The sequence below is a fragment of the Ceratotherium simum genome, chromosome 17 (assembly GCF_057802395.1).
Source record: "Ceratotherium simum simum isolate JZ-2026a chromosome 17, ASM5780239v1, whole genome shotgun sequence".
In the NCBI taxonomy this organism is placed as follows: Eukaryota; Metazoa; Chordata; class Mammalia; order Perissodactyla; family Rhinocerotidae; genus Ceratotherium; species Ceratotherium simum.
Genome location: NC_141916.1, coordinates 30,471,446 through 30,698,397, shown reverse-complemented (window position 1 = coordinate 30,698,397; position 226,952 = coordinate 30,471,446). Strand labels below are relative to the sequence as shown.

Sequence of the window (226,952 nt, the reverse complement as noted above, 5' to 3'; positions counted from 1 at the left end):
TATTAAAAGTCTATTTAATTATCTCCTGTGAAAAATTCTTTAATGTTACTTCTTTCCAGCAGATGCAAAAATAAAGCTGACTTGAATTTGGGTATAATTATGATAATGTGATTTTAATTACACACACCAAACCAGTCAAAGTTGTCTTTTAAAAGCATGATTTATCCAGGGAGCCAGCCGGGTGGCGTAGCAGTTGGGTTCTTGCCTTCTGCTTCGGTGGCCCCGGGTTTGCCGGTTCGGATCCTGGGCGGGGACCTGCTCACAGCTCATCGAGCCTTGCTGAGGTGGCGTCCCACATAGAAGAACTAGAGGGACCTGCAACTAGGATATACAACTATGTACTGGGGCTTTGGGGAGAAAAAAGAAAAAGAGCAAGATTGGCAACAGATGTTAGCTCGGGGCCAATCTTCCTTGAAAAAAAGTGTGATTTATCTGGAAAATGGCCGTTCTTTGGACTGGATAATAGCAGCCTACCATTATCGTAATATCATTTGATTTCCACATCTAACGATTGATGGGAAAAATAAGATTTTTCAGAAATGCTCCTTAGGAACGTTATTGGATGTTGAATATTACAAAGTCTACGTTTGAATATATTGTACACGTTACTATATAGTCTCTATATATGTTTAAAGATATATACCTTACATTTAAAGAATATTTTCTTGCCCAATATACTTCATTAGAATTTTGAAAGTGAAATTGAATCAGGGAAATGAAATAACTTCAGGTTTCTTCTACTGTTGAAATAAAAAGTAGATGAGTTCCAGTGATTTCAATGTGTGAGTATCAATCTGTTCTTCTCTTATGTTCTCTCGATACTAACTTTACATATGACCATTAAAACTGCCATTTTCTCTTATAAACAATTTACTTACTATTAAAAACTCTTGTGGCACTCAGTAGATGAACATTGATTGACTACATACTACATACATCAGTGGAATCTCAAAAATTCCTTTAAGATCAACCAGTTGAGCAAAATTATACGAACTACCAAACATGAAAAACTGGAACATGTGCCAAAGTTAATGGCATTCTCCTGGCACTTGCAACCCTCTCCTGATCAATATCAATGCTTCTAGGGCAGTCCCATTATTTAGGACATATGAATACAACATAATATACATAATTATAAAATGTACCAGAATACATCTGATAAAGTTTGAAAACAAGCACAGAGAGCCTATGACTATGTCTATTTTCAGATGGAAAAACTATGCCTAAGGTATTGAACAAATTATTCAAGAACTGATCATGTTCTTAAATATCCTCTAGATCAGCAGTGACACAGGGTGATAATTGGCTAGGGAAGTGATGATCACCCCAGAGAGGCTGCTGAGGCAGTGTCAGCTTTTTAAGTTCAAGATCCTATTCACAGCCCAGCCTCACTCCGTATACTCGTCCCTGGCAGAGCTTCTCTTTGTCCTTAGACGGGAGTTTCATCTCTCCCTCACAGCCAGGAAGTTGGGAGAGCCCTGCTCAGTGCAGGATAAAAACATTCATTTCACCTGGAACAAATCAGATTATTTTTCTTCAGATTGCACATGGATGAGGTTCTGCCAACCCCATTCATTTATTTCCCAAATGTTTCTTTCTCTTTTCCTAGTAATAAAAGCAATACATGTTTATTGTAGCAAATTTGGAAGATGTGGAAAAATAGAAAGAAGATAAAATTCATCCATAATCTTATCTCTCAGTGAAAACTGCTGTTAATATTTTGGTGCCTTTCCTTGAAACATAGTGAATATACAATTCTGAATCCTGTTTTTTTCTCTTAACATTTTACGGTGAATATTTTTTTCTAGGTTATTCAAAGTTTTCAACTACATTATTTTTAAGGCTGGCATAATATTCTATGGGATGGATAAACTATACTTCAAAAAAAATACTCTCCTATTATTGGATAAGTTACTTCCAGACCTTTACTATTATAAATAATGATGCCATTAAAATCTTTATACAGAAATTGTCATCTGGGCCAGCCCCGTGGCTTAGCGGTTAAATGCGCACGCTCCACTACTGGCGGCCCGGGTTCGGATCCCGGGCGCGCACTGTCGCACCACTTCTCCTGCCATGCTGAGGCCGCGTCCCACATACAGCAACTAGAAGGTTGTGCAGCTATGGCATACAACTATCCACTGGGGCTTTGGGGGAAAAATAAATAAGTAAAATAAAAATTAAAAAAAAAGAAATTGTCATCTGAATTTCTGACTATTTACTTAGGATCTATTCCTTCAAGAGGAATACTGTTGATGGTCATGAATAGTTTTACTTTCATGCATTTTCCTTCAGTAAATTTCACTGAATATTTTACTATATGGAAGCCACTGTGCAAGGTGTTACTGAGGATATCAAATATGAATTAGACTCCGCCATCAAGGAGCTTACAATCTAGAAAAGAAAATCAGACAAAGGTATACATAACTATAATATATGGGGGAAAGTGATATATTCCATGAACAAAGGGTTTGGTCTGTGCTTTGGAGACTCAAAAATTAAAAGTCTGTTTTCTCATGACAAACTGAAAATCATTTGCATAAAAATGTTTGTTTATTCTCTGCTTTAGAAAATATTTTTGATTCCCAATATTCTCATAAAATGTTTATCATATATCTGTTTGTGTCTATTTTAAAAAAACCTCTATTGGAGGTATTGCCTAAATAATATCACTGACTTTGTCTCTTTTTCATGGGAAATTTCTGGGCATTTTTAATATGGTTATTTTGTATTCTAATGATGCAGAGCTATGGGGGCTCCTGCACATGCCTATAAATGTGAGCCTTATACTAAAGCAATGGTGTCGCTGGAGAAAGATGTAAATATACAATTATAGATTGGCACTGCAGTCTTACAGCCTCAGTGTGTCACTTTCTGTTGACATTGGTATGGCATGTACAAAGGCATAAAATAGCAGAGCTTAAATCACAGTTTTTGATAATAGTTGAATCATTTTTCAAAATTTCATAGAACCTTTTAAGTTTCTTATTCTTTTCATCTACAGCAGGGATCCACAAACTTTCTCCGTAAAGGGCCGGATAGTAAATATTGTCAGATATGCTGTCCATCTGGTCTCTGTCCCAGCGACTCAACTCTGCTGTTGTAGTGCAAAGGCAGCCCTAAACTGCTGGCCAGGTTCAATAAAGTTTTCTTTATGGACATAGAAATTTGTGTTGTACATAATTTTTATATGTCATGAAGTATTATTATTTTGATTTTTTCCCCAACCATTTAAAAAATTAAAAACCATTATTAGATCACGGGCCGTACAAAAATAACAGGCAGTGGGCTAGATCTGGCCCACAAGTCATAGTCTGCTGACCCCTTCACTAGATGATCTCACTCGAAAACAACAAAAGGATCTCTGTAAATCCTAAACTAAAACTTTGTTCAACAGTGATAATAAAATATTAAATACAAGGCTTTATAATTTCAAGTGCTTTTCTTAAAATTTGGATAGACTATTTCTCCTGTATCGGTATGTTTTTGGTTACAGGTAGCAAAAAAGCCTGACTAACAGTGGCTGAACAATAAGGACAGCTTGTCTTGTCAATTATCAAGGATTCAAGAGGTGGGAAGTTTCAGGGTTGGTTCAGTAGCATGTTGAACTCAGCAATGGTTCAGGATCTTTCCATCATTCTATTCTGCCGCCCTAGTAGATAGGTAACATCTTTCCTCCTGGTCACAAGATGGCTACAGCAGCTCAAGACTTACATCTGTATCCCTACAAAACCAGATCTATAAGCAGAAGTAGGGAGGAGGCGGGAGGGAATGGATTCCTTTCAATAGATTCTTCTCTTACTGAGGGGAAAATCCTTTCTAGAAGCCCACGCCAGATTACCTCTCTAGACCCACTGAGCAGAACTAGGTCATATGCTCCCCCGAAATCAACAACAGGCAAAGAAAACAGGATTACCATGATCACCTGACCCCATCCAGCTTCCCCAGAACCTTTGAAGGAGCACAACTTGTCTGACCACATTGCTGCCAACATTTGAATGAAATTGGGTTTTGTTAGCAAGGAAAAGCAGGAATGGCAGTTGAGTAGACAACCAAGAGTACTTGCTACGTTCTTCTAATTTTTAATTAATTTATGAAGTGAGTGAATATAATTATTATAATTTATAATATTTAAGAAGTTTATAATTTATAAAACCAAATCAACAGGAAAAACTACATTTTATTGAATGAGATATGGGGCTTTTGTAACTCCATAATAAATTTTCTGATTTCTTTATATATTCTACCACTAATTCACTCATGATCAATCCTGGAATATTTCAGCTCAAAGAATATGCCTCTTCCAGCAATAAGTAAGTGAGGAAGAACTAAACCTATTGTGGTAATCTTTTCACACTACATTTCACAATTATATGTATATATGTAAATCAAACCATCATGCTGTACACCTTAAACTTATACAGTGATGTATGTCAATTATTTCTCAATAAAAGTGGAAAAAAAACCATGATGTAAGTAGCAGAAAGATGTAGAAGATCTATTCCACAGGGATAGAGAAAGTTTTCTAAGACTTCCTATATGTGCTTGATTTAAGCAAATTTCCCAAATATTTCATTCATTCATTCAGTCAGTCAGTTAGTCATGGAGGTGGTATATCCTTTGAGATGAAACATATCAGGACTGATCAGTATTTTTTGATCTAATGGCCTAATAACAAGGATGTGGACAGCTAAGGTGATTGCTAAAATGCAAACCTGATGACAGCACTCCTTGCTTAAAATTCTTTTTATTTTATTTATTTATTTATTTATTTATTTTTGTGAGGAAGATCAGCCCTGAGCTAACATCCATGCTAATCCTCCTCTTTTTGCTGAGGAAGACCGGCTCTGAGCTAACATCTATTGCCAATCCTCCTCCTTTTTTTCCCCAAAGCCCCAGTAGATAGTTGTATGTCATAGTTGCACATCCTTCTAGTTGCTGTATGTGGGACGCGGCCTCAGCATGGCGGGAGAAGCGGTGTGTCAGTGCACGCCCGGACCCGAACCCGGGCCGCCAGTAGTGGAGCGCTCGCATTTAACTGCTAAGCCACGGGGCCGGCCCTTAAAACTCTTAAAAATCATTCCCTTGTCATCGGAATAAAGTCCTCACTCTTTACCGTGACGTACAAGGTCTTTAAAGATCTGACCCTACTTTCTCTCCTGTTTGGTTTCATTTCTCTCTTCCCATGCCCTATAAGTGCAACTTTGTGTCTCTGTCTCTTTCCCTCCTCCACCTTTCTCTCTCTCTCTCTCCCTTGTATTCTCTGTTCCTCCACTAGGGTAACACTTTATCCCCTCTAGCAGGCCAACTCCTCATCTTTAGAGTCTCCATTAATTTTGACTTCCTCTAGGAAACCTCCTGATAGGCCAGGTTCAAGTTGGGTGTCCCTCTCCTAATCTCACGGAACTATAGGCTCCATGATGCCAGGGCTTGTATGCTTTAGAAAGTAACTGCTTTCTTTCCAGTTTCCAAGCAATTTTTATTATTTTATTTTTTTTTTGGTGAGGAAGATCAGCAATGAGTTAACATCCAATGCCAATCCTCCTTTTTTAGCTGAGGAAGATGGGCCCTGAGCTAACATTTGTGCCCATCTTCCTCTGCTTTATATGGGATGCCGCCACAGCATGGCTTGACAAGCGGTGCATCTGTGCGCGCCCAGGATCCGAACCTGTGAACCCCAGGCCGCCAAAGTGGAGCATGTGCACTTAACTGCTGTACCACCGGGCCAGCCCACCAAATGATTTTAAAAAGATATTGAGTGACCACTTCCTTTAAAGAGCGATAGTGGTCAATTTAAATACAAGGCCAAACTCGTACCACGACGGTTTCAGGTGGCACCTCAAATTTGTGCAAATCTTCTAAGAGGGGTGTACATATATTTCCTTACAAAGATTATTAATATATGCAATACCTGGTCAAAATAGAGACATAGAAATTAAATTAACATGTTAGAAAGTATATAATCATATGTATATGATTTCATATATATATGAGATTTTATTGAAATCTCAACTTGTACCAACTCAAAATATCATACTATTACTAAGTTCCTGTTAAAATAAATATATCATCTTCTTCAATTAGGTCTTTGTGAAATTATCTTCTGTATGTCAGCCCCCAATGCTGCTTCATAAAGTCAGTGTGATTCATGCCTTTTAGTGACCTTTATTACTTTAATGACATTTATATACATTTCCTAACCAGTGACAGCATCAAAGTAAATCACTAATAAATTTATAATTCATTTTACTGAGGAAAGAACACAATTTATTACTAAAGTGAGAGAAGTTTTATCTTTCTCTAGTGACATAAAAATAAGAGTGAATCTGTTGCAAAGTGCTGATTTCTCTTAAACTCTAGTTTTGGAAGTGATGTTCTAGCAATAGTTGAAGCAGCTTATTGATTCATAATTTTTCTCCTGAGTATTCTTTTTTGCCATTATCTTGCTTACTAGGAACTAGATCAATCTGAGACTGGTTATATTGTTAAAATTAAATTCAATGTTTGTTTAAAACATTTTAATTAGAATTAAAAGACATATATCAACATACATATCATTTTTGCTACGATGGAAAATATAAAGATAAAATTTAAGAAACATGAGTCAGTCTATAGTCTTCCTATGATGTTTCTAGTCTGATTTTATATGTTAGTTCCCAGGAAAGGAGTGATTCTGGGCTCCCAGCTCCTCTTCAGATAGTGGTTTCACCATGGTCTAGGGTTCCCGGTTCTTCCACTGGCCCCCCTGCACTCCAGCTGGCAGATGGAGAAGAGAAATGGAGAGTTTCATGGCAAGGGTACAGAAGCCAGGCCTGGAGGTGACAGATAGCACTTCTGCCCACAAAATTTTGAAGAATTCCGTTACACGGCTCCACCGAACTGCAAGGAAAGGTTGAAATGCCGTCTCCTTGTGTGCACATGGAAATGATACAGGATTTGGTCAGCATTCAGCATTGTCTCAGCCTCAGAGATACGGCATATAAGCACCTGTGTATCGCTTGCATCACTGTATTTCAGGACCCAGCACAGGTCGCATTCAATACGTGTTAATGAATTAGTGGCAAACTTCCTATTAGCTATATTAACAAATAAAATAGTATATCAAGACTATATGTACAAGATGATACTCAATATTTTGTTCTACTCTAACCTAACTTGAGATCAAATAAAGTTCTGTGACCCATTCATCTAGTGTTACAAAACAAGGTCATCAAATGCAGTGTTCCTTAGAAATGGTTTCTATCAGAAAATAACGTTACTGGCAGCAGTAACATTGATAGAGGTAATGTCAGATGATATATATGTTATAAAACATTCCGTCTGAAAATACAGACATCCACCGATGTGAACTAATATTGTATGACTAGGCAAACGAGAACAAATTGAACCAAGAAAGAAATACAAATACGTATAATGTAAACAACTCAAAATATCCAAATGAGGAATCATCAAACTGCTGCCCCAAATACTTGTGGTAAGATACTACTTTGCCCCACACGGATGTATTTACTGCAGTTCTGTACAGAAAAAGTGAGCATCTACTGAGAAAGTATTTCTGTGTGTTGGGTGGCAGTGGGGGCAGGAGGGACGGCGGTTCCTTTAAGTTTCATCAGTAACCAGATTTTAAAAGAGAAGATTGCCAGCATCTTCTCACTTAAAAATAGGTTATGCTAAACTAGGTTGCTAGTACAGTATTATTAATTGCAACACCACTTTTTATTGAAGCAAATAAATTGTTAGAAATTTGCATTTAAATTATAGTTAACTTATGTATATAGAGGTAAAACCCCTTTCAGTATTAATTTATATTTTAAACTACTTGTTTAAATTATTTCTGACACTATATGGCACAGTAGATTAAACCACAATTACACAGAAAGAGAAAGAATAATTAGGTGCAAGACAGTGATATAGGGATAAAAAATGTGAAGGGAGCAAAAAATCCTTTTAACAAGGTCCGAACAGATGCATTAAAAATTAGGGGAGTAGTTCCTTCTCCTCAGGAATATATTTATTGGAGTAGCAGCCAACGAGACTGAGACAGTTGAACTGCCTCCTAAAAGGCTGATTGAGGAGGACTAGGTTATGGGCTACGCTTCAAGGAGCTGGAGGAGCTGTTACCTGGGTGAAGAAGAAATCTGAAGAAATGTGATGTGGCTTCCAAGGTGGAAGTGGTGGCTGGGGAACTCTTTCTGCTTGAGCTGGGGTATTTGGAATGCTGCCCTCTCCTCTCCTATCTCTGGTTTGGAACATAGCCTCTTTATTAGAGAGAGTAGTGAATTTTAAAATGCCAGTAAGCAAACCAAGTTAAACTATATTTTCTTCAATTTGGTATTAGTTGATGTTTAAAAAAATGACTTGACAAATTAAAAGGACTCTAAAGTGCCTTATTAATAAAGTCCTGAGAGCGTTCATGGTGATGGAGGGTCTGATCCTCTTCTGGAAACCTGTGGATTGTTAGCCCCACCTTCCTCTTTTACTTCCGTACACCCCTTCAGGGTACTCTGGCCTGATGCTCCTGGCAAGATGATTTGATTCAGTGAGCTAAGGCATACTTTGGTGCAGCGACTCGGGTAGAAATTCCAGCTCTGCAGTGCCATGTGACCCACTCTAGGTTCCTCACATTGGTTTCCTTATCTGAAATCCTTAACTCACTGGGTGGCTCTACGACATAAGATTATTATCAAGGGCTCAGTTCAGCGACTTGAGACACATGTGTGACCCTTGGCATGTATGTGGGTCTGCGAGAATGGCAAGCCCCTGGGCAGAGTCCAGAGAAGCTGTAATTATTTCTTCTTTCTTCCTGAGTCCAGTGCGCGGCGCACAGGCGAGCGCCGCCGACCTGCCGAGCAACCCAGGTGTGCGGCCGCAGGTGCGTGCCCGCGCGGCTCCTCTCGGCCAATGGGCGAGCGCGCGGGGCGGGGCGGGGCGGGGCCACCCGGAGCGACCCGGCTCAGGGGCCACGCCCAGGGCGCTCGGCTCGGCACAGCGCGTCCTTGGCTTCTTCCCCGGCTGGAGGAGGAGGAGGCGGGGGCGCCGGTGCAAACAAGCTGAACTCTCTGTGCTCTCCTCGTCCCACCCTCGGGAGCCTGCCGGCGACTGGCTCCGGAGAGCAGGGGGTGGAGACAGCCCTGGGTCGGCCGCTGCAGTAGCAGCGTCAGGTGAGTGCGGGAGCCGCAGAGACCCGGGCGTCGCGGCTGCCGCACAGGGAGTCGCAGCCAAACTCTCTGCGCGGCCCTTGGCGTCCCGGGAAGGAAGGGACAAAGAGGCATTTGCCGCGGAGACGGCAGCGCAGCCCCGGAGTCGCCGCTCTCCAGTCGCGCCGAGTGTGGGCGCGCCGAGTGTGGGCATGCAGACGACGCCCCCCGGGGTCCCGTCGCCCCTGAGGAGCCTGCCGAGCGCCCACCTGCGGCCGGACCAGGGCGGGAGGGAGCGCGGAGCGCCGAGCGAACCCGGCGCGATGAGCGGCGAGGGCGGCCACAACTTCAGGCGAGTGGCGATCCGGCGGAAGTCCAACCCCTCCTACCTGCCGCACGGGACCCCCCGGCCCTGGAGTAAGCCCCCGTCGCAGCCGAGATGGACCGGGACGGCCGCTTTCAGGGGCCAGGCACCCACGGACGCCCCAGGTAAGTGCCTCGGGCGGGGAGGGGAGGGCTGGGGAGCGGTGGGGCGTTGTCGCAGGTGAAGGACGCGTCGAGCGCCCTGCAGGTGCGCCCCGGCTGCAGAGGGAGCCAGCAGGGGACACTTTCCCAGAAGGCTGCGCCTGGCCATCCACCCCCTGGCCTGTTTTGTCCCTTCCCCCAAAGGACCTTGGGCAGGAACCCGCCTAGGGCTGAGCTTGCCCTGGAGATCACTTATCAGGGAATTCCGGAAGTAAAGATATAACTCGTTAGAAAAAAAAAAAAAAAGTTTGGTTAGAAATTAATACGGCCCATTTTCTAGATACTGAAATTTAATGTTGCTTCGCTAAATTCGTGCTTTCGGCAGACCTTGTGGAGGTTAGTACAATGAATGGGGGAGGCTGATGTTCATCCTGGTCCGGCAGCCCAGCCGTTGAGTGACCTCGGACCGGCTACCCTGAGTGCTTCCGGTTTTCCCTTTTGGAAAAGACGCTTGACTCCCACTCTGAATGTGAAAAGCTGCAAGTCTCTCGTAGGAAACATGTTCCTAATATCAAGAAGTTGAATTCTCATTGCTGTTTTCGTATTGATAAATTCCGATATCAGTAATGCGGTATTTTGAGTTCTGAATTCTCATCGAATCTTAGTATTGGAAGAAATCCTCAAGATGATCTGTTCAAGCTCACATCTTCTTCGCTCTTTAAAGGCATTGCGTTCTCCCGAGGCGAGCTTGAAACTGTAGAAAACACTAGATTTTTTTTTCTTGATTTGTAAAACTTCTTTAAAATCCCCTCTCCCTTTTTTTGCTCCTATGATGCTATAACCAGATGTATGTAGACAAAACGCTTATTTAAGCAGCAGAAATACAAATCCTTTTATTCGCTTTCACTCATTTTGATCTGATTAAAGCTGTTATGATGGTTTAATTGTGATAAGTATTGGAGCTTTAAAATTTTTCTGAGTCCTTGTCCTGAAGCTATAGTAGTTATAGGGCAGAAAAACATGATGGATGATGAATTACAAATTTATAGCCACATTAGATAAGGGCAGAAATAGTGATGTGAGAAAATATGTAAACAAGTAACTGAATTACTGTGCTTTAGGTCTCAATTTCCTCATCTGCAAAATGAGGGCACTGATGAGATAACCTCTGAAATCTCTTCCAGCTTTAGGTGTGATTCATTCTAAAATGAATGGAAGAGTGTTTTCTTCCCTTTTAAGTGAAAGTGTATTGCTTTGTTTTGAAATTACTTATTTATGAATTAATTTTTTAATTGAACTACCCGATTTCTTAATAATCAGCTGTTTTCAGTTTGAGGGTAATGGGATCTGAGTTCTTTACATCATCCTTTTACTTAAAATCGCCTGCTTGGTTTCAGACTCCGAGTCAGTGAGCAAAAGATGAAGTGCCCTCCTGGAAGTAAGAGTGAGTCAAGTTGTGGCGGTCTGTAAGTCGTTTCTACAAGGCAGCTGTGCTTATAGAAGAGTCTGTTTTTCTTTTCCAGTCTCTTTATTATTCAGAGAAAATCCAAAACACTTAAAAAAAAAAAAAATGAAATTGAGAACCTAACAATAACTTTTCTGGGTCTGTTACATTGTCTCAATATTGTTTACCAGAACACGAAGTTCTTGCTGCTATTATTTTCAGAGTTGAAAAGTAATTACTTTATCTTCCTGGGTAGGACTCTTCCTCTTTACTGTAATATAATCTGCAGTATCTGTTGGATCATGATCTAGTGTTTTGACAGGTAGTCTTAAACTGTTGAGTGACCACACCCTGTTCAATTTGGTGGGTAAAAAATTTTAGAAAGTGCTTCCTTCTTTAAATCAAATCTGCTTCCCTATTAAGTCTCATGCAACTATCTGTCATATAAGTAGGATCCTCCCCTCATCAAAAAGTAAACCAGGTTTCAATTCCCAAGAAGTGCCAATTTACTCTATAGCACCCAGAAAAGTATTTATATATGATAACCACAACATTTAGACCAATTACATACAGAATGGATGTTACTCATTATCGAAATGTTACTTTTCCTCTTGAAGAAGGAACAAAAACTGAGAGGTTAAGAACTCAGCAGAGAATTCAGTTTAGGATGTTATGGTCTATGATTGTGAAACCCACTGTTTTTAGAGTTCTCTGCTTTTTGGCCAAAAAAAAAAAAAAAACGAAAGTCTATTAACTACACCCCCTATATCTGAATGTGAATCTCATCTAGGTAAGCAGAGAGGTAAGGTAATTGAGACAGGCTTGGGGTGCTATAGCATCCAAGTTCTAGTCCCTCTTCCATTACTAGCTGTGTGAATTGGACCAAGTCTGTCTCTCTCTCTCTTTTTTTTCATTTGAGGAAGATTGGCCCTGTGCTAACATCTGTTGCCAATCTTCCTCTTTTTCTTTTTTCTCTCCAAAGCCCCAGTACATAGTTGTATATCATAGTTCTGAGTTGTAGCTCTTCTATGTGGGATGCCACGTCAAGCATGGCTTGAAGAGCCGTGAGTAGGTCCACGCCCAGGATCTGAACCAGCGAACCCCGGGCTGCTGGGCTGCTGAAGCGAAAAGCGTAAACTTAACCACTATGCCACCAGGCTGGCCCCTGGACCAAGTCTCTTAATTTCTCAGTTTCTTCATGTGGACAATGGAGATAACAGTACTTTATAAGATTGTTGGGAGGATTAAGTAAGATTATGTAGGTAAATGTTTGGCACAAAACAAGCATACCAGATAGTATCATAACAAGGGGTCATCCATCTCTGTGTCTCAAAGAGTCTGGCACTAGGACTGGCACATGGGAGACACTCTATAAGTATTTGTTGAATGAATGAATGCTCTCGCCCTATAATGTTCATAATACCTACTATTTATTGAGTGCATTTTCTATACTAATAACTGTGCTATGTGATACACACATGAATATGAGTATGAATCTATTTCACAACAGTCCTAATAGGTAGGTAGTATTATGCCCATTTTACAGTTGAAGAAATTGAGACACAGAGAGTTTTACTAACTTGCTTGGAATTATTGACTGGTACTTGGTTAGAGAGGATTCAAATTCAAGTGTGCCTGGCATCAAAGGCAATGCTTTTACCACACATCACGTAAAGCACATAGTTCCATTATGGAAGAAACATGCATTTGAAGGGATCTTTTCTACACACACACAAAGTAGGATTAAAATTTTCTTATTTTGTGCCTTTTTTTTTTTTCGGTCCAGCATTTTCTATGTCTTCCCTTTTTGTCTTTTCTGTAGTCTGAATATCTGAAGCCCTTGGGGTAGGGGAGAGTCAATCTGTTGAATGTTTTTTCTCCTATCATTCAAGGTAGCTTATTTCCTTAGTTTTACGGGAATCCTGAGGGGTCTGTATTGAAGATGCCTTTCTGTAGAAAATATTTGTTTGTTTCTACTTCCAACCCCAGACCACTTTGATTAGCCAAGCATTTCTCTGACTTGAAGATAGTGTACATTTGACTTCAGGCTTGCTCAGGGGAGGTCAGCATCATTATTGTCATTAATTTTTCCATTTAGGCTTGATGTAGGTCTGCAGATTTTCTCATCAGTGTGCTTTGATGGAAGGCAGATTTTTCCTAGGCTACTCTTTTATCCAAAGTGTTGCTCCTTTACTGTAGAACATTGATGTTGGGTCTCAGGTTGAGTCTTTTCCCATTTTACAAGCTTGAGGCCAAATCTCCCCTTCCCATGCAAGACCCTCAGTTCCTGCGCTCTAGGTTCCCAAGAAGGATATTGCCCCCAGGACAGCGTGGGCTTACAAATTAGTTTGCCGCTGGAGTTTAGGTTTATCATTCTTTTTCTTCTTTCTCTTACCCTTGGGAACCTCCTTTAATTTTCTTATGATCTCAGCAATACATTTAAAAGTATATCTGTTGTAATTTATTCAGCATCCAGGTGCTTTGTGGTGAAGGACTTTTCACATTGCATGATGTGCAAGCTTTCTATAAGTAGAGTTCCTTTTTCCACTTCTCCACATGGAATACTCGGATTTTCAACACGTATTCCAATATCCTAAGCACTTTTAGAGGACTAATTTCACCTTTGTTGGAGCAGGGAAGTCTTAACTGTAATGCTGTACAACCTGCCTGGGCTTCAGAGGCAGGTCTCTCTGGCTTCAGTACTCACGTGCTTGTAACACTAGTTCTTAAGGGTTCCCAGGGCTTTGAGAGGAAAAGTGCAATGCAGTAACAGTGCCTCAGATATGTTAGGGCTGATGTTATTTGTAACATTAATGAATGTACGTTATATTTAAAATAATGATCTAAACAATTTAGAGATTTATAATAAAATGGTGATGTACATCAATATTGTTAATATTTCTTAGAGCTGCTTAAAGATGGACTTTGAAATAGAAAGTCCTTCAGAGGGACGGGAACCAGGAAGAGTTTTCTTATTTGGATTTCCTTCCAAGAGCAACTTAAAGAGTAGTCAGTTGTCTTTTAATGAACAGCCACGTCCTAAGAACATTGAGAGACTTGTATTCCACGTCCAACTATTTGCTTGCATGCGTTTCCTCTCCCGAGGGAAACTTAGGGCCGTGGATCCAACTGATGACAGAAGAGGACCTGGGACTTGGGGTAGGGATTAGAAGGTCTACCCAAGGCCACTACTTCTGGACTTCGAGGGCACTTGGATTCAATTCTGGTGGTTAGGGTTGTACTGAAATTCTTTTCTACATGCATTTACTGGAAAGTTGGTTGAAAAAGGATTCAGACATGATGCATTTAATTTTATGGATGTGAGTATAATGTGAGATTCACTAGGTTTGGACAGGTGCTCATAAATCTGTATTTTTAAAAAGTATATCAGATAATTCTGATGGTCTCTTTGGTTTCCAAATGCCATCCTACTGGCTGCATCAGAATTACTTGGAGTGCTAATTAAAAATTTCCAGCTGCACCCTAGATGTAATGAGTCACAATCTCCAGGGGGTAGGGTTAGAGAAGCTGTATTTTTAACAAGTGCCCCAGATGATTCTGATGTACAATCAGGTTTATGAAATACTGTGCATTCCCAAACGTGGGTCGACCCCACCTTTGGTCCTGAGCACAGACAACCAAGATTTGCCGGTGCAAAGCAAAGAGTGATATAGATTGTCCCTCAACTGACACATCATCTGGGCCCTCTGTCCATTGTGGTAAACTTTTTGCCCATTTCTGGTTGATTCCTAATTGCATTTTTTACGTCTGTTTTAGGTCTTTTCTATTTTCCTCTTGTTTCTCAACCCTACCCTGTCCCTTTTGAATAGACTTTATGCTAATAAACAGTTGGTGTCTTACAGGAGTATCTGATGTGAGCTCGAGTGACCTCTTTTCACTTCAGACTTGGTTTCTAGTCTCCCCTAGTGCTGCCCTCTCTTTCCGTCCTAACCTGGAGGACGAATCCAGTCCTCAGCTGCATTTCTCCTTTGTTACCTCCCCTGGTTTGCATCTTTACTCTCTCCCTTCACAGGCTCCTTGGCCTCCTACCTCTCTATTCCCTCCAAATGAGGTCTTCTTAGACTTTAAGCTTGGCTACTCTCTGGAGCTACCGCTTGACAGCTGTCTTCCTGAAACTATTCTATGTACTTCCCTTGCTGCTTGCATTTCTTCATCCCCTCACCCGGTCCTTCTCCCCACTTCCTTTTCTTCTAGCCCAGCTTCTGTTCCCGGGACTGGATCGGCACTCTAAGTCAGCAGTGAATTCCCAAGCATCAACCCCTAGCCTGTTTCTGACCTTTGGTCTTAATTTCTCTGTGACATTTGCTTCTTTTTAAAGCTCTTTTCTTGGTCCGGATTACCAGAGATCTGATTTTCCTGCTTCCCTGAAAATCCAAGTTTCTTCCTCTGACTATACCCATTTTTCCCCTTTCTTCCCTCCAACATCCTCCCTTCCCTCTTCCTCCTTATTTCCTGCCTCCTCTTATCCTTGGTGGTCGCATTCACTCTCTGGGCTTATTTAGCTGATCTATACTGCTCTGCATTTTCAAAGGCCTGCTTAATAAAGTAAATGCCTTAAGGGCAGCAACTTGCAACTTCTTTTTCTGCTTTAACCCAGCCCCTCCTGACATTCCTTGGAGGTATTATCAGCCTTGCTTTTGTTAGGCTTCCAAGTTTATTTTAAATCTGCTCTTCTCTGTTATCTACTTGCCACCCAGTCAGCCACCCGTTCTTATTGTTCCCCTTCCCCTTCATTTCGGGATGGTGGCCTTGGTCTCATTTCAGGCCTACTTCTCTTATCAGCTGTGTTGGTATCCACTCTACATACCCCCTCCCCACACACACCCAATAATTTTCTGAAATCTGGTTATCGATCATATCCTTCCCATGGCCAGAAGCCCTCTATGGCTCCCCAACTGCCTATTATTGATGCCTATAATGGGATACTCTGTATCCAAAAATGATCACCATAGTGACTGTTGGTTAAACCTTTACCAGTAACCCCTCGGTATAAAGATGGACTTTTTGAGTTCATACAAATATTTAATCTTATTTGAACTATTAAAGCTGGACTAGTTATGCACTGATCACACTATAAGAGTTGTATGTGTTTTCAGAAATAAATTTGGCATCGTTTGCAGAGCATTGTGTAGAATTAGTTGTCTGTCCTAGAGTGCAGTTGACAGTGTGGACCTTAGCACCAGCAAGTGTTCTGGGAGCCGGTAATCAATTTTGTGTTATTGCCTCACTTCTGTAAGAATAGAGTGAAGACAAAGCCAGCTGCTGTGCCCCTTTCACACACATACCCATTCACTGGAATTAAACTGTCCACTTCACCAACTGCAGCGTCTGCGGAAACCAAGAGGCTGCCATTGTTCTGAGGACTGCACCAACCCGCGGTGCAGCCTTGCTACAGACAAATGTCCAGCCTGCTGTGCAAGGCTAGGTTGTTCCCTGGGGCCTCCAGCAGGATTTTATGTTAGGTTACGTGTTAATAGTAGCCTTAACAAGTGCAATGCCTTTATGATAAGGTTATTTGCATTTTAAAAATCTATGCTAATGAGTACATTTAGGAGGTGAAAAATCAGTATGTAGAAACAAATAAATTATAAGATACCTCAACTGAAGGACACCGAGGGGTTATTACTTTAATTTCAAGTGCAATGCAGTATAATGTATGGGAAGTTATCAAATTATAGCCAAATTGGGTTTAAAATAATTGCTAAAAACTTAAAGAAAAATAAAGCTTTTAAACAAAGTGGTCTTCACTTTGTCTGCAGAAAGTTGACTAGAATAACATTTTTTTTCCTAAAACGTGCTACCTTAATGCTCTCATGTTGATGACTTACCAATATGTTGGTGGATATTGGGAATCTAAAGATGAATAAGGGGGCCGGCCCTGTGGCTTAGCGGTTAAGTGCACGAGCTCTGCTACTGGCGGCCCGGGTTCGGATCCCAGGCGTGCACCGACACACCGCTTGTCCGGCCATGCTGAGGCGGCGTCCCACATACAGCAACTAGAAGGATGTGCAACTACAACATATATCCAGTGGGGCTTTGGGGAGAAAAAGGGAAAAAAAGGAGGAGGATTGGCAATAGATGTTAGCTCAGGGCCGGTCTTCCTCAGCAAAAAGAGGAGGATTGGCATGGATGTTAGCTCAGGGCTGATCTTCCTCACAAAAAAAAATAAATAAATAAAGATGACTAAGACAAATGCCTTGACCTTAAGTAATTTCCATCTTACAGGGGGGAATATGATGTATAGTAAACAACCAGCATATAAGGCAGTGTTGAGTGATCCGAGTGTTGCAGTTTAGAGGAAAGCACACTTTTGGCTGTGCCGCGTCTAACTTTGGGGAAGACCGCACAGCTGGCTTGGGCCTTCAGGGTCGCTGGAGAGCCTGTGTCTGCTGGTTTATGTGTCTGGTTGGAGCAGTGTCCTGCTGGCCCAATCCGGAAATCCGCACCAGGTTGGATAAACAGTTTCATCCCTAAGTTCCATTCAGAGCCCTAAGCCAATTAATTCCACCGGTATCTCTGTTCTCTTTTCAAATCCCTTTATCCTTCATTACAAAGTTTGCCTCCTATGATCCCACTGAAGCTAGGGACCCTTCAGTCCTTCAATAAATATCTGAATGGGCCCGGCCCCATGTCTTAGCGGTTAAGTGCACGCGCTCTGCTGCTGGCGGCCCGGGTTCGGATCCCGGGCGTGCACCAACGCACCGCTTCTTCGGCCATGCTGAGGCCACGTCCCATGTGCAGCAACTAGAAGGATGTGCAGCTATGACATACAACTATCTACTGGGGCTTTGGGGGAAAAAAATAAATAAATAAAATTAAAAAAATATATCTGAATGTTTGCTATGGACCAGGGGTTGTGTTAGGGCCTAGAAATCAAGGTGAAAAGAATACACCATAATGGCTTAGAGTGTGGACTCTGGAGATAGACTGGCTGGATTTTGAATCCTTCTCTAGCAATTAACTGGGTGATTTGCGGCTCTTTTGGACTCAGTTTCCTCATCTCTAAAATGGTAATGTATTATGTTGTGGAGTTGTTGGAACAATACAAAGTTAATATTCTTAGGGGGCTTAGAACAGTGCTTGAGAAGTGTTCAAATAATAACTATTTTTCAGTAGTTAGGATGACACAGGTGCTACCCTCACAGTCTGGGTTTCTTTTGGCATTTTACGTGTCTCTCTAATCTATCGCTGTCTCACTGGACTGTGATTGGTTGTTTACTTTGTACCCACTGAGTGCATGTTATTGCCCACAGTACAAGCTCTTCTAGGCTCTTTTCTTCCCATCTCCTTTCACACGCTTCCTGCTTAGCCCTCTCCTCCCCTTAGTCTCTGCCAAAGCTGCCTTGCTCTGCTGACCTCTCTCCTCAGTCTTTTCTCCTGGCTGTCTTGAGCCCCGCTTGTATGTCAAACTTCCCTGAAGCCTGAATTGCATCACAGAACCACGACCCTCTACCTCTGTTTCCTGACTGAAGGCTGGCTTTCTCCTCTTAACACTGACTTCCTGGTGACTCAAGTGACAATTGATCATCTTTCTTTCTTTCTTTATTTTTTTTGTGTATTGTGAGGAAGATCAGCCCTGAGCTAACATCCAATGCCAATCCTCCTCTTTTTGCTGAGGAAGATTGGCCCTGGGCTGACATCCATGCCCATCTTCCTCTACTTTATATGGGATGCTGCCACAGCATGGCTTAACAAGCGGTGCGTCGGTGCGCGCCCGGCATCCGAACCTGTGAACCCCGGGCCACTGAAGCGGAGTGCAGGAACTTAACTGCTGTGCTCCCAGGCCGGCCCCTGATCATCTTCCTTTATCCACATAGCTCTTGGTCAGGACCTGAGGCCAGCCCTCTCTGCGTTCCCTGATTGTTTGTCCTCTACCCTCCTTGAAAAAAATCCTGCATTCACTTTTGCCAGCTACCTCAATTTCTTCACTAAATTTCTTCTTGTTTTTCTACTGCATCTGCCCCACCAGTCCCTAACTCGAATCATCCATTGCTGTCGCTCCTCAAGGGTCGCTCAAAGTCCATTCAAGCACTCAATAAATATTGAGTAAACAGAAAAATCTCAAACTAGCTTGGCACATCTTAGTTCAACATAAAAGTTTTCTGACAATGCTGTCAGAAAATGAAATTGGGTTCCTTTGGTGGTCGTGAGTTCCTTATTAATGAGGATACTCAAGGAGAGGCTAAATGACTTAGTAGCTGTGCTGTGAAGACAGAATGTCAGATGTAACTCTTTCTGACCTGCTACCTCAGCTTGCAAACTAAATATTCCAACATCAGTGGTTCTCAGCTTTCCTTCTGTGTCTACACCATTCATTTGCTCCTATCAGCAATATGTAGCAGTTTTGTGCAGGAGTATATTAGGAAAGGCATGGGAATATTATATTTTGTTCTCTTTGAGAATTCATGGACTAGATGTCCTTTTTCAGTTTAATAATTCTGATTATCCTGGACTTTTCTGTCTCCCATAAATTTCTTATTCTTTTTTTTGAGGAAGATTAACCATGAGCTAACATCTGTTGCCAATCCTCCTCTTTTTGCTGAGGAAGATTGGCCCTGGGCTAACATCCATGCCCATCTTCCTCTACTTTATATGGGACAGCACGGCTTGACAAGCGGTGCATCAGTCTGCACCCAGGGCTGCTGAAGCCGAGCACATGAATTTAACCACTATGCCACTGGGCTGGTCCCTAAATTTCTTATTCTTATTGCCAGTTTTTAACATCTCTGAACATAAAGATACTAATTGTTGATCTTTAGTAATGGGGAAAATACTTTTCTCTGATATTTTTATCCAGTTTACCCAGAGTATTAAAAACAAAAGCACTCTGGTCTACTGTAGCTAGTGAGGAAGGAAAAAAAGACATTTTCAAGGAGAAAGAGAAACATATTCTTAGAAAAGATTCTGGAGATGGAAGCGAGAATTAGTTTCCTGGTCTTTGCTGTACATCCAGATTTCTTGGGAATACTCACCTAATTCAAGCCCTCTACTGCTTTTTTCCTAGGAACTTTTTGACTAGATTAATATCATATCTTTAGCGGGGTGATAGTTACCTACTAAACTTTGAAGTTCTGTGAATAATGTTAATTTTCAAGAATCCTGTTAATTTTAGATGTTCTGCAAAAACAGGCAAAACTACATTTCTTCTCATTTACCCCATTAAAAAAAAGTATAATGGATGACTATATAATAGAATGTATCTATATATACACACACACACATATATGTGTATATATATATATATATGTTATATATATATATCAGTATCACGATCCTACTGGTGTGTGTTGGCAAACCACTTTAATTTTTTTAAGAGAGTTATGCATAGCGTTTTTTTTTTTCCATTTAACATCTTAGTGTAATAAGAAATTGGGTGTGAGTAGTCATACTCAGAGATGCTGTCCACCATGGAAGAACTACGGAACTGACTAGGGTGCTAATTAAAGCCACTCTATAGTTCTTTTATAGAAAGTGGTAAACTCAGGCCACTGGTTATGAAAACAGTGAAAAGAAGGGAAGAGAAGGATTCAGGAGGAAGCAAGGAGGGAACTGCCAATGATGGCAATCATTGTTCTGAAGTCAGTGTGGTGCCCAATATAAGCTCATTTTCCTTGAGAACTATGCCTGTTTCCAATGAATGACCAACTTTTATGTTTTTGTTAACCTGGGAGATTTGCTTTTAACCACATTGTGGGTGTTGAGGAGGTAGAAAAAAGGAATAGAAAATGAGAAGATATTCATATAACCCCCACTTTCTGTGGGCAGCTGTCATCATTTAATGTGATGAAAGCTCTCTGATGAGCTGGTAGGGGTGGGTTCTCATCCTCATGGTCTTGATGGTGGTTCATTTCTATAAACTTCGGGAAAATTATATTGGCAGTTGCATGTATCACTGATGCACTAAAAGCCCTTGTTGCAGAATATTCATTCCTGTCGATCTTTTGTTAATTGTCCATTTCTGGCGTAGATTCCTGGGTCCCACTCAATTTGTACTTTTTCATTTGGAAAAGGGTTTTTTATTCTCACTCCTTGTTTTGAGTCTCAAAGCCAGTTCCTCACAATTAGTTCCTGCGCATGTTATAGTGCCTCATTTGGAAAATAGGCTTCGTTATGGACTTTTGGAGAAGTTGAATAGTTTTGTGAAAATAAATAAAGGAAACCTCATTTAAAATGGAGTCAGGAAGCCCTGGAGGGGAAACTCTCACGCATGTACCGCTGGGTGCAGCCTGTATAACCAACAGAAAGAAGGAAGATAAGAATTATTTTGACAAGGGGGAACATTAATCACATGGGAATGTCATCTCCTGTTTTTAAGAAAAAGAGTGAAGATCTCTCCTGGCCCTAGCAACAACATGCTAACCATCGCTTGTAGCCAATGAGAAACCGCCACAATTTCAAACTGGTATTCTCCGATGAACTTTTGTTCAAAACAACCTTCCCCAGTTTCCTCCTAAAACCTGATCTTCCCTTTGTCCTTTTGGACTTGCCCATGTTTCACCATAGCTTACATGTCCTGAATTGCAATTCCTCCGCCATTCCTGAAGAAACCCATTTTGCTGATAAAATAACTGGCTGTTTTCTTTTTAAGATCGATAGTTTACGTCTGCTTATTTTCCTTTCTCCAAAAATGCCCCCCCCAAGAATAGATTAAGAAACAAATTTCCCTTTATTAATTCTTTTCTTCTAATATTTTCTCTTTGCTCATGCGTTAAGTGGGACACAGCTTTTTATTGCAGACCTGAAAGGCTTGACTAATATGAAATTTCAATCACTTGAAAAAAGTATCGAGTTCATCTCCTCCCGTCTTTACTTAAACACATCTTCTCACTCAGGCCTTTCCGTGGCCACCTATTTAAAATTGGAGCCCTGCTCCCATACTCCTTTCCTTGTTTTATTTTTCTCTACAGTATTTACCACTTTCTAACTCCGTATTTTTTATCTTATTTTCTGCCCCCCACCTCCACCCCAGTACACGCACTGAAACTCCTTGACAGCAGGGGTTCTTGTCTGTCTCTATCTCTTTTCCAAAAGTGGGGTACAGTCAGGATTCCCAGTGTGGAGACTGCCGTGCTTAGGCCTGAGGACTTGTTCTCAGCGGCTGGTCTGTGAGATAGGGAAGGAGGTGGTGGGTGTGTGGGGGGAGGGTGGTGGTGAAGGTGAGCATTGGACAGACCTTAGAGGTAGGGTGCCAGGCCTGGGCCCTTTGCACTAGAGCACCAGCGGCCGCAGCAACTGAGACACCACGGGCTGCTGTTTTGACAGGACAGGTGAAGGCAGAGAGTGATTTAGGAATAAGGTAGAGACAGGAGTTGGCATGAGGCCTTCAGTTCGTCAAGTTGAGAGCTATGAATACAGAGAAGCTTTCTTCATCACCTCTTTTAGTGATTTGTTGAATCATTTTAACATGAAGATGAACCTTTCTGTTAGCATCATAAGAACTATACCTGACTTGGTTCCCTGCTGTTTCTCAACACCTAGAAGAGTTCCTGGCTCATATTAGGTGTTGGTGAAATTCTAATGGAGTGAGTGAGTGAATGAAATCCTATGTTGAGTGCTACATTTTCAGAGTGCACATTTTATGCCAGCCCAGTATATAAAATTCTAGTTAATACACAAGCTTTATCACCATTTTTTCTCCTTATTTTCTTCTTTGCTCAGTTTATTTCTTTTTCCAATAGAGGATTCCTTTAAATAAGTTTCCTTGGTACTTTTGAGAGATGATTCAATTTAAAAGTGCATTAACTATAACTTTCAAGATATATCTGTTTTATATAACAAAGTATCCTCTAATTATAGCTATTGAAATTACATCATTGTTAATTGTTTCTTTGAGACAAAGTTATATCTTTTAAAATCTCTATCATGGGTTGGGTGTGGGGTGCAAGGGAAAAAATCCTTTGGCAAAGCAAAGGGATTAGCTATCTGATAATATATTTAACCTGAAGTATATAACAAGCCGAACCTCTTCCCTAGTTTTCTAAGGTTACTCACACACTCGGTCCCTTTCCAGCTTTTTAATTAATACTACATTCTGAAACTTTCTGTCTACACTTATAAGGTCATTTGTTCTGTGTTAACTTGCATTAGATGTTCCTTAGCCACAGAAAAGTTGTTTATCCTGTAACTGAAAAAATGAGCCTCAGGTGAGCAGTAATAGTTTGATTGCAAATAATTCTTTACAACTGGAATATTTAAAATAGTTTTGTACCCCTACCATGGGTAAATTTCATGCACATGAAAATAATTTTAAATTCATAGGCTAAGTTAATTTCTTAGCTCATTTGAAATAGTCTGGCCTTTTCAAAGAAGAAATCTTTAATCATACCATCTTCCTCAGGAAGTCACTTCCTTCGTGTAAATTTTGTGCATCTGGGCCCACGTTGTGGTTTCTTTATGGGTGTAATTAACCTAATTGCCTTCTCAGGGCTTCATGCTAGGAAAATGAGAACTACAAACTTTAGTAGATATTGACATTTAGAATATGATTCACTTGTGAACAAGGTTCAAAGTTATTCTAATGCAAAAATCTACACAATGTGATAAGGCACCGTATGGTGTTTTGACCGAATTTTGTCTGTGCACTGTATATAAGTCATGGAATAGTGGACCAGATAAAAAAATCAAGTATAATGGTGAATGATAGAAATTTCTGTGCTAGGAGGAGTAGCTTCATTTCTTGAAAGGAGGGTAAAACTGATTGAGAGATCTGGCTCAGTAATCAGACAGGCATGGGTTTAAATCCTGCCTCTGCCGGTTTATAGCTTTGGGTAAGTTGTGTAACCTCCCTAAGGCTGTTTCTTTATAAAATCGGGATGATGAAAGTATTTGTTTCATAAGGTTGTGAAGGAGTAAATTAAGTAATGGATGTAAAGCTTGGTGTATGTACATGTTCAGTACTCAATAAATGCTAGCTATAAATTTTATGTATATTTATATATATAAATAATATATATGGTGTTTATGTGTATTTTAATTGGTAATTGGAATTGCCCCTGGGCACTTTTGAAGATATCTGATAAAACTAATGTAGCAAAACTTCTAGACAGATACCCAGAGTATTTATTTGAGTAGAACCAGCAGGTTTCACATTAGGAGATGTTTTTTTTTGCTTCTAAAATCTTACAAAGTGAACTTACATTAACATGTTGCATGAATTCCCGGTTACCCCTTTTAGATGTTTTGCATTTGACCACTGTCTTTTCATTTTCAGTCACAGTGAAATATCTTTTCTAGACATTCAATCCTCCTGTTGCACTAGTTCACTGTATCATCCTACATACCACATACACATTCCATATACCACTGATACATTCTTTTTCACTATGAAATTTATTTTTCAGAATATTATTGCTCTCCACTGTTGCAAGTAGGAATATGTGGGAGTGGTGCTTGAGCCATTTCCTCTCATCTTAGAAAACATTAAATTCTCATTTGCTTTATAGAGATGGTTTGGAAATATATAGCATCTAATAATACTGTACTTCATAGGTCAGACTTGGGGTAACAGTAGTAACCGCTAGGACATTAGCCCAAGTTGAAAAAGAAACAAGTATCTGCTTTGAAGATAATATTGAAAGCTCTGTACTTTATTCATGTAGCCTTCACTCAGCAAATTCTTTAGTAAGCTTGCTTTTAATTTTTCCCCTGCTCACAGCAGATGAAAAGCCACAGATTAGGAGAGGCACGAGAGTGGATCTGGAGGGAACTGGCTACAAGAGTGTGCTTTTAGACATGGCAACAGAAATGGTCTGACAATCTGACATGAAAAATAGAAAAAGTTGACAACAATACCACCCAACATTTCACAATTATATTCTTGTCATCAAAAAATGTTTAATATTCAACATTGTAGAAAGCAAGATAGTGTATAATTTCCTAGAAATTTCAACCGAAATATTTTTCAATTACACCTTCATGGACCACACTAGGTATATAGTGTAACATAATAGAAATAGCATTCTGGCCATTAAATCACAACCAGGCTTCTTTTTTCCCTTTACGGTTTCCATTGGCCCTACCTCTTAGGTTTTTGTGAGATCAAAAGAAACAATGTAGATAAAGGGTCTTAAAATTCTCTACAAATGAAAGTGGTTGGTAAACAAAGGATTTTCTTTAACTTTTGAGGCTTATTATGATAAGGGTGACCATTATTAAGGTTTTTTGGTTAGTGCAGCATTTCTCAAGTCGGTACTGTTGACATTTGGGCTGGATAATTCTTTGTTGTGGGGAGCTGTTCTGTGCGTTGTAGGATGTTCTAGCCTCTACTCATTAGATGCCAGTAGCTCTAGACATTGCCAGATAGCCCTTGAGAGCCAAAATTACCCAGGTTGAGAACCAGTGGTTTAGTGTAAGTGTGTTTGTTACATGTGAACTTAAAACCAAATGCTTTACTAATGTCATAGTTTGGTTTTAGCTATGCAAAACATCCAATTACCATCATCTCTGCTTGGTCATTTTGGGTACCTTCTGTTCTTGCCTTTTTTTTTTTGTGAGGAAGTTCAGCCCTGAGCTAACGTCCATGCCAATGCCTCCTCTTTTTGCTGAGGAAGACTGGCCCTGGGCTAACATCTGTGCCCAACTTCCTCTACTTTATGTGGGACGCCACCATAGCATGGCTTGCCAAGCGGTGCGTTGGTGCACGCCTGGGCTCCGAACCCAGGCTGCCAGCGGCGGAGCGCGTGCACTTAACCGCTACGCCACAGGGCCAGCCCCTGTTCTCGCTTTTTTTTTTTTTTAATGGAGGAGAGAGCTGCCTGTGTTTAGATTTGTTTCCTACTTGTTTCACATAGTCCATACTGTGACTTTAAAGATTTTATTTATTCAGTTTTTCCCCCCAAAGCCCCAGTAGATAGTTGTACGTCATAGGTTCACATCCTTCTAGTTGCTGTACGTGGGACTCGGCCTCGCGTTGGACGGAGAAGTGGTGCCTCGCGGCGCTCCCGGGATCCGAACCCGGGCCGCCAGCATCAGAGCGCGCGCACTTAACCGCTAAGCCACGGGGCCGGCCCTATACTGTGACTTTAAAGTACTGAAAAAGATTTCTGTGACACACGGGGAAGTATACATCGTTGTTTTAGCTTCACATTATGGAAGCTTCTAGACTTTTTGGTGGGCCATATAATTCTTAGTAGAGTGCCAGGTGCTAGTGGAAGAGGAGAATACTTACAATTTGCCTAAGTGTACCTAACTTGTAGCTGATGCCCCAAAATAGCTGGTGCTCTTGAAACCAGTCTCTATGAATATGTTGAACTGTGTGGACTCAGTGGGGTAGAGTGCCAGAGAATCCACGAGGGAGATGAATGTTGCAAGCCTTTGCTCCCCCTGGGTATTGCTGGTCTTGCCTTCTCATTTTCTCTTCTTCCTTCTCAATACATCAAGAGTTCTCCCATTTCCATATAGGTTTTCCAGGGGCATGAACTGGAGAAGGGATGGACGAAAGAACCAGAGGAGGTGAGGGCTGTGGGGAATGCTCAGAGGGAGAGTTTTAGGCCCAAGAACAAACACAGAGTGTAACAAATACATGGGAGAGGGCCGGCCCCGTGGCTTAGCCGTTAAGTGCGCGCACTCTGCTGCTGGCGGCCTGGGTTCGATCCCGGGCGCGCACCGACGCACCGCTTCTCCAGCCATGCTGAGTCCGCGTCCCACATACAGCAACTGGAAGGATGTGCAGCTATGACGTACAACTATCTGCTGGGGCTTTGGGGGAAAAAATAAATAAATAAAATTATTAAAAAAAAAAAAACAAATACATGGGAGATCAGAGGGGATTTTAGGAGATGTTGCTGTGGAGTGGACATTTTATTCATAGTGTTTGAGTGCCTTCTATGTGCCAGGCACTGAGCAAAGAGCTTTCTAGACACAGCTTCATTTAATCTTCCCACCAATTTGCTGAGGTATTTGCTGTTACACTTATTTTACAGATGAGGAAACTAAGGCCTCAGAAGGATGATTCCTTTGCCCAGAGTCTTATTTCTAATAAATGGTCAAACTGGACAGAACCAGGCTGGCCCAGATCAAAGCCCGCAGACTTAACCACAGCATTGAACAGTTAATATGCTGCTAGAAATTACATTTCTGTTTGTGGGATTTAGAGATACAAAATAGAAACTTATCTTTTGTCCTAATTCAACAAAAAGGAACTAAAGTACTTTGGACCACTGGGAAGAGGAGAAATAGAGTGCTCTCTGCCCTGGATGAGAGCTCCTGCCTTGCAGCAGAACTGCACTCTTATTCCTTTCTTCCTCGGGCGTGTGCCCATGGCTTCCTGCTTTCGGTTGGTAGCTTGTTAGTCTAGGCGGATGTTTAGGTAGATTTTTTTCTTTTTTTTTAGGTAGATAATATATTTTTAAGGATAGGGAGGAGATTACATGCACTGTAACTGTTGCTTTATGATGAAATAAATGTGTAAATCACCCAGACAGATCTCAAACCATTGTACCCGCTCACTGCCATCTGCATAAAGAAAATCTCTGGATCAGTTCTTTTTCTTAGAGAATTACTTTAGGTGATCCCAATTTATGAACAGTAGGCTAGTAGCCCTCTGGTTTTTTTGTGTGTGTGTGTGAGGAAGATCAGCCCTGTGCTAACATCTGCCAATCCTTCTCTTTTTTTGCTGAGGAAGACTGGCCCTGGGCTAACATCCGTGCCCATCTTCTTCCACTTTATATGGGATGCCACCACAGCGTGGTTTGCCAAGTGGTGCGTCGGTGCACGCCCGGGATCTGAACCTGCGAACTCCGGGCCACTGCAGCGGAGCGCGTGCACTTAACCGCTTGCGCCACCAGGCCAGCCCCTAGCCCTCTGGTTTTATGGTGTGTTTTATGTTCAATTCCTCTGTCCCTCCTAGTTAAGCGGAGTTCACTAAACCATCAGCCCTGAGGTCTGGTCACCGTGGCTCCTCTAATACCTGTCCCCACCTGTTCCTCAAGCCAAAGTTTTATCTTCAGAGCTCCATTCTTGTTTGTAAATTGTCACGTTCCTCCATGTTTTTGCTTTTCTTATGACTAAGAAGAGGGTTTGTGAGAAACAGAATGTCGTCAAGAAAATCTGTTATTCTTGAAGAGCATAGTACTGATAGTTATCCAAAAAGCCAGAATGAAAATGAACAATACAGGGCCGGCCCTGTGGCTTGGTGGTTAAGTGCGCGCGCTGCGATGCTGGTGGCCCGGGTTCGGATCCCGGGTGCGCATCGAGGCACCACTTCTCCATCCATCCTGAGGCCGAGTCCCACATACAGCAACTAGAAGGATGTGCAGCTATGACATACAACTATCTACTGGGGCTTTGGGGGGAAAAAAATAAAATAAATAAAATCTTTAAAAAAAAAAAAAAAAGAAAATGAACAATACAGCCTTCAAGTTCAGTTTTTTGCGTTTGATCGTGATGACAATTTTGAAGAAGAAACAGTATTTGAAAGGGCCTAAAACCAAACTAAAGTAATAAATTATGATTTAAAAAAACCTGACAGGCTGACTTTAAAAAAAAAAAAACAGCTTTATTGAGATATAGTTCAGATATCATACTACAATTTACCCACTTAAAGTAGGCATGCTGACTTCTGAGATGGAAAAACTTTGGACTGTTTCAGTACAACTCCATAGAACTCTGAATTAGGCAATGATTTTTAACAGAGGAATTTTCTTTCTTCAGAAGTGTTTAATTACAGCAAGGTAAGAACTGAGACAAAGATCAAACAAAGAATGGGTTCAGAATTGAGCAGAAGGGTTTGACCATCTTTAAGAAGAAACTCTGTCCCCAATTTATGACCATTTAAATGCTTTCTACCAAATTGTGTGACATTTTTGAAATGGAGATTGAAATGGAGATCGCTAGTGTAAATAGATATGGTTAACTTACTTGAATATATTTCACAGCTGAGAGATTTGCTATCTCTTACCAAATTGAGATAGAAGAGGAAGGGTCACTGATGCATAAGTTCCCATGCAAATATGCCTCTTCCTCTAACATTTACCCGTTGAAGACTTTTGGGTGTGTTCATAAATTGGCCTTGAAAGAATGTGAGATGAATGAAGTGTGAAGATGGTTCAGAGGTCCTTCAAGAGATAGGAAAGCCTGCACTTCCCATAATGAGATTTCTTAGAAAAAGAGGCTGGTGACCAGTGAAGTCTTTAGTGAAATCTCTGTCTTGTCTAGTCCTTACAAGAAAAAAGTCCTTTAAAAGGATATACAATATTCATAATATGGTTCTTTAAAAGTAAGTTTTTACATTCTTAACGTTTGTAAAAAGCCTGTATTGAGATTTTCTTCTTTTCACTGTTTTCCTATTTCTGTGGTATAAAATAGGTATTTAGGAAATTTAACTCTAACTTACATAATTCTTACCCTTTGCCCATTGCTTAGGAATGATTAGATTGCAGATTGAGGGTTGCCTTTAGTACAATGGCTTTTTATATGAGTAAGGACTGAAGGAAACATCTCATGATAGGATTATTGAATAAAATCTGTTGTTTCTGTGGGTGCTGAAAATCACAGTCAGAAAACATATCTGTTGCATTTCATCAATAGGTCTTTATGCATTGGTTATTTTGGAACTGAACTTACACATCTCATGTAAGCAGTCATTTTGAGAATGAGGCATAATTTGAGGCTGGGAATTAGGCAATACTGCGAGTTGTGAATAAGATACATATTATTTCCAAAGATCTAAAATTTCTTTGTTAAACACACATTCAAAATAGCTCCTTTAAGTACTTCCTGCCTGTGAAACTTCCAATTTTTCCAGATGGGAATTTTCTAGAATTCCAGCCTAGAGGCTGGAATTTTGTGTAAAACTTCTCAATGGTTGCGACTAACTGAAAAATGTTACTTTGTTTTGTGAGCCAAACAAAACATGCCTACAGGCTGTGTCCACGTGCACTCTCTGCGCCTAAGCAAGTGCAGGCCTGACTCTGTGGAGAGACAGAACATCAATCCTGTTACACAAGCTAGAAAGTGATCATGCCTGGAATGCGTAGAGGTGCCCAAGATCTGCAGCGGGGGCAACAAGGAATAGTCCACAGAGGAAGTGGCACTGATTTGGGCCCTGAAGCACAGGTAGGATTTAGAGTTGGGTCAGTGAGGGATGTGCATCTTGTCCAGAGTGGGAAGCACAGGTTGGTTGTTGTGAGTAGCGATTAGTTCAGTGTGCTGCCAGCCTTGGGCTGTGGAAATATACCAAGTAGGGAAAGGATAAGGCAAAGCCCTTCTCATAATCCGCATGAGCTCCGCTCCCCAACAGCCCCCACCAAAACACAAATCCCTCCTAGACTGAATTGTGCAGTGTAGGTTAAAACAGAATATGAAAATTCAAAAATATGAAAAATCAGCTGTAAGACAAGACTCTTGCCCAACCAGATTGTTGAGCCTTAAAAACTCTTCTGTATAGTAGAGCTGCTACTGTTCTATAAGTAGTCATCTGTTTTGATCTTGGGAGTCACTGGGCTGAAAACAAAACCTTCACACATCTCTTAAGTAAAAAGGATATTGGCTCAGTACTGGAAGAATTTAAGTCTTTGGTCCCATAAATTTTTTTTTTGTGAGGAGATCAGCCCTGTGCTAGCATCTGCCAATCCTCCTCTTTTTCTGCTGAGGAAGACTGGCCCTGGACTAACATCCACATCCATCTTCCTCCACTTTATATGGGACGTCGCCACAGCATGGCCTGACAAGCAGTGCATTGGTGCGCGCCTGGGATCCAAACCGGCGAACCCTGGGCCGCCGCAGCGGAGCACGCACCCTTAACCGCTTGCGCCACCGGACAGCCCCTGGTCCCATAAATTCTGATTTTCCTTTACTAGACTTTCATATCTTAGAATTCCCTTTAAATTTCTCAATGAGTGGGGATATGGTTGGATGACTCAAATAAAGGCTATTAAAGTTATTCTTTCACCTTCCCAGAGTTGAAGTTTATTGTCCTTCCCTTTAGGCATTAGATTTATGATTTAAGGTGACACATTATGATATTTACACTACTGTGTTGCATTAAATGAGACTGTCCATTTGAAATATGGGAGATAATCTGACACAACTGAGAATTAAAAGTACAATTGAAACGCTTAGCATTCTAGTCCTGGGTCATCCATTAGCTTGCTCAGCAACATAGGGTAAATCACTTACCTTGAATGACTTCCTTTGGTCTTCACTTGTTAAACAGAGGAGTGTAATCTGGTTAAATACTTGATGGGGCAAGGTTTGGAATACACAAACAAAAATGCTGTCCCTTCCCCCAGGACACTGTGTCTGATGCATTCACCTTGGAATCCTAGTATGGTCATCACACTTAGCAGGCGCTCAGATATTTGTTGGTTGAAATCAACGTAAAAGAGAAATCTTTTTTTTTTTCTGTGGTATTAGGAGAGGCAGAAGGTATGTATTTTCAGGTTTGTTTTTATGGGTGTGTGTGGGAAAAAAACCGTACACTCATTAAGAGGGAAAGGACACAGGTATAAGACAACTGTTCGGCGAAACTTAGAAGTGAATGCCTGCCTGATCTGTCCCAAATCTTCAAGTGCTGCAAATTGTAACCTTGGCGCCTTTTGTGCCCTCACTTGCTTATTCACTTTGGTTGATTCATTCATTCAGAACTCATTTATTGAGCACCTGCTGGGTGCCAGGCCCCCATTTAAGCTTGATGGGTGGCTAAGATGAATTCGGGTCCATGCCATCAGGTAGGCCATCATCTTAATAGAGAAATGCACGGAAGCAGATCACAGCACTCTAGGATGTTAGAGGTATTATGACGAAGGTATGTAGAAGGTATAGTGGGAATATAAAGAAGGGAGCCGTCATTTCTGTCTGAGCAGATGGAGCAGAGTCGTAGGGGCTCATAGAAAAAGGGGTGCTTGCAGTTGCTCTTGAAATATGAATGTGCATTGAGTTACGAAGGGAAAGGAAGGAAATGAAGGGAAGGGTAGGGCACGGGGGATGTGGGAGCAGCCTGATCGCTTCCCGTAGGCTGAGCTATAGGAGAGGATGTGTGGGAAGAATGCAAGGAAAAGCTGGGGAAAACCTGAAACCGTAAGACATCTCCTGAGGCAGAATACTTCTGAAGTAGGGTGATAAAGTAATATATTTTGTATTAAATAAAACCTGTCTTCCAATAAGTCTAGTAAACATTATATTTTTAAGTCATTTAAGCTTCATAATACTCTTGAGGGGGAGGCAGTATTGTTTCCATCTGTAGACTGAGAAACTGAGGTAGAGAAATTAAAGTCAGGTACTTTGATTAGGGGAATTACACTGGGTGTGGGTTCTATATCTTTTTTTTTTAATTTAAAAAGCAATATGAAATGTACTAAAAATATGCAAATTAGTACATAGAACTTTTTTCTTGATTAATTTGATAGTAATTTGCCTACCTGATGCTCCATCATCCTTGAATATTTAGTGCATATTTTTTTTTACAAACAAGGACATTCACCTACATACTCATAATACAGCCATCAAAATCAGGAAGTTAACATTGATTACAACATCTAATCCTCAGGCCCCATTTAAGTTTCACCAATTGCCCCAATAATGTCCTTTATAGCAAAAGGATACAGTTCAGAATTACTCATTGCTTTTAGTTGTCCTATATATTTAGTCTCCCACAGTCTAGAACAGATCCTTAGTCTTTCCTTGACTTTCGTGACCTTGATACTTCCAAAAATTAAAGGCCAGCTCTTTTGTAGAATGGCCTTCAATTTGGGTTTGTCTGAGGTTTCCTCATGATTAGATTCAGGTTAGGCATCTTTGACAGGACCCTAGTGCAAAACTGATGCTGTGTTCTTCTAATTGCATCTCATCAATCATGAGATGACTCATGATTTCTCTTTGTCCCATTACTGATGCTGTTCACTTTGATCACTTGACTAAGGCGGTGTCTGCCAGGCTTCTCTACTGTAAAATTACTTTCTTTCTTTGTAATTACAAAGTATTTTGTGGGGAAGTACTTTGAGACTATGTAAATCTCTCATTTCTCATCAAACTTTAAATTTATTCATTTATAGCAGTGTGTACTTATCATTTCCTAATAAGTTATAATCTGTTACTCTCCTTTCAAGTTGGCTTGTGTACCCTTTTGACAAGTTCCCATAATTCTTTGAGCACTTCTGGCTAGCACAAGATGTTCCAAGGTCGTCTTGTTCTTCCCTGCCCCAGACTGGAATCAGCCATTTTCCCAAGGAGCCCTGGTTCTTTTTAGTGGAGAATGATCTTTAGAAACCAAGATCTGGGTGCTAGATATGATCATAGCCATTGGCGTGTTACTGCTCCCAGATCTTCTCAGCTAGGGAATATATATATACCCAAATATTCATAAGTAAGTACATACACATTTGTATAAGTATATATACATTTGCATGTTGTCTATCTAAAACTCATAAGTTATTCGTAGGGATATATCCAGTTCTAATCTGACACCACAAGATTCATTCCAGTTTTCTCCCTTGCCATATTTGTAACTTCTTTTCCTGAAAGTGAGAAACTGGCTCCTGTTATCCTTAATGTATTTACTTACTTGGTCCATCCTGCTGTATATAACCAATCTCCCGTTGCTGCTGTCCCCCTCTCCCTCTGTGCAGGTATCCTCACACCACCTGGGCTCTGATACCCTGTGCCAGCTTGACCCTCACATGTGGAGACCCTCCTGACTCAGCCTGGGCTTGGTTCTATTTCTGCGTGCGGCACGTCTGAAAGGACTAGGTTTACCTCTCTTGTATTTTGGGTAAAGCTTTGTAATTGAGATCTTGCCTATTCTCCCTTAATCTTAAATTGCATTTTTTGGTCAGAGTTTTTTCATCTAATAGGTTTCTTTTTGTCTGTTTTGTCTTCATCACTAATAGCAATGAATAAATTTACACGTGGGTGTTGTGATTCTCGTATTCATGCTTATGTACATCATTATTGGACAGCTTGTGGTGTGTTACGTAAATGTTATATACCATGATATATTTTTAGGTATAAGTAGTAAAGCCATATGTTTGTATAGCAACATAAAATGCAAAGATGTTAGAACTGGCTTAGAAATCCCACATATCTACCTGTAATCCTCATTACCATGGATTGCAATATAAACGGGAATATTCCATAAATTTATGATTCTGATTTTAAAATTATGTCAAAGACGTAACCATTGGTGTATTAGTTTCTTTTGGTGTTTGTGTTATTCCTTAGAAATATGTCTTTTTTTTTTTTTTTTTCCCCTTTCAAACATGCATGGGGAAGAAGTTGCTGATTAAGGTCATGTTGATGTTCTAAAGAAAACAATAACAGGGTTTCTTACCTTCCTGAAAAACTGTGGTTCCTTTAGAGATCCTTCTTCAAAACAAGTCAATTTGTTGGAAAATAGAGCTTCCTGGACATTCCTTTCTTGTGTGCACTTATGTATTTCGTAGGAAGCTGTGTAAATGTGGGCACTCTGAACAATTGTTGACTGATTCCCAAGGTTCTGATTGACTAAAAAAGCATGCTGACTTTAAAGTTCTTTTAAATTTTTTTTGTTACATTTTCCATTCTTAAGTCTGTCCTTCTGAAATAACACTTTTTTTTCTGGGAGGTCATCCTATTTCACTATTATTTTTCAGCGATTGAGGGAACAGGTTTATAGGAAAAGGGTTTATATTCTATGCCTGTGGGTATATGGTAATTCTTGTGGAATTCTGAGCGTCAACACGTACCAAATATTATTCAGATCTCGTCTCCCTTCCGTGATGAATCTAGAGGTCACTGTTGCACCCATGGTTGGGCAGATAACTCTTCATCCCAAAAGCAAGTTAATGCATTCATTTGTCTAAGAATGGAATCTTGGTGAGTCAAGTGGGAAGCTACTGATGAAGTTATCAATGCAAATGTAGATATATCAGTTTGTGAGGTACAGTTACACAGCAAAGTAATAACAGCTGGCTGGATTAGTTGGATTTACTATGTTTTGGAGGTTGACATCCTGAAGCAAAAAATAGAGAGCCTCCGTGATCACATGGTGGGTGAAAAATTTCATTTGAGCATTCTCCTTGCTTTGAATTCTAGCCCATTGTTGCCTTGTGGAACCATGTGACTCTTAATAGTCAAAAGTCTAATACTCTTAATACAAAAGTCTATACTCTTAATACACAAAATAAACCATTTTATTTAACTTTCGTTATGGAAAATTTCCAACTTCTGCAAAGTAGAGAAGAGTATGACCTCCAGCTTCATCACCTAGCTTTGATAATTATCAACATATGGCCAAATAATTTTAAGTTATAAAGTTAAAAAAAAAACATTCAGATAATTTTAATGAAATGGGACTTGATGGGACTTGTTTATACTTTTTAGCCTGCTGTATTCTCAGAACTAAAATAATTTATATTGAAAGCAATCGTTCATGTGGAAACCTTGTCTGTCTATAACATGGCAAATGAGAAATTTCCCTTGAATTCCAATTAATCATTGCCTTAGGTATTATTTATTCCCTCTCTCCCTTTGTTTTGTGAAATTATTAGGATTACTTTCTGGAAAAAGAGTTTCTCCTAGGCCTAACCAACAGGAAGTAAAACAAACAAAAACCTTATTGCACTGATGATTGTTAGTTACTTGCATGAATCATAAGAGTTCAAGGAGATACTTTGCATACCAAGGTTCCTTCCGCTCGCAATTTTGTGATATTCTTCCCCATTACTTCCCTGTCAGTTCAGCACATCCCAGAGAACTCCCCCCCCCCTTTTTTTAATTGTGGTAAAATATACGTAACATAAATTTTACCATCTTAACTATTTTTAAGTATACAGTTCAGTGGTATTATATACAATCATATTGTTGTACAACCATCACCACCATCCATCCCCACAACTCATTTCATCTTGTAAAACTGAGTCTCTATACGCACTAAACACTAACTCCCCATTCTCCTCTCCACCTAGCCCCGGCAACCACCAATATACTTTCTGTCTCTATGATTTTGACTGTTCTAAGTTCTTCATGTAAGTGGAATCATACAGTATTTGTCTTTTTGTGGCTAGTTTATTTCACTTAGCATAATGTCCTCAAGGTTCCATGTAGCGTATGTCACGATTTCCTTTTTAAGGCTGAATAATGTTTCATTGTATGTATATACCAGATTTTGCTTATTCATTCATCCTTCAGTGGGCATTTGGGTTGCTTCCACATTTTAGCTATTGTGAACAATGCTACTATGAACATGAGTGTACATAAAATTATCTCTGATTTAATTACTGCTTTAATTTCTTTTGGGTGTACACCCAGAAGTGGAATTGCTAGATCATAGGGTAGTTGTATTTTTAATTTTTTGAGAAATCTCCATACTGTTTTCCACAGTGGCTGCACCAATTTACATTCCCACCAACAGTGCACAGGGGTTCCAGTTTCTCCACATCCTTGCCAACACGTTTTCTGTGTCTTTTTTTTTTTTTTTTTGATAGTAGCCATCCTCATGAGTGTGAGGTGGTATCTCAATGTAGTTTTGATTTGCATTTAACTAATGATTAGTTATGTTGAGCATCTGTTCATGTGCCTATTGGCCATTTATATATCTTCTTTGGAGAAATGCCTTTCCAAGTCCTTTGCCAATTTTTGAATCAGGTTTTTTGCTGTCCTTGTTGGGTTTTAGGAGTTCTCTGTATATTCTGAATATTAGTCCCTTATCAGATACATGATTTGCAAAGATTTTCTCCCATTCTGTGGGTTGCCTTTTTATTCTTTTGATAGTGTCTTTTGTTGCACAAAATTCTTGAATTTTCATGAAGTCCAGTTTGTCTGTTTTTTATTACCTGTGCCTTTGGTGTCATATCCAAGAAATTATTGCCAAATTCAACGTTGTGAATTTTCGTCCTGTGTTTTCTCCTAAGAGTTTTGTTATTTTATGTCTTGCATTTAGTTTCTTGATCCATTTTGAATTATTTTTGCATATGGTGTTAGGTAAGGGTCCAACTTCATTATTTTGCATGTGGATATCCAGTTTTCCCAGCACCATTTGTTGAAAATACTGTCCTTTCCCCCATTGAATGGTCTTGGCATCCTTGTCAGACATCATTTGACCATATATGTGAGGATTTATTTCTGAGCTCTCTATTCCGTTGGTCTATATGTCTGTTTTTATGCCAAGACCACACTGTTTGGATTACTGGAGCTTTGTAGTAAGTTTTGAAATAAGGAAGTGTGAGTCATCCAGTTTTATTCTTCCTTTTCAAGATTGTTTTTGTTATTCAGGGTCCCTTGAGATTCCATATGAATTTTAGGATGGGTTTTTCTATTTCTGCAAAAAAAATCATTGGGATTTTGATAGGGATTGCATTGAATCTGTAGGTTGCTTTGGGTAGTATGGGCATTTTAACAATATTAAGTCTTCTAATCCATGAACATGAGATGTGTTTCCATTTATTTATGTTGTCTTTAATTTTGTTCAGCAGTGTTTTGTAGTTTTATTGTACAAGTCTTTTACCTCCTAGGTTACATTAATTCCTAAGTATTGTTCTTTTTGATGCTATTGTAAATGGAATTGTTTTCATAATTTCCTTTTCAGTTTGGTCATTGTTTGTGTATAGAAATGCAACTGGTTTTGCATGTTGACTTTGTATCCTATTTTGCTGGATTCATTTATCAGTTCTACCAGGTTTTTTGTGTGTGTATGGAGTCTGTAGGGTTTTCTTCTTATAAGATCATGTCATCTGCAAACAGTTTTACTTCTTCATTTCAATTTGGATGCTTTTTATTTCATTTTCTTGCCTAATTGCTCTGGTTAGAACGTCCAGTACTAGGTTGAATAGAAGTGGTGAAAGCGGCCATCCTTGCCTCGTTCTTGATCTTAGAGGAAAAGCTTTCAGTCTTTCACCATTGAGTATGATGTTCATTGTGGGTTTTTAATAGATGGCTTTTGTTATGTTGAGATAGTTTCCTTCTGTTTCTAGTTTGTTGAGTATTTTTATCATGAAAGGGTGTTGAATTTTGTCGAATACTTTTTCTGCCTCAATTGAGATGATCGTGTGCTTTTTCCCCTTCATTCTGTTGATGTCGTGTATTACATTGGTCTTTTGTATGTTGAACCATCCTTGCATTTCAGGAATAAATCTGATATGGTCATGGTTTATAATCCTTTTTAATATGGTGTTGAATTCTGGTTGGTGGTATTTTGATGAGGATTTTTGCATCAGTGTTTATAAGGGATATGGGTCTGTAGTTTTCATTTCTCATAGTGTCTTTGTCTGGCTTTGGTATCAGGGTAATGCTGGCATCATAGAATGAGTTAGGAAATATTCCTTCCTTTTCAATTTTTTTGGAAAAGTTTGAGAAGGATTGGTATTAGTTGTTTAAATGTTTGGTAGAATTCTCCAGTGAAGCCATCATGTCCAGGGCTTCTCTTTGTTGGGAGATTTTTGATTACTGATTTTTGAGTCTCTTGACTAGCTACAGGTTTATTCAGATTTTATATTTCTCTGTGATTTAATTTTGGGAGGTTTTGTGTTTCAGGGAATTTCTCCATTTCATCCAGATTATCCAATTTGTTGGTATAGAAATGTTCATAGTACTCTCTTATAATCCTTCTTATTTCTGTAAAATTGGTAGTAATGTCCCCCCTTTCATTTCTGATTTTAGTAATTTGAGTCTTCCCTCTTTTTTCCTTAGTCCATCTACCTAAAGATTTGTCAATTTTGTTGATCTTTTTGAAGTACCAACTCTTGGTTTCATTGATTTTTCTCTCTTACTTTTCTAGTCTCTATTTCATTTATATCTGCTCTAATCTTTATTATTTCCTTCTTTCTGCTAGCTTTGGGTTTGGTTTGTTCTTCTTTATCTAGTTCCTTACACTGTCAAGTTAGGTTGTTGATTTGAAATCTTTCTTGTTTTTTAACATAAGCATTTGTAGCTATAATTTTCCATCTTAGCACTGTTTTCACTGCATCCCGTAAGTTTTGGTATGTTGTTTTCATTTTCATTCTTCTCTAAGTGTTTTCTAATTTCTCGTGTGATTTCTTCATTGATCTATGCTTGTTTAAAAGTGTGTTGTTTTATTTCCACTGTTTTGTGAATTTACCAGGTTTCCTTTTGTTATTGATTTTTAACTTCATCCTGTTGTGGTCAGAGGAGATACTACTTGTATGATATTTATCTTTTTAAATCTATTGAGACTTAATTTGTGGCCCAGCGTGTGGTCTGTCCTGGAAAATGCCCCATATGCAGTTGAAAAGAATGTGTATTCTGTTGTTGTTGAGTAGAGTGTTCTGTATTATGTCTGTTAGATATAGTTGGTGCGTTGTGTTGAGTCCTCTATTTCCTTACTTATCTTCTGTCTGGTTGTTCTATCCATTATTATGAGTGGAGTATTGAAGTCTCAAACTATTATTGTAGAACTATCTATTTCTTCTTTCAATTCTGTTCGTCTCTGCTTCATATATTTTGATAGTCTGTCATTAGGTGTGTAAATGTTTGTATAATTGTTATATCTTCTTGGTGTGTTGAACCTTTTATTGATATATAATGTTCTTCTTTGTCTCTTGTAATCTTTTTTTGATTTAAAGTCTATATTGTTTGATATTAGTATAGCCACCCCTGCTCTCTTTTGGTTACTATTTGCATGGAATATCTTTTTTTATCCTTTCACTTTGAACTTGTTTGTGTCTTTGAATCTCAAATGAGTCTCTTGTAGACAGCAGATAGTTGGATCATGTGTTTTTATCCATTGTGCCAATCTCTGCCTTTTGACTGGAGAGTTTAATACATTCACATTTAAAGTAGTTATTGATAAGGAGGAATTTACTTCTGTCATTATGGTATTTGTTTTCTATATGCCTCATTGCTTTTTTCCCCTCATTTCCTGCATTACTGTCTTGGTTTGTGTTTAGTTGATTTTTTTGCAGTGAAATGTTTAAATTCCTTTTTCATTTCCTTTGGTGTATATTCTATAGCCATTTTCTTTAAGGTTATCATGGAGAATACATTTAACATCCTAAAGTTATAACTCTAATTTGAATTAAACCAGGTTAACTTCAATAGCATACAAAAACTGCTCTTTTACACCTCCATCCTCATCCCTTTTGGTTGTTGATGTCACAAAATTATATCTTTATACAGTGTGCTGAAAAACATAAACTAGTAATTCTTTTAAATGCATTAGTCTCTTAAATTATATAGAAAACAAGATTTTGAGTTACAAACCAAAGTTCCAATAATACTAAGTTTTATGCTAATAATTTTTTTCTTTAAATGTGTTAGTCTCTTAAATCATGTAGAAAATAAAAAGTACATTTACAAATCATTGTTACAATAATACTAGCTTTTATTACTGCCGTGTATTTACCTTTATTTCTCCATACAGCTTTGAATTAATGTGTAGTGTCCTTTCATTTTTACCTTGCAAGACTCCCTTGAGCATTTCTTGCAGGGCAGGTCTAGTGGTCACAGACTCCCTCAGCTTTAGTTTATCTGGGAATGGCTTAATTTCTCCCTCACTTTTGAAGGACAGTATTGCCAGATATAGGATTCTTGTGGGAGAGTTCTTTTCTTATAGCACTTTGAATATATTGGTCCACTGTCATCTGGCGTCCAAAGTTTCTGAGGAAAAAATTGGCTTATAATCTTGTTGAGGAGCCCTTGTTTGTGATGATTTGCTTCTGTCTTGCTGCTTTCACATTTTTCTCTTTGTCTTTGTCTTTTGAAAGTTTGATTATAATGTGTGTCTGTGTGGGTCTCTGAGTTATCTTACTCGGAGTTCGTTGAACTTTTTGGGTGTTTATATTCAGATCTTGCATCAGATTTGGGCAGTTTTTGGCTATTATTTCTTCAAATATTCTCTCTGCCTATTTTTCTCTCTCCTTCTGGAACTCCCACAATGCATATATTAGTCCATCTGGTGATGTCCCACAGCTTCCTTAGGCTCTGTTTGCTTTTCTTCAATCTTGTGCCTTTCTGTTCTTCAGACTTGATAATTTCCATTGTCCTATATTCAAGTTAACTGATTCTTTCTTCTTCCTGCTCAACTCTGCCTTTGAATCCCTCTAGTCTTTTTTTTTTTTTTTTAGTTATCATACTTTTCAGTTCCAGAATTTCCTTTTGGTTTCTTCTTAGGTTTTCTGTCTCTTTATTGATATTTCCATTTTGTTGCACATTGTTTTCTTGACTTTGTCCATACTTCCTTTAATTCTTTGAGCATCTTTAAGAAAGTTGTTTTCAAGTCTTTTTCTGGTATATCTGCCATTAGGTCTTTTTCAGAGACAGTTTCTGTTAATATTATTTTTCCTTTGAATGGGCTATACTTTCCTGTTTCTTTGTATGCTTTGTAATTTTTTTGTTGTTGTTGAAAACTGGACATTTGAATCTAATAATGTGGTAACTCTAGAAATCAGATTATCCCTGTTTCCCAGGGCTTGCGCTTTTTTGGTTATTGTGTTTGTTTTGGGGTTTTTTTCTTTTTGTTTTTGATTGTTGTAGGCTGTGGCTGTGCTGAGGATCAGCCTGAGATATAAACTTGTGGTCTTCTCAGGTCTTTTCTGAGTCTTTCCCTGATCATATGCCCAGTCACTTTCTAGTTTTGTCTGTATATGCAATAGTTTTGAATGTTCTAGTCTTTAATGTCTGGCTCCTGAAAGGAGAAAAAAACAAAAAATGAAGGGAAAAAAAAGAACCCCAGCTTTTTAAATCCCTTGGAGGTCACTTCAGCTGGAGTGGGAGGGGGCTTGCAACAATATGGGAAGGTACAACAACAATGGCTGCCCACTTCTTTGTCTGCACCTCTGTGATTAGAAGCAGCAGTCAGTGATGAGAGCACAGATCCTTGATATTTGGAGGACAAGATTCTTCTTGTGCACCTTGGCTCCCATAAGCTTTGTGCAAGCTGTTCCGGGAAGACATGCACAGCTGCCTGCCATATGGCTGGGGGTGGGGAATGGGTTGCTGCTACTGTGCTGAGAGCTGAAGTTGACCCCATATTAACTGCAGTTTGCCATCCAAGTCTTCCGCTGGAAGTTGCAAGCCTTGAATAGGCTCCAGAGTTCCGAAACAGTTATATCAGGCAGATTCTGCCAGTGCAATTGTTGTCTAGGCAGTGTTGACACAAATAATCCATACTATAAATCAAAATTGAGGTGAGTTTATTATGAGCCAATTTGAGGACTATTGCCCAGGAGAACTTTTCCACCAATGAAGGAAGTTCTCTGAAGAAGTGAGGTATACAGAGTGGTTATATACCATCTTGGAACAAAGAGCATATATCACATATGACAGGAATATCTCTTTTACTATTGTCATGGGATGCTTTGCTAGCACAGCAGGTCAGTGGTCACAAGGTGAGCGCAACAAGTCGGTGGTAGGCAGGTGAGTGGTCACGAGACAAGTTAAAGCAGGTCAATAATTAATCCTTAGTTTCTGGGTTGAAATGCTTATCCTTAAAGAAATGCTGGTATGGGGGAGGCAACATCTTTATCTTTAAGGGCATCATTCTTGGCCTTGGGACATTGTCAGTGTTTAAAGCAGATGTACCATGCATGCTCGACAGACCACATCAGGGCTTTCTGGAAAAACAAGATCAGGCTGAATTACTTTTAAGCCGCGTGGCTTCCTTGTATACTCCAATATATCCTATTGCTTTTTGTTTGTTCATCAGCAGGAAGACAGATTCCTGGTTCTTACTCTACTATCTTCCCAGAATTCTCTCCATAGAGAACGTTTTCAAGAGCTCAAGATCTTCCCGCTGGAGTACAAGTACTCAATTCTATTTGACTTGGTTTAACATTTCCTTCTCCTCTTCCCTCTCTGATCAGCTCATTCTAGAGTCTGATCTTTTAGATCATGTTACTTTGCCAATTGTCTGTTACGTTTGGATGGTCACAGAAGACTTTATGAAGTGAATACCTCAAAATGATACTCGAGCTTGATTTTGAAGGACTGGTAAAATTTGAACTGGGGAAGGTGAGATAGGATTTGGGAGGGATATATTCTAGATCTCAAGTTGGGGAAGGTGGGATGGGAGTTGGGAAGGATATATTCCAGATCTCTGGAAAGTACAGAATTATATCCAATCATAATAAAAGTAGATGTCTTGTTATGTGACAAATCCTCTGCTAGATCTTTTTAAAGTGTTGCTTACAATTCAACAGTAACCTTAAGAGGTAGATATTGTGATCCTCATTTTCCATACAATACTAGTCTTTCTGGGCCTCCCCAGGTTTTTGTACTGGCATCTCTTTCTGTTTAGCATTGGTCCTGGATAAGTATCCTAGTTTTGCTGGTAAATTGCATACTTATCCTATAGAAAAGCAAAATGGTATTCAGACTGATTAATTAACTTGCCCAACTTGCTTGGAAAGAGCCTGGTTTGATCTCATTATTTCAGATTGTACCAAACATATCTTCCAAAAACTGTTCACTTCTTTCCATAGTATTGGCACATCTTATTTTTTTATATATTTATTTGCTTGCTTATCATCTGCCTCGTTCTCTAGACTGTAAGATCCAGGAGGGCAGGATTACATCTGTTGTATTTACTATCACATACCTAGTACCTAGCACAGCTCTGCTATATAATATTCATAAATATTTGTTGAATAAATGAATTAAAATTACTTTTATAATACGAGTTTTGGATTTGCATTTTAAAAATATTTTCAGTGGCGTTAATTATTTCCTTCCCATCAAGAGTAATTCCTAGTTTTTCTGCATAAACAGATTATTGCCACCAGGGAGAGAGGAGACTTGATTAATGTGAGTGTTTAGCTGTTAATAAAAAGAACCTACTAAAGGTAAAATGTGAAATGATTACAAAAATTGTTTATTTCCTAACCTGTCAGCCAGGTACTGAATTGGCATTGAAGAGTGTTGAGTAGCATTGAGGAGAAATTAGGTCCATTGATAACTGGAAGTGAGAGACAAGTTCTCTATGTTCCAGGAGCATAGCAATGTGTTATCTATGTTCTTTTTTCTTTCTAACATAATTTACACTGTGAATGAATAATTCGGGAGTGACTTGAGGAAATGAGTGTCTGTACCCCACACAAGTGTTTTTGCATTTTTCTGTTACCTTCACTAAGTCATTAGCATCACATACTTTGAATGCAAAACTTCAATTGCCCAAAAAGCGAAGAGGGAAACGAGCAGCCTCCTTTCATTCCTTGAGAGAAGTGCTTTTTCTTTTGTCAGGTTGTACTGTATTCAAAGGCTTTTTCTTATAGTAGAACATTTCATAGCCACTTTTTGTTACTGGTTAAAAAAATCTTTTTAAAGTGGTTAGTTTCATGGGCACATGATTACTTTGGATCACTTATTTCTTCGCTTTGAAGTTCATCATTAGGGGCCGGCCCGGTGGCCCAAGCGGTCAGGTGCGTGCGCTCTGCTGCAGCGGCCCGGGGTTCGCGGGTTCGGATCCCGGTCGCGCACCGACGCACTGCTTGGCAAGCCATGCTGTGGCAGCGGCCCATATAAAGTGGAGGAAGATGGGCAGGGATGTTAGCCCAGGGCCAGTCTTCCTCAGCAAAAAAAAAAAAAAAAAAAAAAAAAATAGGAGGATTGGCAGATGTTAGCACAGGGCTGATCTCCTCCCAAAAAAAAAAAAAATGAAGTTCATCATTAAATTTAACCCAGTGCATCACATATAACACTGAATCAGCATGGTGTTTAGGATTTTTCTAGTTAGTTGCTTGAATTAAATTATCAAGAATTTTTAAATCACTCAATTGTTTCATGATATAAAAGCATATTCTGAGTTTGACATAGAAACAAAAAAACTCATTTTTATTATTTTCTCCAAGTGAACATATCTGAGCAATAACATTCACCATTTCTGAAAATGTTATCAGAAAATTGCCAAAACTGCTACACTAATCTAAAATATAGAGTGATGTTAGAAAATGCAGAGTGGACCCTAAGTGTAATCTAGGAGATGGAAATTTCCTGTCAAAGGCAGCTTTGTGGATGAAATTAGAAAGTCATAAAATCATAACATTACAAAATTCCAGATTTTCTTCATATTCTCTTTTGGATTGATGTTTGGAATCCTAGTGTCCTCCTCTCCCCGAATGTACTCACTCTTGTGTGTTTGTCTTCCTTCATACTTATCTGTGATAAAATACCTAACTAGCCCCTGGGTATACGTAGTGATATGTAGAGACTGCATCTACTCCTTGCTGATGTTTCTATTGAGGTTAAATTTTAACATATGTCGTATTTGAGTGCTGTTAGCAGTATTAGAGGTTTCCATATTAATTTGGATGGCATTAATGTGAAGTTTACAGCGAGTCGTATAATATATCTGAAGCCAGACGGGCAGAGTATCTGCCTTTTGGTCATTTAAGATACTGACATTCAAACAGATAAATCCTAACAAGAAAATGAGAGTTAGGATATTCAGAGAATAGTGTACTTTCTTTAACAAGTAAGTAAAAATAATTTGTAATTAAATTTCTGGGCTGAATTTTATCTTTACCCTATTTGCTTAAAAAAGGAGGCATGTTGAGTCAAATCAAAAATTTAATGATTTATTATTGGACATTATAAGATACATAAATGTGAAAAGGGGAAAAGCTTTTCGGGTACTTAAAAATACCACTATGAAAAATTAAGTTAGGGGCCGGCCCAGTGGCACAAGCAGTTAAGTGTGTGCACTCTGCTGCTGCGGCCCAGGGTTCGCAGGTTCGGATCCCGGGCGCGCACTGACGCACCACTTGTCAAGCCGTGCTGTGGCGGCATCCCATATAAAGTAGAGGAAGATGGGCATGGATGTTAGCCCAGGGCCAGTCTTCCTCAGCAAAAAAAAAAGGGGGGGGGATTGGCAGATGTTAGCTCAGGGCCGATCTTCCTCACACACACACAAAAATAAGTTAATTAAAAATTATTTTATCAGTTTAACAGAATAACAGAGAAGGCTGTGAACAGAGAATGAATAGTCCATGAAATGAGACACAGAGGGGAGAAGCAGACATTCCCTTGGTTTCTGGTGGTCTTTCAATTCCCACTTCTAGTCTTTTCTGAGACTGAAACCTTGCATTTGGATTCTGTGAGAAACCATTCCATCTTTAGAATAAACTTACCTCTTTTTGAGCTAGCTCTTCATTTTGGATGCTTGTCACCAAAAAAAATAGTTCAGTTCCAGATTTTCTTCTTTGTTTATTTTAGTGTAAATAATTATGCTGAGGTTGTTGCCTCTAGACATAAGAACAGAAATAATAGCCCTTTGTGAGGATTTAGCATTTCTAGGCCCGTCAACTTGGGGACATTTATCATGGCTTCTTGGTAAACTTGAAGGTCTTGGATGTCCATTGAGTGATGGAGGAAGATGCTGTAGATTTTAAAGTTAGTTCCCTTTCTCACCATCTGGAGGGCTCAGCCAGCCAGAAATTATTGAAGAAATGAGGAAAACAGTGGCAAGTACCGCTCAATGTTGGTGTACGAGTCCAGGAAAAATTAGGATTTTATATATGTATGATTTGCTTTTCTAGCATTCTCCACAAGATACCCGTATATTCTGGTTGTTATTAGATAGAAGCTTTGATTTTGCCCTTTCATTAATCACTAGCCTTTTATAAGCCTTTTTTATCTTTTTTTTTTTTTTTTTTAAAGATTTTATTTATTTTATTTTTTCCCCCCAAAGCCCCAGTGGATAGTTGTGTGTCGTAGCTGCACATCCTTCTAGTTGCTGTATGTGGGACTCGGCCTCAGGATGAACGGAGAAGTGGTGCCTCGATGCGCACCCGGGATCCGAACCCCGGGCCACCAGCATCGCAGCGCGCGCACTTAACCACCAAGCCACAGGGCCGGCCCGATATCTTTTTTTATCCTAATGTTTTAAAAACAGTGTTAGTATGGTAGATCCCAGCGTCTGAGTCCATAGCAAATAATTGTTTTAAACGAGTTTTGATTCCTATCTGTCTGTATCTCTAATCTAGTAGTTTTGTTTTATGTTTTTTATTCAGTTCAACAGGATCGGAAGCATACTTTTGACCAAATATTTTGCTGGTAAATATCTTAAATTGACCAGACTCCAATTTAGGATCTCAAAAAATTCTCTTTTAATAGTTGCCCTTTTTTTAGTCCTCAATGTTCTTGTTTCTAACAATGTATCTTGTGATTCTTTGTATTTTTTTTCCCGTTTAAGTCTTTTATGAAGGTTCTGGTGATTTAAATCCTGTTTGGGGATGCTTCGACCTACTTAGAATGGTTCTTTGTGCAGGGGGCATGTTTATCCCCAGGGTAACTCTGCTACAGAATTGCCCGTGTGAATGTATTAAAACTTCCCACTTGCCAGATCTTTTATTACGCAAACACAATGCAGCAGCATGCTGCCAAAAAGAAGTAAGGAAGATTGCATTGTACTTGACTTCCTTCAATTAAGAAGTTTTATTCATCTCAGTGCTTTCTACAGATTCTTTAACAATAATATTTTGCACAAGGATTTCGCACCAACAGTTGCTTGCATGTGTTCATTCTCAATATGTTTGCTGTGTTGAGAAACACGTTTATGCATTTTGTGGGACATTATACTTACAGATAAAATTTTACTTTATACTTACAGCTTTTTAGGCATATGGCTCTATTATTAACTATAGCAATGTAGTCCTTTTAAATATTTAAAGATTAACTATCAGGATAATTGTATTTAAACTTAACAGTATACATTTTAAAATGTTTGCATTTATTAATATTCCATTTTTTGTGATTGACAGCAGAATATCTATGTCATTTGCTCTATCTCTTCAGGGTTGAGCAATAGACAGCGTTGTCATTTGCAATAGACATTTTCCCTGTTTTAGTTTTTTTTAATGCAAGTGGATATCTACCTAGAAATTAGAAAAAGAGTCACTTAACATAATAAAATAAGTAGAGCATGTTCTTTTTGGTCATTATCAAGACTTGAATTTGAGGATATGTGATGTTAGTTAAAACTAGACATCGTGGTAAATTTAGAGGTGTTTTTATGTACCTTCGGCCTCTAGGAGGCAGCATGATCTAGTGTAAAATTTCTGGATCCTGAATAAGAAAACTTGGTCCTTTGTCGTTTTAAGAACTTTCGTGTATGAAAATATTTGCCCTCTGAATCATAAAGTTACACTGGGAATGAGTAAAATAACAGCAAATAGTCAAGAGTCCTAGAGAAGGAGATTTTGTGATTGTGTCGTTCTCTTTGTGATTACTTAAAAAGGAAAAGGAATTACTGTGATTGCCATACCAGTAGCCTAATGATTAAGGAAGGAAAGGAATTAATAATTTTAATGGATGGGTACTTTTCCATGAGCAACCACAATTCTCTTGCGTAAATGCTCTGTGAGCATTACTGTCAGGGCTCTTATTCTAGCTGGTGTTTTTCTAAAGTACTATATAAAGTGTTGGTTTAAATATAATTTGAAGAAAATCATTAGCAAATGTTATAGCTCTCCTGTAGCTATTTTTAAAAGCTATCTAAAATTGGTTGAAATTCTGGAGATACATTATGACAACTTTTTCATTGTAATTGGATACTTTTGCATGTGATCAAAATGTACTCAGGACATGTGACTGTTGCTTCAGGAGAATAGAGACTGTGAGCGTGTTATCAGAGGACAGTGGGTAAGCAGTCATCCTTTAGTCTATCCATATTCCTTTCTTTTCCTGTTTTCATGGCACCTGAATAATTGCTATTTAGTGCCTCAGATGAGAGTATTATAGTAAAAGGATAATGTCCCTTTGTTCTCCTGGAATTGACACTTTTAGGAGAATTTCTGCTCAAAACTCAAAGGTAGGTTCAGAAGGCAAAGGAACTGGTGGGAAGATTTATTTATAACCTAATTTATGAGATTGATATTATGTCGTTAATTTAATTGTGAATCTGTTTCAACCAAAACCTCATAAATTTCAGTCATACTCTTTTACCTTTGAAAGTACTTCATCCAGAAAGAGTTAACCAAAGTAATCAAGTTATACTGAAAGAATTGATAGATGTTAAGAAAAATTCGAGTGCCATATATTCTAAAGAAGTCCAGTAGTTCTTTTTCCACAAACGGATGCAGTCCTTTAAGATGGAGGTCTCTGTGAATAAATAATCTGGCATTTTCTTGTTTGAATGGTCTGAGACTTCCGCCTCCCTTTTTGTATTTGAGACACAAAGGTCTTCAGTCAGCTAATGAGCTGGGCTTCTTTTGCTTTTTTTTTTTCCCCCCAAATAAATGTTCATTTAAGCGTTCATTGTTTCTGCATTAACAGGCCAATATTTGGGACAAAATGGAAATAGGAGAACATGAACTGGTATAACCTGTTCTAAGTTCTGGAATGAGCAGGTGTGTCTTGATCAAGAAATTAAATTATTTGGAAATCTTTAGATTTTAAAAAGCAAAATGGGGCTTCTATACTTTTAACGTATTCAACGTTATGTCATTAGAAAGTTACAGGGAAACATAATTTCTACGAAGGATAACAGTGTCATTTTAAAAAGTATCCTATTTCAACGTTGTTTATGGTTTTTTTTTTTTTAAACTAGAAATCCGAGTTAGAAGAAGGAAAATCACGGTGAGACATTTTATATTTTTAGCCAAAGTGTGTATCGGGTTATTTTTGTCCATTAACTTAATTCAGGAATGCTACACCTGAAATAATAATGCCTAAAGATATTATGACCCTCTTAAGATGGGGAACTGCAGTAACTAGATTGTTTTTCTTACCATTTACAACTGTCCTCCTTTGGAACTAGTTTATCCAATGCAAGTATACATAGCAAATATACTGTAGTATTTGTCAACTGTGGAGGGAAATTTCTAATATCTAATTGCAAGGGTCTTTTGCAAGAAAAGATGGCCTGTGCTTGGTTTGTCAAATTAGTATGGATTAATATGCACTGTTACAGCATTCAGTGAGCTTCAAGGATGTCTTCAGTGGACCCAGCCCCCAAGGGTTGTGTTTTGTGGGTATGTGTTTAGGTGTGAGTATATGTATGTATGTGTGTGCTGGGCTATTTCATTAAAAATGGTCAGCTTATTAGGCACTATTAAAAATATTATATTGCTCTTTATATCCAGAGTAGCATGTAGCATATACAAATAGAATGCAAATTTCAGCAGAAACCAGAGAGTCTTGGGGCTGAAAGGGACCTTGGAGAGTGTTGAGTGCTTTGATCCTCCAGCTCTGTACTCAGGAGCTGGGTGAAGAGTTCTACTATTGAAATTAAATAATTAAAGGACAAATGATGAAATCCAATAATGACAGGATTGCTTTCCTTCCTGTTAATTAGGTAATGAATAGAATTTCTTCATTTAAAAATTTTTCACTCAATTTTTTTGGTAAACTTCCATCATTTCGTGCCATTTCTCTGTTTAGGAGTACTAACTGAATTCAAAGTGAAATTTGTACAGGTGCAAATGAATGCAAATTAGCAGAAAAACTCAAAACAGCCTATTTTTTGTGGCCTTGTGGCTACGATTTTTTTTTTTTTTTAATTTCTAACAGGTATCACTTAGTTATATTTTCTGTTAGTAAGAGTCCCCTGTGTCTGATAGGACTGAACTTGGTTGGTAAATCAATATTTTATTCTATCTCACAGGAACATGTTCTGCAAAGAACATCATGAATTTCAAGTGCTCCATTACCCAAACAACTAAAACCAGCGATCTGGTCCAGTGTTCTTACCAGTGAGGCCCAGAGAGATTTAATGACTTGATTGAGGTCATCCAACAAATCAATGGTAGAGCTAGGGCTCTATTATATGGCTTCTTACTCTACGTTCATTGTTCTAGATTTAATAGCAGTGTTTCACAGGTGTAACTGAATTTAGAGGGAGCTTTTTTATTTGAGAAGCATTCACCTATTCTTCAGTAACGTGATCCCCATTTTTACCGACGAGGAAACAGGCTAAGAGTATAAGGGATTTGCCTAAAGTTTGCTAAAGTTTCTCTTCTAGTTAGAGAAGAAGCCAGGTTTTGTACTGGAATTGCTGGTCCTTTCTCATATAAGTTTCTATTGATTGGAGGGAAATTATCAACAGAAGTGATGCTACCTTCAGAAATCTCCTGAGTCACTGACTCATTAGAATTAAAAATTTTCAAGGATTCAGATGGCAGGAAGAGCCGGGTCAGCAGATAGTTATGTGAAAGAGATTATAGATTTGGTTGGTGAATTGTGGTCATTTGAGGATGTTTGACTATTGCTATTATAAGGATCACAAAAAATAATTTTTAGGCACTGAAAGACATTTCTACATTTGGATTTATCTCTTTTAACAAAAATATAGATTTGACAAAGCAAGCATATGCATTAAAAAATCTGAAAGAATTTTCAAGGAAAATAGATATTTGTTTTGAAATAAATTAGACTATCTCAGACTAATATGAGAAACTAAAACATCGATGATGCAAATTATTCAATTTAAAGTGTCTTATTTATTCACAAAATATTTTCGTGCTATAATTTTTCCATTTTTTGAATTCTCAATTTGATATATAATAGAAAGTTCTTATTTTTGAAAGAAGCTCCAATGGTTAAAAACTAGATGATCACTCCCATAATGTCTGAATATAGATGGTCAGATAGTTGCTGGGACTTATAAAGACCTAAGGATGGGTGCAGGTTACTGGAGTGTGTTCAGTGTGTGAAAATTTATTGAGTATGGTATGTGCACTTCTCTCTGTGTATATTATCCTTCCATTAAAAGTTGGAAAAATAAAACTCCTAAGGAGCAAATGTATTTCTTGGTGGTTAATCTTAACTTTAAAAATTTGCTAGTTGTCATTAGGTGGAATAATTATTTTGCAGCTTTGCCCAACATTTTTAACATTTGAAGATTTACCTTTGTACATAACTTGTATTGAAAATGTCATCATGAAATGTACGTGTTACAACAACAGGACAAAGTGATACAGGGGCTGCTGGAAGAAGAGACCAAGTCTTTCCAGGGCAGTTTATGAAGTAAAAATTGACATTTGAACTGGATTTTTGAAAGGTTAGTAAGAGGTTATCAAACAAGGAATAAGGGAGGTAAGTGTATTCTGGGCGAAGAAATAGAGCTAAAAAGCATTCCTGACCCCAGGATTTCATAAGACTTTGTATAAATCTTCGTTAGAGTACTTTTTGCATTATGCTGTAATTTTATTTACTTTATTATGGTGCTGGGAGACTGAGTCTTATCTTCCCCAGTGCCTGGTATGTAATAGGTAGCTAATAATGGTTGCTAAATGGATGAAGGTGTGCAAGACCATGTGTGGGAAACATCTAACAGTTTAGTGGGGCTCCGGAATAACACAGTGTGGGCATTAGTAAGAGATGCAGCTGGATATATATGAATTTGGAGCTAGACTTTTTTTTTTTTTTTTTTTTAATGAGGAAGATCAGCTCTGAGCTAACATCCATGCCAATCCTCCTCTTTTTGCTGAGGAAGACTGGCCCTGGGCTAACATCCTGCCCATCTTCCTCCACTTTATATGGGACGCCGCCACAGCATGGCTTGACAAGTGGCGTTGGTTTGCGCCCGGGATCCGACCCCGGGCTGCCAGCAGCGGAGCGTGCGCACTTAACCACTACGCCATGGGGCCGGCCCCAGGGAGCTAGACTTTTTATGCCAAAGGCTTTTTGGCCCTGCCTAAGAATTTGGATTTACCCTATAAGGAGTTGTAGTGCCATTGAGGATTTCTGAGAAGGAGTGGGTAACATCAGCAGATTTACAATTTATTTATTTTTTTTTGTGAGGGAGATCAGCCCTGAGCTAACATCCGTGCTAATCCTCCTCTTTTTGCTGAGGAAGACCAGCTCTGAGCTAACATCTACTGCCCATCCTCCTCCTTTTTTTCTTCCCCAAAGCCCCAGTAGATAGTTGTATGTCACAGTTGCACATCCTTCTAGTTGCTGTTTGTGGGACGTGGCCTCAGCATGGCCGGACAAGTGGTGCGTTGGTGCGCGCCCGGGATGCGAACCCAGGCCGCCAGTAACAGAGCGCACGCACTTAACTGTTAAGCCACGGGGCGGGCCCCCAGCAGATTTATAATTTAGGAAGGTAACAGTTGTAAGCAGTGTAGAAGGTGGACTGGGGCAGGGGAGAGGCTGACATTGGTTAGGAGGCTATTTTAGAGTTTAAGGCCTGGTGGGGTGTAGGGTGTATACACACTGGGGGTGTATAAGACAATCCAGGTGTTGGGAGAAAATATTAGAACTTCTGTTTATTATTTAAAACATAAACCTTACTAATGTTTACATATATGTTGAAAAATGTCTTAATATTTATCATATATGTTGAAAAATGTCTTACTACATGGGTTGATGGTGACTTCCTAATCTGAATGTCACATTGTCGCATCACATCCCATATGGTAGGTAAGACTTCCTGAAAGGGGAACGGCAATGCCATGACTCAGAGGGGATGGCTGGGCTTTTCTGTCCTTTGCTTTTAGCGTTTTGCTAAACGTTACAGTTCCCGTGTGCTTGGTTTAGTGGATTTACAGAATATATTGTTTAGCTTTAGCTAAACTCTCACAGAATCATTCATATGTTTGAGTGTAAAAATTCTCTTAAACCACAGTTTGAGGATAAGCCTAACGATACAAGACAAGTGAGCAATGAGTAAATAGTAGAGCTCACACTTCCAGTAACTCTGAGTCACATGCGAAAACAATGACTGTCTAACCAGATAGGACAAGGAGGTGACCAAAAATATAAAATTAGAGTTATCATGAAGATTCTTTGAAGTCTGAATTTACATCCACTGTTGTTAAGTATGAAATTTGGCTTAAGTTTTATCATGCCTTAAGATATTAACTAATACTATGAAGCTAATATTTAAAAGTGCTTTTTATGTTCTCATTGTATCATCTTATTAAAAGTTCTATTTTAGTATATTTTGTAATATATTAGTACAGTAGTACCTGTATAGAATTTATAAATGTACATATCCTGGGGCACAGAGTCAAAAAGTTTTAATGGGTTGTATGATGAAAAGATTTGAGATGACTGGTTTAGAAAAAGATGCTGAAAAGCTAAGGCAAATAAGGGTTAGTGATTTGAGGATCTAGTTAGATTCTGCTAGGTACTGCAGACCGTGGTTTCCTTTGCATACGTTATGTGACATAATGTTAACAGTAATCCTATGCAGTAGATATTGCCATTTTATAGATGGCAAAACTGAGACTCAGAGAAGTTAAATACCTTGCCCAAGATCACAATTATGGTATTAAAAGATTTAGTATTTCAACCTAGGTCTCTTTAAAACCCACGCTCTTTCTACCTATTGTTTCTATTGAATAACTGGGCATTTGAAAATGCTATTAGCTGAGGTAGAGAATACAAGTAACTCATTTTCTCGTAGGCTACTAGTGAATTTTTTATGAAGTTGTATTTATAGTAACCTTACCTGAGACATCTAATCCATACGTGATGTGTGTTATTTGTTTGTGTCTGGGGTCCATAACTTATTCATCATGTTCAAAGTTAATATCGATTCTTCTAAGCTTGTGTTTGATAATAGAATATTTACTTAGGAAAAAATATTTTTCCCTTGGGAAATTATCATTTTTAAATCAGGGACATGTAGGAAAAAACCATAATAACTATTCAAGCAGTTAAAACTGGTAAAAATACAAAATTTACTAATTTTGTTTTGCCCTTTTCAGATAAAGGTTTTCATGGCCTGCTATGATTTGTGGTATCTCCAGGCTTGCGACAAAAGCTTTCAAATGATTTCCTCAGTCTCCGAAGCTAACAGGATGAAGAAAAATGCCACAATGTTAAGAGGCTTTCACCTGATGAGTTTAGCAGCGATACTTCCATTTATTCATCTGTTTCTCTGATCCTTTTTGCCAGGTAGTTTATTTATCTGCTGCGAATTTATACAACTAGCAGAGTGGAATTTGAATCCACATATTTTACTTGTCCAGAGCCCTGAGAGATGCTATAAAGCAAACAGAAACCTTCCTGGAGGAATTTCAAGAATGTTGTGTTTTTTAAATGGAAGTAACTGCTTCTCTTGCACCCAGTTTATATGCCCTGTGCTCTGTGACTATTATCCTTTCTTTTAGTTTTTTAAAATTTTTTACTGTGACCTTTTAGTTATGGATTTGGTTTGTTTTCTGCATAATATCAGGGGATTAATAATGAGTAAATACTACGTATCTGTCATAGGCAAGTTGGTAGAAAAGTTACCTTTCCATTCTCGATGTGGCAGCCTTAAATGCCTTCACAAGTTATTCAGTGGTTTGCCTTTTCTGGTGAGTGTGAGATACAGTCGGGCCTGCAAAACTTTTAAGTGCTGAGTAATTAATTCCTATTATGACATTGTTTTCTCCTGTATTTGAGACTCTCCGTTTTCTGGTTCGAAGCCATTAACTTCACTACCATTCACTTACACATTCTCTCCAAGGTTTGCTCACCTTTTAAATCAATGCCATTGAAATCCTACTGTGCACTAGCATCTGCCTTCTGCTTATTTCTTTTTGATGGTTGAGGAAGCCACTATATACTTTTATTTAAAATGAAACAATTTTTGTCCAAATATTTCTAAAACTAGACAAAAGGCTGGAGGCGGTTTGTAAGTGCAAAAATGCTTGTGACTCTACTTATCTATCCACCCCCTTCCCCCTCCCCTCCCCTCCAATTTGGAGGCGAGTAGGCTTAAGGGAATTTAAATAACAGGGGTTTCAAGGTTGTACCCCTAGTTAACTGACAAAGGGGATTGGTCCTGACTCTGCTACCATTCCTCCAAATTTTCTTGAAAAAGATAATCTATATATAAAAAAGCCTTAGCTCAGTGTCTGTCACATAGTAGGTTCTTAGTAAGTGTAGATTCCCTTCTCCACTCTCTCTTGCTCTCTTTTTCTGAACGTTTCTGCCTCTCAATGAATAAATTAATTTAAAGAAAAAGAGAGAGAGAGATGTAAAGAGGATTAGCTGCTGTGTTTCCCACCATTGGGAGAAGGGACAACTTGAGGAAATGAAATGTGCCACAGAACCCTGTGCTGCTTTATCCCTTTTTGCTAACCACTGGGGACCGCTTGTGGAGAGCTTTTCTTTTTTGATTAAGTGGGAGCTAACCAGAGCTGTAGCAAGCTAGAGGCAGTTTGACACCTTCTTAGTAACAAGGGTTGTTAAAGGTTTGTTTGAAGAATTTTTTTTTTTAATAAGTAAGCGTCTCTGGAGCTTAGCTTTTCGTAAGGCAAGGAGGCTCCTGACGCCGAGAAAGCAGTTAGGGGGAGTTCCGACAAGTTTTGGATAGCAAACTCAGAGATACATAAAGTAGTGGTGAATCTCATCAGGGCCCTTGAGCATTTGTGGATGGTCCATGGAGTGCCATTCACATATGCTGGGTAGTTGAATGCGCCTTCATGCCCTTAGAGCTGTGTAGCACAGGGACCTTGAGTCTAATAGATAAATTCTAAGAAGAGATCATTTTCTACTTGTATGGGTCTTGAAGTCTCTTTAAAATCCCACCAAATGTTATATTTTACCATTTTAAAAAATGTTAGCAAATGCAATGGCTTCTCAATTGGTGGCTCCTCCGGAAATGAAGTTTCTCTTAATGAAGACAAGCTTTGGGAGGTAGGAGGCGTCTGAAGGCTAGAATCCAAGGGGCGTGGGGGCGTGGCCATGCTCCCAGTCTTGTGGCTCCTGCTGGGTGTCTGAGGAAAGAATTTGTTATATCAGGGAATGGCCCATAGCTTTCCGTTCCTTGAACACAAGGAGTCAACGTTTGCTTTAGTCATGTGAATCCTGCTGCCACTAGGTGGCAAGACAGAGGCAAGAATTCTGGGCAGACTTATAAGATTAGGAAACCTGGTGAGCCATCCCTGCAGGGGTGGGAGGGAGGGTGTGGCCAATCAGGGTGCCACAGGGAAAGAATTTGTGCCCTAGAGTTTATTTCTGTACTACTTATTTTAATTCTACCCTGGTGATGAAGTTTCTGGTGATGGAATTTATTACTTTAGAATGTCTCATGTTAAAGGCATGCATTGTAAAATCTTAGCTTTTGGAAACTTTGGAAAGCTCTGCCATCAGGTTGGTAAGGTGCTGTTAGCCCTATTTTATAGATGCACAAACAGAGGTCCATAAAAGTTGGCTTTCACAAGATCTCACAGCAAGTCTCTGGCTGGTCTTGCTTTTTGGATTCGAGTTCTGTGCCAATTAAGCTATTGTTTTAAGTGCAGTCTATTTATGGAAAAATTAAGAGACTGGAAGATGTTCTAGATTCTGCCCCTGGCTATCCATAATTCTGAAGGTAGGCCCTTTGCAGCCACAACCAGGCACTACTGGTCAATAGGTGGTAATGACCACACTTGCCAGTCCTGTGACTATAAGAAAATGACCTTCATTAGGTCATCACTTAAAATGCAAAACTAGGAAGTCATAGCAGCTACCACATTGTGGTACTTTCAGGATTGTGAAGATTAAAGGAGGAAGCCTATATGTGTGGCTGCCCATGTCATCTAGCACCATACCTGAAATTAATAACATGTTTTTCCTCTACATCTGCCCTCTCCCTAATGATTTTTTTCATATCTGTTTGCCTCTTGTCTTTAAAATGTATTATTTATCTGGGCATATTAATGATCAATTGGATCCAAAGTGCCAAAGTGGGAGGAAAAACTTTCTTCTCAAGAGCCCAGACTTTTAAACTGTCTTCCTTTTCTTTGTCACAGCAGTAGACTTTTAAAAAATAGTGTTACTGTGGAAACTGAATACCTAATGCTTCTCCTTATTTTCAGAAGGAGAGCAGTCAGTAGCTATGCTTTCAAATAGGGGCTTTCAAACTTTTAGCCATAACCCAGTACTCGGTGAAAGAAAACATCGTTTTTGTGTGCTTCTATACTCCACTGGTTTCTGTTGGACCCACTAATGGGATGAGACCACACTTTGAAAAATCTTCTGCCTTAGAGAAAAAGATAATCAGAAATCATTCTTTTTTGGCTTGCTTTTCTATCTTACCCGAAGACCTTCCAGGTTGGCAACATCCAGGGCCATTTTCAAAATGAGAAGGTGATACCTCTTGGAACATATAAGTTTGGATCCTAGAGCTTGGTGCTTCAAATAGTCCTTGAGTACTTGAAATTGACATTTTCATCAGCTCACCCACACTTAACTTGTGCCGTAGCTAGTTGTGACTAAAGGCAGTGAGAACAGAAAGAAAATGCAACGTAGGTACTGTGAATCACAGCTAGCATTTCTGCTAAAAGTTTACTCACCCTGTATTTCTGTTGTGGGTAGATTTTTAACCTTGTTTCTTGCAGTTTTTGGATCAGTGGGCTTTTGTTAACTCACATCGCCTAGTGAATCCACTTGAGACAACTTTAGAAATTTAGGTGTGAACTGTTGAATGAAACAGCCTGCTGCCTCAGCAGCTGACGGAACAGGGCGGCAATGTGGACCAGTGCCTTCTTGTTCATAACTTGGTGTGTGTAATCTCATTGGCTCCTCATAACCCTGGGTGAGAAAAGATGGAATTGTCTTCTTTATTCAGAACAACCACCACCACGGAAAAACAAACAAGCAAACAAAACCCAAGAGTTCAAGAGGTTAGCTCGCTTGTTCAAAGTCACATAGCTAGCAGGAGAGAGTAACGCTTCAACCCAGGTCAGCCTTATTACTAAAAATCTTGATACCAAAACTCTGTATAATATCTAATTAAAAATGTCAATGTCGGGCCGGCCTGTGGCGTAGCGGTTGAGTGTGTACGCTCTGCTACTGGCGGCCCGGGGTTCGGATCCCGGGTGCTCACTGACGCACCGCTTCTCCGGCCATGCTGGGGCCGCGTCCCACATACAGCAGCTAGAGGGATGTGCAGCTATGACATACAACTATCTACTGGGGCTTTGGGGGGAAAAATAAAAATAAAATAAAATGAAAATTAAAAAAAAAAAAAAAGTCAATGTCAAGTTCTTTTGTTGTAGATTAAATACTAATTAAAATACTAATTCTTTGGGAGACAAATTAGTTTAAAGAATATAGCACAAGAAAGTACCATTCAGCTATCATTGTTTAAAGGTAAATAACCCATTCTTCTCGACTTTGTACTTCAGGTGTTTAAGGTGTCTTCATTTGGAGGAACGTTGATACAGTCCCCACAAATGCATTTTTTTCCTCCTCCATGCAGCAAACCTGGAAGCCTGTGGTAAATCCCCGTGTTTTACGGTTTGTCTTCTTCACTGTTTTTGTTCTGAAAAACCTGTGAAGTAGGTGGGCAGATGGTGTCATTGTTGGCAAAACTGAAGTCTGAAGCGGTTGTGTGAGAATTTCAATGAGAACTCAGGTCTTCTGACCACCTGCCGGCTTCTTTGCAGAAGCATTAATCTATGTGGGCAGAGTAGTTGAATGTTTTGGGTAAAGGCCCAAGGTCACAAATGGCAGAGGAAGAGGACCACACAATGTATTTGCTACTTGGGCAAACAGTGTTCTATAAAGTGATCCCATGAGGGAAAAATGAAGTAAAGATGTGCACTCACTGGCTATTTCACATAGCCGATAAGTAGCCAACTCAACGGGTGGAAAGATTCTTTAAGTTGTGATTTTTCCTTTCTGTCCCAGTTTCTTTTAAAGTTTTTGCTAAGCATTTATTTGCATGTGACCCAATGAAGCATGCTGTGTAAATAAACACTGGATTAGCCATGATTTCTATGTTTGGGCTCATCCAGCTGAAATTCATGATTCTACAAAAGATTAAGAGAAAAAGGACAAATGTGAGTAGGGCATTTATATTATATAACTTTTGAAAGGTTGATTATATAGTAGTAATAAGAAGAATGGATAAAGTTTATTGAGAGCTTCCTGTGTGCCAGGCAGTGTTCAAAGTTTTTTACCTATTTTATCTCATGAAATCTTCTCAAAACCCCAGTGAAGGTAGGTACTATTATTATTCCAATTTTTACAGATGAGGAAACCAAGCCACTAAGAGTTTAGCTTAGGGGCTGGCCCCGTGGCTTAGAGGTTAAGTGCGAACGCTCGGCTACTGGCGGCCCGGGGTTCGGATCCCAGGCGCGCACCGACGCACTGCTTCTCCGGCTACGCTGAGGCCACATCCCACATACAGCAACTAGAAGGATGTGCAGCTATGACATACAACTATCTACTAGGGCTTTGGGGAAAAAAGAAGGAGGATTGGCAATAGATGTTAGCTCAGAGCCGGTCTTCCTCAGCAAAAAGAGGAGGATTAGCATGGATGTTAGCTCAGGGCTGATCTTCCTCACACACACACACACACAAAAAAGAGTTTAGCTTACTATTAAGGGTCAGTTTGATAAGTGGTGGAGAAAGTATAATCTGACTTGAGATCCTGTACTTTTAATAACTGTTATATTGCCTCCCTATGTAATAGACATTAATTAAACTAAGAGTTAATGGAAAATGGGTCCTAATTGTAGTTTTATCATTAATTTACAGTCTGAACTTGTACAAGTCACTTCGTCTCTTTTTGCCTCTGTTTCCTCATCTTTAAACTGTGTATAATAATATCTGTTCTACCTACAACTCCAATTTGTGATAGAGATTAAAGCCAGAGGGGTGTAGTGGCCATAGGGCAGAATACACTGTGGAAACAAAAGGCAAAGAGGAGGAGGTAAAGACAATAGAAAGTGGTAGAAAGTGTATTGTTTAAAAGTTTATGTGCAAGACATAGTTCAAAATGTTGGTTTGGTGAGAGAGAAGTGTAAACATGTCAATTGTCAGGGCTATGGGTACCATCTTCATGGGAAGATGAGCGGGAGGGGCTGGAAGTAGAGCCTGGAGAAGTAGCACTGTCAGTGATAAGAGGATGGTGTAAAGGGATCGCTGTGGATGCTGCTGCACAGCAGGGGGCAGGCCAGATTAGACCAGCAGCAAGATGAGATGAGGCTGACATGATGGGGGACGTTAGGATGAAGCATAACCACAAGGTGGCACGTTTACAGTGGGTCATTTGCTTAACCAGGCAGATGTTGGTGAAGGGGGTGAGAACTGGGTAGAGAAGTTCCTATAACTATTTAGGTTGATATTTGGTAATACTGAAGTATTTTGAGGCAGGTGTGAATAATTCAGTTATTTGTAATGGAGAAGAATGTGTGTCATGCCCCGAATCAGAGGTCCTTGTACTTTCCACCACTCTCTGTTGTCTTTACCTCCCCTCTTATCCTCTCATTTCCACACTGACCTCAACAGGTCATTGCTGAAGCTTATCCATCTAATTATGTGATTGTAATGTTATATTTGTGTTTTTAAGCTTTGAGCAGAGTATGAGCTGCTCTCAGGACTCATTTCTCTTTTTAAGAATCTAAAATAAGTAAGGGATAATAAGGTGTGCTGAGCATCCATTCCAGGTATATTCATATTCTCCAAACAGCATGTTTTGCTGGAAAGCACCATAGTAGGAAGAAAGGTTAAGCATGCCCTAGTTGGGAGAGTCCATTTGTTCCTCATTGAGTGATTGTAACTGTGTAGATATTAAACTGCTGGTAACCAGGCTATGACTATCCTGTGTTAGTCAGGATTCTCCAGAGAAACAGGACCGATAGCGTGTGTGTGTATGTGTGCACGCGTGTGTGCACGCGTGTGTGCACGTGTATGTTATAAGGAGTTGGCTCAAGTGTTTATGGACACTGGCAAGTCCACATCTGCAGTGTTCACCAGCAGGCTCAAGACCCCGGAGCACCAGTGGTGCGGAAGAAATCTGAAGGCAGTCTGCTGGAGAATTCTCTCTTGCTCAGGGAGACTGGTCTTTTTGTTCTATTTAGACTGTCAACTGATTGATTGAGGCCCACGCACATTATGGAGGGCAATCTGCTTACTTAGAGTTCACCAATTTAAATGTTAATCTTGTCCAAAAACACCCTCCAAGTTGACACTTAGAGTTAACCATCGCACCCCCTATGGGATGTGCTACAGGCAAGGCCCCCTTAAAAGACATTAGGAGCCCTCACCACCCATCCTCAGAACTTCTCTCAAATGCCAGTGTTTTTACCTAAATGTATTAGGTAGAAATCCTATAACCTGTTTGAATCAAATTAATGGATAGGAAAGCACTTTAAAATTTGTGAAACAGTTTACAAATGTGAGGAATTTAGGGAAGTGGTGAGACAAGAGGGTGTGGGTAGAGTTTAGTAGGATGGAGTAGATTGCTCCCTGTCATGAGGATTACAGTTTTGCAAGAGAAAAATAAACCCTTCTTTTTGTGACTGGACTGCACATTACTATACACAGTGCAGTGGAAGCCTTCTTAGAACCTTCTCTTAGATCTACAGGAAAACCCCATCTTCGTTCTATGGGAGGGTGGCTTGGTGGGATCTTTGGAACTCTGGTTCCACTACCTAACCGTTGAATTCTCACCTGCTCTCACTGCTGCTGGCTCTTCAGAGGACTCCTGTGGTGCTGTGTAACCCAGTGGATTGAAGAATTGGATAGATGAAAAATATAATTTGTTTACCTAATAGCTATCTTTTGAGTCATATTATCTGATATAAACCTTGGGAGAATCTAATGAAGTGGAGGGGATCTTTACGTTGCTCTTCATGCTTACAGATAGAGCGACCACAATTTTAATTCTTCTAGTCAGTGTAGGACAGTATTTTACACATAGTTACTCAGTAAATAATTGGTTTAAAAGAAATCTTAGGGCCGGCTCCGTGGCTTAGCGGTTAAGTGAGCGCGCTCTGATGCTGGCGGCCCGGGTTCGGATCCCGGGCATGCCCCAAGGCACCACTTCTCCGTCCAACGGGAGGCCGAGTCCCACGTACAGCAACTAGAAGGATGTGAACCTATGACATACAACTATCTACTGGGGCTTTGGGGGGAAAAATGAATAAATAAAATCTTAAAAAAAAAAATAAATAAAATAAAAGAAATCTTATTCTGTTTCTGTATCTGTTGTCTTTTCTCTCGCTTTACCTCTGATTTTCCTGCAGCTCACAATTGAGTGCCTACTGTATAAAGAATGCTGTATTATTTTTGAGGAGAAATTAAGTAAATAGAGTTTAGATCTGTTCTGTGGGGAATTTTTTAATGAGATTAATTTATCTCAATATCACAGTGGAAATAAAGTGCTTAATACTAAATACTCCAGGGCCAACCCCGTGGCTTAGCAGTTAAGTGCGCGCGCTCCGCTACTGGCAGCCCGGGTTCGGATCCCAGGCGTGCACTGACACACCGCTTCTCCGGCCATGCTGAGGCCGTGTCCCACATACAGCAACTAGAAGGATGTGCAACTATGATGTACAACTCTCTACTGGGGCTTTGGGGAAAAAAAAGGAAGATTGGCAATAGATGTTAGCTCAGAGCCGGTCTTCCTCAGCAAAAAGAGGAGGATTAGCATGGATGTTAGCTCAGGGCTGATCTTCCCCACCAAAAAAAACCAAAAAAAACAAAAAACTAAATACTCCATACTATTTAATACCTTTTAAAATGGAGTACTTTTTAATAACTTAAATCTTTCATTTTATTTTTGAGAATAAGCCTTTCTTTAGTTTAACTTGCAGAAATGGTGGTGTTTTCATTTTCTAGTGAACTCTTGTAACAAAATGTTCATTACTTAAAAATAGCTGCCCGATATAGGGAACAGGTCATACAGCAGCTTCTGACACTGTTCTAAAAGCAGACTTGAGCTGCCTGAGTGCTAAAGAAGAGTGAACGCTGAAAACTGTGTGAACAAATTCAGGTCAAAAAGCATGCTGTATTTTAAGAAGAATCTATGTGCCTTTACATTAGTGTTTTTCTCATGATGAGTCATATGTGCTATTAATAAAACAAATATTATAGCAATATATTATGTAGAAAGTGAAATTCCCACCCAAATTTTAGTATTTGTTTAGTCTGATGGTGTCTACCAGATTTTTTTCTATGCATATACAAACAGTATATACTTATTTTAAAAATGGAATTACATGTTTTTTTCAACTTGGTTTTTCATTTATGTGTTAGATATTTTCTACATCAAATCTTTCAAAATCCTCTCCTCTTCCTTTTTATTTATTATCCCTTTTAAGGCAGCATAGTATTTCACAGTATAGCTGTACTACAATTTGTTTCAATCAGTTCCCTATTAATAGCCTCGTGAGTTGATACTCTTTTATTTAATTTTTTTTCCTTGAAAGTCATTGTTTTTAGGGCAGATGCACATGAAATTGAACAAATTTACCAAATGTGATATGTTGATGGTGTAATATATTGAGAGTTTACTGTGGATCTGGAACATTTCTAAGCACTCTCCTATGAAAATTAGGAAAATAATTCTACCATCTTATGAGGGATTTACTATTACTGTCCCTATTCTTAAGGTGCAGAAAGCCTCCACGCTCCTTGTCATGGCCATCCATAGGATGGACTGAAAGATGGGTGACTGGATCAGACATGTGAGGGCCCTTTAAATCCAAAGGAGCTAAGCAGAAGGGCAGCAGCTGCGTCAGCATAAGAGAAAGCAGAGCTTACAAATTCTTACTGGAGTTAATGATGTTAGAAATCTTTCCTGGTTACCATAACAACAGGCTTTGGAAGACCTGCCATCTTAACCCTTGTGACTGTGCCTTGAGGATTCCCTGGCTATTACCACAGATGGGTTGGTGTCTGTGTATCCCCTGCTGACTGCTAAATTCCTGTTGTGAATTTACCTGATGCACAGGGCCTTTCCTCACGTTTGTCCGTACCCCTGATGTGCCTTGCTGAGCACCAAGAGATGTCAGCTGATGCTAAGATCTCCCAGCCCTGGCCAGTCCTCCCTGATTGCCCGTGTAGCTGGTCACTGTGTTCTACTGAAAATGGAAACTCTTAAGTTTTTGTCATTATTAGTGGCTTAGACTCTAAGATCTCTTAAGATAGACTCTAAGAAAAGTCTCTTGAGACTTGGAAGGTATGTTTCGTTTGCTTAAATGATTATTAAATTGATCCTAGGTATAATACATTAAATTTTTAGAGGGGGAAAAAAAAGTTTACTCCACATTATATTTCTTTGTTGTTAGCTAGCGTATCTTGACTAGAGAGAGGTGAAGTTTCAAATACCGCAAAAGGGACCTATGTTTTGGTCATTTATTGCCGTGTTATAAACCACTCCAAAACTTAGTAGCTTAAAACAGCAGTTTATTATTTCGTGATTCAGTGGGTTGACCAGGTGCTTCTGTTTCATGTAGTGTCAGCTGGATGCTGGAATGGCTATGGTCCTCTAAGTCTTGGATGGGAGCTCAGCTGGGACCCAGTAGTTGCTTAGGTTGCCTTGTGGTGTCAGGGTTCTGAAATGGGAGAAGTGGATGCTGCCCAACCAGTTAAGGGCTAGGCCCAGAACTGGTGCTGCATCATTTCGGCCATATTCCAATGGTCTAAGCAGTAATAGACCCAGCCCAGAGTCAGTATGGGAAAGGACTACACAAGGACATAAATACCTGGAAGTGTGGTTTGTTAGAAGTGATCACCAAAATAACAGTTGACCACAGTGTGCTCTCTGGCTCCCCACACATGCAAGATATACTGACAAATACACAAGACCCGCACAAGTCTCACTCCATTACTACATCAACTTGAGTCCAGATGTCATCATTAAATCAGGTCCAGGTGCAGATGAGACCCTTTGGGTACACCTAGTCTCAAATTGAATACCTGTGAACTAAAGGGACAAGTTATGTGCTCTCCTCCCCAACTCAACATACAGTGGTAAGCAGGGCCAGGAAAATTGCAACCAGTGCTCCCCTTCAAAAAGGTATCAGAGGCTGTGGAGAAGTCAGAACCCTGATACACTGCTGGTGGGAATGTAAAATGGTGCAGTCACTTTGGAAACAGTCTGGCAGTTCCACAAAAGGTTAAAACTTAGATTTACCATTTGACTCAGCGATTCCAAACCTACGCATATACCCAAAAGAAAGGAAAACATACGTCCACACCACAACTTGTACACAAATGTTCATAGTACCATTATAATAGCCAAAAGGTGTAAACAACTCAAATATCCATCAACTGATGAATGGATAAATAAAATTAGTAGTGTATCCATACAATGGAAGGTAGTACTGATACATACTGCTACATGGATGAACCTTGAAAATATGCTAAATGAAAGAAGCCAGTCACAAAAAGACCACATATTGTATGATTCCGTTTATACGAAATGTCCAGAATAGGTAAATCTATAGAGACAGAAAGTAGATGAGCAGTTTCTTAGGGCTGGTTAGGATGGGTGTCTGGGAGATGATAACTTAAGGGCACAGGTTACTTTTTGAGGTAATGAAAATGTTCTAAAATTGACTGGTTGTGTGTATCTGAATATACTAAAAACCTTTGAATCACAAACTTTGGGTAAATTGTATGGTACGTGAATTTATCTCAGTAAAGCTGTTAAAAAAAAAGAGAAAGGGAAAATGGGAGGCACCTAGCAGTCCCTGGGCCATAGCAGTTCTAAAATCCAGCTAGGTATATGTCAACAGTTCCTTGTTTCGGGACCAGTTTATAACCTGGGTGGTTCTCTGTGACTCTTATTTTTTTTATTTTATTTTTTTTGTGAGGAAGATCAGCCCTGAGCTAACATCCATGCTAATCCTCCTCTTTTTGCTGAGGAAGACCGGCTCTGAGCTAACATCTATTGCCAATCCTCCTCCTTTTTTTCCCCAAAGCCCCAGTAGATAGTTGTGTGTCATAGTTGCACATCCTTCTAGTTGCTGTATGTGGGACGCAGCCTCAGCATGGCCAGAGAAGCGGTGCGTCGGTGCGCGCCCGGGATCCGAACCCGGGCCGCCAGTAGTGGAGCGCGCACGCTTAACCGCTAAGCCACGGGGCCGGCCCCTCTGTGACTGTTGTCTCCACCCTCTAGGCTCTTGGCTGTGTCTTCTGAATTGTCTTAATTTTCCACGAGAAATGGCCCATGTTTGCAGCCTCTTCCTGTCTGAATAAGGGCCCTGATATTTTCCATTTTGAACTGTCTCTGGCTTTTTAGTCAGACTGGTGGTGCTTCCACTGATGCATTTCTCAGAGCTTTGGTGGCTTTTCTCATGGACCTCTTTCGAGTTCGCGACATTAAATAAAAACCATTCCCACAAATCTTTTTGAGACAGGGCTCTCTCTACCTTGGACTCCCTTTAAGTCAGGGTGGTGTGTGAAAATACCTTTAAGATTCTTAGAAGATTTACTGTCTGGTAGAGATGGTTCTTAAGACATACCCTTAAAATTCTTCAAAGCCCTTTGGTCTAGCTCTGTGATGCGAAGTATGGTCTCTGTACCAGCAGTATTAGCATCAGCTGGGAACTTACTACAGAAGTCATACTCTATTCCAGACCTGCTGAATCTGTGAGGATCAGGCCCAGCAATCTGGGTTTTAACAAACACCGCCCCCCCCCCCCAGCTGAGTTTGATGCACACCAAGTTTTAGAACCATTGGTCTTACGGAAAGATCTATGAGAAACCACCTAGAATCTTTGTGAAGGCTTTCAACAAAGCGTTGTACACCCACATCCTTGAGGCCACATTTTACTGGGAGCACAGGATTTGATCTTTGCCCTGAGCCATTTCTTGCTTTGAGCTTACTTTTTGCTAAGACACTGAAATGAGGAATTGTTTTATTTTTGAACCCATCCAATCCAGCTCCTTTATATTTCCTCTAAATTTACTTGAAAAGGAACCAAACAGTTCCTTTTTTAGTTCATCTCACTACTCCTGTATTTTATCCTAGGCAGCTAAAATGAGCCAGTTAATTCTTTCAGCATTCTTCTTGGAGCCCTCCTTAGTTAGATCCACGAGTTCATTAGCTACCCTTTCTGTCTTCCACATTACTGCCTGCGGTGGGTTGGCTAATTATTCTGCCAGTACGTAATTTAGATCCCCTTTCTTCAGCCACCAATAACATTTCTTCACTTATTCAGATCCTTATTAAAAGTTTCCTCAAGACTCTTCCAGCTTCTGCCCACCACCTGGACCCAAAGCCAGTACCTATTTTAGGTTTTTGTTACAGCAGAGCCCCATTTCTGGTACCAGATTTTGCTTCAGTTATCTGTTGCTGCATAACAAATCACTCCCAAATTTAATGGCATAAGGCAACAATTATTTTCTTGCTCACAATTTTTGGGATTTGGCCCGGGTTTGATAAGGATGTCTCATCTCTGGTCTGTGTACTGTCAGCTGGGACAGCTCGATTAGGGCTGTAGAATTTATTTCCAAGATAGCTCACTTGCATGGCTGGCAAGTTGGTGCTGACTGTCAACTGGGATTTCAGCTTGATTCTCTTTCCTGTAGGCCTTTCTCATGCCTATGGCTGTTTGAACCTTCCCACAACATGGTAGCTAGACTCCAAAAATGAGGAAGCTGAAGTTGCCAGTCTTCTTAAAAATTTAGCTCAGAACTGGCACAATGTCATTTCTGCCCAGACCTAGCCCAGATTTAAGGAGGTGAAGAAATTGACTCCACCTCTTGGAGGGAGTAGTGACGAAGAATTTGTGGCTAACGTTAACCAACTCTAATCTGTTAGGGTTTTTTTGTTTTGTTTTGTTAGTACTGAAAAGGCACTCTTGGCTTCAGTTACACGTTGGTGAAAAGTAGTTGTTTTATCGCTTGAAGAGAGGTTCCAGCTCTGGAAGGAGGTTAAAAGAAAACGTTTACGTATAAAGAGCCTCTCGAGATCTGTGGAAATCTTAAATGTTGCATTTCCCTGGGGACTAAAGTCATTTTTTTTTTTTATAGAGTTAAATTTTTAAATTCCTCATCAACAGAGTAATACTCTCCAACACCTTTGGTTGTGTCAAAATTTGTATGTGACAGGGATGTCTGATGCATTTATATTAATTGGTCGTAACACTGAACTGTTTATTTTTAATAAAAGTTGCCTTATATGTTACCAAATGTAGAGAAATAGTCCCCTTCCTTTGGCTCCCCTTCTTAAAATAGGGACTAAATGCTGTTTAAGAGTTGTGGACAGTGAAAGGCAGATTGGGGGTGCATTGTGGAAATGATTGTGGTAAAGGCAGAGGGTGAATAATGGGATGAAAGAATCCCAAGGTTTTCTGTCCTTTGGAACTTTTGTGTGCAGCTGTTTCCAGACTGGCAAGAGAGGACAAAACAGATGGCAGCAGAAGTTGTCCCTGCTTTTGCTTATTCACCCAAATCATCGATTAGGTTAGCTCATACAGGCTAGTAAATGGTTTCCTGAATTTGTTAAGCACTTACATTAGTAAATTTGCCCCTATCCAATTTGGAGTGCTATTTAAAACAAAAAAATCAAATTAATGCTCTATTACAATAGGGATTCAATGAGTGTAAATACATCTTGTAGCTTTAAAATTCATAGAATCTGACTGGTATTAAATCTGACCTTTAACTTTAGTTCCTTTGTGTGTGTGTGTGTGTGTGTGTGTGTGTGTGTGTGAGGAAGATCAGCCCTGAGCTTAACATCCATGCTAATCCTCCTCTTTTTGCTGAGGAAGACCGGCTCTGAGCTAACATCTATTGCCAATCCTCCTCCTTTTTTTTTTTTCCCCAAAGCCCCAGTAGATAGTTGTATGTCATAGTTGCACATCTGCTGTATGTGGGATGCAGCCTCAGCATGGCCGGAGAAGCAGTGCATCGGTGCGCGCCCGGGGTTCCGAACCTGGGCCGCCAGTAGCGGAGCGCGAGCACTTAACCGCTAAGCCACGGGGCCGGCCTGAGTTCCTATTTTTGACTTTGATTTCATGCTTTACGGTTTGGTTATCCCTTATCTCGATAGCACCCATAAGTTGTTAAATTTTGAAATAATTTGAATATTTGTATTTAATTTGATTATTTGTAAAAATGTTTGGGCAACATTAGTTTCCCTTACTTGCGTTTAGTTTTACTCTCCCACATCTGACTAGTTGTCAAGTGTGACTAATAATGTGCTTTTTCGTTTCTCTCTCTCTTTGGTTCTTTTATTTAAGTTTTTCTTCTTTATTCTCATACCTACCAAGTCTGGTGGAGTGACATATTCAGGAGTGAGATTATGGGTAGTATGGATTAGATGACTGATACATCTGTTTATGATTCTATGAGGAACCTTCTAGCTTCTTCTTGATACTCTGCATCCAGCCTCAAACTTCCCTGGCATGATATCATTACCAGTGGTTTAGAAAATGATGTCCACATTCTTGGTTTTTTAGAAATTATCTTCTGTTTCTTCACAAATTATAATTTTATTTGCTTTGAGATATCCTAGGTACTTATCAATCCGTCAAGCAGTTACTGTGTGAACCAGTTAAGCGTTTTAGGAGACACAGAGGTGAACAGGAAATGGTCATGGTTATTTACACCTTAGTCTCCAGTCTTCAAATTCTTCTTTCTCAGTCAGATTTGAAAACTGGGCATGGTTTTCTAAGGCTTGGATTATACCCTTGTAGAATGTTGGGGGGGTCTCTGACTTATTTTGGTGCTCTCCTGCCTTCACAACTTTACTTCACTCATCCTTAATAGGGCCTTACTTGTTTCAGGGTTTGTACAACCTACTGTATGCTCACTATTTTGAACTCCAATTGTTAAGAATGTGTTCTTGTATATATTTAAAAATTGTCCTGTATTTCCCTTGAGTAGCTACATAATTTCCTGATTTCTTTCCAGATATTTTCACAGAATTCTCATTTCTGGGCTAAATAATTTTAATCCCCTCAAGATTTTCTCATATCCCACTTTCCCTATAGCTTTAGTAAATTTTCCAAATAGTTACATACATTTACTATTCAACAGAATTATTTTTTCCACTTGACCTTGCCTCTGTAGACATTTAAGCAGCAGAATTCATAAAGCATTATTTTTTACCATTTAACTCTTCAAAAATATAATTCATAAAATAATTTAATGTTGGACTTGGAAGGGACCTTTGAAATTATGTAATTTAGAGCCCTCATCTTGCACTATTACTGCACATGTAATGCACAGGTTTGATACATAGAATACATATAATAATCCAAAAAAGGGAGGAAAACAGTGCGGCATGTAATTGGAGGACACTTATTCTGTCCTTTATACCTCCAATCTGCCCTGTTTACTGTTTTAATCGCAAAATTGCCTGTGGTGCCATTTCATTTCTTTGTAAATTATGTGAAGCAAAATCTGCTTATTTGCCCCAAATGGATGTATTTGGGTTTGTTATTCTTGATTTTTAACTTTAGTTAACTAAGATCATTTTGACTTCCAAAACTTATTTGGACTATCACTTTTAATTTTGGTAGCATTTACAAGCTATTTATAGTTCATCATTTGAGTTGCTTTTAAAAGATAATTCCATGAAAACTACAAAGTGCTGATGAAAGAAATTGAAGATCTAAATAAATGGAGAGACATACTGTGTTCATGGATTGATTCTCAATATAGTACAGATGACAGTTCTCCGAAATTGATGTATAAGTTTAATACAATTCCTATCAAAATTCTAGCATGATTTTTGTAGGTACATATAAGATTATTCTAGAATTTACATGGAAAGGCAAAGTACCTAGAATAGCTAAAACAGTTTTAAGAAAGAAGAATAATGTAGGGAGAATCACTCCCCAATTTTAAGACATTATGGTATTGTCAGAGAGACAGACAAATAGATAAATGCAGCCAAATAGAGAACCCAGAAGTAGCCTCATACATGTACAGCCAACTGATTTTTTTTTTTTTAAGATTTTATTTATTTATTTTTTTCCCCCCAAATCCCCAGTAGATAGTTGTATGTCATAGCTGAACATCCTTCTAGTTGCTGTATGTGGGACGTGGCCTCATCATGGCCGGAGAAGCAGTGCGTCGGTTCGTGCCCGGGATACGAACCAGGGCCGCCAGCAGTGGAGTGCGTTCTCCTAACCGCTAAGCCAAGGGGCCGGCCCTACAGCCAACTGATTTCTGACAGAGGTACAAAAGTAATACAGTTTATCTTTTCAAGAGTTGGTGCTAGAGAAATTGGATATCTATGGGCAAAATAATGAACCTCAACCTAAATCTTAGACTATATACATAAATTAACTCAAAATAGGTTATCATTTTAAATGTAAAACATAAAACTAAAAAACTTTTAGAAGAAAACGTAGAAAATGTTCAGGACCTAGGACTTGGCACAAAATTCTTAGCCATGACCCAAAAGCATGAACCATAAAAGAAAAAAAAATAGATAAATAGGATTTCATCAAAATTAAAAATTTTTGCTCTGTGAAAGACTGTTAAAAGAACAAAAAGACAAGCTATAGACTGAAAAAAATATGTGGAAACCCTATATTTGACAAAGAACTCTATTAAAATATATAAAGAACTCTCTAAACTCAACAGTAAAAAACGGCAGTCTAGTTAGAAAATGGACAAACAACATGAAGACACATTTCCCCAGAAAGGAGATACAGATGACAAATGAACATAAGCACATGTGGACACCCATCATACAATCTAGCAGTTGTACTTCTGAGCATTTATCCCAGAGAAATGAAAACTTAGATCTGCACTAAAACCTGTACAGGAATGTTCATAGCAGTTTTATTTTTAATAGCCAAAAACTGTAAACAGCCTAATGTTCGTTAACATGAGTGGGTAAACTGTGGTACATCCACACCGTGGAATTCTTCGCAGCAATAAAAAGGAGCACACTATTGATACTTAGAAGAACTTGAATGGGTCTCAAGGACATTATGCTGAGTGAAAAAAGCCAATCTCAAAATGTTACCTACTGTGCAATTCCACTTAGATAGCATTCTGTGAATGACAACATGGTAGAAATAGAGAACAGATAAGTGACTGCCAGGGGCTAGGGACGGTGGGGAGAAGCGTGTTGGGTATGACTATACAGGGATAGCGTGAGGGAGCTCTTTGTGGTGGTGGAATTGTTCAGTATCTTGATTGTGGTGGCAGTGACATAAATCTATACAAGTCATGAAATGGCATAGAACTCAGCACACGCATTGTACCAATGTCAGTTTCCTAGTTTTGATATTATGCTATAGTTATATACGACATAATCATTAGGGGGAACTGGACCTCTCTACTATTTTTGCAACTTCCTGTGAGTCGGCAATTATTTTGAAATAAAAAGTTAAAAATAAAAGATATACTCAGACTTTAGACCTATACTGTCCTCTGGCCACAGGTTGCTTTTAAAATTAAAATTCAAAAGAATTTAAATAAAATTAACTTCAGTTTCTTGGTCACACAAGCCATGTTTCAAGTGCTTATGTGGCTACCTTATTATATAGCACAGATATAGAACAGTTCCATCACTACACAAAGTTCAATCAGTAATTCTGCTTTAGACAAATCCCTCCCTGTACCGTGCCAATCGCCATATGTGTGGGTACCTTCCCATTTCTTAGTGAACCATCTTAAATTTATAAATGAAAAGATAATAGTCTGTACTGGTAAAATTTTAAATAGAAGTGGATTTAATGTGACACTTTTAAAAAGATTCATAATTTTTGAGGCTATATCCCATATTTGAATAAGAAAAGGAAATGAAACATTTGCTTCATTTTTGAAATAGGAATAAGATTTTTTTCCTTATCTATTAAGGCAGTTGCAATTGCTTTCCATAATCACAATATAGAATATAGAGGAAATGGGCAAAATAGAGGGATAGACAGGTAGGGGTAAGAGATAAAGCAGGAAAAGTGTTTTAAATATCCCATACTTTTGATTGTTCTTTTCTGTTTCTTAGTGACCAGCTTACCAGTGGTAGCTTACCATTTCAGAGGAAGCGTAGTGTAGCAACTAGGCCTTAAACCAGAATTCTATTTCTGGCTCAAAGTGACCTTAAGGAAGTGACAACTTCACTCTTCTCATTATCATAACCAATGAGCAAATTAAGATAAAACTGACTATTGCTTGAGTGGACTATAGGATGACTGATTCTAAAATGATCCTACTATTTTAGGTTATGTGGAAAACTTGCTTACAAGTAGATTGAATACGAAGTTTTGAGCGATTTAGTTATGAAGAGTCATATGAGGTAGAAAGAGGAAGCTCACTTTACCAGGCTTGAACTGTTTTAGGTTTTGAGTTTGGGAATTAAAAACAAGAAAACTCAGACATAGGGTAAAAATTTATCTTATTCCATTCCAGGTTAATAATTTTGAGAAAACTTTGGGAGAATCAGCAGACCTTTTGCATTTTAGAGATCAGGTTTTGAAGTTAAACAGTCCAGGGTCTGAATTGCGGCTCTGCCAGTTACTCTCTGGGGAAGTTATTTAACTCGTTCTCAGTTTCACAATCTATAAAATGGGGCTAATAACACCTTTTTGTTAGGCTTGTTATGAAGACGACACGTAATAAGTATACAGCTGTAATGACTGGTGATAATATTGATTTTATCAAGACATGGAATAGAATGATGGTGGTGTTAGCAGATAAATAGCTTTGTTTACGCTCCTTTTATGAAGATTTATTTTTAGCCACATAATAATGGTCTTTTTTTGGGGGGGGTGCTAATTTTAGCTTTATAACAAATTGGTTCATATCGTGGTTCCTAAAGCCCTTCTCAAATTTAACTAAATGTGTGTGAGACTAAATTGATCAAAATCACTTGATTTAAAGCAAAGGAGGGATAAAGCTGTTTTTATAAAGTCTAGCAGACCAAAATATAAGCAGCAAACTAAAAAAAAACAACACATTTTTGAAAGACATTTTATTTCAGTGCAATCTCTGCAACATTTCTGCAGCTATATCCACATGATATCTGAATGAACAGTGAAAAGGTTTAGTTAATTATAAGGCTATATAAAAATCGACAATGTACAATGTCAAATTATCAGAAAATATTCCATATGAATTTTCTTTTAATTTGCCTACTAAACTGCTAAAACACTGAAAAAGAGGTCAATAACCAACCAGAGCCAACATACTCATTAGGATCTTTTCGGCCCTGGCACTCTGTAGCTGAGTGAGATAGTTCCAGTTTTAGCCAATAGTTCACTGGTGTGTGGTCAATTTGAAGTTTCCTGCTGTACTCCTCTGAGCTAGAGAGAGGGAACCAAAAATGCTGATTTGCTCATTGACTTCATCACTCATGCCTGAGCACATACACCAACACTTCCTGTGCAAAACCTACCCTGACTCTGCAGAGGACACCCCCAGCTCTCAGCTGATCTGGGTGCGGATGGTGGCTTGGACTGGTGCAGTTTGGAAAGCGTTAGCCCTCAGTTGGATACCACCACACTATATGAACATGCCATGTCTCATTACTATACCTTTCTCTTAATCGAGATCAGCTTTCGAAGCTTACAATACTAACATTCATTGACAGCGAGTGATTGTTGCACGTGGGTTACTAGCTCTCAAAAGCACCACCCCGTGAAAGTGTTATACTAGAAGACAGCATGTTTAAGAAAGAGTTAATTTAGAAATATCATGCCATGGAAATTGCACTGAAAAAATCTATCAGAAGATCTGAATTGTATATAGCTTGTCTCCCTAAGATTAACATGGCTACATCTACCCTACCTTAACACACTTGGCCTCAGTTTTCTTATCTATACAATGGCAGGATTTCTAAATTTCTAAGACTTTATGATTTTAGTGTATGTTTCTTCAGGTCGTTTCCTCCATGTTCCTACTTGTTGGTTCATAAGCTACATTAAATGTTTGTTTTATTCTACTCATCAAAATTTCATCAAGTACTGTCAGGTACTTTAAAGGTAATACACTATTTTCAGTTTTTTCTTCTTTCAGAAACAAAGTAATTTGAAGAAGTGGTATTGCAAAGTTGAACTGCTTCTGGGTATCATAGTTTGAGTCTGAGTACAACATCTAAATATAACATGAAAGGGAAATTAGACTTTGGATTATTGTGTAAATGTTGCAACCAAGTGATGATAAACCTTTAGGTGTTTTGAGAAGTCTATGTTATATGATATATTAACTAAAACATTGACTTTAATTAGTAATTTGCTCTTATAAACACAGCAAGGATGAGAAATTTGCTCGTTGGTGCCTCTCCCCGTTTAAATCCTGATGTGTTTTTAGGAAGAAGTTATTTGGGAGTGCTAGTTCACCTGGGAAGGAAATAGAAGGCCCTTTTGCTTTTGGGGAGATGGAGAGCTTAAACACGGTTTGTTATTCAACATTTCTTATGACTTTCTAATGACCATGAATAAAAATTCTAAGAATCCTTTAAGACCTATTTTTAAAGGATAGTTTGTTATAAATCTAAAGGCTGTTAACTACAGTAAAATCACATGTCATTGCCCCATCCATCCCATCCTACCACAGTATTTTAGAACGCTCTCACTACATTTTGAAATACCTTCATGGAATTTTGAAATGCATCACTTGCGTAGTTCTTTGAGGTTCCATCCTTGCTAGAAGAAGAATTATGAAACGTAGCTCTGCACTTCCCATTAGTTAGTTCTTTACCACGTTGAACAGAAGATATGTGCATTTCTGGTGTCTAGATTCAGAATGCCTATAGATTTTACCCAAAAATCATAGATTCAGATAATTCTTCCACAAGAAGGAAAGAAGTATGATTAATCAGAAGAGTAAAAGGCACTGCTGGATGCTGTTAGAAGGACTCCTATATGGGGGGCTGTGAGTATGGTTGTTTTTACAGTTTCCATTTCTGAACTATCTTGGGTTAAAAACATTTGAGATTTTTGAGTATAGGAAGTGTATGAGTAGTATTTGTCCTTTTGTTTACTACTAAATGATAAGTAATTTGTATCATTATTGAAAAATTGTCGTGGCTCTTGTTTAGAATGGTTTCATGCTGTGATTTGAGCACAAAGGTGTACTTGGTCTTATTTTCATGGTCAAGGTGTGATTCCTTGAGGTAATGGTGTTTTCTCCTGTGGACTCAGCACAGCAGTGAAAATGAGCTGTGCTTTAAGTGCAATCACTGTCGACCTTTCTTGTCTGAGACTTCTTATCATAACCTCTTTCCTCCTATTTCTAATTTCTATTTCTCCTCCTTTCTTCTGTTTCTAATGTATAATAGCTATACTTCAGGCAGTTTCTTAGAACTTATTCCTGCACTTAAGATTCTCTCAATCATCAATTATTTGGGGATAAAACGCCCTCTAGTTCTACTTAGAATTTTAAGGACAAACACTGAATTAGGATTTTAAACAAATGTGTTGGGTGCCATGTTTGTTTAAGTGTATGGACCTCACATTTTAACTTTTACTTCTGTGTGGCCGACAGCCACACTGGCAGCTAGTCTATGTGCTAGCTATTTTTCAAATGTGGATTACATTGCTTTCTTCACAGAGACAAACTGGAGTGGGATCTATAGAACTTTTGCAAATTGGTGGATCATTGAGGAAAATTGAAAGAGGACTTCCCTAAGGCAGGTTCTTCTATGCCACCTCATGTGAATGGAAAACTAGATCCATGTATACAAGAAAAATTAAGCGTTGGCTTTGAAAATACTGGTGCCTAGAAAAACACAAATTCACGAGGCTTTGGCCAAAGTTTTTCTTTGTTTCACTAGGTTAGAAATGGCCTGAGAGTCTCCCAATAATTTAGCCACAAAAGAAAGAAAAAGCTTGTTGTTCTTCATTCCCATTGTATAGAGCCTCTATGTCACAGACTTGCACCAAGATGGAGTATTGACCATTTTTGTGGAATGAATGGAACTGAGTTAGAGTACTTTGAGTTACTTATAAATTCTTAAATATGTCTTCTATTTAAAACTTTATAGGCATAATAATAAATTTTAATAGAATAAAGATAGCTGGGGTAATATGAGTATACAAGCAAAGTATGGAAGTTTGGAGCCTTATTCTTCAAGTAATTATTTTGGATCAGAAAACTTGATTCCAAGATTTCAGGGGATTTATTTTTTCTTAGCCCTGCCTTTGTCTTTCCCTTGCTAGTTTGGATGGTAATACAAGCTAATATCCTGACTTTTCTTTATAAATGTGTAAAATTTTATTGAATATGTGTTATACTTAGAAATAGTCATTTCTCCTAATTTTTATTGTAACTTTAAAATTTAGGATCTGTTTGCTACTAAATGCCAGATTATATGTGTGCATAGATATTTTCCTTTAAAAAGAAGTCAAAGTGGGATTTATTATAGGACCTATATGTTTTATTCTCTAATGACAAGTATGAATAGATTTATTTATAAGACTAAAGAAGGGCCGGCCCGTGGCTTAGCGGTTAAGTGCGCGCGCTCTACTGCTGGCAGCCCAGGCCCGGATCCCGGGCGCGCACCGACACACTTGTCCAGCCATGCTGAGGCCACGTCCCAAATACAGCAACTAGAAGGATGTGCAGCTATGACATGCAACTATCTACTGGGGCTTTGGAGGGAAAAACAAAAACAAAAACAAAAAAAAGACTAAAGGAGAGTCAAGATTAGGCTGAAAACCACAGTAGTACTAGGGGTTTTTTTTGCCCCCATTTTCTTTCTTTTGTTTTTCAGGCATCCTAACCTGCATATGCTTCCCTTCAAGTGTGCATAAAGTGCAGTGGGTACAGTGCACATAGTGTTCTAAGTGTTGGAACTGAACCAATTGGACTCCTGTCCAGCAGTTTATACACTTCTTGGCATTTCTCCTGCATATTTGTTTAATCTTTCCAACTCATTTGATCCCTTGGCATTAGAGCTGACAGCTGCAATTGCAAATGGGGTTCATAAAGTAGTTGTATAATAAAACGCCATGACCTGGTTCTTGTATAGTTTCACTGATGACTGAGTTGGCAACTCAGAAATGCTATAGATTTGTTTGGCAGGTCAGGTGGAACATTATCTTTATTTTACAGTAAGAGAGTTTATGTATAAAAAAGACTGGTAATTTATCTGGAGTGATATAAATTACATCTCCTAAATCCTAGTCTTACTGTTTCCTAAGCACCTATTAGACACAGTGCTTTGTGTTATGTGTTCATTATTTCTAATCCTCAGAATAATATTGTAAGATAGGTAATATGACTCTCTTTTTCAGGTCATAAAAAGAGAAAGCAGACTCAATCATATCTACATATTTAGTATTTACATGATAAATAGCAGAACTGGAATTCAAGTCCAAGATCATCTGTTTCCAAAGCTTGTAGCCTATCCATTACGTACTGTAGCAGTGATTTGTTTTATTTCATTGTAGATAGTGTTTTATTTCCATTTTGCTGTTGCTGGACATTGACTATTACAATGAAAGGTGTTGTGAACATTATTGTACATGTCTTTTGGTGGAATTATTGGGTCATGGGGTATGCATATGTTCAACTTTTGGAGATGTTGCCTAAAAGTTTTCCATAGTGGTTGTAGTGTGTGAATATTCTGGTTGTTCCACTTCCTTGCCAATACTTTCTGTTAGTTTTAAAAAGATTTAGCCATGGGGCAGGTATCTAGTGATATCATTTTGTGCTTTTAATTTGCATATCTCTGATGATTAATGATTTTTATATGAGTATTTAAGACCTTTTGTAAAGTTCCCAATCAAGACTTTTACCCATTAAAAAAAAATTGTTATCTTTTTTATTTGTCTAAGTTCTTTATATAGTCCAGGTACTAATCCTTTGTCGAAATTATGAGTTACAAAGATTTTTTTCTCCTGTAATGCTTTCTTTTTTATACTTAGTGGTCTCCTTTGGTGAACAATGTTGACACTTCCAGAATCTAAACCATCTCGAATTCTTTTGTTGTTTTAAAGTCATCTCAAGTATGGACCATGTTTTCTGTTTCATTTCATCTCACCTAGTATAGTGCTCTGTACACATTGTAGGAAAGAGTAGAAGATTTATCAGTCATAGAAAGATTTTTATTAATTGAGTGGCAGCAGTTGGGATATACATCACTGGAGGGGAACGTGGAGGAAAGGCGTTCACAGTGCTGCATGGGAGCAGCTTGTGTGTTGTTTCAAGGTGAAGTCTTCCTAGCTGCACTTTTCCCACACATTTCTTTCCACTGGAAATTATGGAGGTTTGGGTTATAGTCCTCCTCACTGGATTGAAAGCAAGTATCAGAGGAATCGTTCATTCAAAACAGAGTTCTTTAGCTGCACTATCTGATGTGTTCTATATGTGCTCGGTGAACCTACATGCTGTTCACCATAGTGGGGACCTTTTTACCCCTCATTTGTTTTGTTTCGTTGGTTCTTCTCAATAGCCAATTTGATTTTTAAGTAAGCACTAAGAAAGGATTCCATGAAAGACTTTTGGTTCTGGCCATGATGGAGTAATACATATTGGAATACCCTCCTGCCAAGAAAAAACTATAAAACTGGAAAAATATATGCAGCTTTATATGCTTATATTAGAAAGAAAAGAAATTTTAGAATCAATGATCTGAGCTTCTACTTGAAGAATTTAGAAAAAGAGCAAATTAAACTGAAGGTAATTAGAAGGAAAGAAATAATAAACATAAAAGTAAAAAGTAGGGGCTGGCCTGGTGGTGTAGCGGTTAAGTGCGCACGCTCCACTGCTGGCGGCCCGAGTTCAGATCCCGGGCGCGCTCCAATGCACTGCTTGTCAGGCCATGCTGTGGCAGCGTCTCATATAAAGTGGAGGAAGATAGGCACGGATGTTAGCTCAGGGCCAGTCTTCCTTAGCAAAAAGAGGAGGATTGGCATGGATGTTAGCTCAGGGCTGATCTTCCTCACAAAAAAAAAGAAACAAAAAGTTGTTTCCTTGAAAAGTTTAATAAAATTGATAAATCCCTATTAAGACTGATCAAGAATGAAAGAAGACAATTCCAATATCAGGATTCTTATAGACATTAAAAGGATAATAAGTGAATATTATGAACAACTTTATGCCAATAAGTTCTACAACTTAGATGAAATAGACAAATTCCTTTGAAAGACAAACTGAGTAAAATAAAACAGACCATGAAGAAATAAACATTTGAATAGTCCTACATCTACTAAAGAAATTGAATTGGCAATTAAAAGTCTTCTAACAAAGAATGCCAGGATGCTGCTGGCCCGGGAGTGACATATTTAAAAACCACCATGTTAGGCTACGAGGTCTATGAGGGCAAGGAATAACTTTCAAGCCTCTTTATTATCTGTATGTGACATAACATTCTTGGTGAATGTTTATTAAATGATATTATGTCATTCAGTCAATTCTAAGTAGAGAAGTTCCCTTCCCTTGAGAAACCTAACAATTTTTTTACCTACTTTCTTTGGTAAGGAACTTTTGATTTTCTCTCTAATTCATTTCAGAAAATGTGTACACTCTATTGAAATGAGAACGCTTTAATTTCTTGTGTTTATGAAACTGTATATGATTAGACATGCCTTAGGGTTTCCTTGATGAACATCTAATCATGTTGGGTGTTAAGTGTGGACTGTATTGTTCCCAGGCATACTACTTTAACCTAAAATCATAAATCCTAGAGTCTTATATGAGTTAAACCAAAACTAACATTGGTCCTCTTTCCAGCAATGGCAGTTTGGGGGCTGGGGGGGCAATGTGTGTAATTATGTTCCTGAGCAGTGCCAACCTCTATAAAATAAGTAGCTTAATTATGTATCAAAGTCTTCTTTTAAACCCCAACTACCCTGAGATGATTGAGGAAAAAATGAAGCAAATTCTTCTTTTGAAATGATTTCATAAAAATTTTTTAAAGAGCACAATGTTTAGAAAAATCCCAGTCCTAATATTTATTATGCAAAAGCTTTTAAGGAAATGCATCAAAATGCTGATCATGATTATGTCTACATGGTAGTTTTATAGGTGATTTTAATTTCCTTTTTTTCCGTAATTTCTAAATTTGTAAAAACATGTTACTCTTTTAGTCATTAAGATATTTTTACTGGGCCAGCCCCGTGGCTTAGCGGTTAAGTGCACGTGCTCCACTACTGGCGGCCCGGGTTCAGATCCCCGGCCCGCACCGACGCACTGCTTCTCCGGCCATGCTGAGGCCGCGTCCCACGTACAGCAACTAGAAGGATGTGCAACTATGACATACAACTATCTACTGGGGCTTTCGGGCAAAAAAAGGAGGAGGATTGGCAATAGATGTTAGCTCAGAGCCGGTCTTCCTCAGCAAAAAGAGGAGGATTAGCACAGATGTTAGCTCAGGGCTGATCTTCCTCATACACACACACAAAAAAGGTATTTTTACTGTTTAATGGAAATATTTGCAAGAGTTAACTAGAATAAAGTAGAGATTTTCTCAGTAAGCATAGCAGTTAAAATTAGTTGCACTTCATATTTTAAATATACTTATAAATATGTTCAACAGAGTATATATCTGAAATTGTAGTTTTTAGTAAAAAAAGATAAAATGTATAATATACTGTTATTGTAAAAGTAAAATGTTTGTGATATGTACATCTGTATAGGTATATATTGTGTAGAAAAGTACTCCAAGATATTAATAGGGATTATCTCTAGGTGATGAGAGTGAGCCACTTAATTATCTTTATCTTATCTTTATCTTATTTCTCTTATAATTTTTTTGCAACAAACGTGCATTACTAGTTGATAAAGCTTTTTTAAAGGCAAGCATGGGAGTCGGCGTTTCTTCTAGCTTTAGCAAAGGTGAAAAGCTGGTGCTGCCCTGGGCACAGGTAGCCCTGCTCTCCAGTGACAGACAGTGGAGGTGGAGAGAATGTAGGTGGATGCTCCTGGACTGCCCAGCTATTATAGACTCCCAGGTCTGCTCGCTCTACTTCTGTTTTCAAGAGGAAAACTCCATGGTGTGAGCTCAGTGGAATAGTATTGGGATTTAGGTGACTGCCAGGCTTAGGTCATGAGGTAAAGTCTGGGTCATAGCTAGGGAAAATGGAGATCTAGCCTCAGAGTAACCAGGCAGTCCCTGTCCAGCCACCCTGTAGGAGAGCAAAGAAAAGGGAAGTGCAAAATAAAATTTTAATAAAAAATCACTTAATTTACAGTTTTGCTAAGGTGAACCTCTCTTTTTCAGTTTTCCCCCAAAGCGTATAGAATTTCAGTGACCTCTATAGGGTCCCTTATTATCTCTTGGGCTGCCAAGCACCTTCACTCTGAGCCCTAGTCTCTTGTCCTGGAGAAAGTGTGGTGTCCCAGTGAGTCACGTTCATTAGTCCTGGGACACGGGTTTCCTGCCTAATGGTTCCTTGAGACAGGAGAGCACACTTATTGCCTGACTTGCTTCAGAAACTTGTCCCCCACTCCCACTCGCTCAGATGTGTCCATGACCTGGCTCCATGATCCCTTCCTGGGTAGGTTATAGTGGTGTAGCCCAGACTTAGCATTGTCTTCCTTCATTCCCTGCCGTGTTTTATTCTCTTCATTTGTTCTTTCAACAAAGATTTAATGAGCGCCTAGACACTGGGGATTTCTTGGTAAACAAAACAAAGCCCCTGTCCTCATGGAGTTTACCTTCTGGGATGGGAGCCAGAAAATAAAATAAGTGAAAAAGAAACATTTAATATAATGTTGGGCAGTAATAAGTGCCATTAAATAACAACAAAAAGACAAAGGTACTGGGACAGATTGAAAGTGACAGAGATGGGGTCATGAGGAAGGAGAGACCCACGTGAGGAAGTGGCATCTCAGTGTAGACTTCCAGGAAGTGTGTTATGGAAGCAAGAATAAAATCTGGGTGAAAATCTTCTAGGCAGAGGGAGCTGCAGGTGCAAAAGACCTGAAGCAGGAATGAGGTTGGGCAGTCAGAACCTGGCAGGGGAGTGTTTGAATTCCTACCAGCTGTTCAGTGGACTAGCTTTTGAGGGATGGTAAGGTCTTTACTTTTACCCACCTCCAACCACATACTCAGTAAGATATTCTTTAGCTTGTTTTCTTATTTATAAAGATGAGAAGCTTCTATTCAGTCAGTGGTGTTCCATGTTTGAACTGATAACTTCGTATTTTGCCAATGAATTGCTATATAATATCTAAACACATTTACTTATGATATGTTTTATGAACGTTTACTCAGTGAACATTGACTGATCTTACCCGATTGATTGGACGTGATGGAGGAGGCAGAAGGTGAGAAAGAGTTACTGATGAAAGAGAAGAAGAAAGGAGTTGTTGGAGAGAGTCCTAGAGAACCGGGAGAGTTGGTTGTGAGGGGGCCCAGGAGGAAAGAATGTCAAGAAGGAGACGGAGGTCACCACTGTCAGATGCCCCCACAGATGTCCAGGGATACAGGAACTGAACGGTGACCTGTGGGTTTGTCAGATGCCCCCAGAGAAGTTCAGGGATACAGGAGTGGAACGGTGACCTGTGGGTTTGTCTGCTGCACCCAGAGAAGTTTAGGGAGACAGGAACTGAACGGTGACCTGTGGGTTTGTCAGATGCACCTAGAGAAGTCCAGGGAGACAGGAACTGAACCGTGACCTGTGGGTTTGTCAGATGCACCTAGAGAAGTCTAGGGGTACAGGAACTGAACAGTAACCTGTGGGTTTGACGATCGCAGTGACCCTGCTGGTCTTAGTGGGGGCAGTGTCAGTTCCGTGTTGGTCAAACAGAAGTGAGCTGAGGAGCAACTAAGAGGTGAGGAAGTGGCAGCAGTGACTGTAGAGTTCCCGCCTTTTGGGAAGTGTGACTGAGAAAGAAAGGAATGAGATTAGATAGCTTGACAGGAGTATGAATGGAGCCAAGAGTTTTTGTTTTCTTTAATTTTTAAATTTTGTTTTTGCAAGAGGCTTCTGTGGTTTTTTCCTTGACAGGAAGTCATTGTTTGCTATTCTTGGCTCACAGAGTAAACAGTTGTCCTACCCCACCCCACCCCTGCCACATACTTTGTAACCATATTTAAAACTTTTTACAGCTGTATAGTTTTCCAAGTATTCAAAGACAGTTTGCCTGCGTGATCTCATTGATTTTCTTGAGAGGAAGGTACCAAATATTATGCCTGTTTCTTAGATGAAAGCCTCAAAGCTCAGAGGGTGTAGCTGAGAAGTCACCCCACTAATCACGGTAGGGCAAGAATTTTTATCAGTATACCCTATCCAGCCCAGAGTTCAGGAAATTGTATTCACAGCATTAACTGACCATGATTTGCCCTATACTCAACAGGTTATCCTCCAGTTACCCCAGAAAAGAACCCAAGGCATTTAGATGTAATTTATAGGACAGATTAAGAAGCTTTTCAGAATCCACCTCTATCTCCCTCTTGCACACGCGCCCTTCTCACCCACCTGTGCACCCTCATATATACACATACACCACTTACCTCACGTGTACACCCCTGCCACACACACAGCCTCAAACTCAGACTCTTTCCAGTGTTCACAACTGGATACACCTTAGTCCTAGTCTCAAAGGATTCTTGCCCACAACGTTTGGCTACTCTCTTTTCAATATTTTCCTCTCTCTGGGGTTTGGACTTGGGGTATAAAGATGTATAGTTAAGTTAGAGAGAATTGATTTTATAAGGCCCAATGAGAGGCCATAAATAAATCCCTAGGTTTCAACAATAAGGGTTCACTTGATCATTAAATGTTTGCTGAATTTGCTTTCTCTCCTCACAAAGGAAACCTTGTAGAACTTAAGCGAAACAGTTTTTGTGTAAATTTGATCTAAAGCAATAGTTGTTTTTTGGAGGCTTTGATCCGTCAGGATATTCTTTGAGCTGCAAGGATTAACTGTTTAGCATTGAGTTTTATAAGCACAAAATGGTGATTGTCAAAATTTTTGTTCTGGCCTGCTCTCAGTCTCTAAAATATGAAAGAGAAGGTTCATAATGTTGATATTTTCATAATTTTTACACAATGACATTTGTGTGGTGTATCTTTGCCACTTACCTAGTGCTGTACATCTATCACTAGTTAGCTCCTTGCCCCCCCCATCCCCCAACAAGAGGTAAAAGTCTTTGTTTCTTGAACATATTAAAAACCCATCAAGAGAAAGGAGCCACTGTCTCCTTTTTTTGTCTGTAGAGTTTAGGTTGGAACTTTGTAAATTGTAGAAGCCAAGTAAGTTTTGTTTATAGAACATTCTTTGTTCTTAACCCCTTTCCCACTTGTCGGACCCTCTCAGAAATATTTAACATAAATATATTTACTAATGTAATCAGTATATTGGCATAAATATGTATTATGTTACACATATGTACACCCTGTAGAGAGCCCTCACCCTCATATATTTCGGAAATTTTCTTTGACAAAGAAAGAAGAATTAAAACATCTGGATTCCAGTTTGGATGAATCACTTCTTGAAAGAATGTGGATAAGGATGAAGAATGTGGAAGGCAACAGACTAGGCCCCAGATGTTTATATAATTTCCTCTTACCTCTGTTTTGGAGTCAATATTAAGGCTTTGGAAAAGGAGGGAATATTACCCTAATGAAGATAGTAACAAATAATCTAATGATGTGAAGAATTGGATCCCATTATTCTCATTTGACTAAGATATGTTATCCTTCCAATTTTAATAAAAAATGTCCCTAGGGCGTTCGTTGACCTGGGTTAGAGTCCTAATGGTTGGACGATGATGAAAAAGGGCTAGTAATCTGAGACCTCCACACATAGATGTATCCTCCTCAACATTTGTTGTTTTCTTTACAGTGTGGTGCCTGGGCAGGTCCCAGAAAGGAAAGTACTTCTCTGAAATGCTAAACATGTCAGAAGAATGATGAGCAATTAAAAAAAAATGCTTTCATTAAATCAAGATCGACACTTTACTCCATCATTGTTAGCACCTTGCAAACTGGGTAGAGAAGTTCCATTTATTTCAATGTGTTTTCTTTTGCTTATTAAAAAAAACCCTGCAAATATATTTCTGTTCTAGATCATCCTTATAAACTAATTGCAAAGGAAAAAAACAGTCAATTTTTTTTAACTTAGAATGTTAAGCAAAAATACCAAATTCTTGGTAACACTCTGAAAATATTTAAGGAAATGTTACCTCTTTACAGATGTTGTATTTTATGTTTCGGTGTCTGTGGCTGGTTAGTTCTGTTGTTTAATCTGGTGCTTTTTAGGCTTGTCTGATAAGTTTGATCTCCAATTAGGAAAGGAAATTTGTCTGTTTCATAGTCAGACAGCAATGTTAACAATATTCAGTAACTTCATAATAGAAACTATTTGTCAAGAAAGAGTTTCAGCAAGAGTAGAGAGAGAACACTGAAAGAGCAGTGCAACAGTTGCAGAGCTGGCTGCAGTGGTACTCAAAGTGCACTCTGCACAGGGTATCTTTGTGCAGGTACAATTGCCATCTCACCTGGTACTTTAGTGACACCTCCTGCTTGAACCTTTTCATCATACCACACATAAGGGTTGTACCCAGAAAATTTTAGTATGCCATTTCCTTCTGAAATAAATATTTGTTCTTGTTCTTGCTGCTCTAGACCTTTTTCCTTTTCCTCTGAAGCCAGTAAGAATGAGAAAGAACCCTCCTTCCTCTAACCTTCATTCTTATTTTAGAACAGATGAGATCTTTGGAGATGATCTAACCTAGTTCCCTCATTTGTGACTGAAATGCACAGGACCAGAAAGAGCAAATGGTTTGTCCGTGTCATACCAGTGGCTAGGCAGAGACAAGAGTCCAGGTTTCTGAATTTCTAACTGGGGAGTCTTTCTATTACTGAGCTTCGCAAAAGCTAAGGGGCCTAGGTGTGCTGGGGGCACTGCGGCCAACTCACAGGGTTACTGCTTGCAGGCTATTTTAAAATTTCAAGCGAAACAGTGGCATCTATCAAACACCGTGGAAACTATTAGCTCCTGGTAATTCACAGTTTTAGTATTAGATTGTACTATATTTCTTTCAATGACCTCATAGTTTTGCAAAGCTGAGGTTTTGATGGGTTACTGTGATAACAAGCAAGTACCTGGTGAAAATCAATGTAGAACAGGAAATGAGGATGGCAGTGACTGATATGATCCTAAGATATGAGAGGTTATGCAGGGTACAGCGGACACCCACATTCCATTAGTAAGTAGTGGTAGTGATTTAAGAATGGAGTAAAAATATTAATTTTTCTTGCAATTGTTTCATATTTTTAAATGGTGCTAAATTACTAGATCAAAAATAGTTTTTGTTTATGCCTAACCGCTTAGTAAATGAATTTCTTAACGGATTTCTCTTGGCCTGGGGTGCCATGAAAGAGTTACTGAGATGCTAAGGGCTCTGTGATTTGAAAAGTTTGGGAACCACTGACTTAGAGTATCTGCCTGGATACAGCTTCTTAATAAGGAAAAGAAAAAGGCTGAGTAAGGGTGAATGAAACTGGGCACATTGAATAGTGAGGGGAGGTAGAACAACACACCCAAGGTTATTTGATGGCTGCTCAGCAGGCACATGGCTGCTGAGACGGATTCTAGGCACTGTTGCTGCCTGCACAGTATTTGAAGAAGATAAATTATCGGGCTTCTCTACTTCCAACACCTTTTAATCTTGAGGACCTCTATGGGGATTATTGGCTTTTTGTCGCGTGCTCTACAGCTTACGTTTGGGGCCCTATTATTAGATTCTGGGCAGTGTAGCTTGAGGTGCTATTGTGGAGACAGTGTCAGAAAACCCAGAGGTGAACTTGGAGCTGAAGAGGACACGACTGCATACTTGCCTTTCTCAGATCGGCCATTTTTGTCCCTTCTGAGTAATTCCCATGGAATCAATTTTCTAGAAACTGTGAGACAACTCCTTTTTAGTTATTGTGTCTTACTAGTTAGTAGATCCACCCAAGAACATAGCAGAATGAACACTGAAAACTAGGTGTAGGAGGAATAAATATTATTTTTAGAAAATTATCATTTATGACATTAAAAATTTTGGAAAACAGAGGAAAGGAAAATATCACCAATATTTTTTCCTCACAACTTCTCTTATAATTTTGAGGTAGGTAAGCCTAGGATTTTGTTCCTAAGAATCTTCTTCTTGTTTTTTTTTTTTGTGAGGAAGATCAGCCCTGAGCTAACATCCATGCTAATCCTCCTCTTTTTGCTGAGGAAGACCAGCTCTGCGCTAACATCTATTGCCAATCCTCCTCCTCTTTTTCCCCAAAGCCCCAGTAGATAGTTGTATGTCATAGTTGCACATCCTTCTAGGTGCTGTATGTGGGACATGGCCTCAGCATGGCCAGAGAAGCGGTGCGTCGGTGCGCACCCCGGATCCGAACCCAGGCCGCCAGTAGCGGAGCGTGTGCGCTTAACCGCTAAGCCTCGGGTCCGGCCCAGAATCTTCTCTTTTTTACGTAGTTGTTCATAGTATTCAGTTATATATTCTCTTTTTTTTCCTATACTTCTGGGAGGGGGTGTAGCATAATGACTTAGACCCAAGCTTTGGTCTCCAGTGAGGTTCTAATCTTTGTGGTGAGATGTAAGGCAAAGAGCTTAATTTTTGAGTCTCAGTTTCCCACACCTAAAAAATGAGGATAATAATGCCGACTTCATAGTCCCAGTGAGGTTTAAATAAAATATTTGTAAAGTGCCTATTATAGTACATAGCACATACCAGGGACTCAGTAAATAGTGCGTTGCTATTAATATACCATCAACATTTCCCTTTTGCCATATATCCTTTTTGACCATATTTTTAATAACTGCATGATATTCTATCAAGTTGTATGCATTCTTATTTGCGTAACCATTTGTCTGCTATTAGATTCTTAGGTTGCCTCTAAATGTGCACTAGAATAAAAAATTCTGCAGCAAGCTGTTATTCATTCAGCAGATTCAGTAAGTGCTCGCCATGTACAAGGACGTTTACTCGGCATTGGGAGCACAGAGTTCAGAGTGGCACAGTCACTGGCCTCGAGGGGCTCACAGTCTGGAGGAGAGATGTGTACAAAACACTCTGCCCTATGGTAAACACCATCACTGTTCAAGTCACTGACAAAGTACAAGGGAGAGGAAAAAATGTCAGACTGCCTGGAGAGCTCAGGAAAGGCAGGAGAGGGTTGTAGGACATGAGTTAAGTGAGTTAATGGGGGTGGGGTGCAGGTTATTGAGGGCTGTTGGAGCCGTCATACAGAATGGGACTTTTATTCTCAGTGCAATGGGAAAGTCAGTTTTGAGAAGAGCATTGGCATTCTCCGCTCAGGTTTTGTAGCCTATAGGAGGGGAGGTGGAATCAGAGAGTTTAATTAGGAAGTCATTAAGGAATCCAGGTGAGAGATGGTGTCCCCTAGACCAGGTGGGCATGGTGGAGGTGGTAAGAAGTGGCTAGCTTGGAAGAAATAGCACATGACATATGAGCTGTCAGGGTGGATGTGAAGGTGTCAGAGAAAAAGTCAAAGATGGGCTCTGAGGCATGTAGCCTGAGTGATTGGAAGAGTGGAGTTGCCGTTTCCAAAAACAAGGAAGGATGCAGGAGGAGCAGGTTTGGGGAGAAAATCAGGAGTTGAGTTTTGGGATGTTATGTTTGAGATATTTATTAAACATCCAGGCAGAGATATTCAACAGGTAGTTAGATGTAGGAGCCTGGAATTCATGATGAAAAAGGTTTGTTCTGGAGTTATAAATTTGGGAGGTATCTGTATATTTATGGTATTTACAACTTGTTTTAAAAACTTGGTTCAGTTATTTATTTTACCCATTATTACTCCTCTCACTTAAAATTTTCTTTGGTATTTTCATCTTTTTTTTTTTTAATCCAAATAAACTTTGGAGTCACTTTGTTAAATTTATTTTCTAAAGTGTGTTGGAGATTTTACTAGAAGACTATATGGTAATTTGGGAAGACTTGGCATCTTTAAAATGTAAGGATCTTTGTATCTAGCAACATATATTATGTCTCTGTTTAGTTTTCCTTCACTTCTTCCAATAATAGTTCCTTCTTTTTTCCCCAAATAGTTCACACACATTTCTTGATAATATTGTTTCCATGTTGTATACTTTTTGTTGCCATTGTTATCAAATTCCATTTCATTGGTCTTCTGATAGTTTTTGCTCTTATAAAGGAATTATATTGACATATTTGGCTACTTCACTAAACTCCTGGTACTATGAATAATATCCTACTTGAGTCTTTGATTTTTTTTTCTAGGAATAGAATCATATCTGCAAATGATAATTTTGTCTTTTTCTTTTTAATATTTGTATCTCATGTCTGTGCATGCCAAGAAAAGAACTCCTAGATTTAAGATGTGGGTAACTATGGAATAAGGAGGCAATTAATACCTAAAAGTCTGGTCACAGCTTACAATTTTTGTTTTGTTTTTGCTTTAGGCTTATCCTAATTATTTCTTTTCCTTGCCATTTAAAAAATTTATTTCTGATGGATTTTTTGAGTGCCTAGAGTTCACCTGTGTTAGATTTGTGCATTGCCTCTTACAGTTGGTTTTGGTGTGGTATGTTTCGTTTTCAGCCATTTTGCTCTTCCAAGGATTTCTTCTCTGATTCCTTGAAGACCACGGGTTGGGGGAAAGCTCTTTTCCTGCCGAATCAGCATTTAACTTGCATGGGTGCAGAAACAAATCCAGTAGAGAGTACATAACCAAGAGGTTTCAATCCTATAATTGAGGAAGGCTGTAATGAAAATTTTAAATTCAGTGGCCTTACCCCCGACCCCCAAAATCTACGAACACAGTAAAAATGACTTTATACGTGGTTTTTTCAAAAATTATTACATGTACATTTATAAAACAATTGCTTTTGAAAACTTATTTTCAAACTAAGGTAGTTTTGCAAATTTGAAAATTGTATTTGTTTAAAAAATCTTTCTAAATGCAAAACCAGTTTCACTTCTGATATGGATGCAAATCAGAAAATGACTTGCTGATACAGCTTAGATTTCTAGAATGCTTTATCTTGAATTTTCAAGTTAACTTTCAAGTTTTATTTTCTGTTTGTCAAGTTAAACCTCTTGTGACCTTTCTCCCCGAATGAGCAGTGGACACTATCTGAAATGTTAGGACTTTGTACCACCAAGGGTAGATTTGCTGAAAAGCTTTTAATTGGCCTGCCTTGCCTTGTCTAAATAGCCAAACACCTGCTAGGCAAGCCCCTGCGCATGTGAGTGGCTATATGTTCCTTCCTTTAGGATTTGCAAGGCTGGAGCACAAAGACAGCGATTGTTACCCAATAAGCAGTAGTCACACATTTCTACCAATCGCCTTAGGAGGGCTGGTTACCATGGAAGCCACCATCTGTTCACTCCCCGCCGGAATGTGATTATCCTTGCTGGGCTGAGAACTGGGGGAAGTGGGGGAGCGTGTGCTGTGTGAAATGATCTGCAATGGACTGGGGTAATGGGAGGCTAGATTTGGCTTGCTGGAAGAACAAATGAAGGGAGTTTTACTTCAGCCATTTGTGACTTCTAACCAAGAGGAATAAATTCAGCTTTTATAAGGTAAGTAACCCTGGTAGTGTGTATCCAGTGTGTGCCACGTTTGGTGTGGGGCATTATCTCCATGTGGTCCAAGAAAAGGGAGCTATAAGCTCTTGTGGAAGAAATCTTCAGCACTGCACACTTCTGTTGCATTGATTTTAAGCAGCTCAATTACCTCTGTACAATAACATGTTGATGTTGGAAAAATCAAAGGATTATTCTTTAATCAAATTATTTGTGCCTGTGAAACTGTTTTATGACGCCTGGAAGTGGCAAAAAGACAATCGTTTTTAATGGTTTCTCAGAGTGAATTATACCGACATTCTTTTTGAAATACGCCCATGGCCACAACGTGTTCTGTGTCTGTTCATCAAAGAAGAAAATGTCTCAGGTCAGGGACATTTGTAGGTCATGATTTAATTGATTAGTCTAGCCCATATGACTGACCTGCCATCTCTAGCTCCTGTTTTGAAATGCGATGTTTATGCAGTTTTATTTTGCAATGCTTTTGCACAAGTTTCAAGGGCCTGAGCATGTGGAAACAATGTGACAGTGCTTTAACGGCGGGCCTGCAGGCTCAGCGATAAGGAAGGGGCAAAGCTAGGGAGATCTGCTTCTATTTCAAGGGCTTCCTTTGTTTTTCTGTTTCAACAGCCCCTTAAAATGTGTGGTGCATATTGTAAGCAGTGGAAGGAGATTTTGGTGCTAACAAATGGATGACTGACATTTTTCTGTGTGGCTAAGAGGTTGGTAGCTCAAACAAGGGACTTCTATGTCCTTTGTAAGGCAACATTGTATCCTTTTCTCCAAAACTGTGCCCTAAAATATAAAAGTGAAAAACAAAAAGAGTGCTGTCTATACTCTGGATACTTCTTTTGTGTAAGTTTTTCTGTCATTTAAACCACGGTGCCAGGGCTCTGTGAGTCTAGCTGGGTCTGCCATTTTTATTTGATATAGGAAAGGTTGCAAGGAAGGGCTTAGCTTATGCAGCTTTCGTCCTTCTAATTGTGCTGTTCTGCTCTCATCTTGGACATTCATGTCAGTGGGTCAGTGGCTGCCCAGAGAGCTACAAAAGGTCATTGCTGAATAGGCCCTACTGGTGTGATTTTCTTTTTTTAACGGTATGTAAAATGAGATAACCTTGTATTGGTCAAGGACTCATGTTCTTACTTTAAGAACAGGTTTTGAGGCCTGACTGCTAGTTGTGGGTTCTTGGTATCAATTGTAATTGGCTTCAAAATTCTTACCTTCTTTCATGCTCACTGGTCTGTATACATTATTATTACTATTTTAAGGATTTTTTTAATGTGCAACATTAGATTAGGTACCTACTAGCTCTAAAAAGCATCTTTTTCAACAATAATAGACCTATGTCTGCCTGAAAATTTCTTTAGAAGCATCTGTAAAAATTTTTAAGCTAATCTTATGTTATTGGGATGAAATTTTTACCCATGAAAACAATCGTTCATAAACAATATAAGTTTGGGGGAGGCAATGAGATAATTTAAAAGCATGTGCATTTATGATGTTCGTGTTGCTTTAATTATCTTGGAAACCTGAAAAAGCCTTTGAGTGAATGGGTGTGAAGTGTGAGAGCATCCGTGTGCCTGGATGTGGTTGCTTAAGCAGTCAGTTGTGGGCTGGCTAAATCTGTACGCTTCTTAAATTCTCTAGCGTTTCTGGATTTCCTTACTGTTTTTATTCTTACTGAGTTCAAGTTATAAGATTGTGTTTTTTTAAGTGGGTATTTATGTCAGAATTTATCCCAGCGTTTTATGGGTATTGACAGGCACTTTCATTTATTTTCACTTGTAAGCGTTTTTATTAATATGTTCCTTGACTGAGTTTTCCGAGTGATAAATAATAAAGCCACAAGGGTGTTCACGATATGTTGAAAAAACTTTGTTCCATTAACCACTGACAAGAAACAGGGTTGCACTTTCTGAAATTGGTAAAGAGGCGTGGGCAGCAGAAACAGTCCCTGAAGCCCCTTTGATCCCGCCCAGTGTACCTGAGGGTCAGGAGCGCACTGTCCTGACAGGCAGTGCACTTGAGAGGATGTGGTTGTTAGTCTTGGTGTTTCTTACTGCCCGTGGTGAGGTGTTCACCTCCATTCACATGCAGTGTCAGCAGTGAGACCCACCACCATGTCCACAGTCTTGTGGTGATGAGTTTAGAATATACTGAGTTCTCAGGTCTGCCGTGAAGCATGGCTTTTTGGTTCTCACCGTCCTTGTCTGTGAGGATGGGGAGGGGAGCTAGATTTCAGTGATTTCTGAGCCTTCTATCAACTTTTCAAACTCTTTGATGGCATAATGCTTTTCAGTCCTTCAATAGAACTTACAATTTTCCTAAATGAGGAGTTTATGTTTGTAAATGTGGAAAGCTCCCCTTATTCAGATTTATTTCTTATAAAAGTATTATATAAATGACAAGTTGGAAACTGAATAAAGTGCTTGGCGTGATTCAAATCCATAACAGTCTGAGTAGACAACAAATCAACCCATCACTCATTCAGCGCAAACAGTCAAGTCTTTCTGCTTCTTCCTTTGACATATTATGCTGGAATGCCGTCTGGCTTAGCTTATATGGACCAGTAGAGTACAGAGCTAATAAACAGCAGTTAAATTCTTACGTTTTTCTTCCTACGTTTTATTGCCACATTCTAACTTCTAAATTGAGTCTTTCTGTCTCTTTGCTTTTGGAGTAGATTTAGAATCCATGTTTTGAAGTTAACTATTTTTGGCTGTGTGGTCCATTTGGCCCTTGAGCTGTCTGCAGTGATGGAACACTAGGGATTGGAAGTGCGGGAGAGCCTCAGATGCTGTCTCTGCTGATGCTGCTATATTCACATGTCCTTGATGTTGAAACTGTTTGCATTTTACATGACTTTTAAAAATAGATGTACTAAAAATTGCCCTCTTTTGCCCTCTCCCACAACTCCATATTGCCGTGGTTTCAAGAAATGCTTAGAATGAGTTAATTTTCTACATCACTAAAATTTTGCATTGCTGTGTTAGATATAGAACTACAGGATATGAAACCTATGAAGCGTGCACGTCAACAATGTAAACTCCCCCAAAAGCTGTGGCTCAAAGGTGGTTTGCATTTGGCAGGATTTTTCTCTATGAGAATGTGCCATATATTTGATTATCAGCAGCTGTTTCTTCCGCGATGCTTCCTCTTCTGTGTTTATAACTGCTCTATGCTTCTGTAAAATAAAAAGGCAAACTTTCTATAAATTGGCAGGGAATGGGTCTATGTAGGCAGCAGCAGATCCTTGGAACAGTTTCGTGTAACACTTCTCATCTCTTTCTCACTCAGTTGGCTCCGCTTTAAGCTCAAGAATGGCTTGATGGAGTTGTATGAGGGTGTCTAGCAATACTTTATTCTTAGAAAAATTCCATATTTTACAAATAACCCCAACTCTGTGGGGCTAATTGTTCTTTTGTAACAAATGTGTTGAGTTACTGACTTCCCTTGTAAGTAGTTTCCTTCCTTTCTTTCCTTCCTCCTTGTCTGCTTAAATCCTGTGTTCTTTTTAAATTTCTACCAAATTCCTGGTCCTAAACTCAGATTAATGAAATCACGAGATAAGATGTATTTTCATATGGCAAACAAATAGAATCTATTGGATTTCTTAGATCCCTGTTATACATGGCTAGATGTTTATTTACACATAATTTAAAGATTGGGAGGATCTGTCAGGATCATCTCGTTTTAACTCGCTCATTTTACCCAGAAGAATCTGAGGCCCATAAAGATTAAGCAACTTGTCCAGGGTCACAGAACTTGAGTTGCAGCAACAGCTAATGTTGAGTATTGCACGTTGAATGCGAAGAGATGGGGTAAGGTCAACTGACTTCCTACATTGTTACCCTTATGAGGAGCAGGACATTGGGATGTCACCCTAAAGTCTCACAGATGCAATTTTCAGTGTGCCCCTGAAAGGGAGAGCGGCTTGGAAAGATGATTCCCTCAGTAACCGAGGTCATAAGAAGCAAATAAATTTCTCATTATAAATGCCTAAACCTTAAAAAAATATAACTGCCAAGCCAACTAGATGTTTGTGTTTTTTAGTTTGCATGTTCTCTCCCTTACATCCATGTAAATGGGATACGTTAAATGATGATCAGAATCTTGCTTGGTGATTATGTGGAGCACAGAGCAGGTGGGGGTGGAGCATTAAGGAAGGACAGTCTGAAGGACACATGTAGTTCCCCTCCAGGGCACGCTTGTCACCTGGATATATACCTGTTGTGGATTAATGCACCCTCTTCTGTGGACACTGCTGGAGACATACAGCCTGTGTTTGTTTACCCGGCCTCCCTGTCCTCTGCTGCCCTCACCCCACCCACCTGCTCTCCCTTGCCCAGGACTACCCTACTGCCTATTGAGACATTTTTTCTTTCTATTTTACTATCATCAGTGTTAATCTTGCGTTCATTCATCAGATATTTGTTGAACATTTACTCTATGCTGGTTAGTGTTGCAGGTAGAGGTGGAGGATAGAGCATGGAACAGAATGGGCAAGGTCTTTAGTGAAACTTATGTAACAGAGGAGCCAGCCCTGGTGGTCTAGTGGTTAAGATTCCATGCTCTCATGGTTTGTTTCCCAGTCAGGGAACCACACCACCCATCTGTCATTTGTCATACTGTGATGCTGAAAGCTATGCCCTGGTGTTTCAAACACCAGCAGGGTCACCCATGGTAGACAGGTTTCAGCGGAGCTTCCAGACTAAGACAGACTAGGAAGAAAAGCCTGGAAAAAAAAAATGGCCCTGAAAACCCTATGAATAGCAGCAGACCATTGTCTGATATGAGAAGATGGTACAAAAAAGACCTGGCAGGGTGCTGTACACAGGGCTGCTAGGGGTCAAAATTCAATTGACAGCACTGACACCAACAACATAATGAAGGAGAGACAGATATACACAATTAAACAAATAAGTGAACAGTGTAATTTCAAATAGTGACAAGTAAGTGAAGACAAATACTGATGTGTCAAGGAGAGATTTTAGAGCAGCAAACTTTAGGTTGCGTAATCAGGAAATGCTTATCTGGGAAGGTCAAGTATAAGCTGAGACACAGATGATGATAAGCCAACGTGATCTGGTGGAGTAGGAATGTGTCGTTATTCCCACTTGATTCAGGCGGAAATTAAGGAAAGCCTATCACCAGGATCATACTGATACCGAACCAAGTGGGCTCGCCTCCTGGTGAGTTAAATAAAACTCTACACCAGTGGAAGTTGTCTCACAAAGTAAAGTGTATTTGCAGCAAATAGGAGGCCATGAGGAGTCATTTCCAAAGTCATGGAGTCCACGAACAAAGGGAAGCAGGAACTTTTATTTCTGTTGGGGAATGAATATTCAAAAGGGAGAGGCGGGTATTCGCTTACACTAGTTCAATTGGAGAACATGCTTCCACATAATGAGGCCTAAGCTCCTCCTGGAGAGATCTTTGCATTAAAAATAAGGCAAAGGTTGGGCCATCCTGTGGCTTAGCGGTAGGTTAAGCGCGCGTGCTCCGCTGCTGGCAGCCCGGGTTCGGATCCTGGGCGTGCACCCACGCACCGCTTCTCTGGCCATGCTGAGGCCGCGTCCCACGTGCAGCAGCTAGAAGGATGTGCAGCTATGACATACAACTATCTACTGGGGCTTTGAGGGGTAAAAAATAAAATAAAAATAAAAAATAAGGCAAAGGTCGTGGGCATAGCTCTTGTGGTGAGGCATGGTCAGTTTCAGGATGGCTGGTGGTTACATCTCCTTAACGTACAAAAGGAAAAGAAACAACTTAGAAAAACAGTTAATGGCTTCCAAACCGACCTTTGAGTTTCTTGAGGCCACTAGTCCGTGACAATACCATGTTCAATTAGTGTGTAAAACTACACTGCGTGTTGTCTTTACTTTTCTTTCAGGATTTAATACTGAGTATATGCTCTTAAGCAGATTCGGAGTTAGTCCCATCTCACATGCTGACTACGTGAAGATCTCTAGGCAAGTTATTTATCCTCTCTAAACCTGTTTCTCCATTTGTTAGAATTTACGGCATTATAGTGGGTATTGAAGGAAGTGATATTCAAAAACATATTAAGTGCTAAAGATGATGGTGATTGTTGTGAAGTTCTCTAAGGGGCATCAGTAATAATCCCATGAATGTTAAAATATTTGCTACTGTTGGCTGTGAAAGCATGGAAGTACTATTAGCTTTCTCTCTATAGGATAAATTTTTCTTTGGTCTTTCCCATTTACTCTCATCTCTCACATTCATTCATTCCCCCCTCACATTTGTTTATTGAACAGACACTTTTTTTGTGGTTTTTGTTTTGTTTTTTAAAAACGCCACTTTATTGAGGTATGAATGACATACAAAAAGCTGTACGTATTTAATGTATAACTTGATGAGTTTTGGAGCTAAGTGTACACTCGTGAAACCCTTACCACAATCTATGGTATAAACATATCCATCACTTCTAAAAGAACAAACACTTTTTGCATGTCCGTCTGCCCTTGCTAGATTCTGGATGAAGAACATGATTAGACATGGTCTCTGCTCACATGGTGCTCAGCTAACAATCTGTTAACCAATCAGTTGCATTCAGTGTGATATTGGGGACACAGAGGAGGATGGGCGCAGGGGACCGAGGAGCAGGTAATTGACTGTACAGGCGAGATGGGCTGGGAATTCTATTCTGAGGCAGCAAAGCAAGGAGGCATGATGGGCCTGGGAAGTCCTAGTAGCTGACTGCAGAATTCGAGCTCAAGCTGGGCAGGATTTGAGATAGAGATCTTGGCTTGCATAGAGGTTTTTACTGTATTGTGTAAAGAATGAGGAACCTTTGAATGGTTTGAACATTCAATGAATAGATCTTCAGTTTTGTAGTCTAAAAAGATAACTGGCAGTTTAAATTATGGAAACATGGGAGGTAACAATATCCAAGGCAGCCTGAATTATTCTTTTTTTTCATCATCATCTTCATCTTCCCCTTTATCCACAGCAGGCAGAATTTTCTTCTTTGTCATCACCACCAACCACAATACAGTTAAGTCATATCTTATTCTTGATATTTAGATTCTAAAGTTAGCACATAAGGTAAAACTTGCATGGAGTCCAAAAAGTCCTTGAGAAATCACTTAGGAAGGCATAGCTTTGGAGATCAACTCTCTCAAGTCCAAACCAGTGTGTTTTTTTTTCCAGGGTTGGAAGAAATTGCTGCTTCTTTGCTTGGGCATGAGATGAAATAATTACTTTGCTTGCGTTTAGGGGCCATGCTGTATGAAATACGAGGGAGCAGCAGGTTCATGATCTCTGTCTCACTCCTCCTACATGGCACACGAGCATTGGGTTCAGGTTGCCTGAACAACTTAAACTATTGCACCTGTGTTTGTGTGCCCTCTTGTACAGCTGTTTTCTATATCTGCAAAGCATATATGGTTCAATTCGAGCAAGTTTAAATGCACTTACAGTACAACTACTGTAATAGCGATACGAACTTTTAGTGTTTTCCGTATGTCAGACAATGCAAAGTACAATCATGATTTAATCTTTAACAAACATTTGAGATAAGTGGAATTTGTCCTCATTGACCAAATAAAAATGCTGCTGTGAGATAACATACTATTTTCAAGTTCACTAATAATTAAATGATGAACTGGGATTAAACCCCGATCCATTCTGGCTTCAACTCTATATTCTTAGCTTTTATGCTCAATTTCCTTTAATCAGAAAGCCATTGCTGGGCTGGCCCCGTGGCTTAGCGGTTAAGTGCGCGCGCTCTGCTCCTGGCGGCCCGGGTTCAGATCCCGGGCGCGCACCAACGCACTGCTTCTCCGGCCATGCTGGGGCCGCGTCCCACATACAGCAACTGGAAGGATGTGCAGCTATGACATACAACTATCTACTGGGGCTTTGGGGCAAAAAGATAAATAAAATAAAAAAAAAAAGAAAGCCATTGCGTTAACCTAGGCAAAAAAATGCAGGAAACTTAAATATTGCCGTAGCGGAGGAGGGTGTAGAAATGATCAGATTCCAAGGAGATGAAGAGACAGTTGAGTTACTGTCTTTAAGAAGCCTTTAAGTAGTTAGTAATTGTCTAAGAACGTAAATGGATATTTCAAAAGGAAGAAACAAAAATGACTAATATGTGAGAAAAAAGTTTTCTGTAACTGGCAATCAAAGAAATATACAAAAGAAATATCCTTGCCTTTATTTCATTGGCAAAAATTTCCTGAATAGTCTTATTTTGGATTGGCACCCTTATGTACTTCAGATGACAATGTAACTTCAAATGATAGTGTAAATTGATAAAACCTTTTGGAAAACAATTTGGTAATATGTATTATCTTAATTAGAGAACATTTTATTGCAAAGAATAGAATCCCACTATAACTTAAGAGAAAAGAGGGATGCATACAAACAATGAAAAGTTATCTCCTGGAGCTGAGGACAGTAAGTTCATCCGAGCCTCCCAGGAGCCTGGAACCAGGACAGGTACAGGCCCTGCTGTCCCTCGGACTGGCCTCTTATAGCCACCCCAACCTCGATTATACCACTTCCTCCTCCCAGTGCCCAGCCAAAACACGCAGCTTCCTGCTGCTGATGCCTTGGAGAGAGACTCTGATGGGCTAAGCTTTGGTCAGCACTTACCCTTGGTCCCACCAGCTGTGGCCATGGAACACAGACGTCACTTGACTTTACTCAGAATGTCCTGTGAAGCAGGAGCTCTTTGAAAGGGGAATAGTTAAAGCTAGCAAACGGGAGAACACACCTGCTACATGTATCAATAGTGTTAACAATGTTTGTGTCCTTTGAGCCCATGGTCCCAATTTTAGAAATCTACCACCAGGAGGTTACTGAGTGATCCAGTGAGTGATTTATCACATCACATCAGGTGTTCCAGTGTGAATGGGGAGAAATGGGAAACTACTAACATGTTCAACAATAGGGAAATGGCTAATGAATTATGATCTATTCATGAGATTGTATGTTGTGCAAATATTAAACACGTTTTCAAAAAATAAAGGAAAATGCTCACAATGAAATGTAAGTATATATATGTTGTACATGCTGTACTAGGGTACATTTTATAGAAAAAAAATACTAGAATTATACCAAATACTAGTTATCACTAGATTTTAGAATCACTTTTGTTTTCTTCTTTATAATTTTTTGGTAGATTTTATAATTTTTTTTAATTAATTAATTTTTTCCCCCAGAGCCCCAGTAGATAGTTGTATGTCATAGTTGCACATCCTTCTAGTTGCTGTATGTGGGACACGGCCTCAGCATGGCCGGAGAAGCGGTGCGTCAGTGCGCGCTGGGATCCGAATCCGGGCCGCCAGTAGCAGAGCGCATGCACTCAACCGCTAAGCCACGGGGCCGGCCCTGGTAGATTTTAAATGATTAACAATGGGCTCATAGTAATTTTACAATTATAAAAAAAATAAATTAACATGAAAATATTCAAAAAAGCTAATTATAATCTGGTAGGCAATACAAATCTAAGTAAAGTAATAATAACCAACATAAGCTACTATGTATTTGTGTTATGATTGTGTAATAAAAACTTAAGGAGGATTTCCTAATAGACTTTTTTTTTTTTTTGGTGAGGAAGCATGCGCCTGAGCTCACATCTGTTGCCAATCTTCCTCTTTTTGCTTGAGGAAGATTGTCCCTGAGCTAACATCTGTGCCAATCTTCCTCTATTTTGTTTATGTGGGTTGCTGCCTCAGCATGGCTTGATGAGCGGTATGTAGGTCTGCACCTGGGATCTGAACCCGTGAACCTTGGGCCACTGAAGCGGAGCATACGAACTTAACCACTACGCCACTGGGCCGGCCCCCTAAATAGACTTTTTAAAAGTAGCATGGTCTATTCAAGAGCTATTTTCCTATCACTGATGGTATTCAAATAGAAATTGGACATGCACTTAAAAGATACTGTAGAGAACATTCATCTATCAGGTATGTAGAATTAGATGACTTGTAAAGTCCTTTTCAACCCAAATATTCTGTTGTGGAAACAGAATTTACTTGGGAATGGTTGTTATGGATGTTAGGGGAAGGTATGCAAGCCAAGTAACTTTTGTGAAAGAGATGTGAAATTCTTATAAAAGAGACATCAGAGTCTGTGGGATTAAGCAGGAGGCAATGAATTTGAGTCAGATCTTGAAGGAGGTGATAGGCAGGTGTTGGATTGTGTGATGGAAGTCATTTTAAGGTTTAGTAAAGATTGATTCTAAGGCAGAGTTGGGATTTGGCCATTTATGGATAGGGGATAGTAACCAAATTGTCTTGCCAAATGGGAGAAGCATTTTCCTTGTTTATCCTCTAGTGAGATGAGTAAAGTAGTACAAAATTTAAATTGAACAAGAGAGCAAAGGGAAGCCACCATGGTAAGTCTGCTTGTGAGTTTAACTGCATTCTGGGAAGAAAACTTTTTAAGGCGATGAAGCCATGATTTTATGTTTTGGTGGTGAAGTTAAATTTGGCAGTAATACATTAACAGCTGTGCTATAAATTCAACGTGAGAGTTGTTTAACTCTCAGACATTAAAATTCTTTGAAACTACACAGGAACCAAGAACTTTTCATCTTTCTGGTGGGTGGGTATGGGTGTGTGTGTGTTTGGTGTCATCTTTTTACCAAAGTAAAGTAATACGAAAGGTGTATTCTTTCTGTTCATTAGAAAAAGGCGTAGCTCCTTAAAGAGTAAGCTGATCTCAGGACTGAAACTTGGTTTAGCATTTTCTATAAAGCTTACTTTCCCTTTTTTTAAAAAAAGGAATAGGCATAAAATTATTACTGTAAAAATGATCAATAATATTGTTTTTCCTTGAGTTTGTTTGAGTTATTTTCTGCTTTCTGATCATTGTGTACATTGAGTCTCTTCTGTGATGATTAACAACTTGTAGACTAATTCTGATGAGTACATTCTAAACTCAAGGTCATGGCCACTTTGAGGGCTTTAAGGAGTAGAGTGCTCATGACTTTGAGCTCACTTAGCTTCAGCCTTCAGGTGTCTGTTGGTGTTACAACATTTGGGACTCCTCTTTCCAGATTAGCACCCCCTCCCCTATTAGAGTTTATCACTGCCTTTTTGTCATAGAAAATTGTCAGAGTAGTAGTTTCTTCTCTCAGAAGAATCAGCCCTGTACCAGGTAGACTAGCCACTAGCTAATCCAATATTTTGACTAGAAAAAATGCACAATTGCTTTGAAAAAGACTGATCCAAGGTCCAGCTCTTTCCCTCCCAGGGAACCATATACATTTTAACATTAGTAAAAATTGAGTCATTTTGGCCAGATGGAAGTGGAAGGCAGATGCTTTGAAGCCCATATAACAGCTGTCTATTTTTCCTGCATCCTCAACCATTCAGAACTGTTTCTCTTGATTGCCCATAGGTATAATAAATTTCCGCAAAAGCTCTGCTGCTGTTTGTGAACGTTGGCAGAAAGGGGGAAGGACATGAATGTTTGCATAAAATTTCTAGGAGGCAACAGATCAAATGGAATCTCCTTTGATACACTTAGATAGGCTTATCTCCTTATCTAGGCAACTCTGGCATTCCTTTAATAGACATTTAAGTGTTTTCTTTGTGTCCAGTACTGTGCTGATCAGTAAAGATACAGTCTTGCTCTCAATAAGCTCACTTTAGTAACCAAAATGTATAATGCAAGATCATAAGACTGTACAAAGCTGCGTGCAAAGTGCTGTCATTGCACAGAGAGAAGGACGGACTCATGCTCAAGCCAGAGAATCAGAAAGATGTCAACTTGGAGACAGCTCTGCCCCACATCTTAAGGGTGAGGAGGGCTCTGCCAGGTGGAGAAGGAAGAGCATTTCCTATCAAGGGGACAACATACATAAAGGCTTGAAAACAATGAAAGAACAATACATGTTTGGAATACAAGGGAGTTGGTGTAGCTAGAGTATTGGGAGTGGGCGTAGGTGTGGAGAGTTAGGATTTGTAAGACAATGGCACCAAATTATGTTACATTGTCTAAACCATGTCTTAGTGGGACTTTATCCTGTTGGCAATGGAGAAGTGTCTTCCAGATTTTTCAGCTGACAAGCAACATGGTCCTTTATACATTTTGGAAAGGTGACTCTGACAGCACTGTAGAGGAGGGGCTAGGGTGGCAAGAAGCAGGAGCCCTGCCATTTTATGGGGAACAGATGGTCCAGGAGAGAGATGATGAATTCCCTGAATTAAGACAGTGGCACAAAGATGTTGAAAAGGAGCTGAAAAGCCTGTAGGCGTAGAATTGTCAGGACTTGGTGATTAGCCAGATGTGTGGATGGGGGTGAAGGAGTGGCAAGTGTCAAGGACAGCACTGAAGGCTCCAGCTTGGATTGCTGGCCAGAGGATGCATCATTAGAGGGGCAGCAGGCTTGAGTCCTACTTTTGACTGCGGAACTGTAGGAAATATCTCATCACGTGTCTGACTGGTTTAGATTTACATATGAAATTTATATTTTTTACAATTTCAAATACAAATGCCACATAAGTCCATGTAAATTCTTAGTATGATAAATTGTGTGTTTCCATTTTGCAAAAAAGGAAAACTTGACAGCACAAGGAAAATAATCAGAGATTTAAAAACAACTCCTAGTTTTTCTTTGTGTATCATAATTCAAATTCTAGCAATTTCTACCATTTAAAATTATTGCCTATCAGCAGGTGACTGAACCCTTGCTGTGGAGTAAAAGCCAAAATTAAAACAGCATTCTTTTGAGTTCACAATATAACTTGGAAAAACTAATATTTATATTTATGCAAAAATGTCTAAAATCTATCTAAGCTGGAAATTAGTTTGTTAGTTGTTATATATATTTCAGTAATAAAATCTTAAAGCAGTGTGAATATTGAGGCAAGAAATGCCTATAAGATGTTGGTTCTTGATTTTTTTAATGACAGAAAAAAAAACTTCAGTATTAATTGGACTCCTTCAAAACACAGCTCCACTACCAGTCTTCCAGGAAACCTTTTTCCCAGTGGCATTACTCTTCCTGAGCTCCTGAAGCGCTTTGTGATTATATGTATCGTTAGCATATTTTGCCATTGGCTGTTCTCTTGTTTCTCTCCCCAACTATATTGAGTTCCTGGGGCTAGGCACTATTTTACTCCTCTTAAATCCGTCTTAAATTCAGATTGTTGAACTGAACTAAGGCTAAAGAAGAAATTTAAGGTAAAGGAGCTTACCCAAATTGCCCGTGACAGTTGTGTGCTGCCATTTCAATATTGGAGGATGAAGAGAGAGACCATACCACAGGATTAGAATAGTAACTACCTCATCTAGCTCCCTGTCTACGCTTCTGGAAAGAGCCCTGCTCCAACGAAGAGAATTAAACGGTTCCTCCTCAGATCTCTGATGGTTCTGGATCCATTCTTGCCCAGCTCTCCCTAATTAAATTGGTTGCTGTTGGAGGTCATGGATTTTGTTGATCCTCTTTATGCCCCTAGGTGCTCGCACAAGGACCAGCAAATAGAAAGTGCCAGATAAAGCATCTAATGAAAGAAATGAGGAAAAGAACGAGTCTTACCCAGACAGCTTCAAAGTGTTTGAGAATCACTGAGGAATCTGAAGGTTGTCATCGACAGTAGAGCTGCAGAGTTAAAAGCAACAATAATCTTTTTGAATGAAACAGAAGTGTGTTTTTATACATACTTGTTTTGGTTTGAAAAATCTGCTTTCCTGCCTATCCCTACTGTTCTTGCCAGACTGTACTGACATTCAGCTTTCCATACATGGTGCTACTTCAGACAACTTCATTTACTCCTGAATTAAAACTTGCTACCTCCATTTTAACAGAAGGGATAAAAGACAGGCAGACAGAAACTATTTTTGCAGATATATATGAATACATGCATCTTTCGAAAATAAAAATGATTAGGATGGATAAGGACCAAAATCTCATAGAGGAAGATAGGATAAATTGAAAACTGTGCTTATTTTAATACCAATTTTAAGGAGGCAGTCAAATGAGTTTTCAAAAAACGAGATAATCTATTGAACAAGTCTAACCCAGGCTATAACTAGTAATTTGATTTTAATCAATAACAGGCTGTCAATCCATAATTAGTATATGATGTAATAACTAAAATTGTCGAAATCAAAACTTACTCTTCTCAGAAACCAGGAGAAAAACAACAGTAGTAAGCAGGAAAAAAAGCCATTTGAAAAGTTATAGGATTTCAAAGGGGAACGAATTCCCCTTTTTAAAGGTGTGGTTAGTATCATCAGCATTTTCTATTTGACTGAGTATGCACTGTCTGTTAGACACCACCCTTGTTCATAGTAATGATGGTGAAACTGACAAAAGTTTTCTATTCTAAACATGTATGCTTACTTTGGTGCATACCATAAACTACATAATGTGTAAATTGTAAAGTGATCTTCTAGCATAAACTCTTACATTTAAAATTATCTTTTAGTGGAATAAAAATTCTCATTTCAAATTCCAGGATAGTTATTAGATGGTTTATATATAAATAAGAGTAAAAATTCTTCTCTAGTGAAATGTCTCTGACCTATGGATGTATCAAAACTTTAATTCGTTATTTAAATGAGGACAGGAATGGGAAACTTAGTACTTTGGCTTGAGAGGGTAATTTTATCTAATGATTACATACCGATGACATGATATTGGGAATGTAACTGCATAATACTGTAGTGGATCTGGAAATGACCATAATTTAAATTGGGCAATTTCAGGTCTAGCGTGTTTTTAGTGAGTACCAAAAAAGTGCCTAAATGTTTAGTAAAGCTTCTTTATCAACTCATTCAAATTAGCAAATATTGTGTGGCTTCTGTGTTCTTCAAACTGACCTTGTCTTGGAGAGGGAGTATTGTTATAAAAATAATTTTGTTAAACTGTTACATTGCTTCTGATTTTTCCTTTTTCAAAATGACATGACATTCATCTTTATGTGTGTAGCTTTTTGTTTAGGATCACTTGCCCAAAGTGGCAGGGCTAGGTGATGTGCAGTTTTCTGGCATTTGATTTGCGTTATCATTTTGCCGCCTCAATGGCTGTTTCAATTTACCTGCCACTGGAGGTGCTTGACATGACAGTTTCTTCAAGTTTGGATCTTATAATTTAAAAGCATTTATTCTAATCCAAGGCTAAAAAATGATATTTTAACTGGTATCTTTTATTATGGGAATGGGATTCTTTTTCAAATATTTCTTTATCAATATTATTCAGTTACTTTTAGATGAAAATGTAATGATATCCTTAATTTCACGAAGTTTTCTTAATTTTTTAGCATAATTGATATTCTAGAATCAAACCATTGGGTTAGGTAGTCTTCATATTGTCTAGACTGATCTAGAGAATGTGATTAAAATTTTAGAAGAATTCAACTTAAAATCATTCTGGAGGGCCGGCCCCGTGGCTTAGTGGTTAAGTGCGCGCGCTCTGCTGCTGGTGGCCCGGGTTCGGATCCCAGGCGTGCACCCTCGCACCGCTTCTCCGGCCGTGCTGAGGCCTCGTCTCACATACAGCAACTAGAAGGATGTGCAGCTATGACATACAACTATCCACTGGGGCTTTGGGGGAAAAAATAAATAAATAAATAAAATTATAAAAAAAAATCATTCTGGAGTTTTTTTTTTCCAAATTACTTCAGTGTTTTTGCATGTAGCGTTTACTGTTTATGCTGCCTGCTTTTTATAGTCATCATAATTTTAACATTGGTACAATAGCATTTATGTCAGCTTTATGACGTATCTAAATTTTAGGAATAACTTGAAGACTGAGGGGTTGTTAGATGAAATGTATAAGATCACTGTGAAAAACTACCCAGGAACATAAATACTACTTATCTTCTAGAAGTTGCCTTCTCCAGAGCAATGGTCCATGAAGGGTTATGTGCCCCAGGGTGTCAAAGATGAACCATTGCAGTGCAGGAAGCAGATCCTAGAACTTGGAATATTTTGCCTGAGTGTAAAAGAAAAACAAAAGTCCTTAGCATTCCTAATATTTATGGTTTTAGTCTAGCACCTTCCATCTGTGTGTCAAATTACATCTAGTATATCAGATACATGTGAGGAATTCTGAGAGAAGAATGAGAGGTAGGTAGTGGCAAGGTCACTTGTCTCCTTTGTGCTGGCATTTTAGGCATGGCTGGTTAAATAGACTGAGAGATTACATTATCTTCGATAGTGGAATTCTGGCAATACTTGGTAACAAGTGACCATAAACATCTTTCCTACCACCCAGAGATTTGTACGTTCTATAATGATGCAGTACTTAAACGAGTTGTCAAACCAAAGACATTGTATCTTTTTCTTTTTCAAAAACACAAATATTCCTCATTCAGTAACCTTTCACGTGAAGACAAGTGTCTGTCGGGACATATTTAGCAGGTTCTTACCTAGCAGATATATGTGAAAAAATAAACACATCCTGTCCTTTTGAGATAAAGGGGACATTTGAATGAGTGAGAAAGTAATCAGCAGAGGAAAAGTGCACTATGGACTGAGCATTTTTGAAATGATTGTTTGAAAATGTTTCCCTTATTGTATAATTTTATCACCAAAATTCATATGTGTATCTTCTTTTTTCTTTTTGTTTTTTTAAAAACTCATTTCTGTGCACACATCCAAACTTAAATACAGATCTTATTAACCTTGATTAAAAATCTTTGAAATAGTTTTAGTAGGTTTTAGACCAAATTTTCAAAAATAAACAAAGGAGACACCTTCCAAGATGTCAAGGCAGATGGAAATTTACTAGAAGAATTTCGAGGAAAAACCTTTGCATAATTGGTAAGTGGGATTTAAAAATGTACGTCATGATTTAGTAAATGCAGCTAATGGTGTACTTCCTTTTGGAACAGTGACTCTTTCTCAGCTAGGGCAATCATTAAAACCAAGAATGGAGGTAAACTGACTTAAATCCACTCTTTCAAATGGCTGTGTCGTGAAATAACCAAGATTTTAAAAAATAAAGCAGATTGAATCACATTGTGTTCTCAAAAATAATATTTTATCTTTACCTCATCCTATTTTAGGTTTTATTTTTGTATTTTACGGTATGCATTTTAGTGCAGTAATACTGGTATTTAACTTACACATATATACATGCATGCATCATACATACATACTTGGGAGTGCAATGCCCAGATTTCATACTGAGAGAGATGTGTCTTCAAAAAGTTTGTAGATCATTGTTCTAGAAAGCCTTCCCTGACCCTCCTTAATGCACCTATAACAGTAACAGGGCCCTAGCAAAACTTGTCAATCACCATTTTACTTGCCAGCTCTCCCTTTGACTCCTTGGAGGGGACCATTTAATGAGATTGTATTAAGCGTCTGACACAATGTGCGTGGGATCCATAATAATGAATGGGACAGTTATGGTCCTTGCTCTCCAGAATCCTTGGGAATAGTCAGGAAGACAAATGCTAGACAAGGACACTGAATGAAGATTTATCTAATTGCAGTTGTAAATAAGTGTTCATAGGAAATCACAGAGGACGGTGAGATTAGTCGTATGTGAAGACCTTAAGGCCAAAGGAACTGAAAAGGATAGTTTGGCTAAAGGAAAGTGAGATTCAAGGAAAATAATGGTCAGGGCTTTGTAAAAACTCCCCAAGTGCCTAGCAGTGTGCCATGTACACTGTATTGAGTCCCACACAGGGGCTCAGTAATTCTTTGTAAATAAACGGATAGAGGGGTCTCAGATTGATGGCTCAGCGTTTTCTTTGACCCACACAATGTTTTTAAGTTTTAAAATTTAAACTGGAAAAAAAAAATCATTCTCCAGTTTGCTACAACTAACTCTTAATTCATACTGTTTTAAACCTGTATCCTTACCCATTTGTGTTATCTGCCTAAAGGCTAGATACATTTACCTTTACTACCTTCTGTAGAGGATAAAGATATGCCATACTTCATGGACAGTGAGCTGTTTACTAATAAAAGATTATTTAGGGGCCAGCCCAGTGGCATAGTGGTTAAGTTTGGCATGCTCCACTTTGGCAGCCCGGGTTCGTGGGTTCTGATCCCAGGCATGGAGCTACGTCACTCATCAAGCCGACGAGGACACTTGATACAAAATAGAGGAGAATGGGCATAGATGTTAGTTCAGGGCCACTCTTCCTCAAGCAAAAAGAGGAAGATTCGCAACAGGTATTAGCTCAGGGCCCAATCTTCCTCACCAAGAAAAAAAAAAAGATTATCTTGAGTTCTACTAGTGATTAATGTACAAATTAAAGTATATATCTTAAAGACTATATGGATATTTTATAATGCTTAGTGTAATATTGAAAACCTGTTTCTGTTTCAGCATTATTGGGAAAGTTCACAATATATAGATTGTCAGGGTAATAATTTGAAAATGTCAAGCAAGTAAATTTATAATTTATCAAGTACCCAATTATCAATTAAGACTCATATGATGGAAATGGGCTGTTTGTTTTTCTTTTGGGGGGGGAGTGTTTTTTTGTGTGTGAGTGTGAAATTTTTGTTGTACATTATTGTTTATCAGTCACCATATAAATGCATCCCTCCACCCCTTGTGCCCACCCTCTACCCCCCTTGCCCCTGGTAACCACCCAACAGTTCTCTCTGTGTGTTGGTTTATCTTCAACATATGAGTGAAATCATGCAGTGTTTGTCTTTCTCTTTCTGGCTTATTTCGCTTAACATAGTACCCTCCAGGTCTATCCATGTTGTTGCAAATGGGACGATTTTGTCTTTTTTTATGGCTGAATAGTATTCCATGTTATATGTATACCACATCTTCTTTATCCAGTCATCAGTTGAGGGATACTTGGGTTGCTTCCATGTCTTGGCTATAGTGAATAATGCTGTGATGAACATAGGGGTGCATAAGCCTCTTTGGATTGTTGATTTCAGGTTTGTTGGGTCGATACCCAGTAGTGGGATTGCTGGATCATAAGGTATTTCTATTTTTAATTTTTTGAGGAATCTCCATACTGTTTTCCATAGAGGCTGTGCCAGTTTGCATTCCCACCAGCAGTGAATTAGGGTTCCCATTTCTCCACAGCCTCTCCAGCATTTGTTGTTTTTTGTCTTGGTGATTATAGCCATTCTGATGGGTATAAGATGATATCTTAGTGTGGTTTTGATTTGCATTTCCCTGATAATTAGTGATGTTGAGCATCTTTTCATGTGCCTATTGGCTATCTGTATATCTTCTTTGGAGAATTGTCCATTTCCTCTGCCCATTTTTTGATTGGGTTGTTTGTTTTTTTTTTGTTGTTCAGTTGCGTGAGTTCTTTATATATTATGGAGATTAATCCCTTGTCAGATATATGGTTTGCAAATATTTTTCCCCAGCTGGTGGGTTCCCTATTCATTTTGATCCTGGTTTCATTTGCCTTGTAGAAGCTCTTTAATCTGATGAAGTCCCACTTGTTTATTTTTTCTTTTGTTTCCCTTGTCTGAGTAGACGTGGAATTTGAAAAGATTCCTTTATGGCCGATGACGAATAGTGTACTACCTATATTTTCCTCCAGGAGTTTTTATAGTTTCAAGTCTCACTTTCAGGTCTTTGATCCATTTTGAGTTAATTTTTGTGTTTGGCAGAAGAAGATGGTCTACTTTCATTCTTTTGCAAGTGGCTGTCCAGTTTTCCCAGCACCATTTATTGAAGAGACTTTCCTTTCTCCGTTATATGTTCTTAGCTCCTTTGTCAAAGATTAGCTGCCCGTAGATGTGAGGTTTTACTTCTGGGCTTTCAATTCTGTTGCATTGATCTGTGTGTCTGTTTTTGTACCAGTACCATGCTGTTTTAATTACTATCGCTTTGTAGTATGTTTTGAAGTCAGAGATTGTGATGCCTCCAGCTTTGTTCTATTATATTCCATATGATGGAAATGGGCTGTTTCTTTTTCTTTTAATTAGTTCCCTTTTTATCCTTGATCTTAATTCCTCTCACAAAGACAGTAGAAAAAGTTATCTAAACGCTTACTGAAATCTGGATCTGCTAATATTCTATCTTTCTTTCTTTGGAGTGTTCTTTATTCCTATCTTATACTTCTGAGATTACATCAAACAGGAAGCTGCATGTTTAAATGTGACTTTACCTGTGGGCTGATTAGAGTGGATGATTTGCAAAGATAGGATGGTGCTGGTTATATTTAGGATATCTGTTCTTTCCACATTATGAGTTTGTCCTTTAAGAATATTTGGGACAACAGAAAAGGCCTAAGCAGCTGCTGTTATACCCGCAAGCTGTGCATTAGTGTCTTGGGGAAAAGAAGACAGTAATTAAAAGAAATCTGGATGAGGCTGCTGATCAAAAAATAGAGAAATAAAAGCCCTCCCTCTTCTCTCCTAAGTTACTAGCAAGTAATTGGCTGTACTTGACCCTTTATCTGACCTGGCAAGGGCAAAGCCTAAGTTTTATTTTCTTAAAGCCTCAGAGGAGCCTTTTTTGGAAGCTGCATAGTTATTTCAAAGTTGGAAAAAATAATAGGTTCCTGTGGAAATTTATGAAAAGAAAACATTTTTGTTGACTTCCTTCTCAAAACCGGTGATTGATAGAGGGGACACGGTTTGGGAACATACTTTGAAAGCAAAGTGGCAAGAGATGAGGCTAGAAAGGTAAGCAGGGGACCGAGCCTTCAGGCCTTCCATGATGTTTGGATTTCATTCTAAGTGCAGTAAGCAGCTTTTGAGGATATCAGCTGGTGAGTTCTGCAAGCTGTAATGAAGTTTGCAAATCTGCCACACATTTCCTCACTACAGACCTGAAATAAGATCCTTTCCTTCCTTTTGCTACCTAATGAAATCCTACTTATCCTTTAAGATAAAGTTTAAATTTCCCTTCTCCAGTGAAGGAGGGAGTTTGCAGATTTACAGAAATGAGATCATGAAGCTGAAGAGAGAGGTTGGTACTGAAAACAGACGTTTTAGATTCTTCTGCATAGTGCAGAAGTAGGTAAGAGTAGAGAAGAAAGAGAAGACTGCAAAGGAACAGTACAAGCAGTGGAGAGTCTGTGATAGTCTATGAACTCATAAGCATGAACGAATAGATTGGGGAGTAGCAAGGATAGGCTGACTGAGGTTGGATAGCATAAATTGATGGTGGAAAATGTTCTAGTTTATTGTAAAATATACATAACATAAAATTGACCATTTTAGCCATTTTTAAGTGTATAGTTCTGTGGCATTAGTACATTCCCATTGTTCTACCATCATCACCACCATCCATCTCTAGAACTCTTTCATCTTTCCCAACTGAAATTCTGTACCGTTAAATAGTTGGAATAATAGTTTACTTGCAATACATGGCAACTTTGGCCATGTATTGGCCTTACAGGTGGCCTAGAACCTTACAGGTGGACATTGTTATGTAGATATAGATGAAAGGAGTGCAGGTAAAGGACACTAAACTGCTAGAGAAAGCACTTACTTGTAAAGAGTGACTGTTGGGAGGTGAGTGAGGCAGCAGGACTGTGATAATAAGGAGGGATTGAGCAAAGAGAAATGAACATCTGTGTGTCCCGCGTGGTATTAAGTGCTTTGTATATGTTCTTTAATGAAGCTGTTATGGGAGCTAAGAATGGATTCATTCCAGAGTTTAGAGTAGGAATGGTAGAAATCTAGGTGGTGGCAAGATGAGAAATGTAGAATTTGAAATCTCAGAGTTAACTGCTTGATGAAGTGAATGTGATTTACTTACAGGAAATATGTACCTCCTCCAGTGTTAGGGTAGTTACCTGGCATTGATCAAGTGGAATCCAAAGATGTTCTGTAAAAATAATAATGGTCATAATTAAAGAAACACCATATTTATCAATTAACTTTGTTTCTGCTTTGAATTTAGATAATATCAGTTACCTGGGATTAGTACAAAAGCAAAATTAGATAAAAGGCATGCCAGACAGAGAAAAGAGTGGACCATGCTGGGGGGAGACGCCAAAAGAGAAGAATATCACCAACTTAAACTGTGTTTAGGGTTGAGCTGTGTATGTGAACATATGAAATAAGTGGTGTGATGCAGGAAATCCACACAGATAAGGTCAGACAGGCTATAAATAGGGGCATGAGGGTCAATTCAATAATTTAGGTTAGGAAAGAGTGTTTTCGTTCTCTGGGATTATATATTTTTTATTAGAAGAGAATTACTAAAGTCAGATGATGTTTCAGATACAAGGTTTCTTCTCCTAAACCATATCCCTAAAATATGTAAACTATCCCTATCCATATGCCATTAGAAAGATGTGGAGCTTTCCATGGGCTTCTCAAGTAGAAGAGTAATGGAATTGAGTTAGAACCCAGAATGGCCAGCAGTTTAATCTAGGATTGTGTTGTCATCCATCCAGAAACCCTAGTTTGAGGAGTACTGTCTACGTTGGGACTTGAACTGCATATCTAAAGAATTAATATGAAACACTTACAATAAATTAAAAAAAAAAAAGAATAGAGATTCAGGGATAATAGGCTTGCTTTGAAGATCTGTATAAAAATAGTTTGGTACAAAAATATTCAAGCAACAGGATTTACTTGGCATGTATTCAAGAATTTGCAGGCCTCACTTCATTAAGGCTCACAGACATGCAAAATGGAAATTATGCATCAATTGGTTGGTTTTTCAAATTAAAACTTGTTTTTTTAAGCCAACAAAGGGATCATTTTAATACCAAATTGTTATTTGATTTTATTAGATTGTTATTAGAAGACTAAAGAGTGCAAAATGGGTTAAGATTCAGATTAGTTTCCTTCTATGAAAATGGAGATTGCCTGCCAGTTTAATATTGGAAAATCAGTTTGAAGATTTTACTCCTTAGTTGATAACTGAAGGTCAAAAGTACTTCAATTACTTTTTCCTACTCCTTGTTCTATCTGAACAAAGTGAAATCCTAACATTCACTTGATATAATTGTCTTGTTATTTTTTTGCTGATATATGTTTATTAGTAAATAACTATTAAAGCCAACTTTGCCATTAGTATGTTGAAGTTTTCATTTATATGATAGATGATGTGCCAGGTAGCTTTAAATAAAAATGCTAGGCCAGACAACTTAGTCCCCCCTCACCTTTTTTTAAACATTATAGATTAATACATTTTAATTCAGGAAACACAGGTTGCATGGTAAAATTTTTTAGATCATTTCTATTAGAATTGGTAAGCTATTGAAAATAATACAGGTAGCCTTTAATAAAAAGTAAACTAAGTTCAATATAATGAAAAAGCAAGTGGTTATGAAATACCATGTAAATGTTTGACAGAACTTTCTGAGTTCCTTACTCTATAGAATTTGTAAAGAAATAACCTCTCTATAAGGAGAAGAAGCCTTAAGAGCCTGGTGACAGCCCATTAAGTCTTCAGTGCACAGGGTATTTTGTGAATAGCTGTGAGTTGGTTAGCATGGATTTTAGATATTTTTTAGGACTGATATAACAAATAATCTTACTAAATTATCTAAACATTTATTTGAAAAGTCCTTTTAAATATACTATCATAAATTTCAATGTTCACAAATGGACTTTGTGTGGCTAATTAGGTCACTTTTGAATTTTTCAAAGTTTTTTAAAATCACACGAAACAAAATGAACCAGTGATTATCTCTACTATTGATGATGATGAGAAAGGCAATGGATGTACCAAAAATGATTTAATTTTGAGTTTACGCTATCCAAGACAAACCATCCATTTCATAGCCTTTTGCTTTTTTAAAGAATAAATTTTTTTATTTGCTCCTTAATTTTTTAAAATTAAGGGATAATTTATATACAGCAAAATTCACCCTCTCTAGGGTACAATTCTGAGTTTAGATAAATGCATACAGTCATGTAACCACCACCACGATGAAGATAGAGAATAGTCCTATCACCTTCGAAAATTCCACCGGGCCCTTTTGTAATCAGTCAGTCTCTTCCCACACCACCAGCCCCTGCAACCTCAAATCTATTTTCTGTCCCTATAGACTTACCATTTCCAGAATGTCATATGGAATCATACATATGTAGCCTTTTAAATCAGTTTCTTTCTAATGTACGTACGAGTGTCCTTAGTTCATTCTTTGTTATTGCTGAGTGTTACGCCATTGTATGGATTTACCACAGTGTGCTTATCCATTCACTAATTGAAGGACAATTCGGTGTTTTCCAGCTTTTGGTGATTATGGATAAAGCCTCTGTAAACATTCATGTACAGGTTTTTGTGTGAATGTAAGGATTCATTTTACTTGGGTAAGTCCCTAGGAGTGTGATGACTGGGTTATATGGAAGTGCATGTTTAACTTTATGAGAAACTGCCATGGCTGCTATTGGGCAGCTTAGAATTTAGTTACAAGTTTGTGGCAGATGCCGAATATAATTGCAGATTATCCACTTGTGGACAGTGAGAGTCAATGATAATAGTTATATTTTATTTTAATTATCACTTCCTGGTTGCAAATCATGTTTTGGTTTTCTGGTTTTCACCTATGTATAAAGATTCAAAAGTGGATTAAGGGCCAGCCTCGGTGGTCTAGTGGTTAAAGTTTAGTGTGCTCCACTTTGGCGGCCCGGATTCGGTTCCCGGGTGTGGAACCACACCACTCATCTGTCAGTGGCCACGCTGTGGTGGCAGCTCACATTAAAAAACAGGAGGAAGATTGGCAACAGATGTTAGCCCAGGGCAAATCTTCCCCAGGAAAAAAAAAAGATTCAAAAGTGGATTCCATTATATCTTTTTTTTTTTTTTTTTGTGAGGAAGATCAGCCCTGAGCTAACATCCGTGCTAGTCCTCCTCTTTTTGCTGAGGAAGACCGGCTCTGAGCTAACAGCTATTGCCAATCCTCCTCCTTTTTTTTCCCCAAAGCCCCAGTAGATAGTTGTATGTCATAGTTGCACATCCTTCTAGTTGCTGTATGTGGGATGCGGCCTCAGCATGGCCAGAGAAGTGGTGCGTTGGTGCGCGCCCAGGATCCGAACCCAGGCCGCCAGTGGAGCGTGTGCACTTAACCACTAAGCCACCAGGCCAGCCCCATTATATCTTTTTTTAAAAACCATTTTTTTTATTTATTTATTTTTGCTGAGGAAGATTAGCCCTGAGCTAACATCCTCTACTTTGTATATGGGACGCTGCCACAGCATGGCTCACGAGTGGTGTGGGGCCATGCCCGGGATCTGAACCCATGAACCTGGGCCGCTGAAGCAGAACGTGCCAAACTTAAGCACTACACCCTGGGGCTGGCCCCTTTATTTTTTATTTTTTTGGTGAGGAAGATTGGCCCTGAGCTAACATCTGTTGCCAGTCTTCCTCTTTTTTTTTTTTTGGCTTGAGGGAGATTGTCCCTGAGCTAACATCCATGGCAGTCTTCCTCTATTTTGTATGTGGGACATCACCACAGCATGGCTTGTTGAGCGGTGTGTAAGTTCACACCTGGGATCCGAACCCTTGTACCCCAGGCCACTGAAGCGGAGTGCACAAACTTAACCACTATGCCACTGGGCCGGCCCCCAATTATATCTTAAGTTATTGTACAGAGGTGAATTTAATTTCTTAAAGATTGTCATTTTACTAGGGTTACTGGCCAAGATTTTTAACCTCTGAAACCTAGTTTTCTCTTCTGCAAAATGGTAATAAATTATTATTCCTTACCTTACCTGTATTAATCTTTTTGCAGAAGAGTGACTGTCTTCTGTAAAATAGTGATACATTATTATTACCTTAAAGTGAGGATTTAATGCTGCATGGAAAGTGGTTAACAGCACCTGGCACTAAGTAAATTTTAGCTACAAAAAACGAAAAGGTATTTGTTTGAAAACCAAACCTGAGATTGTAATTTAAACATTGCTATCAAAGCTTAGGAACCACAGAAGTTGGGGCATTTTTATGACAGAGAAACATTCTGTTTTTTACATTACTGAAATTTGCCAAGGCTTAGTGGTCTTGGAATCAAATCTAAACAGTTTTCCTGCTACGGTGAAATTTAAACACATGGGTGGAGTTTGTGAAGGAAATAGACAATTCAGGTTTCTTCTGTTTCTTTGACTCCTTTTCTCTGTGTTTTAATTGTCTATTCTTTTTAGACTAGTTATAAAACCCATTCATGCCTAATATGCAAGCAAATTTCTTTTATTAAGAGTTATCAGGTCGATAACTCCCACTTCCTGATGAGCAGGTAGAAGTTCTGTAAGTCCCATTTGAATGTATATGTGAGTCCCTCATATCTCATCCTGAGCCTTGCCCCCCTGCCCTGACATTAAGCAATTCCTTTTTTTTTTTTTTTTTTGCTGGGAAACAGTCACCCTGAGCTAACATCTGTTGCCAATCTTCCTCTCTCTCTCTCTTTTTTTTCCCTCCCGAAAGCCATGGTACATAGTTGTATATTCCAGTTGTAAGTCTTTATAGTTCTATGTGAGCCACCACCACAGCATGGCCACTGACGGACAGGTGGTGTGGTTTAGCACCTGGGAACCGAACCTGGGCTGCTGAAGAAGAGTGGAACTTTAACTACTAGGCCATCAGGGCTGGCTCAGCAATTCCTTTTCATTGTTAGTGCCATCGAGTCTGTTCTGACTCCTAGTGGCCCTGTATACAACAGCAGAACCCTGCCCTGTCTTTTTTGCCATCCTCTCACCTTCTGGTGCTATATCAGACAATGCTGCACTGCTATGCAAGGGGTTTTCTTGGCCAATTTTTTTTTCGGAAGTGGGTGGCCAGGTCCTTCTTCCTAGTCTGTCTTAGTCTGGAAGCTCCGCTGAAACCTGTCCACCATGGGTGACCCTGCTGGTATTTGAAATACCGGTGGCGTAGCTTTCAGCATCACAGCAACATGCAGCTGTCACTGTATGACAACTAACAAGCAGGTGCAGTTGAGCCAGAGCTTTAGGCCGTCAGTGAGTGTGTCGAGACTCCAGACAGGAAGTCACTGCCCCGATGGTTCTCCAAGTGTGGTCCCTGAAGTGCAGTCCCAGACCAGCAGTGTCAGCGTCACCTGGGAGCTTGTTAGAAATGCAAATTCTGGGGCTCCTCCACAGACTGGTTGAATTCAACTCTGGAGATGGAACCAGGCACTGTGCGTTTTCAAACGCCGCCCAGGTGACCTGATGCACACTACAGTGTGAGAACTGCTGCATCTGGACACAGTGGAGGATGGCAGGGGTTATCTTCAACCAGGAGGGTGCTTCGCTAGCCTGTTACTTCATCGTGATTTTATAAATATTTTAATTGACATTTTCTAGTTTTTCGGGCTATGAGACATTTTTACAGTACTGATTAAATGATATAAGCTTGTAAAGATATATAAAAATGAGTAATAAATATTTTACCAGTCAAACAGTGTTCTGAAATACCATGTGAAACTTGGTTTCCTTAGAAAATTTATGAGTAGTATTTATTCAGTCTGCACTATTTATTCACCAAGATCAATGAGCGCTGCTAAAATGGAAAGTCGTAAGTGGCAAGATAGCATTTGAGATAATTCAAATTAACGTTTTAACATCTTCAGCCTGTGACTCCTACATCTGTAATCTCTTTGGTCCAGGGCATGGACCCAGTTAAAGTGGAAACAAACTGTTTTCATGTTGGCTTTTTTAGAGCATTACTAATCGTTAAGGAATTAGTTTATAAACCGTCCTATTCCCAAATGTATTTCTGGTGCATTTGAGCTTCCATGTGCCTCCGTTGTTGTTTATTTTACCGTAATAAATAGAAGTCTCTCCATCCTCATATACTTGGTCTTGTGAAAAACACTGTAGCAGCCCTTCCTCTGGGAGGTGTGGCATATTATGCATGAGGTTGTCTTTGAGCAGTAAGGTCTAAGAATGCCTTGAAGTAAACAGTGCACCGATCAGAGCTCCTGGCTGATCTCTGTGATCTCCAGTCTACCAGAGGCTTTAAAGCCAGGAGTGAGATTTGTCACATGAACTTTAGAAGAATAGAGCCAAATTTTTTTTTATCAAACCAAAGTAGACTAATTATCATATGTGAAATCATGTCCACTGACCAAGGTAAGTGGTTTCATTTTCTGGTGTATCTTTCTCCTGTTTTTTTTTTCAGTGTGTGTGGGTCCTTTTATAGTACAGCCGAGGGACATAAAAGTGGTAGAGTTTGGTTTTGTTTTAAAGTTAAGAATAAGGTTTACATTATTTTTCAACTTTAACATTAAAATATGAACTATATTCGTGGTTTTTGGCTCTTCCCGGAGGCGGCTTCTGGGTTAGCAAAATACAAATTTATTTAATAGTTCTCTTTCTCTGACTCATCCTTACTAACATTAGAAAAGTTTGAAAATTCAGTCACTGAGGGATGGAATGCAGAGAAAGAAATCAAGTTTTCTTTTGTTTCTTCCATTTTTGGTGTGAACAAAGCTAAGAAATGTTTACCACCAATCCTTTTCTAGTGCTGCATGGAGCACTATTCTGTTCAAACAAACAAATCCTCACCATCCCAGTTGTCTTCTTTTAGCAAAGTTCAGGGGAGTGCTCATTACTTGTGTTTCCATATAAGACAACATTGTAGAGATAGGCGTGGATTTTGTTGTTGTTGTTAATGATATTAAGCTACTCTTTTTCCCTCCAATACTCGAGAGTGTGTATTAATGAGAAATTGATTCTTTCAAAGAGGAATGAAATTCTCCTGTGTGGTAGAAATGTAATCATGTGACAGGAAATTTCTGCTAAAAATATTTTTTAAAATTGAAATGGGTTTGTTTGGTATAGCTGTTTTCCTGTTGTTTCTGCATGGATATGTACCTTCCTGAGGAACGTCTCATACTGCTAAACAAGATGAGCTGAACCTTCAAGCAGGCAGCCTTCGTAGTTACCAAGATTCTCTTTCTTGTGGTGTCGCTCCTTCTTTCTTGTGGTGTCATTCCTTTCTTCTTTTGGCCTCCGTGGAGCTTGCACGGAGTGTGGAAGCCCAAGGGTGGGGTTGGTCGTGGTCCTGCCGTCGGGAAGTTGAGGCTCCTGCAGCAGCTGCACAGCCTGGGCTGGCTCTGTTCCCAGGTTCTAGTAGTCGCTAGAGATGGAGTAGCCCGGTCCATGCCTGCCCCAGCTTCCTCCCTCAACCAGGCAGAAGCCTCAGTTCCTTTGTACAAACGGTTCCACTATTCTTGCATAAAGTGTGAGGTTTGTGTGATCTCTCCATGGTTTACCATTGCACTCTAAATATGAAAATTTTTTTAAAAGTAGCGAAAGGGAAGTATATTCTTTCTCCATCGAAGTTCTCTCTTTGCCTGAAACAGCTTCTGTCCCTTCTCAGTCCATCTTCAAACAGTTAGGGATGATTGGAGAGAGTTGGTGTTCCCTCCTGGCAGGCAGCTCTCAAATGGAGAGAGAACTGCTACTAGCATTTTCTGCTGTAATGGACAACTCCCTGTAGTGAGTGGCCACTACAATTATGTGGGCTGTACAAGTTCCTTTTAAGGTTTTAAACTGAAGAGAAGTAATGTAGCACTTCCTGCCCACACTACTGGGTTATTTTATTGCTATTAAGTTGTCTAAGAAAAATTTTAAATATGCATATTTAATGTACATATTATTTGTAAAAGTTTATCTTTTTTTATTGACTTGAAGAAACTTTTAAAAACTTATGCTTGTAGGCAAACTCACGTGAAAATAGAAAAGTGAAAAATGGAGTGTGATGAATGACTCAATAAGAAGTATTCAGTCTTTGCAGAGATGATAATATGGTCTTCATTTGATATTCATCCAAACTATATGTAACTTAAATTGCAATCCAAGATTAAGATTTAAATTTGACCAACTCTGCTTAGACACTAGAACACCATTGTTCAAAAAATAAAAAGGCCTTTTCCTAGGTGCTTAGAGATCTATCCATCTCCACCCCATTTCTGATCTATCCTCTGATAATCATCTTTAGTCTCTGTGCTCTTTTTTCTTTATAAAATGGGTAGCTAATTTTTATTGGCCTGAAATATAGTTTTAAACATCTTCACCCTGATTTAAATATGTTCTCTGACTTATCTCCTACCACAGTACCTGCTAAGCCCTGTTAGATCAGATCCTTCTGAGGTTTTTTCCCTCTGCTTATTGACCCAGGGTCTGTAGTTGGTTGGTCATGTGTTGAAGGAGGCAGAAGGAAAATGTCTATGAGAAGAAAAATAATGTTAGTCATGGAATTTGGTCATTCTACATGGTGGTTATTATTATTATTTTTTTTTTTAAAGATTTTATTTATTTATTTTTTCCCCCAAAGCCCCAGTAGATAGTTGTATGTCATGGCTGCACATCCTTCTAGTTGCTGTATGTGGGACGCGGCCTCAGCATGGCCGGAGAAGCGGTGCGTCGGTGCGCGCCCGGGATCCGAACCCAGGCCGCCAGCAGGGGAGCGCGCGCACTTAACCGCTAAGCCACGGGGCCGGCCCGTACGTGGTGGTTATTAAACCTTAGTCTGGGAATATATATATATGGGCCGGCCCTGACCTCAGTGACAAAGACACTCCCTGCTCATTCTTATCTGTCCACACATTGTCTTCCTTATTTCTCTTTGAATACAACTATGCTCCTACATTAGGACTTTTGTAGTTTTATCCTTTGCTTGGAATGCTAATCCTCCAAATATTTGTGTATTTCACTCCCTTCATGTCTCTACTCAACTGTCACCTGATCAGGGAAGCCTTCGTTGAACTCCCTCACCCAACAGCACCCTTTCTCTCCTTTATTCAGCTTTGTTTTCTTCATCGCACTTTATACTGTCTAGCATGTGTTATAAATGCTTTTTCTCTTGCGTGGTTCACTGCTGTATCTCTAGGGTCTAGAAAAACAACTGATATATACTGGGTGTGTCACCAATATTAGATGAGTGAAAGAATACATTTTCAATATTGATATGACCTTTTCTATTAGGAAACTTAAAGCTAACTGAGCAGGAATACTAAGAAGTTAATAAGTTATAAATATTTATGGTGTTCTTCATTTCCTTCCTGCAATTCTCTTTTATAGGGTAAATATTCTGCTTACTAGTTTCTGGTCTACCTTTTTAAGCAGAATCTGAGTAATGAGTTTCTTCCCGTTGGAAGTCTGAGAGGCCAAGTTGATCACGATTATAAAGAACGGGTGGAGTGGGTAGTGAGACTGGAGCCTACGGATGGACTCAATAAATGATTTTGGACTATGAATTACAGGACTCTGTTGGGAGAGAGGAAATAGATGGGAGAAGTTTTGGGGTGTGAGACCAAGAAATTTGGGGAACAGTTTGTCTGCATGGAGAAAATTGTGGTAAGATGAGAGAATATTTAAGATGTTTTGCTATGTATTAAGGGTGTATGTCCCCCTTCTTTTGTTTTTCTTGGTTTTTTCCCCCTGCATTTAAGGCATTTAACTCTTTGAATCTCTTCTGTAGGAGGGAGATAGGAAAAGAAAGAAGATAGAATAAAATGTAACAATCTAGAAATGTTTCCTCTTAGTAGTTTTTGTAAGGCTTGATTTGAAGGAGTAGAAATTAGTGTATAAATTAAAGTGTGAGAATTATTTATGTATTTATACTTCATGTAGTTTCCAAATTCATCTGGATAATTGCAAATTGATCTACATTTTAAAATCTGTAATCAGCAGTTAAATTCTATGAACTGTTATTTGCTATATGGTAATATATTTATCTGAATAATAAAGATGACACATTATTAGATCATCTGACTTAGAAATATGAAATATATTTTGAGTATAGTAAAAAGAAATATATAAAGGTTGAAAATAATTTTATTTGTGATTTTGTAAATGTAAGCCCCCTAATGACTATTGAACTGGTGGAGTTACCAATTTATATGGAATATCATCAGTTTTTCTCTTTTAACATTGCCCAATAAAATTTTTTTCTTGATTTAGAGCATAAAAACAGCAAAATAGTGAATTAAAAAAATTGAGCAAAGAAGATATTTTCTATACCCCTTTAGTCTAAAATTCCTTATTTAGATACAAGAGAATGGTAACGAGACATGCTTAGAGATGGGAAATATAACTGTATTCACTAGACTCAATCCTAAAAACATTTTCATACTCCTGCCTTTAACGAAGTGTGTCTGTCTCCATCATAGACATCTAAAAGCAGTGACTGTGCATGACAAATGTCAGAGTATAGGCACAAAATACATGTTGGGAGAATAGAAAAGGAGGAGCGACTGGCTGTTTGATTCAAGGGAATTTCCTGAAAAAAAGTTGACATTGGAACTAGATTAATGTGTTTAAAGAAAGACTATTGAGATAAGAGACCCAACATATGCAAAAACATACAGAGACATATGAAAAGAGTGTAATGTATTCCGGGAATGGAGAAGATAGGAATGTGGCTAGACCATTAGGGTGCATGGCTGGGAGTAGATAGATATGAAGCCTTTACAGGTGGATTGATGTCTGATGGTGAAGGGTCCTTTATGCAAATGAGTTTTTTCCTATGGGTCTTCCAGTCCCATTAAAGGATTTTAAGCAAGGAAGCAATAAGATTGGTTTCAGCATTGAATAAATAAAATAGTAAAACTTTTTCTTTGTAGGAGCAATCATATTAGACATAACTAAACGTGACTTACATAATGCAGTTTTAAAATTCAGAATTAGAAAAGTGGTTATATTTGGTGAATTGGCTTATTTTTCTTCCTAACTTCCTCCCTCTGTCAGCCAGAAAAAAATATAGGAAATAATAGATAAGCTAGATGCAGTATTTGCTTTTTAAGTTTTGCATGATTGAAACAATCCCCTGCACTGTTAGAAGCTGAACACATAATGCTATTGTGCTCCTGGTCTAGAATCTAGCCAGGGAAAAAATACGAGGCCTGCTGGAGTGATTACACAGGAAGGAGTAAGAAAAGCAAATATCTGACTTTGTAAGCTGTTAAATATTAAATTTTTAGTAAAGTGGGATTTATATTAATGTTTGTCTTAAAAGAGAGAGTATCAAAAAGGAGAATTGGGATAGATTAGAGATTGTCACCCAGCCCTTTTTAGAAAGCCACCTACTTTGTCAGATATGTTTTTTAAAATTGCCGCTAGAAATAGTGGCAGTAGAAGCCACAAATGGAAGCTTTTGAGGTCTGCATCTCCCTACCTATGATCTGTACCTAAGCAATGACACCAGAGCAGTAAAAATGTCTCTAATTTATGAGGAAGTTAAATAACTTTCTCACGGTCACAAAGTAAATAATAATCTTGTCAAAATTTTGACTTTTCAACTTCTAGTTTGACAAATTCACCTGTTTTCTCCTAGGGGGAAAAATGCACTTCCCAGATGGATGTAGCCTTGCTTCTCACAGCAGGTCTGGCTGATCCTGGCCATGGATTATGGTGATAGTATTCGTGTTTATTTTTTATTTTTATTTTTTTGTGAGGAAGATCAGCTAACATCCATGCCAATCCTCCTCTTTTTGCTGAGGAAGACCGGCTGTGAGCTAACATCTACTGCCAATCCTCCTCCTTTTTGTTTCCCCAAAGCCCCAGTAGATAGTTGTGTGTCATAGTTGCACATCCTTCTAGTTGCTGTACGCAGGACACGGCCTCAGCATGGCCAGACAAGCGGTGCATCGGTGCGCGTCCAGGATTTGAACCCTGGCCGCCAGCAGCGGAACACGCGCGCTTAACTGCTAAGCCATGGGGCTGGCCCTAGTATTCGTGTTTAAAATAAGTATCTTTTGGGGTGAAGGACTGGCTGACCCTAAGGAGCTTTTCCTACTTGGTAGATTTCATTTTATTCCTTGTTGCCATGAAGCTAAATTTAGATTTGAAAAGTGAATGAGCAGTGTCAGTAACTGCGGAACAAAGTGTTGGAGGGCAGTGGGCTGAGGGTGGAAGTCAGCCAGTGATTTTAAGTAGCAATGTTCAGTAGGCAGACGCTCACAGAAGTTAGTTTACACGGAGTGTTAGGCTGCTATGTTTTAGCTGCTGACAATCGAGTTTAGAGAAATCAAGTTCAGAAAAATAAACCAGAAAAGTAGGTAGAAAATTAATGAAAATCAGCAAGGTCAGGAAGGATTTGCTTTTCCCTTTTGTGAACAGAAACAGTAGTCTGTTCTTGGTGGCTTGTGATTGAGATAATGAAAAACAGTTCTGTTTGGTTTTAGCAACAACCTGTCAAACCTTATGAAACATTGGCCAGTTAGACTTTCTTCTCCTCTCTGGACCTGCAGATAAATTTATTGTGAATAAATGGAAAATAGTTTGGCAGTGGGTAGAAGGAAGAAGAAAAGCCATGGTTTTAGTTAATGTATAAACCAGACATCTTGAATAAATGAGTTGGCTATAGATCTTAGGGAAAAAACTGTCTTTTACCCTTGAAGTTCTTTTCTTACATCTGTTTTTATTTCTTTCAGAGTTTATGAAGTCAATAAAAATTTTTAATTTTATTGTTTCAGAAGTCTCTCCTTAGAGAGAGAGCTTTCCATACTCTCCATCAGCCAAAAATTATCTCCCTCTTAAATTCTCAAGGCTCCCAATTGGTAGCTTTTCATATAGTAAACTGGGAAATGCCTAGGTTTTTTTCAGTAGTGAATTCAAAAATAGGATAATCTTACTTCACCTACCACATGGTGAAGAGGGCCTCACCCGTGACAAGTAAGTATTGGCTGACTTAAACAAGAGTCAACTGATGCTGTGAGTCTAAATCGTTTCTATTAAAATTTCACTAAGTCTTCATGGTGTCTGCATTTTATGATATAATTTTGGTGGGACTTGAGCTTAATAGCTTAAAATTATGGAATTCATTTCCTACAGTTTCTACTGCAAATACTAATTTGACCAAAGCCTATTATCATGACACTGGGAATGGTGGTTCTCAACCTTGATTGCCCATTGGAATCACCTCTGGGAGGCTTTAAAACACACTGACACCTGGGTCCCACCCTGTAGAGATTGTGCTTTCATTGGTTTGGGATTCAGCCCAGGTATTGCAGTTTTCTTTTTTAAAGCTCCACAGGTGATTCATGGTTGAGAACCACTGACCAAGAAGCATGACCTGTTGGCTTATTGGTTCACATGTAGTGGATAGCTGGGGAAGGTAATTTTTATTATAAATGTTAGTAAGGTGAGCCAGCCCTGATGGCCTAATGGTTCAAGTTTGGCGTGCTAATGGTTCAAGTTTGGCGTGTTCTGCTTTGGCAGCTCAGGTTCGGTTCATGGGTGCAGAACCACACCACTCATCTGTCAGTAGCCATGCTGTGGTGGCAGCTCACATAGAAGAACTAGAAGGACCTACAACTAGAATATACAGTTATGTACTGGGGCTTTGGGAAGGAAAAAAAAAAAGGGAGAGAGGAAGATGGGCAACAGATGTTAGCTCAGGCTGAATCTTTCCCAGTTAAAAAAAAAAAAGTTAGGAAGGCAACTGAATCAATAGCATACTAGGCATGCAGGATTTAGACCAATAAAAAACTAAAGATCGTACCCTATAACACTGTTATTTTACCAAATACAGCCCAGAGTCATCTGTAAGCCCAGATGTGCTACATCAACTGTACTATGATGCTGCCAGTGAATTCCCTGAAACCTAGAGGTTTTTACTTGCCCAAGGTCATATTGCTAGCTGGGGACAGAACCAAGACTGGAAAATTATAGCACTAATCTGTGGTTTGTTGCCCTATTATTTAGGTCATGGTCTGCAAACTTTTTCTGTAAAGGGCCAGATCATAAATATTTTAGGCTTTGTGGGCCATATAGTTTCTGTTGCAACTACTCAGCTGCCAATTGAGTGAAAAGCATCATACACGATATGTAAAAGAATGAATGTGGCTGTATTCCAATAAAACTTGATTGACAAAAGTAAGTAGTGGACCAAATTTGGCCTGTGAGCTGTGGATTGCAGACCCCTGATTCAGGTGTTTTCGTCTTCCTACTGAGAGACTCACGGGCTGTAGTTTGTGGTCCCCTGACTGAGGGGCATTTTAATCTTCCTACTTGAGAGCAGGTTGAGGATCTTACTGATAGTACACTAAGCACCGCTACTATAGTGCCTGGCACTTACTGGCCTGTTACAGTGCCCTCTATTGCAAGGTGCTTGTTGAATTAATGGATACGTAAAACTCTTGACCTTTTTTCTACTGTCTCCAACCCACCCTTATTACCCGTTCAGTAGGGGAAAAAGTTGGCACATATTCTAACTGTGGAGAAGAAATGTACTTCAGTTTTTTGAACTCTGTGGCAGGTTGTAATTGCTGGGTTTTGGTAAAATTCTTGAAGTGAATAGAGATCTGATTTGCTCTGAGGACATTTATTATTATCCTAACTTCTTAGAGCAGATTTTAAGACATTATTTAAAAACTCAAAGTATTTCTTAAACTTGGTTTTGTCACAACTAAGATGTTGTTAATGATTTAAAGAGTATGTTTAGTTTCTCAAAACAATATTTCAATTCATTTGGATTTAAGATCACTATAGCGCTTGTATGTGGTGAGTGGAGTCTTTGTCAAAATGGAGCAAATGCCGGTGGGTCCTCACAGCCCCAGAAATACTGGAAATACAGGTCTAGATCATGAGCCCATTTCCCTTGCAAAACACAATAGACCTGATAACAGGGCCATCAGTTGTAGAGGAAACAGCAGTGACCTTGGAATCAAAAGCCCTGGTGTGACTTGGCTTTACCACTATTTACCAGCTTTACTTTCTTCAGCTATAATATGCAGATATCTGTCCTACATACCTTTTTTTTTTCATTAAAGTCGTAATAGTTTATAACAGTCCTACATACCTTTTATGGGTGCTGAAGGTGAAATGTGGTATGACGAATGTGAAAGTGCCTTATGAGGTCTTCTTTTCTGATCTCTCCTTCAAGACGTCTGGGTCAGGCATAGCAGAAGCAAAGCTATGTAGCTCAGAGCTAACTAGGACTCCACTAGCATGGTGACCTAAGGGAGTATGCCCATTGGTTTTCAGAGAGGATGTCTAAGAGTCTTTAATGGGGAGGTCTTATCAGCCTCAGCAGAGCAAGGAGATCAGGAATCTGAGGAAGCAAGAAAGCAAGCAAGAGGTTCAAAGCTGAGAAGAGGCAAGAAAGCCTGGAACTCTGCCTTGATCTCTTTAGTTCCCCCAGATCGAGATTCGTGTTCTTCTTATCTTGTATTTCTTAAGTTGGATTGTTTGATACCTGGGTATTTTGAATTTTCTGGCTGCGTACTATTGGCTGAAGTAGAGGTACAGGGTCAGGGCAAATAGCTGTAATATAATAGAGATGTAATCACTCAGTTACCTGCTGAGTAAAAACCAAACGATTTTGAGTTAGAATCCCTGTCCAGAAGGTACTTACCAAATATATGTAAATATGATATCTAATATCAGCCTAGTCACTTAACACCACCTCAGTTTACTCATCTTGGTAATGGACATAAAAATGCCTGCCTTACTTTATCTTATAGGATTCTTTAGAGGAGCAAATGAAATAATGCATATAAAGTGCTTCGTATAGTGCATACTTGGCTCAGAATAAACAGTCAGTATTGTTAGATTTTACTACTACCATTATTACTAATAGTAGTAAGAACAGTCATAGTATTTGCAAGGAAATTCATTGTAAACTGTGGAAATTTTAAAGCACTATTAAATCCCAAGTTATGATTGCTAATATTTTTGTGACATTCTGGATAAATATTTTTGTGCATATGTTACTGAAGGACATGCCTCTTAGCATCAGTGTATCCCTGTCTGAAGCTACGCATTGCACTGCATTTATACAAACTCCTCTTGGTGTCTAGAGAACAAATGAGTTGAGAAAAGGCCATTTTGAAAAGTAGTTGTTTTTTCCAGGTAGCATAGCCTATGCTGATACTCTGTTGGCATATGGGTTGTAAGTCTTCAGGAAGAAATCAAGCTTCTTATCAAAAGGAGTGTTTTGCCTGAATTTGGGGTTTAAACCCACAGGGAGGTATCAGAGCAAAGGAACAGTTGTATCTGTTTGCAACTCAGCAGAATTAAAAGCCAGCGATGTGCTTTTACATTCAGAGATCTTCTGCTTGTCTCCGTGAAATAAAACTCCCTGCATTATTCTACATATTACTATTTTCTACATTGCTAATTATTATAATACTTTACATCCTGTTTTATAACCACTTTAAGAAAAAGTCCCTTTGGAGATTTTTCTGTGTTTACTAACTTGTATGCCTCCAAGACTGCTAGGCTGTGGGATTTTGCAGGTGAGAGGAGGAGGGAGATAGAAGTGGACAGGCAGAATTACAGAATGAGATTTCACCTGATTTTTTAAGCCAAGGGCTACTCCAGTTTTAGGAGTTCTCCTTGTGCAGAACTCAAGCATCCTGGGCCTGCCCCTAGCGCTGCTTCTGTGGTCAGTGCATTGTGGGAGTGTGCAGCCTTGAAGCTGGGGCCAGCAGTGTCATGCCCAAATGCCGAGGGCAGGTTGGAGTTTGAGTCCATAATTCGAGAGTCAGGGTCATGAGGGCAGCCAAGATGACATCGGGAAGTCAGGGGGAGGGGCCGATACTGGAGATGAGAAAGTGTGGGCAACAGCCAAAGCAATAGCTGTCAGGACGGTGGAAGGAGTCCCTGGGGCAACTTTTCCAAAATGTGTTCCAAGACACGCTAGCTCCATGGGATACTGACTTGTAATACACGATGGAAAGGTTTCCTGGACAAATACTATGTTCAAAGTTAAACAAGTTTACTGTCGGGCTTTTCACAGTATGATTTAAACCATAAGACCCAAAACAACCAAAATAATAGTAAATGGGTCAGAGCCTCTGTACAGTTGGCCCTGCATCAGGCAAATAGTCTCCCCCAACCACCACTTAAAAGGGAAGTGAAATGATATTTTAAAGTATCACAGGGAATATATCTAAAGACTTTAACAATGAGATTGAAAAATGAGGGCAGATGGAGTGTTTAGGGAGGGCTGAATCTAATGAATGTCGGGGCAGACTGTTCATCCTGGACAGTCTCACAGGCTCCTGAAACTTACCACACACATTTAAAGTGGAAGGCACTGTTTTCCTGTCATGTTAGCCAGGAGCCTAAGTAAGCATCATCCTTTACTTCTGTCTGTCTCTCCCTTCTACAGCCAGTCCCCTACCAATTTTCTCCTCTGTATGTCTCACAGCCATTTCTCTCCTCTTCACCCTCTGCCATTGTCATTGTGTGGGTTCTTATCCTGTGCATGGACTGGTGCAGTTGCTTCTTAACCACAGTTAGCAAGGGGATGGGGATGGGTGAGGCCAGTGTTCCAGATTCCTATGAAATTGTACTTATCTCTTTCACCCTTGAAACTATGAATTACGTGAGGGTAAGGGTTATGCCGTATTTGTCTTCCTGTCCCCAGTAATTAGCAGAATACCTGGCCCTTTTGCTTAGAAAGTTATCACTCAGTACAAAGAGAGACAAAAAGGGAAAACAAAGAAAGAATGAAATAAAGTAGAAGCTTGATAGGTGTTACTCTTGTTACTATTGATCATTGGATATTCTCAGTGCTTACAGAACAGTTTGTACTTTGGAGGCATAAAGATGAGATCTATTAAAATTAAATACTGAGTTTCTTTAAGTGGTCATAAGCACCTAAATGTGCTTTTCAGAAAATGATTGTTTAAAAAAACAGCAATTTTAGCTAATATCAAATGAAGAAATGTCAAATGGAGGAAGAATGCAAAAAGTTTATGGAATCCAGGACACATATTTACAATCACAAGTCAAGGGTGAAGAATAATAATTAAATTGTTTAGGATTAAAATCATCTGCAGTAAATTCTACTCCACATCAAATGTCAGGCATTGTTTTATCATTACTAATACTGTTCTTGTTACCGGCACTGGTCAGATCGGTGCAGTGAGGTCCCAGGTTCTTGGTCCACAGACACAAAGGAATTTGAAAGCGGACACACAGCTGAAGTTTTAACAGAGGAGGTTTTATTAGCAAAGCAAAAGTACACCCCCAGTGGGAGGGGCGGGCAGGCTTGAGGGAGCAACTGCCCCGAAGTTGTGGTGGTCGGTCCGTGGCTTTGGAAGGTGGGGTCCCAGGGGCGGGTGAGGGTCTTGGAAGATGGACCAATCAGGGCATTGTCTCCACCCCCACATCGTGAGGGGGAGATTTTTTTCCTCACATAGGCATCTCCAGAACTGTCGTGGCGGTGATCCCCCGCAACAGGGTCAAAACCACAGTGCAAATGAGGGTATAATGATGCTTGGGGCTGCTCTCGGTCGGGGCCCGGGGGAGTGTTGCACGTCCAAAGAGCCGCTGCTGAGTAATCAGGACATTGCACCTGGTGGAGTGACCTTGCTCCCAGCTCATATCTAGCTTCCTGCCTATCTCATTATCATCTTTATTGAATAAGAGATTCATGTTTGATGTACCAGGCCATACACTTGTAAATAATTAACTGTTCTATTAATTTGCAAGAGAGTCATTATTTGGCCAAAATTTATCCAAAATGGTCTATTGGGAATCCCTGAAAGTGGCAGAGGGATTGGGCACTGAAGCAAATGGCCAGCATGAGCAAGGGCTGGGTTGTAGTAAATCAAGATTTAGGCAGCAGTGAGGGCAAATATAAGCAGACAGGGCAGGCATAGGAGGAGGCAAGAGGTAAGGGCCTTAGAAAGCTGGAGGGAGGAGAGGCTAAGGATCTGGTCCCCTGATGTACTACCCTGGCATCACACAGCATTGAATATTATACAAGTAATAATAATAGCAAATAAGTTACATCGTGCTTACCATGTGCCAGCTACTGCTCTGGTACTTTTACTAGAATTAATTAAATCATAATCCTCACAACAGCCTTGTGAGGGGGGTACTGTTATGAATCCTCATTTACAGAGAAGAAAATTGAGGTACAAGGAGAGTAAGTCAATCATCCAGGTAGTAAGTGAAGCCAGGATTTGAACCTAGGCAAACAAAAGTTATTGACCGAGGTGCCCTGAAGAATGTTTAAACTGCTGTAAGGGTATATTTAGTGCTTAATAATATTCAATAACTGGTACAGTTGGCATGGAAACAGCCAAACTCATGCTTCTGGAGATCAAAGAAGGCTGCCTAGGTGTGCATGTACATAGCATCTGAGCTGGCCTTTTGATACAGATGATCATATCAGTGAAATCTAACATTAGTTATCAGACCCATCTGCACAGTAATATACTTATAGGTCTTTCTGGTGTATTCATCAATATCAAAGCTTAAAACTGTTAGGAATTGGGCCTGCCCGTGGCTTAGAGGTTAAGTGCGTGCGCTCCGCCACTGGCGGCCCGGGTTCGGATCCGGGCGTGCACCGACGCACCGCTTCTCCGGCCATGCTGAGGCCGCGTCCCACATACAGCAACTAGAAGGATGTGCAACTACGACATACAACTATCTACTGGGGCTTTGGGGGGGGGGGGGAAGGAGGAGGATTGACAATAGATGTTAGCTCAGAGCCAGTCTTCCTCAGCAAAAAGAGGAGGATTAGCATGGATGTTAGCTCAGGGCTGATCTTCCTTACACACACACAAAAAAAACTGTTAGGAATCTTAGGCTTTGGCAAAAAGCATGACTGCTTCAAAACTTAGCACTTAATCTGATTGCATGAATAGGCAGCTTCTCAGGGACATTTCTCATCACCAGCACAGCAGTGACACAGGATACCTTGGTGCTTCTAGGGCCCAATTGCTTCGACTTGTTTATGCTTAGCAATAAAAGAAGGAACCAAGAAATAGGTGTTATAAATTGGAAACAATTTATCAGATAAAGCACAGCAGTCTATGAACCTCCTCAGACTCAATGTTGTGTCAACTAGAACCGCTCTTTGCAAGTAGACAAAAAGAAACAGATGTAATTGATTGTGGCCTCTCTTCTGCTCTAGTCATGGCTGCAGACACAGAGTAATTTTTGTGCTTTAAATAGCAAGAGCTTTCTGTAATCTTGACCAACATTCTTAGTTGAATATAGCCAAAAGGGGAACCTCCATCAGTGCATGGTTGGAGTTGGGAGAGCTGCCTCCAGCCCCCTTCTGGATGGTCGCAGGGGGATGCGGGAGGAAGATCCATCTCTATCTGATATAACACTAAGCACAGCAGAACACACCGACCAAGCCCGACCAAGCCCGACCAAGCCCGTCCAAGCCTGTGCCCCTGTTACCGAACCAAGTGGGCTTGCTTCCTGGTGAGTTAAATAAGACTCTACACCAATGGAAGTTGCCTCAAAAAGTAAAGTGTATTTGCAGCAAATAGGAGGCCATGAGGAATCATTTCCAAAGTCATGGTGTCCTCGAACAAAGGGAAGCAGAAAGTTTTATTTCGGTTGGGGAATCAATATTCAAAAGGGAGAGGTGGGTATTAGCTTGCACAGGCTCAGTTGGAGAACATGATTACACATAATGAGGCCTAAGCTCCCCCTGGAGAGATCTTTGCATTAAAAATAAGGCAAAGGTGGGGCCAGTCAGGTGGCGCAAGCCGTTAAGTTTGTGCACTCCGCTTCGGCCGCCTGGGGTTCACAGGTTTGGATCCTGGGCGTGCACCGAGGCACTGTTTGTCAGGCCATGCTGTGGCGGCATCACATATAAAGTAGAGGAAGATGGGCACGGATGTTAGCTCAGGGCTGATCTTCCTCACTAAAAAAATAAAATAAGGCAAAGGTCATGGGCCTAGCTCTTGTGGTGAGGCTTGGTCATTTTCATGATGGTTGGTGGTTACATTTTAGCAAACAAAGGGAAAAGAAACAACTTGGACAAACAGTTAATTGCTTCCAAACCCACCTTTGAGTTTCTTAAGGCACCTAATCCTGACACCAGCACCAATCCAGAAGTCATCATGGAATGTGCACTTTCAACACTTCTATGCATTTTCATGGCACCTAATAAATGGTCACCCTGAAAGTGGGGAGCAGGGATTTGGACCCCTACAGTCCACATTTAAATTGTAGTGACATATGAAGACTGCTACATAACAGGCACTGTGACCATGGGTCTCATCTGTGAGCTCCTATTCAAAACTGGAATTTTGACAAGCTCAGTGAGATGTATTTCTGTTCATTTAACAGAATTCTAATTTTTAAGAGACTAGGAGCAATAGCATTCTTTAGAAATTTTACTGTTATCCTTTTCATCCCTTCTGGGTAGCAAAAAAGTCCTTCAGTAAATAATTATGGAATGTGTTTCAGGAAAAGAAAATATTTTAGCTTGAAAACAGATTATTTTTGTGTTTTTAGAGGCTATATATTTCTTTTCTCTCATTGCATGCATACATTGTTGCATTTAAAGAAAAATACAATAGTAACAATTGCCTTTTTACATATTTTATTTGTGCTCATCCAGCTATAGGACATTTAAAAATATTAAATATCTACCGTTACCTACCTCCAAGGCTTATTTTGAATTCATATTGCTTTTGAACTTGAAAGACCTCAAGCAATCTGCTTTTCCTGACAGTGTAACATTCTCTGGGCCGGCCCCGTGGCTTAGCGGTTAAGTGCGTGCGCTCCGCTGCTGGCAGCCGGGGTTTGGATCCCAGGGAGTTGGTTTTGGGTGAGAGTTGGGAGACGAGGGGGTCAGATGTGGGTATGTTGAGTATAAGATAGCTATTAGACATACTAGTGGACATGCTAAGTAGGCAATTGAATGTATTAATATTTCTTGACTCTTTCTTCATTAAGCAAAGGATGTGCTTTTTTAATTAAAAAATTTAAATTATGTTAAAAAATACATAACAAAATTAATCATCTTAACCATTTTAAGTATACAGTTCATTGGCATTAAGCATATTCAAATTGTTGTGCTACCATGACCACCAGCCATTCACAGAACTCTTTTCATCTTGTAAAACTGAAACTCTGTACCCATTAAACAATAACTTTCCATTCTCCCATCCCTTCAGTCCCTAGCAACCACCATTCTACATTCTGTCTCTGATTTTGACTACCCTGTGTACCTCATATAAGTGGAATCATACTGTATTTGTGATTTTTAACTGGCTTATATCACTTAGCATAATGGCCTCAACAAGGTCATCCATGTTGTAGCATGTATCAGAATTTCCTTCCTTTTTAAGGCTGAATAATATGCCATTGTATGTAAATGCCACATTTTGTTTATCCATTCATCTGTCAACAGACACTTGAGTTGCTTCCATGTTTTAGCTATTGTGAATAATGCTGCTATGAATATAGGTGTACAAATATAAAGCATATGCTTTTTAAAAAAATCTGTAATACCTATGCTTCACAACTTTCATAGATTTTCTTTTTATAAAAGTAATTTCTAAGTACATTTTCATTATAAAATATTTAAATGATATTTTTTTATCATGTTTGCTGTATAGACAGCAAAACATGAAAGTTCCCATTCATTCTCTCCCCCACCCTCATCCCCAATTCCCAAAGTTAAGTTTGCCATGTTACCTTGTATCCCTTTCAACGGGTTTATACATATTTGTATATATCATTTCTTTTTTAAAATGGGATCATACTGTATATATTGTTTTATAGTTTTGTCTTTTATTTGATAATGTCTTGGAGATCTTCCCAATCTTATTTTTGTTTTTCTGTTTTGAACAGCTGCATGTGTTTCATAATGTTGCATTGAGTATCCGTGTGCATATACTTGGCACACACATAGGATTATTTCTGTAGATTAGATTCCTAGAAGTAGAATTCCTAGGTCCAAGGAAATTTCTTAAACTGTCAATCATAGTTTCTTCTCTAAGACCCTTTGTGGTTTGCTTTTTATTCTGGAAAATTTATTATTGAGCTCTAGAAGTTTACGGGAAACTGAAATAAATTTCCTGGCTGTGGATTTGTTCCCCTTGGCAAAAGGGTTGTAAACCATGTGTTTTATAACCTTAACAGCTTTACTTCTTTATTTTTTAAGTGCAGTTGATCTCTTAATCTAGGCATTTTAGGTAGCATGTGGCGGATATGACCCTTGTCCAGAATCTGTGGGACAAATGGGGAGTTTTTGAAGGGATGATAGGAAAATACTGTTGAAAAATGTCTCATAATAAATAGAAGATTTTCCAGTGAGGAAACCTGGCAGACACCGCCTCACCCAGTGACCAAGGTTAACATCACATGTGATAATCACGTTGATATCATCCAATGATGTAATGTAGTGAAATGGGTACATTGCCACTGTGATGTTTCTTCCCTCAAACCCATAAACCCAGTCTAATCATGAGAAAACATTAGAGAAACCCAATTTGAGGGATATTTTACAAAATACCTGACCAATACTCTTCAAACGTGCCAAGGTCATGCAAGACAAGCAAAGACTGAATAACTCTCACAGATCGGAGTACACTAAGGAGACAGTGAGAACTAAAGGTAACTGGTATCTTGGATTGGATCCTGTGATGGAAAAAGGATGTTAGTGGAAAAATTGGTGAAATATGAATAAAATCTGTAGTTGGTACTGTGCCAATATTAAATTCTTAGTTTTGATAAATATACCATGATTATATAAGATGCTAACTTTAGGAACCGGGGTGCAACTCTTCTGTAAATCTAAAATTATTTCAAAATAAAGTTTTGTTTTTTTTTTAAGGTCTCTCTTTACTTCTGGACCATGTAATTTTAAATAAAAGATTGTCTCCCCTAGAAAACTACTTTTATCCCCTTAAATCCAAGACATTCTCTTGTCCTGAGGGGTGGAGTCCTAGATCTTCTGTGCTAGAGCAATGGTGCACTTGGGAGAGATGTTATGAATGGGTGAGGCAGTATAGACATGGCCGTAGCAAGACCACAGAGATGTGATCTGAGGTCATGGATACCATGGTGAGAGATCAGGCCTGAAGAATCAGAGAACTGAATGGACTTGGCTTTGGAATGGATGGCCGAAGAGAAAGTCCAACCTTAAAATGTGAAAGAGCCATTCAAGAATGATTTGGCAAGGGCCGGCCCCGTGGCTTAGCCGTTAAGTGCTCGCGCTCTGCTGCTCTCGATCCGGGTTCGGATCCCGGGCTCGCACCCACGCACCGCTTCTCCGGCCATGCTGATGCCGCATCCCACATACAGCAACTAGAAGGATGTGCAGCTATGACATACAACTATCTACTGGGGCTTTGGGGGAAAAATAAATAAATAAATAAAAATTATTAAAAAAAAAAAAAGAATGATTTGGCAAAACATAACTGCCCAACACAAAGTTTTGCAAATAGGAGATAAAGTCACCCTAACCAATCAGAGGGATAGTCGGCTACTCGCAAGTGACATGCAAAAGAAGACAGATAATTGAAAGTTAAGTGATAGTGGCAACCTCTTCAGTTGGAACAGGGAGCCGTATGCAATCAAAGATGAAGATGAATTAATTGAGAATATTTGAGGAGCCCCTGCAGTTAGCGTTATGTCTAGACATTCCTTACAGGAGGTATGACCCAGCAATCATAAGTGAGTGACCCAAAGACAGAGGAATGCAAAATGGGTAGGATCAATGGCTAAAAAGATTACCAGTACTCAGGAGGAGGTGGAATTTAAATAGGACCCCTCCCTCCATGCTAATGTAATGTAACTAGTTGTATCTATGCCCAAGATAACTGTTTAATCACTCCTACTGGTTCTTCTTGGTAAACTGGAATCTAAAAGCCTCTATATCTATAGTTAATAAAAAATTGCTTGAATGGGTGGACCATCTGGTTACAATTTTGGTTTCCTTCCCTGTTATGCAACTGGCACCCAAATAAGGACTGTCTCCAAATGTGAGTAGGCCGAGTCAGTATAAACAAGCAAAAAAAAGTTTTACTTTTTATTGCTAGCATACAAGATGTTAGAAGATGAAGTATTTAATGAAATGGTGCTTCTTTTAGGCAAACTTCCTTTACCATGATGTGTTTGACCTAGACCAGTGGTCAGCAAACTTTTCCTGTAAAGGACCAGATAGTAAGTATTTTTAGCTTTGCAGCTGCATATGGTCTTTGTTGTAGATTTGTCTTTTTTTTAAACAACCCTTAAAAAATGTGTTTTCTGTATCTTTCACCATGTTTTCATGCTTTGTGATAGTGGTTAAAGTTTGGAGACTGGTTTTAATGATCTGAAATGACGTTTCTGGCTATGGGTTTATTGCCACTGGCAAAAGATTTGTAAAGTCATGACTTCAATGGGTTTATAAGAAAATGGATGTGTAATTGATCTCTTACTGCAGGCATTTTGGCACATTCATGTGATATTCTCTAATAAATATGACACTTGTAAAATCCATCGTATCCTGCAAGTTTGCTATCCAGAAATTAAGTGCCGAGTTTTCAATTTCAAATTATTATTCGACATGTTTTGTTTCTAAACAGAGTAATTATTAAAGTAGTTTTATAATGTAACAGTGGTGATCTACTTTTTCAAGATTCAGTTTAATTTGTTTTCGCATTCAACCCATTACTACCCCCTTCTTATAGTTTTGTTGCTAAAAATCGTCTCTAAAGCTGCATTCTTGCTTTTGCAGTGTCTCATTTTACAGTCCCGTTACAGTTTCTGCCTCTGGTTTGTAGTTGGGCTTGGCTTTTCACTGTTTCTGCCCCAAGGCCATTCTTCATGAGACCCCAGCAGGTAGCCTTTAAGATACTAAGCCATTCTTGGGATCACTGTGGAACAAACATCATAATACCCCTAAAAGGCTAAGTGGTTGGATGATATGCTGTGGATTTTGGGGATTTACTTTGCCTATTTCACATTGTTTTTCTAAGAAGGTAGATAAGATCACACATTTAAAGATTTGAGCTTTTATGTCTTCTGTTTACAATTTTAGTAATATGCTGTCAAATAATCTTCCATAAATCTTGCTTTCAAAGCCTTTGTTATATTTGGCTAAACAATGCTTAATCCAGCTGGCAGCCCGTTTTAGCAGAAGGTTGTCTGATGAAAACCCATTTAATTTCTTTTAGTACTGGGTCTCTACTAACTTCTCAGACAATACTTGGAATTTTTAATATCTTCTAAAATTTGTTTTACCAAGATAAATTTTAAGGAGGGCACAGAAGATAAAGCAGTAGTGTGGTTTTTAATCAATACTATTTAATAGTCAATTGAAGTAAAAGAATTTTTTTACTCAGTAGAAAGTTGATTGGGGTTTATTAGCTTTTCTGGTTTTGAATAATAATTAAGCCTTTATTTCTCATAGTTCTCTCTTTAGATATTTGGATTCTGTAAAAATGAAACTCTTTGTTTTTTAACAATGATAGTTTCTTAAATGGCATACTTTTATTTAGTGATTGTGAATTTTCCTGGTAGAAATTTTATTTTCTCCTAAGTGGAGTCCAGTCTATTGTTACTATCACCATGTCAACTAGAAGAAAGGGAAATTTGATATGAGTATAAAGAGAAAACATTGGTATGTGATTTCTTAAAAAGTCTCTGAAATTTAACTGTTTATATCAGAAATCAAAAAATTGATCTTCTTCATCTGTGTCTTATGATGTATTTCAGTATTTTAAAGAACATTTTGGGGTTTTGAGTTGTTAATAAATCTGACAGTGTTATCTGTATAATCTCACCATTCTTTATTTTAGAAAACATGGGTATTATTAGCTTATATATGTTGATTTGGAGTCTGAGTAAGCTAGTGAGGCGGAATGTGTGTTTGTTCATTTCTAATTGAGCCATTCTTCTAGAGTCTGTAGGTCAGCTGTCATGTTGGTGCTTTCTTGCTTTGTTCTTTTGAGTCACTCGATGACTGGCGACTAACTGGACACTGGAAAGGAACGCTTTTAACAGATTAGTACTGGGCCCCTCTGGTCCTCTCCTTTGACTGCATAGTAGCAGCTGCATTCTGCCCTTTCAATGGCCCTGCAAGGGAAGGAGGAATGTGTGTGTGTGTGTGTGTGTGTGTGTGTGTGTGTGTGTAGCAATCTCTGTCAACATGCATTATAAGGTTTCTCAAGCGCATGGAATGAGATCTTTCCCAAGAAAACGTTGCTGAGGCCAGCACACATTGGAAAAGTATTTCTATGCTTAGTCTTAGAACTGTGGCTGTTTTTGTTTTATGGGGTCAGAAGAAATTTAAGTCACAAGACACAGTTGTGCTCCGCCTCTGTATTTACCTGCCCTTTCTTTTTGAACTCTTCCAGGCAGCAGTACCTGTCCAAAGATCACTCTAGATCCACCTTGTTTGAAAAGCAGCACGACCACACTGATTGATCAGAATGTATCTGATGAAGAGGCTCAGGGAATAAATGGAAGAACGCCAGCAAAACCCTCAGCTGCAAATCCAAAGCCACAAGGTATGCTGATCGGGGTTTTTTGATCAGGTTGGGTGCATTGTTCATTGACGAAGGCTGCCCAGAAGAATGATGACGACTAAGAAGGAGTTTTAACCTATAAGTGAGAGGAATTGGGTACGTTTATTTTTTCAGGAGAAAAGTCAATCTGTGAACCTTCTTAGGCAGAGTTGGTTATTTGCTCTGCTCCTAAAACACTTAATACATTTCTCTATATGGTTCTTTTCAAGTTGCTGAAATCGTTTACATGTCTCCTTAAGGGGACTGTGATCTTTTCATGCATCATGCTTGACCTAGTACAGGGCTTAACTTACTGTTTGTATAAAAAATGTGTAACAAATGAACGTGTGTTTGGAAGTACTGTCAGAAAGTTGTTGTGACTTGGTAGATGTCAGAGCACCTGTGAAACAGATTGTTCTAAAATAATGCTTAACGTACTTAGCAAGAATGTGATTTTACAATATTAAGGAACTGAGGCTAGGAAAGGCTTCTTAGTAAAGTCATCCACAGAAATTAAAAGTAAATGGTCCCTCCATTCAGGAATTGAGCAGCCATAAGGGGAAAAAATTATAATGGCGGAAACCTTTGAATGTTTTGTTCAGTGACCATTTCCTTTTACGAATAAATTTCTGGTGAACTAGGTAATAACTTTGAGAAGAACAAAATTATAATTTTGATGATAGAGAGCAAGGCCTTTTGAAATGTAACACAAAGCTAGGCTACGCTATGGCTTAATGTGTAGTTTCTTCCTAATAGATTTTCATTTATACTGAATGCTGAACATTCAGCCAAGAAACAGTACTGGGCATTTTCAGAATTACTATACTTTGGAAAAATCAATTTCTGTTTGGTTTATTTTGTATTTGCTTTGGTCTCTTTCCTTTCTTGCAAAGAAAAAAGTGTTACAGAGAGCGATTATAAAAGAACTGGTGTTACTCTTTCAGTTTTTACATTTTAAGGATTTCTGAAAGAGAGCTTTAAAAGGGGTTTTAGATGGAATCTTCCAGGTTATGGAATATTTTTCTTCTTGTTCTCACTACTAGCTATAATTGGTGGTGATATGGGGTATAGCTATCAAGCAAGGTCAAATAATTGATGATTCAAATGAATAGCCCATTCATGAGTTTATAACCTTTTGTTTTGACTATACCCCTCTCTATCACGTTGATGTGAATATGAACATAGAATTTTTTTTGATCATGATTTAAGCCATTTTATTTGCAAAATACAAAGTTCATCTTGCTCATTAGACCTGAGCTGACAAAGATCAAATGAGGTAAGAATATAAAAAATGAATACAGTTCAATTTTATGTAATTGCCAAGATCAAAAGCAAGAATTTCATTATTTATAAAGCCTTTTTCTGGAAGATGCATTGCATTACTTCATTGTTTTTCACGGTTCGTTGAGATAAATTATAGCAGTGTCCTTCCTGAGCTGCCATGTGCCAAAATAATCATATTCTTTAGGGAGACAACACTTGACCTTGCTTTTGCTCTTTGTAGTTATATTAAAGTCAGTATATTGCTATTTACATACGTATTTACTTCCTACCTTGAATGTAGATTCATATATGAAATTTTACATAGCTACAGGGAATATTTCCAGATATTAAATAAATCACATATTTTATATTTATTTTTCACAATACTCTCACTCATTGTTTGGCCCTTTGCTGCCCCCCTTACCCCCCAGCTAAAATTTAACCCCACCCTTAACCCTGACATTTCATATTTCCCCATTCCTACTTTATTTTTTCTCAGTCATTACAATCTGACCACTACATATTTTACTTATCCATGTTGGGTTGTTTCTGCCTTTTGCACTGCTGCACCCCCGTGCCTAGCATAGCGTGGCAGGCCTTCAGTAATACTTGTTGAATGAATCCCTGCTCCATCACCACGTTTCCGCTGCTTTGTTTCTGCCATTCTTTGTTTACAAATTAAGAGTGTGTGCCATATAGAGACCAAGGTCACTGAAATGAGGCTACATCTTGGTATTGTGAGATCAGCTGCCAGATAGGTTCAGCACTCATCATTGACTTATTGACCAATAATAAGTGTTCCCTACCCTCTAGTAGAGAGAAGATATGTTTAATTTCTCCAAACCCTGAAGAACATTTGGGTGACTAAGGACAAGGAAGGAAGGGAACTTTTTATGGGGACTTCCTGTGCAGAGGAAGGGATTCACACTGACACCATTATTCCAACTTTATTGCAAATCCCTTACAGGTTATGAATGGTGAGGCTCCTGAGGCTTCAAGATCCACTATGTAATTGTAATTTAATTTTGAAGACTCTTATTCTAGATCAGTGGTTCTCAACTGGAGACAGTCCCCCCGTCCCGTCCCCCCAACACTGGCATTGTCTGGAGGCTGTTGCTTGACACAACTTGTGGGAGTCGCTGTTGGCATCTAGTGGGTGGAGGCTAGGGATGCTGTTCATCGTCCTACAATGCACAGGCCAGCTCTCCCCTGCCCCCAAAACAAAGAATTATCTGACCTGAAATATCAATACTTTAAGAAACTCTGATCTAGATCCTAAAAAGAGCTTGTAATTAAATCTAGTTTGTTTGTTTCTCATATGGAGTGCTAATAATATCATAGCTACAATTTATTTTGGTGATTTTTTAAAAGGAGAGACAATATTGAATACTTTTATTAGTGACGATTATGTGGTAATGTGTCTGGAACAATATCAGGTTTACGTCTATGTTTACTAATTACCAATAAGTAAATAATTTTGAAGAATTATAGTTTTTAAAAGGATAAAAGAGCTAAGTTTTAGCTTATAGATTAAATAAACTTGCATTTGAATCTAAATTGGAGCCTGTAGGTTTTGAAATGGATTCTTTCAGTAGTTAGGGCTTGTTTTGCCTCAGCCTCAGAAAATACCCTAAGGCTTTGAAAAACAATGGTTTATTCACTTCATACCAATCCTACCAGTCAAACAACAAATAAATTATTGAGCAACTTCCAACATAAGTCTTTCTTCTTGTTCGCCATTTTTAGTATTGGCCTATTTCCTGCCACGCTAGACATAAATCAAAATAACTTCCGTAAGCAATTAAAGCTAATAGTTCTTTTTCTCTTAGGAGCTTTGGTGCACAACATTCTCCATAATTATTTTGATACAGCCCACATATTGTCACTTCTCAGTCATTAAACCTAAATATGTTAAAAAGTTTCATGAACTTGGAAAGCTGCATTATTGTTTCAATAATTTAAGTAATGTAAGGTACTCAAACCTATTTCATTTGCTTCTAAAGTAAAGCATTCTATGTGTAATGTTCCATTCTTAAAGTATTTGTTGTTGTTAGTGTTGTCAAGTCAATTCTGACTTGTAGCGACCCTGTGTATAGCAGAGTGGAACCCTGCCCAGTCTTTTTGCCCCATCCTCTCACCTTCCGGTGCTATAAACACAATGCTCTGCTGCTATTCACAGGGTTTTCATGGCCAGTTTTTTCAGAAGTGGGTGGCCAGGCCTTCTTTCTAGTCTGTCTTAGTCTGGAAGCTCCGCTGAAACCTGTCCACCATGGGTGACCTGCTGGTATTTGAAATACTGGTGATGTAGTTTTCAGCGTCATAGCAACATGCAGCTGCCACGATGTGACAACCGATAGATGGGTGCTGTGGTTCCCTGACCCGGAAATGAACCTGGGCTGTGGTGGTAAGAGGGCCTAATCTTAACCACTAGACCACCAGGACTGGCTGTTCTTAAAATATAACATGTTATAAATTTATAATGCATTCATCTATAGCCAGCTTTTGTTTTTCATCGTAAGTAAAAATAAGAGTAATCAAAATCTAGTGGTAATCCCCAAACTTAAACTGGCAATTAGTTTCTCTTTTCATTCTCAATAATTATTTTGCATATTTGGAAATTTCTGAATCATTAAATTCTTTTGTTCTATTTACTGCCCGTAAAATCGACTGGAATAGAGGCCATTTTATTTGTAGTAAACTAGATATTTCAAACTTAGCGTGTCCAAAACTGGACTACAGATCTTCTCTCCAAAAATTGCTCTACCTACTACGTCAGTTGATGACAATTCCATCCTTCCAGTTGTTCAGGCCAAAGGTCTCAGAGTCATCCTTGACTCCTCCTTGTTTCTCTCATACCTCAGTTTAATCTATCAGGAAATCTACTTTTAAAATATACCAGGAATCCAACTATTTCTTACTATCTCCTTCCAAGCACCATTATCTCTTGCCTGAATTTCTACAGTAACCTCCTACCTCTTCACCCTGCTTCTACCCTTCTCCCCTACATTCTCAACACAGCGGCCAGAGTGATGTTGTTGGAAATTAAGTCGTATCGTGTCACTCCTCTGCTCAGAACTCTGCAGTGACTTCTCATTTCACTCATAGTCAAAATCCTCACAGTGCTTCACAAGGCTCTACAGTGTCAGGCCCTCCCTCTGACCTCAGTACCTACACTTGCCTGCTTGTTCATTCGTTTCCAGTCACACTGACCGCCAGACCTTAGCAGCCTCTAGCTTTTGCCCTCCCTGAGGGAATGGTCTTTTCCAAATAACTCCCTCAGCTTCTTCAAGTGTCCCTACACTCTAGATCCCCTCTAGCTTGTTCTTTTAGCCCCTCCCCCCATTTTTCTCTTAGCACGTACCACCTTCTGACATGTAGGTTACTTATGTTTTTTGTTTCTTGTTTTGACTTTTGTTCATTGATATGATCAAGTGCTTAGAATTTAATAGGTTTTCAGTAAGTATTTGTTGAATCAATGAAAAAGTAAAAATTTTTTAAAAACCCTGTATAGATGTATAAGAATTTCTCTAGGATATATACTTTGGAAATGTCAAGTTCTTAATGGTTGTATTCACTTATACTCCCTCTCAAAATGTATGAGCTTTCACATTGCTTCGTATCCTCACTGACACTTGGTATTATCAGATTTAAATTTTTTGGTTAATTTGATGGGGCTGAAGTGGTATCATACTGCGGATTTAATTTGCATTTCCCTGATTATTAGTGAGGTTGAGCACTATTTTTCCTGTTTACATCCTTTGGGCTTCAGGGGGAAGAAGTAGTAAGTGAGTTTTAGACATAAGGAACTGGAGGTGCTGATAGGACACCTGGGAGATGCCTGGAGAGCATTTGGAAATGTTGACCTCCATAGTGCAAAGGAAAGATCAGAAAGGGTGAGAGAGAGAGGGGAGTCATTTCCACTCAACAATTATGTCTTTTGAGCAAAGCACACATTATTTTCCTCTAAAACAGTATTTCTGACACTTTAGCCATTCATGTGCCGTCTTGAGATTTTTGTCATATCCATGTAGCATTTGTGCTCTTTTTTTAAAAATGTGTATATTTACTGATTTACTGTACATTTGGATTGTCTCCCTTGCCAAAATAGATGCTTTCTCTGTGCTTCTAAAATAACTGTGTACCCAGTGCCCATCTTGAACAGTATTAAGCTGCCTCCCCACTAGAATATGAGCTCTTTGATGACACAATTAACTAGTTCCTTCATGTATTCCACAAATTTGCCAAGTACTGTACAGGTAGTTACTGTGAATACAACTGTGATCAAAACAAGCATGTTCCTAACCCTCACAGAACTCCAGCCTCATGGAAGAGAAAACTTTACATCTATAATGTATTTAATATTTTATTGCTGATCTATTTAATATTACTTATTACTAACTAATAATATGTAATAATTTCATAAGCACTTTATAGAAAAAGCACACAGTTCTATGAAACAGTTTAAGAGAGAGGCATAATTGAGATGGAAAAAGTCAGTGGAGTCATCTCAGAAACTGACTGGCTTATATGTATCATTTTATTTGTGTCTTTCAAGCATCTCACAGTGTCTGGCACATAAGAAATAAGAAATGTTCACTGAGTAAACTCTAGATGGGTGAGTTATTTTATAACAAATTTTGCACACAGAATTATAAAGAACATATTCACTTTCTTCTTTAAAGATTCTAGTTAAGAATGTTGAAATTATTCCTAATGTTAAAACTATTTTTTATGGTTGGATATTGTCCTGGTTTACTATTTTAGTATATATTTGTTCTACATAGGAAATTTTTCCTTAAAATTAACAAATAGCACACTTATATAAGCCCCTTCCTTCCCAGTGGATACTATATTAACCATCCCCTCGAGCATATCTTAGAAAATAATGTCATTTTCATAAAAAGAAGCATGTCATTTTTTCATTGAGATTTTCTTCTGTTTGTGTTGAAAGGGAATGAGGTGAATTAATTGTTACACCTGTAGCTCACTGTGATATATATTTTTTCATTCTCCGTAAGAATTGATAACTGGCACAGAAATGATGAAATCTAGGCCAGTGAGCATCAGGCAACTGTCAGCTGAGTTTATAAAAGAGATGAGATTACTGAAAACCAGAGTAACCAGCTAGGGGAAATTGGGGCATGTAATTAGAAGGAGACATGATTCCCCACCCTCCCTCCAGAAATTAGGAGAAAGGTATAAAAAAAGAAAAAAGGAAGTGATTCTATTTGATTTGTTAAAACCAGTTATAGAAAAATACACAACCTGTTATAATCTTTTACCCAGAATATTAATCGAAGAGAAAAGTTATATTGGTTTTCAAAATTAAAGTAATCCCTGTTGTGATTAAGCTCTTATGGCATATTATATTTTCCTACCTATAGAGTTTCTCATCTGTTAGGGGAAATTGTATAGATTTTAGTATTTCAGGAAATGATCTGTTCCTAGTCTATTAATTGAATGAAGGACTTATTAGTAAGCAAATGATTTGTGGTATATTGATGCAAGCCAACTATTAATGTAGCAGACAATAATAATAGAACTTCTATATCCCCCTTTTGCTAGATTTATGATGAGGAGCAGTGCTGATAATGGAAGGAGCCAGAGTCTGGGTACCAGTCATAAAATCAGATTAGCCTTGTTCCTCCAGGCCAATCACTTAACCTCTCTAAGCCTTCATAAACATAAGAAGCAAATAATGGTACCTACCTCAGAGAACTGTAAAGTAAAACATTTTATCTAAGATCAAATGAAATAAGGTGCTTTTGTGAAGTGGGAAGATGCTATAATAATGCAACATTATATTAACTGTTGTTTGTTGTTGTTGTTTTGTTGGCTTTACTGTTTAACTTACTAGCTCTGGATTCTGATATATCTGTTATTCACTCTATTATTAGAAAATTGTTTTGTAGCAAGCAATGTAGCCCTAGGAATTAGTTTCAAATTTAGTACTTTCTTTTCTCTGTTTAGATAAATAACGGCTCTGTTATCTCTAATAGAGTTTGTAATGCCATAGCCATATGTAGATCTCCACGTGTTTAATAATGCCATATTTAAAATGACCTAAAATTAAAAGAACCACTTGAATCTTGGAGATGGGATTTCCCAAGGACACTGAGCAAATATCCAAGATAGATAAAGGTCCCTTGATCAAGGTTCAGTACAAATTTGACAGACTCCTTTACGAAAGTTTGATAATGCTAAAGATTTTTGCACCTAAGACACCGGAATTTTTTTTAGGGAACAAATAACAGTGACATACTGAATTCTATTAATTCTTTTTCTACAGTGCCTCCAAAGCCATTACATCTGCAGAATTCTCCTTCGTCCAATATACACCAAACCCCCAGGCATAAAGCTTTATCTAGTGCAAAACCAAGGATGGAGGAAGTTAAACCTGCCTCTGCTTCTTGTGTCTCAAAAGAAAAACCCAGTAAGGTATCAGATCTCATCAGTCGCTTTGAAGGAGGCAGGTAAGAGCTAATTTACAATGGGAGAAGGCACAGGGGAGAAGAAAGCCGGTTTTTGAAAAAGATGATGGAGTCATAAATTTTCTAAGTCAAAAATAGAATATCTGATTCCATTAGGTTTGGTAGGCCTTTAGAAAGAGTGAATTTTTAAAATATTTAATCTTGCCCTAATATGAATTATCATTTACTATACATTACCTCTGTGTATGCCACCAGTGTTTTCGTCCCATTGTGTGCTATACAGAACTATAGATAATCTCTGTCTCATTTCCTCTGCATCTGTGTATGTCACTTGGTGTGTTACTTTTTGTGGGTCATTCTGTTGGTCGTTGGATATCTGGGTTGGAAAGGCAGGAGGTTGTCTCTCTCCCCTTGTTTCTCACTTTGTATGTTTGTGAATGTGTGACTCCTGGGAGTCTGTCCCATCTCTGTGGCCTTCTCTATTTTCCGACCCACTGTATTTCACGTGGCTCTTCTATATCCATTCAATTTCTGTTCCCCTCTCCCCATCCCCCTGTACTATACTAAGTTTTGTGAAGAGATGTTGCCAATAGCAAAATTCATGCGACATTTCAAGTTTTGTATTTATTAGATATAATTTTTTTTTTAATTTTTATTTATTTATTTATTTTCCCCCCCAAAGCCCCAGTAGATAGTTGTATGTCATAGCTGCACATCCTTCTAGTTGCTGTGTGTGGGACACGGCCTCAGCATGGCTGGAGAAGCGGTGCGCTGGTGCGCGCCCAGGATCCGAACCTGGGCTGCCAGCAGCGGAGCACGCGCACTTAACTGCTAAGCCACAGGGCTGGCCCTATTAGATATAATTTTATATCTTTAGTCCTAATGTTTCGAAAAAGGTAGGTGAAATATTGTATGATTCTCACTTAAAAACAAACTCCCATAAGTTGCTTTTCTACTTATATGACCCTCGATCGTTTTTTCTTAGAATTCCTGTCACTGACTTAAATAGAATTTTTAAAAATTTTTAACAGGAGGATTTTATTTTTATATGTCACCAAAAGTCTGATGTATATAATTAAACAGAATATATATAACTTCACTTTCATCCTTGAAGTCAAATATTTCTATTTTTTCAGTGTAATACTTGGGAATGGTTTCCCATTAGATGATTTTATTATTTATTTGCAGGATTTATTCTTATGTATGCAATGGATCATAGCTTGGAAATACTTTCAAAATCTTCTGGAAATTGTCACCAAGTACAAAACTGTAGTGTCCCTCGTTTAAAATGAGACTGTATTTAGTAACAAGTTCTGGAGAAAAGTAGTTCAGAAGCCTGTCTTCATTTTTCATTCCCAATCTATTGTGGGAACTTGGGTCATAAATATTTAAACTTCAGCATCTCCCCCTCCAAAGTAGGATTTTTAATACCTTTGCTATCTTAAATTACAGTAATCTTTACTAGAATGATTTAATTCCACTTAAAAATTTTGTTTCTCAAGGCAAGTTGATTCAGTAGCACAGAGAGTGACCTCTCATGTTTGCATGTTCCCAGGACCATGTCCAGTGACTGCATGAGATAAAGAGGCACTGGAGCACCCACGTCTGTCCGTAGTGCATGCCAGAGCCTGTATCCCCACACTCAGGGTGGCTTTGGGAAGCCCTGAATGGGTTAAATCCTCTGAACCTCACAATTTTTTTTTTTTTTTTTGTGAGGAGGACCAGCCCTGAGCTAACATCCAATGCCAATCCTCCTCTTTTTTTGCTGAGGAAGACTGGCCCTGGGCTAACATCCATGCCCATCTTCCTCCACTTTATATGGGACGCCGCCACAGCATGGCTTAACAAGCAGTGCGTCGGTGCGCACCTGGGATCCGAACCGGCGAACCCCGGGCCGCCGCAGCGGAACGTGCACACTTAACCGCTTGCGCCACCGGGCTGGCCCCTGAACCTCACAATTTTGGTAACCCATTCTTTGCATTCCTCTCCATACATGAAATGTACACAGTTTTTCCACTTATTAATATCAGTTTTCTTTTACTCTTTCAGACTTCACAGATTCAAAGTCATTTTTTGATGTAAAGCTTGAAGGTTGGATCTAAGAGATGTGCTACAATTTATGACATTTTAAGCAAACTTGTTCTAAGTACAGATAGGATGTCATGTGGGCGTTTAGGCAAATCTGGTAAAGAGATATTACTTATGGCAGAGTCCACTGCCAATACAAAAAATAATCATGTTCTTAGTGAGGTATTACCAGAAGGAACTGGCTCTAAAAGTGTCTACAGGGATTAGTGTTGCATTGGGTCTATAGGACTTTAGTGTGGGGAGTTTGTATTTCCAGTGTAGCTCGTGGGCTTCACCCCAGTTATTACGGCTCTAACTAGGACTTTGTGGAATAGAGGGAGACTCGGCAGGCACTGAGTTACCACAGTCAGTTGACAGGAAGAACCAATGTCTGTTGCAGTGGAGTCATAGAAGACAATACTGCACTATTAACACCTTACCCCTGTATCATGGTTTCGCTCTTTGCAATAATCTAGATAACTGTTTTATTAAGATGAGTGATTTGGAGGATGTATCTGGAGCAAGTGAATTTTATTTATTTATTTTTTACTATGGTTTCTTTTTCTTTTCTCGAGAGTGAGAGAAACTAGTCTTTTTAACCTATGAAAGACTTAGGATTTTAGAGAGAAATAAATAACATTTTCCCACAAAACAAACATTGGTTTTCCCAAGGACACTGGAAGGCCACTTGTTTTTCCCCATGGTTTGGCATCCACAAAGAAGCAGGAATGGGCTGTGTGTTGGTTCACCGCTGCTTTTACTAACCCTCTCTCCCCGTCTATCCCTACCCCACCCCCACACGCATATCCCCGGGACGTCACTTACTACAGGAAATTCCCGCCTCTCATCCAGAACAGTCCTTTCCAAAAATCCTAAGCAAGCCCAAAGTTTGGTTCAGAGGATCTGCTGCGGATCTTTTCACTGGGTTGCTGGGCGCTGATGTGGAAGAGAAGGACAGTTTGATTCAAATCTCCAAGGACTTCTTGGGAAGTTGTCCCCTAGACGGCAAATGTCAGTGGTGGAGTGTGTCATGTTTATTTATGTTGGTGACATCCAACTTTTATATATATGGCATTTCCCTCTACCAAATGTTTCCTTCCCTTCCTGTGGTGCTGCTTCGCCATGTCTTTCTTCCTCCCTATTGCTCGCTTGCCGTCTGTTGTTATTCCCTGTTCTATTTTCCAGGCCAGGTCAGTGGTGTCTGGGAGGAGTGGAGTGAAGGGGGAAGGTGACACGCATCTCAGTGTTGTCCGTGGACCTTGCTGTTGTGCCCTCCCTGCACCTCCCTCTACCCCGTGACCTCTCCCTGTGCTGGGGAAGAGCCCAGCCCTGGGCTTTCTCCCCACGTTTTGTATGCAGCCTACTTACCTGCTCCTTACTCCATCCTTCATGTTCCAGTGTCTTATACCATGGGGTTAAGACCATGGCATTTAGAGTCAGACTTCGTGGTTTAAACTCTGGCTTTATCACTTGTTAGCCATCTGACATTGGCCACGTTATGTCAGTTTCTAAGCCTCAATTTCTCTATTTATGGGGTCCCTATTTTGGAATTATTATGAGGTTGAACCAAGGTAATCGATGTAAAGCACTTAGTGTAGTTTCCAGCACTTAATAAATGTTAGCTGCTAATATTGAATTACTGTCATGATCATCATCACAATCAGAGTTATTCGTTGTTCGTTGAGTATTGAGCACTTTCCATATGTCAGGCACTGTGCTGAGAAGGGAGGACAAAGCAGAGAACAAGCCAGGCGCATTCTGCACCCTCACAGAGTATTAATCTATATTTATTTTTTCTCCTCATTAGGTCATAGGAATCACTCCAAGACTGCAGCCCCAAGTTTTATTTTTCCCTCCCAGGAATCCTAGATTAAAATGCTACACAAATGTTTTCATAGGAACATCATTATATGTTGGCAGTTAGGTTCCATTGTACTATTAAGATTATACATAATGTCAAGTAATAATAAAGGCTTTAAAGAAAAATAAAGTAAGATGTGTAGTTAGTGGTGGAGTATGCTGTGATAGATAGAATAACCCAAGAAAGCCTGTTTGAGGTGACATCTGAGCAGAAACCTGAATGAAGGGAAGGAGTAAGCCACACCAGTGTCTTGGGGAAGACTGTCCTGGGCACAGAGAATAGCAGCTGTAAAGACCCTTAGATGCACACATTTGCTTGCTGTTAGTCGGGAACAGCAAGGAGACTAGTATGCAAGAGCACAGCGAGTGAGGAGAGGATAGAATTTAAGGAGGTCAGGGCTTGTGGGTGCTGGAGTGTGTAGAATCTTGCAGGCCTTGGTTAGGATGCCAGATTTACCTTTAGGTGTGCGGGGAAGCCCTCGCAGAGTTTGGTGTCTACGGCTGACTTGGAGAGACTAGATTGGAGGGGATCAGAAGTGGAAGCAGAGAGATCAGTTAGGAGGCTACAGCAGCATGTCTAATAAAGTTTTTGAGAATATATGTTCTGCTTTCCAAACAAAAATAGCCTTTGGTTTTTAACTGATTTTTAAATTGAGGGCTGACTATACTCGTTTTTAAAATGTTAGGAATGTAAAAATCTTGGGGAAAGATGGTTTTGTTAAATATAAATATTTCTCACATCTAAGTCTTTACTAACTAGCCATATTGATAAACAGCCCAAGGAATTGTTCCAGACCCTACAGGTCAAGCTCAGGCTTCTCATCTTTATTTAAATGTTTGTGTAAGGGTGGATAGCATTCAAGAGACTGAGAACTACACTCGAATATTCTTATCCTTGTTTAAAACCATCAGTGGGGGAAAAATGTCTTCACTAAATATCCCTTTTCAGCTGGAATAAACTTCTTTGTATTCTAGAACTTGTCCGTGCCAACGTTTTCACACTTCCTTTGTATTTTTCTTTTAGCTCATTATCAAATTATAGTGATTTGAAGAAAGATGCTGCTATGAACCTAAATGTTCCTAAAACTCCAGGAAGGCATGGATTGACAGCCACACCTCAGCAAAAACTCCTCTCCCAGCACCCACCACAGAAGCAGGGAAATGATACAGATAAGACTCAGGTTGTACAGACTTGCGTGGCTAACGGTGTAATGGCAGCACAAAACCGGATGGAATGTGAGGAGGATAAAGCGGCCACTCTGAGCCCAGATACTCCTATTCAAACTTCTGAACCCTTGCCCGATATGGACTTAGTGAATGGAGAAAGAGATGAAACTACCACAGGCCATGCATCACCCACAACAGATGACTGTGATGGAAATGCTTCTCACAGTAGCTGCAGGACTCCAACTGCAGACCCAGTGGTCCCCCTGGAAGAAGGACGGGCAGACACAGAAGCCAAGGTACAAGAGAGGGAAAATGGAGAAAGCCCTCTGGACCTGGAACAGCTGGACCAGCACCACGAGATGAAGGTAAAGCGTGAGACTGGCTCATAAGGAGGTGGAAGCACTGACTATTTTACTACTGTTTTAAAACTGTTTCGTAGCACCTGTGAAAATGAATGAGTCAGATCACCCACGCCACCAGTTAAACAATTTTCAAGCTCTAGCTGCTAATGGGTGTTTCCCGTACTCTCTGAGGAGATATTTCATTTTTTCTTCTGTGTAGTTTATGTTGTGATTTCAAGAGTCAAAACAGTGTGAAGACTTTGGTATAAGAAAATCACAGGCATATTGTCTTTACTTACATGGGAAAAAAATGTTCTTTGTTGCTCTAGATGTTAGGGCTGCATCTCTAATATTTATGGACTAATAAGCAAGAGGAAATTGTATAATCTTTGCTTTTCAGACGTTTCTAATCTAGTAAAAGAAATAGACCTGGAAGATTAACTTGCACTAGTATATGTTTCTTGTAAGGACATGAATATGGAAGTATTCACAAATTATTCAATGGATTATATCTGTAACTCTTTCCAGGCTTCTAGGTTTTTAAAATGTTTCTAATTAATGCACAATTATATAGTGAATAACTTAATCTTGGAGTTAGAAGTCTCTTTAAAGATCATCTTAGTTCAGCAATTCATTTATAGAAGAAGAAAGAGTCCCAGAAAGCTTAAGTAATTTTCCAGGGTCACAATCCTAGCCCAGACCCCTTGTGCTCTGACTCCCAGGCCTAGAGTCCCTGATGCAAGCAGTCAACAAATGTAAACGCCTAAATGCAGGAAATGTCAATGAATGCAGCAGCCATGAGTAATATCCCAGAGAGAGGTGAGACTGGGGCAGACTGGAAGTTTATATCCTTTCTAAAGAGGACAGAGTTCAATGAACCACCTGAATGGCATTTCTGCCCGTGTGCAAAATCTAAGCTAATAAAGAGCTCATTTGCTGGTTAAATATGTTCATAATTTACCTGTGCTGCTGCAGAAACTTTTATACAATTCCAGTAACGAGACCATTGCATTTGTATTCTTTATTTATGTTGATATAGTGCTTTGGAAAGATTAATAAATACGGCTTTTACAGGGTACTTGGGATTTCTTGGATCAAAGGTGCAATATAAGCATCATCATAGAGTTCCCTGGAACAGAAAGTTGTTTACGTCTCTGAAGACAAGAAAAACGTTTCCATTGCTTAGTCTCTCTTATCGATTTCAAATAACGATCTTTGTAGGAGAGTTGAGAATTAAAATTTTGACAATTATAGGAAAATTTGTAAATGACAAATATAAGCCCTAAATCTCTTTAGGATTTTTTATGGTGCTGTTTCTCAACTGGCATTACCATAGGCAGAAATTCAAAAGGACTGATACTATAATATTAAAAAGTGATTGATTGATGTATTCAGAACTTTAAAGTGAAATCTACCTTATGGTACAATTTTTCACTGACTCTCAAGAAAATCCCAAATAGACCAAGAGCCAGTGAATTATTTTCTTCCAGTTAGTGAATTAATTTTAGATGCTGACTCTCAAGGAGGGAAAGTTTAAATAAGGAAGTGGGTGGGAGAAAGTGACTCATACTTGGTAACATTATCTGAAACATTAGAGAAACAGGACATTGCTAAGTGAATCTCTTTACATCTCGATATCGCAGTAGATTTTAGTGTCTCTGTGCTTGAACCATGGTGAACAGAAGAGAAGGTTAGAACCAAGGAGCTCAAGACTCAAACATCTCTCCTTTCACAGCTGGGATGATGCCACCAGCAAGTATTTATCTAACAGTAAGAGCTATTCTTATTAAGGGAAATATTTCAATTGGTGATGGTGCCTGTGGTTGCTGAGTACTACTTTTCTTCCTGTCATATGTTATTATGTATGCATTTTCATAGATGAGTCTTATTTGGTTTGGGAAAAAGTTAATAGGGCTTTCCTATTAAACTAGTGAAACAGAATAGTACAGCTGGCCTTTTTCTTAAATGGGCATCTAAGTGGTGGATGGCACATGCTCTGTGTGGGAAGGAAAAGGACATTTTCTCTGCAAAGCTGTTGATCCAAACACCACATGTGTCTCCCATCTGAAAAGGAGTATTAGGATTTAATTTCTACATGGTGACAGTGTGTTCTTTGCTGCTCTGATGTTTGTTTCATTGCCTTTCCTTGTTCCAAAATGCAAAACTTAAATGTGAGCAGTGTCAAGATAATAAATTTTATCTTGCGTGTATTTTACCACAATTAAAAATAAAGAAGAAATCTTAAAAAGTAAAAAAGTAGTATATAGAGGACCAAACAATTGGAACCAGGACATCTTACTGCTCCTTCTAGGTCATCCACTAACTAGCAGTATGACCTTGAACAAATCAATTAAATTAGTTAATTAAGGTATTCTAAAATTCTTTAAGGAATATAAACTGAGTCTGACCTTAAGGCCCTTTTTAGTGATAATAATAGAATAATTCTGTGATGTTGTATGTAGGAATGTCCCTTTGTTGGCTGTAGCCCTGCAGGTGGTCAGCTGCTTCTTAAACTCTAATGTGTTGAACTTCTGAGACATGATGGAATATTTGAGTTTCACTAAGCAGACAACTGAAAAAAAATTACTTCAATCTTTATATAACTCAATATGGAGATTTACATCAGAAGAGTCTTAAATAAGTTTCGTTTAAACTAGAATTACATTTAATGGACGTTTCCTAAATGCCCACCAGGAGTGGGAGAACGATGGGTTGGGGGCTGGAAGGGAGGAGTAGAGTAGAATCATAAAGATGAAGTTCAGGAAAGTAGATACATATTAAAATATATCTTGAGCAATCATTATTAATAATTGAGAACTGACTTGAAAATAGTCTCTGCTTGTGTAACTGTTTCACTGATTATCTAATGTATTTTGATCAAGAATCACGTTCAATGGTGAATATAGAATACTGCTATTTTTACCATGTAAAAGATAAAGAATACCTACCTCATTGGAACTACTGACTCTGCCATGCTTTAGCAAAGCAACACTTTTCCAATGTTTAAACTGTTTACATCACTAGTGATCTAGATTACAGCCAGACACCTCAGAGTAAGCAGATATTTCTTTAAAACCTCAGGACCAAAAGAAGATGTTAGCACTTTGTGATACCTTTAGCTCTCACCCACAAGGTGTTAACAGTATCTTTAAATTAAAGTTAATCATGTATTACAGCACATTAAAAGACTGAAAGCTACTAAAGAGGAGATGTTGTTACAAGGAAACATATTAAAATCCATAAATTACAGGAAAGGCAGAGGCAAAGGAATATCGTAGTGTGTATGCTTGTGCCTCCACAGGTATGCATACTTGAGGGCATCAGAAAATACAAGTATTATAATTCCTGTTTGGCATGATGAATTTGGGTTATCATAAGTAGCTTAAACTATATTAGGAGACTCAGGTAAATGGGTCAGTACACTTTAGAATGAATTTCATTAAGAGTGGTTATCTTCTCAGATGCGTAGGCTTCAGTGGCAAAGCTTTAGTAGAAATGCACTAATGTGGGATGTGGCATTCATTGATTATGCTATATAAATGAAAACTCTTTAGAGTTTTCATGAGCCTTTTAATAGGATGTTTTAACAAGTTGTATTGGTAGATTTTTCTGGTTTATTCACAATGTTCCCTTCCTCTGTGTTTCATACAGCAAGCCAAATATAAATGTGTAGATGTGCACTTTTTAAGACTAAAGTTTATATAAATAACAAATCTTTGTTATTGGCAACATAAGTAGCAGGGTATTAAAACTCTAATAATAGAAATTTTATCAAAAATATAACATAAACAGATTTTTAGGAAGTTAACCTTTCATTTCACCAAAAATGAAAGAAATTATGTAATAAAGTAGGGGATAGATGAAGGAAGTGTCCACAAAGTAGAGATTTATAGACACATATTATTATTTTTTTTTTACTTAAATGTTTATTTCCTGGTTATTTCTGGTTTTTTAATTACCATTTTACTTATATTTTTATATAAGCCTTGAAGGCTTATAACTTTTGAACATATTAGCAAATTAAGAAATTAACTCCTAGGGAAAAGAATGACAGAGAATCCCATTCAGAAGTAAATTGCAAACAGAAAACCAGTGTTGTAATTCAAGTTAATTCACTTTTCCTTTTTTTCCTTCAATTTCCTCTCACTAAGTTTAATTGTAATTCTTAAAATTGTTGATTAATTTTACAGGGTGTAATGTGAGGTATCAAAGTTTTCTTGGAGTTAAAACATAATGCCTACCTTGGTTATCCATTTCTTTCTTTTTTTTTTTAATATTTATTTATTTTTTGTGAGGGAGATCAGCCCTGAGCTAACATCTGTGCTAATCCTCCTCTTTTTGCTGAGGAAGACCGGCTCTGAGCTAACATCTATTGCTAATCCTCCTCCGTTTTGTCCCCAAAGCCCCAGTAGATAGTTGTATGTCATAGTTGCACATCCTTCCAGTTGCTGTATGTGGGACGCGGCCTCAGCACGGCCAGACAAGTGGTGCGTCAGTGTGCGCCCGGGATCCGAACCCGGGCTGCCAGTAGTGGAGCGCGCGCACTTAACTGCTACGCCACCGGGCCGGCCCAGTTATCCATTTCTTATGATGGGCTACAAGTTCTTTTTTGGTAAACCTTTAAATTTCCTTTAGCTCACTTCTTAACAAATAAGGGGACAACTGTTGAGGTCTTGTTAGATTTGAAGACAAATAGTAAGTGACTCCTGAGCTATTTCTTCTCTTGCCAAATCAGCTGTAATTCCAAGAAAGGGAAAGACAGCACAAGCAAAGAAATTATCCAGCTTCACTAATCGGTCTTTCGCTGTTGCTAGTATTACAATGAAAGCTCCAACTAAAGTTGTAGGAGTTTTAAAACAATGTGTCAGATAATGGAAAATTGCCCCCCTAACTTGCGGATAAGTTCATAAAAGTCTTGAGGATAGCTTTTCTTTATTCACTTAGGACTGAATGGTGAACTCAGAAACTTCCTTATTTGGTGGCGACGCTGTTTAGTATGTTGGAAAGGTATAAGAAAGAGAAATGAGAAAAAATGAACTTCAGAGAGCCTGTACCTGAAAAAACCACCTATTGTTCAGTTTGCAAATTCAGTGTGCCAGGCTCACTCTCTAGGTGCTGGAAACAGAAGTGAACAAGACAAGCCCTGCCAACAAACTCTGAGTCTTCTGAGGGCACAGAGAAAGAGACATAAATAAATCACCCTAATATGGTGCAATAAGTACTTTGGAAACACAGAAGAGGAAAGACCTGTGCCTGGAGGAGGGCTGGTTGAGGGGTGGACTGCTGAAAAGCTGTTGAATTGGGCTTGAAGAAAGAGTAGGAGGTTGCTGGGTGGTCCACCATGGACAGGAAGGGGGTGAGGTAGAGAGGAGAATGAGAAATGAGGGAAAGTGTGGTGAGAAATGAGCAGAGGCAAGATGCCATATTTGGGTGTAGGGTTAGAGAAATGAGTATGGGAGCAGAAGGATAGGCTTACAAAGAAAATGTAAGCTAAGGACACATTGCAATGGCTTTGTATGCCTAAGTCGTGTTTTTTTTCCTCCTGAAAGCAACGGAGAGTTTTTAAAGAGATTTTTAAAAGTCTGAATAAAAATTAATAATGCTTTGTAGAAAAATCAAGAAAATGCAACAAAGCATAGAGAATACAAAAAACACCCGTAATTCCATTCCAGCTTGTTTTTCTGAGCTGATTTTTTTAAAAAACACATTCAATAGCATAATGTATGGTCATTCTGCATCCTGTTTTGTTGGATTAAACATAGATATTTCCCAGGTTATTTCAAACTTTCCATAAGCCCAATACTATCTTGGTCTCAGAGGCACTTAATTAAAGCATGGAAGTGACATGATTATACATCTGTGGGTTTTAGAAAAATGAGTCAGATCAAAGGACAAACAGATGGATCAGGGTACACGGTTAGTAAGCAACTGCAGAAGTCCAGGTGTGAGAGGATGGGGTCCCGGATGTGGCAGAGGGTTAGGACGAGGAAGAGCGATTTCTGTCAGAAATCTCTCCGTGACTAGATGTAGAGAATGAATCATGTTCAACTCCTAGCTTGGATGAAGTGGCAGATGGTGCACCACTTACTGAACTATAAGAGAATAGAAAGAACACTATATTTGGGGGACAGAAAAGTTAATTGGGTTTAGACATACTGAATTTGAGTGACTTCTGGATCATCCAGGTGAAGATGCCTAAAACCAAAATGGAATATTCTGGAGACTTTATGGTTTATTGGTTAAGGGTGAAGACTTTAGAATTAAAAGAGGTGAGTTCAAATCCCAGCTCCATACTTATCAGCTTGGACATGGCACTTTAACATAAATCTCCAGACCTCGGTATCCTAACATGTTAATGAAATAATTGAGGTGGCAGACAGGAAGGAAAGTAATTGTGTTTGGAATGAGGGGAGGGAGTAGAGTTGCTAATTAGGTTAGTTTTGTACTCCTGAGTTTATGGCATCTGCAAGACATCCATTTGGAGATATTAATTAAGCAAGTGGAAATATGGATCTGGAGCTCAGGAAGGAGGATAAGAACGTAAGAGGATGTACATAAGGGTGTGATTAATATTGCCAAAATAGAATGTGTAGGAAGAGGAAGACGGCCAAGGACTGAGCCCTAGAGAGCACAAACATAGTCAAAAGGGGAACATAGTGAATTTTCTGAGAGGAAAAAGAAGAAGAGAGAGCAGTGTTGTGAGAACCACTGGGCTTGGGGGCGGGGCACATAAGTATTGGTGAGCTTATGAGGACAGTCATCATGTAGAATATGGAACTAGGAGTTAACCTGGAGACCGAGGCCTTTACTGGGTCATTATAGCTAACTAGCTCAGTGAACCTGGGCAATCAAATGAAATTGAGTGAATTTATTTTGCACATATACTGTGTGCAAGGCACTGCAGTGACCACAAAGAGGAAATTAACAGTTGAGGAGGATTAAGATAAATAAATGGCCATTACTTAAGATATCATGAGGTAAAGGGGAAAGGAGAACTCAAAGATAAAGCCAAGGGTCAAAGCGTGGTTGAGAGGGTGAATTCCTTGTTGTTAGCACAAATGGAGAAGTCAGGCAGAGAGTCTGGAACTCAGTGAGTGAGATACGGAGAGAGCACAGTGTAGAGGTGACTTGTAGGCTTGGTGCTGGATCTGTCGATTTGGGAAGTGCCCCATAGAGGCCAGTGGGATATCTTCCAGGGGTGGGGCTTGGATCTTGAGGACAGTGGAGGAGGTTAGCTCTTGTGGTAACTTGTGATCAAGATTTTGAGCACCCAGGTCAGAGACAGTGGGACCAATCAGCAGTCTGTCCAGCATCGCCGAGTGGCCTAGAACTCAAGAAAGAGAAAAGCCAACTTGGAGTGTGAGTGAGCCAGAATCAGCAAGTCAGCAGTGCCAAGAGAACCAAGGGATGACGAGTTTAACAGAATAGTGATGTGAACCAGGAGATTTGTGGAAAGTCAGATGCTTGGAGGTCAAGATGCACATATAGATCCAGTTTAGTATGGGTGTGAGAAAGGGAAAGGTCAGATCTTGAAAACACAGCAGTTGTTGTATGTGGCTTAAAAAACCAAAAACCAAACAAAAAGAGAGCAACACGCCGTAACCTGGTGGTCAGGAAGGTAGGCTCAAGAGCTAGACTCTCCAGGTTTGAATCCCAGCTCAGCCACTTACCAGCTGTGTGACCTTGAGCGGGTCACTTAAACTTCTCTATATTTTGGTTTCCTCATCTGTAAGGTGGAGGTACCTCATAATGCTACCGAATGACGTTATTACGAGGCATAGATCATTTAATAGTTGTAAAGAACTTAGAACAGTGCCTTAAAACATAATGTGAGCTGTGTTTGTTCATTAAACATAAAATAAAATCTGGTTTCCTCATTTGTAAGTCAAGATGAATAGACTCATGACCTGAGATGCCCCTTAATAGATCCCAGATTCACCATATCTTGCCTGGTCAACACCCCAGCACCTGTCAGTCCATTTTAAACTGAGACGCTCCCTTGCAAGATGCACAGAGATCAGTTTGCCTGCCTTTTCCTTTTTAACTTAGGTTTCCTGTATTTCTTTTTGTTTCTCTTGCCTGAAGGCTGTAGGTTGTTACCAAGTAAGTCACCCTCATGAATATGTACAAGGTTTTAACTTCAGGGAATCATCATCAGAAATATTTATAACTGACCTAATTACTCTGATGCTCAGCCTAGACTTGAGATCAGTTAATTCTGTTATTGATTATGAGTATCTATTAAATTCTTCTTGGTGCCGGATCTTTAATTTCTGCAAAACCCAAAGTACAGTTTAGCCTAATACATACTAAATTGGGTACAAGAAGAGCAAAGTTCTTCTCTCTTTGCTACCATTTATTTCCCGTCTGACCTTGTGCAACTAACCAAATTGTCCTTCTCAGTGCAAGAAGCTCTCTTTCTCCCTTCTCCCCACCCTGTCTCGAAAGGATATAATTTAAACCTTCAGATTAAAGCTCTTTACTTGCCTGTTCTCCTCTTTTGAATTGGATAAATAGTGTAGAGGACATAACATTGGAAAAATATTGGTGCTGAGTCGAAAGTAGGCTTGGACTTTGCTCCCAAAGCTTCCTGAAGGATCCTGAAGGATCATGCTAAAGTGACAGACTGTGCTTGTGACACTGTATTATGAAGCACTGGGAAAGGAATAACATCTGTGTGTCATAGTGAGCATTCTCTCTTTCTGGTAACGTGAACCTGGTGATAAATTTCTTGCTGGTTACAAATCTTCCCTGAGACTATGTGACCTTCCTAATGGCATTATTACATGATCTTAATTGAACACAAAATCTGTGTTTTATTCCCTTACCTTCTCATTTTCTCGTTCCCCAAATCCGAGGAATTCTCTTAGTTAAAAGGCTGTAATAGGGACCAGCCTGGTGGTGTAGTGGTTAAGTTCGTGCACTCAGCTTTGGCGGCCCAGGGTTCGCGGGTTTGGATCCCAGGTGCAGACCGCCGCACCGCTCATCAAACCATGCTGTGGCAGCATCCCATATGCAAAATAGAGGAAGGCTGGCATGGATGTTAGCTCAGGGGCCATCCTCAAGCAAAAAGAGGAAGATTGGCAACAGATGTTAGCTTAGGGCCGCTCTTCATGACCAAAAATAAAGGCTGTATCAGAGCAAGAACTTTGTTTTCACAAACTTGGATTTGAATCCTGCCTCAGTCACTTATGACTGTAGGACTGTATGCTGTATGACTTTGGGCAGATTTCCCAGCCTCACTAAGACACAGCTTCCCCATCTATAAAATGAAGGAATAATGCTGCCTCCTTCACAGGAGTATTAGGAAGATTACGTTAGATAATTCATGTGAAGCACGTAGGATAGTGCCTAGCACAGTAAGTGATCCATAGTGAGGATTATCACTGTCTTTGTTGTGATAGCTTCCCTTGATTTTCCTGCTCCTTAGTGTAGTGAGAAAGAATGCTGGAATGAAAATATCTAACACAAGTTAGCGATTTTAAGATGCTTTTTGAGATGATAGGCCTATTATGTGACATTTAAATATCATTGTGGTCTAATTTTAAATTATGACCTAGAGCCACATTGAAGACTTTGATGTCTGGAAATACATTCAAAATGACATATCAAAATTGATGCATCTCATAAATTGTGGTACAAAATCCAGTGTTTATTCTCTAAGCTGACTCATCTTATTATGAGAGAATGGACTTCAGGGAACGCAGAGACGTGTGTAACTATGTAAAGCCACATCTTCCTTCTCTGTGGAAAAATATAATTAACTGACAGCAGATTTGGGTAGAAATTTGCCAGAACCAAGAAACATTCATTCCAGTCCTATAAAAACATGATAATTTATATCATATTGTTTTGAATATAACCTCTAATAAATATACAGAGAAGGCTGTAAGAACTTTTTGTGTGTATGTGTGAGGAAGACTAGGCCTGAGCTAACATCCGTGGCCAATCCTCCTCTTTTTGCTGAGGAAGATTGGCCCTGGGCTAACATCCGTGCCCATCTTCCTCTACTCTATATGGGATGCCGCCACAGCATGGCTTCACAAGCAGTGCATCCGTGCGTGCCCGGGATCCGAACCTGCGAACCCCGGGCTGCCAGAGCAGAGTGTGCAAACTTAAGCGCTACGCCACCGGGCTGGCCCCTGTAAAACCTTTTAGTAGTTTAGATTCAATGGTTTTAGAAAAAAAAAAAAAATTCTTATAAAATCACAAGAACATATATGGAAGAGTTATAAAAGATAATTGAGGAGTTATAAAGTACAATATCAATGTCAGATTCATTTTATTTTATTTTTTTTTATTTTTTTAAAGACAACTTTTTTTTTTTTTAATTTTTATTTATTTATTTTTCCCCCAAAGCCCCAGTAGATAGTTGTATGCCATAGCTGCACATCCTTCTAGTTGCTGTATGTGGGATGCGGCCTCAGCATGGCCGGAGAAGCAGTGCGTTGGTGCGCGCCCAGGATCTGAACCCGGGCCGCCAGCATCGGAGCGCACGCACTCAACCGCTAAGCCACGGGGCCGGCCCCAGATTCATTTTAAAATAATGGAAGCTTTTGCCCTTAAGGCATCTTTCAGGAAACTGTTCATTTGCATTTACAAAATTCTTTCCAAAATGTCTGCTCCCTTTCTTGGTGGTTTTGAGGCCTGTGGCAGGGCGTATGGCACTAAGATGTTGAAGAATGAATCACTGGCTCCAGGCATGCATTTTCTGCCTATCCAGTTAATGAACTCTGTGAGCTGCCGTGGGGGCTCTTTGTCCCGGTTCCTGCCTGCCAGAAGGGCTGAACAGAGCTGCAGGAGCTGGTGGCGTCTGCAGATGAGGAGGCAGAACTGACACTGCAGCACCTTCGTGAGCCAGCGGGTGCCGGCTGAGCCTAACCCCAGTGAGGACGGAGCTGATCTCGACTCAAGGGGCCCGGCTCTGTGCAGGTGCACAGTAATAGCCTGGGAAGTGCAGCAAGCAGAAAGAGAAAAGCAAATTGTAGCATCTATTATTGTAACAGGAGTGTGTCTTACTTTTCAAATCTGGAAGTTTAAATATCCTCTAGATTTTGTTTGAGGCAATACTCTGGGAATCCGCTTTCAATATATGAGTATAGTTTCATATATTTGCAAGTGAAAAAAAAACCCACTCTATTTTATAGAGGGATATCAAAAATAAGATGCTTTTTTTAATAGCATATTTATAGTAATTTCAAAAAGTCAAGTCTGTGTATTAGGTTTTAGTAGAAGCAAATAGGATTATTTATTAAATCAGTGTTGTGTAACCATTATTGTTTTCCAAAGAATCACAAGAATAAATGACTTCTTAGTAAAGTGCTAAGCATAAAGTAGACGTTTTATAGTTCTGAAGTGGCAAATAGTAAGAAACAGTATTATATAACTTTACCTGTTTAACTTTCTATTTAAAATATCACGCTACAGCCTCAATGTACCAGCAATTTTCAAACTATTTTGTCTTATTTAAGCATAAGTCTGAGAGTGTAATAGAGCCCCATGCATGCAGATAGATCATATATTTCTCCCTAAATGTATTCATAAATAAGTTTCAGTAACTAAACAATTTTTTTAAAAGTTGGAAGCCGTCATATTATTATATCAAATATGACTGAATTTTTATATCTGATAATTATTCTAAAATACTGAAAAATCTGCTGTAAATAGAATTTACTTTGGAAAAATAATTAATGTATAAATTAAAATGCATAGTAGGTACCACATTCCATTTTTAAGTGGATATTGGTATTTTGTTAGTCTGTTCACTTGCAGGCGCTTATTACAGTCTTGTTTTTTGTTGCAAAGAAGGGTTAGAGAGCCAATTATTTACTGAATAGTTACTTAAAATCATGTACTCTTCTATATGATTAGAATCTGATTCAGTTACCTTGTAATTGTGTGACCTCTTCGAGCCTCAAGATTTTGTTTTGTTGTGTGTATGTGCTGCCTGTAAAACAGGAATGATAACAGTACCTATTTTATAGAGTTGTTGTAAGGATTAGTCAATTTATATAAAATACTTATTAACAGTGTCTGGCACATAAGCAATCAGTGAATAAGTGTTAGCTGTTGTTATTATGGTGACATGATTACTATTGTTGTGATTAACCTAAAGCAAGGCTCCCTGAGTCCGTGATTTCCTTATCTCCACCACAAAATCCCTAGTAACTTTTCACAAACCTCTGTGTGAGTGAGTGATTAAACTGTATGTCAGCAAGCTTACTTTTGCTTCTCTTTGTGTTGGCTTTGGCAAGGTCAGAGACCTCATGTTAGATGACCATCTGTGTGGAAGGAACATAGCTTTTGCTAATAACTGCTGGCATTCCCTGGATTTTGCAAAATATGACCAGGATACCCACAATTTGCCACATTCAGCTAAAGTATGATTTGCAGTCAGCAAAAGATTGTTTCTTATAAGCTTCCTATTTAAGATCCCGTAGGATGTGGAAGACCTCAGGGGTGACTTCATTGCATAGCAATAATAGACAGTATGACTTGTTGGTTAATGAATTCTCTGACTCATAAAAGATGTATTATTTTATCATGGCACAAATTCTGCTGGATTGTTTTCTTTAAGATATTTGTCAGAACTAGAATCTGAACATATAAAAGAGTGTGAGTGTGTCAGAAAAGATACATCACCACTATTATATTAGAGTAAAACTAAGGGCTTGAAAAGAACAAACTACTAATACTGATAACAACATGGATGTATCTCAGATACATTTTGATAAGTGAAAGAAGCAAGACTCAAAAGGCACATACTGTGATTCCATTTACACATTCTGGAACAGGACGGATCAGCAGTTACCAGGAGCTGGTTGTAGGAGAGGAGTGGAGTGAACTATAGAGGGACCTAAGAAAAGTTTGGATAGAAATGTTCTGTATCTTGATTGTGGTGGTGGTGACATGATTGTAAGCATTTGTCAAAACTCCTCCAACTATACACCAGAAGAGTGAATTTTGCTATTTGTAAATTATATCTCAATTAATCCGGCTTAAAAAACCAGAACACACACAAATGGCTTGTAGTGTTGATGCAGGTCAGTATTTCCTTTGAGTATGTAGAATTGCATATTACTGTACTTTATCTTCCTCTGAAATGTTGATTTATGTATTTACTGTATATTTGTGTTCACTTATTACAGTTTGAAAGTCACATTTTTAGCTCATTAAGTATTTTACTTTCTCCTCTATAAGTAGTAATTATTTAAAAATTACTTGGAAGTTTTTCAGTTTCACAGAATATACTGCATATGTTTCATAGTATTTAAGTTTTCTGTATTAATCAGGATGCTTCTAGCTACAAATAACACCAGTAATACTCAACCTGGCTTAAACAATAAGGAAGTTTATTGGCTTCATCTCTATAGTTTGGGGATGGCCGCTCATAGCACTCAAGCCTACACATACCATCATGTACATGGAGTAGTCAAGAGAGATGTCTTTTTCCATGGTTCTTCCTTAAGAGTAGGAAAACGCCCTTTTCTAAAGCCCCCAGCACATACTCCCTCATGTCTCACTGGCTCCTGAACTAATGTGTACTCTTGATTATTACACCATTCAGGGCCCCCCTTTTGATCTGGGGATGAGGTCAGTTTCCCCAAAGGAAAGGCTCCATAGTAGTGGGGTAGATACACCAAGGAAATCTGGATACCATTAAGAAATTGGGGGGGGGGGTGCGGCCCCGTGGCGTAGCCGTTAACTGCGCACGCTCCGCTGCTGGTGGCCCGGGTTCGGATCCCGGGCGCGCACCAATGCACCGCTTGTCAGGCCATGCTGTGGCAGCGCCCCATATAAAGTGGAGGAAGATGGGCACAGATGTTAGCCCAGGGCCATTCTTCCTCAGCAAAAAAGGGAGGATTGGCGTGGATGTTAGCTCAGGGCTGATCTTCCTCACAAAAAGAAAGAAATTGGGGGGAAAGGATGCCAGGCAGGCAAGCAACAATGCTAGTACTTTACCCTGAATTTATTGTTAAACCAAAACCTTCACTAATTGTGGAATTTGATGACTGCATAGTTCTTATTTCAGTATTTCTGAGACCACAAATTATTTAAGCAGTATTATGTTACTTTACCTAAAGACTTCACATGAAAATACCTCATTGCAATGCTGCTGTAAGAAGCAACATGATAACTTTCCACATTAGAAGAGATATTGTGTATAAAGCATAAAGTAGATCTCATATATGTTGAACACAGTGAAGTATTCATACACTTAATAGCATTTTATAAACAGTTTAAAATGTAGCATTTACACAAATTAGACACTGGTGTAAAATTACTCTGGTCTACTTTGGTACTCAAGTTTTTACTAAATGCTTATTGTACTGCATACTTTCCTGGAATGAAAAGGGTGTTTCAGCAAAGTAACCAGGTAGAAAATTTCTAAATAAAAAGATATTTAGGTGTAAAATGCATTTTAGTAGGACCAGCCCCAAGGGCTTTGGATAGTTGAAGAAGGCTCCATGTGGCAAGGGATGGAAATTCAGCAGCCCATCAAAAAGAAAGTAAGTCTTAAACACCTAGAGAGATACAGCAAGAGCATATGCCAGGCAGAGAGGATGGAAAGAAAAAAGATTTGGAGATGGCCAGGGATGTGTTTGGATAAAAGTGGATAGATCATTGTGTTTGGAGAGAAGGGTGCCTGTAAAGACACAATGAGAAAGAAGTTTGAGGAAGTGAATAGAGACAAAGTTTGAACAACCCTGAATGGTATACAGAGTCTGGATTTTATCCTGTTGGTGAAAGGACTATTGAAGGCTTTACTTTCTGTGGGAAACAGGATTATCTGGGCAAAGCAGAGTTTTAGAAAGATTCTTCATACAGCGGTATACAAGGTAGGTTAGAGCAAAAAATAGTAGAATCAGATCATTTGGCAACTAATGATTGGCCTGGGCTTGAGATATGGTATAATCAAAACAGAGTGGCTGGCAGGGATGAGAACTTAAAGGATGAATGCTAAAGACATAATATCATGAGTAGGAGTTGGTAGCTGACTGGATTTTGTGGTAGGGAACTAAATTTAAAGTAATTCAAGATACCAAAGTAGATAACTGGAAAGGGATGGAACCATTGCCAGGATGGTAAAGTTTGGGGGCTGAGGGTGTGGTAGGATAGAGGTTTTCCAGAAAACATGAGTTTGGTCTTAGTGGTAATGAAGTGGTTATAAAGGGTTCGGCCTGGTGGGGTAATGGTTAAGTGCGCGTGCTCCGCTTCAGCGGTCTGGGGTTCGCAGGTTCGGAGGCCAGGCGCAGACCAGCGCACCACTTGTCAAGCCATGCTGTGGCGGAGTCCCATATAAAGTAGAGGAAGATGGGCATGGATGTTAGCCCACAGCCAATCTTCCTCAGCAAAAAGAGGAGGATTGGCGGCAGATGTTAGCTCAGGGCTAGTCTTCCTCCCCCAAAAAAAAAAAAAAAAAGTGGTGATAAATGTCCAACAATAGGTATGTGAGACTGCTACTCATTCATACAGTCAGCCATATTTTATTGTGTGTCAGTGTTTCATTGAAGCATTGTAGTTGACACAGGAGATAGAGCAGTTAACAAGGAAAAGAAATGTCCTGGGGCTGGCCCCGTGGCATAGCGGTTAAGTGCACGCTCTCCGCTGCTGACGGCCCGGGTTCGGATCCCGGCCGCGCACTGATGCACCCCTTGTCAGGCCATGCTGTGGCGGCGTCCCACAGAAAGTAGAGGAAGATGGGCACGGATGTTAGCCCAGGGCCAGTCTACCTCAGCAAAAAGAGGAGGATTGGCATGGATGTTAGCTCAGGACTGATCTTCCTCACAAAAAAAAACAAAAAAAGAAATGTTCCCATCCTTGTGGAACTAGCAAGGTTATACACATATATTTAAGAGTTAAGCAAATATATACTGAGGAAATAATAAAATGTGGATTTAATTAAAAATAATATGGGTAGAGGGAGATGGGTGGGGGCAGAGGTGAAACAAGATTAGCAATGAATTGATAGTTGTTGAATCTCAGTGATGGACATATGGGGGTTCATTTTACTATTTTCTTTAGTTTTATATATGATTGAAATTTTCCACAATAAAATGTTTTTTGAAAAGGTAAAAAGTTCTGTGCATAGAGCTAATAATTAGACGAGATACCTGAGAGAGTGATGAAATCGTGTCCAAAGAGTAGCCTGAGAGAGGTAGGGAAAAAATGAGGAAAGTATAATGTCTGGGAACTGAAAAAGATAAAAGGTGTTTCAGGGAAAAGATGGACGATAGCGTTAACTGCTACAGAGGTCAAAGAAGAAGTTATAACTTAAAGAAGTTATTATAGGTTAAATCTAGCAGATTTTGTTCATTTCTGGTTGGATGTTCCTTGATGGCTAAAAGGACTCGCGTACCTAAGAAGCTTGAAAAAACTGTTTCGATCAAACCATTTGATAAGGTGTTTATTACTTGAGAAATGTTGTCCAAGCTTTATTTCCTAATATGTGAATATCTATTCTATTTTTAGGAAACTGATGAGCAAAAACTTCACAAAATAGCCAATGAACTTTTGCTTACAGAAAGAGCTTACGTCAACCGACTTGACCTCTTAGATCAGGTAATATTTTCCCTTTTCGAACTATTTTATTTTAACTTAGTAATTAAAGTGTTTTAGAAACCGCAAGAGGGGCTTCACCATTTTTGGCCAGTGGAAGCTGAACTTCCTCAAGGAATTCTCTAACATTTTCAGCTTGGTCAGTGAATTCACTAGGTGTAAAGGTTTGTAATTCATAAAGAACAGATGGAAGGACTCTCTGTACACGTTACAAAATGCCTTTGTGTCTTTTAACCCTAAACACTAGTCTGTTTCCTGACCATTTATTGTGATCTTGGGGGGCATGTTACTATTATAACCTACCTGAGAGCTTGGTGATTCTAATGCAGACATGAACGCATCACTGATTCTGTTTGTCTGTTCGCTCGCTGTTCAGCCCTCTGTGAGCGATCTGGATTGCTGCAGTCAGGGGGCCAGAAGGGATTTTGAGAGTTCACTTATTCAGCCTCGTATGAAATGTTTAATACAGTGCCTGGTGTAAAGTTGCACAGTCAGTATTTGTTGACTATCTGCATCTACTTTATCACATTTTGTACTTTCATCATGGTGGAGCCTTGAGTAACACTTCAAATATATATTTGCAAAGAAAGTTTTAAAATGCTTCATAAGAATTAACTGTAGAAAACTAAGGCCTCTTAATCTTGTTTCAGTGATAAAAGGACAAGATAATTGGTAGATTGTCTGCTAATAAAAGACTCCTCTGATTAAAAGAGAAAGTTGCCATGTTTGAATGGTAGTGGTAAGAAAAATTATCCCACTTCTGCCATTGGAAAACTGGAACTTCATGGGAGTAGGCCATCCTGGGCACACTTTCTTATCATTGGTTCCTAGAGTAAACTCTGTCCCTGTTAAGATGAACCTTAAGGAGCCGGATTAAGGGTTGTATTCTTTGAAATAATGAGATTGTGACTCATGATACTCACTTTCCAAAGCATTTCCCGTAAGTCAATCAATTCATGTTGAGTTTGTGCCTTTGAAACAACTTTTCTCACCAGCGGGGTTACAGACCTGAAACTTCTAGGTAGTCTTATGGTGAAGAGAGGTGTTTTTCTTCTTCTTTTTTTTTCAACTGTATTAGCTTATCAGCTACTGTTGCTGACTTATTAGAATTTGAGAGTCTTAATTACTACAATATCCTATCTATTGGAGTCTCTAAGGACATAATTTTGTGTTCTTTTTGCCTCCCAAGAAAATGCAGTGGAGGTGAATTTAGAAAATTAACAACCATCTGGACATTATGAAGGCACAGACCTCCTTCTGCCTACATTTAACAGAATGGCAATTAAGAGGTATAGTAGCCCTAGTGGAGTACAGCTAAGACTGCAGTTTTTTTTAATTGTCTTTAAGATACCTGTTGTTATGTACAGGAGAAGATCTTTTTATCCTCATATCAGTGTTTTAAGTTATCATGCGTTGTTATTTACTAAAAAGCAAGAAAACATCTGAGAACTTCTGTTCATCCATTGACTAGATACTTATTAAGCACCTGTTCTACTGGGGGAACTAAATCCTGATGTCCTCCCTCCCCAAGGAGTGTACAAATAGGGAAAAGGAGATGAATGTCAACAAATTACAGTAAAGGACAATATGTAATAAGTGCCATAGAAGTCATTCAAAACATAAAGAGGAATGAAAAATACCACAATTATTGTGTGTATACAAAGTTTTCCATATCTCTTAACTCTACCTGTGGATAAGAAGCGTAAATCCTGTTAACCTCAATTGGGAATTCTCTGGCACAGAAAAGGTTAACATCCCACAGAGAGAGGCATAGCCTTGGTTGGAGTCAAAGTTTCCTAATTTTGATTCGTGGTTCTTCTCAATCAAAGCATATACCCACTCCTGCATTTAAAAAATGACTGATTTCTTGAACCATGAACTTTTACATTTATTCAACCAAAAGTTACTAAGAGCCCACTATGTGCCTAGCACAGTGCTATGTGATGAACTAATAAATTTGAAGTAATGTTTGCTTTATTTTCTTGTTCAGGTATTTTATTGCAAACTATTGGAAGAAGCAAATCGAGGCTCATTTCCAGCAGAGATGGTGAATAAAATCTTTTCTAATATTTCATCAATAAATGCCTTCCATAGTAAATTCCTATTGCCAGAGCTGGAGAAACGAATGCAAGAATGGTAAGAGGAGTAGATAGCAAATGCTATATCTAAGGCAGTCATGTTAGATGCTGTTTTTCAGCTTTTAAATTGAAATAGTAATGCTACACAGATCTGTAGCCAAACCTTTGTGCTAAATTTTTACGTTAAAGGCCACGGATAGAAGTTGTGGTATGTTTTTGGCTTTAATTAAAAAGGATTTCATCTCTACTCTCCAAACTATGTTTTGAGTAGTGGAGACGAGATGTTAGGGGTAATCTGGAGCTTCAAGAATTCCACAGCATCTCTCTTTACTATGTCATTCCTAAACTCCCTTTAAAAAGGTGCTGCTTCGTTCTCTACCAGTGTCACAGCAGAGGGGATGTGACAAAGCACAGAGTGTGTGTAGAAAATGATTACCTCATTTGGAGTGCTGTTAATTCACTCATTCTATAAGAAATCTTAATGATTTGTTTCTATATTTTATACAGGGAAACTACCCCTAGAATTGGTGACATCCTTCAGAAATTGGCGCCATTCCTTAAGATGTATGGAGAATATGTGAAGGGATTTGATAACGCAATGGAATTGGTTAAAAACATGACAGAGCGTATTCCCCAATTCAAATCAGTAGTTGAAGAAATTCAGGTAATAGGACTCTGGTTCAGTCTATAAATTTTTTCTGTACCAATCATAAGATCTTGTAGATCTAAAATTTAGATTGAGAAATCTGTCTGAGACACCTAGCCAAATTCCATTCTACTCTGAATTATGCAAAAATAATCTCTGCAAAGTTAAAATATTTATTGAGCACATGCCATGTACTGAGCAGTAAATTCTTCATTTGCTTTTGAGACCAGGAGAGTCTAGCTTTATCAGGGTCCATGTAAATTTACGAAGTGAGTTCCCGTTCAGATCTATGCCTCTCTTGCTTTCTTTCAGAGGTTGAGATGTTAGAATGAATATAAATGAAATAGAGAATGATTGTTATAAACCCTGACATTTTGGAAACATTATTATTCTGGTTTTTTTGGTCGCTTTATATATGTGTCCTGATTTTTTTTTTAATTTCACTAAACCTGGGTAATATATTTTAATAGTACAGTAGTAATTTCTATTTGATTCTCTAGTCAAAATTGTTAATAACTTATTCTTTGCTAAAGTTTAAATATTCAAAAGGAATCCTTTTTTTTTTTTTTTTTTTTTTTGTGAGGAAGATCAGCCCTGAGCTAACATCTGCCAATCCTCCTCCTTTTTTTTTTGGCTGAGGAAGACTAGCCCTGGGCTAATATCCATGCCCATCTTCCTCCACTTTATATGGGATGCCACCACAGCATGGCTTGCCAAGCAGTGCGTCGGTGCACGTCTGGGATCCGAACCAGCAAAACCCAGGCCACCACAGCAGAGCGCGTGCACTTAACCACTTGCACCACCCAGCCGGCCCCCGAAAAGAAATTCTTTAGATCACATAAGATTCTTGGGGTGGGGATTCTTGTGCTGCCTTTTGTGTTTTTAATTTTTTATTTGCCATTTTAATTCCTCTAATTTTAAAACTATATCGAGTTATTTTCCTACTGGTTGCTTAAAGGATTACAATATGCATCTTAATTTATCACAGTCCACTTCAGATTAATACTAACCTTAATTCTGATAAAATACAGATATTTTGCTCCATTCTAGCTCTGTTCCCTCCTCCATGCTCCATGGTATTAGTGTCATACATATTACCTTTATATATGTTTTAAATCCAATAATGCAGTGATATAATTACTGTTTTATATAATTTTATGTCTTTTAAAGAAGTTAAGGGAAGATAGAAAAAAATGTATCAATAAATATATTTATTAATCCATATATTTACCATTTCTGGAGTAAGTTCCTTTCAATATGAAAGTGATAAGTGTTTCTTGTAAAGCATATTGGATAGCAATGAATTTTCTTGGTCTTTATCTGGGAATGTCTTTATTTTTTCTTCAGAATTGAGTGATAGTGTTGCTGGATACAGAATTTGTGGTTGACATTTTTTTTTCTTTCAGCAATTAAATGTCATTTCACTGCTTTCTCTCCTCCATTGTTTCAGATGAGAAGTTAGCCATTAATTGTATTGATATTCCCCTGTAGATAATGAATCATTTTTCTCTTGCTGCTTTCAATGTTTTTGGCTTTCAACAGTTTGAATATAGGTCTAGGTGTGACCCCTTTTGTATTTATCCTGTTGGGGTTGGTTTAGCTTCTTGGATGTGTAGGTTAATTTTGCTTTAATCAATTCAAGACATTTTCAGCCATATTTCTTTCAACATTTTACTCCCATTACACATACATCAGAATTCTTGAAGTTATTCTACAAGTTTCTGAGGCTATTCATTTTTCTTCAATCTTTTTTCTTTCTGTTCTTTAGATTGTATAATTTCTATTAATGTTTCTTCAAGCTCATTGATTCTTTCTTCTGCCATCTTGAGTCTGCTGTTGAATCCCTGTAGTGAATTTTTTATTTCAGTTATTGTACTTTTCAACTCCAGAATTTCCATCCGTTCTCTTTTATAACGTCTGTTTTCTTCTTGAAAATTGCTATTTATGCATCATTGTTGTTATACTTTTCATGCTTTACAAACAGGGTTTCCTTTATTTCTTTGAACATTTTTATAATAACTATGTTGAAGTCTTTGTCTGCTACATCCAACATCTGCATTCAGAGACAATTTCTTTTGACTGCCTTTTTTTCTTCAGTATAAATAACATACACTATTTTTTGGAATGTCTCAATTTTTTGCTGAATATTGGACATTTTAGATAACCTACTGTAGCAACTCTGGATTCTGATTTTCCCCACTGAAAGTGGCTGTTGTTTTTTATTTGTTTAGTAACTTGCTTAGACTGATCTATGATATCTCTCTCCCCTGGTGTGCAGTTGCTAATGTCTCTACTCAGTTTTTTGTTGAATATTCTTGTTTGTATGTGATCCTGACTCTCTAGGGATTGCCCCTGTGTAGGGTAAGTTAGGAGTCACAGAATTATTGAACAGAGGTGCTTAACTACCTAGAGCCAATAGGCTTCTATCCTCTGCTGATGGACTTGTCTATGGGTAGGGGAGCATACTTAAGAATCAAGCCATTTTCAAGTCCACTGGGTCTTTTCACATCTTCTGTCTACATGTTCACAGCCTCAGGGCAGCTAGGAGACTGTGCTGGCTTAGGTCCTCTTTGGTCTCTGCTGATCATTCACACAGCCTCAGCGAAGGAAATGATTATCTCACCCATAAGCACAAGTTCAGGCTAGTAGAGCCGTTAGTCCTCCTCATTTGTCCACCTCAGAGATCTTCACTTCTAATCACACTGTTGCTGGGCACATGCTTTGCCCAGCACTCCAAATGAATGAGCCCTCTTCAACTTCAGCAGAGAAACTGCCAGCCCTTACAGCCTGCCCCACTCTGGCAGACCCTTCACGTTGACTGAACTGAGAGAGGAAAGGGTGTATACCCCAGGCCAGAATACAACCGATTCTCGCTGTTCTTACCCAAAGTTCAGTTTTAAAAGCATGAACACTTTTCAGATTGTTATATGCCTGTGTTTGATTTACAAAGTGCTAAAATGATTGTTCTATCAATTTTTTCCAGTTTTATCATTGCTTTTTACAGGGAGGATTTTGCCCATTTCCTCACTCAGCCATAGCCAAAGTCCTGCCTTTTCCCCTTCACTCCTTTTTTTGAACATCTCTTTTCTCTCATGAATAAGCACTCATCTACCTTTCTAAACACTGGCTCCTTCTTTGATTCTTTCACTAGCTCCTTTTGCTTATACTGAAATGTGGGCAGAATACAAGGTTTGCCCTCCTCAATCTTATTTGTCTTCATACCCTCAATGATGTCATATTTCCCCAAGCCTTTACCATTATGTCATACAGATGCCTCTAGAATCATTGTTTCTAGTCTATTCCTCTACCTCTAAACTCCAGTTACAAATTGCTGAGTGCTGGTTACACAATTCTGTATGAAGATCTTGCTGTCAAAGAAAATCAACACGTTCCATTCCTATCTTTAGCTCCCAAACATTTTTTCCATCTGACTTTTTCTGCCTTGCACAGAGTAGCTTGTGGTTATATGACTGGATTTATTAGACAATGCCAATATTCTCTCATTCACCAGAGTTCGACAACTTGGCTTTATCTCTGATTCATCACTTTTCCTCATTCTCTGTATGTGTTCATTTGCCTGTGAGATAATATATTCAAGGTTCTTTGCATGGAGCTTGTTACATAGTAAATGCTCGCTAAATGATGATGCGGCTGGTGGTCATTATTGTTGTTTTATCAAATCTTAAAATTCTATCTCTGCAATGTCTATCGTTTCCATATTATGAGGAAATGATGGGGTTGTGAAAAGAGTGGCGAATTGGAAATCAGCTAATCCAGTTTAGAATCTAGTCTGCCGCTTATAGTCACTTGACCTTAGAAAACTCTCCTAACTTCTCTGAGTCACAGTTTCTTCATCTAAAAATTGGGGGATCAGTTTTTCCTGGACGTATGTATACAATAGGTTTGTTGGAGAAAATCAAATGAGATAACTAATCACATTAATATTTTATACTTTATTAAGGAAAGTCATTAGCCCTCAACTTCCATGCTGTTTTCAGGCTCTTTTTATTTTTTTTCCTGGTCTACAATAATAACTTTCAAACTAGTTTCTCCATATCTCCCTAAAGCCACATTGCAGTAGGTTAATCTTAATAGAACTCAAATCTGATATTACTCCCCTGCATGAAAACCTGCGTTAGATGAAACAAATCTCAAGTCAGCTTGACGTTATTACCCCAGATTGCCTTTTCTTCCTCGTTCCCTGTTTCCCTGTGAATATCTTATTTGCCAACAAAACTCAGCTGTTCCCTTTTACTGAACACGTTTCATGCCCCCGTGCTGTAGGCCTGTTCTTCAAGGTCCCTCTTCCTGCATTTGTCCTCTGATCTTCCTCACTTCCCTTCCCACCAAAGCCTGCCCTCATCAGAGTTCACGTTAAACGCTCCCTTCTCTGTGAAGCCTTTAGTTTCTTGTTTGCTTTGAATGTGAACACCATGTCTTAATACAACTTCTATATCCTGCAGTGCCTTGATCATGGTATGAGTTCAATAAGTATTTTAATGAGATTCTTGCTTTGTTTAATGTGAACAAGAATACATCTTATTTTATTTTTTTTTTTTAAAGATTTTATTTATTTAATTTTTCCCCCCAAAGCCCCAGTAAATAGTTGTATGTCATAGCTGCACATCCCTCTAGTTGCTGTATGTGGGACTCGGCCTCAGGATGGACGGAGAAGTGGTGCCTCGATGCGCACCCGGGATCCGAACCCGGGCCACCAGCATTGCAGCGCGCGCACTTAACCACCAAGCCACAGGGCCAGCCCAACAAGAATACATCTTATTTTTCAAGTAATTTTTTCCCTCTCTTATGTTAACAGCTTATTGAAAGCAAGCACTATAGACTCAATTTCACCCTAAAGAAAGGAGATCTATTTACAGAGTTTGGTTTCTCATGGAAAAGAATGCCGTGACCTAATGAAAAATTAAAATTTTCTGACAGATAATAAGATGCTCAGATCTTGTCATTCTTCTTTGTGGAGTCTTTTTTAAGATCAAAGGAAATGACATTTATGGTAGCCTTATTAGGAAATAGTTTCTGCTGAGTCCAAAGTCATTTAATACAGTTGTGCTTAGTGAACCTCATTAAATGGATGCTTCTTTTGAAAATCTCTGGAGTATGATTTAATAATGTGACCTCACAAACCCTTGTAGTGACTAACTGAAGTGGTTGCCAGCAATCTGGAATTTTCTTGCTTAAAATTCTGCTTGATTTTCCTTTCTATTCTTAAACTATATTGATATTCCTCAAACTTGAATGTTATAAGAAGCTAGGGTGTTTTAAAATGCATATTCCCAGGCCCTAGCCTCAAAGATTGTGGTTTCATAGATTGGGATAGGTTTACAATTTGAGTTTTTAATAGCACCTCAGATATATCTAATACAGGTGATGCACAGACCACACTTTTTAGGGAAATATTTCACTTAGTGAAAGCTCTGTATCACAGTGAGTTTTTAGACTGGCTAACCTAATTTTTAAATCTTTCTTTAAAAAGCTTTCTCGGGGCCAACCCAGTGGTGTAGTGGCTGGGTGCACGCGCTCTGCTTCAGCGGCCCAGGGCTCACAGCACTGCTTATCAAGCCATGCTGTGGCAGTGTCCCATATAAAGTGGAGGAAGATGGGCATGGATGTCAGCCCAGGGCCAATCTTCCTCAGCAAAAAGAGGAGGATCGCAGGGCCAGCCGGGTGGTGCAGCAGTTAAGTGCGCGTGCTCCACTTCGGCGGCCCTGGGTTCGCAGGTTCAGATCCCAGGCGTGCACCTATGCACCTCTTGTCAAGCCATGCTGTGGCGGCGTCCCATATAAAGTGGAGGAAGATGGGCAGGGATGTTAGCTCAGGGCTGATCTTCCTCAGCAAAAAAATAAAATAAATTTAAAAAACCCTTTCTCATTACAGAAACAGAAGATCTGTGGGAACTTGACTTTGCAGCATCACATGCTGGAACCTGTTCAGCGGATTCCCCGGTATGAGATGCTCCTTAAGGACTACCTAAGGAAACTGCCCCCTGATTCTCCAGACTGGAATGATGCTAAAAGTAAATACTTCCCCCCAACTCCTTTTCCATTATGGGATAATTTAGTGGCCACACAGCCTTGTGGTTCCAAAGTGAGATAGGTCTCACAGCCACTTTAGTAAAAATATTGCTGCCAGAAAATAGCCTCACTGGAAATTATCAACACCTCAATTAGGCAAGCACTTTTGAACCCAAATCACAGGTTTAGAGCAATGCAAATCACATTTCTTATGCTGGTTTCACGTTAATCATTAACTCTGAAATTTAAAACTATAGTCTTAGAGACATTTGAAATAGCAATACACAATTACCTTCTCACAGGAAGAATACAACCATTCAGAATTACTAGTGCTGCTGGTTAATTAAATAGGTTGATGCACACCAAGAAAGCTAAGATGACATTTACTGTGTAAAAATAACCTAAGGAAGTTGGCTCTACATACCCCAAAACAGAAGGGAAAATGGTGCTTTTTAGTGTCAGTTAACATTTTCCCCAAGAAAACTTTATTCCTCTTCTGTGAGTTGTCTTTTATTTTTTCATTGGATCATAATGAAAGGCATTTTAAGCTCAAGAGTTTCAATAATAATTTTGCTTTCTCATGTACATGATCATGTACATGATTTCTCATGTAAAATCAATTAACTACGAAGGGAAGAATGAAAATTTAAGAAATGGAAATAAGTTAGTATTCAACAAGTACTAACAATACTGGTATACAATCTTAAAATGTTGCTTCTTTCCCTAATAATTTCTTGTCTTTTGTTATAAGTCAACCTTGATAAGAGATGAGGAACACAAAACACAATCTTTGGTCTTGGAGCGTGGGTCTTTTTTTGAGCGCAGCCTGTCTCTCCCACCATCCAAGTGAGTCGGTGACCACAGGACCTTCTCTTCTCCCCTTTCTCTCTCTACAGTTTAAAATTATCCTGACTTGTCTTCTTCCACTTTCTACTTTTCACTCATCTGGCCTGAGTGTTTGGTTTTAGTGGCAGAGCTAGTGGTAGGATTGGAGATGGGATCGCCTCTGCTGCTACTCAAATTGGTCCCTTAGGCAGTGGCCTATCTTCTTTTGTTTTCCTCCACCTTGGATCCTGTCTGGAACGCGCGGAATTGCCCAAATCGGGATGGTTCTCCAAAATGTAAATAAAAATTCACTTTCTTCTTTACTCAAAGACTTTGACTTCACCTAAGGCGCATATGTCAAAAATGATAAAATTGGCGACATAGTAGGGTATTTTATTACTCTTTTTGGTTTCCCATTGCAACTTACACTAAAATTCCAAGGGAATCATATAAGTGCGTTTAAAGACCTAAAAGGATAGGGAAAAGCAACAAAAGTCCATTCTGTTCAGCAGTGGAACAAAGAAGACAGAAAATTTGGTCCAGAGGTGGTTGTGATAACAGAATTTAGCAGACCAGCATTCACAAGATAGAAGAGAAAGAAAGAGAGCAGGACATGATTTAGATGGAGAGCAGTCCTGGAGCTCCTACCTTGCCCAAACCAAAAGAGTTCCCATCCCCATCTCGCTGCCACCTGCCCCAGCAACAACACCCTCCATGGGCATTGGCATCAGAAGGTTCTCTTTCAACTGACCAAGGCTAGAACTGTGAGTATGTTTTCCGAAAGAAGCTGGTTATGCTTAGTAGTTAATTTGCTCGTAAAACTAATGAAATACTACTGCTGAAATGGTGTAGAACTTTGAGTCAGAAGACCTAGGTTCAAATTGGCCCTACAATATCTTACTTGTGTGACCTTAGCCGAGTCACAGTGCTCTCCATTGCTTTCATCTGCCAAATGGAGCTAATATACTTTCCATTCAAGGTTGTATAAGAATTAATTGACATAATACGTATGAAAGCGCCTGGCAAAAGTGCCTCGTACCAAACTAGTGTACATGGTGTTTGTTGATTTTGAACACTGCTTACAAATGAACTTTTGAAAGTATCCAGTTTGTAAATGGAAATTGCCCCTGCTTTTGTCGTGTGTCTTTGGTCTCAGATTTCTTCTTCTTGTAGTGTATGTTACTCAGCTATCTAGTAGCATAGTAAGGACAAAATATATTTATTTACTTTTCTTTTTTCCCATTTAGAATCACTTGAAATTATATCTACAGCAGCAAGCCATTCTAACAGTGCAATAAGAAAAATGGTAAGTGGTTTTCAGAGGAGAAAGGAATCTTCTAGTTAGATCATTGTCAATAATATAGCATAATATTATCTACAGATTTGGGCCAAAATGAATTGATACAGGTGAACAAAAAAGATTGTTTACAAAATGTCTAGTGTTATCTGGAATAATCCTCTCTTCTCCCGGGTTTCAATTTGCTCATAACTGATACATTTTATACCAAAATTTATGCTTAGTCCCAATCCCTTCTGAATTGTCCATATTTTAGCTAAGGTCTTTGTATTATTAAAGCCACTGAGGTGAAACCTCCTTATATTTGATCTTGCTGTTTTGTTTTAATTTCCTAGGAGAACCTAAAGAAGCTCATAGAGATTTATGAAATGTTGGGAGAAGAAGAAGACATTGTAAATCCTTCAAATGAACTAATAAAAGAAGGACAGATCCTCAAACTAGCTGCTCGGAACACATCAGCACAAGAACGCTACCTTTTCTTAGTGAGTATTATAGTGTGAACAAGTCACATAAGAATAATTCATAAACATTGTTATATATGTCTTAGAAAAGTAGGATGCTTGCTTGCTCACAAAAGCAATTGTATCTACCTGGTTTAGTCAGGATTCCACATAAGGGAATGTCCTTAGTAACTGAAACTTGTTCTTTCAAGGACACAAATCTTTTTTTAAAATATTTTTCTATAATTTTTCACATACTGAAGACAATTTAACCTTCCCATGATGATCATAGACATCAGCTTGTATGTGGGTATGATATGCTTTCTGAAATCCTCCTTTTCTTGTTTAGATTTTCTCTTTCTTTTCATTCTTCTAGGCGAATGGGTACCATCTCCTGGATATTTTGTAGGCATAATATTTCCTGACAACAGTTCTCTTCCTAAACTTCTCTAGTCACTACTTTTTTTTTTTTTTTTTTTGAGGAAGATCAGCCCTAAGCTAACATCCATGCCAATCCTCCTCTTTTTGCTGAGGAAGACCGGCCCTGAGCTAACATCTATTGCCAATCCTCCTCCTTTTTTTTTTACCCCCTTTTTCTCCCCAAAGCCCCAGTAGGTAGCTGTATGTCATAGCTGCACATCCTTCTAGTTGCTGTCTAATCACTACTTTTAATCTTTCTAGTTGGAAGAAATATATAGCCAAAATATATAGGCAGGGTTGTAAAACTTGTGCCTGAAGTATCTTTGTGAAAAATACATGAGTTTGCTGCATAGTTCCTTTCACTACAGTCAGTTCCTGTCCCTTCCTTTACTTCTGGGAAGTGACAATTAGTCTGAGGCTTATCTCAATGTAAGAGCTCTTCCTGGGACATCCAGGCCATTATATTTTTAGTCTCTGTTAATTCCACTTCCTTTCTATATCTAATGATATAATAATAATCATCGTAATAGCTAAACTGAGTAACAATAAGCTAACATTGAGTAATAGCTCAGTAAATGTTGGATATTATTATGATTGTTATTAAAGGCAAAGAAATAGAGACATATTGGTAAAGCTGCTGCCCAGTGACTGGCACACGATGCATTCTCCGGATGTTACTCACGTCTGAGTTTTCTGCAGTAAGGCAGTCATCTCACCAGCCATAGTATGAATTGTCATTGAGCGCTTGGAGGTTTCTGTTGTCTGGTTACAGCATCCCTTGAAAGGAAAATTTATAGGAATTAATGTTCAGTATCTCTCATTTTTTAAAAAGAACACTTGGTCCCCATATGACTCACAAGTTCTACTCTAAGTTTGTACAAGTCAAGAAAATTAAAAGCCTATGTCTACATAAAACATGGACATGAATGTTCATAGCAAAATTATTCATAATAGCCAAATGTGGGGACAACCTAAATGTCCATTAACTGATGAATGAGTAAACAAAATGTGGTATATCCATGCAATGAAATATTATATGCCAATAAAAAGCAATAAAATACTGAATACATGCTTCATGGATAAACTTTGAAAACTGTGTCAAGAGAAAGAAGCCATTCACAAAAGGCCACACTGTATGATTCCATTTATATGAAATGTTCAGAATAGGCAAATGCATAGAGGCAGGATGTACGTAGTGGTTGCCTAGGGCTGGTGGGGAGGGTGGAGGAAATGGGTATAGTGTTTCCATCTGGAATCATGAAATGTTCTGGAATCAGATGGTGCTGATGGTTGCACAGTTTACAACTATACTAAAAACCATGAATTGTACATTTTGAAAGGGCAAGTTTTATAGTATATGAATTATATCTCAGTAACTTTAAAATATTTATAGATATTATCCAAATGAACTATAAAAATCTTCATTGAGTTCAACAGAAGTACTGTGCTTTACAGAGGTTATACAGAGAGCTAAATATAAATCAAAGATGTGTGATGTCCTGTCAGGGTTCAGAGGTCTATTTGTTTTGAAATGTAGGTTTTGTTATTCAGGTATGGTGAAGCCACCAGATCAGGAGACGCTTTCCATCGAAAAGACAGTTATACTCACAGATCCGAAAAGAAGGGGGCGTGCCACATCACGGGGGCTGTACAAGAAAGCGCCAGGATCAGGAGGCAGAGGGAGCAAGCAGAAAATGTGGACAAGAGCCTTTATTGTGGTTTCTGCCAGAAGGAATGGGCAAGGCAGGGTAAATAGATTTAGGATTCACTAGATTAAATAATTTCATCAGGTTCTGGGGCAAAGGGGTTGTAGGGCAGGGGAATACAGGTCCAGAGTATAAGAGCTCAATAAAGGAGGTGGTTGGGGTGTGGGTTCTGGATTGGTTGGTTTCCATATGAAAGGCATGCTTGCAAGTGAGTCATTTACTATCTCTAGGAATTGATTAACCCTGAGGGTCAGTCCTTCCAGTGTCAGCAAGGCCCCAAGATATCAAAATATCAAAAACACAGATTAAAAGACATATTTAGGGGCTGGCCCGGTGGTGTAGTAGTTAAGTTTGCGTGCTCTGCTTCAGCAGTGTGGGGTTTCGTGGTTTCGGATCCTGGGCGTGGACCTACACTGCTCATCAAGCCATGCTGTGGTGGCATCCCACATACAAAATAGAGGAAGACTGGCACAGATAGTTAGCTCAGCGACAATCTTCCTCAAGCAAAAAGAGAAGGATTGGCAACAGATGTGACCTCTGGGCCAATCTTCCTCACCAAAGAAAAGAAGACATTTAATACACATTTCTGGTCAAAATGCCTGGGAGTCAATATCTTACCCTTGTCTCTGGGTTTACCTTTAGGTGCTTAGGTAGTATTTCTTTCCCCTCTTTCGCATTAGTGTTAGTTTCTATAGTTAAACGTTTAGCTCTAACCAACTGTCTTGGTTTAATTTTCACATTTGAGAATTGTTCTGGAAATAGTTTTAGGTTGAATACCTTGATGGAGAGCCAAACTAAGCAGCTATTTGGAGGACAGGTGGCAAAGAACCTTGGGGGGAATACAGCAGTAGTAACTTTGAGGAGAGGACCCATCTGGTTTTAGTTATTATAAGCTATCAAACATATCACGCCATTGCCTCCCAGGAGAGTGGAGTCATATGACAGGAATTTTAGGAAAGCCACATGCGACTTCTGAACACCATCTGAGAACCATTTCCTGTGGTGTTCATTCTTTTAATCCTCCCCCTCCAGTACTGTACTTGTCACAGAATCTCTCCTCTCACCAACGCACTTTTATTCCCGTAGAGCATCTTGTTTTTTTATGTGTAGAAACTTCAGAAGTACCATTTTTATTTTGATTCCTCTCTGAAAAGAAAATGAGGGCTAGTTTTCTGTTTCCTACTCTGGGGATATTACACTTGTCTGAAAAGCCAAATTATATTTAGAATCTGGTTTCGGCTTTCAAATGATCTTCACATGTTTGCGTGTTTGCTTGCCTCCATACCATACTTTTTTATATTAATGTAGGGTGCTCTGTTGACTAAGTAAATAACCACACCTGACATCTGAAAGTTTACCAAAAAAAAAATGTCCCATAGAATGACCCAAGAGGTGAGGTTTTATTCTTGGCCCTTTGGAGTTCTGTTCCGTATTTCCTTGTAGCTTGACAGATTTAGGTTTTTTTCTGTTGACTTATTTAAACTTTGACTACAGACCAGGCACTGGAAACTTGTCCAATAATGTACTTTTACCTTCTAAAACAAACTTTAATGAAACTGTCACTGGTGAGACATGACATGAATTATTTCAGTCAAAAACATTTTTAAGAGACTTGAAATAAATAGTTGAGGAACACTGGAGATCAAGAAGGGGGAATGTCGGGCCGGCCCCGTGGCTTAGCGGTTAAGTGCACGCACTCTGATGCTGGCGGCCCGGGTTCGGATCCCGGGCGCGCACCGACGCACCGCTTCTCCGGCCATGCTGAGGCTGCATCCCACATACAGCAGATGTGCAACTATGACATACAACTATCTACTGGGGCTTTGGGGGAAAAATAAATAAATAAATAAATAAATAAATAATTATTAAAAAAAAAAAAAAAAGAAGGGGGAATGTCCCTATGCTTTTAATAAAATTGAGACTGGCTTCTAGGTTTTGGCACAGCCAAGCACTTCTGGAGTTTGCCTCGCTGAACAGAGATTGCTTGGTCAATAAGTACTTCTGAGCTGTGGGCATGAACAAAAGAGATCTCCTACACTGACAGGGAAAGTCAGTCTACTCACTGCTACAGTTACTGTAACTTCCTCTTTAAGTCCCAGCAGAAACCCAAAGGGAAGGTGACGGTGGCTTTTGCCACAGGAGCAAGGTTCACGCTACCTAATTCTTTTACATACATGACATCTACTTCTTTGTAAGCAATCTTTTATATCCTTCAAGAGCTCTCACCTTCACCTCTGGGAAGAAGAAAAAGGTATTTATTGACTAGCATTAGATTGTGATCTGAGTTATGGAAGGTTAATATATAGTTACTGACCATTTAGAATGTGAAGTTACACTTAGGGAGAATATAATAAGGGAAATGTAATCCTGAAAGCATGAAAGGGAAAGAGAAACATATCATTATAAGATAGTCTGTCATCTTGTATAACTACAAAAAGCAAATGCTGAGAACTTCCATATTCATGGGCGTGTGTTTCAATAAAATAACAAGACTGCTTAAAACTTTATAAAGTAAACTTGAGTACAAGTATTGGAGAACTCTGAAATTTTATGCCATGACATTACATTTGTCACTCAGTTTGCAGAAAAATTGAGTGGTTGTTGCTGTCTTGAAAGTGTGAGCCCTGTCCATTTTGGTGGCAGTGTTGCAGCTCCTGCTGTACCATTCACAGCCTTGACCAAATCCCCTCCTGAGAAGGCCTTGATAGAAGAGAGCAAGAAAAGTTAACACGAACAGTTAGCAGGCAAGCTGTTGCCTTAATCAAGCTGGGATGGTGATGAGAACCTTTCAGAGTGTTTTCAAATCTCTAACTCCCGTGTACTGCTGTTGCCATACTTAGAATACAGTGGACAGTTAATGATAAGGCATAGGTTATTAGTGTCCTCTTCTAGAAATGTAAATGTGAAATGCGGTGCTGAGATATATCTGATGAAACGTATTTAGTGCCCTTTTATTTTTACATTATCCAATGTGGAAATGAAATTTATGAGACTGGTTACAGAAAGCTGCAAAATAGTGTATGAGGAACAAGTGGTGAGAAATTGGCTTTCAGAATGAGTACAATGGACGGTGTCACATAAACATGTTGAAATGTTTTAAATATCCATCAACTGGAGTGAGAGGACCTGGGAGAACAGGACATTTTTCCTCATTTAATTCTCTAAACAACCCGTGACTTTTTACAGATAATGATCCTGAGATATGAAGGGTTACATAGCACATACGGGTTTAAGTCCCCAGTTGCTCCTGTAGAAAAATATGTGTAACCCTAGAAACAATAAATATGAAATAGAAAGATAAGTATGGACCTTCTTTAGGAATCTGCCTACAAATTAACCCAAATATTTAGACTTTCATCCTTTTGCACATTTTAATATATTTCAAAAGTGAATTAGGGCCGGCCCCGTGGCTTAGTGGTTAAGTACGCGAGCTCCCCTACTGGCGGCCCGGGTTTGGATCCCAGGCGCGCACCAACGCACCGCTTCTCTGGCCATGCTGAGGCCGTGTCCCACATATATCAACTAGAAGGATGTGCAACTATGACATACAACTATCTACTGGGGCTTTGGGGAAGAAAAAGGAAAAGGATTGGCAATAGATGTTAGCTCAGAGCCGGTCTTCCTCAGCAAAAAGAGGAGGATTAGCACGGATGTTAGCTCAGGGCTGATCCTCCTCACAAAAAAAAAAAAAAAAAAAAATGAATTAAATGCCCTCCCCCAAATCGTTGCTTGGTCCTGATTAGCAGGGGCTGTTCTTTGTTGATGAGAAATGAGGCACTACACATAATTTGATCCAGTTTCAAAATAAAGTCTTTCAATTTAAAGGTAGGTTTTGTAAAAAAAGATCTTTCAAGTCTCTTTGCTAAAGTAGACGACTTTTCCTTTGCTAAAATAGATGACTTTTCTGTTAATTCATACATGACAAATTCTTAAGCAAGATGTGGGCCAATATGAAACAGTGACTTTGTTTTTTACATAGGGTTTAGTGTGCTAATCCCGTATGTTCTAATGAAACTTAAACTGATAATATGGCTATTTTTTTTTACCTTAATATTAAACACACTGGTAAAAATAATTACTAAATATTACTTTTTTCCTGTAACAGCTATTGTAGACTTGCTCTCTAAGACAGAACAATTAGAAATTTTGTTATCTAAGGGCTTCAACTTATATGGTTGAGAACTGAAGTTTCTGGTATATAGAAGATCCTTAATAAATTGTTGCTGAATTTAATTGTACAAATTTCCTTGATAGTACAAAATGATGATTGGTTTACTTAAATATCAAAATATTTATGAACCGACAGAAATATGTTACAAATATTAAAATATGATAATTTTGATACAAGCATAACATCTTAATATAATATTTAAATAATTTTGCTTATAGAAAGTATGACATTCCCTGGAAATTCCTTGAAATTTTTGTCTGGGGCTACTTCCAGTGTAGGTCACCTTTCTCTCTCTCCTTTGTTTTCCTGTTTATTGATATGTGTTCTGCCTCCTTGCAGTTCAACAACATGTTGCTGTACTGTGTGCCAAGATTCAGCTTGGTGGGCTCTAAATTCACAGTTCGAACGAAGGTTGGCATCGATGGAATGAAAATCGTAGAGACTCACAATGAGGAATATCCACACACTTTTCAAGTATCTGGGAAAGAGAGAACACTGGAACTGCAAGCCAGGTAAGAGAACCATTCCTATCACACAGCTTTCCGAAAGCATCAGAATGAATCATAGGACAGAATAATTCTGAGCATCTTTCCCAAGTAGATGCTACAGACCTCTAGGATGACTTTGGTTGGACATAAATGGAGAGATGTAAGCTCTTGATAGGCACAAATCATGTCTTCTCTTTTGATTCATCCATGATGCCTAGGATACTGGTTTTCAGAAGGTAAGCATTCAGTAAATTAAATTGACTCTTCAGATTTACAAGGTGCTCAGAGAATGAAGTTGTTGCATTCAAGCCAGAGTTTTAAGTCTTGTAGGTAAAGATTCTCCCCTAACCCTTCCTCCCTCCATCCTCCCTTTTAGTGCATAAATATTAAAGATGTTTATTATTCCATGCTAAATGTTGAAGGTTTAACTATCAGTCCTTCAGAGGCTCTGCTTTCATGATACTTGGCATTTTGATGGAGAGAATGTTCGGAGGATGCAGGGTGGAAAAGGTGATGATTTTCCTGCTGCAGTTGGAGGATACGTGAAGGGGGCCATTTGGAACTGTAGTGGCCTCTAGCAACCAGGACTTCTGGAAGGGGTGGCTGTTCTTATGTGCTTTACTGAGTGGGAGAGAAAAGGCTCAAGGTACAGCCTCCATCCTCCTAGCATAACCATGTTTGGAAAGAAAAATACCTGAGCACCACTGCAGTAGATCACAGCTACCTCATGTGTGAGACTCGGGAAGACAGAGTGCTGTCAGGTTTTGAAATATCTGCTTTAGGAGACTGTCATCTATTTATTCTATAAAGCCCTAGCATGGTGAAAATTGGGATACTCCAGAAGGTCACTGATCAGAGGGTTAAGTACCAATCCCAGCTCTGATGGCTCTGATACCCTAGAATCTGTGGAGAATCAGAGAGCCCTTCTGTTCCTTTGCACCAATAGCATTGGTTCTGGCTGCTCAGGTGAATTCATCCTGCATCCTGTACTTAGTAACTGCCTAAGAGCTTAAACTTCAGACTTTCAAAAAACAAATCATTTTACCAGGAATCTGCCCAGGGATTCAGGGAATTGGTGAAATTACAGTTATGGAAGATGTGGCAAGCTGAGAAGGTTTGAAAAAATGGCCAGCTAGGTCTTTGATTTCCCACAGAAAAAAATATACTAACCCTGGCATTATTTAGGGAACTGCCAGGGGACTTCTCTGAGGATTAAGAAGGAGTTTCAAGCATGAGTTAAAATGGTGGAGGACTTGACTTTGAATGTCACAGTTTTCTTACCTTATCATGGTGGGATTTGGGCCCCAGCCATCAAACCCAAGAGAAGAACATATGGTGCTGTGCTTGGAGGCTCCTGACCCGAGTCCTCACTCAGTGGTTGACTCACTGAGTGATTGGCCCTGGCCACAGGGAGGACTCATCAATAGTTTTGATCATTACAGAAGTCTTCATTGCAGAAGAATGAAGGTGCTGCTGGCTCTGAAATATCAGTGTACTTCCAAATCTGCAAACTCCAGAGGTGTCTGCCCAGCAGAAGAGAGATTACCAAGGTTTCTTGGATTGCCTAAATGCCCTCCATTAGCAAGTTGGGCTGTTTTTCTTCAGGATGGGTCTGATTCACAAGGAATATTCTTAAGTACAGGCAGTCATCACTTTGTAGAGTTACAGTATGCAGTGTTGGATACATTCTGATTAGTATCAAAAACACAGTCATTTTTTCTTAAATTTCTTATTCCCCTAATCTCATGGCTCTAGTTATATTTATGATTATATGGTGAGTTGAAGATCTGAATTAAGTGATTACTTTTCATCTAGTCTATAATGACTCTCTTCAAGAATGGAGACAAACACTGAAGGTCCCAGAAAGTTAGAGTGTCAGAGGGATTGCATGGAACCCCAAATTGGTTATATATTTGGAGATATTTAAAGAAAATTCACTTCTGAAGCCTAACTGGGAAAAAAGTGTTCTGCTTTTCTTGCTAAATGAGTCAGCCTCAAGACTGACCTCTTCCTCTTCCATATTCAAAAGAATATAAAGTATTTAGTTTTATATAGTTTTTATTCAATGGTTTTTCTATTGCTAAATGGATATAAAAATAATGAGTAAATTAAACAAACAAGTAAAAACATCTGCCATGACTGAGAAAGTGAAACCACAAGCATTAAGACTCAAGTTTCTTTGCATTTAAAAGGCTAAAAGCAGCTAACAAATAACTATGCTCCAGGGCAATAGAGCTGATTTTGTGGGGGCAGGGCATAGTAGTAGGGAGAAATCTTTTTTGAGGGGCAAGATTGAAGCGCCCGCCACCAAGGTTCTTGGCCCAAGGATCCCCAGGTGAACAATAAGCAGAATCTTCCATTTGAAAAGCACAGATTCCAGCAGCATTCCTGGCACATCATGGCGCTCAATAATAGATTTGCTGGAAAGATGGATGGTGTCACAGGAGCAAACCTCCTGCCAGACTCATGCAGTGATGCCTGTGGGACCAAGGCATGTGACATTCAGGCTGGAGTGCAAACTTAGTCCTAGCTACCAAACACATGCAGACAAACAGAACCCACTTTTTGACACTCTTCAAAATCCCTCAATTTGGAGATTTTACTTAGTCCAGAGTCCAAAGGGGAGTTTCCTAATATAGTATATGACAGCAGCCAGCTGTGTAACGTACTGTTACTGAACCAGGTTCATTTTTGCCCGTCGCATAAGAAGCCAGTCTCTGAAAGGACAAGGTTGCAGCAGAGAAAGGGTTTTAATCACAAGGCAGCCGAGCGAAGAGGCAGGAGAATCAATCTCAGATCTGCCTTCCCAAAAATGGGGACTCAAGGACATTTATGGGGTGGGGGATAACATAGTCTGAAGTGTGGGGATAGATGATTGGAGGTAAGGAAAAGTGAGGTGGTTGATGATCTGTGCAAGTGTAGTCCAGCTTCATGGCTCTTCGTAGGATGTATGTTCACAAAATGGCGGTGCTCCCATGATTTGAGGGTGGAGTTTTTAGCTCCCTGACATCAAAGGGTCATTTATCAGTCATCCGCACAGGCCCAGTTGATGAGTTGGTGGTCTTAACCTCCCTGAACTGGACAGAGTTGACTCTCAGTTTCTGAAAAACTTGAGCACCCCACTTGTTACCATGGTGACCCAAGTGTCAGAGATGTTATCTATAGGGTGGGCTTTAGTAATGCCTTATCTAACTAGTATAGTTAAAGCAAGTTGGCCCCCGGTTTTACTACCTGCAAAGGAGATGAAATAAAGAAAATTTGCCTCAGCAGGAAAATAGGAGACTTGACTATAGTCAAGAAAATTGTTTCCCAACAGAAAATTATTAAATACTGGGGTCCATTAATCTGTGAAACTTTCTTCCTAGAGGCATTTAAAATTTTTGTTTTGCTTTATAATGGGTTAGGTATGGTATTGCCTGAAGCCTCCTAGCAAAATAAAATTAAATTGTTTACCAAAGGAAATGTTAAATAGCTCCCTAAGGCCCTACAAAGATATTTTAGATTCTTGAGGATAATTGTAATCCTTTCTAAGATGGGCTGTGACTAGTAGCCTTTAAATGCCTCGTGTGTTTTGGTAAAGGTGAATTAGAAGACTAGTTATATATCCAGTATAATGTTAGATCTAGAGTTAGCTGATGTATGCAACAAGATGATGGCTTTTAAACTTAATGTCGGGGTAGTATATTAATGGAAGCTAAACTTAACTCTCCCCACCAAAAATTATGTGTACCCAAGTAAGTGGATGGTCTAAAACTCTGTTTAAGAATTTGTTTGTTCAATTGCCAGAGATTCTGTTTAATTTTGCTTGTAACTCCTTCCTGGAAATCCCTGAATTTTCCAGAAAGTTAGAACAACATTAAAGCATAGCTTTATTTACCAGGTGTAACACATTAATGTTCTCTGTATTCACTTTAATTTTGTTTTGTTTTAGTTCTGAGCAAGACAAAGAAGAATGGATAAAGGTAAATCTGATTTCTATTTCCATTTTTGTTTTTTGGTAACTCTGTGTACACAAATGTACCCATATTGTCGTATTGTGCACCTATTGTAGTCATCAGAACAACATCATTTAATTTTTAAGGTGATTCCCATCACAGATATTTGTTTAATAAAGTATTTTCATTAATTTGCACGTGATACTTTAATGTATGCTTTGAATTTCATTTATATTTTAGGCTCTGCAAGAGACTATTGATGCTTTCCATCAGAGGTATGAAACCTTCCGAAATGCAATTGCAAAGGATAATGACATTCACTCAGAAGTTTCTGTAAGTTGGATTAAATTCTTTTCTCTTTGCAGTTGCAGAAGATCTATCTAGTCATTTTGTTATCTATGCTTTTTCCTTTGCAATGCCAGCACTGGCTATTTAGGCAGAATCTCATTCCTTCTTAGATGAATACAATAGTGAGTGCCTTTTGAACTGCTTAAACTTCTTTGAACCTTTTATTTCTTTTCCTGGGTCTTGGGTTTCAGAACATGGTATGAGCAATGTTGGTAAAGTGCTTTCTTAGGGCCGGCCCCGTGGCTTGGCGGTTGAGTGCGTGCGCTCCGCTGCTGGTGGCCCGGGTTCGGATCCCGGGCGCGCACTGACGGACTGCTTCTCCGGCCATGCTGAGGCCGCGTCCCACATACAGCAACTAGAAGAATGTGCAGCTATGATATACAACTATCTACTGGGGCTTTGGGGGGAAAAAAATAAATAAATAAAATTATAAAGTGCTTTCTTAAAAAAAATAAGTAAATAGATAAAAGGAAATGACAGATTTTTTTCTATTAAAATTGAATCTCGGGCTGGCCTGGTGGCGCAGCGGTTAAGTGCATGCTCTGCTTTGGCGGCCTGGGGTTCACAGGTTCGGATCCTGAGTGCACACCGATGCACCGCTTGTCAAGCCGTGCTGTGGTGGCGTCCCATATAAAGTAGAGGAAGACGGGCACAGATGTTAGCCCAGGGCCAATCTTCCTTGGCAAAAAAAGGAGGATTGGCATCGGATGTTAGCTCAGGGCTGATCTTCCTCACAAAAAAAATTAAATAAATAAATAAATAAAATTGAATCTCTCTTTCCTTTGTTAGACTGCTGAACTAGGGAAAAGAGCCCCACGATGGATCCGAGATAACGAAGTAACAATGTGTATGAAATGCAAAGAGCCTTTCAATGCACTGACAAGAAGAAGGCATCATTGTCGAGCATGTGGACATGTAAGTGAGATTTCTTGGTCATTAAGGTTGCTAGTAACTAGATGAGTGTTGTAAAATCATCAAAATCATTTAACTCATAAACTTGTTTTAGTGACAGCTATGTGAAGAACACTGTGCTGGGTCCTGGAGAAAAAATGGCAAGCAAAATGATACCCGCCTTCACATAGCTTACATTCTAACGGAGAAAACAGACCAGACTCAAGTAAATAGACAAATAAGCAATTCAAATTACTATAAATGCAAGAAGGAAGTAATCAAGAAGTTAAAATGGAGAGTAATGGTAATGGAGAAGGATTTGGAGCCAATTTTACTTAGAAAAATGAAGACTTATCTGAAGGGTTGATATTTAAACTGATGCCTAAAAAGTGAGGAAGAGCTAACCATGAGAATGGAGGCGGGAAGAGCGTTCAAGCAGTGAGAGTGTGTGTGTCAAAAGCCCTGAGGTGAGCAAGAGGTTGGTCTATTCTTGAGACTGCCGAGAGGTCATGTGGCTGGAGCACAATTAGTAAGGAGAAGTGTGGTGTAAGAAATAGGAAGAGAGAGAAATAACCAAAGGAGTTGATGTCTTTGAGAAAACAGGTGGAACCTCTAGCATAAGTGGAAGTCCAGGCTTTTGATGGGGAGAGGAAAACTTCCTCTGTTGTGACAGAAAGAAAAAAAGAAAAGATGGATGCAAATGTGGGCGTGTTTTTGATTTGGTGGTGGGAAATGAGAGAATTCAGGTCTGACGATATCCATATTTTCATTAAGTATGAGGCCAAGTCATCAGCTGAAAATGAAGGGGGAGGGAAGAGGGGTGTGGAGATTCGAGAAAGAGGGCGAAGTATGAAATAGTTGTCTCTGGGCAGGGAGAAGTGAGCCTACCAGAGAAACAAAGGTGGACTGCTAGGTGCCATTAGAGGTTTATGCTTATAAATTTAACAGGGACACCCTAGTCCATTTAATGGCTGTGATGTTTCTCTAACAAAATTGAGCAACTCAAGCTAGAGAAGGCCGATGACAGGTTTTCAGTGATTGGTTGTTTCATATGGAAAGAGCGAGGAGGAACAAAGCATGAAATGAAGCTGGAGAGAGGTAGTAGCAGGTTTTGGAGAGCCTTGTAAACCAAGTTGAAGATTATATACTTTGTTCTAAAAAGCAATGAGTAAACAGAGAGAAGGGTAGGCCTTTGCTGTCATGATCTAACGTATTATTAATATGCTTTAAGTGCAACAACTCTTGTTGATAGTTCTTTTAGATTATTCCCACACTGTAGATTTATTCTTCCTCTTTTCCTAAGTTTTGACTTAGGAAAAATTAAAATTGATAGCAAACATCTTTTTTTCCTCAGGGTATGACTTTTTAAAATTTATCATTGACTTTGCTTGAAATATTTCAGGTATTGACATACGTGCCTTCAGTAAGCAAACAAACATATGTTTGTGGGTTATCAAAATACTATATGATTTGAAAATAAATGAGATATTAGTTGATATAAATTTACAGATACAGACATGTCTAATTTCTAAATCCTAATTTCTTTTTTTTTAAATTTTTTGTTTATTGCAGTAACATTGGTTTATAACATTGTATAAATTTCAGGTGTACATCATTATACTTCTATTTCTGCATAGATTACATCATGTTCACCACCCATATACTAATTACAACCCATCACCACACACATGTGCCGAATTATCCCTTTCACCCTCCTCCCCCCCGCCCCCCTTCCCCTCTGGTAACCACCAATCCAGTCTCTGTCTCTATGTGTTTGTTTATTGTTGTTGTTATCTACTACTTAATGAAGGAAATCATATGGTATTTGACCTTCTCCCTCTGACTTATTTCACTTTGCATAATACTCTCAATGTCCATCCATGTTGTCACAAATGGCTGGATTTCATCGTTTCTTATGGCTGAGTAGTATTCCATTGCGTATATATACCACATCTTCTTTATCCATTCGTCCCTTGATGGGCACTTAGGTTGCTTCCAAGTCTTGGCTATCGTGAATAACGCTGCAGTGAACACAGGGGTGCATGTATCTTTACGCATTGGTGTTTTCCTAGAGTAATTTCATTGTAATTATGAGAAAACAATGAACAAGTTTTTTTATCATGAATTTTACATACTGTGAACCTAAACCAAAAAATTTACTAATATTTATATTTCTTAAATACAGTTTGTCCACTATAAATTGGGAGAAAATATGCTTCTAGAAGCAAAAAGATAATTATTTTTAGTGGAAGTCGTAATAGTTGATAACATTGTGAAATTTCAATTGTACATTATTATTTGTTAGTCACCATATATATGTGCCCCTTTACCCCTTATGCTCACCCCCAACCCCCTTCCCCTCTGGTAACCACTAATCTATTCTCTTTGTCCATGTGTTTGTTTGTCTTCCACATATGAGTGAGATCATACAGTGTTTCTCTTTCTCTGTCTGGCTTATTTCCCTTAACATAATACCCTCAGGGTCCATCCATGTTGTTGCAAATGGGACAATTTTGTCTTTTTTATGGCAGAGTAGTATTCCATTGTATATATATACAAAACATCTTTATCCATTTGTCAGTCGATGGGCACTTGGGTTGCTTCCACGTCTTGGCTATTGTGAATAATGCTGCGATGAACATAGGGATGTATAAGTCTCTCTGAATTGCTGATTTCAAGTTCTTTGGATAAATACCCAGTAGTGGGATAGCTGGGTCGTACGGTATTTCTATTTTTTTAATTTTTTGAGAAATCTCCATACTGTTTTCCATAATGTCTGCACCAGTTTGCATTCCTGCCAGCAGTATCTGAGGCTTCCCTTTCTCCACTTCCTCTCCAACATTTATTATTTTTTGTAAGAAGATAATTTTTTAAACTGGAAAGTTTTTTTTAACAGTTATCCTATAATAATTAGAAAAAAATACCCTTCACTGGGCAATAACATGCATTTGCATTATAGTCACACAAGTACATGATTAAAAACTCTAAATCAGTGCATGAAGAAAAGCACAGGGAACTTTAGTGTCACAGTAACAAGAGATGTGCTCTAATCTGGAAGTTGGCGGAGTCTTCCTTGAGGAAGTGAGATTTGAGTCAACATCTGAAGGATGAACAAGTCAACACACTGAAGCAGAAATGAGAGAGGGAGACAGCATAGCACGTTAGGGGCTGTAGAAAGCCAGTGTCACTGAAGATACAGGGAGTTAAGAGGAGCAGATTATGCAGGAATTTGTAGGCCAAGATTAACAATTTGTTCTTTATCCAAGAGCAGAGGGAAGACTTTGAAGGATTTTAAATAGAGGAGAAACATATCAGATTAACATTTTTAAGAGGGCATCTGGTGCTGTTTAGAAAATAGCTTAGAGGAATGTAAGAGTAGAAGCTGAGGGCCAGTAAGAATGCTACAAGGACCAGTCATGATGCTGTAGTAGTCCAAACTAGGTCATTGATAGCTTGGACTCAGATGATCAGGATGATGTAGAAAAATGGACAGATTGAAAAAATACCTAGGAGGTAAAATTAGCAGGACTTTGTCATATGGCGACTCTGTAGGGGTGAGATAAAGAGAGTGTCAGGGATGATTCCTAGGTTTCTGACTTGCCGTGGCTGGTTAGATGGCTGTGATATTTCCTGTCATAGGGAGCACTGTGAGAGGGGGACAGGTTGGGAGGTGAGGAGGGGTAAGGAGAGAGCAGAGGGCAGGGAAGATCATGAGTTCACTTTGGGAGAATATTGATGAAACATCGAGAGGAATGAAGAGTAAAAGTCTAGACCAAGCCTTTGAAGATCTCCTACCTTTAGAGGCCAGGAAGAGAAGGATGAGCAAGCAGAGCCCATCACAAACACTGTAACACCACGATAAATACTCCTAATGTTCATGGGGATAGTCTTAGTCTAATAAAATTTTGCCTTTTATATTTAACTCTTGCTCATTTATTATTACTATAACTAATTATTGCTTAAATATTATTACTCTTTAAATATGATTATTCACTCTTCATTATCTTTTTAAATTGAAGGTGGTTTGTTGGAAGTGTTCTGATTACAAAGCTCAACTTGAGTATGATGGTGGTAAATTGAACAAAGTTTGTAAAGACTGTTATCAAATAATAAGTGGATTCACAGACAGTGAAGAAAAGAAAAGAAAAGGAATTTTAGAGGTATGAAACATTGAAATGTTGGATATCTTTTAGATTTTCATGTAAGAACATAGAATTTTTTAACCCTGAAGAATACAAATAACACATTTTATTATTTCTCTTAGTATTTAACAATTTGGAGAATGACAAACAAGATTCATCTTTTTGTTCTATATTGCTGAATTTGGGGATCATACTCGGTTGTATAGAAAGAACAGAGGTGGTGCTGTGTTAAACCAACATGCATTTGAGAGTGAAATATATTGATTTTGTGAAGGTAGCTATAGTCAAATATTAGAGTATTAATTGTCATCTCTTCTAATGCCCAAATTATTACAGTATATTTTTTAATAGAAAAGCTTTTATCTCAGTTTCATTATATTGGCTTTGAAAACACTGCATGAAATTATTAAAATTTAGATTAAAATATTACCTGAAAAACTGTTCCAACTTATTGCATTAAAAGCAACATTTAGGGCGGGCCCCGTGGCTTAGCGGTTAAGTGCGCGCACTCTGCTACTGGCGGCCGGGGTTCGGATCTCGGGCGCACACCGACGCACCATTTCTCCGGCCATGCTGAGGCTGCGTCCCACATACAGCAACTAGAAGGATGTGCAACTATGACATACAACTATCTACTGGGGCTTTGGGGGAAAAAAAAAAAGGAGGAGGATTGGCAATAGATATTAGCTCAGAGCCGGTCTTCCTCAGCAGAAAGAGGAGGATTAGCATGGATCTTAGCTCAGGGCTGATCTTCCTCACACACACACACAAAAAAAATTATTGAAATGTCTTGCAAGTGAGTTGACTCATGTTTTAGAATAAATTCAGACCCGCAAGCCTGGGAACTGTAATGCAGCTTGTATCTGAAATGAGTTTCATACCCAAAGATACTAACAACATAAGGAATAAATTATATTAAGGCCTTTGTGGCAGAAGGTTCAAGATAGCCTGGAAAGTCTATGAAGAATAGGCTCATGATCAAAAGTCTGTGTATCTAAAGTCATATACAGGGCCGGCCCCGTGGCTTAGCGGTTAAGTGCGTGCGCTCCGATGCAGGCTGCCCGGGTTCGGATCCCGGGTGCGCACAGACGCACTGCTTCTCCGGCCATGCTGAGGCCGCGTCCCACATACAGCAACTAGAAGAATGTGCAACTATGACTTACAACTATCGCTTGGGGCTTTAGGGGAAAAATAAATAAATAAATAAATAAAAAAAATTTTTAAAGTCATATACATACTTGGTTTGTTAAGAATTTCTATGGTTTATTAAGAATCAGTGAGTGTTTATTGAGCATCTATGCTATATAAGCATACAAAGGTCATTTCTGTTAACTGAAAAAGGATCATAAACTTCGAGGTCCATTTGAAGTTAAACTATAGGCCCACAAGCTAAAGGTATAACTGAATTCTTTTAGGATATAGATGTTGCTTGTATGGCAGACCAAAGTGGGGCTTTCTGGGGCAGGGAGGGTAGAACGACGCACTTCAGTGGCTCCCAGGAACACAGCCTCAAGACTTAACAACGGATGAGACTGGCATAGTATAATGAATCAAATAACTTGCTTTGAAGGGTGAATTTCAGGCTGTATCTATGAAATAAAAATCTCTAAGTAGTTTTAAGTATTATCTCAAGAAAAACTTATACTTGAGGAAAAAATTAATCAATTACTAGGTTAACACATTTAATCAAATAAATATATAATGTGAAGTCCATAAATAGAAGATAAGTGTGTATGTGTGCACATGCACACACCCATAACACATATTTGAAACTTGCTTTGTGCCAACTAGTTTGTTGTGTACTCTACACCAAGGGTCAGTCCTTTTCTGTAAAGGACCAGAAAGAAAATATTTTAGTCTCTGCAGGCCAAGAGGCAAAACTGAGAATGTTACTTCTATAACAAGAGAGAAAACATTTTCACAAATTTTTCCTGACAAAATGCAAAATATAATAATAATTTAGTATGAAGTTTTGTAATATGGTAATAAGAATGGAATTATTTGAGGAGAGGAGAGATAGCATTTCACTTAATTGGAGTCTAAAGTTGGTGTTCCCTACCATCAAATTGATTTTAAATATTCATCTGTAAAAATCATTATCTCAGGTTCCAGGACAAAGATTGCTGGTCAGTATTTGCCTTTTTGCTTTTGCATTTTTACATGGTTGACATTAGTATAGCTTTGTGGTTAAAAATTCACACTCTGGATCCAGACTCAAATTCTGCACACCAGTTCCTAAATGTGTGATTTTGGGAAAGCTCTTTCATCTCTGAACCTCATAGATAATGAAAGTAGTAACTTCTCAGTGTTGGTGTGAGGATTAGATGAAATAATACATATAGCGAACTAAGAAAAGTGCCAGCATAGTAAGCAGTCAATAAATGTTTAACTTTATTTAAATTCAAGGTCTAGTAATACAAAGAGTTGAAATTGACTTAAATATTTTCCCATGCTAGTAATTGCTCTGGATGAGTGTTTAAATCATAATTGCAGATGAACCATTTTGGGGACAATCCCAGGAGACATTTTATATAAACACATTGTACTTTACGAATGTTCCCTTAAGTTGAATTATTTCTCCCTCTGGTTCATTTTGTGTTCATTCTCTCTCTCTCTCTCACTTTCTTTTCATTAAATTTTTTCTAGATTGAATCAGCAGAAGTATCTGGAAACAGCGTGGTGTGCAGCTTTCTTCAGTATATGGAGAAGTCAAAACCTTGGCAGAAAGCTTGGTGTGTGATCCCCAAACAAGACCCTCTTGTGCTGTACATGTACGGTGCCCCCCAGGTATCTAAACTGCGTCCATCTGAAGGGATTCTCACCTCCAAATCCTGGGTTTCATTACAATTGAAAAATAATAAGTAACTAAAATTCAAGTTTATTTAAACTGATTGATTCCTTTTATAGCCAATAATTTCTTTACCCTATGGATCATTTGTCCCATTCTCTCATTCCTGTTCAGTGGGTTTAAGTTAGAAAAGGTGAATTGAATTAGGAAAGGGACGAGGAGAAGGGAGTGAAGCAGAGGGAGAAGCAAGAAGAAGGAGCCTTTATAATAATAGGAAATACAGCAGTTTCCCCTTATTCACAGTTTTGCTTTCCACGATTTCAGTTACCCATGGTCTGAAAATATTAAATGGAAAATCCCAGAAATAAACAATTCATGAGTTTTAAATTGCACACCGTTCTGAGTAGCATGATGAAATCTCATGCCGTCCCACCTGGGACGTGAATCATCTCTTTCGTCCAGCATATCCACACTGTATACTCCACCCACCCATTAGTCACTTAGTAGCCGTCTCAGTTATCAGATTGACTGTCATGGTATCACAATGCTTGTCTTCAAGTAACCCTTATTTTACTTAATAATGTCCCCAAAGCGCAAGAGTAGTGATGCTGGCAATTCGGATATGCCAAAGAGAAGTCAAGTGCTTCCTTTAAGTGAAAAGGTGAAAGTTCTCAACTTAAGGAAAGGAAAAAAATCGTATGCTGAGGTTACTAAGATCTACAGTAACTTTTATTACAGTATATTGTCATGTGTTCTATTTTATTATTGTTGTTAATCTCTTATTGTGCCTAATTTATAAATTAAGCTTTATCACAGGTATGGAAGTATAGGAGAAAACACAGTTATATATAGGGTTCGGTACTCTCTGAGATTTCAGCATCCATGCAGGTGGGGGGTGGTTGTTAGAACGTATCCCCTGCGGATAAGGCGGACTACTGTAATAGTAAGCCTTTGTTTTTTTTTCCTGAATAGAGGGATACTTGAAAAAGAAAGGAATATGAGAGGAAGAGGAGTTTAAATCAACCTGGGATTAACACTGTCCTGTAACAGTTTTTTGAGAACCATACGTGCATGGCTCTGAGATAAATCTGTAGGAACAACAGACAAGCAGGTTTCCCTTCTGACCAGAGCAGTGCCAGGCACTGTGGATTGTGTTATGCTTAAAAAACAAACAACACTTAAACCAATTGTGCGCTCACGTGGAAATATATAAAATTTTAAATGTTACCTGTTGTATTTTAGCCTATTTCTGCATTAAGGGCTAGTAAAACTTTATTTTAGAAATAGACTAAAAATGCCAAGGTATATATTTTATTCTATGTTGTTGTTTTTCCTAGAACCTTTTACTGTCCATAAATAGATAGATGAATGAATGAAACACCAAATAAAACTGTGCTTGGTAATGAAATCACCGTTAATATTTACTGGTTTTATATAATAAGATGACTATTCTTTTCTTTGCTTTTTCACTGAATGAAGAGCTGAATGGGCTCCCTCACAGAGAGGTGCGGGCTCAACGATTCCTAGCTGATTTAGGTGTCAGCTCCCATTCATTAACTCATTCAGCCAGTATTATCAGTGGCCTCACGTACAGGCAGTGTGCTAAGTGCTGGGTCACCATCTCTGTCCATGGAGAGCTCACAGTGCAAGTCTGCGTGGAATGGTCATAGGAAAAGAAGTGTAGTAGAAGCCAGATCATGAAGGACCATGCATTTCATCTTGTATTAGCAAGCTAATACATCTCACACTCTTATGTACCATGTTTCTCCCCTAGGACGTCAGAGCCCAGGCCACCATTCCACTCCTGGGCTATGTTGTGGACGATATGCCGCGGAGTGCAGACCTGCCACACAGTTTCAAACTGACCCAGTCCAAGTCTGTGCACAGCTTCGCTGCAGACAGTGAGGAACTGAAACAGAAGTGGCTGAAAATCATCCTTTTAGCTGTCACAGGTGAGACACCAGATGGTCCTAACGAGCATCCAGCCACCTTGGATGATCATCCTGATCCTAAGAGAAAATCAGAATGCTGAACTCCAGGACCAACCACGGGTGGCGGGGTCTCCAGATTTACAGCTCAAGACATTCCCAGCTCCTTATTCCTCTCTTAGCACTTTATGTTGAAAAATATAGGCTCATAAATGCATCTTTTGGGGGACTATTTTCATATGTTGATGTGCTCTTAGTGAAATTAATGTGCAGAGCCATTCTACCGATAAAAGTTTGAAATAATGTGAAAAATGGAGCATTTTTTAATGAGATATTCCTTGATTATGTGCTTTTGTCTTGAAAATGGTATCAATGGATTCTATCACTATCAGGTTAGAATAGGCCACTTTCGTTTGAGAAATCCTTTACTGTCTTCTCTTTCACATGTAGGACTTGTAACAGTTTGAAAGATATACCTCTGTGTTGCCAAAACAGATCCGTGGTTAAAAAAAAAATACAGGGACAGTTTAGACTATTATATTAACTTATTTAATTTAGTTTATAAAGCTCCACCTGCATAAATAATATATGTTCTTTTGAGACAAAAGAAGAAGGACAAAGTGTTGGTGTTCAAACTTTCAACTTATTAAGAAAAGATAATACTTGTTTTTGTAGAAATACTCCTAAGAATAAAATATCTTAACTATATAGCAATTATGTATATATAGTATTAAATATAAATATATATATACACTATACATGCTTTTCTCTTCAGCTTTAGGTTCATATTTGTCTCTAATTTATTTTTTAACTATAAAGCATGTTTCATCTTGGAATTGAGCAGCGTTCTAAACTTCAGAAATGTTTTTGGTGATTTATGTTTAACTGATTGACATCTAAGGGTATTGATATTTTTATAATAAGAAAAAGCAGTAATTTATGTGGCATGGGATATATTAGTGAATTCCAACAGTATTTTTAAAGTACTATTTTTTTGTTCTGTGCCTATTTAAAACAGTGCCTCTCTTTGAAGGTGCTAACAATACCTATTTAAATGTAAGATGAGAGTTTTAATTAATGCTTTGGTCTTGATTATTCTGGGATAAAAGTGCATCTTGGTCACTGGGATGGTGAAAATCGTACCGGTGATTTTACCTTTTACAATCCTCTAGTGGTCGCAGCAGTTAATATCAGTGTGTGCAAAAATTTTCACCACAACCTGAACTGTACAAGATACCTGACCTTACACAGAACTGGGACATACGGAAACTACAGTTATTGTAATGTTTTTCTTTACCATAAGACTGTTAAGGGTGGTTAAATGAGAACTATATATAATTAACACTTAAGATAACTGTGTGGGCCTATTCCTTTGTCAGATGTGAAACAAAATTCACGTGACAACCTATGTTTGAGGGGGGTGGACAGATATTAATGGGAGTTTACGCTGAACTCTTTAAACCACCTCACTAAAGGAGAGAGGGGGAGAACACAATATTGAAAAGCAATATTTTAATGGCAGGATTTGAGGAGGTACAAGATGATTGAAGAGAGTCTGAGCATTTTCTTCTCTTATCCTCTGGTGAATTTTAATAGACAAAATGTGATGCCTTGTCATGAAGGCTGCTCTTCATTATATTGTAGTTATGATTAAAATCTCGTGTTGTTGGTTAACTTAATCCTTTTCTCAAATTAGATCTCTTTTTTTTTTTCCATTTACCCTGTCATGCCCCAAACATTACCCCTTTCTAATGCATCAGTTTGCTAGAAATCCACAAGAATGACCCCACTGTCCTCAGCCTTTGGGGATTACACCTTAAACGTAGAATGGATTCACTCAGCATTTGAGATTGCCACACATTTATTTAGGCCTTGTTAAGAAATATTTGAAATAATCTCCTTTTCTCCCCCATCCCAGAGGAGCAGATAAACTAATTATGGCTGACATGATTAGGGTGCCTCCCTCCATAAAAGGAATACTGGCCATGATCATTAACATTAAACCAAATACTCGGAACCAAAAAGAGATAAAGGTAGCTTCTTAGGCCCTATTAAGTCAGGGACAGACTAAAAAATTTTACATTGCTTCTCTTTTCTAGCTGTGTGCGGGTGTGTGTTTGTATACAACATGTGTGTTTAGGGGTGGTTACTGAGACGGTTAAAACCACACTATAGAGGATGCTTTGGCTTTCTTAATCTAGAGAAGCAATAAAAATGTAGAATGATTATCAGGGGAAGATGACTTTTGTAAATGTGGATAGAAGGATGGAAATGTAAGGGCCAATTAGAAGATTTATGGGCTAGATTATTTTTGAAAACTATTTTAAATAAGACGATGACTACACTTTCCCTACTAGTAAGTTCTCCTGGAATGGAAGTAACGTGGACACACTCAAGTTTTGGCTCAATAATAATCAATGTTATTTAATTTAGATTATCAAAAGAATACTCATGTAAAGAGGGTATTTATTATTATGCTCTTAATATCATCTTTAATTTTTTCAAAAAAATTATTAGAAATATTAGTATTAGAAGAGAATTTTTGGCTATCCAGTCACCATCTTCTTTAGCCAAGCACAAAGAGAAGCAATGAAGCAGCCTTACCTGGTTTTTTTTGTTTGTTTGTTTTTTGAGGAAGATTGGCTCTGAGCTAACATCTGTTGTCAATCTTCCTCTTTTTCTTCTTTCTCCCCAAAGCCCCAGTACGTAGTTGTATATCCTAGTTGTAGGTCCTTCTAGTTCTTCTATGTGGGATGCGCCTCAGCATGGCTTGATGAGCAGTGAGTAGGTCCGTGCCCAGGATCCGAACCACCAAACTCTGGGCCGCCAAAGCGGAATGTGCGAACTTAACCGCTACACCACTGGGCCTGGCCGCCCTCTCACCTGTTTTTTTTTAATCACTAATGCTTTTACTTGGAGGAAGGCAAAAGAATATTCTTAGTCAGCCATTTAGTAAGCATGCAACTAAACCAAAAGACCTCAAAGTGTGATTGGTTACAAGAATAATCAATGTCTTTTGCTTTCCGAGACACCTGAGCAGTCATGACAAATTGAACCTAAAAAAATAATTGGTTGTTTTCCTATTAAAACTAACATTCCATATGGGTCTTATTCTTCTTTATTTTCTCTAATTTGGTGCTTTCCAAGTCATCTTTCCTTTAAAGTGCCCTTCCTACAAACTTAAAAAAATTCTTCTTTGATAAAAACTGCTATTCATTATAAAACATTCCAATTTTTTAAATTTACTTAAATTTTGCTTTATTGCAAGTCTACCATTTGGTGTCTTAAGGATGAAATGTAGTGCAGACTTATGTCCAGGTTTTAAGTGGGGCTCAATAATGAAAAATGCCACCAGCCACTTTTGTAACAATGGCATCTATAATGCCATCATGTATGCAAGCAATAAAACTCTTCAGGGTGTGTTTTTATACTGAAATTTTAATATGAACGGCCCTAGTCACAAGGATATAGAGAATTAACTTCTAGAAGTGATACTGTAATTCAAATTGCTCTGTATAGGGAATCGGAAGTGTGTGGGGGAAGGGGGCATTATTCCTTGGATTCAAATGATTATCAAAAGCATTTTTACTTTTGTGAAGGGTATGGATGGTGAAACAATTTAAGCACATATGTACTACTTTATCAAGCTACATCTCATTTTCCATGAAGTTTAATACAACATTACAGGTTAGTGTAACCTCACTGGGTGACCTACCCCAATTTTTTAAAAAAATACCCCAACTTAAAAAAAATTACCAAACTTTTTACAAGAACTAATCTTTTAAATGTATCCTGTCCGCATATATAGATATACATTTGGATTTTTAAGAAGAATATTTGTTGCAGTCATAAGTATATAAAGAAAACTACAAACGTCATAGTACTGTGGCATTGTTAAGGATTCTTTGATGCCTTCTAAAAACCTTATATCAAAAATACTTCTGTGAGTTACAATTGTGTGTTACTTTTTCTTGTCTACTTTGAGGACACAGGGTGTTTTTTCCCCTTCAAATTTTAGATCTCATTTCTGGTTATATTCAAAGCCTTAAGTTCTTATTCTGAGCATATTGTCTGTGATAACTCTAATAATGATCTTTCTGGGCTGGCTATATCCTGAGGAAAAGGCACCAACAAGAGCAAGTAAACTTCTAGGGAACAAAGGTCTTATTTTTTTCAGGTATCCTTGCTATGATGCAGAATAGAAGATTAATTAACATTTCCTACATCACATGATGTTCTTGTTAGCGGGTCTAAGATTAAGCACATGGTATTTATAAGCTAAAATTAATTCAAAAGGCAAAAATGTCTTAATGTTTTCATTCTTAAATTTTGTATTCTTCAAGAATGTATTAATATAAAAACTGTGGCTAACCAGTTCTTATTCTTAGGACTTTATTGACGTCTGTAGTGGATCGTGTTACTTCTTCATTCTCATCCAATTTTAGTAGAATCAAATGGCTTTTTATTTTCATATTACTATCTACTATAGATTCTCCAGGGTTAGAAAATATAAGTATGATATATAAAGACCACTAGATCTACTTTAAAAACGCTTTCTGTTATTTTATGCCAATATGTATGTATGTAAAAACACTGTTGATTTCCAAATCTGTTTTTCCATAGGAATGAAATTTTTATAGAAACTATTCTTTTTAATTTAAACATTTTAACATAAATTATTTACATGGATTTTTAGTATAATTCATTCTTATATATGCCCCGTAATCATGTCATGAGAAGATAACTTTGCTTTCTTTACTGATATGGTGGAGGGGAATAAGATTAGGAACTGAAACAAGCAAGAAGGAACAGAAAGAGGCTGCTGGTCTCCAGATCAGAGCAATGTCTGTTAAGAGGGACATATTTAACTGCAGAAGGGATATAAACTATAAACTATAAATAAATCTCTGTCATTGCATACTCATAGGATGCATTGCACTAGGCCTTTCACCTTGGCCTCTAAATTATACCGTTAGTATCTTGTCATTACTTTCTTTTTCCCTTAGGCTTTAAAAAAAATAATAATTTCATTCTACTGGGCCATTTTCTGCACTGCTTACTGACGTAAAAAAAAATCTCTCCGAAGTCAATCATGGTCTTCTACTGTCTGGACTGATCGTTTGGTAGAATGCAGTGTCTTCTGTGTTTTGAGGTGAGATAGCACATGGCTTCTACAAGATAGTTTTTAACTCGTTGGGGTCACTAAGAGTCACATGATGGTCACCCCCTCCTAAAATTCATTATAGATGGAATTAGTGAGATTAGGTAGAGTTAGTGAAAACTTAAATCAAGAAATCTCATTGTAGCATATTTTAACAAGTGAATACCAAATACATAGAGTAATATATGTAGGTTTGGGAAGAAATATAATAGTCTGTGGGGGCCATTATGATAACAGAATTGTATTATATATTACACATTGTATGGATGTTGGAATGTATCACTTGGGGGGGGGCGTCTCCCTTCATTAGCAATCATGTCTGTATATAAAACTTTGTTGTGTTTTTTTGTTTTTTGTTTTTTTTTAACCAAACTAGAATTTCATTTTGTGAGTGACAATTGACTGATAGTTTTGAATAAGTGTTATCTGGGTTTTTGAATTGTTGACTGATCAGTTTGAAAAGGTATGTTAGAATTTTAGAGTTAACTCAAATGTGAAAAAGTGTACACAAAAAGTAATTTTTCTTTTCTAGCTGTATCAATGTAAAAACTTGCAGATAGTGTATATATTGTGTAACATATGTATATTTGGTCATAAAGGCAGAGAATTAGAAACATTGTAAAATTAAGCACTTTAATTCCTATTAAATATTAAACATTTGTATCTTGTAAATAAATAGATCCTTAAATGAATTCAAGACTCATGTTATTTCAGCTAGGATTATGTATGTTCGGTTCACAATGATTTTGGTTGGCTCAGAAAAAAGTTATTCCAAAGGGTACTGATACACTTTCCCACCTCCAGCCCCAAGACCTGTGTTAAGTTTTTCAAGAATAAAGCTTGTGACAGAAGCCAGGGTTCCCAGGTGTAGATAAAGGGGCTTCTCCCTGTGATAACTCCAAGGCTAGATCTCCAGGAACCAGTAAAACAGTGCTGCTCTGTTTTCTGGGAAATGACTGCTTTACTCCATAGTAGTGGTATTTGCCTACATAGCTCAGTCTTATATGGTGAAACAGACATGGAAGTCAAAAGAACTCTGAGTCTTAATCCTCCTATTACTTGTTATGTGACCTTAGACGATTTACCTGAATCCCACTAATAAACTCTATGGTCATTCCAAGAAATAAGAAAAAGATGCTTGGTGACTACAAAGCAGTATACAAATGGCATTTCATGGAACACTTCACTGGGTTTCATACAGTTACCTTATTGTCTTCTTTTGATTTAAAAAATAAAAGATATGCCAAAAAGGAATCCTAAATGAATTGAGTATGATTTCATAAGTAAAACAGTCCAGAGATAATCCTTTTTAGAAGTTTATTACCTTTTTCAGGCCTTAAAGAACTAATTTGTTAATTGATGCCTACAAGCAGCATCAGCTAAGGAATTCTTTAAAATAAATGTTGCCCTTGGCTCATCAATATGACTTGCTTGGGTCCACCTTACACCAGAGTGGAAATGTGCTGGAGAGAGCCAGTGTGGCTACTTCAGGGCTTCTCCAACTCTCAAGTACAAGGAGTCACCTGGGGATCTTATTAAAATGCAGATTCTGATTTAGCAAGGTCTGGGATGATGCAGTTCTAACAGGGTCTATGGCAATGCTGATGTTCCTCAAACCATCCACGGAGTAGCGAGCTTATAGTGGGAGGACTCTGTCATAGACAACTGGCTAGAAATCCCTGGCTTTGCCGCTTACTGTTGTGACTTTAGGCACAAACTCTTCCTTGAAAAGCTGTGGGGCTTAAATTAGACAATATGCTATAATATCGTCTGGCTCCTATGAGACATGCAGCACATGATTGTTAATATTATTAATAGAGATCATTTAGGGCCGGCCCGGTGGCTTAGCGGTTAAGTGCGCGCGCTCTGCTGCTGGCGGCCTGGGGTTTGGATCCCGGGTGCGCACCGACGCACCGCTTCTCCAGCCATGCTGAGGCCGCGTCCCACATACAGCAACTAGAAGGATGTGCAGCTATGACATACAACTATCTACTGGAGCTTTGGGGGAAAAAATAAATAAATAAAATTATTAAAAAAAAATAGAGATCGTTTAGTTAATGCAAAAGTTTGCAGCCCTGGGGCCGGCCCCATGGCGTAGCGGTTAAGTGCGTGCACTCTGCTGCTGGCGGCCCAGGTTTGGATCCCGGGTGCCCAGCGAGGCACCATTTGTCAGGCCATGCTGTGGCGGTGTCCCATATAAAGGGGAGGAAGATGGGCACAGATGTTAGCCCAGGGCCAGTCTTCCTCAGGAAAAAGAGGAAGGATTGGCATGGATGTTAGCTCAGGGCTGATCTTCCTCACCAAAAAAAAAAAAAAAAAGTTTGCAGCCCTGACTACACATTAGAATCACCTGGGGAGCAGTTAAACAGAGTGATGCCCCGGCCTCACCCTCAGAAATGCTATTTTTTTTAGGGATTCAGCTATAGGCATTAGTATTTTCGAAAATTTCCCAGTTAATCTTGATGCGAAACCTCATTTGAGAAACACTGATGGAATATTTACTGCGTGCGCTCAGTCCTGTGTGAAGCTTTCTAAACATCTAAACGTACGTTATCTCACATAAGCCTCCCAACAGCACTTGAAGATTTTCAGATAAGGAAACAGGTTTAGAGAGGTTAAGTAACGTGTCTCTCAGCTCTTGACGCCCTGCCTTCCTCCCATCCCCAGTTCAAGTATCATGTTCAAACACTATAATCACGCCTTTGCATTCACTCAACTCCCTTGTCCCTCTCTAGTTTTGTCTTGCTTGGCAAAACCAACTCCTGGTTTACTCACCTCTGTCTTCTCCATGCCTACACCATGCAGCTAAACAAAATGAACAACGACCCTGGTTGATCTCACGTTAAATTCATTACTTGATTACTATTTCATACTTCCTTGCTCCTCAAATCTCCAACACCCCTCCTCATCCTCATCCCAACTGAGGACCATCTTTCCTACTTTACTCAGAAAATTAATTGGCAGAGGACTTCCACAGTCTCCCACAATCACATCTAGCCATCTACCAACACTTGGGCCCACGTATTCCATCCTCCTGCCTCTCCATGTTCCTACCTCAATCTGATCCCTCTAATTGTGCGCCACATCCTATCCCCGCGTGCCTTCTCTAGGACATTGTTCCAGCCATTGTCCCTTCCTCGTACAATATCAATTGTCCCTCTTTACTGGATCTATCAGCAAACACACCTGCTATAATTCTTCCCAACTTAAATAAACCTCTTCAAGTCCCCTGCCAGCTATCACCCCATTTTCCTTCACTTTTGGAGCAATACTTGAAAGAGTTTTCTATACTTGTCTCCAATTCCTCTCTTCCCATTCTTTCCTGAATGTACTGCAGTCAGGCTTTTGCCCTCACCATGTAACTGAAATTGCTCTTACCAAGGTTACCAATGACTTCTCTGTTACTAAATCCAACTTATTAGCAGCAGTTAACATATTTGATCACGCCCTCCTCCTTAATTCACTTTCTTCACTTGGCTTGCTGGTCTCCAAACTCTTGGTTTCCTTTCTATTATTCTGGGCACTCTTTCTTAGTCTCCTTTGCTGTTTTCTGTATCTCTTCTAGGCTTTGGAGGGGTGTCCCAGGGCTAGGTATGTCCTGGGTTCTCTTCTTTACCCACACTCATTCCACTGGTGATCACATATACAGTCATGCACCGCATAATGGTGTTTCCATCAAAAATGGACCACATATACGTCAGTTATCTCATAAGATTAATACCATATAGCCTAGGTATACAGTAGGCTATACCATCTAGGTTTGCCTAAGTACATTCTGATGTTAGCACAATGACAAAAATGCCTAAGGATGCATTTCTCAGAACGTATCCCTGTCATTAAGTGACGCATGACTGTAATTTCATGCTGTCAACTCCCAGGTTTATATCTCTAGCTCTTATTATTCCTCTGCACACCAGAAACATTTATCTAATTGTCATTTCTATTTGGATATCTAGTATACTTCTCCCATTTAACCTGTCCAAACCTGAACACCTGATCTTTCCCCATAAAACCTACTCCGTCCATAATTTTCCACATCTCAGTTAATAGCAACTCCAGTTTTCAAGTTGCTCAGGCCAAAAGTTTTCATCTTTGACTCCTCTCTTTCTCAGGCTACACATTCAATACATCAGGAAATTCTACTAGCTCACCTTCAAAATATATCTAGAATCAGATTCTTTCTTACCAATTTCACTGCTACCATTCTGGCCTGAACCATCATCATCTCTTGCCTACATCATTGCAATAGCTTTCTCATCAGTCTCAACGTTTCCAGGCCCCCCCACACACACACACTCAAACATGCAGCCAGAGGAGTCTGTTAAAACACAAGTCTGGGGCCAGCCCAGTGGCGTAGTGGTTAAGTTATGTGCTCCACTTCAGTGGCCCGGAGTTCGCGGGTTCAGATCCTGGGCGTGGACCTATGCACCACACATCAAGCCACGCTGTGGTGGCGTCCCACATACAAAATAGAGGGAGATGGGCACAGATGTTAGCTCAGGGCCAATCTTTCTCACCAAAAACAAAACAAAAAGAAAAAAAACCCCGCAAGTCAGATCACGTTGCTTCTCTATCCCAATCCCTCCAGGGGCTCCCCATTTCACTCACAATAAAAGTTAAAGTCCTTTGAGTGGCCTCACAAGGCCCTATATGTCTCCCCCTCCACCACCCTGTACCATATGTCTCCTTGCTTTTCCTTAAATAAGCCAAGTACACCTCAGCTTTATAACACATACCCTGGCTGTTTCCTCTTCCTGCAGTGCTCCTTCCCCAGATAGCTACAAGACTAACACCTTTGCCAATTTAAAGTCTTTGCTCAAATCTCACCACCACAATCCCACCTGACCACGATATCTTAGATTACAGCTGCCTCCACTCCCAACATAGCACTCCCATTCCTCCTTAATCTCATCTATGTTTCCCATAGCACTTAGCATCTTGTAACAAACTAAATGATTAGCTATTTTCATGTTTATTTTTTATTATCTATCTACTCCTATTAGAATATAATCTCCATAAAGGTAAGGATTTTTATCTGTTTTGGTCACCGATGTCCCAAATCCCCCCCCCCCAGCACATTGTGGGTACTCGATAAATACTGAATATAAAAGTTAGGTTATATAAAAGAAAAAAAAATGAACAGAACCTTTTTTCCAAAGTTTCAAATTGTTATGGGTACACACCTTTAGAATAGAGACTGAGAGGGAATGAAATTGACATTTTATATAGCTAAGTTGTTTTAATAACAAAGCCAGATTCCTGATTAAGTCTTTAAAACACAGTCAAGGACTTCAAAATATGATGGTGAAAATCTTAGTCAACCTTTGCACGATGGATTCTTGCTTTTAAAAAATCAGCCTCAACCCAGTATCACCACCATCACCATAGCACCTGGACTGTGAGGAAATTAGAGGCAGCTGGTCACGGTTCCGAAGGAGCCAGAGGCACTGAAAGACACACGTCCTGAGGAAGTGGGGCTGCAGAGTGGACCTGGCCCAAGATCCGGATAATGAGCGCTTAGTCTGCATTCACTCTCCTACAGAGGAAGTGATTCATGCGTTGTTTTGGTGGTGCATTTAAGTAAAAACAAAGCCAGGTTGCTTTGTCTCAGTAAAGGAAACTCTGCTTTTATACAGTAAGATTGGACCTCATCATCCATTATGGTATTTTCATAAGAAACAATATTTTTTGATGATTACTTAAATATATTATCATATACTGAACTAAGATAGTATACTGTGAAAAATTTAAGAATATTGTTTCCATATAGAATCATACCCAATGGTGGAAGAAACACTTCATCCTAAAGATCATCTTGTAGGTTTTCAATATCTGCTCCATCAGTGTGTGTGTCTGTGTGTCTGTGTGTCCACTTGCGGAGTGGAGAGCAGGCAGGTACAGAATATAGGGAGAATGAACCAAAGGTTCCAGGGTCACGGTTTTAAATATGGGAGAAGGAACCCTCATTAAAGAAAGATTATTTGCTAAAAAAGTCATGATGCTTTTCTTTCTTTTTTTTTTTTTTTAAAGATTTTTTTTTTTTTTTTTTAATTTTTTCCCCCCAAAGCCGCAGTAGATAGTTGTATGTCATAGCTGCACATCCTTCTAGTTGCTGTATGTGGGACTCGGCCTCAGGATGGACGGAGAAGTGGTGCCTCGATGCGCACCCGGGATCCGAACCTGGGCCACCAGCATTGCAGCGCGCGCACTTAACCACCAAGCCACAGGGCTGGCCCAATGATGCTTTTCTGAGTATACCTCTTTGGTTGAGTTTGACTTTTGAACCATCTTAGTGTCTCATGCATATGCACATCATAAAATCAACAATGGTGGAAAAAACCCTAAAGTGGAATACGAATACAAACAAATGAACCTATCTTTATATAAAAGAATATCAGATGAATAACATAACCACATTGACGAGAAAAATTGGAAGAACTAACGCAAATTTTGGACACAGTGTATTGACTATATATGCTTAGACTAAAGACAAATAGAATTGTAAATAAATATTGAATTCTGGGTTATTGATTTGTTTTTCCCAGCGGTATGGCTTAGCATTTCTAACACTACTTTTGCTCAGTTTTAGAACTGAGGGAAAAAGTAATATGTTAAGGATAATGGGAGCCAAGTTTCTCACTGTCAGAGAAGACAGTTACAGTGTGGAAATCCTGTGTTGTTGGACTAGAATTACAGATACCAGTATGAACATGTGGTTTTATAAAGTTAGCTAGTTTGCAGGGTACAGATATAGATATAACACATATAGATATATAGACCTACGTGTGTGTGTGTGTGTATGTGTGTGTGTATACATGTACGTATATTTCCTAGCTATCTGCTGTAAGGGCCCAGAAGCAATAACACCCCAGTAGCAGTAAGCATACCTATGTTGGTTTCTAAATACCACCTTCCACTAAAAGGAACCAGAGCTCCTTGGAAAACTAGCTGATTCCAGGGCTGGCTGGGGCAGGGAAAATTCAAGATAAGACTGGGTATCATATTGTGTCAGAAAGCGAGAAAGGCCCAAAGAACAATAGAGACACGTCAGAAGAACCAGAAGCCAGCTTGAAGAGCCTCCCACTGGCAAAATCTGGGACAGTTGAACATGAAAATTGAAAAATGATGGTAGTTATATGTCAAATAATTCTCAATAAATCTGTGGAAAAAAAGGATGGTAATGGATTAAAATCCATTGAATGAAATAGGAACACATGACTCCAAACTGATATGAATGAATGAATGGAGAAAAAAAGACCCTTCCCTATAAGAGAATGCAAATAAATAAATGTAGAAGGAACGATGAAGTTAAAAATTAGTATTTGACAAAACATAGTAACAATTCAGGTAAGAATCATCAATGGGCACTATAACCAATGGGTAAAAAATTCTTGAGGACAAGGGTATCTACATAGTCTCAAAGTTGTCCCCACAAAATTCTTATTAAAAACAAAAGGAAAAATAGCAACTTTACAGTGGAAAAAACTGGTAGACATCCCTTAACCAAGTTAACATCACCAGTAAGGACAGACTGGTATAGTGGGCCTCTTGATCTGAAGCTCTGAGAAGGACACACGTCACTTCTGTGGTATTGCTGCCAAAAGTGCAGAACCTCAATCTAATTATGAAGAAATAGCAGGTAAACCCAAGTTGAGGAATAGTCTACAGAATACCTGGTCTACATTCTTCAAAAATGTTAAGATCATGAGAGACAACGACAGACTGGGGAACTTTGCTCGAATCAAGGACTAAAGAGACGTGACAACTAAATGCAATGTGTCTGTAATCTTGGATTGGACCTAGGCCAGAATATTTTTTTTCTGCTATGAAAGATATTATTGAGACAATTGGTGAGAAATGAATAACATCTGTAGATTAGATAATCGTTTCTGTTGATTTTCCTGTTTCAGTAATTGCAATGTGGTTAGGTAAGAGGATGTTGTTCTTGAAAATATATGCTGAAGTATTTGACAGTGAAGAGCCATCACATCTGCAACTTACCCTCAGATAGTTCAGAGACGAAAGAGTGAGAGAGGGAGAGAGAATAATACAGCCAATGTAGTAAACATGTGGATAGAGAATCTGGATGAAGAGTAGAGTTCCTGTGATATGTTTCTAACTTTTCCGTAAGCCTGAATGTATTTCCAAAAATATTTTTTAAATATTTTGATGGAGTTTAACCTAGTTCTTTATTTTCCTGAGTTGTTTCTAAGCCTACATGTTGCAATTTTCCTTTTCTTCATTGCCATACAAATAAAAATTGTTTCATACATTGTCTCAGGAAAAACAATAGTTTGTCTTGAGTCATTCATTCATTCATCCATTCATTCAACATTTCACTATTAATTGAGTGCTTCCTATGTGCTAGTCACTGATTGTATCAATATTGAAGGTCTAGGGCTGGCCCCGTGGCTTAGCGGTTAAGTGCTCGCGCTCTACTACTGGTGGCCCAGGTTCGGATCCCGGGCGCGCATGGACGCACCGCTTCTCCGGCCTTGCTGAGGCCGCGTCCCACATACAGCAACTGGAAGGATGTGCAACTATGACATACAACTATCTACTGGGGCTTTGGGGACAAAAAAGGAGGAGGATTGGCAATAGATGTTAGCTCAGAGCTGGTCTTCCTCAGCAAAAAGAGGAGGATTAGCATGGATGTTAGCTCAGGGCTGATCTTCCTCACACACACACAAAAAAAATTGAAGGTCTAGCATTACTTTAAGCATTCAGTACCGACAGTAGGTTTCTTTTTAAATTTCTCTGAGCACACAAATAACACTATTCCCATGTTTTGTCATTCCTCTAATCAGAAAGTATGTTCTTTGAAGCAAATACCTGGATATTTAAAAATGTATGACCCACATTGTCACAAAATGCATATATGTCAACATTCACAAGGAAAATTTCTGACCTCACACCTGTCAACTGTGATCCAAACTAATGTTTGATTTTAAAAAATGAAATAAAAACAGAAGAACCATCTCATTTTAATCAGAGGGTTTAGAGTGGAAATACGAACAAACCAACATCTGGAATGTTATAACATTACACATTGTTTCAAATATATTAAAGGACCCGGGATTGATTACTTAAAGTGTTGTTTTGATACATATTAACGATTGGTTCATTTAAGGGAGCCGAGAAAAGCTAATAGATCTTTGGGAGGAAAAAATAGTGTGAGAATAAAAGAAATAACAAGCTGAGTAAATCGGCGACCTTGCCAACTTCCAGAGTGCTTGTGCGCATTTGGGCTTCTCACAGAGAGACCAACGGGCTGCATAAGCAACATTCGCTAATGTATTTCTGTTTAAAAAACCCCCAATTCCACAAAGGATCTGAACTTCTATTGTTTTCAAACCACAATAGAAAAAGTGTAAATAGGACAAGTTATACATTTTAGGATTCAGAAACCAAAGCAAGAAAACCATGAAACCAGCATGAGGACAGAGCAGAAAATCAGGCTTCAAGCAGTCAAAGTCAAGATCAATGTCTGAAGTTTAAAAATAAAACAGTGCTATCCTGGGTGATTTTATCTTAACCTTCCTTCTCTGTATTTTCCATTTTTTCTGAAGTCTAAAAATATATTCAGAAGTGAAGAAGAAACACATTATTATTAAGGAACTGCTGACTTCCTGCCTAAGAATGTGCTACCAGCCCCCTGGTAGCAGTCAGCCACCTGCGATAGTGTGCCCATAGTGGTGGCAGCAGGGCAGACCCAAACTTCCTCCTGGCTTCGGGGTATTAATCTGGCAGTTAAGCTGGGCTCCACACAGAAGAGAGAATCCCCAGCTCCTGCACTTTGCATAACTATTTGCCACCTGAGCCCCAATTATATGACAGGTGCTGCTTAGATCTTAGTATTCAACAGACTCCTGGCTGAGATACAACCTAAACGCACCAAATAAAAATTCCTTCAGCTTCTGCCAATAATCTCGCTCTTCATAAACTCTGAAGGAGGCCAGGGATCAGGGCCAAGGGGACATACAGGCTCCCAGATAAAGTAATAATTTGGTGCCTCTTAAAATTAATACTGTTTAAATACTTGTTGAACATTTATTTAGAGGGAAGGAAGGGGCAGAGAAGGAAGTCTTCTGGGGGCAGCTGGCAACCTCTTCTATTATATTCTGGGTTCTTCCAGTTTTGGCAAAAGAGTTGTATTTACTATTTACAAAATAAAAAGATGGAAATCAGCTGGACTCAGTTGCACTAGAAAACAGTTTAGGGACCATTTACTGTTGCTCAAGAGCGCCCCCTGGGGGTTTCAAACTATGACAAGTGACGTGAACCACAGAGGAGGAAATAGAATTTTCTCCGTATCACTCTTTCCCACCATGACCAGTGCTCATTGATACTTTAGCGTCCCCTATACAATGGCAACTTGGGCGGCTCCCCTGCTAGCCCATCCCTTAATCCAGCTCTGCTGGGAAGAACAGTCAACAATGCAGCTGCCCTACGGTCCTCCCACTTGCCTTTGCCCCCTTGACTCTGTCCACTTATTCTCCTTCCCTTAAGAACACCAGAGCAAATTTCTCAAGTGTGTCCACCCCACCAGTCATAACTGAATCCAAAGGATAGACCACCGCAGCTCAGTCTTGAGCTGGGATCCCCAAATTATAGGTATCTCTTTATAAAATAGGGATCCACTATACCTAGTCTGAGGTCTTGTTAGTTTCATTTAACATCATACTCTAAGCACTTCTCTATCTTCAAAAGCAGTTTGTCATAGTCATAGTCAACATTTGAGGGCTTGCTATGGGCTAGGCACTATTCTAAGCACTTTATACGAATTATTTCATTTATACTCTACCACAATTTATTTAGCAAATTTGCTATTTCTCGTTTTTCACTAGTTTAAATAATGCTTCAAGGAACATCTTTAACTTGTTATTGAGCATTCATCTGTGATTGAGGTTAGATGTCATTGAAAACTTCTCAGGCAGGTGGTTCAATTGGGAGGGGAGAGTGGGAAGAACTAACACCTGAGAATCATATGAGACGTGCATTGAAAACCTGCATACCAATCTCACTGCTGTAGTTTTGATGTGCCTGGGGCTACATGCCGGCAGGTGGACAAGGATGTATAATTTTCTCCCAAATGATTCTGATTCATCCCCTCTTCCTCTACCTGCCCACCCCCATTTTTATGAACCACTGTGATAGTGAAAATTGAGGGAAGAACGTTAGTCTTCAGGGTTACACTCAGGCCGGACACCATAAGCCCCGTCCAGATGAGACCTCAATGCTCTGGCCTGCTCCCTGTGACCTCACACCCCCTGCTCTCCTCCCAGCTGCTCAAGGGCTTCACCAAGGGTCTCTGGGGTAAGTCTCAGCCTGTTGTAGGGTGACTAGAATGAAAACAGAAAGAGCTATCTAGCTGAAAATGAGAATAGAATTAAGGGATTCATAAAAAGCCTTTTTAAAGCAGCAAAACGTTTACAAAGGAGAAAGGAAACTGGGGGTGGCCAGGGTGTATTCCTATTCTCTGCCTCCTCACACAACAGAGCAGTGGCTCTCAACCTGGTTTTCTATCTCCTTTCTTCTCCCTCCCCAGGGACATTTGGCAAAGTCTGGAGACATTTTTGGTTGTCACAACTGGAAGAGGTGTAGTGCTACCGGCATCTAGTGTGTAGAGGCCAGGGATGCTGCTGTACATCCTACAATGCACAAGACAGCCCCCCCAACAAAGAATTCTCCAACCCCAAATGTCAGTAGTGCCCAAGTTGAGAGGTCCTGCTCCAGAGCCTTTAATTCCCTACAACCCTCTCCTCCTTTCTTCTGTTCCTCTGTCCAGTGCTCTATTTCCCTTGGGTCCAAATGGAAAAATAACATCTGGCTAAAACACTTTATGGGCCTTAAGTAGTGTCCCTCTGTCCTCAGTCTGCAGTTCGTGAGTCTTCAGCAATAAGGTCCCTCGAGCAAAGTGACTTTTTATCTCATCTGTGAAATCTGGGAACGCATGGAGAGACAAGAATAGCCCAAACGCCAGTGGACTGGGACCATGATCTGTGACCTACAAAGTTTGAGAATCACCCCTTAAATGGTCTTGAACTTTGATTGCTGAACTTTTCTCTTTCAGAGCCATCTCTATTTCTCTAGCTTAACATTTTTAAAAAATTTTATTTATTTATTTTTTCCCCCAAAGCCCCAGTAGATAGTTGTATGTCATAGCTGCACATCCTTCTAGTTGCTGTATGTGGGACATGGCCTCAGCATGGCCGGAGAAGCGGTGCGTCGGTGCGCACCCGGGATCCGAACCCGGGCTGCCAGCAGTGGAGCACGCGCACTTAACCACTAAGCCATGGGGCCAGCCCTCTAGCTTAACATCTTCATAAGATATTCCTCAGCTTTGCTATTCCTTGGGGATGATTGGATGATTGGGGGCTATGATTTGGAGCCTCCAATAACCACTCCCCGCTCCCACAACATGTCATTATGATTTGTGTTCTTGTTGAAGTTGTAAATTCAACAGATAACTAGAACTGGTGTTAGTTATTTGACAACTTGAGAAATTAATTTGCTGAGAAAATGTATGCCTTGAAGAAAGAAGTCCTCTGTGGGTTTTTTTTTGCTTAAATAATTAAATGATTAACATTCTGAACTGAATATGTTTTATCACTTTTCATTACACCTCATTACATTTCTTTTGAACTGTAGGGTAAGACCAAGTCCGTAAAAAGGACTTTAAAAGATTTAAGAATGACATAAGGGGGCAGTGGTTCTGACTTTAAAACCTTTCTTCAACACATCTCTACTACAGTTTAAATACACTTCATCTGTGCAGTGAAGAGTTGGGAAGGAAAGAGGGAAGTAGCTGATGTGGGTTCCCATTCAAACACCTGAACATAGTGCTAAGTGCTTGTATGTACCATGTTTTGGGGACTATGCGAAGCATCTCTTTCATCCTCACAATCCTATAGGGTAGGATAAGAAAACTAAGGCTCAGAACTTTAAGAGAACTCCTCAGGGACATATATCTAGGCAGTGGCCAAGGTAGATTTTAAGCCTAGATTTATCTGGCTTCAAGGGCCACACTTGACACTAATAGCTACTATTATTGAGCACATTTTATGAAAAAGACACTTTGGTAAGCCCTTACATGCATTATTTTGTTTTAAATCTCACAACTCTTTTTCTTGTATGTTATAGATGAGCAAACTGAGGCTCAGAGAGCCTACCTCACTCATCCCAGGTTAGAACTGGTAAATAGAACTTGGATTCAAGCACATCTTGTCTGCCTATAAAATCCAAGCTTTCAAGAATACAGAATACTCCTCCCCAAATACAATTTCCACCCCCACCAGGTTGCCCTACATGCATTATCTTATCAAATTCTATTACCACTCTCTTGGCAAGAAACGTTGGTCTCTTTTTGCAAATGGAAACATTGAAGCTCAGATAGCACAGGTAACCTATCTAAGGCCACACGCCTCCTACCATACATCGATTACATTAGGTAAAGAACATTTCTTGGTACTCACTCCAACAATAATTTTAAGTTCTATCAATTGTGTTCTATATACATATATTTACAAGTGTTAAAAAGAATGAAGTGATACTACACACATTGATTTGGAAAGACGCCTACAAGCTAGTAAGTGAAAATTTAAAGAAACAAACTGTAAAACAATATGATGCTATGTCCACTTACACACGAGAGGAAAATTTCTGAAAGCACACACAAGAAACCTATAACGGTAATTACCTCCAGGGCAAGGGATTTGATGAGGTGTCAACAGAGTTCAGGTGACTTACCTTCCCCTTTTTACCCTTCATTATTATTATTATATTATTTTTGGTGAGCAAGACTGTCCCTGAGCTAACATCCATGCCAATCTTCCTCTATTTTGTATGTGGGACACCTCCAGAGCACAGCCCGATGAGCAGTGTGCAGGTCCGCGCCCGGGATCCGAACCCATGAACCCTGGGCCGCCAAAGTGGAGCGTGTGAACTTAACCACTACGCCACTGGGCCGGCCCCCTTCATTATTATTTTTTAAGTTCATTTCCACCCTCTTTGAGGTGAAAAAGAAATCTAAAGATAGCCTTCAGAGAACCTCCTAGCTTGAGGACGTACCCTCGTTTGGGTGTAATAAAAGTAATCTAAAAGTTGCCAACAAGCTAATGTTGTATAATGAGACCTGGAGAGTGAGATGTGCAATCTCTAATACACAGCTGGCCAGGTGGGTGGGGGCAAGGGCAGTAAAGCGGTTTGTAGAGAACCTATGGATTAGGTACACAGGCCAGAGGTGTAAGCCTCGGGCAGCCTCAGCAGACTAATAGAGATATGTAGAGATTTTTATACTTTTATCCTTAGATAGTCTTTGCTGAGAGAGGCACACTGTTTTTTTAGCAAATGCTTTAAAAAGCTCACTTCAGACACAAACTGAACTCCCAGGACAGGAACTTTTCCAATAATGTGTCCATCAGGGGGAGGCTGCTGTATTAGTGAAGATAATGAACACCAACTTCTGCAGCAGACCTCTAAATCTTAGCGTCTCTACACCACCAAGATTTATTTCCTGCTCATGTTACATGTCTAATATGATTTGGCAGGGGATTGTATTCTACGGAGACACTCAGGGACCCAGGCTGACTATATCACTCTCTCAACATGTGGCTGCTGACTTTGCCAAAGCAGGGGAAGGGAGCTAGAGGGTTAAACTAGGCTTTTCACTGACCCAGCCCAGAAGAAACACATGCCACCTCTGTCCCCAGTTATTGCAGAACTTGTCACAGGGCCCCAAGCAAACTGCAAAAGAGGCTGAGACATATGAGAACCATATGAATATTTAATAAATACCAAATGTTTCTGTCATACTCCTTGTTATGGATTGAACTGTATTCCCCCAAAAAGATATGTTCAAGTCTCAACCCTTAGTACCTCAGAATATGATCTTATTTGGAAATAGAGTCTTTACAGAGGTAATCAAGTTAAAATTCCTTCAAGTTAAAATCTTTCTTCTGTCTCCTCTTAAAATGAAGTCATTAGAGTGAGCCCTAATCCAACATGACTGGTGTCTTTATAAAAGGAGGACATTTGGACACAGAGACAGACATGCACAGAAGGAAGATGGTGTGAACACATGCAGGGAGCAGACTGCCATGTGAAGATGGAGGCGGAGATTGAAGGTATGTTGCCACAAGCCAAGAAATGCTTGGGGTCACCAAAAGCTAGGAGAGAGGCGTGAAACAGATTCTTCCTCACAGCCTTCAAAAGGAACCAATCCTGCTGACATCTTGATTTTGGACTTCTAGCTTCTAGAACTGTGAGACAATAAATTTCTGTTGTTCTAAACCAACCAGTTTGTGGTACTTTGCTACAGCAATCCTAGGAAATGAATACACTCATCTATAAAGTTTATGCAGAGAGAGATTTAATACATGGAATTAGATGTTTATGAATCTGTTAGAATGACGGTAAAAACAGGCTCTAGGCTAGACATCCAGGAATTATAGTCAAGCTTTGCCTAACAATGGGGATACGTTCTGAGAAATGCGTCATTAGGTGATTTCGTCACTGTGCGAACATCGTAGAGTGTACTTACACAAACCTAGATGGTATAGCCTACTACACAGCTAGACTATATGGTACTAATCTTACGGGACCACCATTGGATATGTGGTCTGTCCTTGACTGAAACATCGTGGTGTGGTACATGACTGTACTCCCAGGACAATGCCAAAAAATTGGGGCACCAAAAGTTACTGACACGTTTACCACAATCAGGAGCTGGCTCTCAGGATCTCTTCACCTCAGCCACTATCTGGGAATCAGGAAAGCATCATCAGAACCATTAACGCCAGAACCACGTCATGCCACCCATGATCTGCACAAGCAAAATGGATGCCTTGTGTAACTTCTCCATCCTCTCACAATTTAGTTCAAAATTTAAGCCTTGGGTGAGTGCCTCTGTTTTATAGAACTAAAATTATATCTGGAACACTAGTTGCAAAGATATTGGGAAACGCAGTTTTTAGCTTCAGAAGCAAAGAAAAGCCCACAGGAAGGAAGTTGAAACACATTTTGAACAAGCTGTACTCTCTTTTCTTTTTATCTTTTTGGTCACTTTTTTATGGTTTCTTTCTTTAACATCCTTCTTCTGTCTCTGCTTAAATGTTCCTATTGCATATTCTGCCCTTGGCCATTTTTTCCCACTTCTTTATATTCTTCGGACAAGCACCCGCTTCTATATTTGTCCAGGTGTCTCCAACTCCATTATTACCACCCTAGTGTACATTACCATCATCTCTGACTTGAATTACTGCAACACTCCCTATCTGATTTCCCATTCTCCCTTACCTCATCCCAATCCAGTGGGATGGGGGTGATCTTTATAAAATTCATAAGATCATGTGTCTCTTTGCTTACTCTTCTGATTTTCTCCGTTATCTTCAGGATACATCTCCAGCTCCTCACTGTGACGAGTTCACCTCTGACGGACCGGCTATTAGCCTTGCCCCTCACCATTCACACACAGACCCTCATGCCCTATACTTAGCCACACTAAACTATTTAAAGCATCCAGAACGTATCATGTTCTTTCCTTCCTCTTGACTTTTGCATAAGCTGCTCCCTCTGCCTAGTCTGGAAGTTTTTTCTCTTCCTCTTTGTCTGGTCAACTCTTAGCCTTTAACCCAGGAAGCCCAGGCTAGGTCCCTCTCCAGTGTGCTGACTTCTATTACAGTAATTCTGGTTACTTGCCCGTTTTCTTCTTGAGGGGAGGGAATGAGAAGAAAGGAGATTTGAGGAGTTTTGAGGAATGCCAATGAATGTGTTTTATTCACCTTTGGATCTTTAGTTCTTAACATAGTATTTAATGCCTATTCTTCTGTTTTCATTTGTATTTTGTTTGCTTTTGTTTTTGCTACCGGTGTGAATAGTGGCAAACATTTAAGACTGCTGTCTGGATTTTGGGGTACATCATTTTCTACCTTTGCATTAACTTACAGTACTGCTTATGCTGTTTAAAAACTTAATTTTGTTTTGGTAGTAGGTCACATCCTTAGTGGTTATATAATTATTCCTATTTCATAGATCAGGGGTTGGGAGAAAGGTCATGGCTTCTTGAGAATGATTAATTCAGAATTTTTTCCTCATGGTGTACTAGTTCTAAGATAACAACTTGCTAGTCACTGACTAGCCGAGATGAAGTACATTTAGTATGCAAAACAGTTATTCAATCATCCATTCATTTATCTGTCCATCTATCCATTCATCCATTTAGTCAAACATTCACTAACTGAAAAGGAATTAGAATAAATAAAAGCCATCAGAAAGAAACCAAAAGTCAACTCTTGGATAAACCTTTATACATATTATAGATGCTGTACTTAGTACTTTACAATATACTGCCTCATTCACCAATTTTACTAATTCTGTCACTGATGTGTAAGTTTCTCATCCTTCACGATTGTATGGCATTTCTCAAAAATTGGTTCTTAAAACTTAAATTGACTCACGCTGCCCACTACTGGTTAGATGGACTGGCTGGGGAATTAGAAAGGAAAGATGTTCAAAGTCTCTACTATACCTGGCTGCTAAAGGAAGAAACCCAGGGTAGATGTCCCTTTGTTTATCACAAAGTACTAGTAGAGCCTTTGGATATGCAAAAGTAACTAAGAGCTGAAAAGCTAAATTCCTCTTCACCATAAAGCGTGGGATGGGCCGGCCCCGTGGCTTAGCGGTTAAGTGCGCGTTCCACTGCTGGCGGCCCGGGTTCGGATCCCGGGCGTGCACCGACGCACCGCTTCTCTGGCCATGCTGAGGCCGCGTCCCACATACAGCAACTAGAAGGATGTGCAGCTATGACATACGACTATCTTCTGGGGCTTTGGGGGGAAATAAAATAAATAAAAATCCTTAAAAAAAAATAAAAATAAAAAAAATAAAGCGTGGGCTAAGGGAGTTGGTGTGGAGGAGATAAAAAGGAAGCCTGAAAAACAGAGGAAAAAGGAGAGCTGAGGAGCTTCTAAGAATGCCAAACAACATTTTGGGAACATGGAGTGTAGTGGTAAAGAAAAGAGGCTAATGAGAAACTCCCAGAGACAGGGCAGGTGAAGTAGTTTAGACATGGATTTCTAACAAGTTGGCGTTACTGTGATGTAAAATCACTCTACTATCTCAAACAGTTAGTAAAATATGCCACATGTTTTGAGGGTGGGAGGATTAAAAGAAGGGCTAAGTTCCATTGGTGTCTGGGTGCGGAGCCAAGGGAAGAAAATACTCTAGGGAGATGAGATGACTCTACTACTCTTAATTGTGTTGTCACACTGCCCTCTAATGGGCTGTCAGTATCGTGCCAGATTCAATTGCTGGCTTCTGAACCACCTGATGGACTCCACCATCTGCTGACAATTTCCTGCACCTGCTCACAAAGTATGTGCTAAGCTTGAGACCTAGGGAGTAGTGCAAATTGATTAAAGCTGTTTACTTTATTGTCTTCACAAAATACGGGCAGTTTCCAAAATATAACAGAGGCTTCCCATCAGAGTTGTATATTTTATATTAACATTAGATCTGCACGTTCCACTATGCTTTGAAGGCATGTATAATGGCAGCTTGGCTATGATTGATGATCAGAATGTTGGCACAAAATGATATTGAACATTTATGCTAGTAAAAAATAGTCTGAATGGTCTTTTGCAAGAACTATTAAAATAATTCACAGTTATTAATGTAATTCAAAATAACCTTTTCTCATTAGGGATTTTAAGGTAGAACAGAGCCAGCCCACTCCCTAGCAAAATAACTTGGCAGCTATTGTGATGAGGAGGCTTATGCCAGGCCAGTCTCATATGTTTTGGCTGGGTTTGATTGCAAATCCCAGTTGAAATTGTACCACTTCAGAGCTGCTCAAATCCTGGCTATTCCAGACTTTCCAAGTAAAAGAAAAGGAAATCTTAAGTCCACTAGAGTGGTACTACGTAACAAGCATCATACTAGGTGGTGGAGATTACTAGCTAAATAAGACACCACTTCTGCCCTCAGGGAGCTCACTGGTGGCTAAGGGGGAAGGGCATGTTACTGT

General features: G+C 39.0%; 1 protein-coding gene across 8 annotated transcripts; it reads left to right on the top strand.

The window, feature by feature from the left end:
* Positions 1-9,021: 9,021 nt before the first annotated feature.
* FGD4 (FYVE, RhoGEF and PH domain containing 4) lies at positions 9,022-208,620 on the top strand. Of its 8 annotated transcripts, XM_087442581.1 has the most exons (18): positions 91,432-91,957; positions 92,591-92,682; positions 140,797-140,949; positions 148,499-148,682; positions 153,592-154,099; positions 170,549-170,638; positions 172,626-172,771; positions 173,221-173,377; positions 179,252-179,390; positions 181,461-181,519; positions 181,846-181,992; positions 188,587-188,759; positions 192,667-192,697; positions 192,911-193,003; positions 193,808-193,933; positions 197,929-198,069; positions 200,698-200,838; positions 202,614-208,620. In XM_087442581.1, the coding sequence occupies exons 4-18, from the start codon at positions 148,591-148,593 to the stop codon at positions 202,869-202,871; spliced, it is 2,301 nt and encodes a 766-aa protein (XP_087298707.1). In that variant the 5' UTR covers positions 91,432-91,957; positions 92,591-92,682; positions 140,797-140,949; positions 148,499-148,590; the 3' UTR covers positions 202,872-208,620. The 8 variants fall into 8 exon arrangements, 7 of the variants coding, with proteins under 7 accessions (XP_087298705.1, XP_087298707.1, XP_087298706.1 ...); XM_087442579.1 differs by lacking the exons at positions 91,432-91,957; positions 92,591-92,682 and adding an exon at positions 9,022-9,626; XM_087442580.1 differs by lacking the exon at positions 92,591-92,682.
* The last annotated feature ends 18,332 nt before the right edge of the window (positions 208,621-226,952 follow it).

Bases quoted from the DNA above. Each gene is read 5' to 3' on its own strand.
- FGD4 (XM_087442579.1), top strand. From the start codon at position 9,350: ATGCAGACGACGCCCCCCGGGGTCCCGTCGCCCCTGAGGAGCCTGCCG. The intron at 170,639-172,625 runs GTAATATTTTCC...TTTCTTGTTCAG, and splicing joins GACTTGACCTCTTAGATCAG to GTATTTTATTGCAAACTATT. The intron at 181,520-181,845 runs GTAAGTGGTTTT...TTAATTTCCTAG, and splicing joins ACAGTGCAATAAGAAAAATG to GAGAACCTAAAGAAGCTCAT.